The 288358-nt window shown below is 41.6% G+C and overlaps 1 protein-coding gene across 3 annotated transcripts; it reads right to left on the bottom strand.

Annotated features, from left to right (window-relative positions):
* Positions 1-5115: 5115 nt before the first annotated feature.
* On the bottom strand, positions 5116-233290 carry FSTL4 (follistatin like 4). 3 transcript variants are annotated; one of them, XM_033073108.1, is made up of 16 exons: positions 233227-233290; positions 228429-228564; positions 217880-217913; positions 160865-161113; positions 114451-114641; positions 110965-111085; positions 46752-46918; positions 35285-35405; positions 27995-28156; positions 26851-26985; positions 25357-25383; positions 20362-20480; positions 17298-17447; positions 16625-16732; positions 13837-13946; positions 5116-10305 (listed from the first exon to the last, which is right to left on the bottom strand). In XM_033073108.1, exons 2-16 carry the CDS (start codon positions 228555-228557, stop codon positions 9603-9605), a joined length of 2526 nt encoding a protein of 841 aa, XP_032928999.1. In that variant the 5' UTR covers positions 228558-228564; positions 233227-233290; the 3' UTR covers positions 5116-9602. The 3 variants fall into 3 exon arrangements, with proteins under 3 accessions (XP_032928999.1, XP_032929000.1, XP_042635676.1); XM_033073109.2 differs by lacking the exon at positions 233227-233290 and adding an exon at positions 231072-231880; XM_042779742.1 differs by lacking the exons at positions 25357-25383; positions 233227-233290 and adding an exon at positions 231072-231880.
* Between the last annotated feature and the right edge of the window lie 55068 nt (positions 233291-288358).

Raw genomic sequence — 288358 nt, forward strand, 5'->3', positions numbered from 1 at the left:
TGGCAATGGTCTGAAGGGTTTCATGAGCAAGTTGTGTTACACAACCAGCATCCATTAGCTGCCTCTCTCCTGCAATACCACAAATACATTACTTGCCCCTAATGAGTATAATATACATTATTGCATGGGCCAATTTGCATTAACACTGTTGCCACTGCGGCTCCTGATTTATCAGTCAAGGTGTGCTTTTCAGTGATATTTACAGCCTGGCTTATTAGTGTGTCTATTTTCTCTTTGATGCAGATGATAATTCAGGGATTTGCTTGGCTGACTCAAAGAAACACTTGGAAACCGCAGCTGGTGGGTTGGATTTTATTGCTGCAAGGATTTAAATAAACACAAATTGATTCTGTATCATTGCCTGATGTTGTGTGATGACTGTATCAACCTCCCCCCTGCTTTGGTGATGGTTTTAAGGCTGTTTGACACAAATCTGGTTATAGTTTCTAAAACCTGTGCTTTATTCAGAGTCATAGAATCACAGAAAGTTTTAGGTTGAAAACGACCTCTAAGATCATCCGGTCCAACCATTTACCCAGCACTGCCAAGACCACCAAGCCATGTCCTCAGATTCCACATCTGCATGCTTTTTCAGTCCCTCCAGGGATGGTGCACTCTCAGTTTCTCTGGGCAACCTATGACAGTTCCTTGCTACCCTCACAGGTAGTTATTTCTTTCTAATAGCTAATCTAACCCTGCCTCATATTTGTTGGAGGCAATTCCCCCCTGTGGTTGTAACTGCAGTAAAGCCTGTACCCTGCTGCCCTTTTTCCTCCCACACTTGTCCTGTGCTATGTCTGGAAAACTAGTGGATGAGCTGCCATTGGATGAAGTGTTGTGTCCTTTGCATGATGGCTGTTACTCTCAGACATTTTTTTCCTGCTAACTTACCATTGCTGTCACAGACCAATGTAAGAGCATAGCTATAGGATATTTGTTAAAGCATCCCAATATCCCTGAGCCACCAGGGCCTCAAACAGGAGAAAATAAGTGAACTGTGTTTGTTGACTGTTAACACAAATTGACTGCTACTTGTGCTGATGTTTACAGCATAATTCATTGAAGCTTGAACTTGCTGACTATCTGCATAATTTCTCCTTGAATAATTTTACTGCCCTATGGGATGCTGCAGACCTTGAGTTTCTGGCTTTTCACAACCCCTCTGCATATTAACGAGCCTCACTTGACAAGTGGTGAACAACCTCCACATCCCTGGGATGAAGCCCTTGATTTCTGCTGATGTGGTTCAAGAAGGGATGGATTTTTAACCTCCAATCTGTTATGAGAAGCACTCAGGAGTGGTGATGGTCCTGCTGACACAGTCCCTGTGCTCCCACAGTGAACCTCTGTGGGGGATCAGAGCTCTCCAGACTTTGGGGCAGGGCACATAGGACAGCCTGTGTTGATGAAAGGTGGTTTTAAGATACAGAGAACGTTTTGGCCTCTAAAGCTGTCAAATTGAGTGTTTTCACCAACATTGATTTGAGCTTCTAAAGTAAAATACTGTTCAAGAAAATGAGTCAGCTTGACCTTGTTATACAGGGAAGCTTAGGATTTTTTTCCAAAGTTCCTGGCCTTTACTATTCAGCCTTAATGCAAAACTTAACCTCTAGCAGTATCTGCCGCAGTTAATACTGTTGACAAACTAGGCTGTCTTTCATTTTAGATTTCATGTCTTAATTAAATGGAATTTGTTTCAGCAAATAGTGCTTGTCAAAAGCGGGATATTTTTGCCTTAGGACTATTACAAAGATTATATTAGACATACTGATAATTAGCAATCTGTGCCTCAGCATTACATGTAAAGACAGACTAATTTTTCCCAAGACAAAATTATAAATCGAATACATAGACATGTCCAGGTAAATCTTAAATATAAACCCACAGAGCAGTAGTACAATGTGCTTGAGAACACTAGGAACTCACCTAGTTCAACTCTATTGCTTTTAGAAATTCTGACAGCAGAACAAGCTGTGGAGGAACTGGTGCGAGGTGTAGTGAAAGGGAAGTTTAGATTGGATGTAAGAGAAAATTTCTTCATGGAAGGGATTGTCAAACCCTGGCACAGGCTGTCCAGGGCAGTGGTGGAGAAGCCATCCCTGGAGGGATTTAACAGACATGTAGATGTGGCACTTAGGACATGGTTTAGTGGTGGCAGGGTGGAGAAGTGGTTGGGCTTGATGATCTGTCTGCCCTATTGCTGTTAGAAATTGCTACCCATGGGGAGTTTTTGCCAGTGTGGTTCACATGTGAGGGAAGAAAGGGCAATGCCATGCAAATGCATCCCATTCCTCCATTAAAAATAGAAATTATGGAAAAATTAAGATATTAAAAAAATTTAAAAATCACATGAAGCATTTTTAGGCTTGAGAAAATACCTTGCCTTGAGAGAATAAAATATATTTAACAAATCATAAAGAAGTCAATGTATCTAGTGTACTGAAAAACTTGTACAGAGAGAAAACACTACGTAATTTTGGCTGTGGGACAAAGCTGGCATCCTATATGCCATTGGTAGGATGCCAGAACCAGCCGGCTTCAAAGCTGAAGTTGTGTTTTACACAGAGCTGACTTTGTGCTGAGCAAGCTTGAGAATGGGAAAAGTGCCGAGGGAGCAGGGCTAGCTGGCACTTTCTGTCTGAGTCAGTGTGGGGCATCTTCCTGGTGGAATTCAGCTGTGCTCGTGCACAGTGCTGTGCTCATCACAGCATGCAGTGCTGTCTGCACTGGGGTTTCATGTGCTCATGTCTGGAGGAGGAGATCAAGCTGAAGCTGAGCTGTCTGGCAGAAGATGGACCATTATAGTTCAGTGACTAGAAAGAAAGAGGGAATGAGGAATGGGTTGCCCAGAGAAGTTTTGGGTGCCCCTGATCCCCATCAGGGCCATGTTGGACAGGGTTTGGAGCAATCTGGTCTAGTGGAAGGTGTCCCTGCCTATAGCAGGGGGTTGGAATGAGATAAGCTTTAAGGTCCCTTCCCACCCAAATCATATTATGATTCTATGATAATAAGCCAGTAGTTAGCCTCTATTTGTGGTCCATCAGCTCTTAAGACATCAACATTTTGGACACTGTTTTAAAGCAATTGGATTCAATGTGAAACTAAGAGTGAAGCCAAATGCAACAGTCCAAATACAGAGGAATATAATACAGCAGCTAATATGGAACTATCTGCAAAACAGGGCTGAAGTCCAGCTGAGGAAAATACATTGTTAATGCTCAGAACATCTTTGACAGGTACAGGAGGTGCCGGCCTGCAGGAGCAACTGCGCCAAATAGGATGAGGATTAAAAGTAGGAAATAGAACAGTTGTTCAAAAACTCCTACCACCCCAAATTCCTAACCAATGCCTTATTTGAAGGGAAAAAAAGGGAGATGCCAGCCTGGTTCTCCTGCCTCACCCAGCTCAGCTCATGCTTTGCCAGCCCTCAAAGCAAATCCTCTGAAGAAATGATGAACTTTCCTCCACAGAAACTCCAGTTTCTGAAAGCTCATTAACATTGAGTTTACTGTAGCCTTAAGTAAAACATTAAAATCTCTCCCTCTGCAATAGTCCTTGCAATAAACTCCTCTCTGAGTAACTCCACACTCTGCTCTGCTGTGACTACAGGTGGTTGCAGGTTATACACTACTGTGCTCAGGTGGCTCAGGTTGTGACTACAGCTGTGTTTACACTCTCTTTGAAGAGTAGCTGAAGAGCACGCAGCTCCTGGGCTGGGTATCCAATGGCACAGGAGTGATGTGACCATCAGGCCATGCCTGGCATTACCTTTGTGTAACAGTGGGAGAATCCTGGGCTAACCTAGGAACTGGAGCTATGCTTCTGGAAATGCCAATAGTCTGACCTTTGGAAGTCAGGATGCTGTTTGTTTGATTTAGTGCTTGTCTTGTTTACGAGGCACAGCTGGGTCTCTGCCCCTTGCTGTGCTCACTGCCTTCATCTGATGGCTTTGGACAAATGTCAGAGACACCATAGACTGCCAAGGGTTAGTGCTGAAGTGCTTAATTAAACAAGCCTCTGGGATGTGCAATTTGCTTGGTAGGAGCACCACACCAGGACTCGTTTTTATTTTTCTTTATTTTTGTTTTCTTCTAAAGTTAGTATTGGGAACTAGAAATATTTTTTTGCTTTTTCATGCGTTTTGTTCTCAGCTACAAACATTTGGAAAATATTACCCACAATTCCCATATTTCCTAAACCTAAGACAAGACATGTAAGCCCCTTTTGTGCCATTAAGATGAATTTCCATCTTTTTAAATGATTTTCTGGAATAAGGGACAAATAAAATCACAAGGGAAAAACCCCCAAAGGTAGAGAGCTTCTTTAGTAGCCAGTCACATCTGTGAGGACTGTAAGTCACCTGAGCATCCTGTGCCAAGGTGCTGAGGGTCATTAACAGCAGTGTGAGGGCACTGCTGCATCTTCCCTCTTGGCTGCATGGTGATGACTTTTTGCTGTCACAGAACTGAGTAATGGGTATTAATTCAGCTGGTGCAGAGAGTAGATTGGGCCAAGAACTTAACAAGTAACACTGGTCCCACCCAAACCTCCTGCTCTGCTTGTACAGGCTGTAAATCTCTCTGCACTGTTCTGGGCAGCCAGAATTGAGGGTATTTTGGCCAATGCATTAAGCTGGGCTGGACAGCCAGCTCACATTGCATGGGATACAAAAAAAAGAATAATGTTAGGTCTGTATCTGCAACCCCTTCATCAGATGGCCCCAGCCCAAGCTCAGTACAGCCCCCATCACTCATGCATGACCCTCAGATCAGCACCTTTGCATTTTTGGGGCATCCTGATTTCTAGCAGACATGAGCAGATGTAAGATTCCTGCCTGCCTGTCACTGATCTCTGTTTTCAGGCTTATTAAAAAAAAATCTTTATAGCCTTGCTATTTTATTCTTTTGGAAACGAGTGTTAATAAACCAAACAAACAAACCCCCAACCCTCTAGTTGGAGGCAGGTAAAAAAAGAGTGACATTTCAGGTGTGTTTTTCCTCCACTAGCAGAGAGGAACAGTCCATTCCTGGGCTTGCAGTGCTTGGCTGGGAATTTTTCTGGTCTTCAACACCACACACCACCTTGTGTATAAAACAAACACGAGTCTTCCTGGTCTCCAGATGGAGAGATTTTCCTGTGTTTTATTTCAGTCTACTTCAAAAAGTTAACAAGGGAAAGAATAGAAATAAAAATCCCTTTCTGCAGAAGTGGTTGGGGAGGTTGGCAGCAGCCAAGTGAGTGGGACAGCTCAGTGATGGGCGGGAAGTGTGCCCACATCATGTCTGAAGCACCTTGTGCACAGGTGCACAAAGAGGAAAGGAGGTGTGAAATGTGGACTGTGGATATTCCATCCCTGTCAGTGTTCAAGGCCAGACTGGATGGGACTTGGAGCAACCTGTGTCCCTGCCCATGGCAGGGCTTGGAACAAGATGAGCCTAAAGTCTCCTCCAACTCAAACCATTACCTGATAATTAACTCTAGAAACAGCAGCTACATGTTGTGGTAGCCCATGACTGGCAGAGGAGATGAACTTCTGTAGGTTGGAGGGGAGCTTGCCAGGCTGGGGGAAATGAGCCTAGTGAGCAAATAGCAGTGTGGGAAGAGCCAATTGTAAGATTGATCACTCTTTCCCATAACTTAACCATACTATAGGGGCTTTTTTGTGATTGTTGTTGTCCCATGAGAAAATGTGCAAAGGAGTGAGGCAGGTGATTGATGCTGGTTCCAGAGAGGAATCCAATACAGAAAGCCAGTGCTGTTGATTGCCTTACATAATGCACTTTGTTTAAAAATGCAGGATTTACCCTCAGGTCTTCTAAGAAAGTAATTACTGGAGAGTGAGGTGGTGAGTCATAAGGGTACATAGCAGATTGGGAAATCCTTGGGTCCTGGTGGGGGGGTCAGTGAAGGATGGCAGCTATACCTGTAACCTGAGAGACAGTCACAAAGCCTTGTACAAGGAGGGAAAAAGATGGTCTTAGGGAAAAAAAATACAAAGGCATTATGGCATGCCCACATCTCTTATGAATAGCAGGTTACTGTTATGAATAATAGGTTACTGTACACATCTCCCCAGTCTCTATTCCTGTGTTCCTGTTCATTTTGTTGACCTGCTGTAGGGTCATACAGAGCATTAGCCATTATCTCCTTACAGATTGAGATCTTGACCTGTTTTATCCATTTTACATAGCATCCAGTGCACTACCAGGCACTCTGGCAATTAAGACTCAATCATGGTATAAATCAAGTAAATAAGTACATGTCAACAGGTCACCAGGACTGGTGTTCCTTTTGGGCAAAGCTGTGTTCATGGAGGTCAGTGTAGCAACCCCAGGCCTTCAAGGCAGAGTGGTTTTCAATAGCCCTTCATGAATTCTCCTTTGCAGGGGGGACCAACCTAGCCTGCCAGTTCCCATCCCCCACTCCCACTCTACAGACAAGCCCATCAAAATATTGTGGTACTTTTGTTGATTTTCTTTAGTGATATAAAAAAAAAAAAAAAAAGAAATGATAAGAATATGTTTACCGTCACAGATTCCAAATAAGGGAATTGGGAGTCTTGCTTTCAGTTTAAAAGTGGATGGTTTCTGAACAGGCACTTCCATTCAGAAAGTGAAAATATTGAGGGAAATACTAATACAAAACAGCATTTCTATCATACTGCTGTTTAACCTCAGTGATGAAAGGCAAATCTGATCTTGTAATGGGAGTCTTAGTGGCAACCAAGGGTTGTTTTTCCCATGATTCCAGTGTCAGAACATCCTACTGACATACGACTGTGTAGTATAATGAAAAGGTCATTAATTCAACTTAGATTAATTACCACGATTAATTAATAATTTAGCAACTAGGAATTAAGTGTGAATTGGTGAACCAAAATGATAGTGAAAGAAATTGCCCACAAGGAAGTGTAGTCTCTTTTCGGCATAGTTGAAAGGCAAATATGAGTTGAAACATTTTTTTGAGTAGATATAAAATTTCTGTCATAAAAAAAAAAAGAGTAACAAATGTGCAGCACTTTAATGTCAGATTTGACTGTCATTGGAACTGTTCACAAGTAATGTGGACAATCTAAATTATACTTCATTTTCTAAGTATGATATATAACCATTAGGATACTTTAGAAAAACATCACTAGAACTTGGGCTGGAGAGGGAACAAAGGGAACATCTTTGGAAGGTCCAAGTGGGATTTTTTCAAGGGAATGCTATTCCAATACTTTGCAACAAACAGGAAAAAGTGAGGTCTGTTACATATCTTTCACAGCCTATATATAAACCAGCCTCAAGAATATTTACCTGAACATATATATACAGTTGTTTGTTTGATTTTTTTAATATTCTTAAAAAAGTAGTATTTGCTTGATCTATGACACAATGAATGTCTCTACAGGGAAAACTTAACACAGGCATAATAAAATACTCAAGAAGTCATAAAGGTAACATGAGAGCAGTGTTTGGCCTTGGTAAAATACCTTTAGGATGGCTGCAATGAATGGATACAGCTTTGCTCAAGAAAGGAGCTGTGCATATTTAAAGGTGCTTACAAAGCTGGTCTTCTCCTTTCTTTATCAACGGATATCTTTCCTAATGGGATGAGTACAGAATCATGGACACCATGCATTGCTAAAGAAAGGCTATGCCCATCTGTTTCACATGTCTGTGTTGCAATGATGGAAGAGTCTCTTCTAACCCCTATGGGTCATAAGTGAAAGAAATGTAGGATCCAGCATATAGGTGTTGAAGGACAATTTCAAGGACTTAATGTTTAATGAATTCATAGGATTAATCTCCCTTTCTTTGTCTGTTGGAACTGATTTTATATAGAACTGAAATGCTGTAAAATACCGCAGGTCTACAGCCCTGCTAAAATGCTGCTCTTCTGATAAAGTTAAACATTTGAAGCAAAGGTTGCCAGTGTTATTCTGTATCCTTCTTGCTTAAAATCCCTCTGTATGTGTTGTGGAATGGGTGACTTAAAGCATCTGTGGAGGGAAATAATTCTGACACCACTATCTATCACTGCACGTGTTCAAGGTCAGCTTTCTACAGGCTCTGGGCAACAAGGTCCTCGACAAACCAAGCTGGGTCTTTCCAGAGGCCAATGGGTGGCTCCATTGCTACTGATATTTACCTGCAGAGAGGTTTCACCCACCTGAAGATCCCATTTTCCAAGTGATGGTTACAGCTGCTTGCATGGCACCACTTCTTGCCTGGCTCTGCTGCCACAGCTGTTTTCACGGCGATGGATATAGAAAGTTAGAAAAAATGCAAACATAAAAGTTTTTTATGTCTTCGAAGTGTGCAAGTAAATGGCTGTATGTTTTTATGGGAACTTGACTGAAATTTCTCAATGCCAGCTGTGGCATTCTTGGATAATTCACTGCTTTTACATTAATGTCTTTGCTCATAACTAAAAGATAATTGACTATAAACAAGTATACTATAAACATTAAAGAAAAAAACACAAAGAAAAATTGTTTCCTGGTTGTTCTGAAAAGAAATAGGCAAATTAAGGCTATGACTAGAAAATGAGTGAGTTTTCTATTAAAAATAACCTCTGTTATTTTAACTGTTATTTTATGAAGAATCAAGTGATTCCAGTGCTCCTAAATATTTAATGAGAGAAACCAATGATTTCTAGAAGTGTTTTTGTCTCGTATGGGAATAGCCATAACTAATTCTCTGCCTGCAAAGAGTAGATTTTGCATATTGTTCCGAACTGACCACACTCATGAGCTGTTGAAAGACTCATGCTGCCTTCTCAACAAAATTGTTTACATAAACTCTGACCCCCCTGTTAGTATTTTTCGGCTTTTTCCCAGGCTTGGATGGGTAATGGCCTGGATATTTCATGGCAAATTTCTCAAAAACAATCACACACATATGCACTGGAAGAGGGGGGACTCATCCCATTGCCTTCAGTAGGACCAAGAGCAAAATGAAGCACAGAAGCAAGGGAGCTGACAGTTACTATTTCTGTGATGCCTCCTTCTGAAATCACATCACCGACTCCTCTCAAAGCCATCCTGCAGAGAAAACTGATCAGTTTTCATTAAACCACTCTACTAGGTTTCTCTGGGTTGAAAACTGCTCAGTAAACTGTTGTTTACTTTGTCTCATCATCCAAAGGGGAATGAATATTCAAAGTTGAATAGTTCTCGCTGCTGCCGTCTCCCTGTGCTGGGGTGGAGTAGTCAGTACAACCATCAGGCAAGGGATGCAGGGAAGAAAATTGATGCTTGGACATAACATAAAAGCTCCTCAGTATGGAAAGTCTAAATCTGCTTTGTTCTACAGAATTGTTAGGTTTCGTGACTTGTGTGATATCTCAGTGGAGATATTTGTTTCCCAACATTTTTCTCATAACCACAAATCATACCCATAAATAAAAATATCCTTTCAAAACCACTTCCTATTAGCAGAGCATACCTTATATTATAAAACTTGCAAGTAGACCAGTGTTGTACCATGAAGCCTATACAGCATTTTTTTGTCTTTTTGTTTTCCCAGTGTAAAAATATACAGTGCTAGTGCTCATTTCCTGCAGTGTAAAGGTCCAACTGCTCCTTGCCTGTTGAAGACTCCACTGCTACTGCCCTTTCATACCTCCCCAACCCAGACCACTGTGTTACCCCTCCTTATACCTGAAACCTCACAGTGTAATGTATTTTGCCTTCCATTTATAACAAACAAGGAATCTTTAGCTGGTGTAATGAGATACTGTCCAAATAATCCACTGTCTTTCATAATTCTGTTGTAGCTGCTCCAGGGCCAGTCTTTGGATGTGATAGGGTCCTTTAAATTCTTCAGTACATTCATTCTCCCTGTTGACAGCTCTACAAAAAGCACATCTGTTTGCAAATGTGAAGTAGCATATATATAGTACTGATTGCCTTCAGTGAAAGAGGGTTGAAATGTCAGATCAGATACGTGTATGTTTGTTTTTAAGTCATACATCGACTTGATTTCCCCTTGGACAGTTAGAGCCTGGACTCTGATCCTGCCACTGCCTTGGTCCACACTGATCAGGTACCGCCCGTCAGGGGACACGTGCGGCGTGCCTGACACGTCGCCGTTGGGGCCAATGATGGCATCGCTGACACTGTCGATGATGAGCTGAAGCGATGTGGCTGCCGAGGGCTTCCTCCTGCACTGCACAAAGTAGTAGCCACCCAGGTGCGTGTATGCCATGGCCTGAGGCACGCAGCTGTAGGCCTTGAGGTTGATGGTCTTGATGTGGGTCACAGTTTCCAGGTCAATCTTGTGAACCACGTGTTTTGACTGGTTAAAAATGAAGCCAAACCTGAAACAGAAAACAAGAAACTGAAGTCACCTCTGCAGACATGGTGACATGCTTGAGCAAAGTCTGCAGAATTGGGAACCTTTTATTCTGTTGTTTTTGGAAGCATGTCCAATAATGCCGTCTCTTTTTGTAAGAAATGTCTTTTAGTGCTTTTAAAACATCCTAGAAGGAGGGGTATATTTCAGTTCAAATTAGCAACCTCCTGATCCTGGAAATTTGAATATATGCTTAGCTGTTTGAATCTTCCAAGAGCTGAAGTTGTTTATTGGGAAGACCAATTTCTACAGAAATTACAGTAATTTCACGACTATAAGGCGCACTGGATTATAAAGTGCATGTCCAGGTGTCGGCAAATTTCCAAACTTTGTCTATATATAAGTCCCACTGGACTATAAGGCGGACTTATTTTTTTTTTTTTTTTTTAGTGAGGATCCGCGTGCAACAAAGTAACGAATTAGTAACGGAATCGCACGATTGTGGGGTTTACTGGCAGGTGCTCAATTTGCAAACATTTTCCACTGATTGGCATAGCCTTTAAACGCAGCCCCAGGCGCCCTCCCCATGCCGTGGGCCCCGGCACTCCCGCCCACCCCCGGTGCCAGCTGGCACAGCTCGTGGCTCAGGGCTCGGGGCTCCCACCGCGTGGCCGTGGCTCACGCGGGGCTCGCACTTCCAGGTTGGCAAATTTGCAAACTTCGTCCATATATAAGGCACACCGGATTATAAGGCACACTTCCGGGTTTTGATCAAAATTTTAGTCAAAAGGGTGCGCCTTATAGTCATGACATTACTGTATATCAAGGTTTGGGTGTCCAGTACGCTTAACACTGACCAGTTTTTTTTTTATCTGTCTGAGATTACAGTAGTGAAATTCAATATATACTCAAGCATTCAATCTCAAAATAGAAAAGCATTCAAAATAAAGCATATTGCTGCCAAGTTGGGGTCAGAGAGTAGCTATATATAATAAATATAGTTGTGTACAATATCATGTATAAGCACTGGATGAAGACCATATCTAATCTCATCTCTTAACTGACAGCACCAGAGGGAAGCTGTGGTACCCGTGGTGCCTAGGAACCACTGCAGGAGATGGCAAGCCTGCAGTGCAGAGCAGACTCTTAAAAACCATCCTGCCAGCCCAGGGAAGGTGGAAAACATTTCTTGAGGGTGCCTAGAAGATAAAGGGTCTTTATTTTCTGTCTCAAGACAGGAAAAAAAACAGTGAGCAGAGGATAAATTTTCTGTAAAATATATATGCTGCAGTATATCTGACCTTTGCTGAAGACAATAAAAGGTCAAGAATAGCCAAGAAAGGTTTCTGCTTAATTTGACAGGCAGCCCTTAGAAACAGCCTGTTTGTGTTCCACTGGATTCACTGACACTGACTTGAAAAAAATTTTACATCGAGTATCTTTTCATCCATTTAATGCAGACAGAGGGAAATGAAGTGAGTGCTTATTGTTGGATCTCTTCCTCAAAAGATGTAAAATTTCCTTGTGAAATGTGGAGGACAATGTGCTTCTATGCAGTTAATACATATTTTGCTTGAAACACTAGGTTTATGTTTTTTTTTCTTAATCCATCTGTCAATGAGACACTTAGCAATTATTTCACTTCTAAAGAATGAGCCAATGTAGTGTGTGATCCCATGAAAATCACTGGGCTAAGCCTTTCATTTCCCCATTATACTCACATCCATTAGAGACTTCACAAAGTATCTGCAGTGGAGAGTTGTAGTGCACTGTGTGTGTGGAAATTGGATATGACACTTGTATTTCTCCTGGATGAAGGCATTTTAAATATACTCTAAAAAGTTCTTCCCCTTACAGTTTTTTTTCTCCCAAGACTTCCTTAATACTTGGCCAAATGCCTTAAGAAGTTAAGAAATGTGTTTTTATCATAAGCTTCCATTTAAAGAAGTGGATCAGGATATATTTTATGTTCCAGAAGAGGCTCAGGCCTTGCATGAAATCTGTGATTTGAAATCTTAAATTAAACCTTGCACTTAGAGAGTTTTTAATAGACATCAGTCTACCCTTGGAACTAATAAAAATGGATATATTTCTAGATATCCATCTAAAATAAGAGGCAGCTGAAACACATATGCAGGAGTATTTGCATACAAATATTATTTGGCTCATGGAAGAAATTGCTTGAATGTTCACCTTCCTGGGAAATACTGGTACTGCCATTTATTGTTTCTGAGTAGAGAATTTAGAACATCATCTCAATGAGTCTCATTAGCCTGAAAGCAATTATTTTTCTGTGCTGAGGGTGAGAGAGAACGAAGATCTGGCCCTGAAAAAATGCAACAGGAAATCAGGGACAGCATTTGCAACTTTGCATATGGGAAAAAAAAGATAATAATCTATATTTACTATTTTAAACTAATCATGCTGAAGCAAAAGGACAGTTAAATAAACAAAAATGTGTAACTGTTCCACCTTCCTGTCTTTGAATCCAATTCTCACCTTCTCAGCTCAGGCTTTAGCATTCAGCAGAGTCATCTACCTCCTGGCACTACTATTAGTCATAATGAAATTGTGAAAGAAAACTGGAAATATGAAGAAGGGAGAAATTATAAATGATAGCCATAAGGCATGCATCATTATTTTGTGTTTCAGCAGGCAAAAATTATTTATTTTGAAACAGATTCAACATATAATCATTTAAGTGTAACTCCTTCTCTCTCAGTGTTTCCTGCAGGAAACCTAAGATGATTGTAAAGAGTTACATTATGTTTTTTGAGTATTTAACTTAGTTAAACTATAGAGAGGACAGAAGATGGTTAAATAGTTGTTATGTTATAACATGAAAAGAATAGTATAAATTGCTGTGCAGTTATCATCAATTTTGATAATGTTAATGGGAGGCTTCCTATATCTGCTGGGAAGCAGCCAGTATTACTCCAGGTTATTAGTATGTTAGTTACACAACCTCATTAACTGCTACATCACATTAACATTCAAACTGATGGTTCATGGAGGTTTTTTTTTTTATGTGCAGTGCATATAATTTTTCTGCTCCAGCCATAAACCCCGTGCAGAGATCCAATACTTGAACAAGTTGGAAACATGTGAAAGAAACACATCTTATGCTTCAGGAAAAGTCTGTTTTTACCACTTCAAGCAATATATCCTTGACACAGGTTTCTGCCCAGATCCACAACAGTTTTGTGGCAAGGAAGGTGATTTTTGGGCCATCAAATTCCTGGCACAAGTAAGCTAGGGCAGTGTGCCATAAGTTGCAAGGAAGAATGGCTGACTAAGGTGAGGTTTAAATACCTGTGCACGGTCTAAGGGAAGCCCAGGATTGTTTGTTGCTGTTTTATTGATTAGCTAAATAACTAGCAATTTCCTCAACCATTTCTCCATTTAATGTATGAAAATGGGTATAAATATAGTTAAGATTCATCACAAATTCATTCATTCACTCATTAATTCCTTCATTCATATCTGTAAAGTGCTTTAAGGTTATGAGAATGGAGTAGCATGGTCACCATTATTATTAATTAAAATAATTTCTCACCTAACATGATTAATAATAAGATTTGTAGGTGGTATAAAAAAATCATCTACTCCTTCAAAAGGTGTGTGGATAACATGCGGATCCTCTCCAGCGCTTGCCTCTGGAATTACCTACAATAAATACACACAAGGTTGAGCACAGAATAAGCTCTGAGTAAGGCAGAAAGGTAAATATAGATTAGAAGCATGCACGGTACTGAGTGGCTCTTTGCAGGGTGTAGTAGATTCAAATTGACTTCAAAACACTGTTTGGTGTACTTGTCTTGAAAAGGTGTGCTAGCAAATAGTATGAGAGGCTTGACATTTGTAAGGTAAGTACCTGACTTCATAAGTTGTTTACATCTTGAGATGTAAGAGAGAGCAGTCAAGCAGGAGCTGAAGCAGTATGGCAACACTAGGACCATAATGATTTATCCCTCACTATCTAAAATAAACATTTACTTCATGGTCATATTTATTAATCTCACTTAAATGCACAGTGATAATTTAGCACCCTGAAGGATCAAACACTAACTCACAGCAGTTAATTATCACTTTGAAGGAGAAAAACTGTTCATCCATCGATATAAAGTCCAGGGAGGAGTGGAGAAGTGCCCTTTGGCTGTCCCCTGGTCCTGTCCTCCAGCACAGCACAGATCTCCATGGACAGGGGAACTCAGCTCCTCCACCGCTCCGGAAAGGAAAAGTGAAATTTTTCAAAAATCAAAATGTTAAACACTCAGTTTGTTTGCTGGGTTTAAGATTACTTTAGTGCCTTCACTAGGACCTTCTGCTGCTCTAATCTGCAGCAGTCATTGCTTTGAATTTATAGCTTCATAATTCATTAAAGACCTGCTAAATCCCTAAAATATTTACTTCAGACAGCTGTTCTGCTCATGCCATTTAGATTTCTTCCAATTAGATTGCTCAAGAAGGATGCCCACCATAGCACAGTGCTTTCAAGAGGCCAGACATTTGTTTCCAACAAGCCAGTAATGGCCAAACAACAGCATCCATTAGTTGGTTGCACAGACAGTTTGATATATCCCTGACTTCCAGAGAATGAGTGGAAATTTAGATCAACCTCTGCAGCAGCACCTTCATTAAAAAAATATATATTTTATTTCATGTCTGCAACCAAACACTGCAGGTTTTAAGAAGAATCTTTGCCCAGTTAGTCACTGCTCACCTTTTGGGAAAGAAGGTCAGAAAAAAGAAAGGATCTGCTGCTGATGATGCTAATCTCACCTCCTTGTGTGTAACTACACATCATAAAGATAACAGAAAGGACTGTCTGAGTCCTGGAGCCTTCTAACAAGTTTCCAGCTGTGCAGATGGTGTGCTTTCCCTAATAATTACATGCTTGTGCCATCTCTCCTTTAATTACAGAAGCTTCTCACAGCTGGATGGAAGAAATTAAGTCAGAAAGGGTAAAAAGAACCCATTTTGTCTCTATACATCCTGTACAGAAAATTCACATCCCCAGGTAAAACAACTTGATGCCACTGTCCTGGAAACCTTCATTTATATGCCTCCATTCTGGTTTTGGCATCTTTTCCTGAAATTGTGTGATGAGTAGCTGGTCCAGTCTTTATAATTGACAGTCAGCACTGGATGGAGCATGTGGATGGTGGGGATGGCTCATCCCGTCTTCATGGGGCAGTATCTCCAGTGGAAGCCTTGGGTAGCCCCACAATTAATGTAGACTCCAATTTGTTGGTTTTTAGGTCAGAAAGCACAGCCCCCCTTCTACTCTGCCCGTTGGGGAATGCTTTAATGTAGACTTAGCAGCAAACACTTGTGGCAGAGGGAGTATTCATAAGACACATGTTTCCAGAAAGGATGGGCAGCAAGAAAACAACTACCAGAGAATGGGATGTCTGGATGGATCAAATCACTTCCATCAACTGGTGTCAAGTCTGTCATATGACATGCAGCAGCAGAAAAATGCACCACTAGATGACAATTCTCCATGTTCTCTGTACTGTCAACAGAAGAGCAGATCTGCTAAGGTGATCCAGAAGTGGAAGCTAATTTAGTTGTCCAAACTAAGATCATTGAGTCCAACTATTTCCCCAGCACTGCCGAGCCTACCACTGAACTATGTCCCCAAGTGCCACATCTACAGGTATTTTCAATCCTTCCAGGGACAGTGACTCCACCATTGACCTTGGCATCCTGTTCCAGGGCTTGAGAAAGTTATCAGTGAAGACATTTTTCCTAATACCAACCTAAACCTCCCCTGGCATAACTTTAAGCCATTTCCTTTTGTCCTATCACTTGTTACATGGGAGAAAAACTGGCTTCTATCTGGCTCCAACCTTCCTTCAGGGAATTGTAGAGACTGACAGCCTCCTTCAGCTGCTCCTCATCAGACTTGTGCTCCAGACCCTTCCCTCTTCTCTGCACACATCCCAGCACCTCAATGTCTGTCTTGTAGTGAGAGCTTCACCAGTGCTGCAGAGCACAGCAGTCTTGTCCTACTCACAGCCATCTGCCAGCCCTTTTTGTATAACTTTACAGCACTTGGCTCTGTCAGCAGTCTTGAAACAAAACACATCTTGGCACAAAGCAGTCCTGCTCTCAGCCTGCAGCACAGTCATTGCTCAAAACCAAATTAAACAGCAGGAAAAATATGTGAAGATGGACAGAGGAGGGATGAATAAAATACACTGGATACGCAAATTAAACAGCAGATTTATATTCAGACCATTAAATGCTGTTAAGTACCTGCAACCCACCAGCCACCAGTGTGTTACCAGTGATACTGAGCTCAGGAGGAGCAAAGGCTCCAAAGTGAAAGGACTTACCTGCAGTGTGGGTGATGATTGCCTCATGTCCCCCCAGCTGAGCACCCACACTTGGTCATGGGACTTGTCATAATGTAATTTGGTTGGTAATGGGTCCACATCCAAGAACTTAAAAAAAACCCAGAGAGAGTTATTTACACAGTGACCCAAATGCACATGGCAAATACTGCATCAGTTCACTGCAGACATTCTCACGCATCACTGTTATGTTCACTGGGCAGCTTTGACTTCAAATCAAGTGGGGGATCAGCAGCAGTTGAAAAAATTGGCTGTTTGGTGCCATTTTCACTCCATCGTATGCTGTTACTTATAGCCAGTAGATCAAGGGCCAATTTCTGTCTGAATTGTATCCACATCAGCTCCAAGCTGCTTATAACCCAGATCAGGTAGCTAAGCCAGGAATTCATCCCAGTGTTATTTTACCAGACTCACGGTAAGCTTGGCTGCAGATGCAGCCCTGAGACTGTGATCTCCAATCCACAGAGGAGTTTATTCCTGCCAGTGAGGTTACAGAATAGTGAACCCCATGTGATCCCACTAGCGAAAGTAACATAGGTCCAGCTCTTTACTGACCAGCAGATCTTTGCCCAGCAGATTCACTGGGCAAAATCTGTTTTTTTGTCCTATATCAAGTCTTTTGCCATCAGTGAATAACGTGTTCACTTGTAAGTACCTGTATTGCTTTTTGAGTCTCAATATCAATTATCATTACTCTGTTCTGCTTTGGCTGTGTCACATAAATGTACTTGTCTCTGACATTGACTGCTGAAGCCCAGAGGCAGGACTGAGTGTCTTCACCTTCCACTCTAGGACAGATCTCCTCCTGAGGGGTTAAAAAATGAAAAAGTTTAATTTTTACAAGTTCAGGGCCTGGAGCACCAAGAAGCTTAGCCTTGTAAACCGCAGGAAAAAATCCCTGGAGATTCCATTAGGATGATATTTCTCCCCTTTCTTTCCTGGAAAACATGAAATAATTAATTTATCAGGTACCACATTTCAGCCTGGCTCTATGCAATGACATTAAACACCTGGACCTCTTTCAAACTTACATTGAATTTAAATAACCACAGAACCTATGGATCAATCTTTTGAATCACACTGTGGTTCATCGAGACTTGCAGTGCTGTCAGCATTTATTAGCAACAGAAATATCACACTGTGCTTTGAAAAAAGTGATTTACATTGAGTCACTGCTTTATATTTTTCATAAAGTCTTCATTTTCTGCACAGGAGAGTATGCTCTAAAACACCTGTGCTCAAGGAAAGAGAAGCAAAACAAGCAGGATCCTACAGCTATGGAAGCTCTTTCCCTGTTCAAAAGGAACCATATTCTGCTGCTTTGGGCCAAATTCTGTTCATGGATGCTGATGGCATATTTTGTCCCTGATCCTCCACTCACTGAGTCCTGTGCAGAACTGGTACAGCTACCCTGAGTTCAAAGAGTCACTTTTGGTCTCACCAACAACTCTCTGCATGTTTGCTACTCCTCCTCGCTCTTCCTTCTCTCAAGATGCTTTATCTGAAAGAGCATTTGTGTGGGACCAGGCTGTGGGGAGGAAATGGGGTAAAATGAGAATGAACACATATAAATTTCAGTGAACACAGCTGTTGATTTTTAGATCATATATTGGGTGATATTAAAGAATGGCCCAACCTACCTAAGGGAAATGTGATTGTAGCTGTATCAGAGCTTGTTCAGGGAAAGAGGTGGTACAACAAACAACGTCAACACTGTGTCTGTATTGGAGGAATAGAATAGAATAGAATAGAATAGAATAGAATAGAATAGAATAGAATAGAATAGAATAGAATAGAATAGAATAGAATAGAATAGAATAGAATATCCTGAGTTGGAAGGGACCTACACCATGTGCAACAGTTATGGATAGAAAGCTGTCGCCTCTAAGCAGCACAGCTCTCCTGGCTTTGTGTCTTGGTGGACATCACACGTAAGGGTTGAAGATACAAGAGTCAATAACTTGGCTGCATTTTCCTTTCTGTTCCTCCAACCAGGCTGGGAATCCATGCTACAAGCTAGAAGATGATATAAAAGCTCAGACTTGGGCTTCCAGCAGCCATTCATGCAGTCAGGCACCTGCCAGCTTCCACACTGCCCTCCTCATCCTCAGCTCTCACAACACAGCATCCATCCAAGCCAAGGGGAGCAGGGAAAGGTCACTTGTCTTTCTGCTACAGAACTCAGCTGCAGCTGCTCCACTGGCTTTTGTGCCCTCTAATAACAAATGAAGCAACCTTTTTGTAGATCCACTCCTAGAGTTGGGCTGGTGTCACTGTCTATGTAGCAAACACTCGAGACAGAAAAAGGGAAAAGGGAGGAAAAAAGTCAATCCTCCCTAGACCAAGGGAAGGATCATTTGAGATCTGTAGGAATCCCTCAGAGGCATCTCTGAAGAGCAGCCAAGTGATATTAAAAATCCCTCTTGTGCACACCAGTGTGCTGACATTATTTCCTTAAGTGCCCTGTCTGTTTTGTTCTTTTCAATCTGTTTCTGCAGGACCATTTCTTCAATATTTACAGTTCTTCAGAAAAGAAACACAGTATTTCTGTCTTTATAAAGCTTAGGTGTGGCTTAATAGTATTAAGACCATGGCAAGAACTAGCCTTGGAGTGAGCATCACTCTGGACTTCTTCTAAGGTATATTAAAATCTAGTGGGAAAAAAAATCAGTATCAACCACAAATTTATTGAGATTTAGAAAATACTTACTACAGACTCATAAGATGATCTTGACCTATAGCAGCAGGGCTTGACCCAACCTGCATGACAGTGATTCTCCCCTTTGATTCCTCCCAAAATGGAAATTAAGGCTGAGCCCTTTTTTTCAGAAGAGCCACATTATTTAATCACATTTTCAACCTCCCCTTTTAAAAATTAGAAAGTAAGTAAAGGAGTGACTAAAAAAGCATTTCTGGATGTATTTCAGCACCTGTGGTTTTTTTAGAACTGAAAGTTTCATGAGGATATGCTTGATGTATGCTCCTGTGCAAGAGTACATAACACAGGTCACTGAGAACACTGACCTCACAGAGCCTCCAGGCACATGTTATCCCACTGGCCATGTTGAGCTCCACTGCCTACAAGCCAGTGCTTGACATTCCTGATGCCTGAAAAAAATTTTGTTGTGATTTCCTAAAGCAAGGGCTAGGTATATTCAGTGCTGACAGCAAAGTGCCTGACAGTGCTGGCAGGAAACACAGTGCAGTCTCTCTTTCAGTGGCAGAGATGCAGAGGACCTCCATGGCACAACCATTTTCTGGGCATTCTTATTTGCCTCCCTGCTGTGGTTTAACATGGCAAAGGGCAGAAAGTGGCCCAAATTAGCAAATTTCTTTGCCTATGGAGCCATCAGTAAAAGGAGCACCAGTGAATGATGTGTGCATGTCTCTGCTATTGACTTTTGTACCTTCCCTGAAGCTCAGTTACAAATCTGGGGCATGGATGAGTAAACAGATCAAAAGGACAAATGAAAATCTTTGCTAATGTGGTAACTAGCCAAATTCTCTGCAGCATGTCAGTAAATCCTCCATGTCAGCCTTAGAACTTACGTGGATCCCCTGATTTTCAAGAGAAGATGCTATACTTCAGGGATGCTGCATGAAGCCCGCCAAACTCCAATATCCCTGCGGCAAACAGGTCCTTTAGCAATAACAACCTTTGAAGAGATTAAGAGAAAGTTTCCCAGCTGTCAGCTGTAGCTGCTGGATTCAGGACTTACATAACTTGTGAAAATCCTCTCTTCAGGCCTGATATGTCTCCGGATTTCACATTCGTTTGGCTGAAGGACTGTGATCCCATCATCAGAAAAGACATAGAACATATTCCCAACACTCAGGCCTTAAAGGGGGATAAAGAAGAAGGAGTTGGATTTTTTTTTTTATATGGATGCATAGCTGTTAGGACTTTTTTAAAGAACTTGTCCTCCTCTCCTGACAAACAAAATCTGCCCTGCATAAAAGTTGGTCATTTGGATGCAGTTGGAGCATTCACAAAATCAAATTTCATGTCACAACAAGGGCTTCAAGGAGTGAAGAGGAACAAACACATTCAAAAATGCATTGCCTTGGTGGCAGTGGTTGTGACCAAATAAATATGACTGGGTTTTGTAAATAGGTACCAAAGCAGGATTTGATCCTAAGAGGCCTGCCTCTCTGTTGCACTGCTACCCCCCTCAGATTATGAATTGTTTTCTTCCTATGATTTCATTAAAAACAGCTTGACAGTTTGAGAACAGAAAGAAAAGTTTTAGTTACAATTAAAGGTCATCCTGTTACAGCCAACTTGACCACTTGTAATTGTGATGTTAAATGGAAGTGTTTAGCATCTGTACCATGAATGAGAATATATAGATTTCTCTATTTTCTTAAACTATCTGAAAGAACTAACTACAGCCACCAAAATAAATACATTTTTGAAATCTTGCAAACTGTAACTCACAAATGTGGAGTAGTTCAGCATTGCATTAGCACTCATTTTTCCAACTGGAACATTCCAGGAGATTTGGAAAACTGGCTGATTGTCATTGTTTTGCCATTAGGAGATTGTGTTTTATCACTTCTGTCATGCTACATGGAATTGCATTGACAATTTAAGAAATGTTCAGGATCCTTTCAAACACTCTAGTTTCAAAGATCCAATAATTCCATTTTTTTCACACCACCACCAGTAAGTGTTTGCAATGACCACTGTCACCCCTAGCAGTATTGATACTGTACTTTATCTGCTAACAATATGGTGATAGTATAATTTGTATCTTCTAATTAATTCAATTTTTCCCATGGAGAAATAAAGTCCTCATGCTATGGCTCAGCATTCAGTGTTAAAAATTTCCTTTGCCTATCCTGTGGAGGCAGGTCTAAATACTGCTCACAGAGACAGAGTTTCTCACATTTCTTAACTGTTTGCAGGATTGAGATCTAAATCATCACAGGAAATTTGACAGTAAAAATATGGATAATTTGGACAAATGCATTTTTGGAAAATTTTGTAAAACACATTGTATTTAGTAAGGCTAGAAGGGGTTTTTTTTGTTACTAAGCCCCCTTCTTTTGATGCCAAATAAGTAGCTTCAGAATATAATGTATCTGCATGTGGTGTTTGCTGTACTGATATGGTTCGAGTGTCTGAACCATAGCACAGAAATCCCCCAGCTAGGGCATCAGGTGGGTACAAGAGCTGAGATCCTCAAATGTGATTCCACAGAGCAGGATCATGCATGTAGGAAAAAAGCTAAAAAAGCTCCATCGAGAGGTATTCCATAGACTAAAGGTTATTTTTTCCCCAAGTATATTTGTAAAACATTTTATTCAAGCACTTTGGACCAAAACCTGCACTCCCAGCATCCACACAACTCCCACCTGCTTTAGTGGGATTTGATGAACACATCAGAGGGCAGAATTTGACCCTAGCCTGGAATGAGTGCCGATATTTCATGAGTAAAGGATTTTAATCCTAAGAAGTGAAAACAGGCAGGCAATCAATTATGACTACTGTGAAGATGCTTATTATTATTTTCATGCACAAGAGTAGCGTGATTTTGTCTTATGATCTTATTACAATGAGGGTGTATTTAAGAAGTAAAATCTTAATTACCCACAAAAATACTTTGGTTAAAAATTTTACAGCAGGTTTAGAGTCAGAGACTTGGCAAATTCTACTACTTATTTTACAGTAAAATGAGTCCAAGATTTTCTGCAGACTAATTAAAATATACTACAAATTCCTGAGAGCATTCAATTACTCTCTTTTTAAAAAAGTTGGTCAGTTGAGATTAAACCACTTTTTTCCCCAGAGATTGATCTTCACACTGATACTTAGACCAGTCAGGATTTTACTAGACAAATTAGGTATTTTATTGTGACTTATGAAACATTTGCCAAATCTTGGTTGGGGTACATCCTAAACAATCTCATGGACATCAGTAGAACATACTCAATTTTTGATTATACTGATGCAACTCCTTGGTGCAGGGAATTGGGAATTATTTCAGTACAGAGGTGGGCAATGAGGTATTTTGTATTTTTCATAGTAGTGAGGCAGGTACTAAATTGGGAACTAGGGGACTAATGAGGAGGATGAGGAAGGTACATTTATACATCCCTCCTTTGAGATCAAAGGGCAAATTTTTCACCATGGAATACTCTCCTCTAATCTGATACTTAAGTAATTTTCCTCAACTTAATATAAATACTTAAATTTGGTAATTAAAAGGCTTTCAGCTTTTTAAGTGCATACATTCAGATAACTGCTAATTGCCTGCTGGCACAAAATGCTCCTTTTCTCCAGGTATTAAGTAAGCAATGCTCACTACAGAAATGAACACTGTCATGAAAACAAATCTCTGCTTTGTATTTGGGTTACTTATGGTTTTCTCTGGACAAAATTAAAAACTATTTGTTTTATATAATAAATACTGCATGTGCTTCCAGCCTCAGGTTTAACTGGCTGGTTTTCCTACAAGCAATTATTTCTTGAGGAGTTGCCTGGGTGTGGTCTGAAAGGTTTTGAGAACAAACTGACAGAATGATTTTTAAAATTACTAAATACTTGTGTTAGAAGTTTGACTTGCAGCAAAAGTCTACATGGTATTCTACACCATATTTTGTTTAGGCATTTTCCCAAGGTTTTAATTACTGCAGACTTTGTGGGGATGAGGTTGTGATCATTTCAAAGGAGCTCAAATCTACCAATGTGTTTGTTAATATTGCTACTTGAACATAATAAAGTATTGAAAGAATACATTAAAATGTAAAACCAAAAATACCACTCCTGTCTTCCAGCTTTCTCTGTGCCAAGATTTCACAAGCTGAAGTGTATTCTAGAATGAATGTGTCCATCAAATGCTACAGAACAACAGAAGCAGGGTAATAAACCTGCTTTACAGATACTGAACATCAGTAGCAAACCTACTTTACTGGCCATGTTTTGCCTCAACATTGCTCATACTTTTATTTAAAATGTGCAAGGTTGATAAACAGTAAGTCCATTTATTTAGTAGAATTATAGTAAGACTTTCTGCTGTTTCTTCTCAGCTGTTCTTTAAATATTTCTCTACTTCTACATCTGGTATCCAACTGCTTTCTTCAAAAAGGAGCATAAGGGACACTGTATATAAACAATCATGGACCATCATCCAGGTGATGCTGGACTGATGACATGCATTATATATTTAATTTCCAAGCAGAAGGGAAATAGCAATTCTTAGTAACCATAATGCCATTTACAGGAATGTAAAGTGAATATTCCTCACAGCCCTGCACCAGGAACCTGCAGGTAGGGCATTTGGGAAGAAGTGCTGGGGAGCTCTCCTAGGTGACCCTGCCACATCTCTGACCTCCAAGGAGCTGCATTTGGCTTGGGTTGGAAGGGACTTCAGATATAAACTAGTGTATTTTCTTTATTGTCTGTGGCCAACAGTGGCACTGACAGTGTACACCAGGTGTTTGCATGCCTGGCCCAGGCTGCTCTGGTCACCACGCCCTGGCACCTTCCTTCTGCCCCTGAAATCCTTTGTGCCAAGCCCAAGCTACCCAGAAAGCTTCATGCTGAGGACTGGAAGCCCAGCTATTGCTTTGGGTACCTGGAGGCACTACTTACAAAATGGCCTTTTTGCACCCTCCAAAAGCAGAGTGAGCCTGAAGCCCTTCTTGGAGGAGCAGTGTGAGAATTGGAGTGTTTGCAGGGGGCAGGGGGACATGGCCAAGAGCAGTTTGCCACTGCACAGCAACCTTTCCCACATAGCTTGAAGGACACCAAGGTCTGAGCTGCCTCATGAGCAGTGGGCAGATGTAAGAAGTAGTTTACATCTGTGCTTCAACCTCAGAACCTTCCTCCAGTGAGTAATGTCCTGCTCACACCCTTCCAGGAGCCCAGTCACAGGTCCCCTCCACACACGTGAGCTCCACATCTGCAGAGTCAGATGGACAACCTGTGTGAGAGCCCCTTGGGCTGCTGCATGCATGATGCTTCTTACTGGGTATTTTGGAAATTATAACAGCACAAGCATGTACAAAATAAGGTGATTTTAAGCGCCTCCATAATATCTTTGAGTCAATTAGCTGCTCAGCATGGGGTTTTTTATACTTTGATTTCCAAGATACACAGTTGTTGATCTTATGAAGGGCACACTGTAAGTTTGATCAAACTAGAGCTCTTAACTGCCAATTAAAACAAGGAGAAATGGGGCAACCTTTACCCTGCATTGATTCAAAGGATAGAGGGAATAAAACCTGTTGTGGTTTGGATTTTTGTTTTGCCTAACAGTAAAGAACACAGTTTCTGTTGCTCACCTAGAAAACATCAATACATGCTATTGAAGAGTTTGAATTGCTTACTTAAAAATGCAGTATATTGAATTTATGCCTTACTTGTTAAATTATGGTAATTTGGGAGTCCTTCTGAAACTTGTGTGATTGCTAATGCAGCTTAAAAAATCTTTGGGTACTCACATTTTTGGCAGTATAAACAAAATTAATATTTTTATATATTTTATGGTCATCTATTATTTCATAGTGGGAAAATTAAAGAAGTTAAAGGTAAAAGAGTGACATCTCTTATTTGAATAATTTAGCTTTTAAAAGTCTGGTCTGTACTTAATCTGGTGACTGTGAAAGTTGATAGGGTTAGTGGCAAGTCAGTGGAGAATGGCCCATCATGGAATTATTAAAGCAGACAAGCACATTATCACTACAACAAAAGAACTTTACTGCAGTACCTTCCTCTCGCCACAGTATGTTTGCAACTGCAGCATCAGAATATTGGGAAAGCCAGAAAATAATCAGGAAAAGAAAAAAAACAACAAAACAATGTCAAAACTTTCATTGTAGCAAGTAACTGAATAAATACTCATGTTTATGTGAACTGTTTAATTGGTGAAAATTTTTGAACATTCATTCAAATAAAATACCAGGAAAAACAGAGTTATAAACACATTTGCTCCTTCTAGAGACAATTCAGAAACTTTAACATGGGAAAAATCCTTCCTGAAATGAAGGCAGCTGTGCAAAGACCAATGACCTACTAAAGAGAAGCTGTTACCTTCAAATGCAGCTGGAGGTATAGTACAGCCTGTGATTTTCTATGCAGGTTCAATAAGGAAACACAACATGAAATTATAGAATCATTAAGGTTGGAAAAAAGCCGCTAAGATCATTGAGTGCAACCATTAACCCAGCACTGTCAGGTCCACAGCATCTTTCAGAAAAAGCCTGAGACTGGCAGCTATAGCAGCTACGCCCTTGGCTGCATTGTTTCTTGGAACTTCATGCAGCTGCATTCTTTCAGGATTCACATAAGCTTTGAAAGTACACCTGCATTTGAATTTTTGTTCCAGACAGATCCAATTATTTCTCAACACACTGTAATTTCCATCGCTCAAGTATTTAAAGGAAAATGACCAATATTAACAAGAGTACATAAATCTAGTTAATCTCCTTGAAAGCCCATATTTATGGGTAACTTTGTTTTCAATTCTTGCTCTATATTAGCAGCCAGAAAAGCAGCAAAAATCCCATTTGCACCTAGACTTTTAGTATCACCATAAACCCAGGTAATCTCCCAGGCAATTAAGATGGCAGAACTAGTAAAGATCAGGCCTCTGGGAGCTTTTCCACTGGGACAACTGATCATCTCCTTCAGCAATTCTGTTTTGGGGTCAGTGTGGTCAAGATAACAGCTGCACTCCTATGGGAGATGTGGGAAGAGGAGCTGGGAGAGTATTTGTATAATTTCACACTGAGGGAAACCTATTTTGCCAGTCAGTGATGTAAAAACAGGTAAAACAAGTAATATATTCACAGCATTTTTCAGACATCTAAATACTCAAGAATTTTGACTGGTAACTGGCTTCAAAAGAATCTTATACAGAAATCAATGAGTTTTATAGAATTTGACAAAATATTACATTTTGGATTCCCTGCTATCTGAAAGTATTGCCAATTTGTTACTCCAGTAAAGCTGTTACCCATCACACACCCAGTATACTTCTGGCACATGAAAGACACCATCTTCCTGGACAAGATTTTACCTTCTCTGCATGATTCCTACCCCAAAAAGTGTCCAATCCTCTGATCAAAGTGCATTCAGAACTGTCATTACCTTATGTAAGATCCAACTTACTGCGTGCAATAGCCTGAACTATTACATTTTATGTACACTATCACAGTCAAAAACTATTTAAAGAAATAAATGCATGGAACATTGAGCTTACGGGTCTTTCTTGCTGAATCTTCGATGAAAAGGGAAGATATGTCCTCGTCCACTCCCACCTCGTTTTTAGCAATGCAGGTGTAGGCACCAGTGTCTTCATAACGAACGCTACTGATATGAAGTTCACTTCCGTTTGCTGTAAGAGAGACACTCATAAACTGTGCTCCTCACTGCTGCTAACTGCTTTCCCTGCCTTGTCTTCCATTGCGACAGCTTCCCAGTGATGGCTCAACAGGGTGGTTCTACCCCACTGTGTCTCCCTCTATTTAACTAGAGGTTTTCTCATGGGAGCTGATGTCTTGCTCCTTTCCATCAGCACTTAACCATGTTCCATACCAGAAAAGAACAAAAGAACAATCCCAAATCCAACTAAAAATTACATTTAATTTATTTCTTCTTTTTGTTAGAAAAATGCTTTGGTTTTAGTGAAGAAAAATTAATTCCAATTTTGCAAACTGTTTTTCATCAGATCACCAAAAACTTCAGTTTAAAGGGGTCTCTCTACAGCTCCTCCTACCATTTTGCTTTCTGCAGTGGGACCATGTTTGTTTGGAACATGTTGAGATATTGCATGAGTTATGCAGTGATATCAGTGCTACCAACACAGGCTGAAGGCTACAATCCACCAAAGCCAGGCTGGGGCATGTGTTGTGGACAGGGTTAATATTTTTACACAGAAAATCGCAAATAAATGTTTTTGCCTTTTGCTATCCCTGTTGCACCCTCATTTGAACAGGGACCTAGAGGAGTTAAAAATCCAATTCCTTCAGCAGAGCCAAGTGGGAGACTGATTCTCAGCTGACTTGTATCCAGTGTGGGCTTAGACATGAACAAATAATTTAATGAATATCTCTTCAAATAATTTAATGCATTTCTTTTCTGCTGTGCTATACACAAGAAGGAAGGCAGTGAAGAAACAGGCAGGCTGTCTTTGAACAGAATGCAATTACCACTTACATCAATCAATAGTGTATTTCCCAGGAAATTTACAGGAGAAAGAGATAAAAAGAAAGAACAGGGGGTTTATAATATGATTTCCAACAATTGTGGCTTAGCAAAGTACAAGAACTTCTGGTTTAAAGCGCAAAATAATCCTCCTTAATCCCTGTCTACAATACTTTAATTAATCAAAATTCTGTTCTTACCGAGGAGCGATAGTTGTTTGGATAGCTTTGGCAAGATATCAATGCCATTCTTTAGCCAGGTAATTCGAGGATTAGGGATGCCTTCAGCGTGACATTTCAGGCTTGCTGACACGCCTGGCTCCTGTGCCTGCGTTTCGGGGTAGACACGAATCACTGGAGGCACTGTGGGAAGGAAGGAATCGGGAACTTGAAACTGTGCTGGGGCTTGAGAGCTGCTGCTGTCCTGCAGTCCCACAAGGGGCTCTGAGCTGAGAACTAGGGAGGTAAGCTTGATCTGGATGTCAGTGCAAGCTACAAGAATGATTTGTCTACAGCTCAACTTTGGGGACAGAAAATAGAAAATAATAATTTTCCAAGCACTAGCATATGAGGGAAGGTGCGGCTGCCCCATCCCTGGAAGTGTCCAAGGCCAGGCTGGACGGGGCTTGGAGACCTGGTCTACTGGAAGGTGTCACTGGCCACAGCAGGGGGTTGGAATGAGATGGTGTCTAAGATCCCTTCCGTCCCGAATCAGTCTGTGATCCTATGATTCTGTAACAGAAAAGAGTAAACTAATATACCAATGCCAGGGAGCAACCTTGTGATCCAATTCTATATTTACACTGTTCCTGCTTTCATTGAGTGACTCACTAAACTCAATAGTTGGATTAAAACCTAACATGGGTACTCACATATTTAATGATTAAAATATAAACTTCAGATCTTCACTGAATCTAGGAGGGAATTTGAGTTCTTGCCTATGAGAAATAACTTAGTATTCAATATTTAATTGAATATCCATCAGGAAGTAGCCTCTGTATTCACTAGTGTCTATCAATTACTTCTTTTCACGGAGAGATTTTCAAAACATGACTTATGTTGTTTCACAAAGGCACTCCTGAACTATATCACATACTCCATTGGCAGAACTACTAATTATATTACAATGTCAGAGATGTTCATTGATTTTCAATCATCTTTCCTTCACTGCTCAAACCAACAAGGCTTAATACCACCCATTAACTATTTTTTAACAATTGACTCACACACTTTAAAAAATTTTTGCAATATTGCAACATCAGTGAAAGATACCAGTGAGACTCTTTCACCTTGTGGGAAAAATAAAAGGAAATGTGAGGATGTCTCATACCATGGTTGATGGTATTTGTGTTTCACAATCAAGAAGTCAACTTTTCTATCAGATTAGGAGATTTTGTGATTCATGATGTAACTGCTGAACGCTGTAGAGTTTTTAAAACCATGGTCAGAGTCCAAGTGGATGTGCTCTGTGGGGGGCCCAACTTTGTCCCTAAGGAAAATGAGTAACTGCTACTGGCAGTGGTGAAAGACGGGAAAATTTGTGGGTTGTGTTTGGTTTTTTTTTTTTAAGAAAGCCTGAATGATTAAACAATAAACTTCTGGAAATCACTTGCTTAATGTATCTAACTCACTGTTCTGTTTTTGTATAGTACATCATTAGGCACCATGATTACCAAAATTAAATTGTCTTAACAATTGCTTTAGAATAAAATGAAATCTGGGTTTGCACCTTGCTTTGTGTCTACATATCCATATGGGTATAGTTTAAAAAAATACATTCACTAGCATATACTTCCTACCTTCCTACCAGAAAGAGATGTATTTCACTTCTGTCTTCTGCACCAACTGCCAAGAGTTAACCAGGCCTGAGTTGTCAACTTGGAAGGAAATCAGCCATGACAGAAAGCCCTCAAGTCTACTTGGGTTTTATAGCTTTAAAAGCAAGAGATTGTTGAAGTGTAATCTGAGAGAAAATGCTTGCAGCCAACTGCAGAGGAAAAGAAAAAAAGGGACTTCTAGCAAAGGAATGGCTTTGAACTCCACCTCTGCACTGGACCTGTGGGTTAGGTTCCCTGTATTTAATTTCCTTTACCTAAGAAGAAAGGGTGTTCAAAGACGCAGGACAGTGAAGGAAATACCATTCAAGAACTTCTTAATCAGCGACTTATCAAAAAGACAGGGTTTGTTTTATTGAGTTTTCAATTTCTAAATAAAAGCATTTTCTAACATTTTATCTTCTCTCCATTACTGTCAGGTTTGTAGCTCCTCCTGACTTCAGGAGGTGCCAGATCAAGGGGAAGGCAAGCAGGGGAAGGGACCTGCTGCCAGAGATGGTGGCGGCTGATGGAGCCATCCCTGCTATATTTGGGAATCCATGTCCCAGCAATTCAGCAGAATAAGACCGGGAGTCAGCAGTTCCTCATTTCATTAGTACCTTACAAAATTAACGTAAATTTCTCTGAGTCAGTGTCTGTAGGGATGATAGGATAAAGGTAATTTTTGTCGACTTTGACAGAATTTTACGCAGGTCCTGCACTCAGTGCTTGTCCTACCTATGATTTGCTTGCTTCTAGTAACATTTATTGAATGAAATGATTTAGTAAGTGAGGTCCATTGAAGACCTGTATACATGATTTATTTAGAATCACAGCCACAAGACAGTGTGCCTCCTTCAAATGCAGAGGAAAAAGATTTACAATATTCAAGAAGGTTTGATTCTCAAATCCTGGTTAAATCAACTGACTTGGCTGAGATCTCACATGGCTAAAGGTACCAGAGAAATTTTACTTCAAGTCAAGTGTCTTCTCACCTGCCAGCTCTCAGAAACAGAGCCCATCCCAATCATCACCTATTTAATGCTCTCAAAACCATTGTGGATCGTTATTTACTTAATATTGGGGTTTTTTTAGGCTTTCCAGCTCATCTGGGCACCTGTGTCAGTGCTTCCCAGGATGGCCACAGCCATCAGCTCCCCAGAATCAGGGCACTCTTTCACCAAACAGACTGTACTTTCATCTCTCACATTTTTGCCTCATGCTTTGATAGTCTTCACATGAATAATCCACCTATTTTACCTGCAAGGCTGAAAACACAATAGATTTATACTGCCAAAGGTAGCTCACAGGTCCTAGACACTGAGTCAATTAACTTAAAATTATAGCAAGGTGTCTTTTTAAGAGTGATTCATAAGGAAACTCTTTGTTTTCATCTACAAAGAATATGTGCTTCACCTCCATTTCTGCTGTTTTAGAATTTCCCTTCTCCTACTATTTTTAAACTTTTTATTTTTTCTCCCGTGTCTTACACTGTACTGGTAAATTATTGCATGCAAATGCCTTGTGATAACAGCAAACTGCAGAATATATTTTTATTGTCCTTTCTACAAATTAATACATTCCAGGTAAGCACATTAAACTTGCAAAGATTTCAGTTCCAGACTTTGGGATATATGGATTACCCTTTGCTTCTTCCCTTGGTGAATATATATCATTGTTAACCATTACTGTGTCTGCAGCCAAGGGCAATATAAAAATGCCATTATCTTGAGCACAGTAGGAAAAAAAAAAGGCATTGAAACAAACATGAGATTGGGTAGATTGCCTTCTAGTGCATACTGAGCAACACCTCACTTGTGAACAGACCAATTCCTTATTATAAAACGGCTCAGGTGATAAAGCACACGATGAACACAGATAATGTCACCAAGGCCCAAAGAGATCCATCGCTGCTGCAGGAGCTCTATACTCCAGGGTATAGCAATAATTAACAGATTAATCATTTACTTGAGAGGTTTTAGACTTTCAATTTATGATTTGAATGGAGTTTGCAGCATTTTATGTTTTCTCCTGAAAAGCCACATTAACGAAACATCCACGTTTGTAACATCAGGCTTACTGGAAAATTTGGACCCTTATACTTAGACTGAGGATCAAATGGCTTTTTCAAAACTATTTTCAAGGAATACAATATTCTGATTTATACTGATATTTTCCTGAGTGCAAGGACCAAGGAAAATGATACCATACACTCAGCAGTCTCTTGATTTGCCAACTATAAATTTTCATAGTTGATTACTATTTTATGAGATTCTTTATTCTCAGGACCTCTTTTTTCCTCTTGAAAATGCTAAATTTCTTCCTCCCTACAGCTAGTGTATGCTTTATACATTTCCCAAGCAATTTCCTTATGTGGGAGAGAATATATTTTTCCTGCTGTTCTTGACTCTTCCTGACCAAAGATACCAGAACGCAAGATGAACTTTTAATTCTTAAACTGTTTAAACATTGCCTTTCACTAATTTGTTTTCCTCCAAAGATTTTAAGGGTAAGCTGTATAAATACACTGACTTAAATTTTACTAGTAACTGGGAATCCTAAGATTGATGAGCTCAACCAAACCTCTCATGTCAAACAGGCTGCATTTAACATGCTTCATGCTTCTTACCTAGTGAGATATGAGTCAGCGGTTTGGGCTACTCACATGGTGATCTTCACATTTTCTGCCCAAGGGGATTCTTGTCTCTGCTTGTTAAAATAAGCATCTGGATCTACCCATGTTATTTGGGATATCCGGAACCATCTGATACAAAGGGAAACCCTGCATAGCATTCAGCAGTTGAGCAGTAGTAGAGCTCCAAATCTCAGAAACATTTAATGTTGTCATAATTGGGCTGAAAACTTTCTATTTAAGCTTGTATTTCCTTGTTTTCTACCTTATTTACCTAATAAATATAAGACTCTAGTGTTATATTCTAAAAAGAGGCAAAGAAAAATGTAAGTTAAAGATCATCTAATATGTTAGATAAAAGCAGAGGAAGAGAGCACGTGAAACTAGGATCAGATTATTTTTTGAGTTCACTGATGTCTTAGTGGGAATAGTAAGACAGGACCCAGGTGGTACAGAGAAGGACCCAAAGATGCGGTAGAGTTACTGCAGCTTTGAAAACACTGAATTAACTGAAAACCAGTCTAAAAATTAGAACCTGCCTGTACAGACACAGTGGGCTTGGGATGGGCTGGGGATCAACCCTTTTACTTCCAGTTGGTTCTTCTTTCTCTGTTCTCTCCAAACTACCAACCCTCTCCCAAACAAAAAAAAAATAAATTGGGAGGTGTGAAAAGAAAAATTCTGATAATTTTCTTAAAATAAAAAGCCCTGATGTTGAAAGTAGATCAGTGCTTGCCTAGCGGAGACAGGCAAGCAGATACAGCTGACTTCTGGCTGATTTGGTTCTATCACATTCTCTTACCATTGAAGTCCAACGCTGGAAAGCAACAAAAACGCTTCCATGCTGAAGATGGAGTTTTCAGTTTGTTACAGACAGACAAAAACAAGCCCCAGCACAGAACAGAGCTCATCAGCTACACTTAGATTCTCAGCATCTCCGCTCAATTCAGTTTGGCTCAGTTTCTTCCCTCTACTCCTGTCAAGAAAAATTCCTCAATTTGTCCTTTAAGTTACTAAAACCCGAGGTTTCCCTGTGAAGAGCTCTGCCTTGGGAGCCCTCCAATGCTATTCAAGGCAAACGTTGTCCTGCCATCCAGGCTGTCACCCCTGCCTCAGTTGCTGGAGGAAACTGTGACACAGGCAGAAAAGGAGGGAAGGTAGTGATGTGGACAGCCATACAAAGAATTGCAAAAACTCAGCTTTGCAAACCTAATGACTCACATGGGAATAGCAGACGCTGTGAGACAAAGATTTCTAGGTCCTGCAATGTTTTCTAGCAGGCCTGAGTTGATACCAGAATGCAAGGCATTTTATTCTGTATTTATTCTGTATTCTGTATTTATGGCACATTAAAAAGCCCACATAGATAGTGGTTTTTGTATAACAGCATTTTTCTTTTGGTAAGAAAGCCCCCATACAGCTATGGTATGAAACTCGCACTTAAAAAGAAAATGTGATCTTTCAATAACAAGTTAAATCTAAGTGGCAAATATGATCATGGAACAAATCACCCTCCCCCACACTCCATCTAGATTTCATCTCATTCTGGGTTAGGTTTCAAAGCCTTTGGGCCTTTTATTCTCAGTGCTGATAAAGTCTACCTTGCTGTCTGCCAACTAAACTCCATTCAGGCCTCATAATACATCACATAATGGACATGGGATTAAGTTGTTAGCTGGTTTTTTTTTCAACTGCCATTCATCAAATAAACAGCACTTGGAGGAAGGAAACCTATTTTCTCAGCTGCAGCATACGTCTTAGTTATCCACATTTCTGATATTTACAGTTTACTTTCTCAAAAGATGACAAATTATTATGTAGAGACACTAAGTCAGCTTTCATTCAGATCAACCAGATACTTTGTGCTCTCCTCCAGGTACTCGTGTGGTACCACTTACACACGTCCAGCAGATCTGAACTGCAGTCAAAACAAAGCCTCATGTCCACAAAAGCTCTTCTTAAAATGCATAAGTATCCCTCTTTACTGTTTCTCCTCTTGCTACTGACCTCTGTGTAACTACCTGCTCTTTCTAGCTGAAAGTTCTCCTTTGTGCAGGTCAACACACACCTAGAGAAAGGACTAAATATTAGTTTTCCTTATAATATATATACCCAGTAATAAAGTTACTGAATTTTCCTAAAAAAAAACAAAAACAAAAAAACCTTTCATATCAGAGTACATTCCACAGTGTACATCCCATTTCATACCAGAATGTACCCATAGTTAGTAATGGGTGACCCTATCCCCAGTTCTGGAGACACTGCTGGCACCATCAGCACATGTAAAAATGAGTCTAAAGCTGAAAAATGCTGGTTGTTGCTATGGAGGTACATGGTCTATGGGCTGGTCCCTTGATTAAATGCTGGCTTAATCTAATGTAATTTTTAAAGTAAATCTGACTGAGTGAGTTTGAGGTCAGGAGATAGATAGTGAGTGCCTGAATGTAAGTTCCACCAGGAACAAATGTAGTCCAGGGGACAGAGGTGAAAAAAAATGCTGGAATATGGACTGTGTTATTCTCTTATGTCTAAAATGGTTTGCCCTCATTTTGCAATCCAGTGAGTCAGTGTAAATAGCCCTCAGCAAACCAAGCTCAATACAACCAGGTGATAACCTGATATATAGCTGGGAGTTGGCTGGTTTTGGAAACACTGCTGTATTTATTTAAATATCCTGGGCTATTTCATGCAACAGGAATGATTTTATGGAAGAAATTATTGAGGTAACACTTCTGTTGACAAAAGTAGTAATTACTTTAAGGGATGCTTGGAAACACTGCTCTTAACTCAATGGAAATGTCACTGACAGCTTGTTTTACAGTGAAGCTATCTCCTGAAGTCCAGATAATTATACACATACCCCCTTTGATACTTTTATGTTTGACTGCTTGTGTGACAGTGTGAGTGAGCAAATCCCAAGCTGCATTCGCTCTCATGCACAGATAATTTGGGCTGTGGCTTTACACATTTTTGTGTGAATGAGATTAACACCCAACTTTTCTTAGGGAACGTTCTCATGGAATGTCATATATGTAATTTACTAACCATTCACCTGAAGGATGTGGGTCTGATACAGCTCTTCATAGCCGTAGGCGTGACAGGTGTAATTGCCCATGTGAATAGTTGTTACCTTGGTGATGTAGAGAGAATCATCTTCTCCAAAATCCTGAATGGAACAAAAGACAGGAAAGGTGCCTTATTATTTAGTAACAATATTTTAAACACTGCATGAATGGAGACTACCTGTTCAGAGGTTTTGATAGCAATGCAACCTGGGGACACAGCACGAATTTTGAACAGTAGGCTGTAAAGTTCATAAATCAACATGCAGGGAGAAAATGAGCAGCAATTTAGGAGTAAGGTACAGTGACTCATCAGAGAATATGAACTTTTGTGCTTGTTGCTAACAAGGTGCTCTTTGCACATAAAAAGATGGCCATTTCCAGCTGTTTAATTTATGGGGGAATTTAATATCTACCTGTTAACCTCAGATACATAAAATGCTAACATTTGGGTGGGATAAGGTTTCCTTTATCTGTGCTGGTTCTTAGAAAATGCACTGCAGCCTTGAGACTTGATGAAAAAGAACTGAAGCTCTTTTTCACTTATCTCAGACAATATCCTAGGCAGGAGACAAGAAAGAACATAAAAACCCTTTTCTCAAACATTCCTGTTTAGTTCTGTAACTGCCTAACAAGTATCTTTCTTCTTCTCCTTCATCTTCCTAGATCTGCTCTTGTATTGTTTCAATTTTTGATTACAAATGGGAAGGCTTGATTTAGTAGACACATTTTTGGCACTTGAATATGTTGTACAAACACCCTGCATAGGAATTTATTTCAATTCCTTATTTATTTGTTAATTTCAATATTTATTTACCAAATTATAGTTAAGAGAACCACAGCAACTGATGGCTAAATGAAGCAGCTTCTTTTGTTACTCCACAAACCTTCAGATTTTCTGCAGCTTCAGGGTGTTTGTACTTCCATGCAAACCGAGGAGGATACATTTGAAAACAGTTCATGAGCTGACAGAATGATTTTTCTGTAATCATTCCCATGTGTGAAGCATGCTAGATTGGACTCTTTGAGTAATTTCACTGCATTATTAAGGGAAATTTCAACTTTTTGTCAGGTTGGCACAAACCCAGTACAACTGGGTGAATGTTGGAGAGTGGTTCTGCTTATGAAAACACAAGGACTTGTTTTCAAAGTACCAACGTGCAGCTGCAAGCCAGCCTGCAGCCCAGGGTGAGCAGGGGAAGCCCTTCCAGGAGGTCCTGCCTGTTTCCACCCTCGTGTCTGGAACGTGTCGCCGTGTGTGTGGTGAGGAGCTGACAGCTCATCGCCTCCTCTGCCACGGCAGAACCCACCAGGGGGGACAGATTAAACAGGAACATGACTTTGATCTCGTGGCTCAGAGTCAAGAACTTGGGTCCTTTCTTTGTGCTGGAGGAAGGGAATCCATACACAGAAGTTGTGATGCTGCTCCGTCCCTGCCACACCCATGGCAGCTCCAGCACTATGAGGAATCATCCACATGCACCTGCTGCTGCCAACCCCTGCCAAGCACTCAGAGATTAAAAGCAGGAGTTGTTTGGGCTGTGGATGTGGCAGTGGATGGGCTGACTTGTAAACCCAAACCTTTAGGGGCTCCTTACAGTTCACATTTCCTGCCTCTTTCAGGGTGCATGTGCCTTGCAGTTTGAACCTTCCTTTCCAGACACCACACTTCGAACATTTTTTGAAGGAAGCTGCAATTCTGCAGCAGATGTGCAATGCCAGCTGGTACGTTTCAAGAAAAGTACAAAACACCCTGTCTCTTGCAGTATGGATTGACCTGGCACTACTTCTGCTTGTGAATCTTCTCCAAAATCTTTTCTTTGGCCCTAAGAAGCATCTTTATGCCTCACCTCTCAGTGGCAGGTCAGCACTGGCAGAGGGGAGAGAATTTTGAGTTTGCCTAGTTTTTAGACATGTTTTAAGGCAGATTGAAAGCAAGCACTGAGAAATAAGGAGTTTACTGGCAGGACTCAACCCTTGCCAAAGCACAGACTTTCACCTGAGAGGGTGCAGATATATCCACAATCATAACCTGGTTCTGCTGGCTGTTCTGCTCCAATGGGCAGATGTATGAACAACTATAAAGAATCATAGTAAATCCATAGATGATCTGAAATCCATTATCTATAATTAAAAGCATCTCAGATATTATTGTCATCTTGGTGTCAGGCATCTAAGCTGGTTAAGTTTTCAACTACATTATTACAAATATCTACTAAAAAATCCCCATTTCAAGCATTCACCTGTTTTTTTGTCAGTTAGATCTTTCCTGATGGAAAGCAAAGATGCATGAGTAACTGCTAGTAGAAAAGACACCAACCCTGGTCAAATGATATTTGCATGAGATACAGAAAATGCCAGCACTGGAGGGGATTTAATAACAATTACAAGTTAAAAGAAACTAAGATTGAGTTTAGCTCAATAAAAGTCGAATGGCTACTTTAATGGAATGATTTATAAGGAGTTGTGGAAAAACAGGACAATATAATCTTCTCTATTTTAGTATGTTATTTCCTTTAAAATAGCACAGAAAAAAATTCTGAATGCTTGGGTTTTACTCTGTAATTGTCTTTTTAAGGATGATCTGTTTTTTCCCAGTGCATAGAAATGTATTAATATAAGTAAAACCCATTGCACAACCAAATAGGTGCAGCACTATTGTATTATTAACTTCCTTTCCAAATGTGTTTTTCTTGAGAAGAGGGGCTTGTATTGGTAAAAGCACAGTTTGTGACTTTTAAAATCTATTTTTTAGACTTCTGATGCTTAAAGGAAATGATCAATGATTTAGGTCAGCACCATATCACCATATCAGGCATAGAAGGGAATTATCAAACCTGTATTAGAACCTGGACACACAATAACTTCATACATAACTACAACATTATTAAGAATTAAGAGTGTTTAGGTGTGGAAAGGAAAAAGTCAATGTGGCATTAAATGTTTAATACTGAACCTTTTGCTCCAACAAAAAGTAGACTGAATTCTCTAACAAATTAATGACTTTCTGTGTTTATTGCAGCTCATGGTTTCTCCTAGTGTTTCCCTGTGGATATAGTCAGCACATTAGGATTTCACTGTTACATTTTATATCTATGGATACATTCTTATGCACAAGTATTTTCTTTGTGTATTTCATAAGAGTGTATTTGGAAGTCCTGTAAAAACCCAAGCGCTGGAGCAGTAAGAAATGAATCTTTGGTTCCTTAACAGCCTCTAAGTTCACATCTTGCAGTCAGGAGTGCTGTGTTGCAGTTGGAAGTTGTGAGATGTATTTGGGAGGTGTCCCATATGCCCCTCCAGGCTGCACTCCTCTGGGAGCTCTGAGGAGCTGCTCAGCTGCTCACAGGCCACTGCCCTGTACCAACAGGGTGTGAGTGAGCACTGACAGCTGCTGAGCTGCTGCTCCGGTCTGCTGGGATGTGGATGGGGGGGTTAAGGGAATGGCAATAATTCACAGTGGGGAAAAGCAGAGGAAATATTTCCACATATTTTGACTTAGTTCAGATGGTTTTTGCTTGTTAAGCCAGTTCTCCAAGTCACCACAAGCCTGAAACCAGTCAGAGCAAAACAAAAACATCTACAAAACTAATGCAACATAATTCTTCTCTCCCTCTATCTATCCCAGCTTTAAGACTGAGTATTTCAGTTGGGCTGTCTGGGAGGCTCAACAAGTGCTACACACCCCAGGGAGCTTTTACTACCCTACTCGATCCCAGTAATGCCCCACAATGAATTGAAAAGCCATTTAAATGTATCATCCCATGAAGAAGAAGAGGCAATGAGTAAAAAGGCAAAAAAAGTGAGTTCTGAGACATGGTTTTCCTCATTTCCATGGAAGGTGAATTATGGAATCATGGAAAGGTTTTGGTTGAAAGCGACCTGTAAGCTCATATGGTCCAACCCTCTTGCACCAGGCAGGGGCATCTTTCAGCAGACCAGGGTGCTCCAAGCCCCGTCCAACCTGGTCTTGGACACTTCCTGGGATGGGGAGTCTCTGCAATGGATGTGGGCGCTTAGGGATCTCACAATTTTCTTGTGAAGAGGAAGAAAGAGAAGTGATGGAACTAGAGGGAGTAACCCCATCTAGAGGGAGTAACCCCATCTAGAGGGAGTAACCCCATCGAAAGGGAGTAACCCCATCTAACCCCACAGAATCATAAGCACTGCATCAAAGTGACCAGATAAGGGCAGCGTGTTCATCACCTCTACCTTATGAATTTCATTTAAAGTAATTCTTCTAATAAAAAAAAATCCAGAAAGCTATGCTTATAATTTCTCATAATTGATAGTTCATCTAAAGGCAGCTGATAAATTGACTTCTCTAGCAGTTCGTATCTCCTTTTTTCTCCCTTTTTCAAATAAAAAGTTCTCTGTCCTTCATGAGTTTCTTTCTTGTCTTGCATTTACCACTCAACCAAAGGATGGATTAAATGATCTCAGAATACATTATAACTTTTCAAGATTTAAAACATGACCACTCTACATTTTACATTGAAAGCAGCTTGGTAATCTATTTTTTAAAAAGTTGTCTTTGAAAATTGTAAAGCAGATCCTAGAAAATGGATATATACCTTTTTTTTGGTATAGCATTTACTCTCCTCTCCATCACTACTGATTTACCCAAAGCATTGAACTCTCCAAACACAAGATTTTTCATTTATTTATTTATCTATCCCATTCCCATTCTAATGCATTCCCTGGTCATGCACTCTACTGTGGTTCAGAGACACTGCGCTCGGAGATGTGTAAAACATTGCATATTACTTGTAAATCTTGTTCACACTGTGTCTCAAGTGAATTCCAACCTGTGATTGTAACACCCACAAATCTCCTACTCTTACACCCAGGAAGGAGCTGGCAGAGAGGAGCCACATTAACCCTGGATGCTGAGCTAGCTGTGATGCCACAAGGTGCAGGGCACTGTCACCCACCTTTCCTGTTTGAGATGCATTTTCATGCAGCTTTCTAACATTCCTTGGGGTTGTTTCAACATTTAAAACCCTTTAAATTTTTGTCAAAGTTTCTTGGTTTTCAGGAAGTTTGAAGAGGAATGAGCATAGATGCTTATTATTTTTTATGTTGACTTTCAGTTGCTTGTGAAAAAAAAAACCCAAACTTGACTTTAAACCATAAATAGGAAGAAGAAGCAGAAAAGTCAGCCCCACTGACATGAAGCCTGAAATTCCCCACATCCCCAGCTCTCAGGGAGTGCACACTGGCACCAATCACCCCACAGTATGGCACTGTGGGTTACACACTCCCTTGCTCAAGTCATTTAAACCTACACAGTGATTTAAACCATCCAATTTAGATACTGAATGCTTCTAATAAATATGGGCAGGGAGGCGGGGAGCCCTAAAGACAGCCAATACCCTCTCACCATGATGGTTTAAAAGTGTTCATAGCAGAAATAACGGCAGAAGGAATGAAGTTCCCTGAACGGTTCTTATCTTAGGAGATTTGCTTTCCAAATACTATTATTACTTCTACTACCACTAATAATTCACTTCATTTTTAACCCCTACCATCTCAGCCCTTTCCCAAGCCAGGGAAGCTGGAGACATTCTCCATGTGGTTTTAGTGCCTACTGACTAAACCAGTGCTGGCAAAGGGGGTTGCTGGCATCACCAGTTTTCCACTAGAATCCCAGAATAGTTTGGGTTGGAAGGGACCTTAAAGCTCTTCTTGTCCCAACTCCCTGCCATGGACAGGGACACTTTCCACTAAACCAGGTTGCTCCAAACCCTGTCCAACCTGGCCTTGAACACTTCCAGATAAAGAAAAGCACCATCCTGATCTCACAATCACCAGCAAAACAACTAGTATTAACTAGTTCACACTAAAAAAGCTTGCCTGATCCTCAGTGTCCTATAAATCTCTCTCTGATAATGTTTACAGGATTTTAAAACAAAATGTACCCAAGCATTTAATGAGATTATTATTATGCAAAATCTACAACAATGGCTATCACTTTGGAAATGATTTCTTCTCACTAATGAAATCTCTCTGATCTTTTTTACAATAGATTAATGAGTGATTCATATAAAAATAATAAAAACTAAATTAATCATGGGTCCTTAAATCACTTTCTTTGATGCTTTTAATAATTCATTTCTAGAGACAAGCTGAGAACTTACGCTTCATTAATATTATTTGTTCTTGGTTTTACACGTCACTTTAGTAATTTACATGGAGAGAAATTCAGCCTTAAGCAAATGCCAGAATACTATTGCAAACACAGTCTGATGGGGCATTAATTTATCTTTTCTTGTTTTTCTGCTCAAAGAATTTAACACAACATAAGATTCCTGGTAAGTCAAAAACCTTTTTGTCTTGAAAATATGGAAATAAACTTTTTAGATATGAACTAATATAACTAAAAAATGAGTGATTTTCTATCCCGAGAAACTAAGAGACAATATGACAAGGAAAATAAATAGGTACATTCCTCTAAAAATGCAAGTGGATACAATTTGTGTAATATTCATTATGACAAAATGTGAGACTATATATTCAGAATATACTGTCATTAGTAATTTTGCACTTAACCTCTATTTTAGAGACTGTAAATACCTTAAGAAACTATAAGCAATTTCTTAAACTTTGATTTGAAAGAGAAAAAACTTGCTTCTAAATATGCAACTTTTTGTAACTTGCTCCCATCACTGCATTACTGCAGTATCTAGGAAGGCCCAGGGTTTTTAATGGCCCTAATTCTATTAGCAGGGAATTAATGGGGTTATTCACACATGAGTTTTTTATTATTTAACAGTGAATCTTCATTAAAAACATCAACCTGGATTCATTGTCTTCAGACTGTTTTAATGAGAAAACCAATCCCAGTGACTTGCAGTTTAAAGGCTGGTTGCTTGCTTTGGGTTTTAAATATTATGCATGGAAAAGGGACATTTTCATGAATATACAGGAAATGTGTATCAAGACAGGTAGGCACGGCTCTTTTAAGGGCCATGAGATGTACATGAAGGTGATTTCCCAGATGGATAGGGAGTATGAGCAATCAAGGCCGTGGTCTGGAGCTCTGTGCTTGTCCCTGGGTGGGATGTTTTGAGAGAGCAAGGCCTGCCATCCTACTTGATATCAACAGAAATTAAGAACTCTGTGTTTACACAATGGATTATGTAAAGCCTATTTTTGAACTAATGATCCAACGCCAGTGTGAGTTAAAGTGTACAGATTAAAATGAAATGAGTAATGAAAGACACTAATGAGCTTAGGCTATAGCTATCTGCATTACACTTGGTAATTCACCAAACCCTTATCTACATCTACACCATATCAGTTTTCTTATGATAATCTTCTCTTTCACCATGCTTTGAAGGAGCAACTTAAATTTATAAATTTGATCCATTTACACGTTTCTCTGGAAATAATATCAAGTCATGTGAAACAATACCCTATCAATATTATATGCATTTGAGTCCATGAGGAGTTTATTTTATTTTCACATTGAGGAATGCTTTCATAATTACATACTTGAGAAAACATACCGCTTGCTCCTAGGAGGCAAATTACAGTAATGTCAAGATTATAAGCCACACCTGATTATAAGCCTCACATCCAGGTGTCAGCAACTTTTCATTCTTTGTCCATATATAAACCGCACTGGATTTTAAGCCCCATTTTCGTTCACAGCGAGGATCCGTGTGCAACTTTCACCAAGTTGCCAATTAGTAACAGAATCGTGGGATCGTGGGTTTTACTGGCTCGGCTCGGGGCTGCTGCAAGCTCGCACTTCCGGGTTGGCAAATTTCCGAACTTCATCCATATATTGGCTGCACCTGATTATAAGTCACATTTCCGGGTTCGGACCAAAATTTTAGTCAAAATGGTGCGGCTTATAATAGTGAAATTACTGTATATTATTTTGAATGATGACACATTTTAACCACTTCACTTTTGTAGTCAGAAATCAATTTATAGCTATAACAATTTTATCAGTTTCAGCTACATTATAGTTATTTTCTGCATGAGAAAAGTTGATATAGCTTTATAAAAGTGGAACTGCAAAGGGACTTCTAATGGATAAATAATATGGATGGGTAATTTATGGAGAAATAATATTTTTATGCTAAAAGCAATCTTAAATGTTTTCAAGAGAAACCATTTAATTACATGTACCATTAGGATGGCTCTTTTGCAATAGCTATATGACAACTCATTTACAGAGCTCCCACAGGCAGGACATGACGAATTATTACTCGTTGCTTAGGAAAGCTTCTGATTAAGAGAGCAATGAAAAATTATAAATACTTTGTTGCCAATCAAGATATCACGTAACAGTGATTTAACTAATACAGTTAAACAACCAGACTTTATAATAATCTTCAATCTTTCAGTTCTCTGCAAATTTAGGATTATCTAGGTTTTTGTTGACTGTCTTTGTCCCTCCCAGTATTACCTTGGAACACAGGTCACCTTTCTCAGATCACTTTTGTCATGAATCTGGAGAGAATAAAGTAACATTTCAGCAGTGCCTTTGCTGCTCTCAGACCTAGTTGGAAGGATTCTGGTTTTTTCAGACTTGAGCTTCTAATTTCACCCGATTTCTTGAATTAGTATTTAGAAGAGAAAGAGTTTAATTGAAATATAATACCAGGATTTTTCCCAGTGTGTGACTATCCTGTAGGTCTGTATGTGATTAGCAATGTGCCAAGAGCAGGGAGGATTTTCTTGAAGTTAAAAAGGTACAATTAATCTCCTGTTGCACTTCCAATTAGCCAAATTGCCAACCTTATTGTGAAAAGCAGAAATGCAATTGAGTTTCTGCTTGAGGCGTACTAAAGGAAAACTGAAGTAATTTAATTAACTGCCTTCAAGTATATTAAGAAGCACACTGCCTTTACTTTCTGCTGTCAATGCCTTTAAATAGATTATTGTTTAATGTGAGTTTCTGTACCCATGTAAGGCAGAGGCTTTGAACTGTCTGTTGCCACCCCCTGACCTGAGCTGTTAGGTGTTTAAGAAAAGACCAAGATGAATAGAGGGGTGGAGCACCTCTGCTGTAAGGAAAGGCTGAGAGAATTGGGATTCTTCAGCTTGGAAAACAGAAGGATTGAGTGACCTAATTGTGTCCTTCCAGTACCTGAAGGAAACCTACAAGAAAGTTTGAGAGAGACTTTTAAACAAGGGCATGTAGTGACAGGACAATAGGGAATGGATTAAAACAGAGTAGGATTAGATTAGATATTAGTAAAAAAATCCTCCCTGTGAGGGTGGTAAGGCACTGACACATGGTTCCCATAAAAGCTGTAGTGCCCCATTCCTGGAAGTGTCCAAGAACAGGTTGGATGAAGCTTTTTGCAACCTGGTCTAGAGGAAGGTGGCCCTGCCCATGGCAGGTATTGGAATGAGATGAGCTTTAAAGTCCCTTACAACCCAAACCATTGTGTGGTTCCATGATAAATAAAAGGCTGTGTTTAGCAGCTGAAGAACTGTCCCTGATGCCACCAAGTGCTTTAGACATGCAGGTGCCTATCCTCAGTAGCCAGAGAGTAGACAGACATGCCTGAGCTCCAGCATTCTACATTACACCCACCGTGGAAAAGGGAAAATAAAAAATGGCAATCCCCAAATTATGCCTCCTCAAGCAATCAGACCAGAATGGAGATGGCAGTGTATCTACAGAACATTAAAAATCTAAACAGTGCAATTAAAGATGAAAAAGTTGTGGAGGTGTTCATTAGACTAGAAAAATTGATGTTCACTAGTAGCAGGTGTTACATGGCAAGGTGATAGAGGTCATAAACTGGTATGTGATATATTAAAATTGAGGCATAAATCTTGTTTTTTCTCCTTGTAACAATCCTAGGGAGCTCTTCTGATGTAGTTTCTCAGTGATATACTAATTGAAACAGATGAAAAAGTGATGTGTTCTCCTTCTGTATTACACTCCATGGGAGTGTTGAATCATTCAGGAACCAGTCACATCATGTGCAAGAACATAACTGCCTCTTAACATAGAATCACCAATGACAAACAGAATTACTTATAAGCAAACCAGAAATCCACTTGGGCCAGTGCTAAATTACGTTGAGGAACTGGCATTTCAGTCTGAAAACATATTCAACATTCTGTTTAAAACAGAAGGAGTTGCAAATGAACCTTCAGATCCAAGTGCCATCAGTCATGCAATAATGTGTTTCTACTCAGATTCTTGGACTGTCATTTTGTGTCCAGTTCACACAGGAACTTTAATTCTTTAAGATTAATGTTATCATAACCAAAATCTCATAAAGGTAAGCTAAATACCTGGAATTTTCATTATTTTTGACCAACAAATCCTAAGACTGCTCTTTTGCCTTCAGAGGCTCTGTTGCATTTCCATGCCAAGCTCAAAGCAGTGACAAAAAATACAAAAAATTTTAAAAGGATAATCCTTGCTGTGATGAAAAGAAGAAGATGTTTAAGTGATTTTAGTTACTGAGTTTGTGTACACAGTAATTACCTATACATAGTGCACATGATTTTCCTGCTAAGGAGGAGTCAATAAATAAAGTACTGAGATGCTGTATGCATTTCTTTCATATGTGTTGTAATTTTCACATTTTACTGCAGAAGAATAAACCAAAGATTTTTCCCATTTCAACAATCCTGGATACACAACAAATTAGGGAGCTATAGTATTGAGTGTAACAACTTTGAACTGAGTGGCTACTAAATTAACAATAACGAAACAAATATATAAATCAACTCTTGCTCTAGTGTAATTAAAATAAAACCTGATTTACCATGTACTTTAATGCAAAAAGAAATGAAATACAGACCATATTTTTTGTACACTACTTTCCACTCTCTCTGTAATTAAATGTTATTAAATAAATGATTCAGGTATTGTCTTTACTACCAACTATGACTCACAGATCAGACCAGCACTGTGAATTAAAATAGATTCATCTTCCTTCCTGCAAGGACATCACCACACCCTGCTGAATAATCCCATTTTTAAAGTGCTTGTCAGAAATAACAGCCAAGGAATGAGAGAGAAGAACTGACTCAAAGGCAAGTGAAACAGGAGAATCAGAGATAAAAATGGATTATTTGGTTTAAAGAGACGAGAGATTGATAGCCATAAATGTTTTGTTTCATGTTCTTGACGAACCTGTTTTGTTTTACTGGGTAAGACACCCCTGAGGAGTGAACGGTCTGTAGAGCTGTTTACCCCTGAGTTTTAAGGTCTCTAGACCACAGGTTACAACAATAAAAGAAGGGTAATTTCATATAACATATTCCAAGTACTCCTGCTCTCCCCTGCATATAAGCTGCTTTGCTTTTATTTCTGAGACATATTCACATACAACCTAAATATTACACCACCTTCTACTTTCCATAGTAATAAGATTAAAGTTGCACCCTTATAGCTACCATCTGTTAAATGAGGTCATACTCAACGTCCTGGTCAGACATGACAGGAGTGGCTCAGGACGTACGTTGATGTCCTCCAAGTCGAGGAAGTTGAGGATGATGCCGTTGCGTTTCCAAATGATGGGAGGCCGCAGTGCCCCATGGATGCTGCAGGTCAGGACAGCGCTAAGGCCAACGGTGATGGTGGTCACACTGACCCTCTGCTCCTCTGGCAGGCTCAGCTGAACCACCTCTGCAAAAGGCAAAATAACAGGGATAACATCAAATACCATACAGGGAAGCTGCTACTCTTCTCCCCTCTCTGACTTCCTTTCTCATTCTGGGAATAATTTTGGAGGATTTTGACAAGGAGATGGAGTATCTATGCTATACAAAAAAAAAACCCCTCTAAGTAAGAGACAAATTGCATCTGTCTCAATCAAACTCCCTGCACCCTTTTCCTGACGCATCTTTGCTGTGGCATGAGGGCACTAAGATGGTCAGCAGGCCAGGTTGGCTGCAGTAGTTTAAACAAAGAAGTCAGCAACAGGAGGACAAGCAAAGGCTCTCTGGCTTGAGATCATCTGGGCTTGTTTCTCTAAAATACTCCTCTCAAAGTCCTTTGAAAAGGTACAAGAATGAGTCATGTTTGTTCCTTGAAGAAGAATAATTAAGGTGAGACTGCTACCACTGAAATATACATAAACCTAGTTTCAAATTGCCCAAACACTGGAAGTCACCAAGCATGAAAACTTGTTTACCAAACACAGCCGCATATGGCATCTGCGATACAGATGTCCTAAAAATTAAAAGCTTTCTAATACTTTATTTAAATAAAACCCCCAGTTATTTTGACATTCATGTGCCACACAAGAAACTCCTGCAAGTGAAGATGAAAATCACGAAAGAGCTGATAGCCTAGGCTTTAGGCATTGCTTGCATCCAAGGACCTTGTGGCTGAAATCTGCCTGAAGCAGCCTGGAGAAGCTGTTCCATATGGAGCATTTTATCCGGGCTTGTTGTGGCAGTCTGGGGCAGAACCCAAGCCCTGCCAGCCACACTGCCTCACTCAAGGCCTTGTACTTTGGGAAAAACCACCTCAACCAGTGCTGGCACTGTAAAATGACATAAATGGTCAGGCTAGTCCCTCCCATCAACTGGTAAAGTTACTCTTCATATTGTCCTCCTAGCTCACAACTCTGTCATTACATCCTACACAAGATCTGAATGTCACTTGCATGGAATAAAAATTTAAAAAAAACCCAGCAATGACATTTGCAAGCACAATTTTCCACTTTTCCACATATTTTCTAATTGGAAATTGCTTTAACATCTCTTGAGTAGCAAACCTCTTAAATCTGTCACTAAAATATTCAGTCTCTTTCAACAGCCTTGGGCAGCCTGGACAGACTCAGTGCACTGGTATAGCAACTGATTGTGAAGAATTAGTGCAATACTTGCTCGTGAAAACATACTCCAGCAGCTAGGTGCCTCTTCTCTTTTGCTTCTTCCACCTAAGTGAGAAGTTTATGTGTCAAGAAGTACATTCAGCACTATGGATCTGAGGCTAACTTTGGGCTGCAGGGCCCATACAGCATCAGTTTGTCTGCCAGCAGTATTTCTCCCACTTAAAATTCCCAGTGCTATTTCAGGAAGAATACAAACTATTTTAAATAAAAGGTAACTGTAGTTTCTATAGATGGTTGATGAAAATTATTAATAATTGACTAAAGTGATGCTACTCTTTGTGTTATGGTGGCTCCCAGAGGCATTACATGAGAAGACTGACACAGTCTGACCGTCAAACCTTAAAAACAAAAGGGGAGATGAAGGAATACTGGGAAGGAGAACATTATCTGTTTAAGATCACTGAGCAGATTAGCAACTAAGCTGGGATGACACAGCACATGACTAAATCACACTGCCTTCAGGTACCTGCTGGAAGAAATCAGGGATGTGGCAACTCAGCAGCAGTGGGCCATAGGAATAGAGATGTCCGAGGGAACCACTGAATGGTTTGTGTTAGAAGAGACATTAATGAACATCTTTGCAACCCCTGCCATGAGCAGGGACACCTTTCACTAGACCAGGCTGCTCCAAGCCCCATCCAACCTGGCCTTGAACACTTCCAGGGATGGGAGGTCCATCCCACCATCCTCATCAAGCTGCCTGAAGCATGTAAACAGCACATAGGGGCTAATAATGTAGTTATTTTCCACATAATGAAGAGCTTCTTTTAATGAATAAAATATTTGGAGTGCACTTGACAGGATAAAGATCTGATAATTACAATGATTTGTAGCATGCAGTAAGGACATCTCTTCTTGAGAAGAAATGAAATAAAGGGCCATTCATTTACAAGAGAATTGTTTTTTCATCTTACTGCTGTTTTCCTTAATTCACTCTGCTTTTTTTTCATGGTGCCTTGAGCTCCCTGGCTCATGCTGGGCTTCCATAAACTCTTTCATTGGCAATGTTTCTTCAGCGCTGTCTTGCAGTGGAATTTAAGGCTTCCTGCTCATCTTACAAACAATTGCTAAAGAGGCTTTAGCTTTTCCTTTTTAGAGGCACAGTAATGAAAAATACATTAACTTTTAATTAAGAAGACACCTTGCACAGCTGCCATTCTTGGATGAACCATATGAGGCCAAGAGATGAGTTTTTTTACGTTAAAGCATGTAATTAGCACAGACCACTTTAACAATACACACTCTTTTTTAGAGTATTTCTATGGAGTATATTTGACAGCATCTTATTACCAGTATATCTGGGGGACTCTTATTAACATCTAAGAGCCTTTCTACTAATACAGAATTATTTTGTGTGATTTCAGTTATTGCTTTTTTGTTTTCAATGGGAAAAATTTTCTTATACAAGCAGGTATATTGGAGAGGAAACAGGATTCCCCAAAGATTATGTAAGGGAAGAGCTTTTAAAAATGCTTTTAAAAGACACAATATTGTATTAAGTTATAGAGCTTAGACACTGCCACTATTGTTTATATGTAAAAAATATTCAAGTCACCATAATGATTTTGAGTAAAGCTTTTTTGATACACTGTTCACTATATTTTTAAAAACCTTTAGGAGATAAAAGGATTTTTACCATGAGTATAAAACTGAACAGAACAAATAGGCAATATTCAAAAGCTGCTTATTTGCAGAAGAACACAAGCTGTTTGGTTCTAATATCAACTAATGTTATGTTCATTTGGAAATCCTGCAGAATGATGCATGCAAACCATTTTTCTACATTCCACAGGTTCAATCAGTATCAATCCTTGCTGACCATAGTTATCAAGTTGTGTCAAACTTGATGCTCTACTCTGGGATTTTAGCTGAAGTAGCTCCTCAGCTTATTTCAGCTGGAAATAAATTCCTGCCAACTATTCTGCCATCAGAGAGAGATACTATCATCAGAAAATGGGATGTTACCATTCTTCACTCACTTTTTTATGATTCCAGACAGAGTTAAAGCCTTTGCTATGATCCCCTTTAAAAATGGTGTAAGCATGAGCCTGTGTATCAGAGGACCAGGACTAATCTCTGATCATGTTGATGAAGACACCAAATGTGGAACACAATCAAGGTCAATGAAAGGCAACCAGGACACCACAAACTCTCCACTGGTGATGGCAGCAGCTCAGTGCCTGCACACTGTGTGACTCAGGGATTAGTGCAGTGCCACCTTCAGAACCATCTGTCTTATTCAGGAGGGTAAGGGATCCTCCATGTGTGCTGGGGGTTAGTGCTAAGAGTTTATTCAGGGGAGGGACCACTCTTGTCCATCCTCTCCCACCTTTCCTGCCTGGTGTGATATTCAGCCTGAAGCACTGAGGACCTTTGGTGACCCAGCTGTCACCATCTTGATGTTCTTACATTAAATTTCTTGCAATACCAGGTCCCACAGTGACATGTGACAATGTGAAGTCTTAGTAATTCCTTTCCTTGTAAAAAAGTGTCAAGATATTGCTGAACATTTTCCTCTGTCCCTCCTCTTCTTCGGTGTTATTTAAGGTGTTAAGCTGGAGTTACGCTGCACCTTCACAAGCTCTGCACACTAATGCAGCAGGTTTACCTGCTGTGCTGGTTTATCATGGCAATCTTTTTCTCTGCTGTCATTTGCAGCCCACCAAAAGTAGTCATAATTTCACAATGAAGAATAATTGAGATCATTACAGGGAGCAACCTGGAATGAACATCTATGGAGAAAACCTCATTGATGTTGCATTGTGTGGAGATAATTTATGTAGCGATGTTGGGCACCTGCCTTTGCTCGTGCTGCACTACTTACAGAAACAGATTTCACACTTCAAACAGTGCTTAATATCATTAATTAGATCTGTTCCCTTAAATCTAAAGAAAATACACATTTTAATGCATTGTTGCCACCTTTAATCATTGCTACAGTTGTTCATGGGTATCTTGCCTTGCTGAAACAGAGTATCATAGAATTGCAGAACGCTTTGGTTTGGAAGATCATCTCATTCCAATCTCTTGTTGTGGTCAAGGACACCTTCCATTAGAGCAGGTTGCTCAATGCCCCATCCAACCTGGTCTGGAACATTTCCAGGGATGGGACATCCACACCTTCTCTGAGAATTCTGTGCCAGGGCCTCACCACCATCACAGGGAAGAATTTCCTTATAATATTTAATTTACTCTTGTTCTGTTGCTTAGATCCTGCTTATGAGACAAGGCAATACTTCTAAAATCCTGTAACTCATCCTCAGAAGGGAGACAATGAACCAAAACATAGCTTTGTTTGATGTTCAACAGGAGAATGACTTTCAAAGAAAGTCTCCAGCACTGATTCTTGCCCTCAAATTAATGCAGAGAGACCTGTTGTTTGTGAACTGATGCATGGGTAACACAGTCCTAAATACACCATGTTTCTCCAGCAGTGGTTCAAGTCAAGGGTGATTTAATGGGATGGAAACTTCAGTATCTACTTAATTCCCCAAGTCCTGCAGCTGTGTTTATGCACTGCATTAGTAAAACTGTTTATTGCCTTGTGGCCATGAAGGTCAGTAATGATTTTAGCATTTGTTTCAACAGATAAGAATTCTCTGGCTGAACACATTCTCAGGCGAGGAGCTAAGTAAATCAAGAAAATAAAAACAATTAATGGAACATAGTTTAAAACAGGATATATCTTTTATAATTACTCTTCTCCAATAATTTTGATGAGATGTATTTGGCTTTGCATACAGTTTGGAGAAATTTTAGACCCTCTTGAAGTTGAGCCAACTGCAGCTAGTTGATTTTAAAATGACCGTGTTATATGTGAGATGCATTTCTAAATGTGCAACTGAAGGTAAAGTTTGGTCAGCTAAGGAGGGACTCTAGTGATACTGTTGGGGATACACTGGGATGGGATGTCATCTTGTTAGTCACAGCAGGGAGAGGCTAAAAGCAATGAAGGGTGATTCTGCAAAACATTGTATAATATATTTATAAATTACTCATATTAGGATTTGATTTAGTTTCTACCCTACTCTATAGACAAAATAAATGAACTAATAACAACTTCAGGACACAAATTACCCTGAGCTTCCATGCTTTTGCAAAGCTCTCCCACTAGGACTATCTCCAGAATAAACATTGCCATGCTATCCCATTTTGCTGGTTATTGTGGTTCAACAAACTGGTCTTGCCCAGACACATTTGACATCTTCTCACCCGCCCAGAGTCAGGTGAAAGGATTATCCATTACTCAGTGAAAAAAATTCCATTTTCTAAACGCCACCTTAGAATTAGAGGAAAGCTACTAGAATTGTTAAAGTTATTATTTAACAACCTTAGAGTCCTTAATGAACATGATTAAAGATGTTCACAACTATTGAACCCAGAGAATTCCTATAGCTCCCACATCAGTTAAGTGCAAGTGACAGGGATGAGATTTCTGGCTTTATAACCTGTGAAAAACAGCACCAGGAAATGGCTGTGCCTCTGGCCACCCTTGGTGTGAACCCACCACTGCCTAGCTGCCACTGTGGGACATATCTCAGGAGCTCTAAGGATTGCAAGTTTAATTAATATGAACAAGAAAAATTATTTATAAAGCTGAGTAGAAATGTTCATATCTCAGCTTTATTTTGTAACTGTAATAATTCAGGTTCTTAATGTAATTTATAAATCCTCAGGACCTTTTGTGGGTTACTTCATAAAACATTTCATTGTAAATTCGCTAGTAAATTACTAATGCTGTTTTTTAAGTCATAAAAAGGTATAATTATATATCTAGCAGAATTTAGTACCTGAAGAACAATTCTGTTACTCTTGATGGCCACAGGCTATGACTCCCTGAGGTAGTTCCCAACCTTACATTTGAAGCTAAACACTGTCTTTTTGTGGAATCCAAAATAAATGTGTGCAGTCCCCAGGAGATTCAGCTCCAGTGTGGTGGCAAAGACACTGCCTCTCATCCCTATCTAGCCCACGCCACCGTGACTTAGAACAAATGTAAGAGAAAAACAGCTATTGAAATAATTAAATATTATGATACCTATTACTTTTCTTCAGCAACTGTGTCCATAATATGCTGTTGATGACATTTCACAGAATGGTTTGGGTTGGAATAGACCTTCAATGCTCATCTTGTCAACCCCTACCCATGGGCAGTGGGAACATGAACAACTTCCACTAGACCAGGCTCCTCCGAGTAGTCCATTATTTATATAATGAGAATATGCCACAGAAAAGAAAGCACAGCTTGAAAAAAAATATTTAATGTCCAAGTTTGAGCCAGTTTCTAGGGCATTAGAACTTCACACAGACCATACTGTCCCGTTTCTATGAAATACCTGCATGTTCCCCTCTGGAAGAGTGAAGAAATGCCCCAGGAGAAGACAAGCATAATTTCCAGAAGTTAGCTTTGACAGCATCTGAGGATCAATTCAGATCTCCTGAACCTTCAATTTGGAGGCTTTTGCCATGTCTGAGAGGGTGCCTCAATCCCCCTCTGAGCCCACTTGGGATCCTGGGTCACCCTGTCTGGTTTGGTAATATGTTCCCAAGAACTGACCAGAGAGAATCTTCAGGTGAGTAATTCTGAGCCACCTGCACTGGAAATGTCACATCTGGAGAGCCAAACTCTGCCCAAACAGCTGCTGAAACAATTATCTAAATTACATATAAAGTTCTCCCAAAAATTATACATATTTAAGAAAAGAAGTCATATGAATTTGTATCAAGCATATTAACATTGCTAATAAATTTGCTAAAAAAGTTTATGTTGACTTTTAACCAAACACAGTTTTTTATGTACTTTATTCTAATGATCAATTTGTTTTCCTTTTTTAAAAAAGAAAACAAGCAACACACTTTCCATCACAAAATCCCATCACTTTTCTCCTGCTACTAATCAGAGGGAGAACATTGAGTTTGTGCAGGAAGGAAAAATTAATTCGTTCTTGAAAGTACATGAATAAATATAAGTTGTTCAGTGCTTAATTATATAATCTCCTGAGGGTAGTGACGGATTCATTATATAAATAGGCATAAGTTGTCTCTTTTAGAGAAAAGTTTACACAAAAGCATTTGTTTTTATTTTAAATTCCTATTTCCACAGATGAGAGCCATGTTGATATGATTAATTTCTGATAAAATATTCCCATGTTGTACCAAGAATATCCTGCTGAGATTGTAGCAGCCATGCATTTTCCCAGCCAATTTATTAATCTGAAAAGTAAAATTGCTAACGGCCTCTCAGAATTCCTTCAGGGAGTCACAGAATCACAGAATGGTTTGAGTTGGAAGGGACTTTAAAGTTCATTTTGTTCTCCCTGCAGAGAGGGGACACCTTCCTCCAGACCAGTTGTTTCAAGCCCCATGCAACCTGGCTTTGAACACCTCCAGGGACAGGGCAGCCACAGCTTCTCTGGGCAACCTGTTCACGCGAGTTTAACATGAGACTCAAAAGACTCATCTCTTTTTCTTAAAAACAGTCAAAATCACACTACAAAGTCCTCCTCTGCCTCTTTCCAAATAACTGTGGGAGAGCAAAATTAAAATCTCTCACTGACCCACCAAAAATAAAGAACATTATGAGTTTTTGGGGACAGATGTGAAGTGTTGCAGCTGCTCTTTGAGTTTCACATTTTCTATCCTACTGGAACTGTAAGACACAATTTAGCAGCAGTTGTTTCACTGCCACAAAAGCAACAGTTATCTCTTTTAAAGGGTTCAGCATTTTAAAAAGTTAAAAAGTTTCTCCAAATCCAGAAATTCCTTACCTTTGAGACTGAGAACTCTTTAGCACAGGCAGGTTCTATTAAGAACAAGACTGTGAACCACCACCATCTGTATTTAAACTATGGCATTTCAGAGTTTCAGAACCAAACAAAACCATACAAAACCACTAAACTTATTTTTGTAACTTTTCTACGTTACAACAGCTGAACTGATTTATACCTGATTTAAGGCAGAAGATAGCTTTTGGTGGAAGATGTGGCATGCCAAGTTTCTCCCTGAAATGAATTTTTATGGATGCTCTATAAACCTCTAGGGTTTATCATGGAAATACTGTCAGAACATTAAGTTCAATGTGACTCATGGGAACCACTAAGATGTGTCATAAATTACTTCAAATATAGAGACAAGTCAGGCCATGGGATATTTGGGGTTCAAGAAACATTCATATACAATTTAAAATCCCTGAGTCATCAAAAATGGCCTTATCAAACTGCTCTAATCTTTCTTTTGATCTTTCTCAGTCCATTTTCCTTTGAGTTCCTGGCCAGCATTATGCAATGAATGCGATACATGGAAAAATGGACGAACCAGGAAACAAGGATCCTGGAAACAAAACTTGCACTTCTTCTAAACCTCAGATTAAGGGTTTGGAAAAAAAAAATCCCAAGCATTTAAAATCAAGTATGCATATTTCTTTCATCTTTCCACATTCATTGCACTCATAAACAACCAAATCAGGGAGAGCATACCTTTGGAGTTGTAAATAAGCATTAGTAATGTTTTTCATAGAGCTTTCTTTGCTCTCTATGGATGACTGCAATTTTAGCTGTTGTGATTATTTGGATTTTGCAACTTTCCTGACTATAGCTACATTCAGGATGCTTAATAAATGCAAGGACTCTGCTCTCCCGTGCTCATGACAATTCCAAGACAGAACCTGATATATTTAAGGTTGGATGGAGCTTGGAGTAACCTGGTCTACGGGAAGGTGTTCCTACCCATGGCAGAGGGTTTGAAACTGGATGATCTTTGAGGACCCTTCCAACTCAAACCATCTGTGATGCATTTTTTCTCATCCTGAGGTGCTGCTGGTCCTGCCCTGGAAGGTAACCAATTTAATGTGTGCTACAATGATGTACCTATCTGGAGATGGCACAAGCACAAACTTGGCTAGTGGGGATCCTGGAAGATTACAGCAAGGTTGCTCTGCAGGAACATTTATCAGGCTAACATCTTGCATTTTCAAAATACATTAGTTGCCAAAAACTTTGGTATCAGCACTCTCGCCATGTCCTTCCCTTATTCAGAATCACCTGACCGAAGTTTAGGAGAAAGTTAGGGATGTGCAGAGGGATAGCAAAGAACCAAGTAATTCAATAACATTTATTTCTGGAGAGGATGGTGCAGGGAAAGCAGAAAGCAAAGTACAGTTCCTAAACAAAATTCCTGGTTTCCTGCTACCAGCAGGAAACACAGCATTGTTTGTTGTGGGCAGTTCTGTCCTGCTTACACCCTTCTCTGCAGAAACCCCTGCAGAGAAGACCCTTTAACTGGGTAATTCATCAGAGCTCTAGTGCAATTCTGGGTAGGCAGCTGGGGCCTTGGGACAAGATTTGGGATCAAGGTCGACAACAAAAGGTTTGGAAGGGACCAGTAAGGAATGGGTAAGTACAGCCACCAAGGTGGTTTCTTCATTGGAGTGGAAATCTCTGCAGAGAGCTTCAGAGAGAGTGTCAAGCTGTAGTCATGGCAGGAGAAGCAGATTTAATCTTTGTCTGGACAGTTAAACCTGACTCTGTCTCAGTTTCCCCCATATGAAACCTCTCCAGAATATTCTAGGAATAAGGCATCTGAAAGATTTCTTGGAACCATAATAACAGGGGTCACACAAATACCCACAAGCATGTTGGATTTCCTATTAAACCCCCTCTGAGGTTCACAGACAAATTCCACATGTAAAACTGAAATTTAATGACACAAAAATACAGTAATTTCACGCATATAAGGTGTACCCTTTTGACTAAAATTTTGGTCTGAACCCAGAAGTGTGCCTTATACTCTGGAGCACCTTATATATGGACAAAGATAAAAACTGAAATTCTAGGACACTGAGTAGCCCTTTCTCTACTGGACTCTAGAAAAAAATGAGATTTCTCCACATCACTACTAGACCTCTGGAAGGAAACTGCACCTTCTACAAGACCACTGTTTCAACTACACCACATCTGTCACTGCAGGAGGATGCAGCCACTATTTAATCAAACTGCTACCAACACCCTGACTGACGGGGTGTCAGGTTGTACTCTTTGTCAGGGTTTGGAGTTTGTTTCTTTGTAGTATTGTATTTCTATTTTAATTTCCCTAGAAAAGAACTGTTATTCCTAATTCCCACATCTTTGCCTGAGAGCCTCTTGATTTCAAAATTATAATAATTTGGAGGGAGGGGGTTTACATTCTCCATTTCAAAGAGAGGGTCCTGCCTTTCTTAGCAGACACCTGTCCTCCAAACTAAGACACAAAGTCAGAGCACAACCTGACACCCTGTCAGGGTGACACCCCGTCAGTCAGGGTGTTGGTAGCAGTCCCATTAAATGGTGGTTGTAGTCCTCCTGCAGTGACAGATGTGGTTCAGTTGAAGCAGTGGTCTTGTAGAAGGGTGCAGCATGACCATGTGCACATAACAACAACCATATCACAGAAATGGTTAAATGGTATCCACCCTCAGAGATGGTTCCAGCTTTAACATGAGCCTTCCTCACCTGCTCCAACCAGGCCTTCCTCTATGTCTCCTTTATGAAGAGACACAGAAACAACAATCACACTCACCAAAGGTCAGATACAAATTAGTACATCTTAAAGAGCCAAAATTTCAGCCCTGATGGCTCAATTGCTTTTGAAATATCTTATTTAAATTAAACTTTGGTGACAGGAAAACTACTGAAATCAGCATTGAAGTGTAGTTACTGCTCACCATGGTAATGCCAAAGATAAAAATTTCTAATGCAAAACCCACAGCCAATACAAGTATTAATAAGATCAGTGGTTGGCTTGTCGATGCCAGTATTTATTATCCATTGTGTAAATCAGGGCTTTGCTAATGAAATGATTTTCAAAAACATAACATGAGATTCACTCAGTAAGATACAACACATACCTGCAGGGCATGCAGTGAAAAGCCTTCTGCAGTACTTCAGTTGATGTATAGTCCTTTGTGGCTTGTACCCCTTCAAAGTAATCTTAAATTCAACATTTACGTTTTAATTGGTTCACCTGTGTTATTAATAATTTGGGTAAACAATTAATGGTAATTTAAGGACCTGTTTCATTAGTCCCAATGCTGTTACAGTGCCACACATTACGCCTGACGAGGTTTGGTTTGGAGTCCACATGCGAGCCACAGACATCAAAAGGGCCCAACTATGGCCAAGGCTTCACAGGGCAAAGTTGTGTTAAAAAATACATAAAAAATATTTTACAAATGCAATTCATGCCCTAGAGAGTTGCAATGAAAATATACAACAAAGTCAGAAGATAGAATGGGAAATCAAGGCATAATTAGGGAAAATGACTTGTGTTGAGCAGAGCAAACTTTGTCTCCCTACTCCTGAGCTGTACTGACAAACCCTCAAAAAAATCACAGATTAGTGTGGGAAAAATTGCCTCTTGCTAAATTCTGATTTCACTCTGGTGACCACTTAGCTACCAGTACTTGGGATTTCTCTGTCTCTGGCAAGACCCCAGGTGCATGAGTGAATGTTCCTGTCAGTGGAACACACAGAGTGTTCCTGTCAATAATTGTACATGGAAGGGATTTAATAAGTATTACCTAGATTATGCTTTTTAAACATGTGACATGAATATTCTTCTGTTTGTCTTATGCTTCATCTTTTGCCAAAGCCCTAATTTATCTATCTTTTCTGTCATTTTCTCACTTCCCCTTACTAAGACTACATTGAGCAAGGCAGCAAAATGCCAACACGTGGAATTGAAAAGATTGCCTCTGATCCTACAAAAAGGGCATCCTGTAAATGAAAATGCCTCCAATTAGTGCCAAAAGCTGAGACATTGCTTTTTATTCTAGGTCAGGTCAAGGAGGATGTCATTCTCTATCCCCATTTCATTATAAGAAGGAGATGACAGTGCTCCTGCCATGAGTCAGGCAAATCTCACCTCCAACCATGGGCAACATGAACTTTTCAGGAAAAATCCGTCAGACATTCTGCAAAGCAATGCTTGGATTACACAGGCTCACAGCATAGCAGGGTTGTGGTAATGCTTGATAACCCTCACCAGATAGGTTGGAACAGAAGTGTAGGATGAAGTCTGTACCTATTCCGGAAAATGAAAAGCATCAGTGGTACCTCAAGGTATGCACCAAGCACTGACTTCCACAGGCATCCCTGTTCTTTCCTCTATCTAAAGCTATGCCTGTAATTTTAAATCCCCCTGTTGAAGACTGTCTCACTTAATCCACTGCCAATCAGCAACTCTTAGTGTAAATCAAGAGCAATGTGGATATAGGAAACATCAAGGATGACGTCAGGGATATACTGTGAAAAAAGGCTCTTAATGATTCAGAGTAATGTATTTCAGATGTTTGAGCAAACAAAGCATTCATAAATTGCAGCACAACTCTTCCTTTTAGGCTGAATGGGGTCTCTATTCCCAAGCTATGGATAATAGTCACTGAAGGAAGGAGAAAAGCCGAGGACACTAACACAGGTCCAACAGTGGTCCCCAGTATTTTCATGCAGAGAGGCACAGAAATGCTCCTCTTCTGTGATGCTGCCTACTGTGGTGTGGACACTTAGTTACAGTAAATTCACGAAAACAAGCCGCACTGAGTATAAGCCACATCTCTGGGTGTTGGCAAATATTTCGGTTTTTGTCCGTAAATAAGCCGCACCTGAATATAAGCCATTCTGTCGTTTGCAGCGAGGACCCGCGTGCAACAAAGTTGCCAAATACTAACAGAACCGCAGCATGGCGGGGGTTTACTGGCTCAACTAAGGCTGTGCAGGCTCGGCCCGCTAGGGGCTGCTGACGGGGCCAGGTGGCCCAGCCCAGCTGGCCACCGCCTCTGGGTTCGCTCACCCCGGCCCTGCTCCCGCTGCGGCACCGGTCGGGCACGGAGAGCGTGCCCCGCTCACGCCGTGGCGGCGGAGGGCGGGGGCAGAGCACCCCCCCATCCTCCCCGAACCGCGGCAATGACGGCGCAGGGCCCCCGTCGGCTCCCCGGGCTGCGGCAATGGCGGCGCCCCCCCGTCTCTCCCCTGGGCTGCGGCAGAGGAGGGAAGAAGAGAGCTCTCCCGCCTCTCTCCCCGCCCCCCGTGCTGCCTGCAGGGAGCCAGGGCGACACAGTAACACTGTAACAATCGCGGAATGCTGGCTTTTACTGGCAGGTGCTTGGCTCGGCGCCCTGGCTGGCACGTCTGGGGTTGTAAATGTCAGAAAATTATTCACATATTAGCCGCCCCCGAGTATTAGCCGCACTTCCGGGTTTCCACCAAAATTTTTGTCAAATTGCTGCAGCTTGTATTTGTGAAATTACTGTAACTTATTTTTTCCTACCTTCTTCTCCTAGCAATACTTGAGGGAATGAACTGTTCACCAGAATTTGTTATATGTTTAAGGGTAAAGCATCCTTATCTCCTGCAGGGTTACAGAGGTTGGATGTAAAAAGCAAGGAGATGCCTTCTTCCTAATCTCCCATTAATGCAAAGCACATCAGCCTGGTATATGCTTGAAGACCACTCTGAGGAGAAGTCTGGCTGCTACACCTGCCAGAGCACTACTTGTGCAGGAAACCTGCACAGACAGTCTTTTGTAGACACAGTCTTGGGGAGACTTCGGGACTTCAGGATCATATCTTGTGGTTTGATGCAATCTGCAGTGGGAGACACAAACCTGCACTTGCTCAAGGCACGAACGGCACTCAGTGACCAAGAACTCAAAAGAGTATTTCATGAGAGAAGAGGACATGAGTTGTGTATAATTGATAATCACCAATGAATGGGAGAAGCTGGCATTTGCCCAGGATGTCAAGGTTAACAACCCTTCTATTACAAAAATTGTTATGGGTAAATCTTAAATGACTACAGATGGTCAGGTGTTGATTTTGCATGTCCTTTGAAAGACAGTACTGTCAGCAAAACAGTGCATCTAACCAAATTTTGAAGTACAATACTCTGTCAGCAAGGAAGAGTGTTGGCTCTTTAACTGACTCATCAAAATACTGTTTCTTTAGTTACCTCTAGTGACTTTCCATGAGAGTACTGCTCTGTGGCAGGACAAGAATATCTGCACAATTCATAGCTGTATTTTTTTCTCTCCCCAGTAATATTCCTTTATGGAAAGAATGTAAAAATCCTTGCTGAGGTGAAGCAGAGACAGATGTTATGTAGCAGCAGTTACACAGTGTATCTGAACCAGAACCAGACACATGCCTTATTTCCCAAGGTTACTTTTCCAGCCTCTCTGAGATTACTTTATAATCCCATTATGGGTGGAAGAGCTAGGTGTACACAGCTGCCTCCTTGGATTGCTCCTCTTAAAATGTGAGTTCTCAGTGATCGTCATGCCCTATTTTGGCCACGGCTTCTGTGGGGGTTTGCAGAAGGGCAGAGTGGGGATAGTTACCATAGAAACTGAAAAAACAGCCCGAGAGGAGACTGAGGGCTGGGCTAAAATACACAACCATTGAACTAGAAGCCTAACACCACAAGAAATGTCAGCTTAAGACTTTCTGCACCTTCATGCTGTTGCACTGCACTATTATTTGAGTGGTATTGCTGCAATCTTTTGATCCTTGCTCAGGTTTTCTATGTGCTCTGAAGACAAGCTCCCCCTCCCAAGAGAAAAACAGAATGTGCCAACCCATGGCAATACCGTCTATGTGACCAGGACAACAAATTACCTTCTTTGCTGTGCTGGCACCTTTCTTGCCTATTTTCTAGAGGGTGGGGAGAGTGGGCAGCACTGCTGTGGTGTGCTCTGCTCCTCCTGGGCTCACTCCCAGCCTCAGCATCCCAACATCGGTGTCACATTTATCACCGAGTGATGCACTCAAACAGAAAATACAATAGACTAACTCATTTATTTCCACTTGCTGTTGATGACCTTTTATGACTTTCATAACTCCACCTTGCTCTAACACTCATGAGTTATGGGGTCATCTGTAACTCAAGGAAATAAATGAAGTTTCCCATCAGCCTTTTGTATATCCCCATTTATTACCTTTTAATGACCAACCTTTACAGTTTTATTCCTGGTATCTTGTTTTACAGTGGTAACATTCAATAATAATCGCTTAAAAAGCTTCAGCTGCAGCATTTCTGAGCAAGTGCAGTGCTGCTTTACAAAATAACTTTTGTGTTGGACCTGTCAGAATACTTAAATCAGATGGTAGAGTAAGACTCAAGGTAATACTTAAAATTCTCTGTCTGTATTTATCACAGGAGATCCTGTGTCCTAGGTGCTTTAACCAGTTTTGTGGGACAGGGCTGCCTCTGTACATCTTCGTGGCTGTGCCAATTCCCACAGAGGTGCTGCAGCTTCCCTGGGAGCATGATCATAAATCATGAATTGAGCCATGGCCAGTGCTGTCTGGGGGACAGCCACCCATGAGGCTGTGGGGAAAAATATGGAGCTGGACTTGCTGGACTTGGGGCAAGTGATGTCCCTTTTCCATGCAACAGAAAACCACTAAGGTCTAGAATCATAGAATTGTTAAGATTGGAAAAGACCTCTGAGATCATCAAGTCCAAATGCCAACCCAGCATCACTACAATATTTACCATTAGACCATGTCCATCCTATTCACATGTTTTTTGACCCCTTTCAGGAATGGTGATCCCACTGCTTTCCTGGGCAGGCTGTTTCAGGGCTTGACAACCTTTTCCATGAAGAATTTTCTCCTAATAACTAAGCTAAACCTCTCCTGGCACAACCTGAGGCCACCGAGGTCAAGTGGTTTCCTGAAGAGTGGCCATAGATAAACCATGAAGAAGACTAGAGCTGTCTTCCAGAAGTTTTGTGTGACAAAGAAGCTGCAGGTGCAGAAATCAGGTGCTGCTCAGTGCAGGCAAAGGTGAAATAACCAGCTCCAAACACAGACCCACAGTAGGAGCAGCTGCTGACTAAGGCACTTTTGCAACTCTGGGCAGGACGTGAGGGTTAATTTATTCATTTATTTTGAACAGTGGCCTGTAAGACCACCAGTTAGTGCACAGCAAGAAAGTCAATGCAAAGTTATTATGCCCCAAGAAAATAAAAACCTTGTGACTTCTCTTTTTTGTTGCTATCTATACATGGTGACAGCAAGGAGCACTGTCAAACAGATACTACAGCCCCAGAACCAGCCCAAGACCAGAAAGGTTGAGGGTAGGGCATAAATGAAGGACATTTCCTCTTTATCTATGAAGAAAATACTGAAACTGCCCACTGAAGCTTTCAAAAAGCGAAAGAATTGGAGACCTGATAATACTGATATATTGCTGCACTTCCAAGGAGTAAGACACTGCTATAATAAGGAAATATGGGCAGACTTCAGAACCCAGAGCAGCTTCACAAAATAAAACAAACAGACCTTCAAAAATATTTTTTCAGGCAATTAACTGAAGTCAGGAGTATGGAAGGAGCACTGCCTTCCACAGTAGTCTAGAAAATAAATTAAAAAGACAATAAATTGTCTCTGAATCACGACCAAATTCCAGAGCTCAGGGGATCCCTTTCTACTTTGTGGAAAGTAATTTACTCTTCAAATTCAAATGTAATGTCCTTCTTTAGATCCAAATGAAGGTTCACCCTACCTGGACTGCAGGGAGTTTCCCTACCCCAGTTCATGCTGAAAGGCTTATTCCCCACAGATCAGAAGGTGGAGGAAAGAGGGGACAGGGGACTTGTGCCAACCTTGAACCATGGCTGGGACTTGATCCTAGAAAAAGAATGGAAGAATCGTGATCCCCTTCCTGAAAGGACGGAAAAAGAAGAATATCATGTGCTTAAATATCCTCAGCTCTTGGGGAAAAAAGATCAGGAACATGACCCTCTGCTCTTCACATAAGAAGTTCCCATTGTAAATCACTGCAATGTTTCACTTGCACTGGGAGAATGCATTTCCTCAAGTACCCTTTCTTTGCAAAACTGTTCCTTGTTTTGCAAACCAGAAGCTTTCCAAGGAATATTTCCCTGCAATTCCAGGTAGCAAGGGTCTGGAGGAGCTGAGCAGCAGAGAATACAGCTTTCTGAAGACTGTATTGGCAGTAGGGTAGAAGCCTTTTACAGTCCTTTATAGGTGAATGGGGAAAACTCAGTAATGTTCACTATCATTACTGAGTATAGTTATTAGCTTTGAACGTTTTCTAAAGTAAGCCTGTCATTAAGATGAATGTCTTGTTAAGGGTAGGAATTTCCCAACTGAAGAATTAAAAATGCTGCAATGCCTGCATCACTAGCTGACTTGGAAGGCTCCTCCACCCTCTCCAGCTCCATGTCACGATGATCAGTGCCACCTTCAACTCCATTCATCTGCTCCACATCCACCCTGGAACCTTTCCCATCATAATTCTTACACTCCACAAAGCCTCTCATGGCTCTGCCTGTTGGGTCCTTTCTGTCTGCAAAGAGGATCTCTACACTAATCTGGAGTGGAGGAGAACATTAGAAAAATTACATGACCCCCACAAATAAACTTCCTATGTAAGGAAAAGACAACCAGAAAAAACTGGGCAAAACTATGCTCTCCTGAAAATCCAGTCCAACCATCCACTAGATCTTGTCCAAATCTGTGCCCCTCTGCAGTTCCCACGTCCTCCTCAACCTGCTCCCCATAGCTACCCATAACAGGATCCTCAAAACCCTGATTTCCATATCCCAGCTCACTCTGCCTACATTTGTTGTCATTTAACCAAATGACACTATCCAAAACAAGAGAGTAAGTGACTCCTAATAGCTGTGATCTACAAGTTAGGATTCTGAAACTCTCCATAATAAACACAGACAAAGCTGGAGGTACTGACTTGTGGAGGCAGTGAAAGACTGAAGTAATCAAGGGATTAATTTAAGACCTTCAGTCAGATGTCCTGGATTATGTGGGATGAAAAACAGGTGCCTCAGGACACACTTACATCGCCTTCCTGTAAATAAAAACCAAGTTTTCCATTACAAAATGCAAAAAAAGTAAATAAATATTTTCTCGCCCTGAGGGGAGTTAGCATTTTTTTCACTCCCTGCTAGGGTGAAGCCATTTTTGTTCTCCCTGTTTCAGTACAACAGAAGTAAATATTTTCAGTTTTTGTATATGCTATCCATGGAATCTAGGTTCATACCACAAGTGTTTGCCAACATGTATCATGGAAAGGGTCAGTATTAGGGAAAAATTACAATGACTTATTGAAAGATTTAACATTTTATATCTGTAAGCCATTATTCCTGTTTTCCATAGCTTGACTTTTAAATTTAACCTGATAATCAAAACTGTAATTTTGACAGAGGTATCACTGAGCCTCTGCTCTGGTGATACCACCTGGAGATAGCAAAGATCACCCTGACCTTGACATGACCTTGGCAAAGTGACTTCTGTTGAAATAACTGGGCTTCCAAATTCTTCTCAAAATAACAGAAATACATCTTCTGTAATGTAATTTTAGAACTAGCTACTAGGCTGAGGGTAGTTTTGATTTTATTAATATTAGTTTAGTGAACACTGCATATTGTAAAACTGATAGAGTGGGAAAATGACTTCACTAGATTATCAAATTTGATGGAGTTGGTAGCTGACTGCAAACGTAAGCATGGGACCTATCATCTCAGGAGGTACTCCGTATTTCATTGTGGATTTTTTAATGCTTCATATTCAGAACAACCTAAAACAGTGGCCCTGAAAACAATAAAATATGCTTGTGTAATACTGCCATTTATGTGCATTTACACTTCATTATCCCTGTAATCTAACATGGTGGCTCAAAAGGAGAATGCGAACATTTTCTGAGTGATTTAGCAGGATGTTTTAATGATGTATTGAAAATGAACATTGACCCTATGTAATAGGTGCTAAACTGACACTCTTAAAGGACTCCATCCGTTTCACTCAGAATGACTATCCTCCTTAAATCATCGCTGTGTCATTTTTACGATGCAGATCCATCTACTGAGACTATGGGACTGTGAAATGTCATAAAAAAGGCAATAAGAAAAAAAATAAAATTAAGTTGCAGGTGACAAGTATTAGCATTTCAAATATGTTCTGTTGCATTACATTATTATTCCATCTCTGTCAAGGGGCAGCAAGATTCAATTCTCATCTTGAACAGCCTGTGTTCTTGAATGCATTAGCTCAGGGCATGAGAAGCTCCTCTGCCAGCTGAAGGGCATTTTGAAATAAAGGTAAAATATATCTAGGACTAAATTTGATAGGACACAAGGGTCAGCCTCCACCTCAGAGGACGAAGCCACAATTCCTTCTTTTCTTTCCTGTTTTGTTCCTTAGCTCCCAGGCTTTTTACAAATTAAAGCCTTGAAACTTTTTGCTCACCAGAAAAGCTGAAATAAAAGGCAGAGGGTCAAGGAGTTAATTGTAATACTAAAGGTCAGGCTCTCCAGCTGGCAGGGCTCTCTGCTGTTTATGCAGTGCAGACCAAGGACATCAGGACAGCACAAAAATGCATCCCCTCAGCTCATTTCCAGCTTTAAGCTGAAGTGAGATACCTGACTCCAAGTGCAGCCCAACTGCCAGGTTTAAATCCAGTACTGCAAAACATTCACTATTAAACCTACACACTGTATTAGTAATAAGATTTCTTTTCTGTAGCAGGGACTAAACACTGCACATTTTTCTAATCTTGTTACCGAAAGGTGCTGAGCAATTCTTATCACAGTTTCCAGAAAGTAAACTAAAACTACAAATTTATTTTCAGCAGGTTCCTGGCATGGAGAGTTTCAGTGCCAATGGATTTGGATTGGCAAAAATGGGACTGGAAAGGAAGTCCCAATGGGAAGCATTGAGTCGATTCTGCTCTGTTTTGGTTTGAAAAGACAGGCGTCTGCTAAGAAAAGCAGGTGTGGACACTGCTGAAGGCTCATGGAGAAACCTAATCTGTTTTTTTTCTCTGGCTGTTGACTTTTCTCAGCTCCAGTTTGGATCTTTCCCAGGCTGGGGATCTTCCTCAGAGACAAAACAGGGGAAGGAAAGGGAAGGAAGAAAGAACAATGTATATAGATACCTGGTGTTGACCACTGAGCCGTGTGAGTGTCTCGTGATATTTTGCAGATAGCACGTTTTCAAAGAGGTATTGCCCTCTTTGACCAATGAGTCTCTTCTACTTTGTTTTCAGTGATCTTCCTTTAGTGGCTTTTTCAATATAGTGTTCTTTCTTGCTGTTTGGAAGAGGAGCCATGTTGCTGTGTTCTTTCACCTCTTCCTAGCTATACAGCGACAGGTAGGAGCCTTTTTTGAAATGGAAAATATAAACTTTCTCTTTCTGAATTATTTTAATTTTGAAATTAAGGAGCTTTCAGGCAAAGATATGAGAGTATGGAAAACAGTTCTTTACTAGGAAAATTAAAATTTAAAAAAATCAGTAATACAAAAAAACCCGAAACACTGGCAGGTCAGAATACAACTTGATGCCCTGTTGGTCAGGGTGTTGGTAGTAGTTTCTTTAAATGGTGGCTACAGTCTTCTTGGAGTGATAGATGTGGTTCTGTTGAAACAATGATTCTGGAGAAGAGTGTAGTTTTCCTCTGAAGGTCTAGTGGTGACGAAGATGGGTCTGGTCATTTTTTGGGAATCTAGTGGAAAAAGGCTGTTTTGATGTCTAAATCTTAGATTTTATCTAGGTAGGAGATGTTTGGCTCCTTCCCCTGGCTGGAGCATCTCACAATGGGTGATGTAATTTTACCAGTCATGCAGTGAGACTTAATGGCCTATTAACAGAAGACACCTTCCTGGACAAAGGATGGATTGTGGAAGAGATAAAGAAAACTGTCCCACTTGGTTTTAATTGCTGGCCCATTCACAAAGGATATCCTCCCTTGGAGTTATGAGAGATGGGTCATGGAAGACATAAGGAATACTGCTTCACTTGGTTTTAACAGATGGTGATAAAATACTGGTTACATTTTGCATAGCAACCTAAGACATACTCCCAGCCTCATGCACAAGGCACATAGGCACCCAAAGCCCCCCAGCAGCTGGGCAGTAGTGGAAAGCTTCACATTATTCCCAAACTCTCCTCTTGCCTCATCTGCCTTTTCATGCCTCCTTGTGAAACCACATTATAATTTCAAAGCCTTGTCACTATTTACCTCCTATGAAGTCCTCTCTTCCATCTCAGGTTTTGCATATCTTCTCTCCATGACCAACACTCTGTCCATTCCACTAAACTCATCACAGGCTGAGAGAGTTGGGGTTCCTTAACCTGGAGAAGAGAAGGCTCCAGGAAGACCTTGGAACCCCTTCCAGTGCCTAGAGGGAGCTACAAAAAGCTGGAGAGGGACTTTAGACAAAGGCATGGAGTGACAGGATAAGGGGGAATGGCTTTAAATTAAAGGACAGTGGATTTAGGTATTACTGAGATATTTAGAAGAAATCCTTCCCTGTGATGGAGGCCCAGGCATATGTTTCCCAGAAAAACGACAGTTGCCCCATCCCTGGAAGTGTTCAAGGCCAGGTTAGGCAGGGCTTGGAGCAACCTGGTCTAGTTGAAGGTGTCCCTGCCCATGGCAGGGAGTTTTAACCCCTCTAATGCAAACCATTCTGCAATTTGTGATCAACGAGGAGGCAACTGGACCACAGGACCCACTGCTCTCCCCTTGGATCCTGTAGCTCCTGCTGCTCCTCTACCTCTAACAGAGGCAGCTTCAGTGATCTTCACAAAGATTCAAAGTCAGTCAGTGACCAGAGGGTTGGAACTAATTCCACTGCTTGCAATTCAATTTATTTTACTAATTTCTAACTGAAAATCTGGCATACAATGATTTTCAAGTTCTTTAACTGGCAGCCTCTGATGTTCCCAGTATATGAATGTGTAAATTCCTGTATCTGTAGATGTACACATGGTTACACACTCCTAAAGCACACATCAGTTTAGGCACTTCCCCCTAAACCTGTTCAATTCCCAGATGGAAGTGCACAATAAATACTTTTGCTTTGCCTATTTGTGCAATGACTGAATTGGGAGTGATTCACTCCTACAGTAAGGAATTTGCAAAACACATTCTAACTGTTTACTATATCAAACAGCTTAAATTATGACTGCATTTTATCTTTCCATTCCCAGAAGGCTGAGTCTTCCTTCACACAGGCATTCATCTAATAGGATTCTGAGCATGCTGCTTCTCCTGTCACCAGGAGCAGGAGTCTTTAGTCAGCAATTTCTCTCCTGGAATAGGTTTTATTTTTATAGGTTCTGGAGTATGAGTTACTCAGCAGTAAATAAGCACTAACCAAGCTGCGATGATTAAAGATCAATTAAAGGTACTATAAATTTTACAATAGATTGTGGTAACAGAAGATTTTTGTGCTTCTTGGTTTAAAGATTGAACCTCATAGCACTGGAAAAGTCAAATGATGAACAGTTTTTCTCATTTTTGTGAATTACTCAATGGAAGACAATCTATTTGGTTACAGTAAGGAGGAAAAATGTAAAGAAGGCAGGTGGAGGGTGGGAACAGACCAGTACTCTCCATGCTGTGCTATTAGCACAATATATTGTCCTTGAGTTTCCTGAGGGATCCAGCTAAAGTTATGCTCTTTACTCCTACTGAAGTCAAGAAGAAAAAAAAATTTCAGGACTTATATAAATGTAAAATATTAGATATCTCATGTATAAAATTATTGACTTCAAAGGCAGTTGCATTTCTACTAACAAGAAGCTGACAAGGTACCTAACACAAAGCAGGTTCAATGGATCAGTGTGATTTTTTTCCTACATGAAGCTTTCCCAGCAAATGCTTTACCTGCCAGTAATTAGCACGATGGGTGATTGAATTGTATGAGCTCTACAAAAGCATAGGACCTGGCTGTTTAAGTGAGTCATCAAATCTCCAGGGCAAAGAATAGTAACCTCCACTACACTGGAGTCAATCTGCTTGTTAACTACATCCCCTGGTGCTCAGGTAAGTCACCCAGGGAGAGTCACCAATGCACATAAACAGGTTTAACTAATTTACTAACACAAACAAAACCCTCTCACTCACTCCAGAGGATTTTAGCTCTGATGCTGAGTACCCAGTCCTGTCCCAGAGGAAACTGGGAAGGAGCTAAGGTTTTTCCATGTGACCATTACCTGAGTATTGTGGTAGACTTATATAAAATATATTATAGCTATTGACTGTACTTAAGGTGGTCCCCATTACTGCTGTTGTTGGGAAGAAACATTTAAAATTGACAACAAACACTTCAAGCACACATCAGAGAGGGACTTTACAACACCACAGAGCCAAACAGCAGCAAATTACTTGCCCATTTTTGAGAATCAATGGGACATATTACGAGCCTTTTACCCAGCACCAGATCTTAGTATTTCAGATGGCTCAGGTTTTAAATATATTTTATTATCCTAATATTCTTATTATTGTAATATATTACTGAGATTAGACTGCAATTCAATTAAAAATTTCATCTGGAGATAATTTATTTCATTCTCATTATTAATGGAATATTGTAGACTTGTTAGCATTTTCATACAGCAATGCCACTTGCAGTACTACTCCAGGAACATAGGAATTATATTTCATCCCTTGACCATCATTGGAAGAGCTGGATATATCTTGCTTTGCATTTTTTCTGCCTTGTGTTGAGGAAACATTTAAACTAGGAGTTAATATATCAGCATCATTGTACTGGGTGATACACCCAGCACCAGCATCAGGGTGGAAGCAGAGTGGATGGACATCGGGCCCTCCTAGACAACTTACATTCATAATGACCCCAGGGAACAGCAGGATGTGTAGGCAATAATAAGAATATTAGGATGATAAAATGGTATTTAAATATTAAATGCTTAAAAGCAGTAATGGATAAGAGGCCTTCAGCAAGTTATTCCAAGATTTTCAAAAGTCTTCTGGTTATACAGAAGGTTGAGGGACAAAATCGAAATTGAAGATAGATGCCTGCTAGGAAAAGGTTGCTGATAGTAGTCTGGTCATGATAAGCCACAGCAGCAAATCTGCCTTGTCCACTTGCCATTTATAGGGGCATAAAATAAGCTTTGCTGCTACAGCTTATACAAGCCATCAGTGAAATACCTATCCTCGCAAAACACAAATGTGCTGAGTCCAATGCATCCATGATGGGATTATTTCAGGTATAAAAATATTACAAAGAAACCTTTTACCCTGGAAGGGCAGAACCTGTCCTGATCAGTGATCTCACTCACTGCAATGAAAAATAACTAGAGACAGTTTCTGTGCTGGAATAACTTTATGTAAATTACAGAAAGAAGAAAAGTGCTGTTTTAAATTCTACTTAGCAAGTCAATGGCATCACACTGTGTCCCTCAATATTGGCTGGACCTCCATGGATATGTGGAGGTTGGACAGAGGGGTGAGATACATCTTTGGTCCCTGATACTGAGAACACCAGGTTGCAATCACCCAAAATTTCCACCTACTCACCAACAGTGCACATTGCCTCTTCATCCTGAGTGTGGCTGACCTATGCAGTGACCACAACTGCCTTATGTGACAATGCCTCGTGCTCCTCTCTAGGACCAGGGGTCACAGAGCTCATGGCAATCTCACAGCACACAGGGAAGCCCAGCTGCATCCCACATCAGGTTTCGAGGGTGAGGATGTCGCACAGCTTGAGCAACAAGATGCACACACTTGCTGTTCTTAACTGATGAAGGGCACTTCATGGCAATTTGTATCAGAAATTTTAAAAATGCATGTTAATGAGTTTGTGTAAGCAGGAATCTTGCAGGTGTCAGGAGAGAACCACATGGATTGAGCAGAACTGTTGTTTCTGCTGGTGGGGTTTAGACACAGGGTTAACCAGACCTTCTCCCTCCTCCCCGCCCCACTGTGGTGACCAGGGCTGAGAGATTTCCCTGCTCTTTCCTAATTAGAGGCAGATAATCACTGTGACAGTGATAAATGTTACTGAACACAGTAAATTTAATATTTCAACAATTATAGTGTTTTTACTGCTGTGTCATAGCCCTCTGTGGCACATTCAGCACTTAGATTATGAAGCAAGGTTTTAAAAGATTTTTCCTTGTAAAAAGGAACAAACCCCAGATAAGGTTACTCCAAGGCTCATAGATGATTAGCAGACTGCTCCTTAAGCAGAGCACACCTCCAACTTTCTGGTTATGGTTCTTGCATTGTGTTTAATTTCCAGCAATATGTGTAAAGCAACAGTTTAGCATTAATGCCCTGCTGGACATTACAGACTTACTTTCATTCACCTTGCATGAATACAGAGAAACCCCAAATCCCAGAACAAATATTGCACATTGCTTGATAGGTAAATTACAGATTTTTGGAGGCTTTTTTCCTAATTACACAGAGAATAATAGAAGGATTTTATAACAAAAAGGGATGCAAGATCCCATAGCATTTGAGTAATGCTGATGGTGCCAGTGTGATGCACTGGTCTTTTACATCCCACAGGAAGGTTGTGGATATTTCCTATGGACATACTCAACCCACATCAGAGAAGGGTAAACTCTTTCCACTTCTTTGCACACAAAAAAGTGAAACACTGGCTTGCACATCCCAAGAAAGAATGAGAAAAGTGCACACTGAGCAAAAACAGAGTAAAACTCCAAATCAACAGCAGGAAAATAGCACCCAGGGGTAGTGCAGAATGGGAAAGGGAAGTGCAGATAATGGTTCAGTAAGGAAAACATCTCAAAACACTCTCCCATATGGAAAAACAGGAAAATGCATGGTGTTACTTTTACAGCACCATATCAAGACTCACAGCAGGGATCAATAACATTTAATTAAGTAGCAGCGCTAGAATTCTAAAATTATTAAAATTAAGGTTTGCCTTTAAATATGGGCAAGGTCACATTTGGAGGAATACAATGCCTCTCACTGCTTGATGTTTCAAACTTAATAGTCCTAAATATCCACTTTGCTATCAAAATCTTTGAATCATAGCTGAGCACTGATTAAGGAACCAGTTGATGTCTTTCTCTACATTATAATGCCATGTATTAGACTTCTGGGAACAGAGAGAAAACATTACTCAGAACCTCCTCAGGCTCTGTGGATGTTACATACAATTTTGATTTCCCACACCCTAAGCAGTTTATTTCCTCTGACCAGAACTTCCACCTGGGTTAACAGCAGACTCCTGAAAATGTCTAATGAAGGATCAATAGGAAAACCAAATCAAATCTTAGCTATTATTCCCTTTTTCACTGTAGTTACACTATTCATGTCCCACTCCTTGGAAGGGACTATACATGCTACTTGAATGGACAATGAGATAATGTAATTAAATTGAAAGCTCTATGTTTGGTTCTTATAGACTAGAATAGTCTAATTTTAAATTATAATAATTTAATGTAGACATTACTCAAGCAAGCTTCACCTTTTATATTATCTCAGTTTTAAATTACAGTAATTTCACGTTTATAAGCTGCACCATTTTGACTAAAATTTTGGTCCCAACCTGGAAATGTGGCTTACACTCAGGAGCGGCCAATATATGAACAAAGTTTGGAAATTTCCCGACCCAGAAGTGCGAGCCACGGGCCGAGCTGAGCTCGTGAATTGAGCACCTGCCAGTAACACCTGTGATCGTGTGATTGTTACAAACTGGTTACTCTGTTGCGCAGCAGGGGGAGGCGGCTCCATGCCAGCACTGCGGGGGAAGGCGGGGGCTCCCTCCTGCTGGCCCCACGGCGGGAGGGAAGGCGGGGGCTCCGTCCCACCGGCACTGCGGCCGGGGGGAAGTCGGGGGCTCTTGCTGGCACTGTGGTGGGAGTGGAGCTCACAAATTGAGCACCTGCCAATAAAACCTGTGATCGTGTGATTGTTACAAATTGGTTACTTCGCTGTGAACGAAAGTGTGGCTTACAATCCGGTGCAGCTTATATATGGACAAAGAACGAAACATTGCCGACACCCGGAAGTGTGGCTTACAATCAGGTACGGCTTATAACCGTGAAATTACTGTACTGCAAGGTAACATGCACAGATGTTACCTAAATGCTACCTAAAACAAGGTATTTGAATAAAAACTTTTGTAGAAAACGTGTGCACTGAAAGTTGGCATAATTGAGAAAACAGCAGATTGAGTCATCATGAGGCCAGGTCCATATCAGAAATCTCCTCCTCTACAGTTTTGCATTTTCAACTGAGGTACATCATCACCCCCCCTCCCCCCACTGAACTTTCCTTTTTACAACAGCAGTGAAAGTGACCTGCCTATTGCATTCATTTGAAGTCCCATTTACTTATTTTCTTAGGAAAATAAAGGTTTCCTAGTCAGTACAGCCCTCTAAGTGAAATCAGCAGCACAGCATGAACCCAACAATGCCAACAGCTAGAGTGAAGCAACCTCAGGTTGCCATAGAACACACATGATTATTCAAATTATGGTTTGATTTTGAAGTTTTAACAAATTTCCCAGTTAAGTTATGCGCATACAAAACATACCAAAAGGCACTGTTACACTTTGGGATGGAAGATAACAGTGTGAACACATCTACATATCTTTTACTTAGGAATATATTTGCAAAATAATGACATGGCAAGGAAGCTAATGTAAATAAAAAATAATGCAACATAAATGGTAGTGGGAACTTAATATTCTAAGCATGCCTTATTTCTTACTCCACTGGAAGAGGTTTTTTCTTGATTCAGACCCAGATGGCACAATGTTTGCAAATAAACAAAAACACACAGCACTGGTATTTCAATAAATAGCATGATACAGAAATAGAACTTTGGGACTATTAATAGAGTTGAAACAAAAATATTAGTGTTGGTATTCCATATTTTTTTTCTGGAATGCCTTAATGATTTTCAGGTTGTCAGGTTGCTCTATTTTTTCATCTAACTACCACTTTGTTCCAGATAAATGTATGAAATGTGTGACTCTCCAATGAAGTCCCTGCCTGGCACAGAAAGTTGTTCACTTAGAATTATTGAACTTATTCCATTAGACTTCAATTTTAATGATAGCAAAAGAAGCGGGAGGGCACAGTAGCATCCTCTGACTGGTCTGCACTCTACAGTTCAGAGAGTAATTTTTTACCCCATCAGCCCTATGGAAAAAGCTCTCTCAATTTCATACCACCTACAGTGGTATAAAAATCACTGATGGTAGAGGAGAGCACCCTCCTTCACTCCCCATGGTAGGTTTTTTGCTCCTGGAAGCTTTTCCCACTCTTTGCAAGAACAGTCTTGCAGTAGGGACTCTTCCACTCCTCAGTGTAGCAATGAAATGTTGGAAAGGTCGTCTTGGCTGTAATAACTCTGCCGTGTCCTCCAGATGTGCACACCCCTCCCAGCCTTAGAAGGTTTTTGCTTTTTAAATTACTAAAAGCCACATTTTATTGAACTGAAGGAATTAGAAGAGATTTTATGAGATTTACAGAGGGACCTCAACCCACCAGAGAAATGGGCAGAAACTACATGAATTTGAGCAAAGAGAATTGACAAAGATGGAAAAAAGTATGTTCATTCTCACAGGATGGAAAGACCTGACTCCCTCAACTCAAAGCTCTCTTTGGACAGCTTCAAGACACAGCTTAGCTTTGGACTCATGGCAGCAGCTGACAAGCTCTGAGACCTTGTGTTATCCTTTCCACAGGCAGCTCTGCCCACACTGTTTCACCAAGAGAGAACAATGCTTTTGTCCAAGCTTGGAGCAAACTGATCTGGTTAAAAAAGAGGAGGTGTATCCAAAGGTCTCTGCATACATTTAAGATATATAGCAAATTTCCCATCAGCAACTCCATCCATCTCTCCCTTATCATACACCTATGCACATTCTTTACAGATAAATAAGAACGAAATGTAAACTCCTCTCAGATGAATAAGATATACAAGCCATTCCACTGGAGCTCTGCAGCAAACATTTATATAAAACAGCCTATGAATGGATGGAAGAGCAGCTACTTCTCTGTCTGATACATAAATATTATTACAACTGGGCCCAGCTAGAATTGTTCATAAAGCTCAGGATTTTATTTCAAGTGCACCAGTCTAATTTCACAGATGTACACGAGTATATGAATTTCTGCAGAGACATGATGTAAGCCAAATGATACTGAAACTTATTAGAGTGCTTTAAAATAGCAATTTTACTATTTCTATTCCTGCAAGAATGATACCAAACATTGTCAACATGAATCAGTTGGTTGATCTTGAGATTTTTGTTCAAATGAAGAATTAATTCATTTGAATGAAGAATTCAGTTGTCTTTCACTGATGAAAGTAAAAGTGTGCACCCCCATCTCATCTGCTGAGCATTGTGCTCCACATACTCAGCACCTACCACCACATGCAGGGACCAAGATTTGGGCAGCTATGGACACTCATGGATTTGGGGCACTGAAAAGGCCTACAAGAGGACCTTGGGGAGGCCCCATCAGGAAAAAGGAAGCATATCTTAAATAATTGGTAACTGAGTTAATCTCAGAACTTCAGAGGAAAGACAAAGCAGGGTGCTAAACAACCCAACTGCCATCTCTCCACTCCTCCTGTTGCAAATTGAGAGCTTTCAATGACAGCCCCATTATTAACACTATAAATCTGTTACACGTTTTATTCAAACACGCAAACAAGGATCCACAGCCCTTGTGAAAATTAATTTACTTTAAGAGACCTTAGAGGAGAAACCTTGTAAATCGGTTTGCTGTTTTAAAAAGGTAAAACTCTCAGTTGCCGTGGACTTGCAAATGTAGAAGCAGGCTGGCAAGTTTATACTCGAAGCAGCCTCCACAGATGAAAAAACAGTCATTAATGTGATAAAGCCCTGTAGGTTTATAGTGGACTTGTTAAAGTAATTACAAACCAAGAGTGATGTTAGGATGGCAGTTGGGAAATTGTGGGTGTCATCCACTGAGGCCAGCAGCGAGGACAGGGAACAGGGAGGAGCAGTGGGAGGCATGGACACCGCACTGGGGGCACCAGAGAAAAGGACGGGTGAAGGAGCTGCAAGAAATTGTGATGCCTCTCTGTGCCGGGACATTTCCCCAGAACAGTGTCCCGCGGCTGTGCGGAGTGGCGTGGCCGGCTCTTGCTGGGACAGCTGGGTGGGTCTGCCCTGCCTGCCCATGCTGGGATGTACCATTGGCAGAAAGCGTCACCACAGAACCAAATGGTGGAGACACCCTGTGCAGCTGTGCTACATTAAACTTCCGTGCCCTGTCAACCCGGCAGCCCTGCCTGATCCTATAAGTGTCTGGCAAAAGGTAAAACAGGCAGCTATTGTGAGTGGGAACTATAAAGGGGCAGAAAAAATTGATGTGCCCATGTTGGGCAGCTGGGAGCTGGAAAAAGGGACAACTGCTGTATATCCCATAGTAAGAGGTAGTCAAAATCTACCAGATAAATACATCCCTTTTCAATGGCCAGTACTTTCTGAACTGTGTCAGCTGGTTGCCAAGCACAGATAAGGTTTGCCTGCAGTTGCTAATATGTTGTGTTTTTTAACAACAGAGGAAGTCACACCATGTGACATAATGCAGCTAGCCAAATTAATGTTTACAACTGTTCAATATGTGGTGTTTGAATCAGCATGGAGAAGCAGTGCTGAAAAACAGGAGCTAAAAAATCTGAAAGTTCCATGGGAAGATCCACTTAATGAGGCAGAGGTCCCTTAGCTTTTACGACTACCACCAGTGGGGGATCCAAAACTCCAGGCTAAACTGCATTCACCAATATTGGCACAGGCTAAAGACTTGGGAACACAGGCATTATTTAAAGTAGCAAATATGGCTAATCCAACCCAAACATTTAAAAAAATTCAACAAAGAATCAAAGAACCATATCTACAGTTCATAGAAAGTTTACAAGACGCAGTGGAGAAACAAATTACAAATACTGAGGCCAGAAACCACTTGATTTTGCAATTATCAAGGGACAATGCCAACAAGGACTGTTGAAAGATTATAGAACTGCTACCACATGAAAGTCCATCACTAAATGATATGACACATGCCTGTTCTAAAGGTGGTTCTCAGTCCTGTAATATGACTTTAGTAGCTGATTCAATAGCAGCTGCTGTAAGACTGCCACCTCAGTGTTACAAATGCAGACAGCAAAGCCACCTAAAAATGACCTGTCTCTGCAAGACCGCCTCAATGGGAAAATGCCAAGGTCAAAGGAACATGAACCTTATTGTAACAAGTGTGGAAAAACTGGTCATCTGGCCAAAAATGCAGATCAAGACTTCAAGACTCAAGGACCAGGGAAATGGAAAAGCTGGCATGAGGGAGATGCGCAAAGACACAACCATCTCCCCGTCTTCCTGTGCAGACCTATGCGATAGGCTCACAGGAAGGATTTGAGGAGTTGCTGGAATGGATGTTTCCACCCTCATCTCAGTAACCATAACCACCTTAAAAGCACAGTAATTTCACGACTATAAGGCGCACCAGAGTATAAGGCGCACTTCCGGGTGTCAGCAAATTTCCAAATGTTGTCCATATATAAGGCACACCGGCGTATAAGGTGCACTATTTTTTTTTTTTGGCAGCGAGGATCCGCGCGCAACAAAGTAATGAATTAGTAACATATTCGGGCGATCGTGGGGTTTACTGGCTCGGCTCGGGGCCGGGCAGGCTCAGCTTGGCACAGGGTTGCTGCAGGCTCGCACTTCTGGGTTGGCAAATTTCCCAACTTTGTCCATATATAAGGCGCTCCGGGGTATAAGGCACACTTCTGGGTTTGGACCAAAATTTTAGTTAAAAGGGTGTGCCTTATACGCGTGAAATTACTGTACATAAATTCCCTCTCGATGCCTAGGGGCCTGTCAGGAGAGGATTGAGTGCACTGGTAATTGGAAGGTTCAGTGCCACTATGCAATGTATCTACGTACACCCTGGTATTATTGATTCAGATTTTACTGGACAAATACATGCTATGGTTTCCACGCCTACTCCACCTGTGATTATCCCTGAAAAAACAGATTAGCCCAGCTTATTCCTTTTAAGTCTTGTGTCCCATAAACAGATCCCAAGGTGACAGGAGACTAAGGCTTCAGGTCAACAGGTGAACCTCAGGTATTTTGGACCCACGTTGCTGGTGATCAAAGGGCTACCACGGTGTGTACCGTCACAATGCCTCAGGCCAGGCCTCCCAAATAAAGGTTAGTAGAATGGGGCAGATGTCACCATCATCTCTGCCCATACTTGGCCTTCATCATGGCCCACCACACCTGCAGGGTCCGCTGTTGCTGGCCTCAGGGGGACCACGGAGAGCTATTTGAGTAGCAAGCCTGCATTGACCAAAAGTCCTGAGGGTCAGACAGCCATGATCTGACCTTACATCACTGCAGCACCACTTAACTATGGGGGAGGGATGTTTTATCAGCTTGGGGAGTCTGGTTGTGGATGGATTTTTGATGGGGGCCACTGTTTTGAGGGGCATGAAATATCCCACCTCTAAAATGGCTCACCGCTCAGCCTGTGTGGGTACCACAGTGGCACCTAGAGAATTAAAAGCTATGCACCCTTAAATCTTTAGTACAGGAACAGCTAGCTCAAGGGCACATAGAACCATCCACAAGCCCTTGGAACACCCCAGTGTTTGTCATCAAAAATAAATCTGGGAACTGAAGGTTGCTCCATGACCTGAGAAAGATCAATGTAGTCATGGAAAGCATGGGAGCTTTACAGCCTGGTATGCCATCTCCCACAATGATTCCTGACAACTGGGACATTCTGATTGGGGATTTAAAAGATTGTTTCTTTATCATTCCACTACACCTAAAAGATATCCTAAACTTTGCCTTCACAGTGTCTTCTATTAATAACTCTGCACTAGTGGAGCGTGATCAATGTAAAGTTCTTCCTCAAGGCATAAAAGACAGCCCCACAACTTGCCAATGGTATATTGCTCAGGCATTATCATCAGTAAGGGAACAATTCCCAGGAGCATACTGTTATCATTATATGGATGATATTTTAGTAGCCACTCCAACTAAAAAAGATCTTTCACTAATTCAACAAAGCCTGACGCAGTCATTAAAAACATTTGGGCTGCAAGTGGCACCAGAAAAGGTACAGCAGCAACCACTTTGGAAGTACTTTGGGCTCAAAATTATGGATCAGACTACACAGCCCCAAACAATTTGATTCTCAACAAAAATTAGGAATTTGAATGATGTTCAAGAACTTTTGGATACCATCAACTGGCTCAGACCCTATATAGAGTTGACTACTCCACAATTAGTACCTTTATTTAACCTCCTAAAGGATGATCCTGATCTAACTTCACCCAGGAAATTAACCCCAGAAGCAAAAGCCACTCCTGAAATAGTAGAGCAGGCCCTCACAAACAGACAGGTCCATTGGGTATGCCTTGAAGTGTATATTACTGTGTTTATATTCAGTGTTGAATCCTATCCTAGTGCAATTATTGGACAATTGGTCTGACCCTTTGCAAATTTTAGAATGGGTGTTCTTACTCCATCAACCTAAAAAGACCGCCCCTACCATCTTTGAATTAATTGCCCAGCTAATTATGAAATGTCATCAAAGGTGCTTACAACTGGCTGTAAAAGATCCTTCAAAAATCATTATACCTGTAATGCAAGAAGAATTTGAGTAGTGTTATGCCAACAGCACTGCTTTGCAAAGTGCCTTACAAAATTTCAATGGACAAATCAGTTACCATCTACCGAGTCATACGTTGCTGCAAATGAGTAAGACCACAGCAATATCCCTGAAACTTCTGAATAGTAGAACTCCCTTAAAAGGTGTATTACTGTGTCCGCTGATGGTTTGGGAAAAATGGAAAAAGTAATTGTGATGTGGAAGGAAGAAAGTGAGTGGTAAACATTAGAATAAGGGTCACTTCAGTTAGTTGGGCTACGTGCTGTAACTAGGGCTTTTCAGCGTTTTCCCTATACTCCTTTAAACGTAGTCACTGACTCTACATATGTAGCAGATATAAACAAAAATTGGATCGAGCTCTGTTAAAGGAAGTTAACAATTAAAATTAACAATTAATTTAAATTAACAATTAAAGGAAGTTAACAAATAATTGTTTATATGGCTTATTAAAAACCCTGTGGCACACCATGCAGGACAGAACTTGCCCTTATTACATCCTCCATATTAGAAGTCATACAAATCTCCCAGGTTTTATTACAGAGGGCAATGCACGAGCCGACCACCTGTTTGGCCCTGCATGGACAACACCACAGCCAGGTACGCTGGCTCAGACAAAACCATCACATGCCTTCTTTCACCAAGGCACTGGAGCCCTACAGAAACAATTTCTGCTTTACACCACAGAAGCACGCAACACAGTAAACACATGTGCTGATTGTCAGGGCCACCCTGTTCCATTACAGATGGGAGTTAATCCTCACAGATTAGAAACTTTACCAATCTGGCCTCCCTCCCCACGCACCACTCCTGCTGGGCCGGCTGCTCCTGCCAGGCCAGGGCCGGCAGCTCCCAGCCCTCCCTCGCGGCTCGGTGCTCCCGCGGCGCCGCCCCCCCTCGCAGCTCCCACTTCTGTGTTGGAAAATTTTGCAACTTTGTCCATATATAAGGCGCACCAGACTATAAGGCGCACGTCTGGGTTCGGGCCAAAATTTTAGTCAAAAGGGTGTGCCTTACACTCATGAAATTACTGTACTTATGTTTAAAAATTAATTTTCATGCTGAAAATCACTAACAACTACCTTTCATATTTCTGTATAGCTAAAACATTCATGCCAGCTGCTGGTAAAATTAATAGCGAGTTTCTGAATAGCAGTTTATCACTGCTATCACTAAAGTACTAATTTACATGTCTTTTGAAACAAAATATAAACATAGCTTTTAAATATTATGTTTTTACAACTAAATATGCAGATGCGATATTCATAGAACTGAAGTAATTCAAGTTTACAAAAGAATTGAAACTATACATAAAAAAGGTAATAACAAACTTCAAAATTAACAAAATTAGTTTGCCTTAAAGCCTTGAGGTTGTGTCTTCATACCTTTTGTAAAGAAAATATATTATTTAAAGATGCATAATCATCCCAAACCCATGTTTATATTAATTAAGATTGCTGTCAATTTCAAAACTCTTAAAAAAAGGAAAAGGTTCATTAAATACACTGATAATGCAGTAATGAGTAAATTCCTTCCAACCACAAGAAACAACTTCATAGTGTCCTTAGATATCAAAATTATTCACTTTTGTTATTTCTGTTCTGTAATACTAACACAAGGATGCATAATTTTTAATTATGTACCAGGATGTAACCTGTAAAACCTGAGAAAAAGAGATGTTTCCTTTGATAGTTTGGAATTGCTTGGTTTGTAGCAAAAGGGTAAATAGTACTTTCAAAAGAGCTGTATATATATGTATATAATTACATTTGTTTAAATCTTCTTTATAATATCATTAATTAAAGATTTGTTTTTAAAGATATAATAGGGAAGTCTTCTCAGTCTAAGTCTCAGGCCTGGCCAAGCTATGGTTTTGACTGATAGGGAGAAAGTATTAAACTCAGATGTTTCTGTGCTAAAGATGAAAGCATTCTGACCAGCTGATTTAGCCTTATGAAAGTTGAACCCTTTTTCCTTCAAGATAAAACAGGAAACCTCATCTGGAAGAGGACCTCTAAGTCCTCATTTTGAAAAGGAAACTCCTCAGCAATGACAGACACTGTGTGATGGTAAAGCATATAGGCAATTATAAATTTCACCATATCAATTTCATTCAAAAGCGCATATTTTGTTCATGTTCTTAAAACAAAGAAAAGTGGAGAAATAATTAGTAGAGATGTGTGTTTTAAATTGAAAAGGTTTTGAGTTAAATGGTTTCTTGTTTTAGTGTTGGATTGTAACATTGTAACTTCTAATCATTGAGCCTGTGACCTGTTAAACTGAAAATTTGTGATGCTAATAGTTCATACCTAACAGTTTCTGAATATGAACACCACAACTCCAATGATACATCAAGCACATCACTGGCTGTGGATCACTAGGTTTTTATTGAGTTTGGTGAAAATAGCTTTTTTTTTTTTTTTTTTTTTCTAAATATCTAACAGAAAGGGTGCTCTGTCACACTGCAGCTAACCTGAAGCTGCGGCCCTGAACTCAACCAGCTTAGAAGTAAAGAGGTACCTAGGTGAGTGATGATAGGATGGATTATTTGAACAGATACAAAGGATCCCAGCCAATTCACTGAACCCTAAGTGCAGATGTACCATTGGCCAGGGAAATGGGTCTGTTAAGACCGCAACCAATCAAATTCCTGTCACGAGCCAGGAAACTCAAGCCCTCTATTTAAGAAGGGTTCAGAAGAATAAAAAAGGCTTTTGTCACATGAACCTCAAGAGGGTCATGGTTCTGTCTCAGACCACAATCCCATTTAATGTTATACTCCAGTCCTGTGCCAGTGGGGAATACAGTGCAGTACAATTCACCAAACACCAATAAACCAAACAACACTATCTAAAAAAACCCAAGGCGGGCACTACTCTCAGAATACCATGCCCATAGCCAGTTATCATTTAACCTCTTCTCTTCCAGGTAATGTTTTCTCCCTCCCCTGCTCAGCCCTGTATTAGAGATTCCTGTCTAGGACAGACAAAAAAAAAACCCAACAGTGATAGTTCAGCAAAGGCATATGACAGATGCTGACTCTGTTGCTGTCTGATTGTTTACCAGGTGCAGGCTGCTACAGCACCATGTACAAAATCACATGCTTCTCTCCAAAACGGAGGGTCCCTGCACAATACCTGTTCTTAGAGGTCAGGAAACATCTTTCCCAAACTGTCAAGCCCTTGTTTAATCTCCTACTGAAAACCACAGGCTGAACTTCTCCAAAAGAAATGTATAACTACCATCATTTTCCAATAAAGAAAATGCCAATGTCCTGTGAGGCACCACCTGGTCCTTTTGCAGTTCCCAGCAAGACATGCTGAGGCCTTTAACTGATGCACCAGAGCATCCAGATCAGCTCCTTCCCCTCATCCTCATAAATCCCTTTGCAATTTGGGAAGAATATGTTCCTGCTGGGACTTCTACTAACCACCTTCTCTTCTCTTAATCGTACAAGATTTCTCACTCTATGCAAGCTACTCCAACAACATTTATTTCCCACAATAGTCAAAGAATAAAAAAGAATGGTGTCATGTTGAATGAGACAGGATTTTAATCTTTATCTAGTTTTCAGTTCCGATATTGGAATGCTTCTAAGCTTCCTATCCTGCAGTTTCACAGTCAGTTTCTTCCATGCTTAATAAATACTATCTATTACCTAATACTATCTATTTCACACTTAATAAATACTATGTTCCACTGAATCAAGGCATTAAAAACAGTCCAGTGCTCCGTGTAGTGCAGTGGATGTGACTACCCTGTCAGAAATAGTTCACACATGTGCCATCCACAAAGGGAACTAACAATCCCGCTAATGACATCAAGTACATGTGAATTCTGCTATTGTATATCAGAAACAAACCCCACTACACCATAACACCCAAATGTGGAGCTCAAGGAACCACCAGCTGAGTCTGACAGAAAGGTGGAAAATTAAATGTCTCTTCTGAAAAGATCTCTGACCTTTTAGACTGAGAAGAAGTTTGGATGTTTGGGTTGTACACAGAATCAAGAAGCCATGAACTGTACATTTGCATAAAGAGATATGGATATTAAGAAAGGATAAAGGTATTTGTAAAAAACCTTCTTTTTCCAAATTAAAAGATATATTTTAATCTTTTAAAGTAGATCTGGTTTATGGGTGAAGGGCAGTTAATGCTATATATTCATAGTAATAAATATTCCACAATAACGCTTATAGAATAGGATGAAGAGACATGCTCTAGGGCTGCATCTGAATTTCTAAAATTTAACACTGAATCAATTCTCTGTTTACAGCAATCAGCCCACTCTTGGAGGGACAGATGTGTTCTAGTAAATTACAGATGTCACACACAATGAACAATTCAATTTCTTCAGGATTCAAAAAAAGATGATCTGAAGGGTCAAGTTTCCATTGCTGACAGCTGCCAGGTGAGAAAAGGGATTTGCTTTTATTAAAGACACAGAAAGAACCAATAGGGTCTTATTCACTGGGATCTAAATAAATATATGCTGATGAGTTTAACATTTTGGAGGGGTTTTTTGTTGTTAATTTTTGAGTATTGTCTTGGTTAATTTTTCTTTTTTTCTGTGGGGTTATAAAAGAACAAGGTCATATTGGACGGGGCTTGGAGCAACCTGGGGTAGTGGAAGGTGTCCCTGCCCACAACAGGGGGGTTGGAATGAGATGAATTTTAAAGGTCCTTTCCAACCCAAACAGTTCTGTGATTCCATGACTTTGCTGTTGACAGTAATGAGTTGCTGTGCACAACAGATCTCATAGCTTTGACCTGGTATGTTTACTACTGTCTTACAATGAAACTATAGACCCTTCCACACTGGTAATCCTATGCCAGGCCTACACAGAGGGCTACTTTAATACAATCAGGAAATTCAGGCAAACATTAGTGTTTTCAAGAATTTTTTTCCCTCCATTGCCACAACAGAGAGGTTCTCCCTCTTCACAACGAGCACCCAAACTGCCAAGCAAATCCTTGCAGAGCCAGCAAAGAAATAAAATACCACGAAGATGGGTAACTTTGAACTACATTAGGCTGTTATTAATGTTAAGTCCGTGACAAATCCATTAAGTCCTGTAAAGCTGCATAAATAGCTTGCCGTGCTGTAAGAACAGAATGGTCCAAATATCAAATGGTGCAGCAATTTATACTCCTATATAAAAGATCTGTTTTTTGTGTTAAACCTGTGACTAGAATTATTTAAAACTACATTGCAAAATACACTGTATTCTTCCCATTTCTCAGCTAGTAAAAATATTGTTTATAAGGTATTAATCTCTAAGAAAAAAGGCAGATATTTTGAAAGTTCTCCAGCAAAAACTGTTTGCATCAACTAAAAAAAATACAACTATCAGGCAACAAGCCAAAATCAAAACCTCACTTTGAAACTGATAATATATAATGCTTGGAAACAGGCACTCCACCATTTTACTCAAAATATTGCTGGACCTCTGGAAGTTATTAGATACAGTAATAATTTCTACTTTGCATCCAGTCTATATTTTTCCTCTGGGTCACTCATGAAACATTTTTAATCCTATAAAATAGAAGCCTAAATCTAAAAGTATAGATTCCAGGATCTGTTTTCCTCTCCCTGACTCAAAGCACTGTCTCTGCTGGGCCTGTTCCCTGCATAGTTCCATTGCATACTCAAATAGTGCACACCACGATGTGCAAGACACACAGTGACAGAATTCCTTGGGTTGAAAGGGTCCCTAAAGATGATCTTTTTCTAACCCCCCTGCCATGGGCAGGGACACCCCCTACTATCCCAGGTTTCTCCAAGCCCTGTCCAACCTGTTGTTGAACAAAGGATGGGGCAGCCACAGCTTCTCTGAGCAACCTGTGTCAGGGTCATTACCTTTTTACTTTTACCACCCCAAAAAATTAACCTGGTTGAAATGTTACCCCTTAAACAAATGTGTAGGTAACACTTGACAGACACAGAAATATTTGAAAGAAAGTAAAGTTTGAAGGTAGGAGCCACAGAGAAGTCCTAAAGCAGTCCTACAGTATTAACAGTGAACGAAAGGCAAAATATCATCATCTGGATTAACGTGAAACTTGGCTAGTCCTCAACCAACTCTAAATATTAAAATCCTTACACATCTTCTCACAGTCCAGGTATAAATTATGACTACTTGGCCAAATTCCAGTTTAGCTAATTACAATCTCACACAAAATAATATCCTGTCTAATTTAATTGGAGTATGACACAATACGGGGCTTATATTAATCAGAAAATTCTGGAATACTAATTCATTTAAGGAACAATTTCATTACAGAATTCTATTAGTGGCAGTTTTCACCAAAAATGTAAGACGTAACCACCATCTTACTATATTTTTGGAGTGATCTGTCTTTGCGTTTTATATGATTCGCATTCCTGTAGCACTTGAGTATCTTCTATATGAAATCAATAGCAATATCAAAACCCATAACTGGATAATGAAGTTTCTAAAATGACAACAGAGCTGAGATCTCTTCTCTAGCCCCCTTGTTCTCTTCTGCTGTCATTTTAATTTCAGGGTTTTGCTTGTGGTGGCTTTTTTCATGTTTTTTGTTTGGTGGTTTTTTGTTGTTGTTTGTTTTTTATTTTTTTATTTTAAAATCCTTTTTTACAACCACAGAAGCACTTGTAAAAGAAGTCTTGTAGAATCTGACATCACATCTGATGCCTGGAAAGCATTGAGATTTTCTGTTATGGAGTTTTTAACAAGTGGATCAAATCCTTAAACAGCAATGAAATCACTGCTGAAGCAGGGTGATGGGGAAAGAGTTTAATGTAAGGAGGAGAACACGTATTGACAACACAAAACTGGAAATTAGTTCACAGTAGCAAAAAGAAGCATGAAAGAGACTACCTGACATCACTGCCCATGACAGCTCTGTGGTGGCCATGGGTGCTTCCCATCTACTGGTCATGGTGAGCATGGCAGCCCTGTGTCCATTCCAAACAGACAGTGGCTGCACACCAGAAAAACTCCACTGCTCCACTGACTCCAACAACATTGCCAGTCCAGCGATGTTACATGTTCTTTTGCATTTAAACACCTCAAAACAGCATTGGTGCACCAAATTATGCTTTTTGGGCTTGATCCTATGGGGATGGGTGGATGCCCTGATTCAGGGCATCACCTGCCTGAAGAACCCAAGTCCCTGATGTTCACTCTGCTGCTGGGCTGCCTACAACCTGACACACACTGGGGCTCCAAGGTAAAATTCTGATGCACATAAGGTTATCAACCCTTTAAAATATCTGGCCAAGAAATCCCCAGTGCTCTGAGCAGTCAGTTCACTTCTGGGCACAGGTATCCAGCCTGAACTATGAATCCATAAAATAAAATCACAGGATATGTGTGGCTCTGGTAAATAAATGCAACCCAGAAGTCACTGCTATGGAAAGTTCACAGCTAAAACAAAAGCTTGGTGACAGCAAGTAGCAGCACAGAGTGTGCTGGGAGTGGCATGGCTCCCACCCCAGACACACATATTCCCCTTTTATTTAATGCTGGGAAAATAAACGTATTCTAGGAAGAAGCTTAGATAATTTCTTCACTGAAGTTAGATGCTTCTTTGACTACACTGACTGCTACCTCTAGCAATAACGTCTTAAATCTCCCTGGGCAGGGTTTGATGGCACAGTAATAAAAATGTCTGTGCCCTGTTTATACCTCGGGTGCTCTCCCTGCAACAGCAGTGATGAACAACATGTTTGAATTTTTCCTAGTATGGAGACACCCTTGCCTGTCATCGCTATTTTCTCCTTGTTTCTTTCCTTTACTCTCATTGCTGGAAAAGCAGATTTTACAATTTGTTGGGTGTGGCTGGCATCTCCCGGAGGGTTTGTACACAGCCGTCAATCAGCACTCTGTGTCACTGAGGTATCTCTTTGAGCAAGGCTCTCTGCATATTTGCCCACCTGAAAGGGCATTCAGACCACATTTCTCCAGTGAAGAACCCTGAACATTATTTCTCCATCTTGACTACACTGCTCAAATGCCCATCTCATTTACATCAAGTAAGATGAGGATTCTGGTCCCCAGGGAGCCCAAACCTCTAATTTCATTTCACTTAGCCCACAGTCACAAGATATTTTTTTTCTGTTGAATAGTTACTGTTAGCATTAAGATATATGGCTTACCAAATATGTTTAAATGACTTTTCCATCCCCATCATCACCAGGAGAAAGCTAACAGGATCTGTCCAATCTATCTAAATAGAGAGGAGTGGGAGTTGGGAGAAGATTGCAGCATTTAATGAAGCAGTAAAGAACCAAGGTTTTCTAAGGAGATGATTGACACTAAATAAGTAAACAAAAAATGGCAACAATAGCCTGAATGCCCAATTAAATTGTCACCACAGGTTTATTTAAACCAGTTGTATGTGCCTATTCTCTCTGGTTTCTAGGCAGACACAAGCAATCCTCAAATTATACAGTCCTCTGACTGAAGAACTGTGGAATTTTATTAGAAATATAAAAATCTACAAAAAAGACACAGGCCCATAGGTCACCTGTTACCTGCCACCAGAGCAGAATGGTTCATCTGAAACATGATGAAGGATGTGGCAAAAGCTATCCACCTCAACCTGAGGACACATCACATACTGCAGGTTCTCAACATCCCCTTAGCTTAGACGTCCAAGCACAACTGGTATTTACTTTTTCTTGTGAAATACATACCTTATGTGATTATTTAAGGGCACAAAACCTTGATGGGAATGCTGCTATGTTATTTGATGAGATGATGGACAAAGGGAACAGAAGACAGAGGAAACAATCTACCGCTATTGGAATTGTAGAAGTAATGTATTTAAGAAAGAGAAAACATTCTTGAATGTCTTTGTTACAGTGGTTCAAACAGCTCACATGCCCATTACTTTTTACTTATTTCAATTAGTCCAGCCAGGCTGAATCTATCCAAAAGGTTCATGGACCAGGTTTCCAACCTTTATTCTTTATTTTCTGCATGAGATGATGCAGAAATTATGAATATATTGTCACACAGCACTTAGCACTGAACAAATCCAGATGACTCAAAAAATCTCAAACAACTTCTAAGAACATAGGATAGCATCTGATTGCAGTGTATAGTTTAGCTTAATACAACAATACCCAAAATCAATTGGTTTTTCAAACTCTCAGTTTTCTGTATACCATGTGAACAACTAGGGCATAATTCTTGCCCTGAGGATTCTGTGGTGTGAAAGATTTTGCCATGTTACAACACCCACCAATTTAACATAACTGTGTCTGTTTTATTTTCCTCTTTGAGGAGAGAAAAATACATATAAAGAAAATAGTTTGAATTATATTATTATGCAAATGCAGTAAAGATAAACTCTATGTCTTCTCTTAACATATTTCTGCTTACCCACAGGTGTAATAAAGAGGTGACTACTGTAAGCTTTTCATGCCTTCAAGAAAAGAATAGACTAAAAGAGAAATTACTTCTCTAAGCAATTCTAAGCAGTCAATTTGTTAAGCAACAATGCAAGTTCTCTCTGCTTGGAGCAACAGAGCAATATCAACAAGGCTGTGAGATGCCACATAGGCTGCATCAGGATTAACTATTTTATATTACAACGTCTTGAAGTAGAGAGAGTAAAATAATTAAATGGGACTTTATATTTTCAGCCAGCAAGGGTGCTGTTCAGCCTATTGGCTTCTGTAAGTGAAGAGACAGCTTAAAGGAAGATTAATCTTTCTCCCTGGTCATATGTAACCTCTTGCAATCTGAATGCTCAACAATGAGTAAAGCAGAGCTGAACAGCTTGAAACACATCTCTGGTGAGACATATTTAAGCTGGACTGGGTGAACTGCTCAAACCCCTATTTTCAAAAATCTTTCAAGAAATAAGAACAGATGATTAATAAATATCCTGTGAAAAAACATCATATCCTATCAGGGAAAGTAAAACATCGGTTATAGTGAAGTCATTCTGCACTTACTGTTATTACAAACTAATACAGTGAGAAAGGAAACGAACAACTAACATCTGAGCATCTGATTATGCTTACAAAAGACTGTTTCAGACACTGGAAGTAAAGCAGTTTTGATCTATCCAGCAGCAGCCCAAGGCAGGTTGACTCTGCCATCTAAGATTATGTGAGCTCCCAAGGATGCTCTCAGCCTGTGAGAGGTTTGGCAGGATCTTCTCATTGGTGTGTTCCTCCATGTGTCCCCAGGCAGTGAGCTTATTCTTCAGTCTTCCCCTCACCGGGAACAAAAATGAAATTTTTGTTTCCTTTTCAGTTGCTTTTAGAGATACTTGGCACATTTAAAACTTTTGCCTCTCAAGATATGTGACTGAAACTAGTACATAGACCCAACAATTTTAGGGGAAGTGAGAAGGAGAAATGAAGCAAGTAGTTACCTGGCAAATGCATGAAAGTGATCAATACTAAAATACTGCTGTCAGATCCCAGACTGAACCTTTCCAGACAGCCCATCAAATTGGACATGAAGGCTCCTTCCTGCCTCCTGTAGGAGAGCTTACTCAGAAAAAAAAAGAATCTGTCCATATGTCCTTATTTGCTGTTTCCAGCCAGGTAACATGATGGAAAAAGACCCATTGTTTGTGCTGTCCTAACATGGCAGGTGATGTAAAGGAATGTTGCTGCTTTTAAAAAAGAATCCCCTACAAGGGAAATGACAGGTGGTTCACTGCTATACATTCAGGTTCACTGATTTAAGGACACAGAGCCTTGGAGTACAGATGCTACTGTATTCTCTTTCTTACCATGTTCTGCAAGAGATGCTATTTTTCTGAGAGATAGGCTGGACAGCCCATATTCTGCACGGCAGAGTTACTCAGTTCTGCCTCAGAGGTTTTTTCCACAGATCCTTTCTTCATCTGCTCCTGCCACTATTACAGCAGATTTAGTTGCAGAAGAGGGTAATACAGCTGTTCCCAGACACCACAAATATTACCCTGCAACAGTCAAGGGGAATCAGGCAACCTCTGAGTGGCTGCAGCCAGCTGCACCCAGGGCAGGTGCGCCACCAGATCACCTTGCGCTACAGCTCTGGTCCAACAGACTCTTGCTTAGTTAGGAAAACCAGGAACTGCCTCTTTGCCTTCTTCCACAAAACCAACCATCCTCTCCTTGCTCCAACCCTGTCCTGTGAGGTTGCTTCTGTCCTTTCCTGAAGGTGCTGTCTGGAGAGAGCAGTCCCCATGTCCTCCTCAATGTTCCCAATCAGAGACATGCCCTAACTCTTGGTGTCCATCCAGAACACAACACTCCTTCTTCTGCATGCTCTGGAAGATGGTTATAAACTTAGTCTGTATCCTCCCCTATCAGTAGAGTTGCTTTGTTCCCAACACATGATGAACAGGTTATTATTTTCTATAAAAATGAAACAATATCTTCTCTTGTAAAACGTTTCTTTCATGGTCCAGGGTCCTCTAACTTTTATGTTCACAATTAGGTTGCTTATTGCAATGAAATAATGTAATCTAAATACAGTAATTTCATGATTATAAGCCACACTGAGTATAAGCCACACTTCCGAGTGCCAGCAACTTTTCATTCTTTGTCCATACATAAGCCGCACCTGATTATAAGCCGCACATTACAATACAGAGTGTGATAAAAGGTATCTATTCTATCACCATCTGTCGAGGGTGTGGGCAGTGATCCTTATCTCAACGGCAGATATTCTGCTAATGGGCCATCCACTGAAACCAGGCAGGGCATTGTTCTTTATCTTTTCACAACCCATCCTTCCTCCAGCCAGTCATTTTCTGCTAATGGCCATTGAGTCCCACTGTGGGACTGATAAAATTACTGCATCCCATTGGGAGTTGCTCCAGTCAGGGGAAAGAGCCCAACATTTCTTACCAAGATAAAAACAGAGGTTTTGGGACACTAAGGGAGCCCCTCTCTACACTGGACTCCAGAGGAAAACTGGATTTCTCCACATCACCACTGGACCTCCAGAGGGAAACTGCACCTTCTACAGGAGCACTGCTCCAACTGAGCCACATCTGTCACTGCAGGAGGATGCAGTCACCATTTAATGCTGCCAACGCCCTGCCTGACGGGGTATCAGGTTGTACTCTGACTTTGTCAGGGTTTGCAGTTTGTTTCTTTGTAGTACTGTATTTCTATTTTAATTTCCCTAGTAAAGAACTGTTATTCCTAATTCCCATATTTCTGCCTGAAAACCCCTTGATTTCAAAATTATAATAATTTGGAGGGAGTTTACATTCTCCATTTCAAAGAGAAGTTCCTGCCTTTCTCAGCAGACACTTGTCCTCCAAACTAAAACAGCAACTTTTCGTTCTTTCTCCATATATAAGCCGCACCTGATTATAAGTCGCACTTTGGGTTCGGACCAAAATTTTTGTCAAAATGGTGCGGTTTATAATCAGGTGTGGCTTATAATCAGGTGTGTCCTAAGGTTTCCTTCTGTATCTGGCAAAAGGGGGCTTTGAGAGGAACCACATACTGCAAACACATTGCTTTCAAATATCCAGAGCATGATTCTTGACCAAGTTTGTAAATCACTCCTCAGCATTACCACCATCTCAGCTTTAAAGTCACTCCAGTCCCTGGAGTGTGATACATGAGTGTGGTTGTCTCACTTTAGAGAGACAAACAGTGGCTGGTGGCAGTGATTCCCCTCAACACCCAGCTCTCAGCAGCTTCGGATGGAGACAGCAAGGTCAGATTCTGCAGAGAAGTCACTCTGAGGTACAGTGAAAATGAAGTATTCTTCAAAAGTTAAATTTGAGCAAGAAGGCAGCTGGGCTTTAGCCAAGAGGCGAAAAACGTGCGATGCTCAGCATGAAAACCCCTTGCAGTGGTGAGTGACAATGTCCTTGTAAGGGGATCTGTGTCTGCCAGGGTCATGGCTAGCACTGTGCATCCCTGGTCACAGTGGGAGCTCCCTGGGCCAGGGCCATCTTCAGGCACTAGCCTGTTGGAGTCAGTGAGTCAAGGGCCTGCCTGAATCCTCCAGGCAGAAGCCAGAGTGCAGGAATTGAGTTAAAACCCTTGAATGGATTGAAACATGTTAAGCCACCCACACATAGAATGGGAGTTTAAGTAGAAGAATGAGTATAAGTTTAGATGTAGGTTTGAGTTTTAGGATAAATAAGTAATAAGTAAATCAGTAAGTAAGTAAGTTTCAGTGAGAGCTGCAGTGTTTTTAGTAAGTAAAAGGTTCAAGATGCCAGAGAAGAAGAACAGGTTCTAGTGAAGGTTAAAAAACACATTAAAGTTTTCAGTAAAGGCTCCAAAAGCTCTTTCTCAGACACTACTTAGACAAAATAGAACTTCAGTGAGAATATTGCTTACATTTTTCAGATAGAACAAGACAGATCGTATACGTAGTTTATACATATCCTAGCATGCTAAGAAATTAGAATTTTCATAGGTTGAGAGAAGGTGGTTTGCATTTATGTGTTAGCCTGTTAGAAAAATCCTATATAAGATTATGTATTGGGGAGAGTTAGTGCTTTTTTGCCTTTGCTTTTTGCTTTTTTGCCATTGCTTTGCCGTGCCTAACAGCGTCTCCAACACCCGAGAAGAAGATCAGAGCTCCGGCAGTAACAACCAGCCTCTCCGGGACCCCCGGGGACAGCTCCTGCTTTTGTTCAGGACTTTATGCTAAAACTTAGCATGGACTTTAATGTCTATGACTGGGCCTTAGAAGACTGATGCACTTTTACAATAAATAACCCTTTTAGCAACTACTAGTTGCTTTAATCATTTAGAGATAACCTGGCAAGAAGGGCGCGCCGAGAGCGCCGGGGGTTCCTAACCCCACACTAGCCCTGCTCCAACTCCATTGACAGATCTCAATAGCTGCTGGTAGGAAGGGCATCTTTATGGCTTCTAAGTTCATTGCTAGATGGCAGAAAAGCAAAAAGTTGAATACTTTTAAAAACCCACACAACAAACACTTTTCTGTAAACTGAGAGGTTACATCAGACTGACTGGGTACCCAAACTCTTCCCCTTGTCCAGCCCTGCTGTCCTCTGGCACAAAGGGAAGCCTGAATCCCATTTAACAGAGACTGATTACTCTCAATTTTAGGAAAGCATTAGGCTCAGTGGAAATGTGTAAGTAACTATGACACCAAGAAATTTCTTGTGTAGTGTAATAAATAATCCCCAGTCATAGTTTGCAATTTTAAAAATTAAGTCTTCAGAGTAGAAATTGCAAGGAAGTTACCCATGCAGATCTTGCTATTTTGAGAAGTTCTTCAAATTAATTTCAATGTGTTTGCTCTACAAACTCAGACTCTAACCAATTTCTTCAGATGATGGGTAAAGTCCAAGGAAATTTCTTGTTATTTTGATTTAACTATAACCCTGTGATCTGATGAGATTGTGATGTTGACATTGTACCAGTGTTCAAGCATACAAAATCCTGAAGACTTTATCAAATACACGGATTATTCTCTCCTTCACCTTGCAGCAGACACATATCCCTGCCACAGCTACAGATCACACAAATCAACACTGAACAGAAAGACCTTGTTTTCTGGTAGGGGCATTTCCATGTGGCTGACACCAACCTCCAACATCATGGGACAGGCTACCAATGGGATGAGCAGTTTTACGAAAATTACACAATGTGAAATTCTTGATACGCTGCCCAGCTATTCAGACAAAAGAAACTCCTGAAGCACTGCCGCAGCAGGGAGATGCTGTCCATCTGCTGGAGCAGGGATATCTCCCATTGGAATCCCTCCTTAGAAACCAGCAGAGCTTGCTATACCTAATTCACTTGGACAAAATCTCACCATTATTTCCACATCTAAAGCTGATGTGGATATGTCTAAGAAGTTTGCAGCAGAGGAATGAGCAGTGTAGTGCCAATGCATTTCTTTCTGCACTGGAGAGCACAGGGACATCAGAGATAGCCCACGACGAGGAGGACACATAAAGTTTTGCAATAGATATGCTAAGAAGGATTTAAAATGGTGACAAATTGGCTTCTTTCTTACTCTGGATAGAACGAGATTTGTGAGATAAGACACAAAAATAACTCTTGACTTTTCCAGCTCTTCAGCACCTGTGAATTGAAGACAGATGCTATAGCTCCTAACAGCTGAGACCCATTTGCTGTTGACCCAAAATAATATTCGAGCAACAAAGGAAACATCTCTTGCATACCCATAGTCAACTTTTTCATGAGTTATGCAAGGACAAGGCTTAGAAATACCATAATATTCCAAAATAGGAATTGTTCCTGTTCCTCTTCTGCCTTAATTTGAAAACCTTTCCCTTTATTTCCGTCAGAGTAAAAAGAGGCAGGTATAGCAATATATAGCAATTGAGATTAGCAATTGAGAAGAGAAAGGCATGTGAAGATGGAGTGGAGATGCTTGGTGGCCATGGGCAATCAACTTCTGTGGCCCTGGGTGGCAGCAAGCAGGCACAGGAAACCAGCAGGCTGCAGGATGCAATGGAATGCCATGTGGGAACCCTGATCCTGCACTGTATTAACCTTCTGAAGGTAAGAAGTGAGTAAAAAAACATAAATTAGCAGCTTCTGTTTCTCCCTAGGCTGTTTTTCTGGTTTATTTATTTATTTTTAAGGCAGGCTGCCCTGGTAATCAATGTCTTCTTGATTTTATGGAGTGGGCAGAAAAAATGGGTCAAAAGAGACTGCAAATACATATAAATAGGTGAACTGTGATCCAGGAACAATTCCACTTACAAGTACAGTAACTTCACCACTATAAGGTGCACCAGATTATAAAGCGCACCTCCGGGAGTCGGCAAATTTCACAACTTTGTACATTATATAAGGTGCACCGGACTATAAGGCGCATTTTTTTTTTGCAGCGAAGATCCATGCCGCGTGCAACAAAGTAAAGAAATAGTAACGGAATTGCACGATTGTGGAGTTTACTGGCACGTGCTCAATTTGCAAACGTTTTTCACAGATTGGTGTAGCCTTTAAACGCAGCCCCAGGCGTCCTCCCCGTGCGCGGGCCCCGGCTGGCGAGGAGGGGGTCAGGGCTGCTGCGGCTCAGGGCAGCCACAGCTCACACCCTCGGGGTTTCTGAGGTTCTGGGTGGCTCAGGGCCGCTATGGCTCGCGGCGGTTCAGGGCGGCTCGGGGCTTCCTGCTCTCGGGACTGCCCACGGCTCAGGGGGGCGCGAGGTTGCCCGCTCCCTCACTCCCCCTGTGGCTCCTGCTGGCCGGGGGCTGCCTGCAGCTGCCCAGTCCCACCCACCCCGCGTGGCTCCTGCTGGCTGGGGGCTGCCCGCTCCCTCCCTCCCCCTGTGGCTCCTGCTGGCCAGGGGCTGCCCAGTCCTGCCCCGCCTCGCAGCTCCACGCTCCTGTGGCGCTGCCCCCCCTCACGGTTTGGCTGACGGCTCGCACTTCCGGGTTGGCAAATTTTGCAACTTTGTCTATTATATAAGGTGCACCGGACTATAAGGTGCACTTCCGGTTTCGGACCAAAATTTTAGTCAAAAGGGTGCGCTTTATGGTTGTGAAATTACTGTACATGAGATTTTTAAAAATTATTACAGTTACAGGCAGGGACAACTACCACCAGACCAGGTTGTTCCATCCAAGCCCCATCCAACCTGGCCTTGAACACCTCCAGGAATTGGACATCCACAACTGCTCTGGGCAACCTGTTATTCCAGCTGACAACTGGAATAGGCAAAGACTCTCAGTGTGTGCAGAATTTATATTTCAAACACAAACCTGATACATAACAGATTTACAAGAAGCAACACACTGCTGGGTTTGCTGGAGACTGGACCATGTCATCTGGGGGTAACCACACAGCTCCCACAAAACCTGGGCTCACTCAGGCTCTGACAGCATAAACACCCAGAAGACTAATTAAATAAAACTTCAGCACAGCAAAATCATCTTGGTTACTCTGACTGATTGTTAGGTAATTCTTCACAGGAAATGAAAAGAGAAACAGTGAGTCTCAGACAGCACATCCACTGTCTCTGTACAGGTGTTACAACAACTGCAGCATTTACAGGGCTGCTTGCAGAGCAGTTACCTCCACTGCACTGAAACACATCTTTTATTTCAAGCAACTTAAAATAGACTTTATCTGACAGCTTTTGATGTTGAAATTTTAAATTAGCTGGGCCTCACAATCCAGTTCCTATGGGGCATTGTTCATAAAAACTAATAACAAAAGCAATAATAACCATAGGAAGTCAAACATCCCCAAGTCATATAACTGCTTCATAACATATTTCAACCTCTTCTACAAGCAACTTGTATCTATTCCTCAGAGTAAATTATCCAGTAGGCTGACACAAGACATGTAATGAAATTACCTTGCCACTGGCCCTGTTGATTTCTTCAAAGTTTCTTCCATTATAGGAAATTAGTGGAACACTAACACTTACTGAAGCACTTGTTGTTTCATGGGGCGCTTGCAGAGTCTTATGGAAGATCTGCCCCTCAGACAGTGACTGCACAGGAGGATGAAGGTGATGGTTCAGTACAGTGCAGTAGCAAGTCCCCGGGCCTTCCTTTTCCCTTCTCATCAACTTTCTCCTTAAAGAAAATTACACCTGCCAAGTCTTTTCTTGCCTAATGTTTAACAAAGGAGTGCTGACCAATGATGGCACCCCCAAGAGCCAGATCTCCTCCCAAGAGCCAGAAGTGTGAAGCTAACCTGCCACTCTCTTTTTTGTTTCTTGTAAAGCTCACCACATGATGCCTGGTGCAGGGGAATTCTTTCATTCCTCAATGTCCGCTGTTAAAGAGCTCTCACAGAGCAGGAATCCAACATTGCATTACTTTGATCTGCTCAACCGACTGTTGACATAATAGTGCCTCATTGCAGGGCCTGAAAAGTGAAATCTGAAAAGTAGCTTTTTGCCATTGGTTTATGTGTTTGCCAAAGCCCTGTTCATGTAATGGAATACAAACCACATTATGTGCAGCTTATATAATTTGTTTAATGCATTGCCTTCAGAGGCCATGTGTGCTAATGCATCACAGCAGTAAGTGGGTTCTTCTCATCATGTTTGACAAAGGAAAAAACCATATTTTCTGAACCAAATCCCTCCTTCATGCACTTGTTTTCACTGAATTCAATTTTGAGAGGCTGCAGGATAAGGGATAGGTGGAAGGGGGGACAAGGAGGAGACACTAGCTGTACTCACCTGCATGGCAGCAGTCAAGTTTGTTCTTTTATGTCCTAAGCATCCCTCTCATTTGTGGATAATGCCAGAGGGATAGAGGGATGTGCTTCTCTCCAGAGGAGTTGGCGCATTAGCAGCCCCTCTGGCGTCCACACTGTATTTCTGCCATGTCAGTATGTTTTGCTATTGCCAAAAACTCTCACTTGGCAAAGAAAATGCATTTCCATTCTCTTTGAGAGTTCTTTGACTCTGTGGGTAGCACTGCAAGATGAACACACACTCTGTCCTAAGACTAACCTGTTTTCATCTTCCATTCAGCTACAGTTACTGCATGTCAATGTATTAATTACAATCCACAGTGCCTATTCATCCCATTACACTGAGGTATTCAATAAATACCGATTAACATATTGGAGTCTTTCTGCGAGTGCATCTTGGAGTGAATGGGTTAACAAAAATACATCTTAAAACAAAATAAGGACGATAATACCAATTCTGTAACAAATTTAGCCTCATTTCCATCTCATATTTGAGCAGATGATTGCTTAACAAATGGCATTAAAAGTCACACAACTCTCTAGACCTGCCAGAAGACACACTACAACTCTGAGCAGACTCCAAGGCCAGTCAACCTAGGACACACTTGTATTATTCGTGCTTAATACTGCACTGAATATATATTAATGGTGATAAAACCTGGTAATAATTACTATTTGAATAAATGGAGATGTGCTAAAACAGCCAAAACATATCTTCATTTTATACCTTCTTGAGCCTATAAACTACTGTATGGACTGTTCCAAAGGCTGGAGATAAATTTGGTGGCTACCAGTGTTACAGGAAAAAAGGATGGGCAGGGCAGACTTATAAGCTGTTTAGTGTGGGAGAATCTGGCATAGAGCTTTTTTTTTGCTACAAAAAACTGCAGTCCCCTGAAGAGAAGAGACTGAAGGCAACCACCTCCACAATCAGGTGCTAACCAGATGCTATCACTTGCTCTGAAACAACTTTGCCTCCAGGTCCTACAGGAATGTAAACCCTATCTAGTAATGTCTGCATATCAGCTTGCCAGGACTGACAAGTTGGGTTTTTTTGGTATTTGGGGCAGAAAAAGGAGTTTTGGTTCCAGCTAGTTTAGTCTGTTGATGAATCTGGGTTTTCCTGCTGCAGGAGAGAGATCCCTGCCTCCCACCCCAGCCAAGGTTTCCTCAACAGGAAATCAAAGCATCTTCTGCAGAACTAAAAAGATTAAAGAAAAACACATCAGCATTCTAAGAACAATAAAGAAATGAGACTCCTGTCCTGCAAATTATGTCCTGAACAATGGTCATTTTTTAAGTTCACTGTTGTAAACTGCAGGAAATTGTAACTTCCCAGGCGGGCTTACACCCACAATAGTCATCCTTTCGAAGAACCTTTTCCCAGATCTCTAAACTACCGGGTTCTTGGGCAGATGCCGAGTAGCATGTGACACAGCATATCATTCTCTTTCACCACACAAACATCAACAAATTTTTTTCCTCCAGCTCCCTATTTTGTTACAGGATGTGCTAATGGACAGGTTAAACACCACCAACAACATTCAGCATGGACCAGCAGTAGCAAGATTAATTTCCTCTCATTAGCTTGCTAAGGGCTCCATGCACATCTCCTGAATTTTCCTGGAAGAAAATGTCTTTTCCCCATCCCAGCAATGCATTCCTTAGATCAACAGCTTTTCAGGAGTAAGCAAAATGTAAAAGGGAGACATTTGTGCAGCAAAAGTTTTATAGGCTTAACTGTAAGAGTTATCAAATAATAGCTGTGACATGTTATATTAAAATATGCATATATATGTATTAAACATATGCATGTAATTCTGCAAAGGTTGGACTTGATGATCTTGGAGGTCTTTCCCAACCTTAATGATTCTATGAAAAACAAACCATGCAGTGACAGTGCCTGACCTTGGCCATACAGTGTCAAGACTGGTGACAGCTCTTGGGTTTTCACAGATCAGGGTCAAATTTACCTGAGTTATTTTTGCTCCTACATGTGAACAGCAGGACAGCATCCCTGGTTGCATGTGGAGCTTCAGCAAAGGACTGTGATTGATGATGCCACTTGTGGTAGCCCGAAACACTGGAGAAGGCTGAATTGTCTCCATTATTACAACAAAGTATGAACAACATGGAGAACCAGGTCACAGAGCCAGACAGGAGAACAAAACCACAGGAAGAGTCTGTCTGGGCAGCATCTTTCAGGAAAAATTTCAAAATCAGTCTGTACTTGAAAGCAGTTCCAGCAGCCAATCCATCAGACCAGAGCCCTGCCCTGACCCTACAGGAAATCAGGATATGGGAGAACCCTGTGAAACACCGTTCATGTCAAAATACAGTCTGAAAGGGTATTTGAAAAGTTATCCTGATCTTTCAAGCTCTCAATTCACTCATTTAATTTCATAATTAAAAGGTGTATATACACCCTATGAAATCCCAGGGTGAGGATATTTTAATTCTCTTTTCACTCCACTCCTTACTGGTGTTTTGCAGTGTAATCATTGTCATTCCCACTCCCTGTTCTATCACCCTCTGCATTCCCTCCTCCAGCAATTTTTGGGGCTGTGGTATATGGTGCTACTAATCAAGGCTGGGTTTCAGCTGGCCACAGAGCAGTACACCATTCCAAGTGCTTCAGTATCCAGGACAGGACCTGTGATCTTTACCAGTGCATTATTCAGGTTTGTATGATGAACAGAATAACAATTCATAGAGAGACATATACTTAGCATATTTCCTTTTTTTCCCCCCCTTCTGTTAAATCATGGCCACAAATGACTTCTCTAAGTAGCAAGTTTCAAATAGCACTTCTGGAATATCAGTGTCTGAACTGTGGTGAAAGCTATAGGAATCTAAGTGTGGCACAAAGCCTGAGTTCAGCAGTGCCTGTACTTGCTTGCAAAAAGAGAAACAAAAATTCTGCAGATGAATTTTATCTATTGCAGATGGAAAAGCTGACAGCAGGAACAGTGCTTGAGAGGTACAGCAGGGCTGAGCTTGCCCTTATTTATGTCTATCAATGGCTCTTGATTTTCTTTCTGAAGTTTTCATCATCAAGAATCTTGACACTGAGTTTTTTATGGTGGTGCTAAAGACAGATATTAGCAACAGTTGAGTTTCACCTCAAATCCTGATGCCACTGAAGCATCTCTGAAGCTTTTTACTTTTTTCTAAAGGCTAACACCCTTTAAAATTCTTTTTGGAAGTATTAAAGCAGAACCAACCTCTGAGTTCAGCTTATTAAATTTTCTGCTGCTATTCTTTTTTTAAAGTTTCTCTCTGGGCATCCTGGATTTGTCAAGGAGATTTTCTCCTGTCAAGAGCATGAAATAAAAACATCTCAGCTGAGGCTCTCCATAAATTGTATCATTGTGCTGGGTATATGTACTGTACTTGATAATTTTCTGATGGCTGCTCTAGCATTTTGATTAAAAAATTAGCACTGCAGCTCTGTAGTGCTATAGAGTGTCAACAAAGTCTGTCCTAAATGAACCAAGAACTGGCTGATGGACAGATCTCTAGAAGCATTTCTCAGAGGGATCCATTCAAACAGGGCTCTTTCGAGAGCCATCCAATGCCCAAATGTGTTCAACATCTCCACTGAGATCTGGAATGAGCACAGAAATTCCAGCTGACAATGTGGACACCTGAGAGTGATGCAGTGTGAGGCAGGACTGTTGTGCTGAGCTTTTGGGCTTGGCCAGTAACCTGCCTCTGTGCATGGTGCAGCACTTTGATAAAACCATGTGTACAATCATATATCAAACAGTGATCACACGGCGAGGAACAAGGACGGCAGGGCAGAACTATGAAAAGTGAACCAGATGAGGTTGTTAATCCTGGGAAAAGGGTCAGTAAGTGACAAAACACACAACAGCAGCATGATCCCTGCCTGGATGATGAGGAAAGTAATATGGGAGTGGAAGGATAAAGGAAGTTTCACCCTCTGCATCTACTCTGGTGAGACTGAGGCTGTGTTAGATAATTTTTTTTAATATATCATGCAAAGTTTTTGGCCTTAAAAGCTATGAATCTGCTCAACCAGTGGAAAAAAAGATGAAGAACACGTAAAAGGAGAAGCAATTCAAAGCAACCATGAGGTGCCTGTGAAAGCAGAGAGACCATTCACAGCAGCTGTCCTTAGATGAAGGCAGATTTTGAAAGGAAAATAAAAGTTTAGTAGTTACCCACTTGGAAATACAAGGAGAGAAAACATGAAAGAAGAGTAAAACTGCAGATAAAATATTCTGGACTGTATGTAATAAAACAAGATCTGGCTCAGGATCCTACCGTATCATGCCTCTGACTTTATATTAAGACTCAAGTATTTTAACTGTAATTTTGCCCATTTTTAACAAAAAGTTATTTTTGCTTCATGAAAATATTGCATTTGCTTCAAAAGTTCCTCAGAAAGACAGAATATGACTGAAAAGTTAAAAAAAACCCAAACCCAAACAACACAAAGTTTGGGTCCAATTTTCATTCAGAAATGGCCTCTGGTTTTGCAAGACCACAAGGAAGCCACAGGAACTCCTGCAATTCTTCATTCCCAGCTCACATAAAATGAAAATTATACTTTTTAGACCCCTAACTACATGAATTGAACATGCACAGAGAATCACAGAAACGTTTAGGTTGGAAAAGTTCCCTAAAACCATTAAGCCCAACTGTTCACCCAGCACCACCAAGGCCACCACTGAACCCTGTTGTCAAGTGCTCAAATCTACACATTTGTTTAATCGTTGATGGTGACTCAACATGCGTCTAAGACTGTCAGCCATTCTAGGATTTCACCAATATTTGTATTCGTTCTTCACTGACATAATTTTGTGTTTTCAAGTAACCCAAAATACTATTATTTGTGCATATGAAATTGCTTCAGTGAACACTGCTGGTGCAGATCAAATAATTTTTTGAGAAATGGTATTTGCCTGGTTTATGCGCTAGTGAGTCACTTATACATACTTATAAATATTTAAATATTCTAATCCTGCAAGAGTGTGTGTAGACATTTGATATGGTTTGTACATCACCTCTGAAGCACTACTTCACATGGCAATTTCTTGCACTTAAAACCAAGATTAACAAATCAATACAACCTGAAAAACATTTTAAGATCAACCGTACATTGTCTTCTAGTGAGTTTTCCTTGCAATTTGTAGACAATAGATTTTCAATAACAACTTGTAATTAAATCACTTTCTCTTATTCAGTCGTTGCATATTAAGACTGTTGACATTTTACAGATAGTATCTTTGGAAATGAGAGCTATGAATGAGGGGGAATGAAAGATCCTGGGTTTAGATTAGATATTAGGAAGAAATTCTTTCCTGTGAGCGTGGTGAGGCCCTGGCACAGGTTGCCCAGAGAAGCTGTGGATGCCCCATCCCTGGAAATGCTCAAGGTTGGATAGGGCTTGGAGCAGCCTATTCTAGTGGAAGACGTCCCTATGGCAGGGGTTAGGACAAGATGAGGTTAAAGTCCCTCCCAACCCAAACAATTCTGTGCTTCCCTATTGGAAAAAATACTGGAGTTTGGTAATTGACATTTGAGTGAGCGGGTTCTGACATGGAAACAGCCAAACCAAAGTGTCAGGTACACTCCCTGGCTTTCCATGAAAATGTCTTGCCTCTATTCTTGACATGAAATGACAATCATTCTAACTACATCTTGAAACCACAATCATTCTTACCACATCTATGTTTACTATTAATTCTGCTAACATTTTATTTGAGGAGGTTCTCTCAATTGAAGTAATAATGCCAAAATATATCTAGTGGGTACAGTACAAAGCTGAGCAGCAGCCCTGATTAAATGAATTAATGTCTGATCTGAACATGGAAACATTTCTCTTTTTAGCCCAAGGCAAAATCATGTCCCTCTCTCCACTGGCAAGCATGCATCCACATACAACATAATTATTCTTGATCTGAGCACTTTAAACTTTTTCTATGGAACCACATTTCAGCTTTTGAAGCCTTTTTTGCTTAGATTAAACTTGTCTTTCTACAAATTAATTCTGATTATTTTTTCTTCTGAGAAGATATCTTTTGCTTTGTTCAAAATGCAGCAAAACAATTGAGACTACACAACAGACCTGATTCTAACAGCTGTTTTGTGGAACTGCAAACAATTGATGGAGCCATGAGATGTATTTTAGACTTGAAGTGCAAAAAGGTTTTCACAATGAAAAGAGTTTTAAAAGAGAGACAGAAAAACAAATCAACTTTTTTCTTTGCAGAATGCATTTCTTTGATAGCAAGGGAGGAAAAAAAGACTAAAAGAAAGAAAAATCCAAGAAAGTAAATTTTTAACATTCAAGAAATAGCTGCCCACTAAAATGCAGTACAGATGAACTCACTGTGATTTCCTCAGCTGAGGCATCCTACCAGACAAAAATTACATTTCCAGGTGCAGAAGGATTATTCCTAGTGCTCAAGCACACATCTTACACTGCATTTATGAGCGAGGCAAGGAGTTAGGTGTTTCTGGAAACGATCTAAAGTCAAAACATATTGAGCAGGGAAATTTCAGGAGCTGATTAAAGGCATCTCCATCCTCGAGCACACGCCCAGAGTTCAGCCCTGCCCACTCACAAGTCTTTGGGCACTCTCCCCTGTGCTGAGCTGCTGTGTTTGCCTCCAACACAACCAGTTCCATCCTCAAAATGCCTAAAAACCCAGTGTGGTGTCAGGGCTCTGCTACGGGAATGCTGGTGACAAAGTGCTGTTGCAATGACTTGGGCGCTTGTTGGGTTTTTCTGTCATCCCCGTTTAGCCACCTGGCACTTCTTGCAGGAATCAAAGTGAATTGTTTTCATTTTCTGCTTTTTCCCTTGATTTTTAAATCTTTTTAGTTTTGTTTCTGCTATAAGATTGCATTATTAGATTAGATTAATATACTAATAATTATTATAATAACATTAACAATAATAACAACAATATTACTACTACTGCTACCACTTCTACTACCACTATCACTACTACTACTAATAAATGTCCAATAACTTGCTTTCATCTTCAGTAACACATCTCTACACCATTCCTCAAGGCAATCAAGAATAGGCTGCTTTGGTCAACTACAGGAAATCTCATTTCTTTCCTGAGCAGCTCCTCTAACACTGCATCAAACCAAAAGCAGAGGCCGTCGCTCCCCTGCTTGCTCAGCTGCGTTTGAAGTTGGGATATCACATCGCTCACAGAAGAAGAAATCAATGCTGGTAAGCTAATGAATTATTTCCAAGTTTGTACCAATATCTGCAGGAACATGAAAGAGAAAACACATACTAGGGAGATGACAGCAGGACAGGCAGAGCATGGGGCACAAACTGTCAATATTTCAGACTATGATTTGATTCTGTAGGTAACTTGCTACAACATTGCTTAAGAAAACACTGCAAGCAAAACATTTTATCTCACAATATACTTGTCCAATATAATTATCTGGGTTTGAACAATTCAGCTGGAAGGAAACAGCAAAAAATGACTGTAGTGCTGTGCCATCAACAGCTTCATGAATTTGTGAACAGATACTTCATCTGAACACAGATTTTACAGGTGCAACTGCTGCTGGAACACCTGGTTTGCCACACGTATGTAGAGTGCATATATACACACACACCCACACAGAGATAGCAAATAGGGGTATTTGCTTTCTTCAAACAGTATTCATTTTCCATTATCACCTTGTTTATTATGAGACCACAGAGTTGGATATGCTGATATATCTACCAAGAACAGATACCCTGCCTGAAAGCTTCCTCCTCACTTCACATCTTTCTCTCCCACCCTGACCCCACAGGCCCCTTTTCAGAAATGTTTCATTTCCTGATTCTCAGTGTAGAGCTTTGCTCTTTCCCAGTCAGCACCAATTCCCACAATTTTGGGACAATTAAAAGTTCTGCCCTAAAGTAGTTTCTAGTGAATCAGAAATATGCACAACTCAAAAATAAATCTGTCTTTTTATACTCCACACTTCTCTATGAGTAAGCCTCTGGATGATGGTGGAGGAATCAGGAATGGATTGCTTCCTTCTCCACACCACATGGCTGTGGGGAATACAACTCCTGGAGATTTTAGGATCACTGCAGTAAATCTGGAGGCAGCCCAACACTGCTTCTCTGCATTGGTGGTGATTTACCTGACACCCATGCCCAGCCCAGGCTCTCAAACTCATTTTTTCACCCAGTTCATTCAAATTCAGTCTGGTCTGCTGGTCCCTGGTGGTGGTGTTGGGGGAGCCCCAGGGCCCGGGGCTGACATCATCCAACCTGTATCCAGCATTTCCCTGACCTCCTGCTGAAAGTATATGCATCTCATTTTCATATTTCTTCCTTGTGCTTTTTTGGTTAATATTAAGGACCTATTTAAAGGGAAGATTTGACCTAAAACAGAATCAGGGAGGAAAGGAAAACATCATGTTATACTCTTTAACTGGAGTTAAGAGAAGGGCACATTAATCCTGAAGCTGCTGCTGCATTCATTCCTGCATGAAAAACGTCTCTACTTGTCTTCTTTAGATAGCAATATATCCATAGATGACATGCCTCTCACCTTACAGAAACAGCAATTTTCTGTCTACATGTAACTTATATGCAATAGACCATGGCAAATAATGACTGGACTGAAAAATAACAATTTAGTATTTTTCTTCCAAACTTCCTTTGTAGGTTGTTTTGGTCCAGCTATGACATCAGGAAAGTACTTTAATGGGCCATGATCTAGAATTTAAGGGGATTTTATTGTTGGTTTAATAACTCCCTATTAGCTAGACAGTGTTGACAGGATAAAGGCATTTTAACTGAATGCATCTTTTCCCTCTCCCTCAATCATCTGTATTACAAATTGACCTTTCCATACTGATGACGATGATGACGATGATAATGATAATACAGATCTAGAAGATTACAGAGACTTTTTTTCTTAAGTTGGGCTTTCACATCTGCCAATCTGCCACTTGTTCATTAGGGAAGACAACAGGAATGCCAGAAGTGTCAGCCTAATTATAATGACCTCCAGTCAGATACAGTGCCAGAAGTTATATCCAAAACCCACACATCTGAGCATTCTTAAAAGTATGACTCAGATGAGTGATAGGCTTGCCAACTCACCAGACTATCTCCATGCTGATGAATTAGATGCACGCACTGCTTTAGCTCTTATGACAACTAAGACTTTCATTTATTAATCATGTATTGAATCTTTGTGACAACTTAAAGAAAAGACAACAGACAAATAATCTTTCTAGTGCTCTATTTTTGGCAGGTGAAAAATCTCAAGATCATAATATCATAATTTTTTTTTTTAAATTATGATCCAGAGACTCCTTATCTAATGAAAATTTATTAATGAGGAATTAGAAGACACCTACAAGTGGTTCTTACCAGAGTTGCCAGTAGAGTGCTTCATCTTTCTCATGCACTACTTGTGGATGATTAAGGCAATTTGGAGAGTTGACACTTTAATCCTGTGTTAACAGATATTTCTAGTCATCTCATAGATGCAAGAAAACTCTTAACAGTTTTATTCTTGGGGTTAAGGAACAAAACAACTTCAGAAAATCAAAAGAAAGATGGTAGGTTTATAAGGAAGCCCACTATTTCTGTCCATAATCCAAAACTGTGCATTAAAATGCGTATGAAAATTATTAGCATGGGTAGAAGTGATGACACAAAAAAGCACCTATTAGATGTAGTGCTTGTCCTGGTAAAACCACATTTCAGAAAATGTAAGACTCTGGATTTCTCTCATCCATGCACTTTTAATTTATTTACAGATGATCAACACGATGGGGAAGAAAAATAACCTTTGGGTCCCTGAGGGTCTTGGAGAGAAAAGATGGGTCAAGGGAAAGCAAGAGGCATACATGGAGTGAGAGGAAGAGGCCATGTGTGGCTCTGTGAGTTACTACAAGGCTACAAGACTCTAAAATGAAATGCAACTTCTAACACAGGACAAGAATGTCAAATTGGGAAGCTCTTCACATTATCAAGGTCATTTTCAAACCTTTCCAATACTGTGACACTCTACCAGAGCACAGAGCACCAAAACAGATGTGACAGAGTTTTTGTGAGGATAAATTATATTGAGACTTTCTGATGTCACTGAATTCTGGTAATTATGTTACTCATCAGCTTGCTGAGCAGTCGTGCCCATATTTTGCTGCCAGCCTGTGGCAGCCACAATTCATGGTGTGGGTGAACTTCAAGCTACAAAAAGATCTCTCTAATAGGCAAAAAACGGGGGAAATGTGCAGGATGCTGTACCTTTAAACAGTAAATTCTGCAGCAGCAAAATTCTGACATAACAAAACAGAAATCTTATAAACAAAATTTTCATAAACAAAAGTGTGCCCTTAAGTGTTTGAAGTATTTTTGAGTTTTCTTCCTACATAATTTAATAAAGAGAAAAAAAAATATTTTAACCAGGTACTAAATTTGCTTCCAGATTCCCCAAAATTTCAGAAGTTGCAAGTAATTAACTTTGGTTTTAAATTAAAAGCTGGTGACACATTAGTGGCTCTTGATAAAAGTTGGGATTCTGGGAAGACCGAAAATGGAGAAGTCAGTCTGGTTTTCAGCTTCAGATGGTGAGCAATTCTGTTCAGATACAAAATTCCTTGGACAAACAATCATTGTTTGACCTTGTGTTTTGTTATGATGGTTTTGCAGTTTATCAATACTATTGCTATTAATTGGTTAATATTTTGTACTTGTCTAATTTTCATTGCCTACTTAAAATTCACTGAACCAAAGCCCATAAGTAATAATTCTTGGAATTTAGGTTTAAGTGGATGTGACTTTGAGAACCCGTTGATCCAAATATGCTCCCAAATAACTGCATGTCAAGCCTTTATAGCTGAGTTAATACACTTTATGCCTTCTTAATGTATGAGATTTTATGTTTTGCTGTATATCTGCTGTGCTGAGTTAAATGCATGTGTGGCTCAAACAGGACCATGGTGACAGCTGGGGCTAATCTTAAAGCTTTAAATAGCCTTCCAGTATTTAAAGGCAGCCTACAGGTGAGCTAAAGAGGACTTTTGACAAGGGTATGGTATGACAGGACAAGGGGGAATGGTTTCCAACTGACAGAGCACTGGGCAAGATTGGATATTTTATGGAGAAATTCTTCCCTGTGAGGGTGGTGGGGCCCTGGCACAGGCTGCCCAGAGAAGCTGTGGCTGCCCCATCCCTGGAAATATTGAAAGCCAGATTGGACGGGGCTTGGAGTGGAGTCTAGTGCCAGTGTCCTTGCCCATGGCAGGGGATGGAACCTGATAATCTTTAAGGTCCCTTCCAAACCAAACCATTCTGTGATTATTATCTAAATTGAGTTTTTTTAATGAAAAGCTGTAAATCAAGAAAACAGATATTACCATCTTAGAACAAAATCCTGCTTAAGAGGTAACCAGCTTGTTATTGGCCCTTTCCCTGCACTCAACAGTCAATGGTTGAATCCTGCTTAATTTTTAGCTATGTCTTAATCACACCCAAGTTCTCTGTAGCTCACTATCCTGATTACTGAATAACCCTGCCCATTTCTCTTTTTCTTTATTATCCCAAAGGAATGAGCAACAATACAACTTTCTATTACCCAGATGAAGGAGACAGTGTGGGCCTTTTCCAGGGACAGACTTCAATGAATGCTTAACTTAAAGCTACAACATAAATTTATGAAGATAAATGGGATAATGCAAGTATTTATTACATCCCATTGTTTAAGTAGCTCTGTGATCCCCAGATGCTTGCACAGGATGCTGATATTTGTATCACGATTGCACACTTTTAATACACTCATTAACACGGAAACAAAATGTACAAAACATAATTCCCACGCAAAATATTCAGTAAACACCTTTCCCACAGCAAACTTATCACAGCACCTTTGGACAGGTTTCTATCTTATTTCTTTAGGGTTAATCAAACGACATACTCAGGTCTACAGACCTTGGCCAGGCCACCATCTCTCCCTTGCCATCAACAAGAAGCACGACAAAACACAGAAAATGATAAACCTCACACACCTGTACCAAAACTCCTGCTTCATGCTTACACTGTGGAGAACAGAAACATTTGGAAACAAGCCTTCTAAAGTGTTTTCATGGCATTAAAGACAAAAAAGGGATCATCTTCACTGACCACGTCTAGGAAGACAACAGTGCCCTCACAGATATTCACATGCCTCAAACACACGGGACAGGCCAAAGCAGGGACTCACGGAAGGCTGTGTAGAGCTCCTGCAGGGTCAGACGGCCATCGTTATTGTAATCATCAAACTGGAGAAGGTCCTCAAGTGTACAACCCAGTAAATCATCTTCCAGGTCCTCCTTCTTCGTTAGCTGCAGCAAAGAGAACAAGTAACCTTACATGTAATCTAACACTACACACTCCTCACCTGGTAGTTTTTCCATGAAACAGCCTTTGGGGACACAGATAAATGGATAGACAGATTATCATATCTATCATTACATATTTTCTTTCTATCAAGTTATTCATATTCCTGCAGCACTTAGTGGACCAGGGACTGAAGAGCCCCTTCTTTTACCCACAGCACAGAAATACATTTTCATTTTGAAAATGGACTGAAAAATATTCAACAGGGAAAAACAAAAGTGTGCTCCTCCTTTCTCCTCTGTAAGTAAGGAAAAACTTGTATTCCCTGATTTTAGGTCTAGAACAGGCAACTACTCAACATTGATGTGCTTTTCCAACCCTTTACAGTTTGCTTCTTGTGCTTTTTCAACATATCATTTGGGTCCTCTAAATTTACTGTAGAACATGAAGAAAACTGTTGCATCTTCCAGACAGGAAAGCTGTTGTATCTTCCCCTCCCTGTAGGCAAGGGACTCTTATTTACTATTCCAGTCTTGACCCATTATGTTGAAGCACTTTAAAGTAATAATGCTAAAAAATGACCCTTCACCTAGCAAGTAAAAAATATTCAATAAAAGTGAGATCAACCATAACTTCCAAGATGAATCCTCTAAAGATGGAAATTTCCCTCTGTCTACCCTTTGTATAGAAAATTGATAAACTTTCCGTAAGACTGACAAGTTTTTACTAGTCCTTTTGATTTAACATCAGGAAAAAAAATTGTGGAAAACACTTCAGCTGTGACACACTTACTTGATTTATAAATCTGACTTTAAAATACATTAAAGATTTAAATGGAAAAAAAATTCCAATTACCACCATTGTTAATAGACTTCTATATCCTATCCATGGTTGCAAAACTACATGGGAACTTCAGTGCTGGGTCCAGAGGGAAAATACTGGATAGGGTCTACCAGCAGACAGAAGGCAAACTAGCTCTAAATAGAAGGGGACGGGCCATCTGTTGCCATTGTTTTGCTCAAAGCAATTCTGTTGTGGAGAACAAACAAACGGGTGCTGCATTGATGAAAGACCATCCCCCCTGGAGAGACTCTCCTTTGGGGTGAATCGTTCTGCAATGAGCCTCCTAAAGATCCACTTTCAGGTCTTAAAAATTACTTTTTACTGCAGCAATGCATGTTACCTGCCTTGAGTTTTTGCTTGCAGACAAGGTTATAGTGCTCGGGAGACTATTTTTCTTTTAAATAAAACAAAGCAAAGGCACAGCACCAGGTCATCCAGAGCAGTCTGAGGAAACAAGATCTCACTGCATCATGTTCAGCCCAGCTTCCTCTGCCCACAGGCAATGAAACTGCCAACCTTGAGGGAAATTTAAAGTTGCAGAGAGCTTAAAAATAGAGAGCTAATGCAAATCAATTACAAATCTACCTGCGAAAGAGGAAAGAATAGTTCTGTTTAGACTATAACCTCGGTTATTAAAAATTGTTCATTACCTGAAAAAAATGTCCCTTGAAACCTGCATGGATAAACCAGCCTTGTAAGAGCACATAGAAATCACCTTGTTAAAGAGAAAAACATAGAATTGGCATGCTACAAATAAACTGTGAATCCTTCTGCTGTGAGAGCCCAGAGCTGCCCTACAGATGTGTCCCTAGTTTGGCTAGCACTCAGCCATGCTGCCACTAAGGTGCCCAAGACCAGAGCCACTCAGCTCATGATTAAAGGCACTCATGGCTTATCTTAACTGTGCATTAATCAGCATTATTTTGTGATCTCACTGTAAACTCATCCATGCTGGTGGCCAGATTGTATGGAGAATGGTTGGGTGAGAGGGCTCCTGGCTGAGACTGAACTTATTCTGGTCTATCAAACTGCCGTGGGCTCCAGATGTTCAGGCACATTTACTGATTTTGATAACAGTGAGAAGAATTAAAATAAGAGTAGCCAATGTCTTTGCATGCACTTGTCAGAAAGACCTGGGCTCCAGGCACATCTGCAAACAAACCCAGAGGAACTTCAAGGCAGACCTTATAGCACTGTCTGTGCTGCTTTGCAGTAACAATTGCTTGCAGGCTGCCAAACCTTTATTTCCATGAAAGTTTTAAAATCCCAATAAAATAAGTTTCATGAAAAAAGGACAAAAAAATTAAGAGAGTAGAACAGACACTTAGACGCCACTATGTAATAGCTGGCTTTGAATTCAGATAAAAGTGTTTTCTTATAGCTACCATGTCTTTATGAAAAAATCATTGCCTTCAGAGGAAATATTGCATGCATTCATAGCCCCGAGATCTAAGGGAATTTATGCTGACACTTTGCATTGTGTGGAAAGGATCAAGCATCCTGCCAACAGCCTGAGGACGAAAATGCAGCACAAACTGTCCTGGAGAGGAGTGAGCTCAGAGTGGAGCAGGCTCATGCCTGCAACACACTCTGTGCTCCCTGGGAAGCAAGAGTGCAGATGAGACACTCAAGGGTGAATTTACTCCGAACAACCTGGTCTAGTGGCAGGTGTCCCTGCCTATGACAGGGGTTGGAATGAGATAAGCTTTAAGGTCCCTTCCCACCCAAACTATTTCATAACTCCAAGAAGGAACAGCTTTGGAAACTGGAATAGGTCCCAGATAGGACTGGCTTCCAATGGGCTCTTAAAAGGCATTTGTTTCTAATTCTTCTCACGGATGGCATAATGGAATGGAAAAGACATATTACAGGACTGTTTTCCCAGGTCTGCACATGCAAAGAGCAAGCTGAGGACATAGATAAAGTGCCCAGGATGGCTATTCGGTTCACTTCACCAATGAGATGAATTCCAACAGCACAGCATGCCTGAAATTAGAAATAAGCTTTTTCAAGCTCTTATCTTTTCTATCAATTTGTGCTAATCAACATTTCAGCATCTGCTCAGGGATTTTAGGACAATAAACCTGTTGGAAAACATTCTAACTTTGCTGTCACATTACACTAATGCACAGTTCAGAAGGCAGGGACAAGAACAGAGAGATTTCTGCCTAACTTACATGCACTTAAAAAAATCTAAATTAATTCTCCCCAAGCCAGCTAACCGGCAATACTTCAGAAGATGCCAGATAGCAGAGCAAGGATTATTATCTATTTTGAGCAGTATGGATGGGGCTGGAAAACTGCCATTTTTTTTTGGTTTGGAGATGAGCTTCAAATGTTTGAGACAACACTGACTCCTGGGAGATGCAGAGAGACTCATTGCCTCTGCTATATTTTCCTCCTTTACCTGCAGCTGACTGGAAAGGTACAAATGACCATTCCCACGAGTGCTGCTGTATTACATTCAATTCACACTTTGAATGAAAATCCACTTCATAATTACATTTTCACTGAACAATAAACCTACCTGAGCCAGTTCAGAGCTGCTGAGATGCCCATCACTGTTCAAATCCAAGTGCTTAAACAGCTCTTCAATTAGGAAGCGCTTCTGGGCTGCTCTGTCCTTGGCCAGGCTGCTCGGCGGGCTCTGCCGGCGAGCCTGCCAGTCCAGCAGGATGCTCTTGAGCTGGCTGTAGTCTGCCATTGTGCAGGTGTCACCTGAGAGATAAGACAGCATTACGGGACCATGTGCGTTTACCTTGATCGTTTCAAAGGACTGAGGTCCTAAAGGGAAAAATTAGGCACATATGGCTGCATATTCAGCTTCACTCAGCTCAGCACTTGAGGAGATCCTGCAGTCATCACCTTTTGTAATAGCTGGCAGCTTTTCTAAATCCTGCTGTCAGGATACTCTCCAGCATGTTACCTTCCAGATTTTATAGGGCTTCAGTTACAGACTTCCACACTCAGTTTTGTAACTCCCACAAATATTAAATCAGTTCTATGCTTTCTTTTCTAGATGAATAAATTTATTCCATAAAGTAAAAAATAAACCTGGGGAAGCTGATGTTTAGGAAGTTCCACTAATGTAAATGGCAGCTCAGAGTATCACCCTATATCAAACATGGGGCTGATCTCAAGGACTCCTTAGAGGCAGCCTGGGGCGGTAGAGTCAGAGGAAGGACAGTGAGGAGCACAGTGCTGTGGGGAGCTCCTGCAGCTATGGTGTCATTAGTGCCTGCTCTCATCACCCCGCTGCAGGCTGAAATAAACACTGTCCTGCCACTGACCAGGGAAAAAGATTATTATCAGGGAAAAGCCCTCAAGCCACTCTCCCTGAAGTGACTCTGGCTTGGCTGAAGAAATCAGATTGAACCCTCCTGACCTGAAAGCTCACACTGTACCTGCAGCATCCAGCTCTCCCACAGCCCTTCTCCTCAAGGAAATGTATCCACATGCCCAAAGTGGTATAAGATATTATTACCCTTTTCTGCTCATCTATTGTCTGGCAGAACTCAGAAGAACGAGAAATGGCAACTATCTTTTTGTGTAAATCTGCTTGCTTTAGTGCAGAGCACAGTGGCTGGTGCCTTGCAGGAGCCTTGGAGCAGACCCTGGAGCACCCTCAGTCTTCAGCTGCTCCACACTCTGTGGGTATCAACCATATCCCACCAACAGCATGAACAGGTTCAGCTGCTCCCCTTAGAAGTCCTTATGTCTATAATGTAATTTCCCTACAGTGTAAATAGCCTCACTCTTTGCAATACTTGTTTTAAAACAAGCTTTTTTCTTTTAAATCCCATCACTGACCCTGTTGGATTAAATAAAAAATTTAATCTTAAATCTAAGAGATTTAATCTCTTAAATCTAAGAGAACATGGCTCCACCTCAGTTTAAGGGACAATACCCTTGTAGATCAGCTCCCCAAAGACTAAACATTAATCCTCTGAAAAATAACAGAAGATTCTGGCACGGTGACAACTAATGTTCCTGTCCTTTTCTTGCTCAGCTGCAACATTTTGGACCTCTTGGTCCCACTCCAACCAAAACCCAATTAAAATTCCAGGTGGAAAGCATTTCTCTGATAGCAAACCCATCTACTGTCAAGTTTTTTTTTTTCACCCTTCATATTTTGTGCTCACATCTTCAAAAGCATCATGACTTGAGAAGGTGAGAGAGGACACAGAAGCAGAACATATGCTCACCATTCAGGTCAGTGCCCTCCTGCTACATGAACAAGAACTGCAAGACAAGGCTTATTTCCCACCCTGAACTCAGTCCCATCTAGTTTGGAGAGTTTGTTGCTGCTCAAGGATATTAAGCAGCTGATAAATTTTTCGTTCCCACTAAACAAACTCCAAAAACCACTGGGTCCCACTTGGGATCAGTCTTGTTTAACAGAAAAACAAGGCTATTCAGCTACTATTAATTGTGTTTATTATTCTTGGCTTCTTTATTCCCAACCATGTCATTTGATGGTTTGTGAAGGCAGTATGAATTCTTTTTTCATTCAATCATCAGCTTAAGAGAAAACCTGATTATTGTATCCATTTAATCAAGCTATTCTGTTGTAAATACTGTTTTAACTACTGCAATATTTTTTCTCCGAGCTGGAATTTTATTTTCAGTCAAAAGTTAGTCCCAGAAATGTATCTAGGGCTAATGAGGACACAGAAAGTGATTAAATTTTCCTCCACTTCTGTTTCTCCTTTGTGGTTTCCATTAGTGAGCACCAGCACAGCTACAGGCAACACACACGGTGTCAGTCACCCAGGTGGGCTGACGCACTGCTGACACTGAGCTGGTCTATAGGTGTTGGGGTTTTCCCCCCCTTTTTTCTCTCTCTGGAATTTTCCCCATTGTGATGCTAAGAAAACTTGTTGGCTACACCCTAGCTCGTGGATGGCTAGTGACAAAAGAGAGGTGAGGGAAAACACGGCGAGTCCTGGAGGGGACGGAGGTGAGGGGAGCTGCTCTCGCTCGCTGGGGAGCCGGAGGAAGACGGCCTGTGCTGCGACCTACCGCACCCCGCCATGCCAACACCAGGAGCCACGTTCTCTGCGGTCAGACACTGCACTGCTGCCTTCCTCAGTCCACTCTGCCTCCTCCGAGCACGCAGCCGAGCGCCGCGACCCACACGGTGAGCGGGGAGTCCCTCCTCCACACCCACATGGTGAGCTGGTGAGCGGGCAGTCCCTCCACACCCACACGGTGAGCGGGCAGTCTCTCCTCCATACCCACACGGTGAGAGGGCAGTTCCTCTTCCATACCCACACGGTGAGCGGGCAGTCCCTCCTCCACACCCACACGGTGAGCGGGCAGTCCCTCCTCCATACCCACACGGTGAGCGGGCAGAGTGGGCAGTCCCTCCTCCATACCCACACGGTGAGCAGGCAGTCCCTCCTCCACACCCACACAGTGAGCGGGCAGTTCCTCCTCCATCCCTCTCCCACCTGGGACACCACTGCCATCACCCCAATCCCCCTTCAAGTGTGTGGGACCTGCCCTGCCCCGCCACCGGTAACTGCAGCGCACAGAAAGGGTGTCTGCGGCCGAGGAGGACTGGAACTGAGTTACTGTTCTGTTTGTTGTTAATTTTCATAGCTGTTGTTGGTTTTGTTTCTCTGTTTAGCTATATTAGTAAAGAACTGTTATTCCTATCCCCATACTCTTTCCCTGAGAGCCCCTAATTCCAAAATGATAATAATTTGGAGGGCGGGGGAGGCTTTGCACTCTCCATCTCAGGGAGGGACTCCTGCCTCTCTTAGCGAGTACTTGTCTTTCAAATCAGGACAATAGGTCTTGGAGAGCAAAGCTCTGTATATCCTCTCCTTCCCTCTCACCCTCTCCTGCTGTCCTGACATCTGTAATCTTCTTACACTATGCCAAGGATATACCAATTTTATCTACTAAATACTGTCTTTAGGCTTCTGCCAACCCTTGTTCTGTTTTTCCAGGTATTATAAATATGACTGCTAAGCAAAAAGAATGTCAGAAAAGCTGTCTATGTGCCCTCTCATTTATCCCCACTCTCCTCTCTCTCTGCTGACTGGCCCCAGCAGTTTCCTTTGCAACACAAGCTCATCATTAGCAGTTTATCTCAGGCTGCTCTCCTTGGTTGGCCTTGCTAATGGATATCTCTCAGTTTGCTTTCCTTGTTAGAGCTCCCCACGAACTTGGATTCTGCTCACAATTGCAACCTGTATTGGGGGGTTTAGGTTAGATGTTAGGAAAAGGTTCTTCCTCCAAAGGGTGGATGGCCACTGCAACGGGCTCCCCAAGGAATGATCAGAGCACCAAGCCTGGCAGAAATCAAGGAGCATTTGGACAAAACTCTCAGGCACATGTTGGGATTTCTGGGGTGATCCTGTGCAGGGGTTGGACTTCATCATCCTTGTGGACTTCTAACTCAGGATTTTCTGATCCTATGATTTTAGCTGATCACCTCTTCAGAGATGGGTTTTGAAGCGTTTCCTTCCCTTCCCTATTTCTAAACATCAGAAATGCCACCACATGTGTTCCAGGTTCCTGTGTGCTACTGCCAGCTGACCTCCTGTGGGTACTCAGGCACCGTCCCCACCACACAGCTGGGGAACCAACACACAGAGACACCCACACAAATTCTGGATGAGCTAAAACTGCTATTCTGTCATGCCCTAAACTGATTCTTCAATTCTAGTCCATTACTTCCCTCTTCACGCTGGGGAGGATCTCCAAAGAAACAAGCCCTTCTTATCAGTTTAGAGCATTTTCAAACCCAGTGAAGCCTGGAACTGTTTGAATTAAAAAAACAAAAAACAAAAACCAAACCAAAACAATAAGGCAGAAGAAGAGTAAAACAAAAATCCAGCATATGAAGGTCTGATTGCTAAAATGTGGCAAATAACTATCAAATTTACATGCCCTGCTACCTCTAAGCAATGGTGCTTGCTCTGGTTTGCAGCAGCGATGTTATTCATCCTGTTTAGCACTTCTGCATGCTTTGGGAGATAAAACATTGATCAGCCTGCCAAGAAACACAGAATGCCATTATGTTTTTATGTCAGAACTCAGTAATGATCTACATTTATCAAGTGCATCCTCCCTGTTAAAGGTCAGTGGTGAATGTGGCTAAATTGTGATGACAGATCATTAATCCAGCTCCCTCAATAATTGGCCTCTTTAAAAATTTTACTCCTGGTTTCTGTGAATTGCTGCAGGTATTTACACTTGGATCCCACAGCAGTATTCAACCCAGTTCTGAGTAAAAGCAGATAACAGAGAAACAGCCAGGCTGGAGATGAAAGTGTCCTTCAAAGGAATGCAGGGTACAAAATAAAAATAAACTGAGGAAGTGAAGAGTTTGCTTTGATGGGGAAACTAAACTCCCAGTGAAATATTACCATGCAAGGTGCCTTACAATACTATGATTACTTGAAATGTCATTACTTCTTTAAATATCAAAAATTATCTGATAACACCTACAGAGCACCAATCTTTGAGACCCTGATGTGCAGATCACCTAACACCAGATATGAGCCTGAACATATACAGAAGTCTTTAGAGGATTTGAGTCCCACTGGTTCCTGAGCTATTTTTCAGCAAAACAATATGGGCTGCAAGAATGGCAGGGGGCACCTGCAGCTCTTCATAAAATCCGGGTGAGAAGCTGTGCAGCCATTAGCATCCAGGCTAAGTATAAGAGTGTGTGATTATCAGGAAACACACAAGAAGGCATACAAAGAGATTCAAACTTTTTGTGACCCTTCAAAAACTCTCCAGAAGTTTGTCCTGAGTGGCATCTCCACACACCTGGAGCACAGGTACCCAGTCCATATGCTTTCAGATCTGGGCTCAAGCCCTTGAAAATCTGCAACTGTGCTGCCACTCCCAACATAGGATTAGACTCAGTGTGTAATCACCACAGGTGGGATAAAACATAACCTGGCATCCCAAGCAGAGCTGCCAGACCCATTTGGCTCCTGGATCCCACCATCACCTGCCTGAAATACACCCACCATGGCAGGACAGTGCTCCTGCTCACTGTCCGTGGGGGAGGATGATAACAACTCAGTACAAATAACCCACCACTGAAGGGGGAACTCCAGTGGCACTAATTTTCAAGGCAACCATTCAGCACCACCATATGTGGTAATAAAGAACAGTTTGGAGCCAGCTTAAGAGTGTAATTTCTAAAGTGGGAGACATTGGGGGTGTCATTTTATTTGCCAGATCCTCTCGGACCATGCTGACTATTTTCAGCTGCTCCTATGGCAGTTTTCAAGCTCCAGGAAAAAATTCAGTGCAGGAGACGAGAGCAGTAAGATTTGTTTTCTCATATATATCTACAGGGCAAAAAAGATATCGTTACTGAAAATAACATCTCTAGACAAAATTAAAAGGGTTGAAGTAAAGTTTTGTTTTCAAAACAGCCCTTTCCCTGTATTTCACTCAGGCTTTATCTAGCATTGTTAGAAGATCAGAAAATGACTAAACTAAAATATTAGAAATTTATTTCTGAGTATGGCTTCTTAATTGTTGTGCCATTTATGGCAAAATTCCTTATCAGCACCAGCCCGTTTTCCTGCACACAAAATGAATGTGTTGGCTGAACAGTGGAAATGTAGTCTCAGAAGATCAGACTGCTGAACCTGAGCTGACTGCTGAACATTATGTGAACTCTTTACCCCAATGATCTGTTGCCTTATGGCCTGTTTGTCTCGACAGAATAAGTTCACATGAGGACAGGAAAATTAAAGATGACTTCAGTTCTTCAGAGGTCTCCTTGCAAATCCCCATTCTGCCATACAAATTTTTTATCTGTCCCTTTCTATCTTCCTCTTTCTTTAATTGTTTGTTTCTGCACATGCATGGAGAGCTTAGCTGGACTTTCCTCCCAATTTTCCTGTGTGGTTGGAAAGAAGAAAATAACTGTTTTTCTCAACAATTTACATGAACAGACTCCTCTGAACAAGTGCAGCTGCAGGAGGAGAACATCAAGAAACCTTCTTGGAATCGACAATTCCTTCCAATTTAGAGATATCTGTGAGTTTCGAATCTTCCCAACTTTGATTTTATAGGCTGTAAATACTACAGGTTGGACATTAGGAAAAAATTCTCCATTGTAAGAGTGGTTAAACCTTGGAACAGGCTTGCTCAGGGAAGAGGCAGAGTCATCATCCCTAAAAGCGTTCAAAAAATGAGCAGTTGTAGTACTTTGCAATGGGATAGTGGTGACAGGGATATTTGGCTGAAGGTTGGACTTACAATCTTGGAGGTCTTTTCCAACCTTAATGATTCCATGATTCTATACAAGGTCTGAGCAAACCAATTAAAGATGAAGAGAAATTAACACAAATTTTAATATATAAAAATCTGTGATAACAACCATTTAACTTCTGATCATTCAGAGAAAGCTTCCGATAAAATACCAGGCTGTGCTCTGCAGCACTTACACTGCATGTAACTCCACTGCAGGGTTCCTATAACACCTGATAATAACACAGGGAGATTTCTGCTGCCTTCAGACATCACTGAAGACCATCTCTGTGCACAGAGGAAGCCACACACCACAGATGTGACATTTAGGCAACGCTGCTAATTACATCCTATTCCCTCACAGCATTACTTGCCCGCCTCCTTTACACGCAGCCAAGTACCTCCAAGGCTGAGTAGCTGTTTTACTCCTGATTTGAATTTACAGGTTAAGTGAAACTCTGGTTAAGTTCCTGCTAAGAGGAGCAGATGTTTAACATCATGCAAATTCATGAACATCCTGCAGTTGCCTCTGCTGAAAATATGCAATTAACAATAAAAATCCAAATGAACTTGCTTATCTTAGGGATGTGTTTCAGCTAATAAAATGTACATTTATCAGGTATCCATATATAATTTAGCAGCAACTGGGAGCTCACCAAATTTATCACAGAGATGGAATGGAATATATGCCATGAAGATACTATTAAACAATAGACATTTACAACCTGGAAGAGTTAAAGCTTGCCTCAGTGTATATTTGTTTCAATATATCATTTTATTACAAGAGAAAGCACCCATCTATTACTCTGTGGGTTTTAAAAATATATCAAAAACTTACAGCATGAGAATATTAATTCCCAGTTCTATAAACAAAAACTCTATTTCTGCCTTAAACTATATACCTTCCAAACTGCATAAAGCTAAATGGATCATATGCCTCAGCCCCAAATGCACTGGAAGAGATGGATGAATTTTCAGCCTTTCTTGGGAAGCCCAAGAATTACATCTTGGTTTGCCAAGTCCAAAGGCAAGTTCTAGATTTGTGTCCTGCCTGGAAGGGAGCAGGAGCAGCCCCAGGGAGGGAGGCAAGAAGAAGCCTGCAGGTGGGAAAAGACACAATAAATGCAATTTATCAAGTGCCTATCACCACTAGGCAGTGTGCCACAGATTTATAGATTTTTAAAGCCAAGAGGGATTATGTGCACACTCTGACCTCCTGCATTGAGTTCAACAAGATTTTCCCTGCAGCAGCTTCATAATTTGTTTGGTCTATAGCACAGAACCCAGGAATGCTTCCAGCCCTAATTAAGCATCTAAGAGCAATTTTTTAAATGATTACTTAGTTTCAGTGGGCAAACACATTTTGTTTTTAATTGGTTTAGCTTCGGTTTCCATCCACTGAATTTTGTTACACATCTATCTGACTGTAAGTCTCATATTCCACGTCACCTTCCCACGGTCGGCTCTGCTGTTACGCTCATCTGACGTTACACCTGTCCTCTCCAAGGAGCTGTGGGATACAATGGCTCTCACTAAGGTAGCTCACATTCTGAATGACTGGGTTTTCTCTCTTTTCTGGGAATATTATCCTTCTGTGGTTGGCAACAAAATTACTGCGGCCATGTTTGCAAGAACCTTTTTTGGCTTCTAGTCAGCAGTGGGTGGCTTTTCCAAAATTCAGCGCCCGATCCCTGAGCTGGCTCAGACCCTCCCTGGTACTACAACGTGATACTGCACTGCCCACAAAGAGCCCAAACACATTCCCAAGCCAGGGATTTCTAGATGATTTGGTGGATGATTGCTCTCATTCAACCAGGACATCTTTCCCAAAGATCCACTCAGACAGCATTCCCAAAAACTATATAGCATAAAGAAGATGTAACCAACAGCAATGCCTGTCCTGGGAAAGCACAAAAGCAAACAAGACTATTCTGATTATATTTGCTGCCTGCTGAGCATTAGCTGTTATTTTTGTGTTAAAAAATTAAAAATTATTGCCATACCAGGGGGAAGAAACAATGTTATGAACATCAATGCAGATGAAGGAACACCATGCAGTCAAGGCAAACAACTCATAACTCCTGTATTGCTTGTCTCAACTATTAGGTGAGTGTAAATATAACAAAAATCCTGAGTGAATTATGCATGACTCCTATACTGAAAACTGTCTGTTTCTAATGATTAATTTACCCAAAACACAACCTACTCTGCTATAAATCGATTGCTCCACACAGAGATGTGATCTTACACACACACTCTCACACACTCAATTCTCTGTGACTGTTGTGTACTCTCTCTAAATTATATTTTGTCTTCAGATTGTATTGTTCTGCTTTTAAAAAGCTATTAAGCTAAATTAGTGATGCTGCATCCTAAGGTGCAGACAAGGAAGAAGGGGCACAGGAGAGAAAAATGTCCCTTATACGAAGACACAAATAACAAAACAACAAATAACAACAAAATTAGCTTAAGAATGTCTAATTACAGTAATTTCATGACTATAAGGCGCACCCTTTTGACTAAAATTTTGATCAAAACCTGGAAGTGCGCCTTGTAATCTGGTGCACCTTATATATGGACAAAGTTTGGAAATTTGCCAACCCGAAAGTGCAAGCCACGAGGCACAGTGGGCACGGGGGCCGAGCCAGGGCCCACAGCATGGGGAGGGCGCCTGGGGCTGCGTTTAAAGGCTACGCCAACCTGTGGAAAATGTTTGCAAATTGAGCACCTGCCAGGAAACTCCGCAATTGCGCGATTCCATGATTCCGTTACTAATTCGTTACTTTGTTGCACGTGGATTCTCACTGCAAAAAAAAAGTTCGTCTTATAGTCCGGTGCACCTTATAGTCGTGAAATTACTGTGCTTAAGATCCTATCCCAAAACAAACAGTGCAATGAATTGCTTCAGTGATTGAGAAACACTATATTGAAAGAGCCTGGGAAGACAGTGAGGTTTTTATAAAGTGTGAGAAGAAAGTAAGACAAGAGAGGTGACTTGGGCAGGTGCAAGATGGGTGCCAGGGATCCATAAGGGATACTGCATAATACTTCTTTCTAATATGGAAAACAAAACAAAACAAAACAAAAACCAACAAAAAAGTAAAAAGACCTATTTGTGAAAAGACACACTCCCAGATAAAAACAGCTGAGCAGCACTCCTGTAAACAGGAGTGTTCTTTATTTCTGTTTCATCACTTCAGCAAATCAAAGGTAATTAAAGGCAAATGTACTCTGTATGACTGACATCTCCATTTGTGTGATTTGTACTTTCCAGGGTGAAATCATCCATCCCAGAGCTGTGATGCTGCATATGCTGCTCCATGGCAGCACAGTGGGACACTCCAGGAACCTCCACACTCAGTCTATACAGAGTGGTAAAACTGAACACTCTGCTTTTAGCAAGAATTAACTAGATGGTACTCATTTTACGTATTTCCTTGTGCTTTTGCTGTAAGGATGACTGGATGACAGGTTTTTTCCCATGAGCTGAACCTTTGGGCCACCAGCAAAGGTAGGAAGGCTCTCATCAGCATGGTTTCATTGTGATGGGTTATGAAGGAGTATTGGAGGATAGCTCTAGGTCAGCAGGAAATTTTGAAGTGTTGGGAGCAGTCTGTACTAATCTACAGATTTCTCCCTGTCCATATCTGTCCAATCCTTTTAAAGCTCTGCGAGAAGGCTCTCGCCATGCTTTCAGAGAGCTCCTGGCATGGGTTTAAAGCCTCAAGTGTTGCCAAAACACAAACAGTAGAATAAACATGGCATAATGGATCTGCTGGGACTCTCCTATCTGTACACACAGCAGCATCAGATGCCGTGTCAATGATGCCTCAATACAGAAGCAGTGAAAGCAGGAGATGGACAAGAAGTTAAGAGATATCAGCCTTGTGCTTGATGCACATGGCCACATATAAGAGAAAACCCAAATCAAATACATCAAGAAGAGGAGTTGTTAGAAAGCCGGTAATGTATTTCGCAATGTCTCTGCTGTAAGCACCAGTTTACACCTGATGCTGTGCTTTCTTTGCACCTGAGATTGCTATTTTCAAATGAAGGGAATTAACCTGTCACACCATTGATGTTTAGGGAGTGCTGCTTTGTTAACACTGAAGCCAAATGCTTCAGTTGGTGATGCTATGCAAGCTGCAGTTTAAGATTTTATAAACCTCTACCTTATTCCTACTAGAGAAAGCAAAATTGTCTGGATTCCTCTGGGAGGTAACCAATGCTCACTTTTTTATGGCTGACTGGTACATCTATCAAATTCTTCTAGACAGCAAATGTGTTATTTGGAAGCTTTAATAAATGTTAAAGTCCTCCGGCACTAATGTAAATCTTGCTGATTCTGTTCTGCTCTGAAACACCTTTCCAAACAATTCACTGGCGGTGCTGTCAGAAAGAATACTTCACTATCACTCAGTACTTGAGATTTCATGAATCTGTTTCACTGGTAAAGGTATTTTTCATTTTTACTGTCTGGTGTCTTATCTGTATGAAGTATGCACAGGAAAAGTGGCCAGCAATGTATATTACAAAGGCTACCATGCACCATCCTTGGTGATGGATGCAGTCAAGCACATTTTTTTCTTTTTCTTGGGTGTTTGTGTGCACAGGTTTTCTCTGAAAACTTCTTGGAGACACTAATGTTTCTATCACAAGACCACAGGATCTGCCACAGGACAGCTTTGTGCTCTATCATAGAGTTTTTAAAGCAATTCTAAGCCCACTGCCTATGGCTACCTGTTCTCTCAAGAACACCCCTATTTGGGTGTGTGATTTTAACAACAGGGAGAGCAGAGGGTATGTACACACACAGGGAAGTAGTTCTCATGACATAATCCAAAAAGCAAGAGGAAAACACCATAATTATCCCCAGACTGTGCATCCTTCCACATCCTCAAAGGCATTCAGAGAAATCCTCTGCAAAACACTGCTGATTTACAGCACTTCCCTAGCTTGCACTTGACCTGTGGAATCTCCCATACCCTCTTGCTGAGCACTAAAGGACAACACATGTAATTACAGTAAGCAGGACTATTTATTATTGTTAAGGATGTAATGGTCTGATAACGATGTGCTGTGCCTGTTATGCAGATGTCATTAGGGGACCTCTCAGACATCTCATTAGTGGACCATAACATACACCCTAAGGGCGTTACTGCAATTATAAAATGTTAACTTCTAGAGGAAAACATGCACACAAGAGAGAGAAAGCACTAATGGGGAAAGAAAGCGTCAAAAACGAGTAAGATGCTTCACACAGAAAGCTCTTAAATTAGTCCAGAAACAACAGATTAAAGGAAATATTTACTACATGCACATGTAGACATGAGAGTCTACCTACTCCTCCAGAATTTAATGAAGTCAAAAGTACTCCATTTAGTAGACATAAAGGTCTGCAAAAGAATAGTTGGATTTTTGTTATTATACACACATATATAGTGTCATACACATTGGCACTCCAGAAACCAATAGTCTTCTATTACAGAGAGTGAAATTGTGCCACATAATGACACAATGGCCAGACTACATGAAGTGATAAACCCAATTCTTTCCATGTGACAAACAGTGCAGATGAAGACTCCAATGTCTATTGCACCAACCTGCCCAAACAACCGTAGATTCAACACATCCTCTGAATACACCTTGACATGCCTATAAAAGGCAGCAGCAACATTTACAACTCCGAGAGCTCCAACAGAGAGAAAAACACAAATTCATCTACTCTGACTTCCCATTTACACCACAAGTACACATCACTGCTTCTGCAACTCCACAGGTCACCTTTTTTCCATGTCTTTGAAAATCTTATTTAGTCCTTTTGACTTCCAGCTCATTTACTCCCTTCTGACAGAATCTGCTATTCCCTCCATACATCCAGACCTCAGGAAACTCTTATAGGAAACCTTGGGCATTAGAAGCTTCACAAGGAGCCAGTCCCAGAGCCTTCCAAACCCTGCCCTGACCCTGGGAAGCCAGGCATGGTCTCCTCCTGCTAATGAACAGCTTTTCCCTGCAAGGATTTATCCTTATCCCTGCAAGGGTGCTTTTGTCTCAGAAGCTTTGTGGCTTATTATGGCATAATTGCTTTCTTACTGATATTAAAATGTCAAAACTTTAATTCATTGTATCTTAGAAAAGAATTCAATTTTCCTGTAAAGTAGAAGATCTCCATAGTGTTTCAGGTTCCTTACTCATGGCAGGGGGGTGGAATGAGATGATCTTTAAGGTCCCTTCCAATCCAAACCATTCTGTGGTTCTTTGATTCTAGGTTAAAAGACATTTTAAGGAAGCTAAGCCTGAACTTTAAAAAAAACCCAAACAACCCATTATTAGATACCAGAGAGACACAGAAATAAATTTGTTTTTCCAGTTTTAATTTATTAACTCCTCAAAGGAGTTAGGAAGACTTTGTGTGAGAAGGGGTCATGCTCCATGAACACACTTTTTCCATGGGCACATATTTGTAATTGTTGGAGGTGTAGTTAACACACATTTGGCCAATGCCTCATTCCACAGTACTTTCCTCCCCACATTCTTCCTTGGCTGTTCCTCTGTGAGGGAGGGATGGAATGAATATCTCAGGTAAAAACCAAATCACACAGTTCAAGATGGTGATAATGGCACATTTAAAACAACACCTGGCAGAAGTACCTGCAGATGGGACTGAATAATAAAAGAAAAGACTGCAGCTACAGTATTTCCTTCAAGGAATGCTGACAAAGTACAATTGCAGAAGCATTGGCACTGAGAAGGATGACGAATCAGGACACTTCCTAAGGAAAGATGTCACCAGCCACATCCTCCATCATTCCACTGTGATGGCACTGCTGTGAGACAATGCCAAGCCTTGTGGAGGTTGCACTAGTAAATAAAATATGGGAGCAGTCATCAGCATAAAGCATGAAACCCCTTAGCTCCAAAGCCATCAGCTATTGCTTATCTGCACGTCACCTTTTCTAATACACTGCCTGTAAGCCTGAATATATCCCAAATCTGTACCAAGAGGTAGGGGGGAGAAGGAGTTGAGGCCACCTTTTAACACCACTTTTTCACAGCCATTAGGAGACTGCCTTGTATGTACTATGAGACTGCAGATGCAGGTTTTGACTCTAAAACTTACAGCAATGAAATAATCAGCTGCATCTCTTAGGTAGGACCTGGAACATACATTAATCTATATGGCTGGGATTATTTTTACTCCTTACAAGTTTAAATATGAAGCTTAACTAAAGATCACTCAAACACACATGATTCAGACCATGAAGACATCAAATTCCATTATTCTTCCTATCTGCTAAGGCCAGAACCAAGGTTGGGGAGCATCATGGCCTAGAAACTCAGGAATTTTTTAATCTAAACTATCCTGACCTTGGTGGTAGCACATTGCCCTAAATTCAACCATCTCAGTAGGGCATGCATGATAATACCTTTATATACATTTATGTATACACATATGTTATAAATTACTCAGCAAAATCGAGTAGGTCAATCATTAAGGCAATTTATTAATTCATTGATAAGGAACAGGCAAGCAGCGCTGGGGACGCAGGAGTCTGTGCTGCACCAACACATCCGTCCTACCCCTGGTCACTGCCCCTTTTATAGGCAGTTTCTTGGTGGGCTGTGACATGCCCGCTGTGCTGGGGTACAAGTCCGAGCAAGCCCAAACATGTTAGCCAGCACTCAAGCAGCAGTGGCCACAAGTCCCCACCAGGTCTGGGCAAGGCTTGAGCATGTTTGGGTTACACTCCTAGTGAGCAGGCAGCAGCAGGGACAAGCCTGCCCATGTCCACACAAGCCCACGTTTTCCTTATACATAAAAGTGGATACAATTCATGATTATAGTGACAAAATAATAAAAACAAAACCCCAACAATTTACAGCAAAGTGATTTAAACAAATATAATGAAATAATTAGATTTTCCTGTGTTTCACATCCATGCTTTACTTTGGATTTAGTATTTTTGTTTATATTGATTCTATGGTGTATTTTCATAATGACACGAATCACTATGTAACATCTCACATACAATGCACACACAAGGACACAGTGCAGCAACAGTAGGGCCTAGCTCTCTGTGGGTCTGAGACAGAAGGACATAGGGGAGCTGCCTGCTGTCAAATTCAGCACTGGCAACCTTATGGTCAAAAATCATGCCCTAAGCTGTGTCAGCCAGGTCCCTAATAGGAGTGAACCTTGGGACATACATCTGTTATTGCAAGTGAGTATCCACTGCATGGGATAGCTTACACACTCAGAAAAACACATTCCAAATTAGAAAATAAAAAGTCTAGGAATGGAAATACACTGTTTTTCCTTTAATGCTGTATTACAAGGTGAATATTAGTATTTTCTGCAGAAAAAAGGGCATCTAATGAGTCAGAGCCATCAGCTTTCAAAACATCCCCAGCACCTGGTTTGGACTTGTTTACTTCATTATTTTCTTTCCCTTTGCAGTGTTTAAATGGTGTTCTTCATCAGGGATCCGTCCCTTTCATGGGGGATGGATGCCCTTTCTACTCATGCCATGGAGAGAAGGTCACACTGTTACCCTTCCAGACTTAAACTCTCCTAACCTGAACGCTGGCAATGCCTGGAAACAGATGTCCTGGCAGGAGAGCTATTTGTGTTTGACACTTGCTTTAAATGCAGAGCCAAAAGAAATTTTCTTTCACTGCAATATATAATTAGAGATTCTTTTTAAACATTGGAAAGAAATCCTGTCTTGTTTTGGATGAAGAATTTCTGCTTCTTTGACTTGAAACAAAAAGGATCTGTTTTGGCAATCTCCCACCACAGCCATACATCAGTTGTTAAAAACATCTTGAAAGACACAAAATTAAATGAAACACTTCTGGAGCCAATTTGGACATGGATTTGTTTTCTAAACAGTATTAAACTCAAATCAGTATCTTAAAATGATAATATAAGCACATCAAAGTCAACAGAAATAATGATAAATGGCCTTATTCATACCATGATTACTATCTGTATATTCTTATCAAAATACTGGTGATCACAGCTCCTAAATAACTTAATGGAGCACAGAGATTACAAAATCAGACTGAAATTAAAACTAAATATAAAGGCAAGTCCTTCAGTGACTCTTTCCAGCTGACCTGCAAGAGGGGCAATACTTCAACATCCACCCAAGTCACGGCTACTTGGAGCGGACAGGAAACATCCTTTACTTGTATAAAATCTATAGGTTATTGATTCCTACTTAGTGCAATTATTCAGACACAGCAAACATGCTAGCCTGTAAAATGCAGTCTCTAGAGCTGTGTTTGCAATCACAAGCTATGTTCTCTGCAGAATCCCTAAAACATAAACTAGGTTTTTACTTGATACAGCACAAAGGCTCAGTATGCAATGCCTGTCAGTGACACCATTCCCATCTCTGATACTCAGTAAGGAGGCATGAACATTGCTCCATATCAATTCCCCTCTTTTCCACCATCCTCCTCAACGCTGCTCAACAGGCTCGTGCTGAGGAAGAAGAGGTTGTGATCTGGGCCACAGCATGGCACTGGGACCCACCACCACATTCATGTCAACATACACAGCCCTGCTTCCCCCAGCTTGAGCCTTGAGCTATCTTCAAATCGTCAGGACCTTCTCAGAGAGCTGCCTTTGGTTTTAGATGGTCATGATTTTTTTGGAGTGGAAAAAGCACAACTCATGGGTTGAGTCAGTCTGGTGGTTCAGGAGAAAAGTGTGATGCTGTCAAGTGTCCTTTCAAGGTGCAGGAGGTGTGGAAAGCATAAAACAAACCAAAACATCCTCCAGTAAAAAACTCTTTGCTGTGATGATGGCTCCCTATGAGAGCCAGCCAGGGTGCCAAACATGTTAGAGTGGAACATTCTCTCTCACAGTGCCTAGATCACACTGGGCTGACTGAGAAATAAATAGAGATGACTCAGGTTCATAACTTGGTCTGCAGAAAACAGCATAGATAAAACATCAGGACCATCAAGAAGGGCAAAACTGCAGGTAAGACAACAAAGTTTCAGAAAACATAGTTGGGAGTATAGAATGAAACATGACAGAAGTAACTAATATTGTCAGCAACATTCTCTGGTGGCTGGATACTTCCTGCAGTGCTTTCCCCTCCTTCCCACTGCTTACGAATAAAGCATTAAATTAACAGAAGTAGAAAAATACAGAGTTCAATTAAGTGTCTGTTTACATTAATCCAGGGAGCTAAGACACGTGGGGATTCAGATGATCTGTGTGGACCAAGACAGACATTTTCCAGCCCAGTAGCTGGAATAAAATTTATTTAAAAAAACGCTCCAGTCTTGCAGGGTAACAAACTTCCAGCAGTCTTCCTATAGAGACTTTTTCCTCCCAATTATTCCCAGGGACATTGGGCTTTCTGTGGTACAGCCAGCCACCATGAAAAGTGAGCAGCCCCCCGACCTGGCCCAGCATTCACCCCTTCTGTTTCTGGCACATTTGTGCAAGAGCAGAGGATTTTACAGATGCCAGAAATGAAGCAAAGCAAAATCAGGATCTAGTCCACATACTAAAAAGTCTTCAGAAAAGTCTGCTGTTCTTCCACCTCTATTTCCAATTTAAGAGCATCTCTTTTATATGGACAATGAATAAGGAGCCATATAGCAATTCACGGCTACCCTTCCTGACCTCTGAAACAAATCTGCCATTAGAGGAAATAGGATGCTGACTTCCAGGGCAGAAAGCAAGACCTTGTTAGAGGGTAAGTACTAAGGACCCAGAACTTGGCAAGCTTTGAAATGACCCTGACTCACTGCAAGGAGGCTGCTAGCACAGGCAGTGAACACTGAGCCCAAAGAAGAGTTAAGGCTAATGCCACATAGGATTTCCTAGCGCCTTTGTGGCATCCTCAGAAAAACGCACTCCATGCAGTCACAGTTCCCAGAGGACTTGGCATCTCTCTTTTTCCTGGACAGGAGAAGTGTTAAAAATTCAAAATATAAAAATATTTTTTAAAGATATGTCCATTTTCTAAATAGGTAATAAAAATGCTGTTTCTCTGGGTCTCACAGGAATCAAGCAGCTCATATCCCTCCTACAGGCAGATGATCTCCTCATCAAAAAGCAAAAGATAATGTCTTTTGAGACAAGATAGAGCAACACCCCCAACGTATGTCAAGGATTAACTGCCCATGTCACAGGTGATAAAGCTCTTTACTGCCAGTGATGATTGAGGTCTTAACACTGGCACAGGTTATGCAGAGAAGCTGTGGCCGCCCCTCCCTGAAAGTGTTTCAGGCCAGGTTGGACAGGGCTTGGAGAAACGTGGTCTAGGGAAAGATGTCCCTGCCCATGGTAGGGGGCTAAAACCAGATGGTCTTTACAGGTCCCCTCCCATCCAAATAATTTTGTGGTTCAGTGAGTAAGAGTACAAAAAAAGATTACAGTAAATTCACGAATACAAGCCGCACTGAGTATAAGCCGCATCTCTGGGTGTTGGCAAATATTTCGGTTTTTGTCCATAGATAAGCCGCACCCGAATATAAGCCGCTCTGTCGTTCGCAGCGAGGACCTGCGTGCAATTAGTAACAGAACCGCGGGAGGGCGGGGTTTACTGGCTGAGCTAAGGCTGTGCAGGCTCGGCCCGCTAGGGGCCGCTGACGGGGCCAGGTGGCCCAGCCCGGTGCTGCCGCTCGGGGCCAGCCGCCGCTGCCACTGGGCTCGGTCACCCCGGGTCGGCGCTGCCCCGTGGTGGCAGGCAGGGACGGAGCTTTCCCGTGGCGCCGGCGGCGGGTGCGGACAAAGCACCCCGCCTCCTCCCCGAGCCGCGGCAATGGCTGCGCGGGTCTCCCGTCGGCTCCCGGAGCTGCGGCAATGGCGGCACACCCCCCCCCATCCTCCCCGAGCCGCGGCAATGGTGGCGCGGCCCCCCACTCTCCTCCTCGGGCCGCAGCAATGGCGGCGCAGGGCCCCCGTCGGCTCCCCGGGCCGCGGCAATGGCGGCGCGCCCCTCCCCCGTCCTCCCCTGGGCTGCGGCAGAGCAGGAAAGAAGAGAGCTCTCCCGCCTCTCTCCCCGCCCCCCGTGCTGCCTGTAGGGAGCCAGGGCAACACGGTAACACTGTAACAATCGTGGAATGCCGGCTTTTACTGGCAGGTGCTTGGCTCGGCGCCCTGGCTGGCACGTCTGGGGTTGTAAATGTCAGAAAATTATTCACATATTAGCCGCCCCCGACTATTAGCCACACTTCCGGGTTTCCACCAAAATTTTTGTCAAATTGCTGCGGCTTGTATTCGTGAAATTACTGTACATAGCAGCAGGACCAAAAAAAGGTGCTAGAACGAACAATAAAATACAGTAGGAAAACCTGAAAGACATTCTCAAACATCTTAATTAATATGAAAATCTTAAAGACCAAAACACCATAAATCCAAGCTTTATAGTCATCTGATTAAGGTTTGCTGCATTGTATACTGCAGAAAAATGGAAATGGTTATAGTCTGCAAACACATTCAGAAGATGATAACACGGTTTTGCTTTCAAAGGTAAAGTAGGAAATTATTCAATTTAACGATCAGATGGGAATTGGGGACCCATGCTGAGGCTGTTACTAGGGACAGAGGTGCCTGGCTCAGGCATTGATATTTTGGGAAAAGAGATAAAGTAAAACAGTGGGAAAAGATCCAGTCCTTCTATATCTTTAAAAAGAGAGCATCAGTATTTCCTCAGCTACTGCTGCTGACATGACAAGTCTCCTGTACAAGTTGTGCCCACCAGATCTAGACCAAAATTACAGAGGTGAGAGGGAACAAGGAGCAAAACATCTGTAGGTCAGGAGGGCTGGGATGTGGCTTCCATCTGTCCTTCAAACTCCTTGTGCATCAACACCCATCACTCCTCCTCTCAAGGCTGGAAAACCAAATGTAACCCAACCAAGCAGCTGTGCAGCAACAGCAACAGCAGAAACTGGATCAAGGTCCAGTACTTAATAAATACTGTCCCTGGGGATATCCAAGAGAAGCAAAGGCAGTCCATTCCTCTTTCAAGTTCTGGCACCTAAGTTGGCTGGCTCCTCTGTGCAATGGTACAAAAAAGTTGTTCCCAGAGCACTGGGACATAATGAGCTAATCTCCAAATCTTTTCACATATAATGGCTCTCTCTTATATCAGTTCTCCAGTGTCACAAAATTCAGCTCCAGTCTTGACCTTCCACAGACAACCTCATCTAGGGTTCAAATTTCATGATAACCACCATCCAGCTCTGCACCACTATTGCGCAATTTGGTTGAAATCAGTCAGAAAGTTCATAACATAAAAGAGAGCACTCTGCATTGGTGCCCAGCTATTGAAAACCAGCTGTGAATGATCCACAACAGGAAGACATTTACTTGAACAGTGGTGATGCACTGGCACCTTACAGAGAGAAGCTGTGGATGCCCCATCCCTCGAACAGAGCCAGGCCAGGTCGGGTGGGACTTGGAACCCCCTGGTCTGGTGAAAGGTGTTCTTGCCCATAGAAGAGGGTGATGAACTGGATGCTCTTTGAGGTCCCTTCCAACCCAAACCATTCTGGAATTCTCTGTATCTGGCCATTGAGAACCACAAACCAAGGTCATACCACTCTAAGTCTCAGCTCCCTGCACAGAACAGAGCACAAGTTATTAAGGGACAATGGTTCCCAAGCTGTTCCTTGCACTGGTATCTCCCCTGGCAAGCCGGCGAGATAAAAAGTTGACAAGGATATGGTTTCCATATCAGTGTGTGCATTACCTTGTGTCTGCAAGGAGCCAGGTACTGCCTTGCTTTCCACTTAATCCGGAGATATTATCAATAATGTCATCTACTTGTGGCACTGAAAAACAACAGAGGGTCAGCCAGGGCTAACACTGAGCCTCTTCCATTGATTATCTATTCATGGAATTGTAAAAAGAAAGTAATGCAGATAGGAAGGGAGAGCATTTCTCTGGATGTGATTAGAAAGATGCTGTTTTCAAAATTACAATACAACTGAACAGCAAGAGAAGATTGTACTTGATCAAAGAAATAAAAGAAATGCTACTGAGGCCATTCCTTCTGTATTTCAGAATTCATTTTATTTACAACAACCCACATTCTCTCCAGAGATTATGCATGCAGGCCTTACATGCACTCAATTCATATAATCTGCAGAGATCTAGTTTAAAAATAAATCCAACCCAAGATTTTTTCAGAGTTTCCCATTCAATGAAAGCATCTGCAGGTTGGCACCACACAAAGCACATGAAAGCTGCCCCCTTCCTGAAACACAGAGCAAAATTCATAGTACTGAGAGCAAATACTTGAGTTAAAACTTTGTTCCTTGAAGATGCATCATATGCATGAGATACGTCTATTTTTACCCAGCTTTAGCACTTGCATTCAAAGAATTAAGTGTCCAAATCTCTTCAATAAAACTAGCTTTGCACAAAATGGGTGGGATTTCCTTGAGGGCTATTTTCCCATTTCCTGAATGCTTATTTTTGTTTGTTTAAAATCATAGGACAGCTACAAGGCAAAGCACATTGAGAAACAAGGAGTCTTTCAGAGCAGACTCTGAATTCTCAATGTAATATTTTAATTAACCCACAATTCTCTTCAAAGCTTTTTAAAACAAAAGGGTAAGTTTTATGAGCAAGGTTACTATTTAGAAAAGAAAAGAATCATCAGACTTCAGACATATACATGAATTTCACTGAATGAAAACATCTAAAAAATTTTAAAAAGCTACAACAAAACACAAAACAGAGTCAAGTGCTCTGAAATTAAAAACATTTTAGATCTTTATTTTGTTTTGCAAACAAAGGTAACATAGTATGAATAGAGATGTTTTCACTATCAGTAAAACCAGGCAAAGTTCTACAATCATGCCAACATAATTCTTTCCTTCAAAATATATTAATAATACCCTAGGGCTACCTTACTGTTCAGATTCACAGGCAACCCAACCTACTGCATATCAAAGAGTACCAAGAAAAGTATTAACAGTTTGGGTGTTGATTAAGAAAATCAACAGATGAGACAATTGATGCAAACCATTCTCTTTATAAAATTATAGAATATTTTAAGTTGAAAGGGACTTTTAAAGACCATCTGAATCCAACACCCCTGCCAAGGCCAGGGACACCTTCCACTAGACAAGTTGCTCCAAGCCCCATCCAATCTTGACTGGAGCACCTCCAGGCACGGCAAGTCCACAGCTTCTCTGGGCAACCTGTGTCAGGGCCTCACCACCATCACAGAGAATTTCTTCCTAATATCCAATCTAACCCTCCCCTCTGTCAGTTTGAAGCTTTTCATCCTCATCATTCCAGACTCTTGTGCAAAGCCCGTCTCCAGCTCTCCTGTGGCCAGTTTAGGTACTGGAAAGTGCTCTAAGATCTCTTCAGAGCCTTCTCTTCTCCAGGTTAAACCCAAATTTTCTCAGCCTTTCCTCACAGGAGAGGCAAAAGCCCATCTGGTTTCTGGCAGCATATCCAGGTACACTTGAAGGGCTTCAGTGCCAACAGGGAAGTTCAGCATTACGCAGATTCGTGGATGGAGCAGGGATGGAATCTCTCCACCTGATCAACTCACCATCAATACACTGAAGGATTCCAAACAACCTTCCATTACTTCACTTTTGCCTTATTAGACTTCAAAAGCAAATGACAAAACCCTGAAGTAAAAAAGCCTCTGCCCACAAATATAAATGCATTTCACTTAAGACAGAGTCATTCTGATCCTGCAAACATCCCCTGACATTACCAAGAGCTCCCAGCGCCCATCTCACAGGGACTAGAGCATCAGTACTGCCCTTTTCATTTGGATAGGTTTTCATTCAACTAGACCTAAGAGCCAGGGAACAACCTTTTTTACTTTTTGATATGCTCAAACCATTATTTGCCCTGACACAGGTTCTGAATGTTCCTGAGCTGAGCATTGGGCAGGGATTAAATGCTAATTGCAGTTGCTCTCTCAGACACATCATAAGGCAAATCTTTGTGACTAAAAGATTTATTTTGTTGGCAGACTTGAGAGGGTTCATAATAAGTGATCACCAGATGTCACCAATTCTTCATAAAATACAACAGAAAGAACATTATTTTTCTCAGCAAAAAACAACCCACAACCATCAAAGTGTAATGAGCCATAAATACACTGCTCTGGAGTATCTTTAGCCATAGTATAGACTCCCTTTTTCTGTTATATATCTAAAACAATACCTACTGAAAAAGAAATGAGGCATTCTAATAATGTCAGTGCTAATGACAAGCTCTCATGAACAGATACTGACTTCACCCCTGCTTCCAACATGATGATTAACACATCTACAGCAGCACACACAGCTCCAGCCCCCAGCACTGAGAATGTACCCCCATCAATGGAAATGGAAAGGACCAGATGAAATGGTCTCAAGTTGCACAAATGGAGGTTTAGATTGGATACTGGGGAAAATTTCTTCATAGGAATGGTTGTTCAGCCTTGGTCAGGCTGCCCAGGGCAGTGGTGAAGTCACCATCCCTGGAGGCATTTAACAGATGTGTGGCACTTTGGGTCATGGTTCAGTGGTGCACTTGCCAGTGGCAGTGCTGGGTTAATGGTTGGACTTGATGATCTTGGAGAGCTTTTCCAGCCTCAGCAAATTTATGAACACAACCCTGCAACCCAAGTGAACAAAAGAACAGCTGGGAATGCATCTTCATCTCTCTTTAAAGAAAACTTGCAAGAGGGTAAAAAAAAAGGGAAAATATGTTTGTCACACAGACCTGTGTGCTTTACCAGGGGAATTCCCCAAGATGAATTTATGTCACATTGGTGCAAATTAAAGGCAAACTGCCCTCTAAACATTCACTCTGCAGCCTATGTCACATCCTGGCATCTCCTGCTCCAGGGGGTTTAAGCTGAAGACTAGAAGGTGTTTTCTCTTGCTAAATTTTCCCTGGAAATCCAAGAGACAAGGCTTCCTGAGGTAAACTATACACTTCAGCATCTTATATCACTTCTCCCATTTTCAGATCTCAAATCACACTTAGGCACTGTTTTCATTATCAGCACAGAAAAGTGTCAGAGTGACTGCCATCTCAAATCCATCAGGACATGTGTCACTCATCCCTGGTGCAGTGACACATGCTGTGGGTATGCAGGCTGCCGCTCCAAGCATTTAATCTATTTCTGCCTCTGGGTTGCCTCAAATGAAAAATATTCTGTGCACAAACGGTGCATTGCTGCATGTAGAGCTGTCAGTCACATTTATTTCACAAGCAGTTTAAGACATGATGTGAACTGAGTTGCTGGTAGGATTTTACTACAAGCTATCAAAGACTTAAGCAGACACCATCTATAACGACTTGCCCCCACTGACTCACCTGTTCTAGCAGTGAGCACAGCCACAGCTTCCAAATCCCACTGACTCTCTGCAGAGCCATTACTTGGGCATTGATAGAAACCAAAACTCACCAGGAGAAACCCAAACTTGTGATGCTCAGTCAGCAAACCCAGAAGGAGTTTTCACAGGGGACACCAAACTCAAACCCATGCCCTGCCTCCATGCAGTAACCTTTAGCCATTGGAAGACTGACAGATACGTCAATCTGAGGAAGTACTAAAGTGCTCACAAGCTGTTTGGGAACAGCTAGTAGGATCCAACCATGTACCGGAAAGCCAAGAGCTCCCTGGACTTACTCCTGCCAAATAATTCCATTTTAATCGAAGTTGATCTGGGATAAGCCTGCAGAATCAAATGGCAAAGTTCTGCTGTTATTCTGAGGCTTACAGACATACTAAGAATTACCAGCAAAAAATGAAATCCCAACTTTGGTAAAGTTGTGTAAGGCCCCAAAAGTCCAAGCGCAACAAAAAACCTACATCCTTACAGTATGTAAAAATTTATTTATTCATATTGCCTCCTTCTCATCTTACTCTATGCTGTCTTTAAAACATGTGCTCAAACCCAGCAGTTGAGATTCCTATGGGGGCTATTTATATAAAATTTTGGGTGAGGTTTGTGTGCTCAGTAGATGACGGACATAGAAAAGATACAGTCCTCCCAAGAAAGAATGAAAGCAACATCTTCTGTAACACCCCACTCATGCCCTGCATGTCTCCTGCATGTGTGAGAATTCCTTCCTCCCTGAGCATGTGCCTTTTGCAACAGATAGGCAGACTTTGATGTCAGAGTCAGCACAGGTGGTTTCCCAGCATTCAGCAGATGAACTCTGGGTTTCCCTGCACGGCGCATGTGGCTCCTGAGGGTCCCCACAGAGCGGCTTTCAACACCAGCCACACATCTGCTGCTGCTTGCTGAGCACTGACAAATTTGGCTGTGCTGAGCCTGGCAAGGAGCTTTGCTTCCAGCTGAGACATCTTCAATTGCTCCTCACATCACAGATTTCCTGTTGCTCCACAATCAGCACATCTCTGCTAAGATTCTCCGGAAAAAATGCAGCATCTTGAGTCACAGGAAAAAAAATTAAAAAGCAGGGGGAAAAGATGGGGAAGAGATGAAGTGAGGGGGTAAGACAAGAGGGAAAAGAAGGAATCAACCAAGACACTCTTCCTTCTCTACTCTAAGCATCTTGGATACACTTTCTTGTAGATCACTTCTGAAAATCAGGATGTACAAGTCATCTCTAAAGGGCCGAAGGCAACCTTAGACACTTGTGCATGGCTGGTGGGAGCTCTGCCCAGACTACGTTTGGTTTGGAATTAACTGGTAAAAGCAGTGCACACACATTACACTAACACAGTATTACTTCATAGCCAGTCTTTATATGACTCTGATTTCCTACATGGAAACTTTTACAGACTAGGTACAAGTTTGGGCTTTTGGAGGTTGTTTCCAAGCAATGGCAGAAAATTGGGAAAAGTGCCGGTGTTCCCTTTCCAAAAGCCAGCTGCTGAAGCTTCCAAAGACAGCTCTGAGCATCTTCACTTGCAACTGCCGCAGCAAGAAATTACACAAAAGGTACATAAAGGGGGTTATTGAAGCATGCAAGCTTTGGAACTCACAGAGGAAAAAGTGCATGCTTTCAAAAACAATAAATAGGATGTTTTTAAGTTGCAAAATTCACAGAACTGGTTCGCAATGTGCACCTGCAGCTTTTAGAGGCTTTTTCATTGGTATAAAAGGAGAATGTGCCTCCTCTTCCTCCTCCTCCCTTATCTTGTAAGGAAATTTTGATTTTTGCCTTAAGAAGAGCTGTAGTGCCTCAAAGACCCCAGCTGGGCTGGGGATGCTGCCCCAGCCAAGCACAGGATGCTAAAAAAAGTGGCAAAAGGAAAAAAAAAAGTGGAGATGAGGAAAAGAGGTCAATGAGGTAGGAGGAAAGCACGGGTTTTCCATGGTGAGCAGCAGGCCAGAATTCCACCTGCTGGCCAAGCTGCTGAATCCTTGCCACCTGTCTGCTTATATAATGCTTCCTCTAGTTTATATCTAATAGCTTGAAAACTGGTATAGAACATCAAACTCTAAATCAGTGCTGCATGCTGACACCATATGTCAGCATGTACTTAGGTAGTCACCAAAAGTGTTGACAGCAATTATTTAAAAATTATTACAGTTTATTCATGCAGCGAATTCCTTCTTGCATTGACTCAAATCCTCCAAGACAAGAATTTTTTAATGAGTTGCAGTTTTCCTCAATTTTCAACCTGATTTCGTGGTTAATTTCATTTTGGTTTAAAACAATGTACTTTATTACTGAGGTATTCATTTACAGTGCTATTTTTAAGAGAAATTATTTAATGAAACAAAAATTAAAAGATTTTCCTCCCAAGCATGGCACCTTTTCAGTGTTCCCTTGGTTCTGCAGAAGCAAGAAGACTGTCCTGTCTCCTGGTGCTGCTGTTTAGAACATCTGACCACCACTCCTGGGAACAGCATCCACAGAAAAACAATTAAAAAGCCCTTTGGTGCCCCTAGGCCTTTAACTCAAGAGTCAGATGGAAAAAAAGCTGCACATAAGAGCCTTTTTTCAGTGTGCAGTCTTCACCACTCAGTTTGATGCTTATAAGTAAACTGCTAAAGGAAAAAAATTATAGTGCATAAATTCACACAAGGAATTGAAAATAAAAATAAGAGAGTAGAAGAGAGAGCCTGTTCCCATGGGCTTTTCTCCTGTGGTACAGGCAGACCTGGGAAGCTGCAGTCAGCACTGACACAGGCTCTCCCTTGGATGAAGACAGCATAAATAAAGAAAAAGTAACTAGAGTAATCAAATAGAGAACTATTTAGCAGCTAATTAAAATACCCAATTAATCATAATTTCTTCAGAACAGTCTGCTAAAAATAGGCCAATAACACCCAAGAAGAAAAGAAACAGCCTATTTTGCCTTTATTTGGTGCCTTGCACTGCACATCTAATGCCACCTGCCTGACAGGGGATCTATGTTGCAGCCAGATCCCTGAACTAGATCCTGAATCCTTCAGACCAAAACTTCAGGTCAGTCTTGCATCGAAACTGCTGATCCCTCATCATACAAACAGTATACAGAAAAGTGTAAATCAACCTAAAACAGGGGGCATAGCAATTCTCCTCCTTATTTCACACTAAAAAAATCGATTTTTCCATTTGCTGCACCTTTTGCTGTAAGGATCAGCAGTGCGCGCTGGAGCAGAATGAGGTTTTGATAGAAGCCAGTGGGAGCAGGGAGCCACAGTGGCACTGGCTTCACAAAATCCTGCTTGTGTCATCCATCATCCTTCCAGCTCCTCACTGCTTTTAAAATCTGGGAAGAATTCACAGTACTAAAAGGCACAGAGGGAAAAATACTTCCAATTTCTATCTGTTACAGGTACTAAATTCCTACAAACAGCCCTTACTGACAAAAAGCTCTTTCCATCATTGGGCTCATGCTTTCCTCATCAAAGATAACTGTAAACTGATGGTGGAAATACAACAGCAATAAATCAATAGCTGATGTTTTACTTACTCCATGCTTTTTGTTATGAAACATTTGGGGGGGTTGTTTTTTCCTACTCTAACAAGCATCAAGCCAAATACAATAATGAAGGAAAATTAGGACCAACATCTTCCAAAGTGCTTAGGGGTTTCCTCACATAGAATCACAGAATCACTAAGGCTGGAAAAGACCTCCAAGATTACTTCACAGTATTTACCATTAATGTCAGAGTAGAAGTTATATATAAATAATAATCTTTTTTTTTTTAACTTTAAAAAATATATGAATTTGAGTGCTAACATATATTTCAGAAACACGCACAACTTCATGCAGCATATAAAAGCAGGACTTATCAGAGAAACCAATTCATAAATAAAACTCCTGTTTACTCAGTATTTGAACTATCTCAAGAGAGAGAAATCTCACCTGGTTTGGCTTTACACAGCAGCTGCTCACTCAAAAGCTCATACAGAACAAGACTATTAATTAGAACGTTGTTTCTAAAAGACTGTTAAGTATTTTCTTCAACACACTAAATTAGATTATTCTTGTACCTTTCTTTGAGCAAGTTTTTAGAAGGTTTTCTAACTCCATAATTCGAAACCCGTGACAAAAAGATAAAAAAAAAGCTACTGCCAAAGGATACAATGAGCAGTAGCCATCTGCAGTGCTAGAATATAATTTCCAATGCCCCTAAAAATGCTCTTCCTGCATTTTAATTATATATTGGTATTTCTTTTTTTGAAAACAACATTCATAATCCTATTCCCAACTTCCTTTGAACTTATTGATTGCAGATGCCTGTTGCCATCAGGCACATTTCTGAATTTGGGTAAAGCCACTGCTTTTTACAGCTTCAGGATACAGCTGAGGAAGACCCTGAGCTACCTGATCCTTCCACTGCTGATACTCTGCTTTGCCCTGCACTGATTTTTTAAATTTCAGCTTCCATTTGCAGTTTATCTTTCTTGACTGGTGCTCCAGAAGCAATGCTGAGCTCTGTGTCCTGACTGAGCGGCCTCTTTACATAGGAACCTGAAATATGGCTAAAAATACCTGTCAGGATCACTGCACTTCTCATGGGCTGACTCCAGCTTATGTTTGGTTAGGAAATCTCCTCAAAGGGCATGGCAGCCTCCTGCCTGACACTGGGAGTATGGAAACATCTGCTTGGTGACCAAAAGGAGGAGAAAATTAGAATAACAAATAAATGGGGAAAACCACAGAAGCTTAAAAAAAAATCAAGAACTATGATATCCCATCTGATTATCCTATAAATAGCCTATAGTGTATCCTATACAATGATTTCACATTCCCAGATCAAAACATTTCATGAAGCATTTTGCAAATGTAGCTCCAAGCTGTTCTCTGATCCAATGAACATTATGAGATGATCTGAATGAAATGTCAGTAAACAGGTTAAATGTATCTGGAGATGCAGTAATTCTGCCTGATTACTTTGAAATGTCCGAGTTCTCCAACTCCTTGTTGGGGACAATGGCTTTCTCTGGAGCCTTTGCAAGGAAGAGGAAAACAAGATTTGGGGATTCAATACTACTTCTTTTCTAAATATTGTTAGTGTTGTATGTATGTTAGTGTCAGTAAAAATAAGTTACTTCACGATACTAGGTTATTGCAAAAGAACACTTGCCCATGGGAACCTAACTGCATAAGAATAGCATTCCCTGAGCTCAGGTTACCAAAGACTTTTCACTTGTGTGAACAAGGCAGTACAGATGAGATGCCAGTACAAACTAGATCCACATTCATGGATGTAACAGTATTAAACAGAATAATGAAGAATTTCTTCAACACTTCTCCAATCCTTCATCTTTTATGAAGGTGACTGAAAGGAAGTGTTAAGTAGATAAATGCACCAAGATTCAAAAGATGAAAAATAATAATAATAAAAAGACATGCCTGTTCACATATTATGAAAAACACCTCAGCCCAGTGTGAAAAATTTAAAAAAACAAATTAACAAGAGACACAGTGTTGCTGAAAACATAAAAAGAAGCAATTTGAAGAAATTAGACCTATTAGGGAAATTGCCATCCATTTAAGAAAGTGGTGAAATGTGACTTTAAAAAAAAAAAAAAAAAAGGGGAAAAAAAAAAAAACCAAAAAACAAAAAAACTGCCAAAAATCCCATCAGGCCAGAAAGATGATGGATTCGGGAGAGAACTGCTCAGGAGAGCAGGGCTCCAATGGTTTTCCTGGGCTGGTTGTAGCTGGAGCAGCCCTGTGCGCTACCTGTACCACCTTTTGCAAAGGAAAACAAAGCGTTTCTGTCTTAAAAGAGCCAAAGGAATTAGCTAAAACTGACGAGCCTGGAACAGCAGCTTGCAACCTGTTCACATTTCTAAAGTGAGCCCAGAGTAACTGTACTCCAATTTCCCCCAACTCATTATGTAAAATAAAAGCTAGCTCAAAGCCAGTGTGGGGCCACCAAATGCCTCCATTAGCTTTCAATTCTGTTCTAGTAAAAATGCAGCCAAAATCCACTGGGTTCAGAGAAGCTGAAATTTTAGCCTTAACAGCTTTTTACTTCCTCAACACTGTACAGCTTCATCAAGATTCTCTGCCAGTTAGTTTGGACCTAACAAGCCATTTCCCCATTAACACAAAACACAATGTGTCCAGGAGCATTAAGCATTTTCCACAAGGCCCTGTTTTACAGTCACTCCAAGAATGGAAATGTTAAATTATGAATGCAAGACAGATGTTTTCCAGATGTGTTGAGCACCCTACTTAATTGTCAGATGCAGAGCTCTTCCAGAATGCTGTAAGGTTTGTAACAGCTACATTTAGATAGGCTGACCCCTGAGTTTCTGCTTATGAGAAACTAATCCTAAGAAAAAAAAAAACTCTCAAGAAAATGGGCACATCACATATGCCTATAGGAGGGTGAAGGACAAAGTCTGAGGGTAACCATTGAAGGGAACAAATGGGAAAGGAATGGGAAACTGTGGATGGAGAGGTGGATCGCTGTGAGCATAACTTGGTTGCTCCAAGCCCTGTCCAGCCTGGCCTTGAACACTTTCAGGATAGAGCTACCACAGCTTCTCTGGGCAGCCTGTTCCAGGGCTCTCCACCCTCACAGGGAAGGTTTTCTGTCTAAAATCCAGTCTCTGCCCTCACTGATGGTATTGAGTCCACAGGAAAGAGTAGCTCCCTCACCACACACTACTGAGACGTGTCTGTACAGCTTAAACAATGCAGTGTTTGAGACAGAGATGGCACTCCACTCTGAATGGACTGAAGTCTGTCCCCTCCCTTCACGCCCCTGCCCAGAAGCACCTGAACATGTAACACCCGCCCCACAGTCCTGCACTGTCACAGCCTTTGCTCAGCTCACAGCCAGTTCAAGCACTTGGAGTCCTTGCACTAAGTAGGTATTCATGCCACTTCATTTTTTTTCCTAGTTATTCTTGGATTCAAGTGTAGATACTTGAACACTTGCCATATGAAAATAGTACTGCAGCAATTTTCTTTTAAGACTTACAACTCAAGCCAGAAGAATACAGCAGAACCCAGAGCACAGTTACCCTTCAAAGATTTACACATTACATGACATGAGACATGCCAACCAAATATATATATTTCTAAATCTTCCCCTCAGCACAGCTCTGATCCAAAAACCAGACTAAATATCAGAGATTCCTGCAAGCCTTCAAAAGATGCTGCTATTGCTTCCAGTTTATCTGCAAGGCACCCAGATGCTGTGCCAAGGGTGAATTGCACATGGTTGATCGAGCTGTCTGCTGGTCTTTATTCAGAGATGGAACTCTTTGTATGAATTTACTCTTGGGCAGGCCATGAGAATCACATTTCCAAACAAGATTTGCTTTAATTGGCTATGCTGGTCTTCCCAGAGGATTATTAAGATGGGGTTTAGATAATGCTCCCACTGATGCAGAGACAGAGACTCTCTAACCAGTTAAAAGTTAGAAAGTGGTATGTTTATTAAGACACTGGGCACACCCAGGAGAAATCTCCCACAGGCACGTGCAAAATTCATGGGGTTCTCTCTTCTTTGTAAGATAATCTACAAAAGTCTTACATATTCATATGATTACCCAATATGCCTATACATATACATTACCTAACCCCACCTGCCCCTGCTTCATACTAAAATTAGCTCAAAGTCCTTTTACACTTTTGCAGTTCTTTCCTCAAATGGGTTGGTGAGCTTTGAAATGGGTCAGTGGTCTTCTAAAATGAAGTCAGGGACATCTTCCTCACTTTAAGCTTTCCACCTTTGTCTTGTTGGCAGGCTCTGTGGTCCCCAGCCATAGCCCAAGATCCCCAGCCTGGTTCTGGCTGGTTTTGGGGCCCAGGCGCAGTTACAGTTTCTTCATTCTGACACTACTACATCCTGCCATCCTAACACAACAAAGCCAAACAAATGACATATTGTCTTAGTTCTACTAGCCCATCTGCTAATTAACTGTTCTACATTGCTTCTACTCTACTGATTATACGTATAGCTTCTATCCCCTAGCTAAGCTCTTAACCCTTTAATTCTTAATTCACCAGAGCAAGTAACTGCAAACCCGAAGTTAATTTGCTTTTCTACAAATATTCAGGAACATTTGCTTTCTGGCAACACTCCTGTAAGTAAACCAATTTGCTAAAATATTCATGAATAGCAAACTACAGGGCCATGGATACAGCAAAATGCTTACATATGACAATACAACTAAATATTCACCACAAATGTTTTCACAGCATTTGGCTTGCTCTAGATTAAATGGAAAAAAAAAACTAAAACAAAAACAAAAACACAAAACACAAAACAAACCTATAACAATGACTATTGTCATTGCTAACTAATTGCCCTGTGCCTTCAAGATTCTTGTATGTGTCCAAACACTGCAGAAGGACCATAAGGCACCAACATCTCCAAACCTGACACAAAACCTCCTGGTAAGCTGCTGCGCCAGAACAGATAAATAAGAACTAATAAATAAAACCCCACTAAAATTTCATATATTACTCTGAAAAACTTGAAAAATAAAACTCTCCTCATTATTCCTGATAAACAGCAAAACTCTTAACTAAATTGCCAGTGTGGCAGACTAAAAGCAAGGAAGGAAGAGGAAAGCCCTGACAGATCCTTACAGGAGACTGCACTCACTTGCAGGGACAAACCCCATGCACCCCATGGCAAACATCTTCCAGGTGAGCCTTTGTTCAGCCCGTCAGGTTGTTTGCAAAATGTAAATGTGTTTCTTCGGACACATGACACCAATCAACTTTTTACTACAAAGGTTACATTTAAATACTTAGACACATTTCAGTTGTGATCTTCCTCTCCAGTGCATGGCTCATTCCTTCTCAGTTTTTGACTAGAAGAGCAGAAGAGACTGAACTCTTGTTTTACTCCATCACACATGTTCATTACCATGGGGATATTTTTTTCACCAAGACCATTATGAGATGAGGAGGCTGCAATTGAATGTATATTGTATATTTCCACCATTTCCTTTCCCTTCCAGAGCCACAAATCCAAACACAGGTCATCTCTTTATGCCAAGGCAACAGCTGGGTGGCTTTCAAACCCTGCTGTTGTGTGTGCCAAGGACAGTACAAGCCCACATTTAAAGGCACAATGCTCCTCTTTGGACCACTCATTACCACTTTCATCCTTGCTTGGGCACAAGGATTCTGTGCTCTGTAGCCCTGGCCCAGCCATACCCCTCCTTCACCCCTGTCAAAATGTACAGAAAAACCACCACATGCCAGGGGATTTTATAGGGACAGGGTATTTAGAGTTGGCATCATTAAACATGAATTCTAATGCCTTTTTCTGTGACCTTGAGAAGGTCACTGGCTCTCCTCTAGACTGCAATTCCTCCTCCACAACGGGTGGATTACTATTTTCCTGGCATGCAGAGGTGTTGTGAGGTCTAATTCATTAATCGTTGTAAAGCATTTTAGAACACTTTGATGGAAAATGCAAAATATTATCAGTAAAGGTAAAGCATTTTAGAACACTTTGATGGAAAATGCAAAATATTATCAGTAAAGGCCTTCCTTTTAAATCTCACCTGGAAACCTTCCTCTTACTCCTTAATTTGTGATTGATTCCCACTCAATTAGAAGTAATGGGATTTATGTGTAGACTCCAGCAGCAGAGCAGACTCCATAGGAAGGTGCCAGCAAGAGCAGCAGTGCTAATCCACAGGAAGGAGCCAGACAATTGGTGCCTACACTGCATGATCCATGGATGAATGCTGCATCCCTGGACTGCACTGGGACCACCTGAACCAGCTCTGGGCAAAGGGATGGGGCACAAAGCCCCCCATGACCACAGCACCCATCCCTACACAAACTCCCATCCCTATACCAACGCCCAGCAATGACAGGACAAGGGGGAATGGCTTCACAATGTCAGAAAGCAGGGTTAGATTGGATACTGGGAAGAAATTCTTCCCTGTGAGGGTGGTGAGGCCCTGGCACAGGTTGCCCAGAGAAGCTGTGGCTGTACCATACCTGTAAGTGTTCAAGGACAGGATGGGGCTTGGAGCAGCCTTGTCCAGTGGAAGATGTCCTTGCCTGTGGCAGGGTGTTGGAACTGGATGAACTGGAACTCCAACCCAAACCAGTCAATGATGATTCTATGATGCTCTTACATACCCCGCCCCCCCCACATTCCTACAACTGCACTGATAATTAACTACAGTAATTTCACGAATACAAGCCGCACCAATTTGACCAAAAGTTTGGTGGAAACCCGGAAGTGCGGCTAATATTCGAGGGCGGCTAATACATGAACAAAATTCTAAAATCTGCCAACACGGAAGTGAGAGCCCGCGGCAGCCCCAAGCCAAGCTGGAGCCCGGCCGGCCCCGGCAGAGGTGGGAAAGCCTGGCAGAGGCGGGGCCAGCAGTGTGGGGGTGGGCGGCAGAGCCTGAGCCAGCAGGGCGGGGCAGGGGGGCGGCAGAGCCCGGGCCAGCAGGGCGGGGGAGCCCGGGAGAACTGGGGCTAGCAGTGCAGGGGAGCATGGCAGAAGCAGGAAGGCCGGCGGGTGGGGCTGCCTGGCAGCGGGGGAAGCCCAGCAGAATCGGGGCCAGCAGTGTGGGGGAGCCCGGCGGTGCGGGGGCCTGCAGTGCCGGCCAGGGCGAGCAAACACGGTGGCGGTGCAGACGGGAGGGGGCGGCCGGCGAGCCTGGCGGCGGCCGCCCCACCGGCAGAGCATGGCAGCGGCGGCAGCCCTGCCAGCCGGGCGAGTAAACATGGCACGGGGCGGCCGGTGAGCCTCGCAGCGGCGGCAGCGGCTGGCCCGCCGGCAGGGCGAGTAAACGCAGCAGCGGGGCGGTGCTGACGGGAGAGGGGGGCCAGTGACCCCGGCGGCAGCTGCAGCACCACCCGGCCGGCCCCGTCGGCAACCATGAGTGGGCTGAGCCTTCCTGGCCCCGCCCCGAGCCAGTAAAGCCCGCTATGCCGCGATCCTGTTACTAATTGGCCAATTTGTGAAAGCTGCGCACGGATTCTCGCGACGAACGAAAGTGCGGCTAATATTCGGGGTGCGGCTTATCTATTGACAAAGACAGCAACATTGTCAAGGCACCGGAAGTGCGGCTTATACTCCGTGCGGCTTGTATTCGTGAAACTACTGTATGTTATTTGAAATTAATACCTATTAATAGGATTTCTAGCAGGAAAAAAAAGTTTCTACCCAGAGCTTTCAAGCCATGAGCAGACAGAATAAACCTGCAGATCACTCATTACCTCCCTATGTCAAGTTTTATTATTTGTGGGAGCAGTTCCGTTTCAGGTAGGGGAGCAAAGGCAGATAACCTCACCCCTGGCACACTATGAGCCCCTGAGGAGAGAACAGCTTCAATTCCACATGCAAAAAAAAAACAACAGGGAAATTACAAAGGGCTTTATCAGTACCCCATGCTATGGAGTGCTCATTTTAATAGGATTCCCATGACTTCAGGACATCGTCTCTGGTAGGATTCAACCCTCTCAAGCATGTTAACAAGAACTTCCTGTTAAATCCTAGTGCAGAGAGGCAGGAAAGGAGCGAAGGCTGGGGGATGCTGGACGAGCTTTTTCCTTGCAGCCACCTAATTGAATCCACAGCATCCATCCTTCTGATATTCCCAGGCACTCAGAATCTCAATTTACTTCGTGGATTTTTATACTGAGCACCCAGAAAAATTAGCATTTGTGCTGAATAGCTTTTAATCACCTATTTTAATCAATTCTTTTTATCTTTAAAGCACTTCTAAATCTCTCTGCCTCAGTCTCCTCAGTCTCCCCAGCCCTAAAATTTACTCCAGGCATTTGTTTTCCTTCATTCAGCTTCCAGCACCCTCTACCATGATCTAATCATCTTTATCTTTAAAGCTCATCTCTACCTTTTAACCTTTCCAGTTTTCATTTAAAGCAATCTCTCTATCTCTCTCAGGTTTGGAGCTTTTTTATTTATTCTGAAATTAAGGTTTTCCTTGGCCCCTGTCTTAGCATAGAGCTGGAAGTTTCCTATGGAGAGTCCCCTGGCATCAAGCTGCATGTTGCTTCTCAAAAGGTGACTCATGGGGACCTTAAGTAAATCAGCAATTTTTTTATTGATACAATTTATGTAATGTTAGGGAAATAAAGGTAACTTCAAAAGTATTACAGTATTTGGTTTAATTAATTTGAAATTACTTGGCATGTGCTATCATTTCCTTACTGGGAAAACTATAGATGTAGACACTTCATGGAATATTTCAGTTTGGAAAAGACCTTTAAGATAATTGAGTTGGGCAAAAAAGCAGATAAATTTTTGAGCATCCAAATTCTTTTCAGGACTGTGAGAGGTTCATCAATGCAAAGGCTCAGTAAATGTGTCACTTTTTAATCATGACTTTGTAATATCATGCCCCACTTTGGTGGCATTTCTCCAGTTTTACACCACTTTTGGAAAGTCACTGATGGAATGGTGAGAGCTAATATTAAATTTAACACACTAAAAAACCAAAACCTTTATTATTTTCTACATAAGGCTCTTCACTATTTAAGTCTGTTTTGAGCTCTCATATTAATGTGTAATAAACATGAAAGGGACTTGCAAAGAAAAGCAATGTGGACACAATGAGTTCAGACTGCCACCAAATTGCAACAAGCACGTCAGATGCAAAGAGCACACAAAAATAGATAAAAAAAGAAGGACAAACACCTCCTGACATAATGAATGTTGCAAATAGCAGCACCAAAGTTGGCACAGGAACTTTCACTGGTGAATACAAACCACCTCCCTGCTTCTCTTCCCACACACTTTAATTTAATTCTCCATCTTCCTCCTCTATTCATCCCCCATCACAACTGCTAAGGCTGTGCTTCAAAAAAAGCTTCATTATCACCTCTCAGCTTTCCTGAAAGCACTGCAGTGAAGGTTTAGCAGTCCCAGGCTTGGAGCAGATGGCTCTCTAAAGACACCTGCATCTCATTTCCCTGTCCTCAAGAACACGAAGCAGAAACTTGGGGTGCTTCAAACTGAGACCATCTCGTGCCAGTATTGTCTTCCTCCACAACATGGAGATTTAAGCGGAGTTTTTCTATTTTCAACATGTAAGCAGTTCCTCTCATAATTTATGCTCATGGAGGGCATGGACTGCTACACAGTGCTGGGTGCTGGCATGGTCCTCCAGCAAGGGAGCCAGGCTACCCATTCCATTAACCATGGGCTTCAGTGACTCCAGTTCAACCAGAACATCCCCAGTTATAAGGGGGAAAAATTAAAAATATTTTCTTTTTAAAGATATTAATACTGCTGCTGAAATACCCTTTAATTCCTTTGTTCACTAGTTGATACATAATATTAAGTGTTTTGGTTTTATGGGAGATATTATGGCCATACACATCAAGACTGGCAACTGGAGAAGATTAATAGACTGGGCCCTAAATAAGGTGAGACACATAACTGTCACCAAATAAAACTGTTCATGGGGATCATGGTCATGACTGTTGTAAGCAAATGTTACACTATTTCATATTTAAAAAATAAAAAGCCATATCACAGTTACTCCTGCACTTCCTAATGGCTATTGTCTCAAACTGGAGCTGTAAAAACACCAAGAATGCTGGATAGGGATCCTATTAGATAACACCACTTTTTACACTAGCTTCATCCATGGTGTGACTTCCTCCATTTCAGCTTTACTGACTGGAACTAAAATCTGCCACTGGTCTATGCAGGGTCCCAGCACCAGGGAAACAAAGACTGATTCCTGGCCAAGCAGAAGCAGGTTATGGCCCCACTGAGAGGAGTTCCAGTGGTATAATTCATCTTTTGATTTACCATATCAAATTCAGTGTCCATTGCAGTATTCCAGTCCCAATTTCCCTCCCATCTGTGGGATTCACCACAAAGGTCCCCAGCAACGGTTTTCTATTACTAATATGTAATTAAAGATCTCTTTTTGTTAGACTTCTTTAGGATCTCTGCTATTTTTGATTCTTTTTCTTACGCCTAGATTTTCCCCACTCTTGTTATTGGCATTTAATTTCCAGTGAAAGCCCACCTATATCAGGGAGTTTCACAACTGACTGTTAGCCAAGATTTCCCTTCTGTGAATTTCAGGAATATAAGCATTCCATTTTCTCTTAAAATGGAAAGAAGTTTTCAAGATCTTAAACCTATTCCCAGAAAATTCCTATTACCAAAGCTATGTGCAGACTAGCAGTCCCTTGTTCATATCCTCACATATATCAGTGGAATTTTCGTAATTTGCCCCGTAGATTGATGCAGTCTGTTTATTAGGTATAAAGCTATCAATCACATCAAAGAGCAGTCAGCCTGAAAAGCCAGGTAAAATTGATCCCTCCCCAAAAGACTAAGTGGAGGGAACTGAAGAAGCAGTGTGGGAATAGAAAGGAATCCCTCTAGAATTCAGTTTGTTAAGAACTGTATCGGCTCTACTGACAGCAAACACATTCCTTAATTTCATATAGCACTTACCTCTCTTTATAACACTTTAAACTCCTAATATATTTACACTAGACACTGAAATGATCATTAGAGGCTTGACCTTCATGTCAAAGCCCCCAGCCTCCTCCCACAGGGATTAATTGCCTTCCTCCCAGCATCCCTCTTCCCAGCTCGCTACCATCAGAGCAGTCTGTCAGCACTACTGCAAAGTTAAATTGGCAAATATTAATTGCCAACTGGGAAAAGTGCCATTAGTTCGCACTCAGATTTTTTCCAGCTGGAAAGAGAGAGTGTTAAATGGAACTGATTTCTTTCCAGCGTCCAAACCAGCAATGAAGCGGGTCTGTCTGTTCTGCAAGCACATAATGAGCAAAACATTCAACACCTTCCCAAGGATGTTTTGAAATGCTATTCCATAGAACAAATTACTTCTGGAAGAAACAAAGCACAGAACTAACACACAGACAACAAATAAAGTACAGAGAAAATAAACCACCACCACCTGAGGCTGAATTCATATCTATCTGAGATTACTGCAGTGATACGAGTTATCAGCCTGCTTGTTTGGGTTTTTTCCCAGGTTTACAATTTAATAACATTCAAGCATAGAAAATTTTCTGTCAACATGCAGAAGATTATCATTTTCCTGAATCAGAAAAAAACTTTTTGAGAACTGGAGGAAAGATAGAGTACAGTAGTTTCACGAATACAAGCCGCACGGATTATAAGCCGCACCCCCGGTGCCTCGACAATGTTGCTGTCTTTGTCAACAGATAAGCCGCACCCCGAATATTAGCCGCACTTTCGTTCGTCGCGAGAATCCGTGCGCAGCTTTCACAAATTGGCCAATTAGTAAGAGGATCGCGGCATAGCGGGCTTTACTGGCTCGGGGCGGGGCCAGGCAGGCTCGGCCCGCTCATGGTTGCCGACGGGGCCGGGTGGCCCAGCTCAGCGCCACGGCTCGGCGGGGCTGGCCGGGTGGTGCTGCCGCCGCCACCGGGCTCGCTGGCCCCCCTCTCCCGTCAGCACCGCCCCGCTGCCGCGTTCGCTCGCCCGGCTGGCAGGGCTGCCACCGCCGGGCTCGCCGTCCGCCCCGCTGCCGCTTTCGCTCGCCCCGCGCCGCGCCTCGCGAGCGCCGCGCCCGCCCCGCGCCGCGCCCGCCCCGCGGCGCTTTCGCGGCTCGCGGTTCGCGGCTCGCGGCGGCGCTTTCGCAGCTCGCGGTTCGCGGCTCGCGGCGGCGCTTTCGCGGCTCGCGGTTCGCGGCTCGCGGCGGCGCTTTCGCGGCTCGCGGTTCGCGGCTCGAGGCGGCGCTTTCGCGGCTCGCGGTTCGCGGCTCGCGGTTCGCGGCTCGCGGCGGCGCTTTCGCGGCTCGCGGTTCGCGGCTCGCGGCGGCGCTTTCGCGGCTCGCGGTTCGCGGCGGCGCTTTCGCGAGCGGCGCTTTCGCGGCTCGCGGTTCGCGGCGGCGCTTTCGCGGTTCACGGCTCGCGGTTCGCGGTTCGCGGCTCGCGGTTCGCGGCTCGCGGTTCGCGGCTCGCAGCTCGCGGTTCGCGGCTCGCGGCGGCGCTTTCGCGGCTCGCGGTTCGCGGCTCGCGGCGGCGCTTTCGCGGCTCGCGGTTCGCGGCTCGCGGCGGCGCTTTCGCGGCTCGCGGCTCGCGGGTCGCGGCGGCGCTTTCGCGGCTCGCGGCTCGCGGCTCGCGGTTCGCGGCTCGCGGCTCGCGGTTCGCGGCGGCGCTTTCGCGAGCGGCGCTTTCGCGGCTCGCGGTTCGCGGCGGCGCTTTCGCGGCTCGCGGCTCGCGGCTCGCGGCTCGCGGCTCGCGGCTCGCGGCTCGCGGCGGCGCTTTCGCAGCTCGCGGTTCGCGGTTCGCGGCTCGCGGTTCGCGGCTCGCGGCGGCGCTTTCGCGGCTCGCAGTTCGCGGCGGCGCTTTCGCGAGCGCCGCTTTCGCTCGCCCCGCCAGCAGGGCTGCCGCCGCCGCCACCAGGCTCGCCGGCCGCCCCCTCCCGTCTGCACCGCCGCCGCGTTTCCTCGCCCTGGCCGGCACTGCAGGCCCCCGCACCGCCGGGCTCCCCCACGCTGCTGGCCCCGATTATGCTGGGCTTCCCCCGCTGCCAGGCAGCCCCACCCGCCGGCCTTCCTGCTTCTGCCATGCTCCCCTGCACTGCTAGCCCCAGTTCTCCCGGGCTCCCCCGCCCTGCTGGCTCAGGCTCTGCCGCCCGCCCCCGACACTGCTGGCCCCGCCTCTGCCAGGCTTTCCCACCTCTGCCGGGGCCGGCCGGGCTCCAGCTTGGCTTGGGGCTGCCGCGGGCTCTCACTTCCGTGTTGGCAGCTTTTAGAATTTTGTTAATAGATTAGCCACCCCGGAATATTAGCCGCACTTCCGGGTTTCCACCAAAATTTTGGTCAAATTGGTGCGGCTTGTATTCGTGAAATTACTGTAGTTGAAAATTAAAGATGCCATTACCTAAGGTCATGAAATCATAAGATTATGGGATGATATGGGCTGGAAGAGGCTTCCATCAAAACATTTAGTACAGGATCAGACTAGGTTGCTCAGGGCTGTTGCCAGCCAGGTTCTGAAAGCTCCCAGACATGGAGATAGCACCTGGGCAACCTGTCCCAGCACTCAACCAATCTCCAAGGGAAAGCCATCCCCTTACATCAGGCTGAACATCTCGTTTCAGCTGTGCCCTTTGCTTCTCATTCTCTCACCATGCAGATCCAGGTTCGTTCCCCTGCTACTCTACCTGTGCATAAATGTCCTGAGAGAATATATTATTCTGGCTCTGTCAGTGTGCAAACACACTCAGGTGTGCATGTGCACAGCAACCCAGCACACAGGCATGCCCACTTCGGAAGACTTTACATATAAATTCATGGCAGGAAATATTGCTCTGAGCAACAGTGTAAATCTCAAACCAAACAGTGGCACTGTGTCTGTGTGTAACAGAAAGGAGAAAGGCAGGTGGTTTACACAGAGATTTCTTATGAAATTCTGTACAAAATATGTACAAAATTATGATTTATTATGGGACAAGAAATGACCTTGTATAAGGAGGAAAATTACTGTCAGATACTTGCTTAAAAGAAAGAAAAATACATGTATTTTAAGCAGTGGGACAAAATTATTGAAAAATTGATACTGACATTTCAGCAGGGAAGGAAAGAAGAAGAGAATGGGACTGGAATACCAGACATGAACAGGCTTTTACAGCACACCATTTCTCCGTATAAAATTCTGTCAGATTTCATAAAATTAGAACTTTGGTACAAGCTGGACTGAAAAAAAAATATAGTAAGCAATTGACATAGGTATAGTGCATTTACATAATGGTAAATTCAGTAATTTGGTCAGCTGAGTTGGACTGAATTCATGCCAGTGCATAAACTCAATCAGACCAGCTGCAGCACATAGCTGCTATACAGGCTGGCAAGAAAAGCTGAGCTTTTTATAAAAAACCCAATCCACCTGGATAAGGAGAGGATGTCAGAGCCACAGAAAATAACGAATCAGCCTGGGCAAGCAAACATGGCTGCCTTCCTCTAGCAAGGGCTTGGCTGATGCATTGGAGCGTTGAGATAGCTGATCAAAGAGAAAAAAGCAAGAAGAGAAAGACAAAAAAGAGAGAAAAGAGAGAAATTACTCCTAAATCCTGAAAATGGAAAAGCACAGCTCTAAACAGAATTTCTCTAATGTATGCAAACTGCTAGGGAAGTGTATTGCTCTGATGTTTCTGGAGGAAGGAAAAGGGTAAGGGAAGAAAAATTATTGAACGGTGTCTGCACAGCTTTTGCTGGCCAAAAATAATGAGAGAAAAGTAAGTATCTTGGGTGCAATGCAGAATGTAAGCAAAAGTATCTATTCTATCACCATCACTTGAAACCAGGTGAGGCAGTGATCCTTATTTCCAGGGGAGATATCTTTTGTTAATGGGCCATCTGTTAAACCCAGGTGGGGCAGTATTCTTCATCTTTTCCACAATCCATCCTTCCTCCAGGGAGGTATCTTCTGCTAATGGCCCATTGAGTCTGACTACATGACTGATAAAATTACACCACCCCATTGTGAGATGCCCCACCCAGGGGGAGGAGCCAAGCATTTCCTTCCTAGATAAAAACTGAGATTTGGAACATCAGAGCAGCCCTTTTTTCCACTGGATTCCAGAGGAAAACCAGACCCTTTTACATCATCAGTTGACCTTCAGAGGAAAATTGCACCCTTCCCTTGAACCACTGCTTCAACTGAACCACATCTGTCACTCTAGGAGGATGCAGCCACCATTTAATCAGACTGCTACCAACACCCTGACTGATGGGGTGTCAGGTCGTAGTCTGACTCTGCCAATGTTTTGGGTTTTTTTGTATTACTGTATTTTAATTTTCCTAATAAAGAACTATTGTTCCTATTCCCATCTTTGCCTGAGAGCTCCTTAATTTCAAAATTATAATAATTTGGAAGGAGGGGGTTTACATTTGCCATTTCAAGAGAGGCTCCTGTCTTTCTTGGCAGACACCTGTCTTTTCAAACCAAGACACTGAGGGAAGAGACAGAGTAGGTGTAGACAGTAAAAAGAAAGAAAAATAAAAACAAGGGGACTACTGCTATGAAAAAGCAAAGTGTAGTCCAAAATACCATGTTAAAATGATATAATCTCATTATCCAATGCATTTATTCAAGTAGGAACATTTTCAGGTGAAGTGCTCATTCTGGACATTCATGGCACAATTGTTATTATAAGCAGCGCTATCTTTCCATTCTTCATGAGTAGTGGGAGAGCTTTTGGGGAAGAAAAACTTCTTTCCTCACCAGTTCAACACACAGTAAAAGCACTTACATATTTATGTATATTTATGTATTTTCTTACCCAGTAAAAATCACCAACACCCCAACCAAATGACTACAGAACCGCATAAAATAGTGAAAGCATAGAAAATGAAAAAATCTACCACATGGTAGAAAAGTCTTAAATAGAACATTTTCCTATGGGAAAACCAAACAGTATTTCACACCAGGAAGGTAAACACGATCAAGGAAAATGTGCATGGCTATCAGTGGGATTGATGTTTCTCCTGAGATCTCTGGGTTTAGGACTTCTGCTTCACAGTATTTTCCTTTTGACTTCAAACTTCCAAGTGAAGTTTCCCACCTATGTATCATTTGCTTTATCGACTGAGGGAAAAGGACTGATAGTTTTGTATATGGGGAACTGTGCTGCAACAGAGGCTGTAGGAGTAAAGCCTAGGGAGATCACTCCTGCTGAGATCTCTTTGCTTCATTCACATTTCCACAAGTTTTTTCAATGTTCTGGACTCTCAAGATTTCAAGGAGCCATTTTATTCCAGGCTGGGCCAAGGAGAAATCAGTCATTTTCCCAGGGATAAATTCTTTTCTGCTCTTCCTAATACTATTGCTGGTACTGCTTCTACTCACACAGGAGTATCTGCTATCCACTAGTATTTACAAAGCACTTCACATCTGACAAATATGCTAAAAGATCAAAAAATCCTTTCCCAAAATACACAAAACAAATCTCTGCTGTTTGCTTTGTTATCAGTTGACTGTGGATAGACCTAGCTCAGCGAAAGTAGAATCAGGGTATTTGATCTCTGTCTTACCTTAAGTCCATCAGTTTGTCACTGATAACTGGGCAAACTGGCAGAGCACACACAGAGACATCCAGTCTGCAGTGTCCCTCAGCCCTACACAGGAATTTAAGTCTTAACTGAACAAGTCAACAGGGACAAAAAACCATGAAGCAGCCCACTCATCAGTCTGACTGCACCCAAATAATAAAATTACAGTAATTTCACTACTATAAGGCACACCCTTTTGTCTAAAATTTTGATCAAAACCAGGAAGTGTGCCTTATAATCCAGTGCGCCTTATATATGGACAAAGTTCAGAAATTTGCCAACCCGGAAGTGCAAGCTGTGAGCTGCGCCAGCCATGGGAGCCGAGCCGCGAGCCGCGCCGCGAGCCGAGCCGCACCAGCCAGCACTGGGGGTGGGTGGGAGTGCTGGGGCCCACAGCATGGGGAGGGCACCTGGGGCTGTGTTTAAAGGCTATGCCAATCAGTGAAAAATGTTTGCAAATTGAGCGCCTGCCAGTAAACCCTGCGATCGCGCAATTCCATTACTAATTCGTTACTTTGTTGCGCGCGGATCCTCGCTGCAAAAAAAAAGTGCACCTTATAATCCGGTGCGCCTTATATATGGACAAAGTTCAGAAACTTGCCAACACCCAGAAGTGTGCCTTATAATCCGGTGCGCCTTATAGTCATGAAATTACTGTACCTACTCAATTGAAAGCAAACAAAAAACATGTGCTTAGTAATGTACACCTGAGCAGCCTGGTCTAGCGGAAGGTGTCCCTGACCAATGGGGTTGCAACGGGAGGCTCATTAAGGTCACTTCCAACCCAAACCATTTTGGGATTCTTAAAGATTTTTCTCCAGTCAAAGTCTTACATTTCATGTTACACTTATTATGGTGCTTAAAAACCTGTACCTTAATTGCTGACTGAAAATATTGATTTAAAAGAAACCACTATCATTTTTGATTTAGAAACAGGTAACTAAAGTACCAACAAACACAGCAATACACAGAAGGTTACTCAGGAATTGCATGGTAGAAAAAAGGGCTGAACCCAAGTATTTCCATGGAGTCCTACTCTGTAGGATTACTCTCTACTTAAGGTAAAATTATTTTCTGTATGTTATCTCTGCAGACAGAGCTGTGAAGTACATTTTTATTTATTCACGTGGGAAGAAAAGTGAGCTTGTTTCTTTCTTCCCTTCAATAAAGCTGTTAATCTGCTGAAAAGCAGATTTGAGCAGTGCTTCCTGGCAAGAGTTCAAGGGTTACTTTAAACTGGGACACAAAACTCCTACTTTCTGACATCATTTCAGGGTGTGTTCAGGGAAGTAGTCAAGTGTGACATTTTATCATTAGGCATTATACAGCCACTGCAGGGGCTGATTACTACAATAAGAACTCTTGTAGCATTACATTACCAAAGAAGAACTCATGATAGATAACTCTGTATACAGCTGATCTCCATGGGGACTTAAGTGAGCTGAAGATAAAATAATTATTTTTATATTTGATCATGTGAATGTCACTGGATATATTTGTGACTATCCACTCAAATCTTTTTGTAGGTAAATAGAGTCATATTTGACAATGAGCTTCCAAGATATACTCTAGTGAAGCCCTTTATGAGATCTCTCATTAGAAGTAAAATAATTTACAGCTTTTTCCATTCCCTGGCATTTTATCACATGCTCCTACTCCTGCAGTCTCCCTTGATAACAGGATGGTACATGGCATACAAAATATTAATAGGAGAGACATGAGACTGGCTTTGGTGCAAAGATGATAATGGAATTTGTTATTGAACTAGTAAAAGAACTCCAAATGTATGCATCCCACTGTTAACCAGAACTGTCTTTAAAGTTATTTAAAGTCTGTACCCATCCCTTACTTCATTTAAACAGCTCCTTTCCTTTACCTGTGTCATTTGCCTAACTAGATTTTCATTTCTCAATGTTGCAGCAAACTTTTGTTTATACCATGTTTTCTTAACATCTTTGTCTTGTTCAAAGCCTTTCCAAATTAATTGGATTGTAAAAAGTTATTACACTAGCAGCTGAAAGTACTGAGCAGCACAACTACAGTGCATACAATGCATACAGTGATGTTAATTATTTACCAGTTCCCAGTATGATTACATTTTGCATGGTGATGGCACTCGGGGGCTTAATAGCTGCATAAAACATTGTGTATGTTCTCTGCTGTCCTGGAATAAATAATCCCTGAAAAATTTAGCTCTTAGAAATAAAACATACCATTCAGCCATTTACCAGGATTACTACGAGTGATGAAAGCTCTACAGAGGTATTTATTTTCAACAATGCCCTACCTTTGAAGAAACAGTCCTTGCTGTGGATAATGTAGATTTTCTTCCTCTGAAGACACGAGGCTCGATGCAGCTGACAGTGATTTTCATAGAACCTGCCATCAGATCCACAGATGGGCATGTAGTTGGACTTGCAATCCTCGACACACCTGCACTCGGGCTGGTTCGTGTCCCTGTTCAGCACACACATGCTGCCCTGGCCGCAGTACTTCTTCTCACAGGATGCGTGCAGCCCGTCCTGCCCATAGAGCACTGGCAAGAGCAGAAAATGCCACCATAAGCCACATTTGCCGCAACAGACCACACATGGTTGCTGCAGCCCTGAGAGGAGCAGGAGCAACAAAGGTTTTAGAAACAAAAAATGCTCCTCTTTGAACAGCAGCAGCTTGAAGATACTGCTCAGATCTGCACTCCCAGACCTCCAGCTCTCCATTACCCCAACACTGTGCATGTGTTCAAAGTGCTTTATTGCAAAGTGATGTTCTTCTAACTCTTCATGAAACTGGGGCCCAGAATAAAACCCAGTGAGAGCATTTCATTGCCCACATTTTGACCATGAGTTACATTCAGAAAGCAACCTGAAACCCCACACTAGCCCAGCCACAACTCGGCAAAGTGCTTTAAGTGCCAACGCTCAGCTCCTGTCCACATTTAGAGTCCAACTCTCACCCTGGGAGCCAGAAGCTCCCACCCAGAAGCAGAGTATTCTCCAGGCTAAAATTCACACAGGTTGCAAGGAAAGCTCCAGCAACTACTCAGAGCTTTGAAAAAATAATGCCCAAGAAAGACTATTACTGAAAGGAATGTTACTGAATATCACTGAATATCACTGAACATCACACGGGAAAACGCTAGTCATTGTAAAAGTGACCATCAGTACCTATTCCTACACGCTGAGTAATCACATAGTGAAAAATAACTTTCTACTACTTTCAAGAATTCACAGGATATGGTAATATGACTATTACTGTGCTGTTTGATACTGTTAAAGTGTAAGGAAGCTGCCCTTGTCCTATAACATTTTCTGCTTATGAAGTTTCCTCACTTAATGGCTTACGGAGAACATTACTATAATTCACACAGGACAGAACACTTCCAAACAAGCCACTAATCAGCACAATAATTAGCATTACACTCAACAAAAAGAGTTTCAGGAAATTAGATTATTCTATGCTAATTGGAGTTCACCAAGTTGAGCATTACAAAGGGGAATTGCAAAAGGCATAATTATACCAGGAATAAGCCTTTCCTTGTGAAAAAAACCACTACCAGCCTTGCACAGCCTTCTAACACCAGTCTCTGGCTGCACCTGAATTAGGGACTCAGTCTAGACCAGCAAGATGGTTTGGAAGCAAATCCCTGTCTTCTAGATTTACCAAATGCAGGTTTAGCTCTTGGAAAGGTTTTGGTGTGTGCTAGCTCTCAGGGGATGTTCAAGTGCAAGCACTACTCCAGATGTGCTGCAGCACCCAGTGGAACACATCCTACAGCCACATCTTCTAAGGTATACCCAGGGCTTTTCTCTTCTAAGATTTTCCCAGCAGCCAAACAGTTCCGTTTAGGGGCATAGACCACATCTCATCCATAGCCCCTTATCACATGTAAAAGAGATGTGAGAAGCAGCAGTACCACCTACTTCATATTAAATTCTCTGCTAACATCGTGTCTTGGTTTAGGGGACAGTATTGCCAGAAAAGAAAAAGGCGAGAGTTTTTTCTCAAAATGGAGAGTGAAAATTCTCTCCCTCCCAGTTTACTATAATTTGGAAATTAAGGGTTTTTCAGGCAAAAGGTATGGGTTTAGGAATAACAGCTCTTTACTGATTTATCTATAAGAAAAACAAGAACAACATCAGCTATGAAAAGATCAGTGACAAAACAGAACGAAACTCAGTTTCAGTGGTTTTGTCCAGTCAGGCGCTCTCCTCCTCCGCACAGTCCCGGTGGAGCGGGGCGGAGCGGCCTTCTCTCTTCTCTCAGTCGCGGGAACTGCAGGAGCAGGCAGGAGGCAGCGGCAGGGAAGTCCCAGATGGGAGAAGGGTGAAGGAAAAGAAACCTCTGCTCACTGTTTGCATCCCAGTTCTCAGCGCTGTTCTCAGAAGCGGGAAGCTGTAGCAGTGTCAGAGTGCAGGGCCTGGTCCCACCATGGAGAAAAACGAAGTTTTCTCCGCGTTCGGGCCAGCGAGGGCGAGTGGCTCCTCGCAAGGACAAAGCCACTTACAGCTATTCATCCCCACCCCTCTCTTTGGTCTTGAGTAATCAAAGACCAGGGAGTTGCCTGGCCAGGTTCCTTTGACATGCTAATGGAAAAATTTTCTCCACTGAGGGAAAGAGTAAAAACTCCCCCAACCCCCAACATATCCACACAGTCCTTGGCTGCCCAGCATTTCATGCCAATACAAAATGTCCCAGTGTTGAAGGTCCATTTCATCTGGTTGCGATAAAGGGGTTAAAAGCATGTGCACAGAGACAAGCAAGAGTTTCTAACAAAATCCCATTTTTCCTGGTCCCCATTAAGCCTTTGTTTTTATCATTGTAAATCTGAAAGGGAAAAATGTCTGTTATTGGAGGATTAACTACTTGACTCAATAACTCATTAAAATTCCTCTAACTTGGCAAGCTAAGAAATACTGACTTTTCCTGACTTGTAATGAACTAGAAGGTCAAAGCATCTCTGAGCAGTGCAGAAAGTACAGCCCATGGAAGGAGTATCTGACTATTCTTTACTGACTTTTCTAACTGTTCCAGAATTTTTGCAAATTATCGTCAGAAATGCAAATTTTGTGACCTCAGGGAGACCTCACTGTAAAGGTCATATTATTTATCAGTGCCTGCTGTAATCAGAGCAGCCCAAAGGATGAGGAGTTGGGGAAACTCTGATCCAGCATCCTCTTCCTCCCCTTCTCAGTGGCAGGACCTGCATCGGTACAAGCACTTGCCTTTTCCATCACAATGTGCCTCAAAAGACATGTTTTGGAGACTGTTGTTGATATAAAAGTTATTTAAAAATCAAGATTGAACAGCTATTATTGTCTATATAAATGTAATTCAGGTATAACTGCAGCAAAGACCTGCATGGGCTGCCTTGATCACTAAAAATTGATCTCTCAGAGTTTGTAGCAGCCAAGGACTGTGTTCTGCATCTTGCTGAAGGTTATTGCTGCCTCCTCATTCAAGGTAGTGCTCTGATTTAATGCACCAGGTCACATCTGAGCAGGTGACAGCTGCACCCTACTCTGACAGCAGCAAAAACCCTCGAAAGAGCCTCAAGTATTTTTGGTATTTTGATTTGTAATATAAAGTTTGCATAACTGAAGACAAACATTTTTATTAGAATGGGATTTTCAAGTTTTTTAATGCTACATCAAAAATTTTTTAAAGAACCAGCTTATAAAAAATGTAAAACCCTTAATCTTTCCTCCATCTATCCCAGTTACTATGGAAAATCCCTAGAAACTCTTGGCTGTATTTATATCTTATTTCTTAATTATGCCTTATTTTGTTCAGATTTAATTTACTCTTGTTCCTAGACAGTCACCTCCTGGTTAGACACCTTAGTTTAGTAAGGGGATAAGAAAGAGATCCTGCAGACAGCCAGAAGGGAGAATATTCAAGTATTTGGGAATCCTGATGTGCTTCTCCTAGTCCAAGTCCTCTGAAATCCGTGTGTCTGCAAGCAGAGTGCTAACATCAATTATCTTTGCCAGAACCTCATAATGTTGACAGCAGCTCTTTAATTCAATTATTATTTGCATAATCCTTTGAAGAACTAAAGCCCCCCACAAGCTCACTCAGCTGTACCAATGTATCCTCTGCCCAGCAAGGACAGCAACAGGGTGTGAAACAGAACAGAACAGCGTAAATGGAGAGGAAATGAAGTGTTTGACTGTACAAGCACTGTTGTCTTTATCCAAGAAAAGATTCATTTGGAGCAGCACCACGCATCACAGAAAGAGACTTTCCTTGATTGCATCAAGGTGGATCCCACAGGCAGGACACCAGGGTGAGCTCACCGGCATGAAACATGCCTTCTACCATTTTTTTGGAGAACTATTAAAACTGACTTGAATTCCTCATTCTTACAAGGATTATTAACAATGGCAATGGGAAAGGTAATCAAGTGAAACTACCAACTAACTGCACAAAGTATTCATGAGCCCGACTGTACTGCATGGAAAAGGTATAATTTATTCAATTTATTAGTTGCAAAGAATGTAATTTACATAGGTTAAAAGTTTATCATCTTGCAAAACAAGCCACTCTTCAATGCTAATTAACTATACTCAACATAGCTAGAGTCTGAGGTGTTACACTGCATTAAGTCCAGAAGGATGAACAGAGGAAGCCCAGTCTCTTACACCCATGAACACACTTGACTTCTCCAAATTAGTTCCTTGGTTTCCCCTGAGAAATTTGGAATTCTAGTGGAAAACTGACAAGAGCTTGGAGTAGGCAGAAAATAACTGAATTCAGGAATTTCATAAGACTGGTTAACAGGCTGCCTGCTTCTCAAAGCAAGATTTTTAATGAGGAAATTAAGAGGTTCCTGCCACATTGGAGAACCCACATCCTCTAACTGCACATTAATTCTTAAAGACAGGGACCTCATCTACCTTTTGCACACCACTAATGTGTTACAGATCAGACTAATGCACGTCAAGATTGTTATGGGTTTAGGTTTTCAAAGAGGCAAGAGCACCTGTTGGTTGCTGTAAAGTTGTTTATTTGTAGAGGCACATCAGTCTTAAAGACAGAGTCCCAAATGACAAAGTCCATGCTAAAAGCTTCCTGGCATAGAGTCCTGAATAAAAGCAGAAGCAGCTCTCTGGTGCAAAGTTCCAAGAAAAGGCAGAAGTGCAGCAGCAGCTCCTATCTTCTTCCAGGTGGTGATGATGGTGGTGAGGAGAGAGGGAGAGAGCGAGCTCTCCCCAGTACACAGATTTTTATTTGTTAATTATCCAATGAGCTAAAAAACATGAACCTAAAACATTTCTTCTAAACCTATTAGAATTCTAGTTCTATAGTACCAAAGTGGTGTTAATTCTTATGTGTAACCTGCTCATATAGCTCTATTTATGCAACTAGCTCTATCTATTCTATCTAAAGAATGTAACCAATATTCTTACTATGTTTTCGTTATGTCTAGAGTCAAGTTTCTAAACTCTCACCGAATCTTGCTCTTTACACTACTTCCTAAGGCTTTTTACTTTCTTAAGGCACTTAAAACATATTCTTACTTACTTAGAACTAAGACTTCTACTTCATATTTGTGTGGCTTAGTATACTTTAATTTCTCTAAAGATTTTAATTCAGTTCCTGCATTCCATTCTCTCTCTGAGGGGACTCAGAGAGGCCTGTTTTTCATACTCCAACAGGCACACATGCTTTTTTCCTTTGTTCCCAAATACAATCCTGTTTCTTACTTCCTCAAAACTCCCAAAGGAAGGTTGGGTTCAGGACAAGCACTGGTTTCACTTAGGACCAACTAGAAAAACCCATTGCAGAAAGTAAACCCAAAAACCAAACATCATATCACTGCTTTTAAAAAGTGATTTATACACAGCAAAAATGCAAATTATTACATTTATATGTAAAAAGTAAGTTTGCCCTCAAGTGACAGTGAGCTCCAGCAGGCAGCTGGGTATCCAGGTTTATTGCAGAAGGAAGAAGTTTAGACATTACCTCACAGATAGGGTTAAAACTAGAAACTTCAATTGTGTATGACTAAAACTGGAAGCTTCTATACCAAGTCCTTCCTAAGCAATGCTGCACTTTGCAAATGCTGTACTAAAATAAAATCAAACCCTCTATGACAGTGATGTACACAGCTGTGTAGTTTAAGTATGTATTTACATACACCCATTGACACACAGATTATACACAACCACACACTTCACATGCACCTCCTTTGCTACAATAATTTTTGCTGGTGACACAAAGTCAGATGCTGCAGCACAGCTTCCTAAACCTTCCTTACCCAGCAGATCTTCAGTAGATTCTTGAGATTCATGGTTGGAAGCAACTGAAGTTGAGCTCCATACTGAGCCTGAGTTATGATCAGCAAGGAAATTTTGTGCTGCACATGTTGTTACTGCCACGATACAATAAGAAAGGAAACAAAGCAGGAATTTCATAACAGTCTGCTCTAAGAGTTTCTGGAGTTTTCATTGCATGCCTGACATGAGAGTGGTGAGGCAGAGGAGCTTGGTAAATCACCTGGGGAAGGCAACAGCAATTTCATTGTCTCTGTTACTACCCTACTGATGCTATAATTTATTCATCTTTTTGAAGCACAAGGTTACTTGTCCTGGAGAATAACACACAGAATGTGTTTCAAGCATATGATCTGCTATAGGTACAAACTATTTTCTTTCAAGACCCACGAGACGCACAATTCTGTGTGTTTGTGCACATCTTGGAGCAGGATGGAGAGGGACACATCAGCCTTGGAAGAGGAGTACAGAAAATCATTAATTTTCACCAGTTTAGATGCTCTACATGAAAAAAAAGACAGGATAATATGGACAGCCTCCTCAGAAGAAAAGATAGCAAGACTTCCTAGATAGTCATGTTATTTCAGGAGGATTCACATAGTTTAAAAAACAAAACTGACCCCAAAAGGTAAGGAAAATAGATTCTGGAGAGGAGGGTTGTGACAAATAGGTGCACTAAGGACACCAGAATGAAGGCAACTGCTGAATCTGTGTCTGCAGTTTAATATCAAATGAAAACAAATTGTAATTGCTTATCAGAAGCTCAATAACAGCAAGCAACCCTGAAAAGAACACCAAGGAAGCACTCAATGCTATAGAAAAAAATTCTGTATCAATTTTTACATCTGAAAATGGGAATTAATGTTACTTTCTGTATCTGTCAGATCTCTGAAAACCACTGGAGGTCATACCATGAAAAGGCATTTGAAAATGAGAAGTAACTATGCTATTCTTAGTGTGATTAGCCTAATTTTGTCTCATTTCAAATCCATCTAACCACTACGAGATCAAAAGCTTAATCAAATATTATTTTTGGATGGTATTGTGGCCTGTGAGGGTACTAACAGGAAAAAAGAGAAAAAGACATGTAGAGATGAAAAGATCCAAACTATGTAAAGCATATACTGAGGAAGAAACATCAACAGAGGTATGACACTATATATATTTAGATCCTTGCCAATAAACTTTACCATGCACAGTTTTTCTGATAGTTCTCTTCTCAAAAGTGTTGTAAAGAGGCAATTAATAAAATTGCTCTTTATTAAATGTTTATGTAAATTTATCTTCAATAGGTACTGCACACTGGAGGCAATTTTATTACATTGCTCTTGTGCAGCAAGAAACAAAGTAAAGTAGAGACACAAAGGTAAATTTGTGCAGTTCCCATTGGCATTACACGTCTCCTTGCATTTGTGAACTGCTTAGCAGGTTCCTTCAATCCGCTGGACAAGAGACAGCACAGTATTAGCAAAAGATTAATATATTTCCTGCATTGATGAGAAGGATTAAATGTTTGGGGCCAGCCTGGACACCATTTGGAGCAACCTGGTCTAGTGGAAGGTATTCCTGGCCACTGCAGAGGAGCAGGAAAAAGATGAGCTTTTAAGACCCTTCCAATCCAGACCATTTCATGATTCTGTGATTTAATTTGATGTTTCCTTGGGCACCCATATTTCCAGGGCTGTGAGAAACCCAGTGAAGCATAGTAGCAACATGCATATGCACACACATGTATTTTATTTGATTGTAGTTTTAATTTTCTCAGTATTCCACAGCCATAAAAAAAAAGCTGACAATTTCTCAGATCTGGATCACATTAGATCACATTAATACTTTGGTTCCTTTGGCAAAACTCCATATCTGAAGAGCAGATTCTTCTGAAGGAAGGCAATGAAATTCCTGTGGGTTGCTGCTCAAGATCAGTCTTGCTGCCTTTAATCTTTCCCATGAATCTTGTATCTGTCCTGTTTCTTCACTCCTACTCCCAGGACAAGCCTTCCTTGTTTCCAGTGGGCTTTTATCCTTTGTGTCATGTATGTTTCTGCTATTCCTTCAGTGAAATTCTTGTGGCCGAGACTAGGGGGAGGTTACCATCCAATAATAAAATAACTATGGATGACTTGCCTGTTTTCTCCAACTACATTACCAGAGAGAAGTTGAACAGCCTGGGTCTTCCCCAGCTGTTAGCCCTTAAATCTGTCCATGGATGTTGCCTTTGGCTTGCTCCCCTCTCTCCCTGGACACACAATCCAAGGTTTTTCCCCCACAAGATGCTCACACCTCCCTGGCTCCTCCACCATCACTATGAACCCAGCACAGCTTTGCACAGCTGCCCCAAAAGCTCCTCGGAACCAGGCAGGAATCTCACACTGCCATCTATTTTTCAACATAAAATTCTAAAATTTTCACGATTTTACCCTCATTTGGATAATTTCCCGTTGGAGGAGGGTGAAATCGATAAAACAAGTGCACTGGACATGCTGCAGTGGCAGAGAAGATGCTCGGCCATCACTTACAACACCTATGTAAAAACATCTTGCAGTATTACCAATGGTTCAAAACCAAAAGACTCCCTGTTCCCATCTGAGGAGCATTCTTCGGTCTCACAGAAATCTCTTATTTTTTATTTTTTGACTCATTACTTTGCAATAAGACCATTTATCAGAAAATAATTTGTTTACTGTATGTCTATTTTCCCCTTATATATACAAAAATGCAGTATTATTTCAGATTGGATATAAAGACCTTTCAAGCTTCCCATTTATTTTCCCATTCAGACATCAGTTTATAAAGCTCATTGAAGCTAAAGAACAGAAGCAGAAAGCCATTTCCTCACTGCAGTAACAAAAAAAAGAACATTATTCTGATTATTTATTTTTAATTGGAAGAGGAATAGATAAGTTTTTATAATTAATACCCATTTGGTTTCCTTATCACTTTACTCTTGAATTCAGCTCTATGTAAATTTAAAAATTGTCTGACTTGCACCAAACTGTTCAAATGCTGCTGCAGGAGGTTTCATCATGACAGGTTAGAATCTTCCATTAGTGTCACCTCAATGTCAGCACTTCCAGAAGCATTTTTTCTTTAAGCAGTGCATGTCACACACTTCAACCTTACAAATGAAGGCGTGTTCTTGATTAACATCTTCAAAGCTTTGTTTAAACATAAGCCAAAAATGTTTAAGAGGTAGAAACAACAGATTAGAAAATTATGGAGGTCAGCAGAGGGTACAAGCTAAATATACAGTAATTAAATCACAGGATCACAGAATGGTTTGGGTTGGAACAGACCTTAAAACTCATCTCATTCTAACCTCCTGCCATGGCCAGGGACACCTTCCACTAGGTGAGTTTGCTTCAAGCCCCACCCAACCTGGCCTTGAACACTTCCAAGGATAGCTTGGCCCTGTGCCAGGGCCAAAGCACACTCAGAGGGAAGATTTTTTTCCTAATAGCTAATCTAAATCTGCCCTCCTTGCTTCATCCCCTCAGTGGAGATAAGACCATGCATGCTATCAAGGAAGAAAAAAAATCTTTAGGATGATAATGTCAAAGAACAACTCAGCTTGATCTATTGGGAAACTGAACCTATAGAGTTTTTTAGAGTCTAAACAGAGTCCTATAGAGTCTCTATAGAGTCTATAGAGTCCCTTCCTTATCCTGCCCCTTTGTCCCAAGCAGATTAATTTACAAAGGTAGAAGTTTCCAGACGGAATCTATCAACAGTTTCATCTATGTACAACTTGCAACACTTCTGTCATTTACTACTGCATGTAAAGGAAGACAGACAGTTCTATGTGAAAATTAGGGACTAGATTCATTTTGTGAGTCTGTTTCTGGGAACGGATGTTTTTCTGCAAAAGCTGACATTTGCTGAAAATAAAAGGGAAAAAATATTAAAGCAATTAAGTTATAATGGGATTTCTGTTTGTGCAGGCCTTTTGTGTTTGAGTATTTTTTTCTCCTGGGTAAAGCCAAACTTGTATTTGACTCACAGACACTTTTCTCGATTGAGGAGCAGCCCCAGCAACCGGATTAGTGCCCCTCCTGCATCACACTTTGTCTTAGGCTGCAATGCAAGATGTAACCAGAAGTATGTACTCTTATCACCATCTGTTAAAACCAGGTGGAGCAGTGTTCCTTGTCTTTTCCACAACCCATCCTACCTCTGGAAAAATATCTCCTGTTAATGGGCCATTAAGTCTCACTGTATGACTGATAAAATTACATCATTCCATTGCAAGATGCCCTAGCCAGGGAGAGGAACCAAGCATTTCCTACCTAAATAAAATCTGATATTTAGCACATCAGAGCATCCTTTTTCCACTAGATTCCCAGAGTACAACCAGGCCCATCTTTATCATCACTAGACCTTCAGAAAAAAACTACACTCTTCTCCAAAATCATTGCTTCAACAAAACCGTATCTGTCACTCCAGAAAGACTGTAGCCACCATTTAATCGGACTGCTACCAACACTGTATTCTGTCAGTGTTTTGTTTTTTATATTACTGTATTTTTATTTTAATTTTCCTAATAAAGAACTGTTATTCCTATTTCCATATATTTGCCTGAGAGCTCCTTAATTTCAAAATTATAACGATTTGGAAGGAGGGTTTTATATTTTCCATTTCAAGAGAGACTTCTGCCTTCCTTAGCAGACACCTGTCTTTTCAAACCAAAACACCTAAATCAGCATAAACCTCCAGTGAAACCCTTGAGGCTGGAGAGTGTCTTTCACATTTTTTCCCCAAGATATTTCATTTATGTTTTCCCAACTAGATGCATTAGAGCCTCATAGATTATGAGTGCAGGAGGATTACCACACAGCACAAGTATGAGGCAGGAGCCAAACAGATCCATTGTGGGGAGAATTACAATCACACAAACACTGAAGAAAGAGGTCCTCTATCTGTATTGGGATACAGAAGAAAGAATATCTTATAGTTTTCCTATAATCACAGAATGTTTTGGGTTGAAAGGGACCTTAAAGATCATCTTGTTTCAACCCCCCTCATTGTGGGCAGGGACACTTTCCACCAGACCAGGTTGCTCCAAGTGCCATCCAACCCGGTTTTGAACACTTCCAGCCATGTGCAAGGCAGACATACGAGACACATTGCAGGCAGCATGTGCAGGACTGCATGCCACCTTGGGATTGCCTTTAACAAGAATAGCATGTGTTTTTAAAATGTTCTCTACATACATTACATAGTGCTCATCTGTCAAGGTTCATAAAAACTAAAGAACAAAGCAAATTTAAATGACAGCAAATCCAAACATCTTCCAATGGCACAGTCATGAAGACAAATGTACATATTGCACTGAGACTGCACATAACCCTGAAATTAACACACAGTTCTGCTCAATGGTGGCATCTGCTTAGCAGCTCAAAGATTGTAATCAGATCGTTACTCAAGCCAAACCATGGAGCAAAAGCTGCATCCAGGTATGTGCGGGGCCAGGCAGAGTGAGCTGCTTTTATTGCAATGTTACCAACATATATAAAAAAATACAAACATCCCACCCAAATTCTTGAATCCAGATGTGCCCCTGCAGCTCCCCTTGCTCTAGCACAAGAGACTGCAGCTCTCCAAGCTTTAATTCAGTGCTGGACAGTGAGAGTGAGCAGGAAATGCCTCGGGAGCTTGAAACAAGACTGAAACATCTCTACAGCCCAACATCAATCAATAATAATTTGCAATCCCCTTTCCCATTCTCTGTTACCCTTAATGAATTCCTATTCCAAGTCTAAGAAATAAGGAAAAACACTATTTTTAAAGCAACTTAATGCAGGTTTTCTGCACCTAGTGCTAATTTTGTAATTCTCCACTAGTTTAATTTTCTATTTGCTGTCTAAGCCAGGACACCTGTTTTTTGTGGACCCGCAAAATATTTTATCTCCATCTGAAGCCAACATTAACACACGGAAACCTTGATCTCATATAGGAAAAAGCCCTTGAGTCTGTCAGCAAGTGCCTGTCAGATCTAACAGCCATTGTTAATACCCAGACTTTTGAGGCTCTGTCCCCAGGGCAAACCTATTTCTCACCTCTGCCCTGAGGATTTCACTTTTGCACCAATAATGGTAATTACTCTGACTGTGATTAAAGATTTATTTCCTCTGAATATGACATTTCAAGATCTCTTCTTACTCTTGAGGTAAACAACCCCAGGACTTTTCCCTGTGCTCTTCTGTACAGGAGGACAGCAGAATTAATGCCATTTCTTCTGCATTACAAACCTTTTACTCTCTCTGTATTTGTTCTGTGCTGAAGGAAGCATTTTAAAGTGCATTTACCTGATGGAAGAGTTATCAGCTACTGGATCTACTGAAAGGATAATGCAGTAAGATGAAAAAAACTACTAAAAAGCTATCTTGAAAGTGAAAAGCCTTTAAATTTCATATATGTTAAAACTGGTTCTGAAGGTACCAGTGCAGAAATGAAGCATTAGCACCAAAATGCTAAGATTAGCTGCTTTTCCTTTTTATTCTGAGGAATAGAATATATCACTGATTTCTCAGTTTAAGACTCACCATCTAAAAAGAAAAATTCAGAAGAAATAAAAAATAGACAAAAATCCATAACTAATTAAGGGTTTATTCAATGGCTGTATTTTGTTTCAGATAGTTTTAATTTAATATGAATTTTCTTAATTTGTAAGGTTGGGCATCTGGTTTGGGAAATTGCCCAGAAGGGAGAGAGAGAGCCCCTTCCCCTCACCCCCACAATGAGCTTTTTTCCTTTCAAGGCATCAGTGCTGTTCCACAGCCACGCAAAGAGTCCATCCAGGATTCCCCCTGCTGCCAAACAAAGACAGCAGCCTGCATTCAGGGTGTGGGAGCCCTTCTCAGTCTCCTACACCATGAAAGCATGGGGAGAGCTAGATCTGAAAGGGTGGATATGAAATAAGAGTACATGTATTCACTCCCTTCCCTTTGACAGTGCTCTATACATGGAATAAAAACAAGCAACAACTGATAAAATCAACTGAACGCTGTTTCACTTCGAATACAAAGACACTAAATGAAAACTAGAGGGTCACATTTAATAGCAGAAGAGAAAAAGACTGAGATAAAAAGCTGGAATAAGCAGCAATCATCAACATCAGAGTATATTGGGGAAAGGTAGCATTATGGGGTTTTTTATTCTTTTAAGAAAGGGAACACAACAAAAGGCATTTTGGTGCAGGGCATGTTGTGGAGCTGATGCACATGGATTCGGCGGTACAACTGCACTAAGAAAGGAGTACGAGGGGAGCACAGACACCTGGGAGCTCAAAGCAGTGGCTGTATCTGAACACAGGTGAGATGAATACCATGAAAGCCCCAAAAAACCAGTGGCACCAGTTAAAGCAGAGACATGGAATGCCCAGCATGAGCCAAGAACAGGCAGGCACCATATTTTGGCTGGGAGACTGGAACTGGTCTTTTCTACTATCTTGCATGTCAAACTCATTCCTTGATTTCTTAGAAAAAACCTCATTGTTACAAGGGGGGACAATTCAAGAAACTCCCTTGTCTGTCACCCCTGTCTCTGTATTCCCACTTGCCCATTTGGATCAGCACACGGAGCTCTTGGGCAGCTTGGAGGGAACAAGGGAATGATGTAACAGATCAAAAGGAAGAGGCAGCATTTCCACCAATCTTTTTGGATGACTGACCAGAAAGGAAAAAAAGCAGTGAGAGCCACTATACGTGACTCTTCAAGAGTAAAGGAAATAAATAAATACATACAAATAGTAAATAGGAACATCCTGTGCCAAGGACATAACTCTTTTCTGTAAGTACATAGAACTCAAGTGATGAATTACCAGCAGAGAGGCAGCTGGTACTGCCCTCTGACAAGGCACCCACGTGCCCTCACTCTGCAGACCCCACTCAGGTTGTGCCAATGCCTCACCACCAGCCTGGCATGCTGGAATATTCTGTAGCTCAGCACAGTAACACAGGAGCCTAAAGCTTGCAAAGGAAATACATGAGCAGCATCAAAGGGATGACTGGAAATGCCTGGGGAAAAAAGTTTACTTCCAAAAACATTTGCTTTAGAGACAAAAATTGTGTTTGATCCCCTCCAGCCTGGTTCTTCCCATCACACCATGACTTGGAAAGGGCTGACAGTCCCCACCCATGGCTGGGCAGTGCATCCCTAAGTGTGGCTCCATGGGACCCACTGCAGCACAAAACTGCATCAACCAATTCGTAACAGAACATCACACCCAGCAGCCAAAATCCAGCTGGCATTTTGTGCTCACAGTAAATAGGATTACTGGCAGCAATGAAAAGTGAAGTCCTCTGCTGAACAACACACTGGGGATGGCAGCTGCTTTCCAGTCTTGGACTGCAAATAGCACCTGGCCAAAGCTTTCTGTACTAATGGGGCCTATTTTCTCTATAGGAAAGGAAAAGGCAGGAGAAAACTCAATTTTTGTGCTTCCAAGTCTCCTAGTGATGTGCATGTGTTCAACTGCTCCTATTCCCGTTAACACCCAGCATGGGAGATTCAAACAACTTCAGAGCTGCTACAGCTGGGGTTGTCCATGAGATAGAGCTCATGCTTTTAAAAAAACCAAACATATATATATATATATATATATATAATTTGAAAATTTTCTGCACTAAATAATGTAGCACAGCTTTGACTTTTTAAAACCTGCATTTTTCAATGGAAATATTTGTGTCTACATAAACAACCAATCAAAGCTCCCAAGGACATAATCCTCACTGACACCAATGGGAACTGCATCTGCAGAGGAGTTGCCCACAGGGATCCTGGACGGTCATTTACTGACTCCAACACGACCTGCAGGCATTAAATGGCTGTCTCCAGGTTGCTCAGGTGGAAGAATGTGCAGAGTCCTGATTTTGGAGGAAGAAAAGTCTGAGAGTGTCAATAAACAAAAAACCCCTTGAGTCTCACTGTAAAATGGAGGGAATGGCCAGCTGGCAAGGAGGGGAGAGGGGAAGAAAAACAAAAATGAGAAACAGGCAAATTGCTCTCTGTGTGATGGCAGGAGTAATCCTGAACTGCAATTAAGTTTCCCAAAGTTCACATTTAAAGTCCTATTTGCCTCAACAATGCCCACTGTAGTGGCTAAAACATATAAAACAACTAAAAATTACAGCATCCCTTCCCATGTAAGTGTCCCTCCATTAGAAAGAAGGCTTGGATTCTCAGGAATGAAGTTTAGGGGTGAGGAGAATGACCATTTTTCTTGGATTTTTTTTGTGTGAAAACCCAATGTATGTCCCTGATCAGTAAGGAACCTGGGATTTGTTACACACATTTGTACTGGCAATTCCAATTGATTTTACAGTGAAATATTGCTGTGGGATGAGATACCATTGTGTGGGGTGTAAAGGTATTTAACACGATCATCAGTAGCAAATACATAATTATTAAACAGAGGGGTGGGAATAGAAAGATGATATTCAATACTCTTAAACCAAATACTGCATTTTGAAAGGAAAACCATTCCTTCTTGGGCATCTCTCCCAGCACAACTCTTCCACAGGTGCAAACAACAACAACAAAAGTACCTGAAAGTCTTAGAATGCATAAATTGGGATACAGAAAAAAAAGCTGCCAACACTGAGCTTCTTACCAGAGGGTCCAAAGGGAGTCCACAGCAGGGACACAGCAGAATGCATTAAATCTCAATTAGATCATAGCACACAACAAAGCACAGAACATTCTCATCATATTTGCTCACCCAAGGATTAAGGGATTTTCTTTGGAGAGGTCTCTGCTTGCAAAGCATCTTGGGCATCACACGGCTCTTGGCAGGGAAAAATAGGCACCTCTCTTTCCTGTCTTAATGAACTGCACCCATTAAATGGTCTCATAACAGTATTTTACATGTGTGCCAGTGAGAGATTGCAGCCATGAAGAGACACAGTTCAATATTTCTGAAGTGCTTCCACAGCACTTTAGGAAAATATATCTTACTGGTGACTGTCTGCATATGCCAAAATGTCAAAGATGAAAGTGCGGAAAGAAAAATAAGAAAACAGAAGAATAAGGAAACTATGAAAGAAAATAAAACTTTGAGGACATATTTAAGATTTTAAACATTACTGTAATAAGGTAACATTCTAGCCACTTTTAACGCAATGATTTAGGCAATATTATGAAGTCATTATTTGTAAATGTGTTTGTTATACAACTTAGTATTAATAAGACCTTGTAATTATGCCTGTAAACAGTATTACAGTATTATAAATGTAATATTGGCCAGCCAAGTGCCCTCAGAAGCCTGATGTGCAGCAGTGGGCAGCAAAGCTGAGAGAAGTATCCAGCCCAGACTCCCACTGGCTGCTGCTGGCTGGTCCTGCTGCATGAGCTTCTATAGCAACACCTTGTTCTGCAACAGGATCTGCAGGATTCATTTGGCCACATCAAAGAATTTTACATTCCATCCCCACCTCCCCTGAGCTAAACTATGATTTGCTTCCAAGCCTAAAGACTTTTTATATGAAATCATAGAATCATATAAACATTTAGGTTAGAAAAGCCCACCAGGTCATCAAGTCCACCACTACACCATGTCTTCAAGTGCCACATCTAAAAGTCTTTTAAATCCCTCCAGGGATGGTGACTCCACCACTGTCCTGGGCAACCTGTTCCCTAACATGCTGTGGGGTTTTCCTGTAGCAACACTTGCCACAACACCTGACTACAACAATTTCTTCCACCCAGCAGTTTCCACAGCTCCGAGCTCTGTTGCCTCCACTCCAAGCAAGACTCATGTCTAACATCTTCCAGCACTGGGCATTTGAGTGCTATCAGCAAGGTAAGGCTTCACCCAATGCAAACAGTTTGCACTTTCCTCCTAAAGATCAGTTAATGAAGTGCAACACTTCAGAGCTCTTTGATTAAAGTGCTAATGCTTGTAAAATCAATATGTCAGAGAGTGGAGCTTTCTTCGTAATTAAGCAAGAAAAATAGTCTTAAATTTTATGTTGAATCCAGATGCAGCAACAGGAGTGCAGACACACAGTTTGGAGCTGCGTCATAATTTACAAACACCTGCTATTAGTACACCTTAAAACACACACTACGCCGTAAATCCTGCAGAAATTCTTAAAAGCAGCAGTGCCTTGACTTGCTTCTACAAAAGTTCTATGATACAGCACTGGCACCTTTTTAAAGATTTTCCTTGCTGAGGAGAAGTACCCTTAGTTAAAATCGCAGCAAGGCCAGCAGCTTGGCAGGTCCCCATCACCTCTCGAGTGTGCTGCATTAATTTGCAAATTAAATGGCAAAGCCATTCCCTACCCACACAAGAGTATTCAGTCAACTAAGTTAATAGCTTGATGAATGCCCTCCACTGCCACACATTTGGGCTGAAAAACTTCAAAGCATGGCAATCATAATATTTTCATTATAGACAGGAGCCATTATTCCTCCCCACAATGAAGCCTGGAAGACAGGCTCTAATCCCCATAACAGAGGGCTCTCTTGAAAGGGAACATCACGCTGGCTTTCAAAAACCCATCACAGACTTGGAGTTCATAGTTATGAAACCTTCCAGCCCTGGCTGGTCAATCCTGGCATCAAAGCATTCACCCTGCTCCAAATTAGCTCCAAGTTTCAGATGTTGTAACTCCCTAAATGGTAAGAGTACAAGCTATATGGTCATAGCCCAAATTATGTTACACATCCCCATCCCCTGACTGCACACACAGAGATTATGACTGCTCAGCGCATTCAGCACACACGCAGTCACAAGGGAACACTAAAAGCAAATTCTGGGCCTGTCTATCATCCATAATTCAAGAGAAATCAGGGTTAAAAAAAGTGCATAAGCAATTGACATAATTTATATGCTGCAAGTGGGAGAGCTGGCAGTCTCTTGCATCATAAAGTTTAAATAATAGTAGTTTAACATCAGCTGTACCCACAGCTGCATTGCCATTAGCTCCATTACGCCATGGAGCAACTGCTTCCTGAGCTGCATAACCTCACCTTGTCACACCAGCAGCTTGCTTTGCACACAATTTCACCAGGAATGATCAGTCAAGCACAAACCACTCAGTACTAACAGCAGGAAAAAGGAAAAACAAGAAAAAAACTAACCAACAAAATCAACAAACCTTGAAAGGTTTAGCAATGCAGTTGCTACTGAAAGGTACCTTCAAAATGAAAGGAGGAAAGAAACAGAAAAGGTATTGAGCAGTGGCAACAAATTTTGGAGATGCTGTTCCAATTTTGATCAATATCATGACATTCACCATTTCAGGATATGATTCCTTCTTGTTGTATACTAACAACACAAATATTCCTCTTTACCCAAGGGATTATCAAATTAATTCAGTGTGTGTGCATGCTGCAACAGTGACTGCTTTGTGCCACCTTTCTCAGGTTCACCCATAGCATACCATTTTCAGTGGAAAATCTAAATTCATAGAAGTTAGGGATCCCATCAGGGTCAGGAATTGGGAATGAGGCTGCCAAAAGTCCCACCTGAAAATTAGCTTTTTAAACAATCCATTCTCTGTCTCATCAGCCACTCTACAATAGTCATAGGATGACTCTGAAGCAGCATAATATAACTTATAATGTCCTCAAATGTAGAACTGAATTTAGGGAATGCACAGCCTAGAAAGCCCAGGCCAAGCCTGCAGTCTGGCCACACCTCCTGCTATTCAGAAAAACTCTTTTCAGCAGAGGAGTTTTGCAGAAATTAAACAAGAACTTGAAGACAGAAACCCTAAAGTAAAAGGAGTTTATGAAAAATCACCTGGCCTCACAGCACCCTGAACTCATCAGGACACCATCACCACTCTAAGTACCACTGTTATGCAGTTAGTGCTACAATACCAGATTTTCAGGGGTTTTTCTTTGCTTCCTTCTTGTGCTCATCTGACTAATCTGGCTAAGTTGTGTCAAAAATAAAAAAAAAAAAAAAAAAATACCCGTCAGCAGAGAGCCTGAATCTTTGGTCCAAAAGTCTTTTTTTACATCCCATGTGCAGATCCAGCACATCCATGTTTATGTCACAGAAGAAGAGGCATGTCCCAATTTAATCCTGAAACACAACTTCCCCCTCTCCCAGTTCAGTTGACAACAGCAGCAACAGTGGAGCAGGTATGGTGGCAAGAGGTAACAGCTGCTCCCTTCTGTCTCTCAGAGCAGAATAGGGAAGTTTGGCAGAGTTGAAGTCTCATGTAAGAAAAACCCAAAAGACTCAATCACTCCTTTTTACCTTCAGCAGCACCAGCACTTCTTAATTTCACTGCTTCCCAGGAGACTATTCTCCATCCCCAGGCATGCTGAGCATGCTCCATATTATCTGGAGAAACAAGAAACCCTGAGTTATGGGGCTCTTTAACCTTTTTTTTCTTTTCTAGGTCATGATATTCTTATCTGAGCTTGCGGAGCGCATCATCCAGACAAATTGCTGTCTTTCTCTGCCATTTGCACCCAAGAGCCCACTTGCATGAGGAAAATAAAAGTGCCCAAGATTTCAAATATGGCTGTCAGCATCCCTTTCAGCTAAAAGTGCTTCACAGGGGATTTACAACACGGATTCTTCTGCTACACGAGGTGGGGAGAGAAATCTGCAAAGAAGGCAGATCATAATTTAAGTTTATTTATGATTTATTCCAGTAGCTGGAGAAGACTTTAAACAGACATTTCCAATGTTTCTTTGAATGCCTGAAGCTCCACACACCCACAAAGCTCAGTAAAAGGCCTGGACTGTGTTACCCCTGACTAACAAAACACAGTGTATGCTGCCACAGCATTAAAATGCATGGCACATATGGAAATAGCAAAAAATTTCAAGGAAATTAGTAAGATGAGTGACTTGACTTTATGTCTGAGCTATACAGCCTGATCCATGAAAACACAGGAGAAAAAAAATCACCAAAATCCCATATTCCAACTTGAACATCCAAGAGAACTTCTGCAGCCTTCTTTAGGCACCAAAGGGTATCTCTGCATGAAAGCTTTAAAACATTCCTTAACTTGTTCTCTCTCATTCAAAATCATGCTCAAGAGAGAATAAGGCATCCCTGCTACAGAAGGACATCTCACTGAGCTGAGGAGAAAGAAGTCCTTCATTACAATACCACCATAAAGAGCCCAGCATTGTCTGTCCCCTGGAGCATGGAACAAATGCACATTTCACCTTCCCATGCCACACATTTTGGGTGAGCACCAATCCTTGCAGAGGATCCAGGACCCTCATTCACACTGCACAACTGACAAAGTCCTGCCAGGTCATGCCAGACATCAGACCACATGACTTGTCTCACCACTGCTTGCTCACCTGGTACATTCACCTCTGTCTGGTACATTGCCTCTTGCTCATAATTCCCAATCCTCTTCCATACTGTCTCAATATGACCACAGGGAGGCACACCAAAGCAGCAACTCAATGGAACAGAGATTTACCACCACTGAAGGCTCCCTGCCCCACCTCCCATTGCCCACCACCACCACCACCAGGTGTGATGCATCAGCAGGACTCAACCTTCCTTCGCCTCCTCCTACCCACACCTAAGCCCCAACACATTCATTGGTCTGATCTAGGTCCCCAGGAGTCAGGGCAAAGGCAGTTACATGGCAAAAAGGGGTTTTTCCCTTCAAACGAACCACAAAACAATCGAAACTTTGGAAAAATTTACACTTTTTATTTTAAAAATTGTAGCTTTTAAATCCACAACATTTTAGGGACAAAGCAATTCTACTCATGAAACCCTTCCTGCTAACATGGGTTGTTTAAGAACCACCTTATGAAGGCTTTCCCTTCCTGATCTTTGCAGTGCCTTTCCCATTTAGAACATCTGGAGATCACAGCCCTTACAAGAAGCCTCAGCACAACCCCCTGCCCAGCAGAGCTCAGTGTTCAGGTACTGGCAGAACGCAGCACAGTAGCACCAGCAATGCCTTCAAAAAGAGTGTAGAATTCTGGTTATTTATATAAGACTGCATTTAACACCTCTGCTCATCTTCACCTGGATTTTGACCCACATAAAAATCAAAATTTGCAATTTGTAAACTGCTGAATTTAATGACAGTGGAAGTAAAGCATTAACATCTACCACAATGAATTATAGAATATCCTCAGTTGGAATTGACCCATAAGGATCACTGAGACCCAAGAGGAACTAAACTACTCACCCCTTTTTTATTTTCTGGAAGCATTATTGGGGTCCCACCCTTAATAATAATTTCAGAATCCCCTGGAATTAGTATGGGAGTGTCATCACTAAGATCGGTGGAAACACAACTCCTGGTTGTATGTATTCCCTCCAGACTGCCAAGCTATATTTAAATCCCTTTTCTCAATCAGAAGGAACTTTGCCAACCTGGAAAACAACAAATCAATGCATTGTTTTTCATGTGAATCCACATTAATGCTGTGTCAGACTCCATCAGCATCAGAAGAGGCTGCACCAGCCTTTGCCAGAACTGTTGCATTTTCTCAATGAAAAAGGGAAATGGCTAAGAGGGATGAGAAAATTATCCATTTCCAGGAACTTTTTTGTGTTGCACCTCACTTGTAATTTGGGCAGGGCTCCTGCCCTTAGAAAAGAGAACTAGAAGAGAGAAGTTGTGGCTGCTCTATCTCTGGAAGAGTTCAAGGACAGATTGGGTGCTTAGAGCACCCTGGTCTAGAGGAAGGTGCCCCTGCCCATGGCAGGGGGTTGGAACAAAAATGTCTTTAAGATCTCTTCCAATCCAAACCATTCCATGTACCCACACTGAGAATAGGGATTTCCTTACAGTACAGTCAGTTGATGGAGAATTAGTTTCCTCATCAGTGAAGACGATCCCAGGGGGAGACTCTACTGTGTGCACCAGATCCTGACGTTTCCAAGTAAATATTGAGCCAAAACTCAACATTGTGCTGTCAAAGAAAATTCTCCTAAGCGCAGCAGCTACCTCCCCAAAGTCTTTAAAAACCTGATAGCCTGTGGCATCTATTTGCCACTGTTTAATCAGCTCTGGTTAATGAGTGAGACTTGTTTGCAGCATTTTCAGGGTCAAGTTAACTCTTTTCAGAAGAATACAACTGCACTTACAAGAAAACATCAAAAACAGACAGTAAAAACATAGAGGGTTTATGCACATCTTTCCTGATGTGTCTAGTTGCATTTGAAACAGCTTCAATTGAGATCTGTAACAGTTACATGAGCTGGTCACTGCTGGGCTCCCTGGGAATCCTGCAAGCTAGAGGGACAAGTGCAAGTGTCACAGTCAAGAAATTACAGCCAGCAACAGCAGAAGCCATATGAGTGGAATGATTTAATCCCTTGCTGCTGAAAACTAAATGGATATAGGAAGGGAGAAGAAGCTGTATGCAAAAGGAGATGAGTAAGGAAAGGTTCCAAAACCAGTGCATTTGGAAAGCAAATGTTATCCCACTGAAATTCAGAAAAATCTGCAAAATAATTTTGTCTTCTGCAGAAAACATAATAGGTAACAGAATATAAGGTATAAAATGAATCTCTTTGTACAAAAGATGATTTAAATACATTATATTAATAAAATTTTGTGCAACTAAGAACTTTTAGCAAAGATTGAAAAAAGTGTTCATAAAAGCAGTGAATATTACATAAACAGTAAAAATACAGGAGAGATTTGCAGACCAAAGTCCTCCATCACACCTAAATTAAAACATAAATCCATGGCAATGTATTCTCCTTGTTAGGTCTCCTAAAGCCTTAACCAAAGTACACTACAATAGGCTGTGAAGACAGAATGTCTCCTCAAATACAACAAAAACAGTTTTGCTGAAGGACAGGCGGGCTTATGGCTGTTTCCTGTGCATCATGGACTTTAAGGATGCTGATATTTAATAAACCTTAAGGACCAAAGAAGAATGTTAAATAATCCTTTAAAAAACACCTACAGGGCCTTTAAGAAACCATAAATAAAATTCCATGAGATTTTCAGAGATTTGCAACACAGCTTGGCGCTGCACTAAAGGGAATCCCTTTGGCTGCAAGCCAGAGAACCTCATCCCAAGCATCCGAGCAATGCTCACAGGTCCTGCTCTGCTGAACTCATTCACACCACAGACCCTGGAGGAGCTGAATGCTGCAGCACCTGGGGACATAACTGAGTGGTGACCATGGTGGTGGTGCTGGGTTGATGGTGGGACTTGATGATCTCAAAGGTCTTTTCCAGCCTTCACAATTCTGTGATTCAATGAAAGTGATATAAACTTTTTCCACAACAATTAATTAGCACCGTTGTGATTTACCATCCCATTATTCCCAGGAACAGATGCAGCAGATATATTCCTGAAGGAGTCATTTAAGCCACACCAGGCAGAGTCTGGCTTTGTTGCAGGGATTTTGGCAACCTGCAGTCCCAGACCAGTAAGCTGAAGATGCTCACAGACTGCCTGAGCTGCAGCTCTGTGCCAGCACCACAAGCAGGACCTCAGCCAGACTTCTTGCCCTTTCATCTACCTTTCCCTTTCAAGGACATTAATTTTTATGCTAAACCAAAGTGTAGGTTAAGCCCCCAACTCATCACCGATCTCAGGTACCCTTAGGACAGCTCAAACAGGATTTTCTTGTCACCAGAGGAATCCACACCTTGGACATGTTACTCATCACCACCATGGCATGTCCTACAATGCACACCCAGACATCCTTCTGCACATGTTGCTGCTTGCTTTATCATATCTTGAATCTGTGCTTGACTCTGTTAATGTCCTAGAAAATGTCTGTGTGTCAGCTTCTCTACTTACTTGGAGAGCTGGTGCCATATCTCATGGAGAAGGAAGAGACTCTATGCATCAGCAAAGAGAATAAATGATACACTTTCAAGCCCAAAAAAATTCCTTCCAGCTCTTTGAATGGGTTGCAAATTTAATTGCAATTTCTTCCATGATTTTCTATTTTGAGTTTATAGTTAGATCCTCTAGGCCTATGAGGAATGATGCTATGTAGTTTCCTAGTAAGAATGTTGGAATTCATGTTCTGAAGTTGCTTCATTAGTCTATTTCATGCTTTACAAATGATCAAAGCAAATCTAAATTTTTGATTAAGAGGAAAATTGCACCTTTTGCATGGTAGAACAGCTGGGTTAATTGCCAACATTAATATTATATTTGTTTCTCAAGAAGTCACCAAGAATTTCTATCATAACTTAATAAATATGAATCAAGGCATAGCCAATTCAGAAAGCAAGGAAAGCTGGGTCCTTCCTTCAAGCATTTATACACATCAACAGCAGTTTGGACCCGCTATTTCAGTTTTACATCTTGTGATGATCAACCACCTACCTCCAGTAGCTCATTTTTGCACAGAATGGGAAACCTTAGAGCGCTGCAAATATGGAAGTTTTTATTGGTAAGAGGCTTTTATTCAATTTTCCACATTCAGCTTGATTATTTTATGTTTTAGAGAAAAGAAACTACATCTTCCTTTAGAGCTAAAAATATGTAGGCTGAAGCCTTTAATGAAGCCTGAATATCTTCCTAGAATTTTCCTTAGTAGGTCAGTAGCCTATGGGTCATCACACTGATGCCCAGATTAGAAAAGACATTACAGGAATCATGAGGTGAAGTTTCACAGACTGGATTTAAGCAAAGAACATGACTCTAAACAAACCTTCCACTACAAACATGTATACTGAATTTGAAATCTGGCCTTGGTGAGGTGATATCCACAGAAGCTCTCTGGTAAGTCAAATGGAAGATATGGGTAGGGAAGAGAGGGATGCTTTGGCTCCACAAAACCCACAGTTTCAAGCTCAGATGGCTGGTACCAGTCAAAATTGCTGAGGGGTCTTTAACCTGTGGAGTTTTAATCTAAACCTGAATCAACTCCATCACTGGGAGGGGAGCATCAGACCATGTGCTGATATCACTCCTTTCTTTGTGAATTGACAACATCAAAATAATGCAGCAACCTTACTAGTACAGACACCCCCCTTCTTCCTTGGGCAGAAGTGACACATTACATCTAAAAAGGGAACTTTAATGAACAGAAGTGAACTTCTAATAAAGGCAGTATTGATAAAATGTCAAGAGTAAGGGCTCTGCTCCCAACTCATTTAAATACACTTGGAGAGAGAAACAAGTAGTTATGCTTCTCAGCTTCCCCAGGGGTGTGGCACATCTTTCTCAGCCCAGGTCCCAGGGAATGGCAGGAAGGGAATGCAGAAACAGGAATGAATTGCTAGGCACAAGATCTATCTGTGCTGCAGTGCATGTGAGGCTGCACAGGACAGTGCACACACACCAATGCCATCCCAGCAACATCCTGCACACTTTATGTCTGAAACAAGAGAAAGAACAGAAAGGATGAGTATGGTTGCCACAGAAGAAGTAGAAATAATGGAAAAGGATGATAAAACCATGGGACTGCAGCAACGCTGCACTGCGTTATTCAAAGCTCCATTAAGACCATTACAGACAAGGATGTACAAGTGAGGGATTTTCATGCACTTCTACACAAAGTACACTTCAAGAGACAGGGCTTTTAATGGTCTCTGGTTTCATCTGTATGTGCAGTGTACTTGTTTTTCCAGCCTCAACTCCTTTCAACCTTGATAAAAGTCCTCCAAAAGCACAAAGTCAGTACTTACCAGCTTGGTACGCTGATGGTTCTGACACCTCTCCCATGAAACCTAACTCGCAGCATCTATTTTGAATGTAATAAGGAATGACATTTTTGATGAACACAGCTCTGTAGATGGCATATGGGCTTCCTATTCATTTGGCAGTGGTCTGGTTGGAAAAGCAGCAAAGAAACTTGAGCTTTGTTCCCACTGTGAAACTTAAGCTTTGTTCCCACTTGTTCCCATCTGAGAGTCAGATGCATCAGTGCACCTATGTAGCTTCTCTGTGGTGATTCTACAAAGCCATGGCACAACAGCTTGTCCAATGGGAAACTGGAATCTGAGCAAGACTGACTAGATGACCCCCAAAAAATAAATAAAGGACACAAAAAAGGAAGAGGGATTTACATAGAGGCAATAGAGTACAGTAATTTCACGACTATAAGGCGCACCACATTTTAAGGCACACCTCTGGGAATCGGCAAATTTCTGAACTTTGTCCATATATAAGGTGCACAGGACTATAAGGTGCACTTCTAGGTTCGGACCAAAATTTTAGTCAAAAGGGTGTGCCTTATAGTCGTGAAATTACTGTAGTTTTGCATGGTGGATACAAGTAGCCAACTCCACCGCAGTAAGGCAGAAGACTTTGGGCTTTCATCAGCTATTCCAAATAACACCTCTAGCAGAAACTGCATCATAAGATGAGGTTTCCTCACTTGGAGCAGGATCCTCATTTCTGGATCAAGCAATTTCAAAATAAAACAGAAGAATGAAGCAGAACCGTATTAGTAAATACTGGACCAATTAAAATGTATTTTGATGTTTTTACAGAAAAAGAAGCAATCCTCAGAAAAAGATTTACTACCATCACAACCATAACCATTTGACATCTGTGACAATACACTCATTAATCCTTCTAATGCAAGCTATATTTTCATTTTATGGAGTTGTGGGTATTAGCCAGGTTTCCTTATGGAAAACATTTTTTACTTGCAATGTTTTAACTGAAAAGAAGAACAACAGCAAACCTGAACAGAGGTTGGGCAAGGTATTATGGCACGTGGACATCCTTGAATCAGTTTGAAGGCATTCACAGAGGTACTGAAACATTTATCAAAAAGACAGTTATAAATGCGTTTTGGAGTCTTAACTACGTGGTCTGCCAATGTATTAATTTTCCATTTTCATTGCAATGTGATGTTTACAATACTCCTTCATTCAGTTTAATTAAATGTCTCCCATCATATTTACTCCAATCACACTTTAATATTTAGAGATCAGTAAATAAATAGTGAGATTTTGTTATTGATGATGATGTTTGGCTTCATTGTAATCTCGCTACAGGATTTTACAGCCTTCTGTCTCACAAATGATTGAACTGCTGTAATATTACAGACCAAGTAAAATTAACATCCCCTTTTACTTCTGATCTTTTTTTATTAACCATCATGTTTTAAAGTTATAATCAAGCCACTGTACAAGTACAAAACTTCACCTGACTCTAATCACCTGTTTTGTGCTAACAGAAAAAACACCCTTAAAAATTACCTTTATCAAGAGTACAACTTGGTGCGCAATCTCACAAGGGGCACTGTCTCATCAGTTGTATTTTAAAGCCTACTTTGTTGCCACATGCAGGGACTGCATGACTGACAAATGTACTCATTTCATGTTGCTACTGGTTTCCAAAGTCATTATTTAAATTTTCAGCAATATTCTGAGTCCTTCCTTGAGACATGTGGATGCACAGAGGAACTTAAAGTCATTGATTTCAAATTCTCTTGATGGAACTACTTTAAAAGTAAAGCAAGAGGCATAACAGGAGTTCCCTCTGTTATAAATAATTGAATTGCTTCACATTTTGCACGTGCTCCTAAGTTTCTGACTTCGACAAGATTTGAAATGGTTTTTATAGAGGAATTAATGACCTCCATGTGGAGCCACAGAGATGTGCTCATTGGAATCAGGTTTGGTAATTACATTGCCCCACTGAAAAGTAAGAAATGAATCTTAAATACTCCTATCTCCAAGGAAAAGTATAGATTTGGGATTTAGAATAGACGTTACAGTTAAATCACAGAATCATTTATGTTGGAAAAGACCTCCAAGATCATTAACTCCAAACTTTGAGTTCTTACAAAAGAAACTCCTGGCTTCCACATGGCTGAACAAAGTTAGGGATGCTTTAGCAGACTGCACAATAGTATTAATTAGTGGAGGTTAAACATTTGAGGAAAGAGAATGTGTTAGCCAGTTCAGCTGCAGGTGTCAATTGATTCTATTAATTAAGTTTACCTTTGTAAAATTACAGTAATTTCACGAATACAAGCCGCACCAATTTGACCAAAATTTTGGTGGAAACCCGGAAGTGCGGCTAATATTCCGGGGCGGCTAATCTATTAACAAAATTCTAAAAGCTGCCAACACGGAAGTGAGAGCCCGCGGCAGCCCCAAGCCAAGCTGGAGCCCGGCCGGCCCCGGCAGAGGTGGGAAAGCCTGGCAGAGGCGGGGCCAGCAGTGTCGGGGGCGGGCGGCAGAGCCTGAGCCAGCAGGGCGGGGCAGGGAGGGCGGCAGAGCCTGAGCCAGCATGGCGGGGGAGCCCGGGAGAACTGGGGCTAGCAGTGCAGGGGAGCATGGCAGAAGCAGGAAGGCCGGCGGGTGGGGCTGCCTGGCAGCGGGGGAAGCCCAGCAGAATCGGGGCCAGCAGCGTGGGGGAGCCCGGCGGTGCGGGGGCCTGCAGTGCCGGCCAGGGCGAGGAAACGCGGCGGCGGTGCAGACGGGAGGGGGCGGCCGGCGAGCCTGGTGGCGGCGGCGGCAGCCCTGCCGGCGGGGCGAGCGAAAGCGGCGCTCGCGAAAGCGGCGCTCGGCGAGCGAAAGCGCCGCCGCTCGCGAAAGCGCCGCCGCTCGCCGAGCCAAAGCGCCGCCGCTCGCCAAAGCGCCGCCGCTCGCCGAGCCAAAGCGCCGCCGCTCGCCGAGCCAAAGCGCCGCCGCTCGCCAAAGCGCCGCCGCTCGCCGCCAAAGCGCCGCCGCTCGCCGCCAAAGCGCCGCCGCTCGCCAAAGCGCCGCCGCTCGCCGAGCCAAAGCGCCGCCGCTCGGCAAAGCGCCGCCGCTCCCCGAGCGAAAGCGCCGCCGCTCGCCAAAGCGCCGCCGCTCGCCGAGCGAAAGCGCCGCCGCTCGCCAAAGCGCCACCGCTCGCCGAGCCAAAGCGCCGCCGCTCGCCAAAGCGCCGCCGCTCGCCACGGCGCCGCCGCTCGCCGAGCCAAAGCGCCGCCGCTCGCCAAAGCGCCGCCGCTCGCCGAGCCAAAGCGCCGCCGCTCGCCAAAGCGCCGCCGCTCGGCGAGCCAAAGCGCCGCCACTCGCCGAGCCAAAGCGCCGCCGCTCGCCAAAGCGCCGCCGCTCGCCGAGCCAAAGCGCCGCCGCTCGCCAAAGCGCCGCCGCTCGCCGCCAAAGCGCCGCCGCTCGCCGAGCGAAAGCGCCGCCGCTCGCCAAAGCGCCGCCGCTCGCCGCCAAAGCGCCGCCGCTCGCCAAAGCGCCGCCGCTCGCCGAGCCAAAGCGCCGCCGCTCGCCAAAGCGCCGCCACTCGCCGCGAAAGCGCCGCCGCTCGTCGCGAAAGCGCCGCTCAGCGAGCGAAAGCGCCGCGGGGCGGGGCGGGCGCGGCGCTCGCGAGGCGCGGTGCTCGCAAGGCGCAGCGCAGGGCGAGCGAAAGCGGCAGCGGGGCGAGCGAAAGCGGCAGCGGGGCGGGCGGCGAGCCCGGCGGCGGCAGCCCTGCCAGCCGGGCGAGCGAACGCGGCAGTGGGGCGGTGCTGACGGGAGAGGGGGGCCAGCGAGCCCGGCGGCGGCGGCAGCACCACCCGGCCAGCCCCGCCGAGCCGTGGCGCTGAGCTGGGCCACCCGGCCCCGTCGGCAACCATGAGCGGGCCGAGCCTTCCTGGTCCCGCCCCGAGCCAGTAAAGCCCGCTATGCCGCGATCCTGTTACTAATTGGCCAATTTGTGAAAGCTGCGCACGGATTCTCGCGACGAACGAAAGTGCGGCTAATATTCGGGGTGCGGCTTATCTATTGACAAAGACAGCAACATTGTCGAGGCACCGGGGGTGCGGCTTATAATCCGTGCGGCTTGTATTCGTGAAACTACTGTATTAAGTTTTAAAGGTCTGCAAAAAGACTCAGTTTTACTCACATCTTCTTTATGAAAAGATCATTAAGATCCCTAGGGCTGGTTGAGACCTTCCAGTAAAGCAAACAGCCTCAAGGTGTCTTTCAAATGTGGGCAAGAAATTATGAGAGGTCATATGCTCAAATTATATTCTATGCTAGTATTGGTCAAATTATTTACAAGTTTATCTTTTCTCTGTCACTCTTTCTGCTTGTACTGTACTGTTTCTATGCAAGAACAGCGAGAAACTTCACATTGAACTTTTTTTCTTTAAGACTCTCTGGAGTATCCTTAGTCCCAAGTAACCTTGCTTTGCCCCATCATTATCTCCTCTCTTACCTCTGGAAACAGGAAAGCATCATCTCAAGAAAAACTCATAATACTCTTAAGATATCCTGTGAAAGGACGTGATTTAAGAGCCTTATGGACTGATCAAATTTAAACCTGCTTGGCTGGCCAGAAGTAAATTATTTTTGGAAAATTATAAGCCTACAATGATCCTTCCCTGGTAGGAATTAGAGCATTTTCCACGACATTTCCACCACTTTTACGCTTGCCTGGTCCCACACTCCCAAAAAGCTTCTACCTCTTCAACACTTCAGCTTGATATCCCAGCCAAGTATAGAAATTGCACCATCTCCAAGCACCCCCTTTCCCTTCTCATTCTCACACTATTTACAGTAATTTCACGAATACAAGCCGCACTGTTTCGACCAAAATTTTGCTCTCATACCGTGAAAGCAGCTAATATTCAGGTGCGGCCAATATGTGAATAATTTTCTGACATTTTCAACCCTGGGAGTGCAAACCAAGTCAGTGCAAACTGCAAAGTCGAGCTCCTGCCAGTAAAATCCTGCATTTACGCAGTTGTTACAAATTGATACTCTGTTGCGCGGCGGGTGGAGCTGCCCTGTGCAGGCAGCACGGGGGGTGGGGAAGGCGGGGCAGCTCCCTCCTGCTGGCCCCACGGCTCGGGGGAGGCAGGGATAGCTCTCTCCGCTTGGCCCCGCAGCTCGGGGGAGGCAGGGGCAGCTCTTTTCTGCTGGTCCCGCGGCTCGGGGGAAGGTGGGCAGCTCTCTCCTGCTTGGTCCCGTGGCTCGGGGAAAGCAGGGGCAGCTCTCTCCGCTTGGCCCCGCGGCTCGGGGGAAGGCAGGGCAGCTCTCTCCGCTTGGCCCCGCGGCTCGGGGTGCTCCCGTCCCCGCGTGCCGCCGCCGCAGGAGCAGGCAGGCTCCATCCCCGGCTCCCATGGCCGCCGCAGGTGCCGGCGGGCTCTGTGCCCCCCCTGCCGCCGTGGGGCAGCGCCGGGCCGGGGTGATCGAGCCCAGCGGTGGCAGCGACTGGCCCCAAGCATCCCCGCCAAGCGGCAACGCCGACCTGGGCCACCCAGCCCTGTCGGCAGCCCCAAGCCCTCATGGCCCGAGCCGAGCCAGTAAACCCCGCCCTGCCGCGATTCTGTTACTAATTGGCAACTTTGTTGCACGCGGGTCCTCGCTGCGAACACAGAGCGGCTTATACTCGGGTGCAGCTTATTTATGGACAAAAAACGAAATGTTTGCCAACACCCGGCCATGCAGCTTATACTCAGTGCGGCTTGTATTCGTGAATTTACTGTACCTCTTTCTCTCCTGCTCTGCATCTCCTTTGTAGTAAAGTTTCTGAAAATGAGGAGCAACAACCAGGTAGCTAAATTGGTGAAATGAAGTCTTTACTAATTTTAAATTCAAATGCTTTGGATTTTGCCTTTACTGGGCTTTATTCTAATAGAAAAGTCTAAGATCAGTTTTTGTCACAATAGCAAATAGCCTTAGAGTTTGAAAGTCCACACTGGGATAAGCTGTCCTTATCAGATAAAATACATTCTCATAGTGACTTTTGATTGTCTGTACCACTTATCTTAAAATCCAACTGAGAAAGCACTTTCTTCATAGGCAAATCACCAGGACCAGAGACCTCTGCAAATGTGTGGTCAGAGCTGCTGGCTGGACAGTGGGACCTGCTGTCAGGGGTACAGAAGGGAATTCAGACAACCCTGCAGTGACAGTATCAGTGTACAGCTGCTATTGCATTTCATACTGAAAATATCATTCATATAAATCACTTCATCAAATTATTTTTCTGAGTTAGTATAGTTATTCCCAAACTAATTGCACAGGAAAGTACTCGGCCATGTCAGTAAACTCCTGCACATATTGTCAGGTCATTTTTTTCAAACTGATAATGGGAAAAACTTTTCCTTATTCTCCCTGCCATCTGAAGGGAACCATCCCAGAACATCACTAGGGAAGGCCATGCAAAACCCCCCAAGAAGGATGCAGAGTGAACTAGAGATGCACATAATTATACAAACATTTGCAGGAATACGCAACAGCAAACAGCAGCAACTAATCCCACAAAATCCTCTGAGAGAACAGGAAGATTTTTCACTCTGTAAAATGTGATAATGAAAAAACAATTCCCAGATGCTCCACCAGATGAAATCATCTTGTTTCAAAGTTTATAATCAAATATGTTAAATGCATCGATCCACTTTCAAGATTAGTGATAATGATCTTAAATTTTTAATAGAGCCCTTCATCCATGGGAATTTGATGTGAGCTTACCCAGGCACTCCAGGACTGCTGCAGTCACCTGTGGCTTGAGATGTAGCAGTTGTTTAATATCACTGCATATGCTGTAAACAACACACTGTTGTACAGAATAAGTAAAGGATACTGTGTTGGTTTTGTATGGCCTGGTTTTTGGTAGTGGGGATCTACAGAGGTGGGTTCTGTGAGAAGCTGTTTGCACCATGTCAGGTAGAGCCAATCTGACAGCTCTGATGAACATGTTGCTGGCCAAGGCTGGGCCAATGAGAGAGGTTGGTAATGCCTCTTTGATAACATATTTAAGAAGAAAATCAAAATTAAGTGAGACATGAGGAGACCCAGTGGCCTAGTCCAGCCAATGAGCCAGCATTAGCCGAGGTCAGCAGTAGGCCATGGAGAACCTCACCCTAAGTTCAGAGACATTGCTTGAAGTTATGGAGAATTACAGTTTGTTTGCAAAGGACTAGGGGGGCGGGGGGGTGGGCAGTATGATGTTATTGGTTAGAATGTTTCCTGAACATTCATTACTAGTCTATATAAGTTGCAGATCCCCACTGTTTGGAGTCTTTGTGTGCCTACATACAGGAGTGTCAGACCCATCGCCTACTCTTCATTTCTGCAGCTGACCAGTCGCATTACTGCCCGTCCTTGCAGGCAGTGGGCAGCATGGCATGACACAGACAAGCACAATTTTTCATCTAGTCAGAGAAGAGAAGGTGAGAACATGTGAGGAAAACAACATGGAGACACCAAGGTCAGGGGAGAAGGAGGTGGAGGAGCTGCTCCAGGCACCAGAGTTGATATTCCTCTGCAGGCTGTGGTGAGACCATGGTGAAGCAGCTGTGCCCCTGCAGCCCATGGGGATCCACAGGGGATGCAGAGATCCACCTGCACCCTGTGAGGGAGGTGCCCATTCCAGAGCAGGTGGATGCCTGGAGGAGGCTGTGACCCAGTGGGAGACCCAGTAGAGAGAGGGGCCTTGGTTCCAGGCTGAGCAGCCTGTCCTTGGAGGGAAGGCTGACCCATGCTGCAGCAGTTTTGGGAGGACTGTGTGCCTATGGGAGAATTCACGTTGCAGCAGTTTTGGTACGACTGCTGCTTGTGAGAGTGGATCCACACTGGAGAAGTTCACGGAGAACTGTTTCCCACAGTTTTGCATAGCAGGGGAAGGACTCCTCTTCCAGAGCAGTGGAAGGAAACCTCAGGCGACAACCTGACCAAACTCCCCCTGCCCTGTCCCCTGTGCTTATTTTACTTCTCATTATCCTCCTCTGATTCTGCTAGTAATAAATTCACTTTGTACCTTTGAGTTGAGCCTGTTTTGCCCTTGAAGTGTTTTCTCCCAGTCCTTATTTCAACTGATGAACCCTTTGTTAATTTGTTTTTCTCTCCTCTGCCCAGCTGTGGCAGGGGAGGGTGAGTGAGCAGCTTTGGTGGGTGCCTGGTGTTCGGCCAGTGTGAAACCACAACAGTCTTTTTGGTGGAGAACTGCAGGCCATCATGAGGACTTTGATATAAGGATATTATTTGGGAGAAATAATGGGAAAAACAAGTATTGAATCATACTATTAAGCAGAATTATGGTAGAAAATTTATACCATAATTGCAGTGAAAAGTCTAAGGCTGGATTTTTGTGTAATTTGTCATTTTTGTTCTGTGCTGTGATTATTGTTGAATCTGGTGCGGGGAAATTTTTTCCTTCTGTTTAGCTGTTTTTGTTGTTCTAAGTGAAGATTGTGTGTTTAATGTGGTTTTGATAATTCCTAAATATGTTATCAGTGTCAAACCACAATAGATACTCATCAGAGTAAGGAGGTTTGGTGGACAGGTGTTTGCAAAGAAAGGCGGGAGCCTCTGTTTGAAATTGAGAATGTAAACCTCTTTCCTCTAAATTATTATAATTTTGAAATTAAGGGCCTTTCAAGTAAAGATATGGGAATTAGGAATAACAGTTTTTTACTAGGAAAACTACAACAGAAATACAGTATTATAAAGAACAAACCCAAAACACTGACAGAGTCAGAATACAGCCTGACACCCCATCTGTCAGGGTGTCGGTAGCAGTCTGATCAAATGGTGGCTGCATCCTCCTGGAGTGACAGATGTGGTTCAGTTGAAGCAGTGGTTCTGTAGAAGGGTACAGTTTTCCTCTGAAGCTCCAGTGATGATGTGGAAAGGTCTGGTTTTCCTCTAGAATCCAGTGGAAAGAAGGTTGCTTTGGTGCTCAAAATCTCAGTTTTTATCTAGGTAGGAAAAGCTTGGCTCATCCCCCTGGCTGGAGTATCTTCCAATGGGACAATGTAATTTTATCAGTCATGCAGTGAGACTTAATGGCCCATTAACAGGAGATATTTTCCTGGAGGAAGGATGGGTTGTGGAAAAGATAAAGAACACTGCCCCACCCGGTTTTAACAGATGGCCCATTAGCAGATAATATGTCCTACGGAGAAAAGGATCACTGCCCCGCCCGGCTTCAACAGATGGTGATAGAATATACATTTCTGGTCACATCTTGTATTGCAACCCAAGACAGGAGGTTACAGAAAAGCCTCCCTCAGCCCTTCCCTTTTCCACAGAAGAGCTCTAGAACTGAAAAAAGGATGCCATGCATCTTATCGGCATTTTTTATCTGTTGGGAAGCACATGCAGCATTTGAGGCAAAGACCTGAAATTGCACCTTTCCAGACTCAATACAAGAACTATGAAGTGGAGCCTCTACTGGTTGGGCAGCAGCACCACCTCCTCGACTTGGTCACAGGAGAGAGCTGAACTGGCACATGTTGAAATGGGTAAACTATGGTAAAATTGGGTCAAATGGCAAACAAATCCAATGCTGTGGCTGACCACCTGAAAAGATCCCTCGACCTTTGGACTATGTTGGCTTTCTTCATTTCCAAAGAGAATTACTGCGATCAGAGAAACTATTATAGAGCAGTAGAGCTGGCATTAAAGTCCTCAAGATAATTTCCTCACCTCTGGACAATAGCCTTGCAGGGTCACAGCAGGACAGGCCACCAAATACAGACTGTCACTATGGGAGGAATGGAAAAGCAGGATCACCCCTCCATAACACTCTGCAAACCAGCCTTGAACTCTAATTTACAAACAAGACCTTCCGCCCTCAAGTGTAGCCCTTGAGCTTTATCACAGGTAATTGGAGATAGTAGAAGAGAAGCCATTTAACCTCTTCTTCTTTAAATGATGAAGAGTCAGCAGAAAGAGCAAAGCCAGGGAGTCATTGGAGATACAGAATAAAATAAAGTGGCAAAGGAGCCTTATGATTGATTTTAATAGGTTTTGAATTAAACTCTTCAAATTGGAGAGCAGAACTGAAGAGACATACAGATGAACAGACTGAATGTTACCGCTACAGGTGATATTACTAATTCCCAACAATAAACTGTAGTAAAGGGCTAACTAAACACTATTATGGAGGTACAAAAGTGGGAGATGTATTACAGTTATTAGTTCTGCATTCTTTACTTTATTCTTTTTTATAAAGATAAGATGAAGCCACAGAAATTGTTGAAGGGCTTTGACTTTCCTTAGACACCTGCAATTCTTCATACACTTTCCAAATAAACATTCCCAGAAAAATAAGTGCAGCTTGCTGTTAACATTCTGGGCTGAAGGCTTAGCAAGGCACACAGCCACTCTCCTCATCACACAGTTTGAGGCCAAACTAATCAATAACAGGTTCTTAATGCCAATGAATTCAAACCAGTAATTTGTTTTTAAAATTAAGTTACTGAAACAGAACTAAATATTGCCTAAATCAAATTAGCTGCAGTAGCAATAAATAATTAAAGCAATCAACTAGTTCATAAATAGAGAACATAATTAATTTTACCACCATGTATAGCAAGATCAATACTGCAGCAAGATGGAGTGCAGGGAGCTAGGGCAGTTTTGCATCCACACACAAGCAGCACAATAGTAAAATGATTTTATATATAAAAACAAATCCAAGCAGTAATAGAGTACTTTGGAAGAATAAGTAGTTGTTGAGAGGCAGATAACTGGATCAAGCAGGGAGACACTGTGTATGTGAAATACATTTTGCAAGGCTGAAGGAGAGATAAAAGAAGGACAGAGCGAGATGAGCTATTTGTAGTAAAATCTTCACTAGTTCTAGCATTGTGTTCATGATCTATTCCTGCTGATGCCACCATGTGCCCTTTTCTGCATTCCCCATGACCATGGAAAAATCTGTAAAGGCTTCAGATTTCTCTCACCTCCTACAGATAAGCAACCAGGAACAAAATCCAGGACATTCAGTACTGAACTGGTGGGTTGCTGCCTTTCTGGTTCAAACATTACTGCATTTACACTAAATGCATGCACAGGTTCCTGCACTCTCAGGATTTGGGGTCCCTTGGTTTAACTGAATGGAGGATCTTAGATGGCCATGAAATAAAGACCTTTTCCTCTGTCTGAATCTCCTATTAGAAAAAGGCAAATGTGCATACTCGTATTCTTTCATGACTCTGGATCAGATGTACACACATCTGCTTTTCCTTTACCTTTCAGGATGAGTAAGATCTGTTTAAATAATACAAAATACAAAACTGAAGAGATTTTGCAAGTGTCAGCTACAGAGTATTGCTCCAGTATTAACAAAGCCTGCCTCCATTCAAAGAAAGTACAGCAATTTCACGATTATAAGCCGCACCGGATTGTAAGCCTCACCTCCGGGTGTCGGTAACATTTAGGTCTTTGTCCATATATAAACTGCACCGGATTATAAACCACACTTTTGTTCGCAGTGAGGATCCGCGTGCAACTTTCACAAAGTTGCCAATTAATAACAGAATCGCGGGATTGTGGGGTTTACTGGCTCGGCTCGGGGCTGTGCGGGCTCGGCTTGGCGCTCCCTCTCGAGTCTTGGCGCTACCGCGGAGCCGCCTCCCTCTCGCGGCTCGGCTCAGGGCTGCTGCGGCCGGGACTCACACTTCCAGGTTGGCTCGGGGTGGCCACTGCTCAGGGCTGCCACAACGTGGAGCTGCCACAGAGCCGCTGTGGCTCGGGGTGGCCGCAGCTTCTGCGGCACGACCGTGGCTTGCGGCTGCCATGGCACAGCTGTGGCTCGCGGCTCACACTTCTGCGTTGGCTCGGGGTAACCGCGGCTCGCACTTCCAGGCTGCCTCGGGGTGGCCGCAGCTCATGGCTTGGGGCTCCTGCTGGCCGGGGCTGCCCCGCTCCCGCCCCCCCTCATGGCTCGCACTTCTGGGTTGGCAAATTTCTGAATATTGTTCATATTATTGGCCGCTCCGAAGTATAAGCCATACTTCCAGGTTGGGACCAAAATTTTAGTCAAAAGGGTGCGGCTTATAATCATGAAATTACTGTAGTTGCAAAATACCACGGTAACACTTAGTTACCTCATGCTGTGGAAATGTTTATTTGTTTTTAAGGGAGTTAAGTGCAGCCCTTGCAGTCTCATCTTTCTCTCAATGGAAAGCACTGCCCTCTCCAGAGAGAGCTCTAAGAAGCTGTTTTGCAGAGCTGTGTATTACAGAGTCATTAGAGGCTGGTGCATACCACAGAAACATCTAACCAAAATAATTCAGCAGAGCTAAACAGAGCAATCATATTCACTCTGACAGCAGAGCTCTCCTCTAATGGTAATTCACCTCCAGCATCCTTAGCACTACTTGTTAAAGGTAGGGAGCGTTTCTTGAAGGGGCACAGTGATGTCTGACAGACAGAGGGGTGCTGGTCTGGGAGGTGGTGGCTGCGATGTCAAATTCTTTCACTTTCTTTTCCTTTAAGCTTGCCCTTGCTTCAAGAGAAGCACTAAACACAAACATTCTCCTTCATTTTCTCATTCTCTTCTGAACACAAAGATTCTCTTTCAAACCGTGCTCAAGCAGCAACACAAACCAGGCATTTCATCGTTATTCACTGCACACAGCCCTGTTCCTCTGTATGTTCTGTATGATCTCTCCAGCCGTCAACAAAACAGGAGACCAAGCAGCTAAAGGCCAAATTTGCAAACACAGCCAAGCACACAACTTCCACTGCAACTCACAATGGAGTGAGCAGCATAGGCTGACAGAAGTGAAGGCAGCTCAGCAAGCAGACCTGCCCCACAGCAATGCTGCAGGGTCATGAGAAAGAGGCCATGGCTTCCAGGGAAATCTGGGGCAGAAGGACAGTTTTCCATGCAGAAGTGAGGCCAGCAATACCCTGTGGACCAGAGCATACAGCAAGCTTTCAGCATCGAAAGAACACAAATATCATCTGCCTGTCATGGCATGCCATGCTAAAATGCCCCGTGTTTCCCTTTAGAGTGAACCTAAGGATGTCAAGCTTATTCTTTTAAGTTCTGCAACAGGAAAATCACTAGCTCCAAATATGCACACAGGAAAAGCACTGGAAAGTACCAGCAGCTGCCCAGCAAATAATTTTTGCAGAAAGCAAATCCATCTCCTAGCATCCTGGAAGTCACTGCCTAACCTCCATGAATAACTGTCAGATTTTAAGTTGTTAAAGCAGACTAGACCTGGGGCTTTTGCCTTCCCAAGTACTCACTTCCCTTTTGTTCCTGTCACTTCCCTCTCACCCTTTCTAGTCGTTACACAATAGAAATTGAGATCTTCCTCATCTTCCTGCACCTCCCTCCTAGTTATTCTCCCTACAGCAAGCAGAGTCCCTGGCAACCTTTCCATTTTGCTGCTGTTTCCATGGGGGATCCCATCGACTTTCCTTTAGCCATTAAGTTTCCTTCCAGAGATGAGTTTTGAAGCTCTTTCTTGAGAGACTTGAAGAATCCCTTTCCCTGCTCACCCACATATGATGCAGTATTGCAGAGCAAGCCCAGCGGGAACCAGAGACATTTCAATGAAGTTCCCAAAGACGTAATTGTCCCCATATAATTTAATATTTAACATCTGACAGTATCAGGCACATTTCAGTCTGAACTATGTTGCAGAAAGGAGCCCTACTGGTTAAGGGGCCAGAGAAGCACTACAGATGATGCTATCACCAAGCACAGAGGTCCTCACTCTAGGCTTCTGATGGGCAAATCGTGGTCCTGCCACATGCCTTTCCTTCTACACATCCATCAGTGGGAGACAACAGTCTGAGTGAAAGCCTATCCACTCCTCCTGTCTCAGTAACATAAGTAAGAGACAGATGTCCTGCAGACCTTGAAAGGGATGCTGCTGAGGAATATTCAAACCTCACATATCAATAGCGGGCAAGTTCTAACCCAACTATCACAGTGGCCCTCAACCCCTCGGTAATTTTAGCAGCTTTCTGTACCTGGTTCTATCACTGATTCACAAAGTGTCATCAACTGAACCTGGGCAGACAGCAAAGTATATTGCTGGCACACGCTCACACAAATTTATTTTAAAGAGACCAATATACTTCAATCACCCCACGCAACATTTCTAAGTTTACACAGTGTTATCTTCATTTCACACATGAGAAAGGTTACATGCTATGATTAAGATAACACAGTGACTTTTAGGGTAAACACCCAACAGTCAATTAAATTCAATATTAAATGCTGAAATCCATCTGAGAACATACATACAGTCTACATAAATATACAAAGAATTCCTGTTATTTTCAAAATCATGTGACTAAGAGTTAAATTATTGCTGCATCCAAGTCACTCAGGTATTAGACTCAAGATAGTCAAGACACATCTTAAGGTGTCCAAACCCATGAAGGCCAAACAACATGTTTATCGTTACACCCTGATTTGCCAAAGTAAAGCCACTTATTGCTGAAATAATGCACACAAACCCAGTACATCCATACACTCAACACCAGCAGAACTGATACAGGATAAAGCTTTGGAGCACCAGCATTCCAGAGGAGCCAGCATCTCTCTGTTGCTCTTTCCAATGCTATGCCTACTTTTCCAGTCAGAGCTTGTATTTATGTCAATTGATTTTACCTTTCCTTTACACCTCCCTCACTGAAATGACAACAAAGGCAGAAAATAGCAACTGAATGAGGTTTGCATACAGAGAAACCACTGAGACTAACTAAACTCCAGGAACCAATAGGACTATTTTTAGTCACTCATAAAATTTCTTTGCTTCTGCTACTGGAAGTACCAGAATAGATGGAGCCTCTCGGGTAGCAAGAGAGTCTAGTTCACAGTATTTTGTTTTGCTTCCTCAAAAGCTTTAGTAAGACATGACATGTCAGGGATGGGGTCTTGGCTCATGGCCTTTAATGATCAGTCACTTTGTTGTGCTTCTAATCTTAAAAACAGAATACAAACAACAGCAAGAAACAGCAGCAGAAGCTCCTTCCTGTGCATTTTCCTTCTCCAGGTGATACACTAAAAACATGCTCCACATTAGTCCCACCTAGAGAGGAAAGTTTTTCTTTCACCACGTAAAAAACCCTCATTTTTTCAGACAAATAATTACGCAATTATACAAATAACTGTGGGACTGCATATCTCACTAATACCAGCCCATCTCACTCAGAGGGTCACATCTTTCTTGCAAAGTAAGAGACAGCAATTACAGAAGGAAATGCTAAAAGCTGCACTCTAGTGTTGCAGGATATTCTGCTGCTGAAGTGTGGGAGTCAGTCTGGCCTGTGTCAGCCTGGCCTGTGTCCCAGGTCAGGTAAGCATCACCGAGGAAGTCCTGTACCCTAACCCTAGACCTTTGCAAGCATCTCTTTGAGTTGTGGTGATCCCGAAAAAAGAAGTTCCAAGGAGTTATGGGATCACTCATCTTAATGTCTCATAAATATTCCCAACTCTCCCAATTTCCCAGTTATCATCACCACTCCCAGTTTCCAGAATGTTCTCCCCTCCTTGTTTCCCCATTGGACCCTACCTTCCCCCACTTCTGCACCACTTTCCCCTATACCCATTGGACCCTAACCTTAACTCCTACGCCTTTCCTGTTCCCCTTTTATACCCTGGACCTCCCTACATGTTTGTCCTCGACCACCAACTCCTACAAAGACCTAGTCTGTGTTCGGATTTTTGGGCCTTGTCCCACATTTGTTTTCACCATTATTAAAGTACTTTATGTTGCTACTCGTGGTCATTGCACCGCTCTTCTTTAATTTTTTGCCACCATTGCCCTCATATCAGAAGAACCCTAAAAAGAATGGTTGGGGACCACTCTCACTCCCAACACTGAAGTTTCTTGTCTTTTTTCCTATATAAGCACACAATTTTAATTATTTAGAACTCAGAGTCAATAGAGTTGGATCAGCAACAATGACAGACTGCCACTGTCAGGCAGCAAGACCTAAAGGAATCACTAACACTCTGTAAGGAAAAGGGCACATTGTGACTATCAGATTACAGGATATTGACACTGGTGGTAGTATTAGAAAGATAAATATTATGATAATTAGCTTTCAGCTGATTTTATCTCTGAAATCACACCAGCTTTAGTGATGTTTGCACTCCAGTGAACCCTGGTTTTATGTGTTTTTTTCTTATCAGAGGATGCAGAAGAAAGAAATTTTGAGGGGAAAAATGCATCAGTGAAGAAGTGATCATTACTTTTTAACTTCTATCAGACTTAATTCCTATTAAATCCTGACCGAGGTCTCAGTGGAAGAAACAAGTAGAGAATTGCAGCTAAACCTGTCACCTCTCAGTGCCAGCTGGCAGCCTGGCCAGCCTGGCTGCACCCACAGGCAGAAAGCTGGGATCTGGATATGCAGCATCACACCCTGAATCTGCTCCATGAATTTTAATTTCTAACAAGCTAGCCTCCAAATAAGGTCTACCCTTGGGCAAAATAACTCCCCAGACAGCTAATGCAGAGATTGTGCCATGCACTGGGCATTCAGCTGCAACCCCCATGCTGTCAGCCACACATGAAGCACAGAAACAGACCTGTTTAGGTTGGAAAACATCCCTAAGATCACTGCCAAACCTACCACTAACCATGTTCCCAAGTGTCACATCTACACGCCTTTTAAATCTCTCCATGAGAATGTGGGCTCCACCACTGCCCTGGGCAGCCTGTGCCAGGGCTTGACAACACTTTCAGTGAAGAAATTTTTCCTAATATCCAATCTACATCATTTCATATGACAGTGTGAAGACAGTAGCACTCCTTATGGCACACATTACCACTACATAGATGGGAACCTTGGCCTCACTCTCAAGAGGACAGAACGAATTTATAGCAGGACTGTAGGGGACACTCACAGCAGGGTGGCCCCATCCATGCCACCAACAAGAAGAAAATTCCAAAATATCAAATCTAAATTGTAAGCTAGAAAGTAAACAAAGGAAAAACGAAATATACACATCTCAGACTCTACTGTCATTCTCCCCATTACAGTGTACCTCCAAAGTTTCTGCTGGCAAATCACACTCTTATCTAAGTCCTACAGTCAACTGGCATCACAGGAAACACTCTCCAAAGTTATCCTTTCTTCCCCTTCGAAAAGGAAAGACGAAAAAGAAAAAAAAAAAAAAAAACCAAAAAAACCCAACACCAAAACAGAAACAAAAAAATTAAAACTACCCCAAAGGAGATAAGAACAAGAGACCTGAAAGCCATTTGTATCTTAATAGCTGGCAAACACACATCATTGCCTCCTGAGAGCAAGTAAAAGACTGTGTTTACACTAACTTTAAAACCAGCAAATTTAAGTATAAAGGGAGTGAAATCACTATCTGACAGTTGCCATTAACGTTTTAGACCTGATGAACATTTCCTGTGCTCAACAGTTTCCCATTTTTTTTCCACTGGCCTAGTAAAAGATACTTCTTCTCCCTACAAACCATGACCTTCATATTCTAGTGCCTGATAAATTAGCAGCACAGAAAACAGGTTTTCATCTGACCTTAAAAAATAAAGTTTGTGTGTTCTGTCAAGGACTACATGAACAAAACTGCTCTGGTTTTAGAAAACTTTCCCTTTAGCTCATGCATGTGTTCCTGGAAACCTCACACCTTCTTTTTGTGATTTGGCATTGCCTGTAGGAAAACAGGGGTAGTACAAGCAATTTTTCCAGTAGTTAAAAAGAAATACTAACATAGGTGGTATTTGTGGGAAATAACATTTATTTTTACTACAACACATGTAGCATCAAGTAGTGAGGAATTTGTTTCACTGAAGATCTAGACAATGCTTAGCTTCATCTCATAAAGAGGCAAAATCTGAACTCACCCCTTCTTACCAGAATTAAAAAAAACAAAAAAAACCAAAAAAACCCAAAAAGCTTTGCTGCATTTAAGTCAGCAAAAATCCCAGTTTTAGTAATTATTACCTCATCTTACCTTATTCTTGCTCAAAAACACTTTACCTATAAGTAATGCTAGTGGGTGCCTATTTACATGTTGGAGATGGGATTTTGTAAGTGAACTAAAAACATCCAGCTCGGGGTTGAGTTTCTGCCTGTTTATTTTCAATTACAAACCCAACAGAGCAATTCTGAACAACCACCTCTAACTACTTAATGACCTAAAGCCCACGGAGCCACTGAAGACATGCAGACCCCTCACCCCAGCAGTGACCAATCAGCTTGGGTCAGCACGGGCTTGGGAGAGCTCCCAGGAACACAGCAATGCCGGGTTAATGCCTGGATTCAATGATCCTGGAGGCTTTTTCCAACCTCAACAATTCCCTATTTCTGTGATCACATCACCTTCCAAGCCCTTCCCTGAAAGAGCAGACTTGCAGACAGAAGCTCCATCCGCACAGCTGCTGAGGAGAATTTTAATCCAGCAAAGGAGTGTTTGTTTGCGTGAAGAAAGAGATTTAATGTCTAAATTAAATAAGTGCACTATGCTTAGCTCCCACTGACAAATCGGCTGGATATTAATGGCTCTCCCGCTGGAGCTGGCTTTCTCTAGAGAGTTGTGCTCACACCAGCCGTGTGCTGATCAGCACATCAGCAACAGGGGCACGCACGCACCAAGCTACGCGTCCCCTCCCCGCTCCTCCCTGCTTCCAGTTAGCATCCTGAAAGGAATTGTTCTGCTGTTTTGACAGAAATCCTCTTGTCCCCTGGGAATACACTGAGAGAAAGAACATTAGGTATGGTTTAAGGGAGGTCTGGAAATTATTGCTACAAAATCAGGAAAGTGACACGGAAATTTCACTGGTAGAGGACTGAGTCAAAATCAGCTCCTGGATGCAAAGAAAAATAAGTTGGATACTTTTAATGATTTTCATCATGTTCCTGTTGTTAAATGAGTACAATAAAACATATTTCAGTTACGTAATTCCAAATATTAATTGCTGTGATATTTGAAACTGAAAATAATCCCACAGGTTACCCAGAGAGAAATCCATGTTTGCACAGAGGTGTTCAGCAAAGCCAGCAGTGCTGTTCTCCCAACAAGAACAGCCTCTCACCCTCCAGTGAACAAACAGCATCCTGAGAAATAATCACATTAGAGCTTCTGCCTGCTGGAAAGGCAGAGGGGTGGAAGGAAAGACAGAGGGCTGTAATTATTATTTCTGTTTTAGAATACTAGGGGGTGCTCAATTAAAGATGTCTGAATGATGATAGGATAATCTAATCAGAGGGAACACAAACACAGCTCAGATGTGATAAACAAGGCCTGATGAATACACTTCCTCTGAAGAGGGAATTACAATGCCCAGTACACAGATCAGGCAGGACTTGTTCTGGTGATGTTATTTATATTGGGTGAACATTAAAAGGGTGAAAGAGTCATTCTCAGAATTGTCTCACAGTCAAACAGAAATCTTCAGAGCCCAATTACTTCACCAGCACCTCCAGACTTCCTAGGACATGTTAGGATTATCCAGTGATAATACAAACTCTGCAACTCACCAAAAATGATCACTTAGCACTCTCTCTAATCCAGTAACCTGTTTGGAATATACTTACAAGTGTCATTCAAATGCAAACCTCCCCATGTAGGAAGCATTTGTTATATGTACAAAAGGAAAAGAGTCTTTCTGCTGTCTCTGCTCCTTTGTGAAGACAGCTCTACTTGGGACACCTTGTAGTACTGAGAAGCAGTCAGGGCTTTCTGGATAATTTAACGTACTGGTAAGGTCTTTGACTTAATCCACATGCTCTAACTTACAGTAAAGAGTTGCTCCTTACTAGTCTTGAAACTCCAGCTCACTAGAAGCTGTTACACTCCTATATTCGGCACACACACTGGAGCCCTGGCTGGCCAGTTCACTATCACCATGGCAAAATCCATCCAGCTTGGTTTTACAAGCAGGTAAAAACCTGTGCTTCTTTCCAATTTTCCTATGACTCCAGCTGCTCGTTCAAAAATCAGCATCAGGAATAGGTGCACTAGTCCAAGCCACCCAGACCAGCAGGACTATGAGCCCCTCTCTGACAGACCCACTCAGAGTCTCATCCTGTCTGCTACTGAGGGTCTCTGCTTAAAGTATCATGACAGAGTTAGGAGAGTGTCCTTCTTCAAATTTATCAGAATTTTCTGTGGGTCACACAGTTATTTAATCGTTGCACAGTGTTCAGATGGAGCTTGGATCCCAACTCCTGCACACCAGGGAAATCCCATCAGCATCTTGGGGTTCACACACAAGCACCTCACAGGCTGGGATATCTGCTCAAACCACAGCCACCCTCTCTTTTCACAAACTGGTGTTTTCCCATAAAAATGTCTCTGGCAATGGATCATCTCTTGCCGGCATGGTGCCAACAGAGTTGGACCCGTTGATAACAGTAGAGTAGCTGCATAGGCTGCTTCCAATTTCTGGCTTCACTGATTCTGTTTCCCAGGGAATAAGGGTTGCCACAATGTTGATTCTGTTAAAAGCAGCTGATGAACTTCTGTATTTAACAGGCAATAGGAGTTCAAATCTAAATATGACTATTATATAATTTAGGAAAAACTAATAATTTTTAAAAAACAAATATGAGTAAAGAAAAAATAATTCTATGGAATAAAAACTACGATAATAAAAAAATCTAACTTCAATAACAGAGAAAAATTATTCTTTAAAGAATTCAGATATGAAAAATAAAGAAAAAAGATCCCATTATAAGCAATTCATATCCTAGAATTTCAGTGGGAAAAGCAAAACAACTAGAAGCAAGGGCACTGCATGCCACTGTCACCTATTTTGCAGTTGAAATGAGAAACTAAATTGAAATCTTGTAAGATGTGGCATTTTGAAAAATTTCCAAATCTGCAGATGGAAAACACAACACTTTTTTCTCGTATTTTATATTTTCCAAGCTAGAGCATAATTTGATGGTATTATCTGCTGGTTGCACAAGCTAGATTTCAGCCTTTGCAACAACTATTGTGCACACAAACCCCAGGAGCAGACACACTGATAACAAAGCTGGTCCCCTGTGCTGAACAAATTTAAAAGCTGAAATCCAACTTAGGCCATTGGAAGGAACCAGCTTTGGAGTCTATGGGTCCAGAATCATATATGCTAGTTTCATCCTGGTAAAACATGTTACTGGATGAGTTTTGTGATACCTGAAATTAGTCAAATAGTTTTACACTCAATTAGGAAAAGCATCTGGGCTGATATTCGGCCCTAATGACTGTAACATTGTTGGAGACATTTTATCAGACAGAACTTAGAAGCTCAGCAGAAAGAAGGCACATCTTAACCTCACTAAAACTGAGAGAGTAAAAGAATTACAAAAAGACATACCACCTATGAGAGAGAGGCAAGGATAATAATGAGGAAGAGATGGGGACAAAAATATGAGGATCTCTCTCATGCTACTTCATAAACACACAGTGCCCATTATGTTATATGCAAAACAAAAAACCTGTCTAATATTCTTCAAAAGTTCTCATCAAACACAAGCAAGCAGCACGGCATGGTTAAATAACTTCTGTCCCATGGTAAACTAGGAAATATTTATGGAAGTCTATTAAACTTGGATTACTGAGACATTGGAACAGTTGTGGAGTGGCCAATCAGCTCTGCTGACTAAATACATATTTATAAATGCTTTATCTCTTTTATTTACCCAATGGACCAAAATGGCTTATTCATTCTGTTCTGGTTTTATTTGGATCTATCAAGTACAGTAAATGTGCAGTTAGATGCATAATAAAAACTCCTTTAGAAAAGTAATTACACTACCTTACACAGAGCAGATTTTTCTTTTCCAAGCACCAAGAACAACTGGACCATTTCACAGGCTCCTAAATTCTTAATTAAAAATATACTGACACATGCTAATTACTGAAATGAAATCTTGCTTAGAAATGTAAAGTACAAAAGAACCACTTACACACAAAGCAGAGCCCCCTGAAAACCACTAACTTAAGCAGAGTACTTGCTATGGCAGCAGCCAGGGACATGGCTATAGCACCCAAACAGCTGAATGGTTCATTCTTCACGTCCTATTAGGAAAAAAATCTTCCCTGAGAGGGTAGTGAGGCCCTGGCACCCAGGTTGCCCAGAGAAGCTGTGTCTGTCCCATCCCTTGAAGTGTTCAAGGCCAGCTTGGACATGACCAGAAGCAACCTGGAAGGTGGAAGGTATCCCTGTCCATGGCAGGGGGCTGTAATGAGATAACCTTTAAAGTCCCTTCCAACCCAAACCATTCTGGGATTCTATGATTCTGATGGGTTTGGCTAGAGCAGGATGTGGTGCAAGAATACAACAGCCCCACAGTTAAGCACTGCAAGTATCACTGATGGCCTCAGCCACTGCCCTGGTCACCTCCAGGAGAGGCCACCAGAACTCCCTTAGAGCCTCCCCTGCCATAAAGCAGCACCCCTAGCTAACCCAGTGACAGGCTCAACAACCCCATCTTCCACAGGCTGAGGCATGACCACCTGAGAGTAAGTACCTGAACTGAGAGAACAAAGAGGGTTATTCCTCTCTTATTTTTAGCTCATATTTGAGCAGTCAGTTGAAGCTCCAATAATATTAACCTAATTGCTCTGCCTTACAGTTAAAACTCAGTTTGGGAAGAAATGTCATGTTGAAACCTATTAAGTCTGAAACTGAAAAAACACCATGCTCTTACACCTATTAAGTAGACTAGCAGCATGTTCAAATATTGTGACTCAAAAATCTGACTGGATCCAGAAGTGATCCTGGACTTGGGTCTTTTGTCTCAAAGTCCAAGTTTACTCATTTTTCTAATATCTAAGACATGCTGGATAAACTGATTTGTTGGAGAGTGTTTGCAGATTACATTATATTGCCATTAACAGAAACATTTGCTGCCAGTTTTTTATTCAACCCTTATAAATGAGTTTATGTTATAGCTGGTCCGAAAACTCTGGGTTTACAGTGCATTTGCACCTTTCAATATGTGTAAGCATCACACATCTGCTCCATATGAGAGGGGCTTCCACATCGTGCAATGCTCTCTGTTACAACAGCCTTTCACCAGAGTTATGTGGTTGGGCACAAATGTAGAATTTCATAGAAAGAACAATGTATCACTGAAAACAACCAAAAAAATTAAATCTAATATGACTTCAAACCTCACTGTGTATTTCAACCTGACTGCTGCTAATGACACTTAAGCCAAGAAAAGCCCATTTATCTGAAAATATGTCCTCTTATTCTTAAAGACAGGTAATCTTAGGAGACCAGTGCAAACCAGTCCTGCTTTACAGCTCTGGGTCAGCTGGAGAAAAGTGCTTTGGAGAGGATGAAGATGCAGCCAAAACAAGGTTTGTAGGACAAAGAGGCATCTTCCAAAAGACTGCCAGTTTAGATGGAAAAAGCAGAGAAGCTTTTGGAGTCAAGGGATGACAGAAGCCAACAGGACAAGAGCTTTTTCAGCTGCCAAATCAGCACAGTTTGTTCTGATTTCAGATGGAAAAAGAGATGCCTTCAGGCACATCCAACTTCAGTACTCTGCACTGGGGATACCTATTTATAATGTATAGTAGTATAGATTACATATATATGTTATTTTGTATCTCCCTGTAAATCCTCACAAGGTCTCAGATTTCTGGCTCATTCCATCTTTTCCCTCTTCCCACACTGGGAACTGAAGTCTGTCCACTTCCTAAGCCTGTCTACAAGCTCAGTGATCCAACCTGCTGCTGGGAAACAGTTTCCTGATTTCCTGCCACTCAAGAAGTTTTCACTTCAGCTCCTTCAGGTCCATCAATCTGCTACTCTAGCAAAGCAGACTATTATATTTACTTACTAAACAGTCATGCCCATTCTAGCATGAAGAGAATTCATTCCTCATCCTGCCCCAAAGTATTAAACTACAGAAACTCATGGATCCATTTACAAGAACCTCAACTCTGTAATACCACTCTGTTTCCACAGTCAGAGAGCTGGGCATGCAAGGGGTTGCTATGTCTATGGCAAAGCTGGGCTAAACCATGGCTGCCTTCACATTTTCAGAATCAATCCACCTCCACACACAGTCATTTGTCAGCTAAATGTGACCACCAGGACCAGTCCTATTTGGTTCAGGAGCTGCTCAGAAACTCCCCAGCTAAACAGCAATTCTCTGCTCCTAGTCCCAGACACATGTGCAATATGAACAGCACTAATGAGACTGCCCAGGAGCATTCACATTCCTGTTTAATTTACTACTGAGCCTAATGCTGGCTAAAGTGTTGATAATTTGAGTTTATTCCCCCTCCACATAGCTTTACTCCCTCCTTTAAATCCTGCCACTTTACAGCATGAAATGTGCCAAGTTACAATTAAACACCACTGATGATAGATGTGTGGGAGCAAACAACTTTGCCCCTTCTCAACTAGAGCCAGGTGTTCCGGTAGGATGAAGTAAAAAAAAGGCCAAGAAACTGTGGTTTCATAAGTTTGGAAACACAGCACTAAACATCACATTAATATCTTAATGCAAATATCCTTCCCTGGGTAACAGATTTCAAAGTATATGTTGTCAGTGAACGGCAAAGCCAGAGATAAAAAACTTTTCACAAAAATAAAGCAGCTAAGTTGGGAAGAGACAAAAAACTTTATTTGAAGTAAAGACTGAGTAATTGTTAAAACCAATATAACAAACATGGAAAATATTCCAACTTGTGATTCAACAAAACAGGTATTTTTAATGTTAAAGTTGTCCTTCACACTTTGGAGGAATGTTCTGAAATACAGTCAGTGTGCTTCTGAACACTCAACTCTGTACAGAGCATATAAATACAAATATTTACTTTCATGTCATATCTGGGATAGCCGGACAACCAAGATTCTGGGGGTACAGTTGCTTCTAAAGAGCAACACAGGCACAGCTACTGATTGTTGGTGGGTTTTGACCAAGTCATAAGGAAAAAACCTGATTTTTTGGATTCCAGTATTAGAAAAAAACCAACATAATAAGAAATTAATAGGTGATTTACTACAAAAGTAATTACAGCTGACCACTTTGTGTTTCTGAAGGATTTCAGGAAAGCAACTTATCATTCACACCAATTTCAGAGTGCCTGTCATCTTTCATGGAGAGGTAAAAATTTGAAGTGGACAATAAGAAAGGAGGAAGTAAATAGAATTTCTGAAGGGCATTGCTGTTTTAGAACCATGAATCAGTTTTTCACATAGGACAGTGTGGTGGTTTGTATAATTGGATTTTATTGGGGTTTTTAAAATTTTTTTTTTAGAAAGGAAAGGAACTAGTATGGAAACAATTCCCTGTAAGCACTTTGGCAGCTTCCTTTAGACCTGACAAAAAAACCAATCAGTGTCTGATTTTTAATATTGACACATCGCTACACCAATGAAAAAAGTTAATGCCCCTTTGTGAACACACACTTAAAAAACAAACAAAGCCCAGGAAGTCTCTTTTCTTTCTTGTCCCTGAGTACAGGTGACAGGCCTGGGGGGCCGAGCCCGGCCCTGCCTCTGCCACAGCGCTGGCCAGGGCAGGTTCTCCCTTCCACCGCGGCCAGGCGGGCTTGTGGCGTGGCTGAAATGCCGCTGCTCTATCTAGCAGACACTGAGCCCTGCCCGCTGCCAGCCCGGACCGAGCCAGCTGTCTGTGGGGCCCCGGGAGCAGCTCCGGGCCGGCTGGGCTGCCCTGCCATGCAGGAGCCAGCTTGGGCTCCCCTGGACTTGGATACAGCAAAAGCCAGAAAACAGCTATGGAGCCAGAGCAGAAAGCAGCTCCGACCAGCACCCGGCAGAGATCACACGAGCATCCACAGGCCTGGGCAAGATCCCAACTCTTTCACTGCACAGACAAGACTTGCAGACCTTTCATCCTCTGTCTTGAGTGAAAGAAAGAAAGACAGATGAAGACACACACAGAAACAGCATGGAGACATCAAGGTCAGGAAAAAGGAAGAGTCAGGTTCCCAGCTGAGGGAGGGGATGAGGAAATGTCTTGGACTGAAATTCTCTTGTAAGCTATCAAGAAGATATGATGGATAAATCAGACTCTTTTTTTTTTTTCCCCTGTAACTCGTGGAATGCCTATGGGGTGGTGGAGCATTCACACTGTAAACATCAGCAAAGGCATTTGTGCTGAAGTAAGCAGATGCTGAAGTATGTGTGATCCCATGAGAAGTTTGAACAGAGAGAGAGAAGAGTGATGCCCTTTGCCCCCAAGGGATGAAGAGAAGATCTCTCCCCAGAGCTGAAGATGATTTCAGAGTTAGATGAAGAGAACTTTGCTCTGAACTGCTCATCCTTAAAATAAAACCCCATGAGTTGACATGGCCCATAAATTCAGCTGTGGGAAAGCTGAAAAAATGGGAGGGATTTCATGACTGCAGAGTTCCTGGGCAGTTGCTATTTGTGGAAATTGAAACCACAAGAGAAATAACTGTTTCTTGTGGATAAGTCTCCATAGACTGAAGAGACTCCTCTCCCTAAGTAAATTGAATAAAGACTACTTTAGAGATGGTAAACTGACTGATTTGTTTCTGTACATTGTCAGTGTGGAAGAAAAGAAGGTGTGGGGGGAGAAGTGTTCTGGAGGCTTTATTCTGATTCTTATTATTTTTTCTTTTAGTTTCTGGTAATAAAGTTTTCTTTATACCCTTTAAAGTTTCAGCCTGCTTTGCTCCTCCTCCTAAGCCTATCTCACAGCAGGAATAATTCTAGTGGGTGCACTGGCAATTTGGCCAGTGCTAAACCCACCACATAAATTAGAGCATTGGCTGGGAAATCTTAAATTGGCAAATCAAAACACAAAATTGGTGTTTCTGCCCAGTTACTGAAACTGCTGCAGACATACAAATTGATAACAAGTGGAGAATAATGAAATATTTCTTAAGCTGTTGGCTCGATCCTCTACTACTGCTAATTGATGCATAGATTTTTGTGTAAAACTCTGCCAACTTGGGAAAGTTCAGGATTTACTATATTCCATTGCTCCGCATTGATTAGGAGTCACAGTGTAACAATGGGGATTGTGTATCTGTAATAAATACATACAAATAAGACAACCACAACACAGAGCTTGTGAAAATTTCAAAGAAGTTTTAATTCAAACCAGATATTTAAAGTTTGTCTTAATGGCAGCATGATGTCATCTGTCTGAACAAACCTAGAGTTGCATCTCATTTAATAAGATTATATGGTCAGAGCAGAAGCAATTTGCTTGAACGTTTCTTGGCTGAATGGTTTCAAAAGCATCTTTTGACACTAATGTGCTGAACAAATGATTGTGAACAACATAAAAACAAATTAAAACTTTTAACTTCTTGGGTTAGATTCTCAGCTAGTAAAAAGCAAAGGTGGTCCATTAATACACTAGAGCTTTGCTTATTTCTGTCTACTGAAGACCTGGCTCTTTATGCTAAATGTGACTATACATATGCTTAGACATAGTTCTGTACTCAGCAGACAACTTGTTCTAGTACTCAGCATCCTTCAACCCCACAATGCCAACTGAAATGGGAACACTCATCAGCTCCAGAAGGTGTAGAAATTAGTTTCTGAGTTCTTGCCACTAAAATAACTGAGAAAACCACTGGAGGCTCTGTTCTGCCAGACATGGGGAATTTGACAGACACAAATATACATGGCTTTAACATTTAACTGTAAGTCGTGTGATGCAATTTACAGCAACAGGTAAGTATTATGCATTCATGTACACTCATTACACAGGAAAAAGAGACCAATCTTTAAAATGAAAACCTGCCACTGTCCAACCTAATGTCTGCATGTGCTCTCTATAAACTTCAACCTGCATTTCTGCCAAACTAACACACATCCTTCAGTCTCTCAGTTTCCTGCACAGGCTCCTCTCATCAAATTAAATAGATTTCAGGAAGAAATTCTCCCCTGTGAGGGTGGTGAAACACTGACCCTTGATGCCCAGAGAAGCTGCAGCTACCCCCATCCCTGGAAGTGTTCAAGGCCAGGTTGGAGGGAGCTTGGAGCAACCTGGGATAACGGAAGGTGTCCCTACCCATTACAGGGGGTGGAATGGGATGGACTTTATCATTCCTTCCAACACCAACCATTGTGACACTTTATCCTTTTCATTACTCTCTTCATCTTTTTCACTAAATGCCTGCTATGTCCACATGATCTGCACAAACTGCTGCTTTTCCCAGCAGCAAAAACTCCTGTTTTGCTCTTCCCCATCTGCTCTCCTGCAGTATTACACTGCCCTAGACAGCTGACAGGAGTGTACATGTTATTAATCTTTTGGTTCCATTCTCCTTTCCTGTGCACTAGGGGCAGGAAAAATTACGTAAATTTAACATACAAATGGGAAAAGAGAAAAGATTCAGTTAATGAAAAAAGATCTGCCTGCCCAAACTTGCCCTGTGATTTTAGTTCAACAGAGCAATATAGAGGGATGGTATTCAAATCCTGTGCTTGTTTGTCACATGATGGGGGGTTTCTTGAGTTTGCATTTTGAGGTTTTTTTGGCTGGTTGGGAGTTTGTCTTCAAAGCACAGCATAAAACCTGGCACCCTACCCCATATTCTGTTTTCCATTGCATGTGTGTAATACAGACTGATACCACAGAGGATCATAGGTGTGGACCAACTTAGAGCCAAATTTCAAGTGAATTTAGTAAAATATTCCTGTAGCTTCTAATCAAATCCCAGATTGAGGGCTCTTTTTATTAAAACATTATTTTTAGTCAAAAAAGGCAATATTTGCATACCAGTTAGACATCCCAGGAACAAAACAGTTCTACAGCCATTTCCATTGATAAGAAAAATCAGTCTCCAAACCTCACTGAGAGGTGTTTGACAGTTGCAGTCAGGGAAGCATGTCTCCTCCATACCATAGCAATTAAAAGATCACACAATTACTGCTGATCTCATGCCACAGAAGTCAAAGGAAAACCATTAATTGACTGTAATGGGCTTTGGAGCAGGTTCAAAATTTCTCCCGCATATGTAATCCTGACACTTTGGAAGCCAAAAGCCTTGCAGTTTAACTACACTCATCCACAACTAAAAAAAGGAAAAAAGTGTTTTCATGCCCAACAACAATCAAGGCTTTGTTCCCTTTGAAAGAAAAGTGTCTGCTCTAAATCTAAAGGATTCAAACCTTTTGTCTCAAAATAAAGAAAAATTCTAGAAAGTCTAAACCAGGATTGTGCCTCCTTTCACCAAAAGCACTTTTTCTAATTGTCTTGGATCATCCATAAGCCTGGTATAACAAAAGCAGATACAGAGTAAGTCTTCTGAGCTCCCACATGTGTGGGTGTTTCTATGAGATATTTTTTAGCTTTTCGGCTTTCTAAGAGAAAGTCCAAACTTCTACCAAGGGAACAAAACAAGGATAAACCTCCAGCCCCCAATCTCTTCCAATCATCTCATTTCTTCAGATAAAAACCATTATCTGCAAAAATTACCACTTTTAGGGGGAAAAAGGCCTGGATCTTAGAGTCACCTCATACCATATCATAAAATTTACAATAAATCCTTTTGTGTGCAAAATAAACATTCTAACCCTCCTGTTATTTTTTTCCTTACACCAAATAATATCCTGCTCTATGCACATTATAATACTGAAGAGGTTTCTGAAGGAGCCTTTAGTTGAATTATTTTACAGGCACTATTGAGGAATAACTCCAGAGAGGAAGATACTTAAAACATTGTTGAAAATCACCGGTAGCTCTGGAAATCCACAGGCTTTTGCGATCAAGAGGTATTTACCACGTTTGTTAGCATTTTCTTGACTTCTGAGGAGTTTGCAGTACTTCAGACAGACTTGATAATCAGCATATTGCCTTGCTGGACATAAGCCAAATTTATCCATACATCTTTAGTCCCTCAGTTGCCATCCCTTTCACTCCAGCCACGATCTAAGAAGTTTCTAACAGAGAAATCCATTACACTGAATTCACTTCTGAAAAAAATTATGGTTTTACCCCTCAAAATAAAAGTTAAGTCTTACCCATCCTCTGAAAGTAATGGCCAATCAGCCTGACTTAGCCTGGAAATTTGGTGTCTTCAGGCAAACTCCAAATTCAGTTATTGCTCTGAAGTAACATTCTCCAAGCACACGATATGTAAACTCAATCCTGATTTCAAAAATTGCTATCTTTAAGCTCATATGTGTTGGTTACTTTCATTGGGAAGAAAGGACTAGAGGTACACCCACAAGACTGGATTCAGTCTCTGTGCCTATAATGAACTGCACCACAAACTACAGCCAAAGCATGCCTCAAATGTGTCCATGTCCACAACACCAAAATGCTTTTCTGCATCTCAGAGCAGTCTTGACCCACCCAAGAGCCCTCCTCAGTCTGAGACTGAGGGAAGTACAATAGAACTGGATTTCTTCATGAAGAGTTGCAGAAGTTTGGTTAAACAGACACAGGCACTGAACATCTAAATGAAACAGATTTCACTGTTAGCAATAGCTGTATTTTTAATTAATTCAAGCCTCCCTACTGCCTCAGCCTCACAGAAGAAAAAAAACCCACAAAAACACAACCACCAAAAAAAAAAAAAAAGGAAATTATTTGCCCAAATTACAAGTTGCCCTTGGACCTGACCTTCTTTGATTATGCAGTAAAACACTGGTAGTTACAACCTCTTCCCAACATACAGGATGCCTGAAGCAATTCAAGAAGCTGCTGGAAGGGAACAGGGAATGCATTAATCCATTGAACAGAAGAGAGCCACCTGCTTCACATTCTACCAAGACAGATGAGGAAAGCAACTGCCTGATCCAGAAAACATCTGCTGAAAAAAATCAAAATTAATGATAACTAGAATGAGCTCTTTGATGGCAAATTCTCCCTCAGCTGCCAGGAGCCATCAAAGAGCCACTCCTGCCAGAAGCCAATTAGTTACTGAGGCAGCAGAGGTCCCAGGAGCAGGAGCTGATCTCAGAGCATCAATGCACCTTTGCATGGAGCTGAGGTGTGCTGAGGCATGAAAAGCCTTGTGTGCACCTTTTTCTCCCTGAAATTCTCCAGGTTTTGAGTTTATCACAGAATGTTTTGGGTTGCAAAGGCCCTTAAAATTCATCCAGTTCCAACGCCCTGCAATGCTTTCCAGTAGACCAGGTTGCTCCAAGCCCCCTCCAACCTGGCCTTGAACACTTCCAGGGACAGGGCAGCCCCAGCTTCTCTGGGCAACCTGTGCCAGGGCCTCATTGCCCCCACAGGGAAAAACTGCTTCCTAATATCTAATCAAAATTATCTTCCTTCAGCTTAAAGCCATGTAGATGCCCTTACAGCACCCAAACCTTGACAGGCACAGCCAACACCATCATGCAATTCTGTGCTTAAAGAGCACCTTTTCTTAAAAAGAAATTTTAACAAATGCAGTTTGCAACACTAGGAACTATCAGACAAGCATGAGGCACAGACTGTTAGAAAACCCACAGAAGCACAACCTTTCAAGTGTGTGAACTCATCCTTGTTTTAAAAAGTTACTGCAAGAATACTCAACACCAACACAAACTGAAAGAAAACTGTTTTCCTACCTTTTCTTCTTGTAACTTCAAGCCTTCTGGAGTCCTATAAGGAAAAAGAGAATTTTTTGTTGTGTTTTTTATTAAATACAAGAATTGTTCAAAAGCAAGATGAACAAACCACCCTAAAAACATTAGTCACTGACCAGGGAAGCATCTATGAAGCTCAATACAATAACTGACGAGTAATTACAAGCACACATTTCAGTTTTCCACAGATACTTAATGGATATAACACCTAAAATGACTCAATGTGTGATAAATTGCAAAACACAACATTTATCTTGAAAATGGATTTTTTTTCCTCTATTGATGTAAAAAGGGAGCAGTTAGGAGAGTTATTATTACTACAGCAAAGATTTGGGGTTGAGGAAGGAGGTGCCATTACAGATATTTTTAGCAGAGACTTCTTCAAATATCGGAATAATTTCAAAGCCACTGGACTACTCATGCTGCAAGCTGAGGGTTCATTTCAATCCTTGCACACCTACATAATGTTTTTTGCATGTAATTTTTTTTGCTTCTTTCACAAATCATCACAACCATCTCTAATATAGAAATTAGTTTTAAAACACTGTCTGAAAAGGTATTGCACTCCCAGGCAACACTATCTGCTTATACTAATGGTGAGACTTCAGAGGAATAAATATTTAATTTCACACAGTAACATTATTTAGGGGTTAATTTCAAATATGTACAAATTTCCATTGTTCAAGTTACTTTTTGCAGCCAGTATTAGAAATAGTAGAATTGTGAAGACCATCTGGAGTACCTCTGTTGTGGAGACAGGCCAAGTGAGGTGGGTTTGTTCAGCCTGGAGAAGAGAAGGCTCTGGGCACCTCATGCTGCAGTGCTGTAGGTACCCATTTACTGCCTACAGAAATGCCCCTTTCTGCCTCCTGCCCCCTCCCAGAACCTACTAGAAAGTACCAGGGCAGGACAGAGCCATAGCTGAGGTCTCCTCCAGCCCAGGGGCCACCTCATATCACCCACATCCTGGCCCAAACACGGTCACAGTATATACTGTCCTTTGTCATCACTTGTGCAGGCAGCAGATGCTGCTGGCTCCTTCCTTCACAATCACACAATTTGCCTCCCTCAAAACAAAGCTTCCACCACATTAGAGAAGGATCAGAATAGTAGAAATGGTCTCCTTGGCACCCTTAAGTCAGCTGAAGGGGATAAACAAAAAAATGGGTATTTGCTTATAAAAATACTGTCATTATTCCCTGCAGGATACCACCTCAGTGATCTTGAGCAATATGTAAAATGGCATTCAGGATTAGTACAGACTTCAAAGCATTTATCCTTTTTATGCAGTAGAGCTCTGAGCTGTGCAGAAAGCTATACTCCAGGGACCACTCCGAGCTTTTCAAAATATTAGTTTGAGAGGTGGGGCACAGGATAAAAAAAACCTCAGCTAAGCTGCTGTCATTAGGCCTGTGTACATGCAATATACACAAAAGGGAAGAATACTTTTAAAGTTTCCTAGAGTTCCTCACACTAACAAGCTGTTTGAATTCTCTGCAGTTCAAAAGCTTAGAAACACTAAAACTAATTACAACTATTACACTGATCAAAAGGAAATAGACTATCAAGACTCTATTAAACAAACATCCAAGTCTCATCTCACTTTTATAAAATGCCCTTTTGTTATTTCCATGTCTGCACAGACATCGTAAAAGACAGAGGATGGTCTTCAAAGTTCCCCTTCTTTTACCCTGTTCCCCTCATAAATGTAAGCTCTGATGAATATAAACTATCCCAATAAACAGATGCAGAGTTCAGAGGAAAAGCTTGTTAGGACTGCAATGGGAGAACACGAGGTCAGGCTGCGAGCCATCATGTCTCATTCCTGGGAAAACAGTAGTGCTTGGTGTGTCCCTCAAAACATCCCTTCCCCGGAGAAACCTCCAATGACACTGAGAATGCTCAAGATTTCAGGAGGGTACACAAAAAAATGGAAAAATACCTGGTAGCCACAGCAGGGCAGCACAAAAAGGAAGCAGCTCCCGGTAGACTTCTCTTGAAGATAACACTGATCTCAAGTTTTAAAAAAACAAAAACAACCACACAGATTTCAGTGGTTTTAATAGAGCTACCAGTAGAGAACCAAATTTTGATAAAAATTACAACAAAGTTCTTGAATTGCCTGAGGAATACTTTTCTGCAGAAGCCATAAAGCAGAGACTTATTTCATGGTTACCCCTTAATGACTGCTAATTCCTTTAACTAAAAATCTAATCTTAACACAGCATAAATTATCTGCTTTGAAGTGAAAAAACTGTTTTGGATTTTCCATTCTTTCTAAAAAGCATCTTCATGTACCACTTTAAACAGCATCTCATTAGTGTAACACAACAGTTTCATTTGCAAAGGTTCACTTTTAGCACCTATTTTCTACTTTTTAACATTAGTCAGTTGAGTGCAGAATAAAACAGAACTACAGATATTTTTTATCAGGCATGATTCCATATCTGAAGTGCCTAATCACTATGTAGAAATCAATGCATTATGTTTACTTCAGGATTGCCTTTTACCAGACATGTAGCTAAAGAAAACTGCATCTCCAAAAGACCAAGCACCCCAGTGTCATCAAGTATGATACATATTTCTACTTTGATTAGAAGGGATGAAAATCAAAATCAAATAGACTTCAGTAACTGCTGTGACACTGCTTCACTCCCCTGTAGCTGCAGCAGGTTGTACCAACACGTGTGAACCTGATGTGATTTAGCAACTGGTTTGCACAAAGCCCTTTTCTGCTCTTACAAAAGGAATGCCAAGGCATAAGAGCTGGTTTATATCTCCTGATAAATGATCAGTTGTGGGTCCATGGATGAGCAGAGCACTAGTAATAAATCAGATTTCATTCAGAACAAACACAGAGCATGGGGAACTTCATTATGCAGAGTTAAAACACAACAGCATAGAGGGAATACACAACATAAAAAAGCATGCCACAAACAGATTTACCAGTGGTCATTAGCAATGGATGAAAGCAGCAAAACCACTTTCGAGTTGTTTGGTATAGGGTCACAGAATGGTTTGGGCTGGGAGCAACAATAACACTCATCTCAGTCCAAACCCCCTGCCATAGGCAGGGACATCTTCCAGTAGTTCCATTCAATCTGGCCTTGAACACATCCCAGGATGAATTCAGTAATTAGAGATTTTCATGTGGCTGGCTGTGCATTTCCCATCCCTGTTTGTTACTGGTCACTGAACCCAGTAGGGCATGATGCTGAGTATGGATCACCAAAACAGATAGGAGAGACACCAAATGCCCTCAAGCACAATAATCCATTGGATAACCTTGCAATGGTTTCAGTCTCTTGCCCTTTAATACTGATTTAGATTTAGTCAAAAGGTACCCCTTTTTATAAACAAAATTTAATATCGGGGACTTTGCAAAAAAAACCCACCAAAAACAAAAACACAAAACAACAAAAAAACCCACAACCAGCAGAAAAAAAACCTAACAAAACAATAAAACAATTTATGCATGAGATGAAGAGATGCAGAAGAACAGGTAACATTCCAGTTCCCTGCACTGCTGGCCTTACCAGACCCCTTGTGGGAGACATGGCAATGCAAGCAGATAAATCAAACCCAGACCCTGCAGCTTGGCTCATGCTGGGTCTCACAATAAATCAAATGTTACCTCTGCACACTCCAGGTCTCCAGGGACCTGCTCTCAGCATCAGCCTAACTCCTGTACAATTTCTAAATATACAGACCTAACTCATTTAGCAAATTAATAAAGAAATGGCTGTTCCTATTAATAGATTACCATGCCATGGATTTTTTCTCTCCCTTCAGAGCCTTCTCATCTCCACTGAGGGACCACACAAAATATAGATTTAGATTAGACACTAGGAGTAAATTCCTCCCTGTTGGGGGGGGAGGTCCTGGCACAGGCTGCCCAGAGAAGCTGTGTCTGCCCCAACCCTGGAAGTGTTCAAGGCCTGGCTGGGAGGGGACTGGAGCAACCTGGGATAGTGGAAGGCATCCCTGCTTACAGTAGGGGGTTAGAATTAGACAAGTTTTGACCCAAACCCAAATCATTCTGACACTCAGTTCAGGGCTGGTGTGATACTCTGCATGGGGATTGGGGCGTCAGGACAGTATATGACTAATACATAGCTTAGTTTGACAATCAGGATTTTCTGTTTACAGCAATGAATCAATGAATACAAAATATTTTTTTAAAAAACTATGTTAATCAGGCAGAAAACACCCCCCCACTTTTTTTTTTTTTTTTTGATCAGGCATGAGAACAAAATAGATCATGTGCTACTGTTTGGAGAAAGCTTGCTATTGGTACAGCCACTCCAATTTAGATTTGTAATGTCTGGTATGAACACCGAGAGGAACTCTGATGTCTCACATCGTACAGTATCATCTGCTCATCCATATGGTAGCTAATTGAGATAATTGCTGCATCTCTGATTTTACTTATTACTATTTTTGGACTCCAGATGAGAAACCCAGGTATAATTCCATAAATTCCCACATTGTGATGGGAAAGTTCATAGGACAGCTGGTTTTAGAAATCCCAAATTTGTGGATGTACACTTGCTAATCTAAAAAACTGAGGATTCCCCTGCTTGGTAGTCAAAACTACTTCAAGTAGAACTGTCTTCCTTTAAAAACTAATGCTACAGCCTTTGTTTCAAAGAGAATATTTCAAATTTAGAAAAAAGAATTAACAAATAATATTTCATCTTTTAATGCTGAGAAGCTTCTGAACAGAATATCAAAGTTTAACCTTCTGCCACATCATAACCAAGTTAAGATTGCCTTGATTCCTTTTATTTTTGCAACATGATTTACTCTAGTCTTATTCTCTTCTTGAGAATCATACCAGCATTTCCCCATCTCAGTATGATTTTTCACAGTTGCTCAACTGTGATGAGAAAAACTTACTGAAATTTGATTCCTGCAGTCAAGTATGTACCACAGCTCATCACAGAGCAAGGCACTATGAGCCCACACATCTCTGCTCCCTAGGGACAGCATCCAAGTGCCCAAAATTCAAGTCATTAACATCCAATGCACCCCATGCAGCAGTAGGGGTCCTGTTTTCTTGGTTGAGTGGTGACAGTCCCCAGGAAACTGGACAGTGCAGGACCACCATGAGGTATTACACACTGCATTCTACCAGAAGTTTAAAAAACATAAAGGAAACAGGATTTTTGTTCTGTAAGAGACTGCAAACAAGTGGGTTTTATCTGCAAATTGTGCTTTAGATGCATCTTGAAAATCCCTGACACTCGCTATTGAGCCATAACCACTTATGTAAACCAAAAGTCTTTTAATTTTCTGCTGTTACTCAAGTGTACAGTACCTGCCTTTTCCAACTTCCACATTTTCTAGTACTTCAAGCACAGGACCATTCCATAAAATACAGCATTTAAGCCCTCTGAGTACACAGAAAAAACAAAGGAGGAAGTTGGGGACACAGAGGAAGGACCTCAACATGCCTAATAGAAATATTATCAAAACATTTCACAGCACCTTGAGCTGCAGATGCTCTGGTAACCAGCACTCAGAGCAAAAGCTCATCTTCACAGGGATAATATACCTGTTAAGATTTAGGATGCTCTACAAAAAAGCAATTACTGCTTGTTAGAGATACCACATAAATGCAGGTAACAAGGAGTGAATTATCACTACATACCAAAGTGATACAAAAATAAACTTAAGTCTTGTCTCCCTGTACTTTCATTAATGCTTGAAACAGGAGCAGGCTGTATAGATTTAAATAGGTTTAAATTGAAATCTGATTACTTTCTTCCTTTCTCCAAACTGAAAAGCAGGAAAAACACTCACATTGTAGGCAGCACATTACTACTATTAACAGTTAAAATAAATACCAGGCTATTTGATTTTCAATGGTATAAAAAATTTACACAATATGCCTGATTTATTCCAAGCTCATCCTCTGAAATTGTGTCTCTACTTGAATTAGAAACAAAAAACTTATCAAAAGCCTTTGCAATTTTGCTTGCTTCAGAAAACAATCCTCGCCTAGTCTGACAGATTAGGAAACATGACTTCACTGGAGGAAGGAGCCCAAAATCATCCCTATGAGTCCCTTGCTGCCCAGAATAACCTACTGTGGTCTTCATATGCAGCAGTAAGTGATGCAACATTTAAGAATCTGAACACAACTAGAAATTTCAGCAATAATGGATTCTCTTAGACAAGCACAGTAGAGGTTTGTGAATAGTCTCCAAAGACATGCTTTATTATGGGCAGGAGGGCACTGAAAGGCTGGTCTGGTCCAGCTGTTTGCCATATATTTATAGTTGGAGATTTTAAGCAGTTCAGGTTCCATAAAGTAATAGAACCACAGAATGATTTGAATTCAAGGGGACCTTAAAGATCATTCAAATCCAACCCCCTGCCATGGGCAGAAACACCTTCCACCAGACCAGGCTGCCCCGTCCAATCTTGGTGTTGAACACTACTTCCAGGGATGGAAATCTACACTCTCCTTCAAGTAATAATTAATGAACAAAAACAATGGATAGCCAACAGAGCCAATACCTGCCAAATGCCAGCAAGAAGATTACAGTGCCTTGAAAATAAGCACATCTTGCATCACCTGTGAGCTCAGTGCAGAGGAGCTTCCCCAGGGACACAGCTCTTCTCCCCACATGTGTGTGGGAGGCTGTGCATGAGTTCCTGAGACTTCTTAAGTAGGAGGATGGGTGAACAAAAAAAGCACAGCACAAAAGTCAAATTAAAGCAATTAAGTATTTCTAGAAAACCACAGAGCAGTTATGATTCTGTAGTCCTGAGTAGACCACAGAATGCCTGCCAGCCTTTACTGCCGCTGCTGAGGGGTTTGGTGACATCCAAATACTTAATGCAGCACAAAACAACTCTCCATGTACCACAACACAGGATTATCCTCCACTTTCAGACTATCAGGTTATAATTCAATAATAATTATGAATTATTATTATATTATTCAAGCTACTCACCAGCAGTGCCCCAGAAAACATAACACAGAATTTAAAATTTCCAGAATGCAGCCCTGTGATGACCTGTGTTAGAGGAGCTCTGCTCCTGGAAGGGCAGATGAAGACATGCAGCACTGCTCTGCTCATTTTCGGTTCAGAAAAGGAGATGCAAGGTCTCCCCCAAAAACCATGGCAAAACCAGCTTGGCCTCAGCACACACAGGAAATCAGTCTCTCACAGAGAAAGCAGGGAATGAGAGAAGCTGGTTGTCAAATGTCAGTATTTAATAGGAAGCTTTGCAAAATACCCCAGGAAGCTGAAAAAAAAAAATCAGCCTGAGTTACTAGTGTGGATTACCTAGTAGAGACTGAGCAGACTAGCCCTGCTGGCTTTCCATCAGAACCTCTTGGCCAAGTTCTCCTCCAAACCCAAACCGCAGGGTTATTTCAGATCCAGATTGATTGTCTATTTTCTGCTCCGTACTGAAAAACTTTCTTCATTACCACTGGCAATGACACAGAAAGCTACATTTTTTGAGAATTCCTTTCTAGAAGGAAGAGGTGATCCCAGATCACATCACCTGGTGGACCACCCAAAGCCCTTCTGAACTAGCACAGTGCTGCCCATGAATTGTAGTCAACTCTAGAACATCCAACTTGAACATGTAATCAGACTTGCTGAAGGCAGAGGCAAAAACTTGTCCAAAACAACATCCCAGAGTGGTGAGCCTTATATATATATGCTATTTTGGCATATATTCCACTGAATAGGATTTAGTCCCATGATGGTTCAACCCTGAGAAGTTTCACCCAGGTTCACATGCAATTCCCAGAAGCTTCAAGAGCTTTCTAGGAACCCCTGAAACCAGCCTATGAGAAATTTTACACAACACAGTAGTAGTCAGCAAAATTAACACAAACCAGGAATGTTGCAGTTTTCCAGTCAAACAGTAATGCTGTCTTTTTTCAATTAGTTTTTCTATTTTAGCTCTTCCATTAAAACCAGAATTTCATACTGCATATACATATTTATTAACTATTCTCATCAGGACTAAAAATATTCCAGAAAACAAACCTCTTCTCAGGAACACCCCATAAACCTGAGGGGCGAAACGCTGTGCATCAAGAAAAAACACACCATTGTTGTATCAGTTGATTTCTGATCAGAAAACCTTGTAGTCTTATTTTCTTTAATAGATTCAAAGCACAACTGCAGTAATTCTACCACATACCATGAAGAAATTGATTTAGCAATCTGAACATAAATTAATCAATGTTTTTGATTCAGTAAACTTGTTTGTACATAACTCAGAACAAGTATTAGTGAAAGTCAGTGACCCATACCCACATATTTGCTTTGATGAGGTTCACAGGAATTGTCCATCAGAGCACACTTCAAAATTACTTGACCTATAAATTAGCATTTTACTCATTTGCAAAGCAGTTTTAGTGACTTGCTACAAGCATTTCTAGTTGTGAGTCAGTATTTTTAAATGCATATTAATGGATCTATGTATTAATCAAGCCATACAATTTTGAACCTAACAAATTTCTCATGGATAAGGAGTTCCAAACTGAACAAAGTCCTACAATGCTAGAAAAAGATTTCAGGTGATTTATATTATTAGAAAGGTATTACAGATAAACTATCTTCTGCAAGAGAAATTAACTGCTGTTTACTCTCAAAAGATGATTATCTCAGTTTCAGTAGCCTACCTGAAAGTTATGCTCAGAGATTTCAGATTAATTTTGGTGTTTGGTGCCACACTGTATAAACACTATTTCTTGTGGAAACAAGCTTTCTATACAGGTATTTTTTCAGAAATCTGAATTACAACTTAGATTTCTTGAATCTAGTTTAATTGCATTCTTTGTACATTCATAATTTTAATATTAATACTTGTTAAATTCTGTGCAAATAAGAGCAAATACATTTTTAGTTGAGATCTTTCCACCTCAAGCAAAATCAAGTAATTGGTACAATAACATTATGGTCTTTCTCTAAAGATCAAATGAATTAGTGTCTTTCAAGTAATATAATAGTTCTATGACTTATGTTGAAGTAAACTGAGTAAAGAATTTAATTCCTCAGAGCAACTTTCTTGCAAAAATCAAAACTAATGTGCATTAGTGAAGAATGAGATTTTTTTAACTGCACAAGATTGCAAAATATTTAATAATTTCTAATAAAAAAGCAAAATTGATAACAGATTCTGGAAGAACAAGTTTAACAACATGCCAGTGTACTACCTGAGGCTACACAGCAGCAAAATAACAATGGAGGTGTGGAAGGGAGATGTTTTTCTTCACTTTTGCAGATCAGAGGTTGGATACCTCAAGGACAAAGTATACCTGAAACAGACCTCAGAGCTGCAGAACAACCAACACTACTGAAATTACTTTTGAGCCCTGCTAAGCAGCAAAAAGCACTTTTTTAATTGGCTTAAACATAATACAGATAACTGGGTATTTGTAGAGGTAATGTGACCGGGAGAAATGGGATCCTCCAACAACCAAATCCCAAGGCTTAAACAGATACAACTGCAACATGAATCCATCAAGGGTTTATCATTAGCCTGGCACTGACTGATGTGTCTGCAAGCACAGAAGTGTTCAAGGCAACAGCAGCTAATAAAATAGCCAAGTGTCCTTTCCCTGTCCTCCTGCACCATCTCCCACTTTCAGACATTTGAGTAATCATTTAGTGAACATACAGAAACTAATTAAACAAATTGTTTCAGCATTCATTAATCATTTACAGATCAACAAATTCACAGTTCTAGTATTTTGTGGCTTTATTCACATCTCGGTCTCAGAGTTCTGAAAATCTGCATCTATATCTGTGCCACAAGCAGTCCTGAGCCCTGCTTCAGAAATCCAGCATCCCACTGGGACAGCCTGCTCCAACAATGCTGGGACAGGGACTGCTCCACCCATAGCCCTGTGACAGCAGCCAACACTGTCACCTTTAGCACTGGAAACAGGCTCAGCTGCTTCTCCACTCCCAGAGCCCAGGACTGAGCACTAACAAGGCACTGCACTGCTGTCCTGCACCAGTCCCAGTGCCCCATCAAGATGGGCACTGGGGTGCAAGGACATCACCACTCACTACAGTCACTCTTCCCTGCTCCCTTTTCTATTCCTCTGTGCTTCTGAAAGGTGTCACATCAGTATGTCTGGAGGGAAACACTGAGTAGTAATTTTGCTGATTCTCTCTGAACCACCCATGGCTTAGTTTTCCTTCAAAAGAGCTTTTTATAGGTTTCACCTAAATGTCCACTGACCTATGTGAAGAACCAGGACAGTTTGCTTGCTCAATTTCGCTCCACTGGTGTCAGCAGCCCCAGGACACAGCACACTGTAAAGTCGTTGGGGCAAAGATAGCATCTCCACAGCAGCCACATGCACAATTTCACTTCCAGATGACATCAACATACCCAATAGGTGTAAGAGTTTGTTTCATTGTTTTTCACTGACCTCCTCAGGAGGTGTTTAACACAAATATACATGGATAAGCCCACACCTGTTTTTAGTTTGCAGTATGAAGAGCCTGAACACAGCCCAAGAACAGCAGCTGGTGTACAGTACCTGTTGATGCAACCTCCCTGCATCTGAATACAGGCTTCTGCTCTGGTCCACATCCATCCATTCCCTTGTGACCAGCGGGAAGACCCCCAGAAATACAAGAGAGCACCAAAAGCTCCTTGATGTCATCATTTCAAATCTGTTAAAAAAAAAAAAAAAGAGCAGTTATAGAACACTCATCTCAAAACAAAACCCAGCTCAGGTTCGGTAACACAGAGGCTTCAGCTGACAGCATCCATCCAGTGTCTACAGAGCTCTACTGTCTCCAGTATTGGCAATTAATTCCCATATTGTAGTAGTTTTACCCCAAAACTATCTTCCTCAGGTCATGTTGCTCCCTGCCTGTTGCCACACAGCACCTGCAGAACCAGAGTCCTGGGATTTCTGAAACTACTGTGGCCAAAAGCAAACCACATCAAAACATGGTCTTGTGGCACTGCAGAAGTCAAAGGATGAATTTTATCCCTTCTCCAGAGCTCCCAGCAGCACAGGGTCACTCACAGTAGGAACTCACACCCTCAGCAGATTTTCAGGAAAATGCCAAACACACACCTTTGCTTCTCTGATCACTAGAGTCTCACACCAGTGTGACAGAAAATAATACATTATTCCCCTCTGACTCAGAGAGGGACATTGCCTTGAGCAGATACAGCCACTGCCAACCCCTTGGCTACTATCAGGCATGTACGGTGAGCCAGGGCTGAGATGACACCAGTGCACAAGGACAGTCATTTGTCCTCCTGTTGAGGACACCTGCCCAGATGCTCAAACACACCCAAACTTAAAAGACACAAAACAAATCTTGTGCTAAAGGGGGCTGACATGTTTCTCCAAACATGATGGAGGTGAGTCCTACCTGGGGCTGTGATTGTTGCACACATATTCCTCTGTCCCAAGCAGAGACAATTCCAATCCCTCCCACACTCACTCCACTCAAGAGCAGCACCATTTTCCTGGCAAAAGGCTACCACAGCCCCACATCATCTGTGGGGAACTGGAGGAATTTCCACTACATTTACATTCATTTTGAGCAGTGGTTCTTGTCTTGTGTAGGTTTTTAATGAATTTGGAAAGAACACCAACACAGGTACTCAAAGTGGTGTTAGATGGAGCTCCTGTGATTCACACATCACAACTCTGCGCTGGTGCCCTAGAAGCTAAACCAGGAGCTGTGCTTCCTCTGGACTTAAAATAACACAAGACTGTGTCATTACTTTCTACAATTAAACTACCAAAGGAACATCCAGGCCTAGAACCATTTTTGAAATGGCTAAGGAAGGCTAAAAAGGACCCACTAATGAAGCATAATGGCCCTTAATGAAGTGATGGCATTTCTACAGGATGAGGCACAGGCTGCTGCCTGCCTGGCTTGAGCCACACACATCAACAAGGAGGGTTATCTGCTAATGGCAAAATTCATCCAAGCTGAATTAACTCACCATGACATACCTTGTCTTGACAAGACTCCTTTTACAGTGTTTTCATGCCATGTATTTGCTACAGGATATATCCAAGCCTCGGTGCATCACTCCTAATTTTGGAGCTGTTACCATTTACACCAGCAGTGACAGTCTCAGGTATTTTGCTTGCCCAAAGACACCCCATCAACTAGATTGAGCACAGCATACAGTACCCACAGAGCTCAGGCAATGACTTTTCTTAGCACTAATGTAAACACACTGAATGGAGAGCATTCAGGATGAAATCAAAATTTATTAGGCTTTTGCAATTCCAATTAAGAACCTCAGATGTAATGTTACTGAGGCTACAAATAAATGTTTAATAAACCAAAGTCACTATTTCAAAAAGAGACAATTACATTGTTACTTTATTAATTGCTCTTGCACAGCAACATTTTTTCTCACAGGGTTTTTTTTTTTCCTTAATAAAGGTATTTTGTGTGCTCAGTTGATGCCATCACAGCAAATAACTTTGCAATTCTAGAAACCTCTGAACCTCTGATTGAAATTACAATCTGGAGTAAAATGGGGAAATCACGAGTTTGACAGAAAGGTATTTGGATTAGGAACTGTAATACTGATGAAACTGAAAGGGTAGACTCTACCTGATAGAAACCCTGCTTGTTTTATAAACAGAATTTCTAGAACATCTTTAGTCAATTTAGAAATCGGTTATTTTTACTGCATGCTGACAGAACACTAATTGCTCTCAGTCACAGTAAGAGGACGACACATTAACAAATATGTACCATAAATATCAACTGAGATCTTTCTTACTCTGGAGTTACACAGCATTTTCATGTCACTTGACATCCTAAACCACAGCTCAGTATCACCTTACCCTGAGCTAAAGGGAAGGCTCCTAGCAGAACCCACTCTGCAGCTATACCATACAATACAGCTACCAGACTGCAGGTTGAAAGTTCCCTGAGGTCAACAGAAAAACCCAAATTGAATAGATCCAGACCACCACTGCAAGCTCAGTCAAGTTTTACTATCCATTTCCTTTCCTCACTTGAGGGAGGGACAGATTTGCTGGATTTGAGCTTGTGTGGACATCGCTGTCCAGAGAAATCAAAGTTTGCATATGGAAATGTTCACATAAAACAAGCAGTTGTACTCAAAAGAAAGAATAAATATTGGCCTTTGTAAGAAGGAATATACTATGCAAAGCAAAAGAGTTTACCTGAAGGTTGTGGCTTCCTCCTCTGAGCAAGGACAGCCTTCCAGCTTCCCTTGCAACTGGCACTGCTCTAGCAAGAGCCACTCCACAAAAACAGCAGCACCAGGCTATGCACTGTCACCTGAGCAGCTCAAACATCATGGCAACAGCAAAACACCCATCCCAAGATGGGTCTGGGCAGGCACCAACACACAGGGAGAGCCTCGAATTTAAAGCAAATGAGTGCAATGTCTCAAGTAGAAGAACGGCGAGCAGATGCAAGCCAGAGATAAACACAGGATTTAGGGTACAGGTTTGGGAGCTACTCAAGCAAAAAGGGTCACCTTGAAAAACAACAGGAACTAAGCATCTTGGCCATCTGAGTGGAGAAGAGCACAGTTTAAAGCATTCCTGTGACATGCAAAAACCAGATCTTGCAGCAATCCCACAACTTTTTCCTCCGCAACACAAAAGCTTTAGGAATTAAATTATGGTGACTGCAAGGAGACTAAAGAATTTGCCAAAAGCACTTAATGGTTTTGTTTTAGGGATACTTAAATTGCAGCTTATTTGAGAAATTACTGGTTTGCAATAGCTTTCAATGATTTCCAACAAGCTTCATATCAGAAAGAGGCTGAACTTAATTACCTGAAGTTCTGACTATTGCTATAGCAAAAAGAAAGCATTTGGACATAACTATTACCTCTATTCAAACTGATGCTATTAAAACCAGACAAGAATCTTGTCCTTAGTTCCTGACATCAACCTTCCCAATTGATCCTGAAACACTAATTTTAAAGAAATTAGGATTTTAGTTAAAGGTTAAAAGAAACTGAGCTTGAGATAGTTACCTGAAACTTAAATAATTGATTGCCTGTCAATTTATGTTTGTTCAGCTGTGCTTGCAATGGGAAAGGACGAAACTAGTAGTTAGGTCTTAATTTAACAGCATTTCTATTACTGGCAAAATAATTTTGACATCCATAATTTCTTGTTAAGTGCTACAAAACTAAGATACAAAATTAAGTAGAAAAGCCAATTGTTTTAGCAAGACATAACGAAACCAAATAATTATTTCAGTCAGCACTCCGCAGTTAAATACTTAAAGTTTGGGACATTTATAACTCATTGGAATCAGCTTTAATGTTTAAATATAAACCAGACTTTTCATTTGAGCAAAAGCTACCTTAAAATATTTCACTCGATTAAATTTAATTTATTAAGTTTGATTAGGTTTCATTTCATTGACGTTCTCTAAGACACGTCAATGTTCTAGAATAAATCTGGGAAACATCAATCCAAGAAGCATGCAGGACCACCAATAAACTCCTGAACCTCGCAGAGATTTCGCCTCGGTTTTCAAAGCCGCCCCCGCGACACGTTTCAAAACAGCTTCGCTGCGAGGTGACATATGGAGAAGTCCCATGCCATCCCTTCTGTGACCCTCCGCTGGACAGCCGAGTGTTCCCGGCGTTTCAGGGCACCGGGAAGCCGGGCCGAGAGGGCAGCGGCGGCAGCGGCGGCGGCCCCGGGCCGAGAGGGCAGCGGCGGCAGCGGCGGCGGCCCCGGGCCGAGAGGGCAGCGGCGGCAGCGGCGGCGGCCCCGGGCCGAGAGGGCAGCGGCGGCAGCAGCGGCAGCCCCGGGCCCGCGCGGGCCCCGACGGGCGCTGCGCGGCCCGGCCCACGGCGCCACCCAGCGGCCACGCCGGGAACCGCCGGCCCCACTCGTGCCCGCAGCGGCGCCCGCGCCCACCGACGGCGGCCCCGCAGCGCGAGCATCGCGGCACCGCGGTCCCCGCGCCCCAGGGGCGGCAGCCGCGCCCGCCCCATCCCGCCCCTCGGGCGGCATGTCCACGGTGCGAGACGCAAGGTGAGGAGGAGGAGGTCCTCCGCTCGCAGCCCGTCCCGCCCCGCCGCCTCCTGGCCCCGTGGCGGGCACACACCTGTAACCTGGCCCGCCCCGCGGGTGCGGAGTGAGCGTTCGGCGGGGCGCGGCGGGCGGTGGCGGCACCGGGAGACTGCTCGGCCACCGGCGCTTCTGCGGAGCGGACAGCGAGGGGAGCGACGCGGTGCCGCGATCAGGCGGGGATGGGGATGGGGACGCAGCGCTGCGCGGGGCAGCGCGGGGAGCAGCGAACGGCGCGGGGCGGGCGGCGCGGGGCGCTGCCGACAGCACTCACCTGGACAGCAGCCGGGGCGGCAGCGCCAGCCGAGCGGGGACCGGGGCGGACAGCGCGCGGCGCGGGCCGGGCCGGCCCTATTTCTGCTCTCTGGGCCGGAGCCGCCTGACGTCAGCTCTGCATTTGCATATTCCGCCCAATCCCGGCACCTGTGCGGGCGCTGGGACCGCCCCCGGGGCTGGGGGGCAGCGGGGACGCCCCCTCGGGGCACTGCCGGGCGGGGGGAACGGGGACCGTGCCTGAGCATCCCGGCGCGGTGCCAGCAGCACGGGGCTGTCGGGGGGTCAGGAACACAGGGCGATCCTCGTGGGGTCGGTGGTACCTCGGGCTGCGGCTGCTGAGCCCCTCGTTCTGACCGCACAGCCCCGTGCTCGGGAGAGCTGCTGTGGGGCAATGCGTTCCCAGGCTGTCGGGAGCTGGGCGACACGGGACCGCTGGCCCCCCGTCATGCGGCCGTCGAACGGGGGAGACATCATGGGACACCGGATTGTCTGCGGTGGGACACCGTGACCCGCCACGGCACTGGGCTGTTCTGGAGGTGTGCCTTCTATTCCCACATAACCATGTTTATAGAGAGAGGCAAACATTAAAATTCATTCACTCTCCTCTTCACCTCGTTAAAAAAAAAAAAAAATCAATATAATAATCTCTTATCTAGATTTTATCAAGGATGTTTACATGAGCAGGAGGCGTGGGCAGGACCACAGAACCAGAATATGTGGGGTATTTTTTCCAAAGGCTGCAAGAAGGTTTAGGCAAAGGCGATGAAGCACTCAGAATTAGCAACAGGAGATGAGCAGTCTAAAAGAACTGATAAAACATCGAATTTTGTTTCTTCCTGTAAAGAATCTTACAGCTGCAGAATTAGATTGGATTTGCTATTGGCTTCAGCATGAAAAGGACAGGACCCCCTAGTTCTGATGGTGCAAGAGACATGGGCTACCCTGGGAAACTGGGTCTAAGTCCAGGAGGAAATGTGCTTAATAAAAAATCATTCCACAAGATTCAGCATGAGATTGTAGAAAAGGATCTTTCATTACTAAATTTAGGAGGGTTTTATTTTTTATTTTCTTCTTCTCTTTGCAGTAAATACCAAGTAATCAGACTGGTTTTCCAGAACCTTTGTTTCTGACCTGTTAAATCCAATACCACTAAAATATTTTCAGTGTTTGCAAGTAAATGGAGCTTCTTCCCCCAAACCACACATAAAGACTCATAGGGATTTGTTATTTTGTGGTTTCCTTCTTTAGAAAAATCTGAAATTGCAAATTTAAGCGTTGGATTTTAAAAAGAAATCACAAATGTAATTTTAAAAAAGGAGTGTCCACTGTGAATTGTGCCCAGGCAACATAACAGAGGTCTTTGCAGAGTGTCCTGGAAGAAATGAGTGTGTATTCCATAGATGCCCTATAGGTTTAAGAGATCTGAGGGTTTAAAAAAATAGCACTGAAATCTAAGCAGCAACAAATATGATATCTTCAGTGAAATCTCTTTCTCTTTCCTGATAGAAAAAAAAAAAATGGAAATAATATCACTGGAGACAGCTCTTCCCCATTTCCTGAAGGGAAGGAAGAAAAGTCTCTCCACTTACCAGCATCATTTATTCTATGAAAATATGTCTGTGCTGTCAATTTGAAGTATTTACTAATCTCTCTGTATCTCTTCAAGTTAGACATAAATACAAGATGCATTAGTAGATACTTGAAGTATCTGCACAGCCGTGTTTATTTATATCCACACATACTGGAGGATGCAGAGTTTCTTCCCCACCAACAGCTTGCCTGGGTGATATTTGCCACCTCACTTTTGTAGTAGGAGGAACATTTTGCTCATTTTACATAATCTGATGCAGTTTTTAATGCACAGGCTGGGGCTGCTGTGTTTCTTCAAGATCATGGCAGTCAAGACAGGTGGGAGAGTGTGTGTGGGCAATGCCATGAGCCTGCCATGACCTGCCCATGTCAGCTGTGTACCCCTGGTGAGGGGCTGTGGGGTCCCTCCCTGGAGCTCTTGGGGCTCAGCCCCCTCCTGCACCAGAAGTGCTGGTCCTGCTTTCCCACTTGTTCATGAACTTCTAAATAAGCACCGCGAGCATCTCAATAGCTAAATAATGAGTATATTTGCCCAGCATAGTGTAAGTGTTGGACAACTTGGCCCATGTAAAGTCTGCTCTTCCATCAGCTCTCAGGTGCTGAGGGTGTCCATGTTCCCAAGCCAGATGTCCCTTTACCACCACTGACAGAAGTAGGTACCAACAAACATTTTTAGTGCCTTCACTTGCACATTTGCGTCCTCTGCATTTCTTCAGTATTCTGGTTCAAAAGAGGAGAAAAATGGGTGATTTTAAAGACAGACTTGAGCACGTAAAAATTCTCAGGCAGAAAAAGGGGAGAAATAAGCTTTTTTTTCATGGAAACACAGGATAACCTGATCACTGTAATAAGATTTAAAACAACATCCCATTCCTTCTGTTTAAAAAATATATATTAGAACCAGAAAACTCTGAAAGTTTAGAGGAATTGAAGCTGCAAGAGACAATAGATTAATATGATGTGGGCAAATTTGGGGACTGTGAAGAAGGAGAGACTTGTGCCAGTCCCAGCCTTGTGTACTTCAGTGAGAGAAGTATTCACTAGAAACAAGAAGCTGAGGAGGTAATAGGACAACAAGATTCATGCTCATCACTTTGAGTTATTTGAACCAAGAGCTTAAATCAGACCTGATTAAGATCGGAACTCAAAACAAGATTCAATCAAAACTAGAGATATTAAACAAATACAAATGTGACAAGAGTCATGATTCAATTATTAGAAGTCCATCTTTTAATTACTCATTAAGATGACAGTGTGTATCTTTGCCTATGTAAATTTAGCAAAGCCTTTTCACTTTGACAGTGCATAAAATTGCCCCTGCCAACAGTATTTCTCTGACTTTTTATGTCAGCTTTAGAGTTACCAGTTTTTCATTATCGTCTTGCTCACAAATTAACAGGGAGAACAAATTTAATCGCAGCCACAAACCTTCAGATATTATGTTAGCCTTGTGTGTCTCTGCCAGTTAAATTACCGTTTATTTCTTCGTAAATTTAATGTGGTCATCCTCACACAAATACGCACGTATTCAGAGCCTGCTCTTGGCGTAAGGCAAGCACACAATGAGGGACTGTTCTGAAAAGCTGACATGGATCTTGGACTTGAACTTTTCTAATCACATCACCCTGTTTAAGATGCAGCAAATGGAGGGGACCAAGGTCAAGAGCTTCAAACATGCGTGAGGATTCTCTGGGTGCTGCTCTCCCACATCATTACAAGCTGGAATTCCTATGGATGAATGTCTGCAGCAGTGGAATGTTTCTGGAGTGGTCAAAATGGGTTGAGGCACAGATCTAGGCAAGGTGCTGGCCTTGGTGACCCATCCTCTGTCTTCGCTGTGTTTTAGTAAATGATTGCTCTGTTTGGTAGGTGCTGGGTTGCAGTGCTTCATCCTTGCCTTCCTAGCTGTAAGCCCAAAATACAAAAAAATTGTATTTTTTTGCTGCAAAAGTAGTTTTATACTGAAGGAAATACGAAGGGTAGAAACAATGGTTTGATTAATTTCACAGCTGTAGTCTACTTTGATTTGTTCATAATTTTCTACACTAGTGGCTCCAATTTGATAGTGTCTGGGCATCGGATGACAATGGGAATGGGATAACAGATGAGGAACTCAAAATACTGAACACAATCATACTTACCCTTACGTGTACCCACAATCAATATGACACTTTGAGGAAGGAACCATCAGCCACTGGGCAAAGTTAGGAATATAAAATCTCAGGAACTCAAGGCACATTTCTTATTTCTTGGGAGTTGTCAGAGCAGCTGGCTTGTTGCTGTGTAGGGAACATGTGTAGTGTTCAAATAAATAGCCCCAGAGACCTGAATTCAAATTGATGTGGCAATTTTGAGCAGCTCCCTCTTTCTCTGTTGCCCTGGAGCCACAGGCACATAGCCAAATATAGAGCTAATGGAGGGACCAGTGGGAAAAGATCCCATGGCAATTGATCCAACTTGTGGCTTTGAGAATGGCACCAATTTTCCTCATTTTTTTCCTCATTCTGAATATTTTTTTTTTGGTTTCTTCTCCTAGACACATTCAAAAGCAGTGGGCAGCATTCATCTCGAAACAACAAGGGACTTTGATCCATGAGCATGGATAATAACAAGCTGATTAGATTTTTCCCAAGCTCGTTGGCTCTTTGTAAATACAGTCAAGTAATACAGAAGTCTTTGTGCATATTCAAGAGCATTTGGTGATATTCTTTCAAGCTTGTTTTCAAGAGGAAGCTTGAAGCAAGGAGCTCTAGCAGAGATAGACACAGGACTCCTAATCCATGTCATCAGAATTCCTTGTGTCAGAGAGAAAGAGGCAGATGGGAACAGGTGAAGATGAAAGAATAAGCAGAAGAAAAAAACAGCAAGAAATGTGAGCCTGCTTTTTCTGAAACACTGGAAAAAGCTTTCTAAAGCATCTTTATATTTTATCTCATTTAATAGGTTTTTCTTTGCACCTGTGCATACCTATGCTGTGTATCAGGTTCTAGAAATGCACATAAGTGAGGGTGAATTGTCTGCAGATTCCTAAAATTGCCTTTGCAGACAGATGGCCAGCAAGCAGCTGGGAGGGAGAGTACAAGCAAGGAGGATGTTGTTCTTCGAGAAAAATTAAGAAATTAAGAGGCACCATCAGTGCTAAGAAAGATAAACCTCTGCAAAGCATGAGCCGGGGCTCATTTAAAACAGCAATTAAATGATTTAGAACAAGTCTGTAATAATTTACAATTTTTAAAGGTGAAAGGTGTGACTTTGGTAATGCCTTAAAATTAAAAGGCCAGCCACTCCATCTTTAAAATGATGGTTTCTCTCCTGGAAGACTTATCTCATTGTCATTCCATTAGCAGCCAGCCAGAACCCATTCTTACAAAAATAATTGGCTATTGATATATGGTAATACTGAAAAGTTATTCTTATTTTTGTTCATTGCTACGGAAAGATGTCCTCTCCAGCCTAGACTTTCAATCATTATAAATGCTACTTTGAAATACTAAAAACACTGTTCTGAGATAGATTAGGATCCACTTCACAAATAAATATATTTTACCACTAAGAGAAGAAGTAAATGTCGCTGGTACTGAATGTTTTATACACAGTAGAGACCACTTAGGCTGAAATATTCCCCTCGTGTTAAATTAGTGTTGCTGGCCATCCAGAGTCCCCTCTACAGGGCTTATACCTGCTGTGCTCAGGTGAAGAATTGGCTCTGAAGCACAACAGCAGCCCCTCTGCTTCCCATGAAGTGGGGTGAAAAAGGATGGTTTACCTCAAAAAAGGATGGTTTAAAAAGACAAGCAGGGTCCACTGTTCTCTGTAGTGACCAAGGTACCAACTTCCCCTTGACCCAAGAAAGGGTTGCATCCTATGCACTGTTGCAGTGCCTAGATCCTGGAGGAACTGGAATGTTTGGAACAGCAAAACCCACCACCACCACCACCCGCTGTGCCCTGTAAAATTTGTGCCCAGGCTGAGAGGTTTGCACTGAGGCTGTTAAAACTGTGAGGAGCTGGTGGCAGATGCTGCACTTGCCAGCTAAGCACCCCTCTAGAAGAGCTAATAAAACCAAAGGACATTAGGCTTCAGAATGCTGTATTTTAAAGATAAAGAGTCTCTGGTTGGAATTGTACTAAGATTTTTACTTTCTTGTGGACAGCTATTTGGCTGCTCTGAAGCACAATCTTGAGTTGAAGTGAAACAACATGCTATAAATCTCTGGCTGGGACAAAATGCAAGGAAGCAGAGAGAAAGTGGAGAAATAGTCAAGCATAATGCAGAATATTTGGGACCATAGTTTGAGCAAGTCAAAATTTCTCATGCTTAAGGCTCAAGCACACATGAATGAGAATGTAAGGTGTTAAATGGCTTCAAGAAATCTGTCTTGGGACCTTGTGTAGATAATTGATTTTTGGTTGTTTTGCGTTATATATATGGCAACTCATTTGTGGCATTTTTGATAAAATGTTTTAAGGGGTAAAAAAATAGTTTTAGATTTGTTTCAGCTGCTTACACTTGGATATTACATTGTCAATGTTTAGTATTATATCATTTCCCTGACAATTCACTGTTATCAAATCTTCTACAAAGTCAATAGCAGTGACATTTTTATAAGGCATTGTCTTCCTCAACCTATTAGGTGATTTCATATCTTTGAGTTTTCTGTCTGAAAATAATAGTGACCTGGAAGAAAGCATAAAATCTGGGAAAGTCACTCAAGCAGCAATGTCATTGCTCAGCGACCAAACCTATGGGTCAGAGCTCTCACTAGTTCAAACAGGTCACTCAATCATATGAGTGACTTCTATTTTCTCTAGAAAACAATGCAAAATAAATAAATTAGCTACCAGGCCTACTCGAACAAATAACAGTATTTCTACTGCACTTAATGGGACCAGATGTTGTCTTTGCAGAGTTATATGTGATGTTACACTGAGTACATCTGTGCTGCAATGCAAATGTGACACAAGTCACAAGGAGGTACTTAAGCTGGTTTAAAGGAGGCACAATCAGCTGCAGCACTGGAGAACTGAGAGAAGGCCTGGAAATCCCAACCCAGCCCCAAGGGCTTGCTTGCACCTTGAACTAGTGCATAGTTGTGTGCTGTCACAGCCACTGTGCTGTCAGACTAAGACCTCTTCCTTCAACACCTGTTCAGCTGAACACAGCTTTCACCACCTGCCTCTTTTTCAGCTCCTCAGGATAAATTTCATTTTCATGTTCTGCCTTTAGGAATGGCGGGGTCACTGCTGGGGGTTACTCAAGAGTGGAAGGAACCACTGGGGTGGAGCAAATGGAATGGGAGAAAATTAAAAATTAGGAGTTAATTAATTGAATGTGTACAGTTTACACAGAGCCAACAGAATTTTTGTATGCAAGGAAATGGCACAAGTACAGCTTCCTATCTTGGCTGTTTACAAATAAAAGTTGATAAAATATTACAGTGAATTAAACCAAAATTCTTTATAGTTATGTTTGCTACACTGGAATGTCATAAAAAAGAATAAAGGCATATCTAAATAAGTTCTGCCTTTAGAGGAAAATATTCAGGAGGGACATCACTGCACTTGCAGCTAGAGAGGGAAGGTGGCAAGGTGAAATGAAGTGTGTCCCTTGAGCACACAGTTAATGCACATGGCCAAGGGTGCAAGATTCATGATCTGAGGTATAAAGGGAGGGGAAAAATAACCCCAAGGGCAGTTAAAGACAGGAAAAAGAACTCAAAGAGACTGTAGGATCTTTCCTTCAAGATATGTAAAATTTGAATTGATGAGTCTCTGAACAACCAACCTGCTCTAGCAGACCCTGCCTTGAGCAGGAAGTTGGGCTGAATGACCTCCATAGGTGCCATCCATATTATTTTTGTCTACAGCGCCATTATTTTCCAAATAATTTTTGATTTTGGCCTCTAGAAAAAGGAGCATCACTAAGTGAGTATAACCAGCTAAATCCATCACCACTTTCAGCCAATCAGATTGGGATATGCATATTTTGATGTTATTGAAAGTAACAAGTCTCCATCTGACTTCTAACTAAAAGAGAAAAGCAGAGGCTCAGATTCTAAATCAGTACTGAAAACTGATCTACAAAGTCTTTTTTTATGCCGAGGAGCAGAAGTTCTGATGAAAAATATATATGGGATATTATGGTGAACAATTGCTACTGTGCTATTAAATAAAATTATTACATGTAAAAAGTCTCTTATTCTCGCTCTCACAAGAGCACCTGATGCAGTCTGAACTGAGATATTTCACCTACACTGTGTCTGCTGTCTTGTGGTTGTGGATGTTCTGGGTGATGCTTCTCCATGTGGCTGCCCATGCTTCAGCAGAGATTTCCAACATACAAACACAGCATCTTCAGGAATGTTTTCACAGAGCTCCCTTCACCCTGAGGTTTCTTGACTTGGCCTTGAATAATACTAGTGAATTCTTGAATCACTTCCACAACTTATTGGCACAAACTTGGTACATACATCCCTCTTCTGTGTATTTTAATGTTACTGGAGGATTTTTCAAATCCTGAGGCAGCACTCCAAGAGGTAACTTAGTTCTTCTTCCACTCACAACACAAATTCTACAGTCAGTGAACTCTCTACATCTGGCAGCTTATAAATAATGAACTAACCTAACTAAAAAACAGGGTGTACCAGACACAACACAGACTGTGAAGTAGCTGTGCTTTCTTAGTTTAATTTGAGCTTTGAGGGAGTGCAGTAACCTCAGTGTCACCAAGACATCAGCAGCACAACCCTCAATTAACTTATTGTTTCCATAGCAAGAAGCAAAAGCAATGCTGTTTTTGAAGATGCTCCAATTTCTCTAATCCAACTGTATTACAGAGCAGAGCAATGGTCTGAAAGGGACCATATGCTGATGAGTGGCTTTCTCCCAAGAGTTGCTTAAACATGGTTGAAAGATGAAGTGTGGAAGTACTTTGCCAGCACTTATGGGTGATAGAGCTACATCTGTGTAAACCACAGGCATGAGTTTCATTGATTTGGATGGGTAATTTGTTTCTGACTTCACAAGGCAAACCCATAGGGACCAGCAGTCAATACCAGTAGAAGTGGATTAGCACAAGAACACATCTTTTGGGTCAGTAGGCAGAAAAAATAGTTATTATTCCTACTAGCTCAGATTCAGATGGAAAAAGAAAGGAAAAAAATTAGTGTCAGCTTCAGGCTCTATGGATCATATTTCTACTTTTTCTTTGATGAATTACAGAATCTGCCACAGAATCTGCCACTATTCTGTTTGGTGGATTTTTTTTGTTCTTTGTTTTTTTGGAGTTTTTTGGGAGTTTTTTTTAATAATATTGATGCATTTTAAACATGAAGAAATAAGAGAATAGGGACAGATCTAGTCCCTATTCTCATCTCACCGTCTTCATGTATTGTGTAACTCCCTAATGACTGAGAGCCTGTTCAAGACTCCTCATTGTCAGTGTGCTCAGGTCTCGAGGGACAAGACCCACAGCTAATATTCAAGACAATATATTCCTTCCTATGAATAACATGAAGAAATTAATCCTTTTTATTTTTTTCTTTTGCTTCTCACATGGCCTTAATGAAGATTTTGCAACCCAGTCTCCCCAGGACAATGGGTACCATTTAATATATTCATTTAAATATTCTCTCCCTGCCTCAAGCCCCACACTGAAATCTGAAAACTAGGAAAATTGTACACTACAAGCAACCTACAAATAAGTTTCTGCAAATAACTAGAGCTTTAAACAAAAAAAAAAAGGCACAGTATAAAGAGGAAATACAGCCAAGCTTAGAGGTCTTTACCTTTACAGGCATGCTGAAGTCAAGGCATGAACTTGATGAAACTTGATATAAACCAGGATAAAAACTATTTTTACCGCATTGTCTCCATGTGAAGTAGATAAAACTTTCTGCTTTCCTCCTGCCCCACTCTCCATGCTCCTAAATGTCTTTCCAGCTCACACAAGAGATAACTGGCTCCACTGGAAGATGTGAGCTTTGTGGGGAGCTTTTTCCCTGGGAATGAAGGAAGAGCTCCTTATTAACTCAGTTGGCTCTCATTCACTTACAGATATGGCAATATTTCCAAAATTATATCTGGCCTTGAAATATTTTGAAAATCCAGGAACTTCTGTGCTCCAAGACCAATGTTTGATGTACTTTTGAAAATCCTGCTGGAGAGTACATGCAGCCCTTCTCCAGCAACACTTGATTGCTCCATCTCAGGTGACCAAATTTTCTCCAAATTATTTCTAGACATTCATAATGTTTCTGCATTGCCAAAAAAAGCACAGAAACAGCCTATCCAGGAAATCTCTGTGGGTATTCTTGCCAAGAGCAGGGATGTGAATATTGCTCCTCACATGAGTAGAAACTGCCAAGTCATTATAGTTTTTCTGGTGAAAATAATTCATTAACATGCTTCAAGCACACGTGGACATCTTTGGTTCAAGCTCCAACTGGCATTTTTTCTTTTTTAGGTGATAGGTTTGAGTCCTAAGTTCTTATGACAGCTATAGCTGGTCTATAGCTGCACAAACAATTTGGCCATAACAGACGCCAAATCAACCAACCTAGTTCATCAGAGAACAAGAAGTAAGCAAGTCCCAGATTTAAAAATGATGGGCTGAATTCAAGTAAGGGGACCCCAGCCAATCCCTTTGAATTGGGAATGCACCCATATCATCAGCCAGTGAGCAGGGTGGAGTTAAGCTCTTTGACCAATCGTATCTGCAAGTGCTGGAAATTCAAAGCCCCTATAAAAGAGGGTGCTCAGCAATAAACATTGGCTGTTGCTGCATGAACTTGGTGTGTGTGTGTTGTGTTCCTTTCTCCACCATTAGTAACAAGTTCTTATTCATAAAAACCTCCCAATTTTCGTGGTAAATGAAAATGGATATCTAGACCAAGATTTGGCCCTCAGTTCAACTGTCTAACTGGAATTTTTCTGTGATTCAGCTTCAAGAAGCAAATGAAGCCAGCTTTAGTAGAGTTGGAAGGGACTGGGCAAGAATTAGAAAAACACGCATGAATAAATTACCCCTTTTCTCCTGTTCTTTCAAAGATTACAAATATTTAGAGTGCCACAAATGTCACATCATTAAAAAGCTCAAATTCAGCAGGTATTCAAGGTTTCTCTCCCCTGGAAATGTTACAGGTATCCAGTTAGAAATTATGCTGTGTGGCCTTGCAAACCAGTCGCTGATCCTGGTAGACAACCAGGATGCAATCAAAATAAGAAGACTATAAAAAACTGATGTGCTGGTTCAAATTATTTATCCAAGCAAGTTGATGAATATCTATAAATAAGTAATACAATAGCAGTGACTGGAGTTGGCTCAAAAATTATCCACAATTAATAAATTGACCTATCCTATGTACTGTATTATTTTCCCTGACATTTTCACAAGCTACAAATCTGATAATGCAATTAAATGACAAGTTCAATCACTTCTTTATTTTATGCATGTGTATAATATAATATTTTATAGCTATATTACAGAAAAAACTGCTCACATTGTGTCTTCCCTAGCATAATTCAGAGCTTTGCTTGCCTAAGAAATTACTTGTCTGCATCCTGATTAAAAAAGCAAAACCTTATAGTTCCTGGGGCAAATGAATTCAGTCTTTAAATGAAACTCATTGTCACGTTCTTTTCTATGTAGCAAAGGCATTCAGCTTCTGGAATGGCTTTAACCTCCAGCATAGCACTTTTGTTTCTGTATCTGATCCACCCATAACTCACCCTTCTTCCTAAGCTTCATCAGTGTTTGTGCTCTGTACTTAGTTCCCAATGAACTGGCTATAACACAGTCTTTACAGCTCCCTGGAAAATGATACACAGTAACTCTGTCAAGTTTTTTATTAGCTTGGATAGGTCTTTTATTTTAGCAATGTCTTTTATTACCTCAGATAGCTTTGAACTAGTTCTGAAGTGGATGAGTGAAGACCTAGGGATCCAATTTTATATTGAGAGCCATTAATTTTTTTAACCACAACCCCTTGATTATTGATAGGCTTTTGTTCTTTACAGTCATTGCACAACACATTGTTTAAAGAGAATCAGAGTGCACAAACTTTCACAATTACTTACTGGAGTTGGGATGGGTCATAGCAACTAGCCAGCGAAGTCCTCTGAATTCCAGGATGCAAGAGGCATCTGCTCTTGACCAGAAGATACTCTGATCCTTTCTATTCTATACTATTTCTCAAAAAAATCCTTAAAACATTATAGAGAAAGGAAGAACCTGTAAATCTCAATTTGTGGTTACTCCTGTGCCCATTAATCCTCAGGTACACACAAATCCAGCTCGTTTGGAATAGTTCAGCATTCCACCTCCATAACTCCGTGAATCAAGATTTACTCCATCAAAATAAATTAACAGCAATGAGGGAGCAGGGTGGGGATCAAACCATAGAAGTGGATGAACTATATTTTTATTTTTAAAAATATTTTTATAAAAAATAAAATAAACATAATTTAATTGAAAAGTCAGTGTCAAAAATGGTGTAAATCCTTGCCAAAATCACATGTAATTCACCCTAATCTCAATTCCCTGAGCCAAGTAACTCTTCATTTATATGCCTTCAGTTACACTTTTAGGACTTCAACATTTGTTGAATTTGCACTGATCTCATAATCTGGATTCCTTGACCAGCACAAAATAAGAAAATGCATCTTAGAGGAAATTTTGGAAAATTATCAAGAAATTAATTTGCCCCCTTTTTCTAATGGAGACTTCTTTACATTATCAAAGTAATTGAGTAATCTAAAGCTTTAAAATTAAGACAGATTGCAAAATTTTTGATTGCCTTTTTTCTTTAAAAGAAAGTGCTGAGAATGCAAAATTTGTCTAATGAACCACAACACAATTACCTTTCAAGTTCAAAGAGGGTTTCTTTATAAATTCAAAATTAAAAGACAACATTGTTTAAAGGTTGAGTCCTTTGAAACTTTTAGGTCTCTGAAATCAGCCTATGACTATTACTTGATAAAGTTGAATCCTTTTAAATGAATCAGTGTTATTTATGAATCAAACAAAACTGTATCAATCAAAATTTTCTTTCGCATTTAGGTTCTTTTGCATTAGAATTCTCTTGGCATTGGGCTATGGCATGTAACATTTTCCTGTGTTTCTCCTTGGATTGTTTGTATCATAGTGGCCTCCACAGACCCACGTCACTGGATAAACATTCTTGCTACTGTTAATATAACAATTAATTTCAACGATCCCCAGATTTGTCAAGCAGTTAAATAAATGGAAATCCATGTTTCCCCAAGATCTGCTCGGAAAGGGTTCAGCTGTAGACTTGGCAACAAGAAGAAATCTCACTTTGACTTGACTGCTGAAGATCCTTTTCTTTCTTGCTCCTGGAGTCCATATTGCAGCCATGACTTAAAACTTATAAAGAATAAGGGAATGGCTTTAAACTGAAAAAGAAGAGGTTTGGATTCAATCTTAGGAAGAAATTCTTTCCTGTAAGGGTGGTGAGGCCCTAGCACAGGTTGCCCAGAGAAGCTGTGGCTGCCTTATCCCTGGAAGAGTTCAAGGCCAGGTAGGATGGGGCTTGGAGCAACCTGGTCTGTGGAAGCTGTGCCTGCTCATGGGAGGGGACTGGAGGTAGGTGATCGTTAAGGTTCCTTCCAAACCAAACCATTCTATTCTTCTATGACTTAGCAGTGGGGCCAGGAGCTGGACAGATCACCTACAGAAGGCCCCCAAGGAGACGTATGATTGTGGTGAATGTCCAGATGATGCCAAACATTTCCCTTTCTCAGGAGAAAAAGTCAATGGTACCTGGCAGGATTTGGACTTCTTTGTAGACCACCTCTCATCACATCAGTTCCTAATGGGTTTACATTTAATTCTCAAGATTGAGAAGTTTCCACTGTCCTTATGGATTGTGTTGTCAAGATCTCCCAGATAGATTGCACTTTCCTGCTAAATTATTCTTACTGTAGGGGTCAGCTAAATTTAAATATAAGGAAACAATACATTACCTTGGAATTGGACTCATCTTTCAAACAGGTTGTTTGTTGGATAAGATTTCCCAGGGTGAGTAAAGGAGGCAGAGTAAGGACTAAATGGGCTGGAGAGAGGATGAGGAACATCCCAGGAGCTGCACATGGCATGTGGAATAGGGTCGAGGTACTCCAGGGATGTCTCTTCCTCTGCTGCACCTTAAGGGAGAGAGGGCAGACTTCTTTGGAAATATTACTGGTCTTATACAGTTTAAAAAAAGCCTGGAAGCATATAATAAAATATGGAGAAAAGGCCATAAATGGGAAAGTTTCCATAGTTTTTTTGAAAAAGCACACTATATATGTCACAATGTGAAGTAAAATGCCAGCATCCTTGTGCAATCCTTGATGAATCCATGGCCATTCTTCTGCGTTGAGAAGAGAACGTCTCAGAGCTCATGAAGACCCCTCATTGCTGCTTCTACCCCTGCCCACAAACCTGTTTTTGATCTTTGCAACGAAATAGATCTCAGAGGGGTTCAGCCAGCTCCCCAAGATGGCACAAAGGCAGGAGGGGTAAAACACAGCAGGCAGTTGGTGCTGAGACCCAAGAATGCCCATCCCCACTCTGTTTCTCTTCCTCCCAAGGATTTTTCAGCTCCACATGAACATCCTACACCTTCTTTGGCCCATTACCAGGTTAGAGTGAGAGCACATTTCTACCATTATCAACATGGTGATAACCTGCCAGCTGATAAGAAGCAGAAAATTCTGGAAGCCTTCACAATGGAAATCATTGCTTACATTCATTTCATCCCCACCCCCCTGGCCAGCCAGCCACAAAGCTCTTACCTTCACTGTTAAGAAACTATGATCACAAATTTTAGCCGGTATCTGGCTCATTAAGACTTTCTGTATACATTTCTTCTTTTTGTTTTTGCTTAAAACCAAAAATATTGTATAGACGTTGTTTATTTACTCTTTCCAATCCCTCATGTATTTGCCATCTGGAAACACATAAACACCAGCAGGTCTTGACCTTGGATGTTTGTAATGTATTCCTCAGAATTCCTAAAAATTTCTCTGTCAGAAAAAGAGGAACAAGCAATTATTCAGCAAAGCCATTTAAGATTAGAAGAAATATAATTAATTTGCCTGTGTGGGAAAATACCCCAAATACTTGTTAATAAAACTATATTTGACCTCCTTCATTTTATACTGAAAAGTTAAACTACTTGCTGAATGCCAGCAGGATCCTCCCTACTTAAGAGAAGTGAAAAAATATGTTGTGTTGAATTTGGCTTAAAGCATCGTAAAAGTTCCGTGATTTCCTTTTCATCCCTCTGAAAAATGTGGATCAGTTGCCCAGGTATAGCAGTCACTGTTAAGAGTTAATACTAATAATTTTGTGAATTAAAATTTTTACCAACTATAACACTTTAACATGAGATGCAATCCTTCACAAAGCATAGAAAAAATTCGAGGTTGCGTGAGATTTTGCAAGTGATGGACCCAACAAAAATACAAACAGCTTTTAAAATGAAAAGAAGTTGAAACACCTCATGTTAATGACAGATGATAGTTGTCATATTTTAGATATGACCACTGGATGCATTCCATTCAACAATTCTGTAGAAACAGCAGTTAAAAACTGATCATGTTTGGTTTTAGGGTATTAATTGTGCAATTAATTCCTACATTACTGTAAGAGCTTTGAAGTGAGACTCAAAGTTTTTCTGAGGCTTGGTAACAGTGATATTAACAAACAGAGTGTCAGAAAGTGATTTGAGATTGCTAAGTCAATTATTTTTGTTGGTGCGCTGATCTTAATCCAAAGGCAAATGAAAGCAAGGCAGAGTAAATCAAAGGAGAAATGCAATATTTTAAAAAATCTGTGCATATTCAACACAGGTATCTAAGCCCATCAGTCCACACCAGTTGAGCAGTGGATTTCATGAGACCTAAAAGAAAGGGCAGAGTCATGGAGCAGGGTTTTTCTGTACCAAAGTTCCAGCTGCTAATTCTACTTTGACTGTGACCTTAATAAAGGTCAGTCTGAACAATATGGGAATTCAGAAAGAGGACTCAGACACTCGCATGACTACATCAACAAAAATAACAATAAAATGCCCAACAACCCCCCCAAAAAATCTTGTTGCCCAGAGAAGCTGTGGCTGCCCCTCTCTGGAAGTGTTCCATGCCAGGCTGGACAGGGCTTGGAGCAATCTGGTCTAGTAGAAGGTGTCCCTGCCTGTGACATAGGAGATGGAACCAGTTGGTGGTCAACATTCCTTCCAACTCAATTTTGGAATTATATAAAAATCAAAACCAAATGCTTATTATAGTTTTCATATTTGCCAGAAATCTGCCATGTGATATTAGAGCCTTTTTACCTCTGAAAGAGTAGGGTGTAGATTCACAGCACCTCAACCCTGCTAGAGGGCTGAGCAACATAAAAATCTTGTGTAATTCAGCCTGGAGAGAGGCTGCTATGTGCCTGAGGACAAAAATTCCTTAGTCTGCATCGTATGTTTACATCAAAACTCCCATTTCCTTCCAAAGCAGCTGACTCTCCTCTTCCTACCAACATTTCCTTCCTTTTTGTCCAAGACTCACAACAGAATGAAAACAAAGATCTCACAGGAGGTAGTAGTTTGAAAAATGAATCCAAGAACCTGCAATGTCACCAACAAGAGTTGGAACTAAACATGTCTGGGAAGACAAATTCCGTAACTGTTCAGTGCTGAAGGACATGATAAGTAACATTAACTTGGCTAATTGTTTACTTGCTTAGCTAATCTAATATAATCTGCATTGATTAGATTTTGATTTCATGCTGGATGAGTATACTGCTTCTCTGTGCCTTTCAGTTAATTTGTGAACCGTACCAAAAAGACATTTTTATAATAAGTTTAACGCTCCAAAGCTACAAGGGAACAGCAGCGAGAGTGAAGGAGGACAGCTCTGCTGGTATTAAAAGGGTCATTAAACTCAGCATTAGGTAAAGATCTTGTTTTGGGTTGCATTCAACATGCCTGATTAAAAATGAAGTGTAAGCAAAAGGCATTGAAGAGAAATATTCAAATGCAAAGTACAGTGTTGGTCCTTGTGTGTGTAACTCTATAGAGTTTATGGATGCTCACTCTCCTCCTTGAGCTCCTTCCACAGGTCTTTAAAGATTTCAAAGCTTCAGTTCATGGACTCAATACTCCAACAGTTTAAGGGTGAAATGTTATAACAAGCATAACAAGACTGCCATGTACTTAATAAATCCTAAACATTCACACAAAAGAACAGAGGTACTTTTAAGCCTAATGAAATCTATAAACATGCAAGTTTTTGATCACTTTTCTGAGTTTTATTGCCATGGGCCCAGAAAGTTTCCCAAAATTTTATTTAAAGCATCTATTGCTTTCAACAGAAGGAAGGGAGCACAGAATTTGACCTATAGAAATTAAGTCAACTTTGATGGAGGTAATCTGCCAAAATACAGATTTATTGCATTTAATACTATGAAATTTTGACATATAAACAATACTTTCTCCAGCACAGGAGTTTAGAAGTCCTGTTCTAGCTAAAAATAGAAAAGCTTGAATGCTTCATGCCCTTTAATACGTGACGAAGTTCATGGCCATCACCTTGAAGGCTCCAGTTGAAATTTAGACTAGATTGTGAGTAAAAGTAATTTCTCCCTGACAGCTCATGTGAAGAGAGTTACCTCATTTCATAATAAATGTGTGGCCAACAGCCTAAAAATTATTATCACAATTTAACAATCCATTGGCAGTTCCAGGAGCACCATGGATAGGTGGAAATCAATCCTGCCTGTCTGGGGCTGAGTGAAGTCAAGGTGAGGTAGGGAAAAATATCAGAAGAAAGTCTATGAATGTTGTAATTCTTCTGTGGAAGAGCTCACAAATTTAATTGTATGTAGGAGTAAAATTTACCTATTTTCACAGACAAAGCTACTGGCTGGCTAATGTACTATTTTTGTTCCATAGAGCTGACTTATCTGGTGTGCAAAAAAAAGAAAGGAAAATAAGAATTTTAGGTCATGACCATTTGAGAAGGAGATGATTTTCTTCAGATAATAACATGCTTTTTTCTGTATTAGGAGGGCAATTCTAGCAAATGCTAAAACCAAGGTTTAGTTGCGTGGCTCAGTTAAATCCCAAAATTAGGTGGGATGAACCAAGCCACATTGCCTGAGATTGCTCTTCTGCAACTGCTGAATGACAAAGACTTTCCAACATAGCTTCTATTACCTAATTCAATATACATTATTCTATTCAAATAAAACTGAAGAAACTATGAAGCAAAGAAATAAGCCAATATTCATCCAAATTTTAAATTATTTTTGGTCATGTCTGAGAAAAGTTCACTGCCTTTCCTGGAGTAATTGTAATTTGTAAAAAAGGAATTTAAAGGACTCACAAAGCACATTCATGAAATTGGATTTCAGCTCTTCCTAAATAAATGTGCCAGGCAAAATGTTTGCAAACATATCCATTCAGGAACCTGAAATGCAAAGCAGCTTCTCTGTCCAATCACAGCTAAAAGTATTCATATCATTTAGCAATAATAATCAGCTATTTAACTTAAATAACGTTTAAGAAGTAGTCATTGCATATTAGTGACAGTCCTGGGAAGGGAAAGTGAGTGTGAATTAAGGCCACTGGCAAAGGATGCTTTCAGCTTTATTATTCTAGCTAATACTCATGGTGGCACTGCTTCATGCTGTTGTACTATACATACAGAATATGGGAGTAAATCCAACGAAGTTACACTTGAAAACCCTTATTTTGCTGCTGGGGTTATTGCAAATCATATAGTATAAAAAGTCTGAGATAACTGCTCATGGACACACACAAAAGAAGAGCTAATCTTGATAAATCAAAGTAAATTATTATTGTGGCATGAGATTTTATATGTGTGTATTTATCTGTCTATACACAAGTATGTATAATAAGGATCTATGGACTGATTTTTACAAAAAACTGTTAAGAGTTCATTGTTAAGGAGGAATTGTATGTAATTGATGATTGATTATTTGACGTGGGTCAGCTTTAAATTATGGACTTTTCAAATTTGTTTTTTTACGTCAGAATATGGTCAATATTTTTCTCCCTGTGCATTGATCTGTGGTCAGCTCAGTTTTTTCTGTTGTTGCATGGGACAAGTTCTGTCCTTTGGTGAGCAAAGCAGGATTGATTTCAGTCAGAAGTAATGTGTTTGTACACCCAAGAACTGGCTTTTGTTCTTTATGAAACAACCACTCTCACTGACATGCCCCATACTTTCAAAAAAACAGTAATAGCACTGCATCGTCTAAATCAGGAATGTATAAATTATCCCAAAAGCTGAGATGCAGGAGAGCAGAAGAATACCTTAGTCAGGTCAAGAAATGTGATTATTTCCATGGCTACCAGAAACTCTTAATTGCCATAATAGGTTCTTATTCAGGGAGAAGTAGTTAGGTTTACAAAGAAGAGTGAATACATACTTTGTGAGAAAACCATTAACTACAGAGAAAAGTTCTCAAAGTACAACTGAAATATGGAACAAAATACAGGCAGCTGCTTAGCATCTCCAGGACTAGTACACAGGATATTCTCAGTCATCCATGTCTTCTGCAGGGAAAACAACACAAATATCTTGTTAAAATCCTTTAATTACCATAATATTCCTTATTACCAACTCAATGTAAATAGAAGTATGAGATCCCCAGTTCCCCATCTTGTGGTTCCTATTGAATTTTACAACAAAATTTCCAGACAATCAATACAATGTTATGTAAAAATAAGCCACTTCTGCTCTGGACTCTCTACTGGTTCCCAGGTTGTCACTACGAGGAAGCTATTCCACTGAGGATGTGGAAAAACAGTGAATGTCTAAAACTGTGACACTGAAAAGAATAATACCTTCATAATAAATAATGTAAAACATGAGTTCACTTGTCCTAGCCTAGATAAAGATTAATTTTGAATCTTTATTACCCGAGGCTAAAAGTGTTCTTACTTTAGGTAACGTGCTTTTAAAAAAATGTTTTATAGTATTAAAGGTACTTCAAAATAAATATTGTAATCAAAGCACACAACTCCTGCAACTGTTAATATCTGGAAGGTTTCATGAAAGGACCAGTCAGTTATGGTAGTGCTTTGTGATGTGATTTAAACCTGTGCTAGAAAGCTACAGATTCTAATGGTAGGGACAGCAGCTGTCTGGGGATAAGATAATGGCTCGTGTGTTCAGCCTGGGAAGCTTAGAGAAGAAGCTAAGTTTGTTTTTAGTGGGCTGTGTGTGTAGAAATGCTCACTGCACCACTGATGTTTTTCAAGAAAATAGTTTTCTAGCATCATAGAATCATAGAATGGTTAGGGTTGGAAGGGACCTTATAGATCATCTAGCCAACCCAGCTGTTATTGAACACTAAAAAGATATAAGTTGTTCAGGGAATCATAGTATTTGAAGACTACATTCGATCCTTCCTTTAAAAAATGCTACAAATCCATCAGTTGGTGTGAGATTATTGAAAAACATAATTATACTCCTAACCTCACACCAAGGCTGCCTTACCTTTTCAAATTTTGAGCTCATCAGAGCATAGATCATCTGCTATTCTGAATTTATATGACTCCTGGCAGAATGCAGCCCAGTTTGTGATAATTACCTGAGTTTTACCGTAAGAAGTAACTACAGCAGCAATGGGAGTTCAGCCTTTGACGCTGGAGGTTGCAGTGAATGTTTCCCAGCTATTTACTTGTTGGGAAGTGCCACTGCAGATGACAGCAGTGTCTAATGCTTACATAACTGTAAGTTTAAACTTTACAGTATCTCTACACTAAATTTCACACCACAAAGTGGCTTTCAAGACAGGTTAAAAGAAGAGCAATTTTCCTCATTGTGAAACAAAAGCACTAAAGCAGCTTGTGATTGTAATACAGAGAAAAGATGGTATTGAGTGACGCATGTGTCTCCCAGGTCTTGAAAGGAAATACAACGTTCTTTGGCTTACTTAGTGCTCACTTGAGGCATTCAATCTAAACAGTCATTTCAGAGTTTTATGGAAGACAATACAAAATACTGTGCAATAATAGACAAGAGCTTTTGATGACAAAGAACAAATAGACAGGGAATATCCTTTCAGGCTCACAATATAGATAAAAGGACATTTCTGTATTTCCAAATGATACTCAAGGCTCAGGTGTTGCAGACAGTACAAAAATAATGTAGAATTGATTCTCTCCAATGCACTTTTACTTCTAGAGTTAGTTCACCTATATTCACTGATGGTCCTTATTCTCTATCATCTTCACACCCCCTTTTCTAAGAGGTCAGTGCACAATATAAAGATAATAGTGCACCTAGGAGGAAAAAAGTAAGGTTATTTGTGAGACTCCAGTTGAAATTGCCTCCTTGCTCCATTTAGTTCTTTAAGAACATAAAGCAGAAAATTCCTTCATGCCTTGTTTCCATTGTCTGTCATATTTGATGACTTTTCTCCCAAAACAAATAAAGAAAACATACCTGTAACATTGAAGTTTTAATCAAGTATTCTGCATATTGGTTATGGAAGAGGAAAAAATTGAAGGAAGGATAAAAAGGAATAGATATACCTGGTCCTCATATGCAACAGACAACTATTGTTTCCAATAGTTTTATTTATACACAATTTTCAGTGGCTTCAGTGGAAATTCTCTTGAGGCATTAATTCAGACCTAAAGCTCAGAAGAAAGTTTATAAAGTCAAAGGTGGCTCCTGCAGGCAGCATACACTGTTTAGATTAAGTTGTGCCCAATGAGCAGGGCCTCAGTGCTGTGAGTTAGAGCTGATACAAGCATACAGGTATCAGAGTGGTTCTTCACTGACCCCATGAGCCCTTGGTCAATCTTTAGCATATGAGTGGCTTGGGAAACAACAGCCACAGACTGACACTCATTATCCAAACAGAATGTAGACCACGTGACAAAAACTGGCATGTTAATTCTGATGTTATGAAAAGATTTGCAAAGCAGTAGTGTTTAGCCTAGAAGTTGCTCCCTAAGGAGTTTCGTCTATCTTCTTAGAACATTAAATCCTCCATGAGCAAGTTCTTTGGAACATTATCTTTAAAACTGCTTCAATCATAGAGACCAGAATAGGAAGAGAGATTGCTAAATAAAGGCAAATAAAAAATAAGTTTGATGTATTTTTTAGCAGTATATTAATTTTTAAGGTTATACATTGATAAAGGTCACTGGTGACAGTGACTCATTATTGACTATCAAAGGCCATCAAAGTCAGCAGAAGTCTCCATGGAGCCTCATTTGATCCCTGTTGTCAGGTGCATGTCAGTTATTTCCTTTTATAGACTTGGTCAGTGTGAAAATCTGCTTTGACTGTGGTGTGAAGAGCAGCTCCCAAGACCCATCGGTATCCTACAGTCCAGGCTCTTGGGTACAGGAGAAGGCACTTTCAGGAGAATGAAGAAAGAGATCAGTATCAGAAAATAGTTCAGATTTGTAGAAAGATTAAGATGCCTTAGAAGCACATAAGTGGGTAAGATATGACACAAATATGTACTCAAAGTAAAAATAAGCATTTATTTTCTAACTAGAGGAAGGTAAACATGCCCCCAGAGCCCAGGGGAGTTGCAGCCATCTGATTTTTACAGAGGTCTTTCATAGTACCATATTACCCTCCTGCTTGTAAAGAACATTTCAGTCCTGCTTCTTTGGCCTTCAGTGGAAAATGTTAAAACCAAACCTGAAATTTGTCTTGAGTTGGGCACAATGTATCTCTGACACTAATTTTGAATTTTGGCCAAATATTGCATACAGATGTTAACCTAAAGAATTGCTCTGTTGTTCCTTCAGCGTTTCCTGACCCTTTCTCTTTAAATGCCAACACTTTATAGGTTCTTCCCCTTTTTTATTATTCATAAAACCACTTTAATTCAGCATAATTTTCCAGGCAAACTGCACACTTGTCAGATCACCTGATTAAGAGCCCCGTATTCATTACTATAAAAAAAACATGCTCACTGAGTCATTGAAAAGCAGATTGGTCAGTAATAATAATCAGTTTTCTGCTAATAAATACAGCTCAGCGTGCCTAATTCTGTGTCCTACTCAAATACCAAGAATGAAGAATTTAGCTTTTAAAAAGTACGTTACTGAATGTACTATTAGTGCATCAGTCTTCATAAGGAACATTACTGCTATCTTTATAGGACAGCCAGTTATGTCACTCAAAGAGTACACTGATTTCTTGAAAATCTCTTCATGCATAAAAGCAATTTGAATATTGTATATGGCTCAACCCTCTCAATCAACTTGAATACAAAGAAAGACCAAAGAAGTACTTGAGTTCAAGAGCTGGCATCAGGAACAGAAGCACAAGTAAATGAATTCAGTGCACTTTTCATCACCACATGTCTGTGGGGCAAACATCTTCAGAGACATATGGCAAATCTGGACAGAAGGAACAAGCTACCATGGTCACAGAGCAAGGCTGCAGAGGGATATGCGAAATCAGGATATATTTTGAGAACTTCACGGAGAAAATGGTGGAGAAAGATTCATAATGAGAGTCTGGATGCCACCATGGGATTCAGCAGCAGTAGAGTTACATCAGTCAGTTAATTTCCAATTGCATCAATTATACTGAGCAATTAATATGTTAGAGTATATGTATTGTACAACAAAGCTCATGTTAAAATTCTATCTGCATTTAGACTTTTTTCAGCCTTTAGTTCAATCCAAAATCAAGTCTAGATCTGATTTTTTGCTTAAATAAGAGCAATAATTATTCTTTCTACTGCTTGCAATCTCTGTCTTTTTTTAGAAGACAATTTTATCTTCCAGCCACAGTCCTCCTGCCCTTATGCAAGGGAAGCTCCAAACCCCATAAAAATCACTCTAAGGAAAGAGCTGTATCATCCTCTCCTGCCTTTCTACAATGATATTTATTACAATTTTTACAATGATATTTATAAAGAGATTCGTCTATAGTGATTTTCTCAACAGGGGTCAAGAGAATCTCACATTCTGAAACTCAAAAACTTCACTCTGCTAGAGGTTAAACTGAAAGTACCTGGGGTTTGGGAGTGCTATCAACAATTATTCTGTAGAATAAGTGTGCTCGGTGAAAATCCTCTGAAGAGGAAAGAGGTCAGGAAATGTGTAATTTTACAAGGATGATCTTAGTAGTACATAAAGGAGTTCTCTAGAATGTGAACTAACATTTATTGAGCAAAACAATAGGAGTACGATTATTGAAATGTCACCAACTTCCTATAGTTGCTCATTATTGCCATAATGCAGATTATTTCTTCAAAAGAAAAGCTCTCATTATGATTTGAAGGGTTTGGTGTTTTGCTCCCTCCCCAGTATAATGAATCTTTGACTTATGGGGTAAAGAAATTAAAGGGAGAAGGAAGAAACCAGAGAATGTGGGCACACAGAAAAGAGTATACTAATAAAAGGGCTTGGTGTGAGTGCTCTAAGAGACACAGTTTGAAAAAGCGATATGGAATTGCATATGGGCTTGAAAACTAAGTAAAACTGCAGAAAAGAAAAGGAAAAAAACTTAGCATCTTACTGCAAAAACACATCATTGAAAGCAAACCCTTTGATGAGATACTTAATATTTGAAAAAGTGATTTGTTTGTCGCAGCTCAATTCATTAGTTCTGAGCAAATGCCATAGCTAAGAATATAAATTTCAAGAGTGTTCTTGGTTGGTGATAGGTGCTACCTAATGGCAGGAAGTTATTTCCCTGCTCAGAAGCTCCTGGTTTCTGTGGGATTTAAAATGCCACTAGAAATAAAGGAATTATCAAGGCTTGGCCTTGATATATGAGCCTATTTAAATCCTTGGGATAAAACAATGAGGACTACTCTTCCAAAACAATCTGAATGGGCTCATTAAGCAGTGCAATAATAGGTTGGAACTCATTCCTGCAGTTTAAGGATGAAGCTTTAGTGGGTGTGCTGGAAAGAGCAGCTCAGTTACAGACAGCTGAGCACAAAGGCTAAATAGGACATGGGATACAGTGAACATTTCAACCTGCTGAAAGGCTGCAGGTGGAACTGAGAATCCACCAAATATCCCTCCCTGATTCAGGCCAGAATGAAAGTTAAAATACTTGACATGTGCTGAAGGAATCTGGTTTCCCAAAGGCATCCTTTGGGGAGAGCTATTCCTTCTATGGCTGGTAGTCCAAAGTTGCATGTCCGAAGCTAGGGATCATCATGGTCCATGACCATTTTGTATCTCTGAAACCAAAAACACCTGTGCCTTTGGAGCTCATGAAATGGAGGGAATTTTTGTTTGGATGCTCATTTTGTTTCACAGAGAATCACTGAATTTTCTGAGTTGGAAGGAACTCACAAGGATCATCAAGTCCAAATCTGGAGTGAATGACCCAAATGGAGATTGAATCCACAACTTATGTTATTAGCACCATGCTCCAACCAATGGAGCTGATCTCTTACCTACATGGAAATATAAAGGAGGAGGGTCTTGTTCAATGGGCTGGAAAGACAAACAGTACACCACAAAATTCCATTGTTACCTAGAGAAGCTACTCCTTACTTGGTGTATGGATGCTGAAGAGGTAGAGTGATAACACTGCCCTTAGAAAAACACTGGACATTAGTGCTGAGCTGCTCTGGAACACTTGAAGTCAGACATAAATTATTTAACTGTAGACAAAGAAAAAAAGGGTTCTAAGGTTACCTGGTCTCTATTGCTTTGATACAACATTTTGCCATTTATTTTGTACATTTCTTGAGATGTTTAGTAAAATCCCAGCATAAATCATGGTAAACTCTACTATGTCTTAAAAAATCAGAATTCGGGTGGTTTTCTTACAACAGCATCTCCTTGGGCTTGGTCTTGTGAGGCTGACTAATTGATCCTTTGTCATTCACAAACCTCACAGTATAAATACTGAAATCCAGAGTTGCCATTTTACAAACATACACATGGATTTGTTAGCTCATCATATGCATTGTATTAATATGCTGCCCAGGTAAGAAGAGGTGAGAAAGTAGATAAAGTTTCAAAGAGTTTACTTGAATGTAAACAATCATATCAAACATTATAAGAGAAGAATCCAAAGGAAGGGGTGGGAGAACCACAGCTGGCCTCCTGAATGCAATAGGTGTTGGGTCAAACTGCTGCTCTCCTCCAGAGATCTCTCTGATCTCAGAGGTGTTCTCTGATTCCTTCTGCTTTCTCACTGGGTAGCTGAAACTTTTTAATAAAACCATGAGAAATAACCAATAGTAAATATTGTTCTTCTGCTTTGTGTTCTTATTTGAGATCCAGCTGATAAAGTTCACAGACAATTGTCCAATGCCTTGTGAAAAACTCTCTCTCCAGCCCAACTAAAGACAGTGGAGAACTTGTGATGGTCTTCAACCATCTTTTTCATCCTGTCCCCTAATACATAGCACCCACTGAATACTTTTTAAGAGATACCTCTTCTGATAGGTCTTCCCCTTCTCGAACAATTGCTATGTAATAAATGATTTTATCAGTTTTGCTTACGTATTGTATTTCTGAAAACAAAACAATAAATGGCTGTGAAACCAATAAAATGTACCGGCCTAGTGGTTTATTGCAAACAAGCCAATACCATATACTGCAGCATATTTTTCAGCTCAATGCACCAGGATTCCTATTGTCCAGGTGAATGTTCCTGGCTGTAAATTACAGCACTATAGCTCTTTTCCAGCGCACTCTAAAACTTCTTTAGGTTGATGTGCCTTAAAACACTCCTAGTCCTTGGACAAATTTATGGGGAGAATAAAGCTTAGTAGTCTTATGCCAAGGCGTTTTTAAGTTTGTCAACCATCCTGGAAGTACTTTGGGATGCTACACAGGGAGCACAGACTGCACAGTTCAGCAGGACAGCATCTCTCAGCACCCCTTCAAACGCAGCCCTGGGCTGCTTCCAGCATCAGGGCATAACAATAACAGAGTCAGGGAATCATAAGTCCTGGAATGGTTTGGTTTGGAAGGGACCTTAAACCTTGTCTTCTTTCCACCCCCCGCCATGGGCAGGGACACCTTCCACTATCCCAGGTTGCTCCAAGCCTCATCCAGCCTGGCCTTCAACACTCCCAGGGATGGAGCAGCCAGAGCTTCTCTGAGTAACCTGTGCCAGAGCCTCACCACCCTCACAGGGAAGAATTTATTCCTAAGGCTGAATATTAATCTACCCTCTCTCAGCTTGAATCCATTACCCTTAGTTTTGATCCAGCCAATGGACAATTTACTAACTTCGAGTAGTGGTTCCCAAAGCCAGAACTCTGCATATCTTTCTGGCAATGCTCATACTTACTACAGCTTTGAATAAGACTAATACTGAATTAAAAAGCTTCAGTAAGACTCTTCAGCATGTTTCCTCTAACTTTTCCTGTTTTCTTCAGTCCTCGTTTACTGTCCCGCAAACAAGGGCCTCTTGGAAAGGCTCTCCTGCATATCTCGATGCAGTGCTTCCAATGTGAAGTTATATCACACTGTAAGGCCACTGTCCTCTACACCAGCCAATTTGTCAAAACCAACTTCTTCACAAGTAGGATCACTCACCCAGGGCTGGTGTCCAAGGGCTTGAGACTCAGCTGGATTTGATCCTGCTGGTGTGAGAACCTACAGTGCAAACCAAAGCATGAGTACACAACTGATATAATGATTTTTAAGATGCCCTTTTTTTGTGAGCCCAGGGTTTGCATCTGAGAAATCGGTACAATAATAATATGCACACATTCAACAAAATGTGCATCTACTAATTAAATCAATTCACTTTTCTAACTGTTGCATAAAGCAAGTAGTTGTTTTCTGAGGAATTTACACAGTAGTAATGCAACTGCTATTTTTGCTAAAGTAATCATCAGTGATCTGCAGCACATGTGAAGTGGCCATAGATTACTGGAATACATTTCCTTAGTGTCTGTTGGAGTAATTTCATGCCCAGGAGAAAGCAACTTTCCTAATACACCTCAATCTTAGCAGCACTTGGAGCCATCAATACTTGCTTGTCAGTCTCTGACAAGCACAGTGTGACAAGAAGTTTGAAAGAATCCTTTCCTGAACTTTGTGTGTCACTTTATCATGTTATGATAAAGTTCAGATCCTTTTCCTTGTCCATTTACTGTAAGAGTTGATCATTCCCAAATGAGGAATTCTGGTTTTTTTTTGGACAACCTCACTCAAAATCACCAGTGACTGAAACCAATACTGAGCACAGAAAGCAAAAGTATTTCAAGGTTAGACATGATCTCTGAGTTCATATACTAATATTACTTTGGTCAATATTATAATTTATGCAGGAGGCATAGTTTTCTCTTTGCTACAGGTTGCTTCCCCATGTATAGTTGCTGCATTTTTTAGCATATGGACAATGCAGCCTGTGAGATCTTCGGTCTCCAGTCCCAGCTCCCACAGCATGCTATAAATACACAGATGGATTCTAGAAAGTGGGTCACACGTTTACAGGAGGAAAGTTTTTTTAAGAGAAAATGCTATTAGTATTAATTCTAGGCAATCATTCTCATGCTGTTTTATGAATCTCACCTTTCATTTTAGCTTTCTATTGAAAACAGCTTAAGATCAAATACACTTGGATCCTATTACACAGAAATACATGCTAGGCTTGCAAGTAATCTCAGCAGAACGCAATTAGGAAGACAAGTAGGATAATGAAATTGTTACATTACATTTTTCTAGTTTGATACTGTCTGAGCTTACTTTATTTATCTATTTATAGGCTTTGATGCATACATAAGAAGATGGGTTTGTTCCTTGCCTTGACCGATATAGCAGGAATAACTCCTCTGCCTCTTCTTTGTTCGCATCAACCATGTTATAGGTAACCTCCACAAATGCCACCCCAGCAGTATGTTCTTAAGGCCAGAAAGATTTTTGAGGGGAACCCATTTCAGAGCTAAAGATCCTCCCCAGTATCTACCATTGCCTTTATCTGTGAAGTCAGCCTGACTCCCCTTTGACAAAAACTGCTGTTTTGTCAGCAGAGTGAGATGAAGTTATGGATCTCAGCTAGCTGAGGACTCTACAGCCTGACATGAGGACCTGAGCTTTGGTAAAATGAATAGCAGAGAACTAACTCAAGCATTGGGATACTTGTGACATTTGCTCTCATTGAAAAAGCCCTGCTCAACTGATGCCTGTGACACTGATGGAAACACAGCCCTGCACCGGGAAGATTCTTCTTTACAAAACTTCAAATAAAGTGCACACAGTTCTGCAAAGGAGGAAACAAATCCTCAAGGGCAGAAATGTCACTGAAGTGAATTTAAATCACATGAGTGATAACTCCACTGGGAGAACAGCAGACATCAGTCATCTGTGTGCTTGCTTAACATCCTCTGTTTCAGAATATTTTTGCTGCCAGTCATTTTGCTCATCTGCTGGGCAGAGAGGATGAACAGAATTGCTCTCAGCAGACTAAAACTATGGACCATTGCAAACATTCTCTAACAAGAGATCTTGCGAAGCACCTGAGACTGATGATTCATAATTTTCCCCACTTTTTATAGATACCTGGTTAAAGGTGCCAGATTAACAGCCCTGGCAACTAAACTCCTCCATCCCTCTCAGAAGCATGGCATGCAGAGGCCAATATGCACAGCAGCCTTGACCCTGTCCCGCTCCTCTCACTTATGAGGAAGAGGCTCCATGATCGGCCTCCTTGGATGATGGGCCTTTTTTCCCCATTGGTTATAGCTAATGGAAAACCATTATCTGGGTTCAACAAAGAGGGTTAAACTTTTAGTACACACTTTTATGAAACAGGTAGCAAAGTATGCTGTAGAGGGAGATAGTACCACAAATCCCTTTTATAAGAGCGGGAAACTGAGGCTGGAAGCAATAAAACAAATTGTTCAAGATTAACAAAAAAGAGTTGAAAAGCCAAAAATAAACAAACCCTAAAGCTCCTGAGCTCAAACCACTGTTGACACGGCTGTTTAGATAAGGGTTTGATCTGAGACTGGAAGGTTTCCCCCTGTTGTCTGCATTGAAGCTGTTTTTCCCTTCAGTCTCCTGAGATGTTGTGCCTAAAAACATCTTGGCTTATTGCTCTTTGCACAAGTTCCTCTTGGAGCTCTCCAAGTGTTACCTGCTTGAAATCTGCATTAAATACTGTATTGTCCTTAAATAGGAAATTGTTCATAACTCAGTCTTTAGCATAGAGAACATATGTATCCTGCAATGATTTCAGTGCAAAACTGATCCATAGGCATCAGTTTTTCTTTCCCAAATCCCTGGGATTTCTTCCACTTCACCTTTGACATGGGGGGACAAACTTTAATAAAATCTCAGAACATCAGCTCAATCTTCCTTTAGAAGTTCCTCTAATATCTCTGCTATGGTGGTTAGAAAATCTAGTTCTGATTCTAAGTTCATGAGTGACAAACTCTGCTTTAGGCCTGCTTAAAAAACATGACAAAAAACCCAACTAACCAAACCTACATTTTTGCTCTATCTTCACTTCCACCTAAAATGATTTAAAAAAAAAAAAAAGCCAAATTCATACTACTCAAACACTTCCTAAAACCAAGCAGTTGCTCAAGAAATTTCTGAGTGAAACAGCTGTGAAACTTAGACCAGTGTCTCTAAGTGTTGAAAATTACTGCAGTGACCAGTTTTGATAAAAGTCAGGAAGACAAAACTGACACTTATTCTCAATATTTAACTGAGCACACAACACAAATGTGGCTCAAAGCTTCCCTTCAATCCCCAGGGTCCTGCATTTGGAAGCTCATCTGCCTCAGACTGCCAGGTCATAACACCCTGACAAATACCTGTTAGAAATTAAGGGAAAAATCCAACACACTCCTGATTTAATATTGGTTTTATGTCAATTGTTTTATATTCTCACTTACGAAGACTGCTGGTCATTGACAGAGAGGATCCTCAGAAAGCAAAATTAAAATGAACTGTCATCCAGCAGCAGTGAAAACAAGCTTCCCTAATAAGCAATAATGATTAAGAGGACTTCAGTGTCTCCAGCTACTCTATAGTGTGGTAGAAACACAACGCTTCTTCATTTTCTTTCAGCAGCTCATAAATCTATCGAGGGCTACACTTAACTTGAAGATCAAACAATCGACAGATACTGGTAAACACTGAAGCTTCTTCAAAGCTCATGACAAAAAAAAGAGCCATGAGTAGCTTTTTTACCTTGCAGGATCTGATGATTGAAGTATAATGATAGATCTTCAGATTAGGTAGCTCTCATAGTCTTTTGAGCCCTATTTTTCTTATACACTATTATTAGTTCACAATTGCTCTCAGAGTACATCTTCTCTCACACACACCAGCATAAACCACATCAAAGCTAGGTGTAAGCCAGGAGAGCATCAAACCCAATGCACCAGGAGTGCATTCAGCAATGCCTTTGTGTAGCCAGAGTAGCTGGGTATTACTGGTGGAGTTGCTCCACAGTCTACCCATAAAAAACTAATTTTACAACAGAGTAGTCTTAGATCCTTTTATCTTATAGATGCACTTCTCATTATGTTTGCGTTCTTTGTCCTCTCTTTGGGTCCTCTGCTCTTCTCATCCTGTATTCCTCTTTCATTTTTCGTTTTTTTCCTGCCTTTCAATTTTCTCTTAGCTTTATCTTTGGATTCCCTTTACACAGCAGAGAGTGAGGTTGCTTGTTTCTCTAAGCTGAGATGTGATCTCTGCTTTGGTTATGTCTTGGTTTGCAAGACAGATGTCTGCTAGGGAAGACAGGAGCCTCCTTTGGAATTGAGAATGTAAACCCCTTGGAACAAAGGATGTAAACCTCTTCCCACCGAATTAGTATAATTTTGAAATCAAGGGTGTCTCAGGCAAAGATATGAGGATAGGAATAAAGGCTCTTTCCCTTTGGTGGAGTTCTGGGCACAGCCAGCAGGGGCGCTGGTGGCTCCCGGCCAGGCAGGGCAGGTGCGAGGATTCCCCCGCGGCTGCAGGGGGCGCTGTGGCACGAGCTCGGGGAGGGATGGAAGAGAGGCTTTGCTCCATACACCTCCTGTGGGACTCACGGGAACAGCAAGCTGGGCCAGCAGGAATGAGCAAAAATTCCGGTGTGGTAGACAAGATGTGCCAGAAACTCCGGAGCTGTGACTGGAACCACCAGATGTCTCGGGGGTAGGGCAGCGGGGCGGTGCAAGGCTACTGAGCAGGGTTGAAGAAGCAGCAGGGGCGGGACAGTGGCAGCTGGGCTCCCAGCAGGGCAGGAAGATGCAAACTCAGGATCTCGGGCACCTGAGCAGATGGGGATAAGTCCCTCTTTTAGTGAGATGAGTGTTAATAAAATCCCAGTTCAGTGGCTGCTCTTACAAGCAAAGGCCCACCTCACAGCAGACAAAACAGCTCTGGGTGCTCTGGCAACAGCAACTGTCGTCCTCCAAAAAGCTGGGAGAGAGCTAGCAGCTGCCCCAGCCCCCATCCTTTATCTGCCCCAAAATCCCGGGGTATCTCTATACCTTGGAGAGAAACTTCCCAGATGAGAGAAAATGCAATCAGATGCCCTCCTTCCCCATGGGCTTAGCTACTTCTTTGTTTCTTAAGTACCCGTAAGTGCCCAGTAGTCAGTGTTTCTTAGCAACCTATGGGAAAAATTCTATAGGTAAAAATGAACAAAAGAAAAGAAACCTAACCCCCAACAGGCTATAAGGAGGCCAAAGCAATATGATTTATTTCAAAATCCTCCAAACAGATTTAACTGCATTTAACTTTCTGGTTCTTTTCTTCACACCTGAATTCCTTATTTTGTCCTTCTCCATGTTCTCAAGCTAATAGGGAAATAACAAGAAGGCACTTTCAGTGTTTGAGTTATAAGTGAGAGTTTCCTGACAAGCAACATCCAGCAAGCCTATGTCTATCTGAACCACAGCAGGCACTCATCTGCCAAAATCCCTTTAAATAGTAGAGCTCAGTTGCTTCTTTCTAAGCACCAGTCCATACTATTAGAAATATGACTGTACTTTCATGGAGAACACATAGCAGAACATGAGTACAGTAATTTCGCGATTACAAGCCACACCTGATTATAAGCCGCATGTCTAGGTGTTGGCAACATTTAGGTCTTTGTCCATGTATAAGCCACACTGGAATATAAGCCTCATTTTCGATCACAGGGAGGACCTGTGTGTAACAAAGTAACAAATGTTTTTAATTGCTCAATATTTTTAGAATCCTATAGTCGTTTGGGTTGCAAGGGATCTTAAAGCTCATCTAGTTCCAAGCCCCCTACCATGGATAGGGACACCTCCTACTAGACCAGATTGCTCAAAGCCCCATTATAATAGAACCACATTTCAACACAGCAAGTGAGCAAAGGAGCAAGAGCCTTATGCCAGCCTCTGCGATGAAAACACAACCTGGTTGAGAGGAGGAGACATGCAGAGAATTTATGTTCCGAAGTTATTCTTGATTTGCTCCTTTTTTTCCAATAGCAGTAGCCAAATGAAGAGGTGTTCATATAAATGATATCTGTGGAAAGTACCTATAGATGACTCTAACTGTGGGCAAAATCAGGGGTTACACCATGCGTTGTGCTTGAGCAGATCAGATCAAAGGAAAATGGAAAAACAAGAGTGAGAGATAAGGAATGCTTTGCAAGGCATTAGTAGTCAAATATTGCAACTAGGTTTGCCTATGGTATTTTACACACTTGGGCTGGGAGGTTCATAAGGTGAGACTGATGCCTTGATGCCCTTTTTGCTCTGGAATATGCTAAGGGATATGAGCAGTTCCCAGGAGCCAGCTTCTAGACGCCCATTAAAGACAATGGGCACAGTAGTATTAAAAACTCTCTAAGCTGATGGCTCTTAGCCAACCAACAGCAGATTGGCAATACCTGACAGATGATTAGAGTTAAACTGTCTTGCTAAATGCAAATATGCCTATGTAGAAATGGAAAATTACCATAAATCTTCAGGACTGCAGGAAACCTCAAAGCTAATTTGCATCTTCAACTAAAACTGCAATGTCCCTGTTAGCAGTGTCACATTGTTCTGTTAGTTATCGTTGTAATTAGAGCAGCATGGACAGGGGCACAGGAGAGAAAGCAGCTCAGATAACAAAATTACACAGGTTAGAAAACTGGTGTCTAGTTGATCCAGGAGAATTTTGATTTAGACTCTCCCTTTACCAGGCAAATCTTTCCTGTCACAGGAGATGACTTATTTACTCTCTAGCAACTTATTTTTTGGGTACTTAACAGTCAGTGGGTATGATAATTTCTGCTGCATAACTACAACTGCAGCTGCACTGTTCTCACTTTCAGATACTAAAGTTCAAGTGTAAAACTCTCTATTCTCCATGTAGACATTAAAAAAAGTACATAGGTATTAGCAGAACTTAAATCCTAAAACTGGTGGAAATAGGTTACAGTGTTACAGCTGCTTTCTTCAGTCTAATGCAGCAAACCACTTCGCTTTCAAGATAAAATCTGTGAGTCATGTCAGAATAATTTTAAACTGGGGCAAATCCAACCTTTCCTTCCTGACAAAAAAAATACTTTTGTCTCAGAGAAGCCTGCTTTTCTCATTTTTTTCAGAAAATGGATGAAGAAAATATTTGAAGAAAGAGACTCTTTGGAGAGAAATTCATGTACAGTGCTTTGTATGCTGCATGTCAGCAATTAGACACAAGTATCATTGTAGGAATTACTAACTGCTGGTAAAAGCTGTCCCTCACTCAGCACGGTTCAGTGCACTACTCACTCCTCAGCAGTTCAGTAAATGCGGAGATATCCACAGAATGTGTATCTTAAGTAAATGCTTCAGCAAATTTGCTCTTCAAAACCATGGATATTCAGGACTATTTCCTAAAGTTGTGAGAATTACTGCTTACCTGGCTGGAACTGATATAGTTTGTACAAGTTGAGATCAAGCCCCAAATCTCCAGGTTCATGTGATGGAGTCCCTCAAGCTCATAATCTCTGGCAAAGAATGTCTTTATTAATGACCACACAGAAAAGGCATTTTAAAAAGATCCTTACTGCTCTTTAAAGCTGAGACTCTCTTAAGGTAAAGCTGTTGATACAACCTTCTGAATCATTATGTTAGGCAACTAACTCAAAGCTGTTCAGCTGGCCCTGGACATTGCTGAGAGAGAGAAGTGGCCAAAGCTCTACCTTTATACTCATTCATAGATGATAGCCAGTGCTCTGTGGGGTTGGCTGAAAAAGTGGAAAAAGGCTAACTGGCAACGTAGGGGAAAACCAGTCTGGGCTGCTGATGAGTAGAAAAACATTGCCACTCGAGTAGAAAACATACCTGTGAAAGTCCGCCACATAAATGACCATGTCCTCAAATGCTGGGCTAATGAGAAGCATTGAAACAGTGTTCAGGTAGATAAAGGTGCAAAGATAGAGGTATCACAGATAGTTTTAGATTAGCAACACAAGGGAGAGTTGTTCATAGCTTGATAGGACTATAATGCCTTAGGTCATCAGGGCAGAGATGTCACCTGTAAGTGGGCACGAAACTGAGGGGTGGATTTAACCATGGACAGAGTTTCTTAGGTTATCCATGCTATGGATACTATGAGATGTGTGCTGCCATCAAGCAAGCCAAGTAGGTGAAACCCCTCTGGTATGGGGAGGCAGTGGTCTAAATATAAGTATGGGGAGGCCTGGCAGATTGTCACAATGCCTCAAACCTGCCAAGGCAAGCGCTACGTACTGACCATGGTAAAAGCCACTACTGGATAGTTGGAAACCTACCCTGCACCTCATGCTACTGCTCAGAACAATATTTTGGGGCTGGAAAAGCAAGTCCTGGGAAGACATGGCAGCCCTGAGACAACAGAACCCTTTCAAAACAGCCTCATAAACACCTGGCCAGAGAATATGGCATTGAATGCATATATCATATCCCCTATCATGCACGAGCTGCCAGGAAAGTGGAATGGTGCAATGACCTACTTAAGATCACCCTGAAGGCCCTTTTCGGAGAGACCTTCAAGAACTGGGAAATGAACTTAGCAAAGGTCGTCTAGATGGTCCACACCTGAGAGTCGATCAATCGAGCTGGTCCTGTCCAGTCTGAACCCTTGCACAGAGTGGATGGAAATAAAGTCCCTGTGGTACACATGAAAGGTATTTTAGGAAAGACTGTTTAGATTAGTCCCACCTCAGGCAAAGACAAGCCCATCCTTTGTGTACTACAGGGAAAACTAATCTTAAGTGAGGACTGAGTGTAAGGTTTCATTATCAAGTTTAAAGAGGATATTCATTTAGGTATGATGAGGATTGCAATAGAATAAGGGGTGGATAATGTCTTGGCTCGCAGTGTAGGATGTAACCAAAAGTATGTATTCTATCACCATCTGTTGAAACCAGGTGGGGCAGTGATCTTTATCTTTTCCACAACCCATCCTTTCTCCAAGGAGATATCTTCTGTTAAAGGGCCATTGAGTCCCACTGCATGACTGATAAAATGACATCATCCCATTGCAAGATGCTCCATCCAGGGGAAGGAGCCAAGAATTTCCTACCTAGACAAAATCTGAGATTTGGAACCTCAGAGCAACCTTTTGCCACTGGATTCCAGAGGAAAATCAAATCTTTCCATATCATCACTGGACTTTGGAGGAAAACTGCACTCTTCTACAAGACCACTGCTTCAACAAACCACCTCTGTCACTCCAAGAGGACTGCAGCCACCATTTAATCACTGCTACCAACACCCTGACTGACAGGGTGTCATGTTGTAGTCTGACTCTGTCAGTGTTTTGTTGTTTTGTATTACTGTAAATTTATTTTAATTTTCCTAGTAAAAAACTGTTGTTCCTATTCCCATTTCTTTGCCTGAGAGCCCCTTAATTTCAAAATTATAATAATTCGGATGGAGGGGGTTTACATCTGCCATTTGAATAGAGGCTCCTGCCTTCCTTAGCAGACATCAGTCTGTCAAATTAAGACACTCAGTAATTTCAGATCATCACATAATCCCTTATGCTCATTATGTCTGCAGTGTGAAAAGAAAAAAATTAGCACAAAATAGCTGCTTTATAATAATCTCTATAATAATAAGCTTTATAATAAATTTATAATGCTCACATGACAAGCTACAGTGGTGGAGAGCCTTGTTGGAGATTTATATTCAAATGAGGAAGTTTTAAATATTATAAAAGTTGTTTGCTTGTCATTCATGGCAAAGCAGGAGGGTCTAGGCTAACCTTTGGAGAGAAGAAAAGGGAGAATAAATAGATCATCAGCTGCTGCAGAAAATGTCCTGCCAGTGGTCGTGGATTTATAAATTCATACGGAAGCACATCTCCACACAGAGCTGAATTGTCTAGTCATTTTAAAGATAAATATTACAGATGAGTGAATAGTTTACTTGTACAAATGTTCACTGAAAACAAATTAACTGGCTTGTGTGTACAGGTAATATGAAATCGTAATAGTTATTTCACTGAATGTTTGAGAAGGCAGTTTCTAGAATTTATCTGGCCTGTCTCAGCAAGTACCTAAACTACCAAAAACTTCAAAAAAAGCTTTCAAATCTTGTCCAATGTTAATTTCTAGGTTCCAGAGGGGTTGTTAATTAGATTACCACAGTGTGCATACAGAATACTGCAGCTAGGACAGCTGGCAGTGATCTTTCCAGAAGTAAACATACCACTGTATTTCACAGAAATGTCAGCACCAACACCTATTTAAAGTCAGATTAGAATAGAGGGGAGTTTAAAATACAGGCATGAGGGGCATTTTCAGCTTGCCCAGGAATTGCTCACACTGTGCCCCCACCACCAAGAGAAGATGCTGTGCTGAATCCATAGGCATTTATCACCCACCAGATTAAGTCTATAAAAAGGAGATTATGGGCAGTCCATCTGCGACAACAACACAGACATAAAACTATAGTAAGTTACTGAGATAATGAGGCAGCAGGACATAAAAACTCCTGCACACAAAGACAGCCTGTGCTCTCAGAACCAACAATTCATTTAGAAGCACACCTTCACTGCAAGCCTATTCATAACTGCCCATGCTGCTTCCTCTATCTCATTTAGGAGTATTCCCAGAGGCTGGAAGTGAAAAGTACAATTATCTCCTAGGCTGGCCAGATGTTTTCACTCTAAAATCCTTTCACTTTCCTCACGGCAGTTGCAGTCCCAGTCCCTGTTTAGGATAGAGAGACCAAGTACAGCTTCCCAAACACAATTTCAGCATAGCTCTGAGCCTGTTGATTTTACTTACGGCTTTAGGGGACAGTGACCTACATAAATCTACAAAAATTAATTTGTTCCTCTCAATTCAGCTCAATAAAGCGGCAAAACATACCAAGGAAGGAGAGCCTTGCCCAAAATGTTTCTTGATCAATTTGATGAAAAGGAAATGGGTCATATCACTAAAAAATCCTGCCTCCAATAGAAAGTCTCATCCATCTGCTTCCAAACGCTATCACCAGTCATTAGCTGGGCTATACTGGAAAAGGTCCATCTTATTTTTCCAGCTTCCCTTTCTATTTCTTTCCTCTTGCTCTTTGAATTTGACTTTGCAATGTTCTGAGGAGGAAAGCCCTTAATCAAAAGTAGCCTTTGCTAAAGGAATATTTCTGAGGCAGACCTGTGTAAATACACAGTATCTCAATTACCCTCCAATAGTTGTAGCACTCTTGGTTTGAAATGTTGCCCTCTGATGGCCTCCACCATCCTATCCATCACAGTGACCATTCAAAGGCCCACAGTACACTAATAACAGGAAAGGCATTTTGGGAGCACAGACAAGCTGCCTGTGATATACACCAATTGCTGAATGGAAATATTATATTTTCACAGCAGCCAATATATGAGGCACAGCTACAAGGATTTAAATATGATACTCGGGCTCATTAGTAAAGCAAACACAGATAACAAGGATTTACTGAATGTTGCTGTCTGACTTGGCTAGCTGTCCCAAAGGGATCATTCAGATGCTAAGGAAGTTTTTTGTCTGCATTTTTGGGGGAATTTAGTCTGCTTTCAGGAGTTCCTGCATGTTTTGAAGAAAAACATTCAGATATTTGAGTTTTGTTTGGCCCAAACTCAGACAAGTAGCACTTTTGTGTGAAAGATCTTTAAAAAGTTGGCTTGTGAGTACTTTTCACCTCCTACAGCCAGCCTGGTGGTCCCTGGCTCTCTCCATGGGTGGGAGCAGCCCCAGGCCACAGATTGGGACCACAGCTTCAGGCAAAGAAAACACTGCTTTTGCTGAGCACAGGGATTCACCCAAAAAGCAGTTGTTGCCAAAACATACTTGGTCAGCAAACAGCTCTGCATACCTTCTTTACAGAAATCAAAAACCCCTGTTTTGCCATGCTCTGCTGACCATCGCCCTATCACTCACATCAGTTGCTGCTGTGCTGTACTGGTTCACACCTTGGGTTATTTTTACACAAATATACACCCTGAAGGTGGTGTCACCTGAACTTTGACAACTAAACCAGTGAGATACAAGATTCACTTGGGGTAAAACTTCCTTTTTTTTTTTCTCCCCCCAAGAACATAAGTACAGATTTTCTCTGTTTCTGTAAGTCCAAAATTACTGTTATTTGCAAGGTCCCTTTGAATCGCATTTTTATCCTGACCCTTCTAACCCTATGTTAGTGTAATATTCAAATTACAAGGCACATAAAAGTCACTTCTGATACGTGGTTAAATGGTCTACAGCATACAGAAGGTCCAAATTTTATTCCCCTCAAGTTCTGAACAGGCAATGAGTGGATTTATGTGCTTTAACTGCAATGTGCTCCTCATTGCCTTTAATCTGCCTTTTCAGCTCCATTCAGGAAAGGTTGATATTAGAGAAGTGTTTACTTCAGCTTAATTCATTAATGTTTATGAAGTGCTGTCAAAATACAAAGTGTTGTATGTTTAGTGAGGGTGACTTTAACATTATTGTGGTGTCAACTAGTGCATAAATAATCATGGGACAAAGTGGTGTCAAATAACTGTCTTTGTGGCTCTCTATTGCCACTACTTAGAGTTCATTTTTGTCCTTTGATTATACTAGAGAGTTTTGTTTGCGTGTTTACAAGTGAAGCATGATCCACCCTGGTTCTATATATCTTCTTCAGTCTGCCTAAAATTAACAGGTTTTCAAGGGTTTTAAGGTAAATTCAAGTCCTTTTGAACACAAGAGTTTAATTCGTGGCTTGGACAGCAAGGTTTGCATGGAGCTCTATGTTCTTTTATTAAACCAGTGAATACACCTAAAGAACAAAAATGCTTTTGGGCACACAAGCTCTTCTTTAGGTCAGAAACTTTACATTGTGCAGGGCCCCAGAGCACAGCTTCAGCTGCATCACTAGTGCATTTGTACAGAAGCCATTTTATTTCTGAAAAGCAGCCATTTTTTCCCAGAATGATATTAAAAAGACAGCAGATTTCTTTATCCCTCTGTTAGGTCAGCAAGGGCACATCTTCATGGTGCCATGGAAGGTGGTATAGAGGCATCAGAAATAGCATTGACCTGAGGTGGCAAGGGCAGCTCAACACCACACAAACACCAGCCTGGTCCTGAATGACACATCCATGTCAGTGCACTGGTAAAGCCAGCCTAGTTTTTTATTTGGTTCTTCTGCTCACAATTATAGAATGATCTTGTCCTTTTAGGATAGACGTATCTTAAATTGGATAGTAAGTATGGATGGGGCATTGTCAGCAAGCTTTGCTTTAGACCAATGGCACATCCTGGTGTGGGATGGAGCACATGTCCCTGCAGAAACTGCTGTGGTTCTGCCTGTGACCCTCTCATAGCATACATCCTCTTTTGGGGGTTTGTCCCATCACTACAAACACTTGAAGGTGCACCAATCATTTGTTCATTGGTTACAGAGATCATCACTAATTTGCACTCCTTTTAAGTTCCATTTCAAACCAAATGGCTCTTCTATTGGAGTCACTTGGGGAAAAATCAGTTTTCTGTCTAAGTAAGGCTTCATATCAATCAGGTTAATAGGAGCATTAGAACATTTCCTAATAATAACTACAAACATTTGCAGGCTTCCTAATGATGAGCACTCATCCCATCCCATTGTGTTAAATCACCTCACAGCTGCCTGATAAGTAAGTACAAAGACAGCAGGATGGCAGAAGCCCTCAGCCTGCCCTACACGAGGCACAATGTTAGCAGTGGCTAATACAGGGTTCTGGTCCTCGGGCAGATAAAGTACAGATCTAACATGGATGGGCAGTGAGGTGGTGCCCCATGTGAGATTCACATGGATGTCACTCCCATACAAAGTTCTTTCCTTGTTACATTTAATATCCTGACACGAGTTCCAGGGCAGCCCCTTGTCACGCTTTTCCAGCCTCGGGCTATGGCAATGAGCTTACAGTGAGAGCAAGGGAGAGAGGTCAGCCTAGAAAAGAAGAGCACCTGCAAGCTTCAAGGCCAGCAAGGAAATAGCACAGAGTGCTGAATCTCAAGTCTATAAACTAAAAAAAGAAATAAAATTTATATTAAAGGCACTTGAATTGATCTGAGTCATTCAGCACCAACCAAACACTCAAGTGAGTGAAAAAGCCCCGTAATATGCTCACAAAACTGTACTCACAGTAAAAGCACAGGCAAACATACCCCAGCACTCTCCCAATATCCACATAAGAAGGTATTCAGTGGGAAGAAATACAATTGTTTCACTGCCCAGGTTTATTTCAGAATTTGCTTAACCTAATAGACTGTGGTACTGCCAGAGTTACAGATATCACTGCCCTGCCCAGTTTGTGGCTGCATCTATCTGAAAAATTCCACTATCAGTTTTCCTGTGCTTAGCAAGAATTTTTGAACCCAAAATGCATAAGCACCACCTATCCCTTTAAGGTATATAAGGTATTGTAGTGGGTCTAATGCTTGCCAAATGCCCCTGCACCCACAAGAATTATTTACTTATTTTCTGCTGTGAGATAAGACATAGGAGAAGAACAAAGCAGGCCCAAACTTTAAAGAGTATAAAGAATATTCTTTAATTGTTTGAATATTAACAGAATTAAAAGAAAATTAATAAGAAATCAAAATAAACTTCAGAAGACTTCTCCTCCCCCACACCCTCTTTTCTTTCCCACTGACAATGCAAAGAGACAAAACCTGGGACTTTCAGTCAATTTGCCACCTTTAAAAATAGTCTTTCTCCAGTTCTCTTAAGGAGAGGAGTCTCTCTTGCCATGCTATGGAGACTTCACAAGAAAACAGTTCTCTCATGGCTTCAACATCACAGTGATCAACTGCCTGGGAAAGGCTGTTTGCAGCATTAGAGTTCCTTCCATACCTTCCAGCCTTCAAACTTATGGGGCACTATTTGAAGGATGAGCTGTTCAAAAGCAAAGGTTTTGTTAATCCGAGATCATCTTCATCTCTGGGAACAGAGGTCTTCTTCTTCTTCCCTGGGGGAAAAGAGTCTTCATCACTCATCTCTTTCTGATCAAGCTTCTCATTGGATCACAACTATTTCAACATTTGCCTGCTTTGGTCTGGATGCCTTTGCTCATGTCTACAGTTTGAACACTCCATTCCCCCATGCTTTTCAATGATTTACAGTAATATTTCAGTGCATCATAGTCCATCACCATGGTATACAAAAGAATTTCAGTCTAAGGTATCTTCTCATTCTCCTCCCATCCGAGACTTGACTCCTTCTTTACTGACCTTGGTGTCTTCATGCTATTTCTCTATGTTTCTTCACTCTGTCCTTTTCTCTCACTCGAGAGAAAATTGAAGGTCTGCAAGTTTCAAGTGTTCAGTAAAAGAGTTAATATCTGTGCTTGGGCCTGCGGATGGCCATGTGCTTTCTTCTGGGTGATGGCTGGAGCATTCGTGGTGCTATATTTCAGGCTGTGCTGGGGGGCTGTGCCAGGATCTCAGGGTCCTGGGCCAGAACGGCGGAGCTCTTCTGGCTGCATTGCTCTTTTCTGGCCCCTGCTGCATTCAGTTCCAGCCGTGAGGCTGATGGCCTTCCCTCCCCCTGCCCAGCAGCTGCTGGGGCCTGGGGCCGGCAGCGGAGCAGGATTTAATGTTGGTAAGATGTTAGTAGCCATGGCCCAGCCCAGCCTGGCAGTGAGCAGGATTTAATGTTGGTAAGGTGTTAGTAGCCATGGCCCAGCCCAGCCTGGCAGTGAGCAGGATTTAATGTTGGTAAGATGTTAGTCGCCATGGCCCAGCCCAGCCTGGCAGTGAGCAGGATTTAATGTTGGTAAGATGTTAGTCGCCATGGCCCAGCCCAGCCTGGCAGTGAGCAGGATTTAATGTTGGTAAGATGTTAGTCGCCATGGCCCAGCCCAGCCTGGCAGTGAGCAGGATTTAATGTTGGTAAGATGTTAGTAGCCATGGCCCAGCCCAGCCTGGCAGTGAGCAGGATTTAATGTTGGTAAGGTGTTAGTAGCCATGGCCCAGCCCAGCCTCGGCCGGGCCTCACGGCCTCCCCTCCCTCGCCCAGCCACCACGTGCTGGGAGGGGCAGGAACTTCTCTCTGCAAAGGCTGGAAACAAGAGAGTTTTACCCAGCCTTGCCCATCCTTAAAATGTGTTTCCACTAAAGTGTATTTAACTCTTTAAGCGGTTTAACCAGGTGTCAGTCTTCAAAACTAGTCACTGATTGGTTTTGTCAGGCATGGAGGAAGCTCTTAACAGCTCCTCTCAGAAAAATCACTTCCTTGGTTGGCTCCTTCCCTCCTCACCAAAAATCAATTATACAAAACCAGCTCAGGTATATATATTCTCTTGTCTTTCTGTAGGATTTGCCCACTTCTCTCTCATTAGTACAAACTGAGATAAGTGACTAAAATTAATGTACCAGTTTCAAACTGCCCCATATCCATTAATCTCATAATAGTCAAAAGTATCTTGAAAAATACCTATACTGCAGATCTTGGGTTGGGATTTTTAAAGTGCTATTAATAGTATATACTTATCAAAAAGTACCTAGCTAGCACATGTACTTGCACCTTCTTAAAGTTTAATAACTTCAATAACCTAGTTTCAATTTAGCTTTCAGAGCATGGGAGAACCTCTCTTGTTGGAGCCCTTGCCTGAGGCTTTGCGCTGGGGAGGAGCTGGCTAAGCATCAACATCAAAGATGTGCAACCAGCTTAGTAATGTGCTCCATGTTTCAATAAAGTCCCCAAAGAAGCTCACTTGGATTTTTTTCTCAAAGAAAAAATTTGCAATTTCTCTACTAAGAGCATTCCTTGCTGTAGATACTGGATTGTATAAGATTGTCCTGGTGTTAATTGTCAAATTTTAGTTTTGTTTAGAAGGGTCCTTTAAGCTCATCTCCTTCCACCTCCTGCCATGGGCAGGGACACCTTCCACTAGACAAGGTTACTCCAAGTCATACTGAACGTGGCCTTAAACACTTACAGGAATTGGGAGTCCACAGTTTCTTTGGGCAACCTGTGCAAGGGCCTGAGCACCCTCACAGTCAAGGATTTCTTCCTAAGGTCTAATCTAACCATGCTGTCTGGCAGTGGGAAGACCCCTTGTCCCATCACTCCCGGCCCTTGCCTAAAGTCCTTCTCCCGCTCTCTCTTCTTCAGGTGCTGGAAGGGGCTCTAAGGTCTTACCAGAGCTTTCCCTTCTCCAGGCTAAGCAACCCCAAGTCAGAGTGCTTGTGCCTCGGGACCATGGTTCCAGCCATCACCTCTGGATGAAGGACACCACTTACCTATGTTGATCTTGCATAAGCCAACTGGGCCATCAAACTGCTCTGCTGGCTACCAGCCCTTTAGGGGGAAGCTCTTTAGGCACAGGGGCTGCTTGGGTTCAGCTGATGAAGGTCTTGGGTGATGCACTCACCTGAGAGGGGGATGGAGCAGATGCCACATGGTGATGGCACTACCTGTGCTTTTGTGCTCTGAACGCAGCTTGAAGGAAGAATTTAAGGAATTTAAGAAACAGCTTAGCATTGACATAACCATGGTTCCAGAGGAGTAAATTCATGTTCATTACAGAGACCAGTGACAATAACGCTGCAACAGCCAACTCCAGGTGTTTGGAGAAGCCGGAACAGACTTTCGTGCAAGTATTTTTGGAAATTTCTTCACCAAACCTGACTCCTGAATGTCCAATAAATATTACATTTGGGGTCTAATCACTTGCTGCCTTCCTCTGTCCTCTTGCAGACAACAGGAGGTTCAGCCCAGGTTTTTACAATTGCAAATCCCACAGTGTAGGAAGGATGAAATCTCTCTTGCCTTTTTTGTTTGTTTGAGGGTTTGAGGATTTAGAGTTTTGGGGGGAGTTTTGGTGGGTTTTTTAAAACTGAGCTGCAAAACGCAAGACAAAATTTGCAAAATTGGTTCACAGAGTCTGTATTCTTGAAAGAAATAATAGATCAGAAAACATGGGACAGGTTCTTGAACTGCTTCCAAGTAGGACAGGAAAAGTCATCATCCAAAGCAAGACAACTGAAAGGCTCTATCCACCTCAGTTATTTCCTTCAACTCTTCCCTAAATCAAACCATTTGTTTCCCACATTTACTCACTGAGATACTTGAACTGGAAGCAGGACCTTTAATTCCCAAAATACTCACTATTGCTTACTCCTCAATTAAAAATCAACCTGACTTGCTTCAGAAATTGTTTGGTTCTATCAGGAAAATGATGATATCAGGAGCAGATGGGAAACAAACAGGAAGAGCAGACAAATTCTTTAAGAAACAAGGATTCTGTTATCATGCAAATTCTGTCTAATAAGAAAAGTTGAGATCTGAATAGAAAACAGTATAGGTGAAGAGTTGCTTGAAACGTAATTGCTTCTAAACATAATACTTCTCACTCTTTCCCAGCAAGTATAAACATTTCTTTAAATATTCTTTCCCCTTCTCTCTTACAGTATTTCCTACTGACTTCAATAAAGTGCTGCATAATCACCTGAGTTTTGGAAGCATTTGAACAACAAACAGAAGTTACTGAAAGAATAAAAAAGTTCTTCATTGCTGGCAGGTGTTTCTAAGAGCTTTTACAAAGTTTTATTTTGTAGTTTTTCAAGCTGACTCACATTCATATACAATACAGATGTCTCTGATGCTGGTTTTAGTTGTTTAATACCTATGAATGTGCACATGCAAGGGGGATTGTATAAACACAAAATCACATTTTGCCTCTCAGATAAGAAAAACTTCTGAATATTTGAAAGGAAATTGCATTGGAATTACCTTTAAACAACTGAGTCCTCCCCATTTTTCTGTTTTCTCAGACAAACCAAAATAATAATCTGAGAGATTAACTGGGAGGGTACTAGAAATTGTTGTATACCTTTTGGTCTTTGGAAACTAAGAACTAAATTACTGTAATTGGCAGGTTATTAACAGGAAAATTATGCTAAACAACTTCATGTTGCTGTCAGGAATTACATTTGGTAAGCTGTGAAGATGGGGCCCTTGGTGCAACATTTTCATTTTCTCATTTAGAAAGAACAATGATAATAGATGAGTGAAGCATGTACAAATTATACACCAAAGAATATTTGCATAGCTGTAGAAAGGCTATCTTCATACTGGAGTGATTAAGCCTGTTATTCATGCAGAAGTAAGGGGGAAGGGGAAGTAGGGAACACATTAACTTTATTTAGAGGCATATGTAAAGTGAACTTCAGTCCGAAAGATTTGAATTTCAAGCAGATCTAGATTGTAATAGCATCTGATTATAATGCATTTATTACATAGTGTTAGTATTAGGGTTTTCTCCTTGTATTAGATGAGGTCTGAAGATGTAATGGTGACAACCTCTCTTGTTACCCATGTCTTTATTTTGGCTGCCACCTCTCCAAACCCTTTGCTTCTTCACTCACTGTTTCACCTGCAAAGCAGTGAACCCTGTACAACATGCCATGGATATGAGCCAAGCAGCCTATCTACAGAAACTCACATCACTTAGGCCAGAAACCGTGTTTTTTCAGATGCTTTTCTCTATCAGCAATTTCTACTACCGGTAATCTTAGAAGTTGACATTCTTCGAAGAAGGATGACTTTATGTATCATCAGTTCCTATAAGCATGGGAAGGTAATAGCAAAGCAGGGGGAAATTGGGTCATTCCAATGCCCTGATGAAAACCAAGAGGGACAGCGCACTCAGTGACATGGGCTGCCTCTGTGAAACCAGGACATGGTGTCCCGCTCTTCATTTGTACATAGCTGTCTTCTCTTCCAGGAAACTCTGAAGCACAGAGAGTTCAAACTAGTTATTCAGTAACTCCAAAACTTGACTGGCCTGAGGAGAAATTTGTTGTCTTAAATGAGATGTCATTAGGACTTGAGCAGCCCCTCGTACAATGGCAGGTTCAGAAGTTCTCATTCTGTTCCACAGTCTTTAGGCAAAAGCCTTGTGCAATTGCCCTTTTTACCCTTATTAGTTATTTACAAAGATGAGTTATGAGAAATTTATGTAAGAATGTGGGGCTTGTAAGACTGCAGCAGGGAAAGCTACAGACCAGGAGGCAGTGTTGGAGTAGAAAGACTGTTTTCATGGCTGTCACAGGGTTATAGTCCCAGATGTTTGTCTAACCTAATTTTGAAGCCTTTTAAAATGCGCTGTTCGGGGAGGGCGATGTCATGTTTTAGCACTATTCCTACCTTTTCTTATCTTCAACATTAGAAAAGCTCTTCCCTAATGTCCAGCTTGGCTCTCCTTCAGTATGAACCTGTTTCCTCTTGACATAACGGTAAGAAAATCACACCAGTCATTTCTGTAGCAGCCTTTTGCATCCTTGAAGACACTTAAAATTTCTATCTTGGCTGTCTGCCCCTTTGTCTTGGGTTACAATAGAGGATGTGATAAAAGGTACCTATTCTATCACCATCTGTTGAGGGTGGGGGCAGTGATCCTTATCTCCGTGGGAGATATTCTGCTAATGGGCCATCCATTGAAACCAGGTGGGGCATTGTTCTTTATCTTTTCACAACCTATCCTTCCTCCAGGGAGTTATTTTCTGCTAATGGCCCATTGAGTCCCACTGGGTGACTGATAAAATTACAGTAATTTCACAATTATAAGCTGCGCCATTTTGACTAAAATTTTGGTCTGAACCCGGAAGTGCAGCTTATACTCCAGAGCGGCCAATATATGAATGAAGTTCAGAAATTTGCCGATCTGGAAGTGCGAGCCCACCGCAGCCCCGAGCCAAGCCGGAGCCCGCCTGGCCCTGGCAGCACTCTCAGGGAAGCCCTGCACCGAGTGGTGCCTGCCCAGCCCCGGTGGCGGGGCAGCGCCAAGCCAAGCCCGCAGGGCCCCGAGCCGAGCCAGTAAACCCCGCGATCCCATGATTCTGTTACTAATTGGCAAATTTGTGAAAGTTGCACGCGAATCCTCACTGCGAACGAAAGTGCGGCTTACAATCCGGTGCGGCTTATATATGGACGAAGAATGAACCGTTGCCAACATCCGGAAGTGTGTCTTATAATCAGGTGCAGCTTATAATGGTGAAATTACTGTACTTAATCCCATTGGAAGTTGCTCCAGCCAGGGGGAAGAGCCCAACATTTCTTACCAAGATAAAAACAGAGGTTTTGGGATACTACAGTAGCCCTTTCTCCACTGGACTCAGAGGGAAAACGGATTTCTCCACATCACCACTTGTCCTCCAGAGGGAAACTGCACCTTGTACAGGAGCACTGCTTCAACTGCACATCTGTCACTGCAAGAGGGCTGCAACCACCATTTAATGGGACTGCTACCAACACCCTGCCTGACGGGGTGTCAGGTTGTACTCTGACTTTGTCAGGGTTTGTAGTTTGTTTCTTTGCAGTACTGTATTTCTATTTTAATTTCCCTAGTAAAGAACTGTTATTCCTAATTCCCATATGTTTGCCTGAGAGCCCCTTGATTTCAAAATTATAATAATTTGGAGGGAGGGAGTTTACATTCTCCATTTCAAAGAGAGGGTCCTGCCTTTCTTAGCAGACACCTGTCCTCCAAACTAGGACACCCTTGTTTTAAGCAATGCCAGTTAGACCCACTCGAGTTCAGTGGAACTGACCACAGGTGTCCATGGGAGCAAGAATAATTATTAAATGCTACTTCTCAGGAAAACTGGGTTATGGTTCCACATAAAATGGTGGAACTGTACAACAGAACTAGCATCACCACAGTGGAACTATCTGCTGTAAGCTGGAGGAAGGACTCCTAGAAGGTTTTTCAATAATCTGTGGTGGTTTGGGTGCTGGGGGGATGCAGTGGCACTGTGCTCTGAGGATGATCAGTAGGATAACTGCAGAGTGCCCCCAGTGTACAGATACAATTCCCAGAATGAACTATTTACAATGAACAAGGCAGCTGACAGATTGTGGAATATCCTCTGGCACACCACTGTTTCCCAAAAACCAAGTCACTGTTCAATTGGCTTTTGCAGCTCTGAGTGACCAAGGCTGCTTGGCCCCTTTGCTGCTCGGCTCAGGCTGGGTGGCTGCTCTGACTCCAGCACAGCACTTGAATCATGGATCACATCTCCCTCAACTACACGAACCTATGTGCATTATATTTGAATACAACAACTCGCACATAATGATACAGAGCTCACTTTCCCTGCATAATTAGTTTGGAATCTGATACCGACATCTTAATTAGGCCTGACCCCTGGAGTATTTGACCTAACATCATTTGCCAGCTCCAAAATATGGTTACATTCACGCTGCAAATAAGCATCCTCCCAGCATCTGTCATTTGTGTAGGAGCAATTTCAATGTCATTCTTCTCTCACAATACAGCCAAGTGCAGAAATCCTTGAGATGCTGCTGCTGCCCCACAACCCTTACTGCCCTACATGTGGCTGCACTCTCCTTGCATTCCTGCATCAGTGCTGAAGGTGGGGTTACACTCGCTTAAGACAACCTATTTATTTAAACTAGGCTGACTGTAGCAGCATGCAACTCACCCTAGGACTTGCTACCTAATTATATTCCCGGCAGATTTCCAAGGAAATTGTTCTTAGTAAAAATTTCCCAGAGCCCCCTGCAGCCACTGCTAACCAAGTTAAGCAACCTCTCAGCCCACTGGGATCTACCTGCAAGGGCTTCAGACACACCTTTATCTCCAGGAAAGACAGCAAAAGAAGCAACTGGGGAGCAGTCTAGATCATAGGCTGAGTGTGGACCTCATAAAGCATCCCCACATTTATAAACATGAAACACTTCACCAGGGAGCAGCAGCTCAGGTTTGCGAGCAGGGCTGTATCACTGAGTGCAGGCAGAGCCTGGTCCCTGAAGCATAGCACAATTTTCCTCCAAGGAGAGCAGTCCATACATCATGCAAAGAATTTACTGTTGGTTTAGAAATTCTGCATGATAGGAAGAATGAAACATGTGTCAGATGCTAGCCACGACACTTAAAAGTAATACTGGAAGAAATGCAGATAGTGCAGCAAGAAATGTTATACAAAAGAAGAGGAAATGAGCATTTATATTTCCTTTTTTAAGCAAAGCTTTAAAATGAACTTTGTTTCATTTTAAAGACCTGAATCCAATATATAGGTGTTTAATGTAGTACCCTTATTTTTTAAGCTAAGGCACATAAAACACAAAGCCAAACTCAGCATCCAAAAAATGCCCAATATTGCTTTGACAAAATTAGCATTCACACAGGAATCAGACACAAGCCACCCTTGCTGCAGTTCAGGTCATGGTTCTTTCATGCTCTGAGGAGGCAGAAGGAGAAACTCACCTTCACCTTGTTGCTGGATTTAATTTATCTTCTCATCTCTATCAGCAGCAGTCAGGATCAGGTTCCAGCCCTTGTGTTGTTTGTTCACTCCCCAGCCAAGAGAGAAGGACCCACTCATTCTGCTATTTCCTCTCACCCTGGAACATCTCCCCTGCCCCTTAATTTCTCCCTATTACTGTGCTAGTAATAACTAACCTCACTAACCTTCCCCGGAACAGCAGCAGTAATTTAGTGGTGCCTGAGTTATGGTCATTCTCTCACACCATTTGAGGCAGTGGGAGTCCTGCCATGAGCTTCATTGGGTATTTACTTGCCATTTCACTCCTATGGAAATTCCTCTATTTCCTTGATACACTGAATACCTGAGAATGTAGGGGCTGTAATACATTTTTTATCTGATGTCCTCTCTCTTGACCTTATAATGTAAAGCTTTGTAGGAAAGGCTATACAGCACAAGAGGAGTTCAACAACCACCTTTACCATAGAGAGCATTTCTGTGCTCAGAAGAGAGCACAAATGAAATGGAGACAAATAGCCACAAGGATCTTTTTATAAGCTGAGAAATATCCCCAGTGCTGTAGTCAAAAGGATGGTCACATGATCCATTTACTGTATCAAAAATTAAAAAGGAAAAATGTGTGAGCATTACATTATTGAAAAGGCTGTTTGAAAGTCTTTCACTTCCCTTAGTCTTGGATTTTCTTGTAATAATTAACATTTTGACTATTACAAGTCTGCTCATTAAAACCGGAAGTACACACAGAACACAAATTCCTGTGCTTGCACATACAAGTACAATTGTAGTCACTATAGCACTATTTAAAAAACCACAAACCTTTCTACATTAGGAAATCTGTGATAAATCACATTTTAATTAACTTTATATTTAAAACCTGATGATATAAAGATCCTGAAAATGGTCTATGAAGGCTAAGAGCCTCCAGCATAGGACACTTGAAAGTAGCACAGTGCTTGTCTTCTTTGAAGATGTGACCTTGCCCCCAGCATGATATTGGATTGACCCCAGTAGCACATGCAGCCTCTGCCTAGTCCATTCCACCCCAGTTTGCTCCAGTCCCATCCTGAGCTCTACCAGCCAGAGAACAGAGTAATCCACATCACTTTTCAGATCTGCTGCTGGTTTATGGATACTGCTATAACCTGTCACACCAAAAAGAAAATCTCCTGTTGATTTAAGGAAGAGGAGGATTAGGACCTGTGCTTTTCATTTTATTTTGAATGTTTGCAGACCTCTCTTGTTGCAGTTACATTATTTGTGCATGTATTAGCCCTGAGACTGGGCTGCATAATTAGTTTCTGTTAACCTGATGAGTCTGTTCAAATCCACACTGCCTTGACATTAATGTTTCATATATACACAAACATCCTCTGCCTTCCAAGAAAAAAGAAGTTGGTTTACTCAGAAAATCTTCAAATAGGGCCAGCCACACACTGATTCCCAGCTTGGATTTACACTTGTAAAACAAAAGGGAAAACAATAAAACTAGATGAAAATGCTTATACAGTATTTCAGTCCTCTCCTTAAAATTGTGCAGAAACTTGCCACAAGCTCAGACCTACCTGGTCATGGTGTCTTGGGTTTGATTTGTGACACTGATTGTCCGGTTTTATGGAAATGTGAAATTTTAAAAAAACTCTGAAGCTATAAAGAATTTAACCACGTCTTTAATTTTACACAGTGTCAGTGCAAGAGATTTAAAAAGCAATAAACAAACATGTTACTGTAATAGAATCTAAGACAAATCATAAACTCACTAAAGTTACAGAGCTAAAATATGGTGTGGAGAATGGACAATGGCAACATTTATTCAATAAAACTCATTTATATGTAAAAGATTGAATAAAAATATACACCAGCATGCAGGCACAACAAATTATAAAAGAGAAAAAAAAAGTTTTATGGGCAAGATGTTTTAAATTATGCATGCAAACATCATAGCTGTATGGGCAAAGGTGTTAACCACATCTGCAATCATGCTGTAAAGTGCCACAGAGGTGATGGGAAATGTGGCACTAGCCATACAAAGGATGACATCTTAATAGTTTTCTGTAATAAGCCAACTGCAAGAGCTACTCCTATTTACTATTTGTATTTTCCCCCTGAGATATAAACCCAGTCCTCTATCTGCTTATGAAATCTAAATATCCAAAGGCCTTTTCTTCAAGAATGATGGTGTATTAATTCTGATGGCTGGGTCAAATTTCAGCCTGGGTAATTGCTTTCTGTACAGGCATAGTTAAACTTATAGTTTTAATTTAAAGTTAGTCCTCCACAGTCTGCTGCCTGTGCTGTATTCAGCATACATTCAAACAATCTCCACTGTGGGAATCAGTATTTTAACATGTGACTTGAGTCCTGCTAAGGTTTATCTCAGCTACTAAAATTACAAGGACCTTATTTAATAGGAAAGGTCACCTTTACTTGCTCTGCTACAAATATGGCCTGAATATTTGCTACATCTAGAGATTATTTGTGGATATCATACAGACACAGACAAACAGGTGGAAAGATGCTGCAGGTTTTTCTATTCAAATACTTCTCCAGAGTTAAAATGGGGACATGGTTCAGGGTAACAGCACTGCCACAAATGCTAGAGAGCATGCAGGCAGATTTGCCATTGTGGTAACTAACAGTCTTGTGGCAATCAATCAATTAACTGAATGTGAAAAACTAGTGAAAACAAGCTTGCAGATAAGAGTAAACAATCTGGGCTGGAATTGCGAAGGAGAAAGTGAAATTCCATTTTCAAGGCTGTCAGAGGGATTTAAACAATCACTCAGGAGAAAGGTTTTATTTTTTCCTTTTGTTTTTTCTTTATTTTCTCCAGGCTGAGGGTTTCCATAGATCTTTTCATTGATCTGAAGTGGCCGGGGGCAGAAAAAGCCAATTTTGTCTGCATTAGCTTGTCTCCCTTCCACTATACCTTAACACGAAGAGAAATGCCACCCACACTCCAGAACGACTCCATGCCAAAGGCTTGTCTCAAAGAGCCGGATTCAAGCCAGGCACTTCAAATCTGAAAGTCAAATGCTCCCAAAACCACTGGAGAGACAGATCCTGAACTAGTACCAGCCCACACACTCCTGCAAGCAAAGGCTCCAGGCAATGGCCACATGCAAATTGCAGAAAAACTCACCCATGCATAAGTGGCAGTGAAGCTTGGATGTTTTGGGTTTTTTTTTGTTTGTTTTTTTTTTGTTTTGTTTTGTTTTTTTTTGTTTGTTTGTTTTTGTTTGTTTGTTTTTTTGTTTTTTGGGTTTTTTAAAATTTATTTTTTAATTTGCAAAAGCATTTGCAGTCCAGACTTTTATTCTGTTACTTGATGGCTTAAAAGTAAAAATCTCCATTACATATGGTACACTGGAAGGCCAGGACACAGGGCCCCCGCAGGTGAGCCAGCAGCTATGTGCATGGAAGGGGATCTTGCATAGAAGTGTTTAGTTCTCTGCTTGTAAAGTCTCTAGCAGCAGTCACTGAGGGAGCTGCACTTGTCCAATTACATTTAGAAAATGCCTCAAAACCAGAACATTTTTTTTCTAACAGAAAAACTCTCTTTTTTTTCCCTCCAGTTCCCCATCCCTCAAATGAGCTACAGAGCCCCTTTTCCAAGACGGTTGAACTGAATTTGCCTTTTGAGAGGAGTTCAAAATGCTTTGTGGCTGAGGAGCACTTGCCTGCTGCCTTCCAGCTCTCACTGAATCCCAGTGGCAGAGAATATTTTTGTGGGAGAGGACCCCAAACCCACACTGATGATAGATGGTCCTCAGTCCCCACTGAAAATGGATTCAGGACTGCTTCCTTCTGTGCCCTAAAGTCAGCAGGAGCTGGAACAAGAAGAGCCATTTATAAATCTCTCCTTGTTTGCACCCTGTGCAGAGGTTATCTGGTTTGCCTTTCTCCAGCGCTGCATACAACTATCACAAAGTACATCAGTGCAGCCATACAGTGTCATTTTTGTAATTAAAACCCCTGACATTGAGTTTCCTGTTTAACCTGCTCTATTGGCACTGCTCTCTTTTCTTCCTTTAATGTAGCTGCTGATCTTTCAAAGATCTTGGTTGCGTCTCAAAAGCCAGCTGGAGATGGACTCTTCAAACAGAGTCAAAGAAAAATCGACATGAGGAAAGTTAACTAAACTTTAATGCAAAGTTTTCTCTTTAGTTTGGAGTAAATACTGAGACTGCTTTATTACAAAACCACTCTGCTGTATTGCCAAGGGCTTATGTCTGACTTAACACATACACAGTTAATTGCCTGGCCAAAAGAATTGAAACCTGGGAAAATGAGAAAAATGGTCATCATAAATGTCATATTAAAGGGGAAGATTATTAGTGTGAAGTAGAAGTTTGAGTTGTTCTTGTATCTTTATTTAATCACTGCAATTGCATTCATTCTGCAGACTGCATCACAATGGGGCCATCTGTGTTCAAACAGGAATAAATATAAAAATACCAGACAACCAGATCAAGAGATGCTTCAGCGAGAAAGTAAATTCAGATGGAATGAAATCTATAGCACACTTTGCTTGCTGAGTATCCACACATATTAAAATTGATGTTCAGGCTCAATCATACATAAATGTCATTGCACAAATGATCCTGGAAATTTCTGACTGTATTATGATAAAAATATACTCTTTTGCTGGCATGTTTGCGGTGGTGTAATGTCTCACCAGAGTTAAGTGCTCAAGGGAGGAATTTCCTGGGAGACCATGGGGTTCTTGTGTATGAAAAGGTTTTAGGCAACTTCTGAAATATCTGTCCTCTAAGGGCAGCATTATGTTGGCAGAGGCCAGATTTGTCCTTGAGTCATATTTAATGGCATAAATCTCTAAGTACTTGTTGAGCCTTGAAACAGAAGATACCAAAAACAGGATTGCCCAAAAATCATCTCGGCAAACTGAAGAGGCATCTGATATTTACA

Source organism: Catharus ustulatus, chromosome 15, assembly GCF_009819885.2.
Source record: "Catharus ustulatus isolate bCatUst1 chromosome 15, bCatUst1.pri.v2, whole genome shotgun sequence".
In the NCBI taxonomy this organism is placed as follows: domain Eukaryota; kingdom Metazoa; phylum Chordata; class Aves; order Passeriformes; family Turdidae; genus Catharus; species Catharus ustulatus.

What these genes read in the sequence shown, in the direction of transcription:
- FSTL4 (XM_033073108.1), bottom strand. Translation starts at nt 228,557, where the DNA reads ATGATGACATCAAGGAGCTTTTGGTGCTCTCTTGTATTTCTGGGGGTC. An exon ending in GGAGCTCTACACAGCCTTCC is followed by an intron (nt 46,919 to 110,964) that starts GTGAGTCCCTGC and finishes TGCCTTTTGCAG; the next exon opens with AGGTGGTTCAGCTGAGCCTG. An exon ending in CATACTGTGGCGAGAGGAAG is followed by an intron (nt 20,481 to 25,356) that starts GTACTGCAGTAA and finishes TCCCCCTTTAAG; the next exon opens with GCCTGAGTGTTGGGAATATG.